The following is a 288,358-nucleotide window of genomic DNA, read 5'->3' as shown; positions in this document are numbered from 1 at the left end:
TGGATCTTCAGCAGCGTGGACTCGATGCTGTCGACCTCTGCCATCTCGAGTACCTCGACGTTAGGGGTGTGAGCGCTCCAATGGATGTTGAGGATGGAGCGGAGACAACGCTGGTGGAAGCGTTCTAGGAGCCGTAGGTGGTGCCGGTAGAGGACCCATGATTCGGAGCCGAACAGGAGTGTGGGTATGACAACGGCTCTGTATACGCTTATCTTTGTGAGGTTTTTCAGTTGGTTGTTTTTCCAGACTCTTTTGTGTAGTCTTCCAAAGGCGCTATTTGCCTTGGCGAGTCTGTTGTCTATCTCATTGTCGATCCTTGCATCTGATGAAATGGTGCAGCCGAGATAGGTAAACTGGTTGACCGTTTTGAGTTTTGTGTGCCCGATGGAGATGTGGGGGGGCTGGTAGTCATGGTGGGGAGCTGGCTGATGGAGGACCTCAGTTTTCTTTGGCAAATACTAGAGCGCATCGGATGTCCCCCAAAGTTCCTCAACATGATTATCCAACTGCACGAAAACCAACAAGGTCGGGTCAGATACAGCAATGAGCTCTCTGAACCCTTCTCCATTAACAATGGCGTGAAGCAAGGCTGTGTTCTCGCACCAACCCTCTTTTCAATCTTCTTCAGCATGATGCTGAACCAAGCCATGAAAGACCCCAACAATGAAGACGCTGTTTACATCCGGTACCGCACGGATGGCAGTCTCTTCAATCTGAGGCGCCTGCAAGCTCACACCAAGACACAAGAGAAACTTGTCCGTGAACTACTCTTTGCAGATGATGCCGCTTTAGTTGCCCATTCAGAGCCAGCTCTTCAGCGCTTGACGTCCTGCTTTGCGGAAACTGCCAAAATGTTTGGCCTGGAAGTCAGCCTGGTAATAAGAGTAGTGGTACATGAAATGGATGATGTGCAATCAGAGGCTTTGTTAACCAGGCAACTTGCATTCACTGATTAGGGCATAGAGTACAGGAACAGGGATATTATGCGACAACTGGTGTAGAAAAGAGTCACTTGAATATAACTTGGACTAGGAAGCTTGAATTATAGGGAGAGGCTGGAGAGACTGGGATTTTTCTCCATTTTGGGAAGGAGGCAACTATGGGGGTGGGGGTGGGGGAGGGACAAACTCACTGCTCATAAAATCATGAGGGTTACAGATAAGGTAAATAGTCAGTCTTTTTCACAGAATTGGGCATTAAATCTAGACTGCATAGATTGTAGGTGAGAAGGAAAGATTTAGAAAGGATGTAAGGTGTACCTTATTATTGAGGAGGAGTATATTTTAGAGCCAAATGCCTGATGTTATTTTTGATCTAGTTCATATTTCCTTACAATATAGATTTTTTTAAAAATCACCATTTAGCTCCACAAGTTAGTGCCAACTCAGATGAATTCCATTTTGCCATTACTTACCCAGTAATCCATTTTCCCAGATACCCATTGATTCTAGAATCCATCCACACCAGTAGCAATGTTACATAGCTAAATACCAAGATATACATCCTTATGATGTTGGAGAAAACTGGAGGAAATCAACACCATTGCAGGGTACAAGCTACAGAGAACAGGAATGAACCAATCAATACTGCTCCCCCTCCAATATCTGAGGAAAAAATATGCATTTTTTAAAGTTTCTGCAATGGGTGATTACAAGGCCAATGTAGAAAAATAAAATTGTAAATTTCCTACTCACTGCTGCATGTACTATGTGGAACTCCAGTCAGTAATAACTACTCCCTTCACTGATGAGTTGAAGTGAATTAATATCACCCTGTGACACAAGTTCTCTGGATCACTTGATCTCTATTGTCCAATCAGCTTCCTGCTGATCTGAGCTTTTCAACTCCAACTGCCTAAGACACCTGATTCCAATTACCGGTGCAGCCTTCAAATAAAATCCCTGTTGAAATCTGTTACACCAATTATCTATTTCACAGCTCTTCTCACTGCAAATATAAAATGGCTGCCAAATTACTCTTCACCTGTTTACACAATCCCAGTCTGTTAAAATTGACTGCTAACCCCAGGCAAACTTCCAGTAATGATTTTGGACACCCATTTCTGTTGCAGAGTTAAGTTCAAATCAGCAATGTGGGAACTGAGATAGTAAACCAGGAGGGAAAGAAGAGTTAAGGCCAAGGACTAACTATTGTTCTACCTCATGCCAGACCTGATTTGAGGGCCCATGGGGCATAATCTTTTATTCTTTCAACATTAAATTAAACACACTGGGCATTCAGTGCTAGAAGTATTTATCTGGTATATTCTGCTGTATCTGCCATGCATATACTTTTTTTTTAACCTTTGTAGTTCATAGGATGTCAGTGGATATGAAGTTCAATTTGTAATTGTCTTTTTTTTAAAACTTAATTTAAAAATTTTCAAACAAAATCTTTTACAAAATCCATAACATTAAACCTAAAACTAGAACTGTCCCATCCCTCCCTCCCCACCAACAAACAAAATCCATAACATAAACATTAAAAGTAAAATTATAACTATCCCATCTCTTCCCCACCTCCCTCAACAGACACCACAAGGGAAGCAAAAACATTTATCACAATTTAAGATATTACTAAGTTCATACATCTCAAATAAGGTGACCACATCTTCATTAAAAAAAAAATCAAAATTATCATGTAAATTATGTTATTTTTTCCATATAAATACAAGACTTCAACTCATTATGCCAACGATTTACATTTATTTCAACTTCATCTTTCCAAGAAATTGCAATACATTTATGTGCCACCGTCAATGCTAAATGCAAAAAGGCTATTTGAAACTTATCTCACCCAAAGTCCAAAAACGAAACAATTCCACACAGCAAGAAAATTTTGGGATCTAAATAAAAATTGAATTTTAAACAAATATTGAAGAAAATCCCTAATTTTATCCAAGAATGATTGAACTTTATCACAAAGCCAGACCGAGTGTAAAAAAGTTCCAACACATAATCCACATCTAAAACACAACTCTGAATTACTCAATCCATATTTCCTCAATTTCTCAGGAGTTAGATATAATTGATTCAAAAAATTATCATTAATCATACTGTATCTTACATTAAGCAATTGATTCACACCTTCAAAACACATCCTCTCCCAGTGAGTCTGGTCAATATCACAAGTTAAATCACTTCCCATTTAATCCTAGATTTATCTAAGTTTATTTTTTTCATAGTGTCTTGTAACAAGGCATACATCTCTGAAATAAAACCCTTATCCAAAAAATGAAAAATCATAGTCTCAAATTTCGTCAAGTTAGGAATTTTCAGTTCTCTTCAAAAATGTCCTTTTACTAATGCTCTAATTTGATAATAAACAAAGAATTCCCTGAAATTCCAAATATCTCTCTAAGTTGTTTAAATGATAAATATTCACCCTCTTCAAAGCAATCCTGCAATGATTTTATTCCTTTATTTTTCCAATTTCTAAAAAATCTCTTATGCTATGTAAAAGAAATTAACTTATTTTGATATATTGGAGCCTGAACCGATAATTTACCCCTGGAACCTATTAATAAATTCCTTTTATTCCAAATCCTTAACAACTTCTTCAGGACTGGTACATCATATCTTTATAACAAAACAGAATTCCGTTTAAATACGAATTGATGTGGACAAGATTCCGATCGACCAGCCAATTCCACCTTGGCCCAATGAGGGGGACACGTAACATCTAACATACGATTAATAAATCTTAACTGAGCTGCCTCGTAATAATTTTGGAAGTGAGGTCATTGCAAACCTCCCAAAGCATACTTCCAAGCATACTTTATGCATCGCTACTCTTGCTAATTTTCCCTTCCATAAAAATTCTTGAACTGTTTTATTTAAATCTTGAAAAAAAAAGATATTGACAGGGGACAAGGAATCAATTGAAAAGGTTATTAGATTCGTGGAAATATATTCATCTTAATACAGTTTTCTCAACCTATTAAAGACACAGGTAAATCCTTCCATTTAATAAAATCAGCTCTAATCTTTCTCAATAACGGTACACAATTTAAGTTATACAATGATTGGATCTTAACCTCAATCATTATCCCTAAATTCTTAATTTTATCAGTCCATCGAAGTTTAGTAATTTGTCTACACTGGTTGTAGTTTCCTTCAGAAATTGGTATTATTTCACTTTTATCCCAATTCACTTTATAACCTGATAATTTACCATATCATTCCAAACATTCTTGCAAGTAAGTTAAAGATCGTTCTGGATTAGTTAAATATATCAAAACATCATCCACAAATAAATTGATCTTATATTCCTCATCTGCTAACATTATACTCTAATATTGTCAATATGTCAAATAGCCTGAGCTAAAGGTTCAATTACCAACACAAATAGAACTGGTGACAAAGGGCAACCTTGATGAGTAGAACATGATAATTTAAAGAAAGAAGAGGTTTGACCATTTGTCGTCACCCTGGCTACAGGATTTTATATAATGCCTTCACCAAACCAATAAAAAAGGGTCCAAACTTATATTTCTCTAACACTTTAAATAAAAAATTCCATTTGACGCTATCAAAATCTTTCTCAGTATCTAGTCCAACAACCATTGATAGGCCAGGTCGCTGTCGTGAAGCATTAATCAATGAAATCGCTCTAAGTATATTGTCAGAGGCATAACTATTTTTTTTTAAAAAAAACAGCCTGATCAGCATGTACCAATTGTGGTAAATACTTTGAAAGTCTATTGGCCAATAATTTCACTATTATTTTATAATCGACATTCAATAAAAAAAATGGTCGATATGAAGCCACTTTCAAAGAATCACTGTCTTTTTTTGGTATAACTGTTATTACTGCACTTAAACGCAAGTCTGCTAGGGCTTGTTCTTGAGTTACCTGATGAAGAAGGCCCATAAACAAAGAGGACAGCTCATTATAAAAAGCTGTATAAATCAACAGTAAACCCATCATTTCCTGGAGATTTCCCATCAGGCATTTGTTGAATAACATCCTTTATTTCTAAATCTGAAAAAGGAGAATCTAATTTCCTCACATCATCTTCCCCTAATATTGGCAAATTTAATTCTGACAAAAAAGAATCAATCAATCTGTCATCTCGAACTCCCTCAGAAGTATATAATTTCTGATAAAATGATAAAAAAAATTGGTCATTGATTTCCTGAGGTTTAAAAGTAACTGAATTATCTTTCCTCACAGCATTAATAGTTCTTGATATCTGTTCTGTTTTCAATTGCCAGGCCAAAATTTTATGGGCTCTATCCCTAACTCATAATAGCGCTGTTTAGATCTTTGAATCAGATGTTCAAACTGATATGTTTGTAATGTATTATATCATAACTTCAGTTTTGTCAAAACTGCCTTATTATCCTCTTTACAATTCCTCTGGAATTCTTTTTCCAAATCAGCTGTTTCTCCAAAGACCAAGTCTCTGCCAAAAACTTCTTCTTTTCATTTGTTGCGTAACTAATAATTTGAACACGTAAAAATGCCTTCAAAGCATCCCATAGAGTAAAATTGCTTTGAACTTTATTCCTATTGAGATCTAAAAAATAAGCAATTTGATCCTTAATAAATTTTACAAATTCCGTTTTTTTTTCGGTTACATTACATTAAACCTCCAATGAAACGTTGATTGACTAACTTCCAGTCCAACACAAGAAATAAATAACAATAAATGATCAGAAATAATTCTACTCTTATATTCAGCTTGAATAAAACATGATTGCAAATGTGCAGATACTAAAAAAAGTCAATCCTTGAAAAAGAATTATGGCGTGGAGAGTAAAATAAAAAATCTTTCTCGGTAGGGGTTAATCTTCTCCAAACTTCTAACCGATTTAAATCTTTCATCAGTAACATCAATTTAACCGCTGCCTTTAATTTGTTCACAATTTTGGGGGATTTATCTAATAATGGATCTAATACACAATTAAAATCTCCCCCAATCAAAATATTTTCTTCAGCTTGACTTAAAGTTTGAAAAGCTTCAGACATAAATTGTTCCTCATCAACATAAGGAAAGAACATGCTTCCACGTAAAGTTTACAATTAATCATTAAAATTCCCCCAGCATATTCCACCAAAGATTCAAATTCAAATATTATCTTCTTATGGATCAGAATCGCCATTCCTCTCATTTTCAAATCAAAAGATGCAAATACATGACCGACCCAACCTCTCTTTAATTTCACATATTCTCTTTCAGTTAAATGAGTTTCCTGTAGAAAAGCAATATCTATTTTCATCTTTTTTATATAAACTGAAACTCATTTTCATTTAATTGGGTTATTTAAACCCTGCACATTAAATGTTGCAAAATTCTGGTTGGACATTATTATCAAAATAAAGTAAAAACAAATTCAGAATCCCCTTTTTCTATTACTTCCATTCACAACAAAAAAAAGACCCCTGCCCTTCTCCAATAATAAAATTTAAAGCTCACCTTGAAATATCATATAAATTAAAGAATCAATCAACCCCTCTTTAACAAAGTAAAACTAGCACTAGAAAAAAGTATTTGTTTTGTATAAATACTACAAAGGTAGTAACTCCCCACTTAACTGGGTGTGGAAAGAAATAAAATCCCTCCCACTAGTGGTGGAAAACTTCCAAAATCTTCAGCAAGCTCCATCCCCCCCAACCGGACTTACAAAATTATAAGTCTTATTCAGCTCACAAGCCTTATTATATCAGTCCCAAAACTTGCTCCGGATCATCAATATCAATCAAATATTTTGACATGTTAGTCAGAGATGCTTTCCCATTCCCATTTCCATTCTTCTCATCAGATATCTTCCTCTTAGGTGAAGAATGCCTTTCAGTAGCCCTGTCTAGAAAAGAATTGGCAAAAAGTAAAGCATCGTGATCACTCTCAAAGAACTGTGATTGGAAATTCCCATAAAAGATCTTCAAAACTGCAGGGTATCTAAAAGAAAATTTATAACCCTTCCGCCAAAGCACTTCCTTAGCAGAATTAAATTCTTTACGCCTTTTAATAATTTCTTGACTTAAATCTGGATAGAAGAAAACCTTTTTCCCTTGTACCATCAATGAGGATTGATATCTACGTGCATTTTGAACTGCAACTTTCAATATAGTTTCCCTATCTTGGTAGCGTAGACAATGAATCAAAACAGCTCTTGGAGGTTGACCCAAATATGGTTTCCTTTGTAGAACCCTATGTGCTCTATCTAATTCCAAGCCTTCTGGAAAAAAATCCCAATCCTAATGCTTCGGGGATCCATTTAAAAAAAATATTGGATCCAGACCTTCAATTCCTTCAGGATTTCTCACTATTTTAACATTATTCCAGCAACTTTGACTTTCCAAAGAGTCTATTTTCTTCAACAAGTCCTTCTTCTGAATTTCCCATCCGACCAAAGAATCTTCCACTTTTTCTATATTTTCTTTATTTCAGTCCACTTGTTCTTTACAAACTTGAAAGGCACCTTCTATCTTTTAAAAATTATCTTGAACTATATCCACTCTATTCAAGCACCTATTAACATCAGCTTTGACAACAGCTTTCCTTAACAGAAACTTCTTCACAAATACTCTTCATTTTTTCAGTCATATTCATAAATCCATGACCAATCGAAGTAGACATTTGTGTTGACATGTTACCCATTTGATGATGTATACATTTCAAAATTGTAAAAACAGCATCAAAAGTAGTATCACTAGTTTCACCATAAGGCCGACCTTCTTTCCCTTCAGCAGCAGACAGGATTTCTTCTCCTGTTTGTTCAGTTTGAGACAAGGCTTTAAACTGTTGTTCTTTTAATTCAATTGTTCTTGTAACTTCTGGTCTGCATTCCTGCAGAACCAGACCCAGTATACTCAGAGCATTGCTGACTGACTTCCCCAACGAAGTCTAATAATTCACGTACGCTTAACGCACCGCGCATGCCTGGCAGCGCTGAGGCCCACGCAGGTGTGTCTTCTGACATGCTGCCTTGGGCCTCTGCGTTGACCCACAGCAATATCACGCTTTGGGGCCGATTCGATCAATTCTGGCACTTCTCCAGCATGCCCGACATTGCGGGCGCACTGATCTTGAAAGGAACTAAAAAAATCGGAAGCCTGGTGCCATCTTTTGAGGGCGCCGGGGGTAATATTTAGCCGAGCTGGTACACGTTGTTGTTTAGGTAGCTGTCCAAGCGATTCCGTGGATTCTACTTGGTAAGTAAGCCTCATTTCTTCCGTACTTTTAAATGAAAGTTTCTTCTCAGTCTGTGTTTTTGACTTCTTTGTATTGGCAGCCATTGTAATCTTTTAACTTCTGAGCAGACTTTTCAGACTTTTTAAGTATTTTAATTCGGGTATTTATCAGTCCAACTGGGGGAAGACGGAATTACACCTCTTCATCCTTCGCCATCAGGCCACACCCCTGTAATTGTTAAGTCTTGACTAAGAACTAAATCTCAGCAACATTGGCAAGTCCAGCAATAATTGCCAGTCCCAAAATGACTTCACCAAATTGCTTTCGAGTTATTAATATATAAACCTGAACAAATAAGTATGGCAGATTTCCTCCCTGAATGACATTAGTAACCCAATAGGTGCTCATAATAATGAATGATTTTGGCCTCATCATGACTAATGTCTATTGTTTTTTTTTCACCCAATTTAGTCTTTACTTGTGCCTCTATATTATTAGTCCAGGAACTTAATTACTGCATTATTGTGAACGACTGGGCCCTGCAAAATGTTAGAGAGCAGAGAGACGAGACAGTGGATGTACATAGTTCCACAAAAGTGAAGAGACAAGTAGAAAGTATGATGAAGAAGGCATTTAGCAACTTGCATTCTCCATTTAGGCCACTGAGTACAGGGGCAGGGATGTCATGCTACAACTGGTGCAGAAAAGATTCACTTGAATTATAGGTTTACATTATAAGGAGAGGCTGGAGAAGGCAGGCAAGGTAAAAATAAATCCAAAGGGTTTCTACAGGTACATTAAAAGTAAAAGAATAGTGAGGGATAAAATTGGGCCCCTTGAGGATCAGAGGGGTAGGCGATGTGAGGAGTCAGAAGAGACAGGGGAAATTTTAAATGATTTATTTTCTTCATTATTCACTAAGGAAAGGAATATTGAGTCTATTTTAAAGAGAATAAAGGTGGCTAAATCACTGATAAGATATTCTCTAAGACCTTGATGAGGTTAATGAAAAAATAGTGGGGGCTCTTTCAGAAATATTTAAAATTTCAGTAGCCATGAGGGTGATGTCAGAGGATTGGAGGGTTGCTCATGTTGTTCCACTGTTTAAACAAAAGGACCTAACAGTAAACTGGATAATTATAGGCCCATGAGTCTGACATCAGTGGTAGGTACATAAATGGAGAGTGTTCTTAGAGGTGGAATATACAATTATTTGGATAGACAGGGACTGATTAGGAGTAATCAACATGATTCCATGCATGGTAGATCATGTTTAACAAATCTTATATAATATTTTGAGGCAGATACTAAGAAGGTTGACGAAGGGAAGGCTGTAGATGTTGTCTATGTGGACTTTAATAGGGTTCTGCATAAGAGGTTAATTAGGAAGGTTCAAGCATTAGGTATTAATGTTGAAGTAGTGAAATGGATTCAACAATGATTGGATGGGAGATGCCAGAGAATAGTGGTGGAAAATAGTTTGTCAAATTGGAGGCCGGTGTCTAGTGGAATGCCTCAGTGATCAGTACTGGGTCCATTGTTGTTTGTCAATTATATTAATGATCTGGATGGTAGGGTGGTAAATATAATTAGTAAGTAAGCAGATGATACTAAGATTGGTGGTGTTGGGGACACTAAGGAAGGTTTTCAAAGCTTGCAATGCAATATAGGCCATTTAGAAGAGTTGGCATAAAGATGGCAGGTGGAGGTTAATACAGATAAGTGTGAGGTGCTACATTTTGGTAGGAATAATCAGCCATGTTCATACATGTTAAATGGTAGACAATTGAGGACTGCAGTTGAAGAAAGGGATTTAGGAATTCTGGTACATAATTCCCTGGTAAGGCCCAATTTGGAATATTGTGTGCAGCTTTGGTTGCCGAAATATAGGAAGGATGTCAACAACATGACACAGAGAAACTTGGAGATTCCAACACCTCAGATGAGAAGGCCACTGTTCTGGAGAAAGTAAATCCAAGAACCAATACTGTTAAAATAGAGGATGGTCAAATACTGAGAAGGAGTTGAAAGAGCCTGCTGAAAATCCAAGTGACACTGCAAGAACAGACAAATGTAGAAGATCCAGCCTGCACAGCAACAGAGGAATCACCAGCAGTGCTAGATAGCAGTGGACCAACACAGCCGACACAGGCACCTGTGTTGAGAAGATCCACACACATTATCAAAGCACCCAACAGGCTGAATCTCGAAAATAAAAAGAACTGCATAGTTTAAAAGTTGATATTTTGATGTTTGTGTTTGTGTTTAAATTGAAATGAATACTGTATTACTGTGTAATGTTGCTAGATTGAACATCTTAAGAAAAGGGGATGTGGTGATTAGGAATTGGTGATCATCTGATCATAAGAGAGAGTCAGAGATTAATGTTCCACCTTGGGTTAGATGCAAAATGAATGTCCCAATTTTCTTATTTTTTTGTAGGGAAGCCAAATATATTGGTCAGACATAAGTAAAACTTCTCTGTTCTCGCTATATCATTAGAACTACAAAAGGCCTTGACTTGCAAGTACTTCTAAGGCAAGCTCTCAGGTTGACTGTTATATGTTGCACAACAAATGGGAGGACCCCAGGGTTTGACTTGGTCACCAATTTGACAACCAAAGCAGAGCTCATAGGCTTTCTTCATAAGAGCAGTCATGCTGCGTCTTTGAGCCTGAAGCATATACATGGCAGAAATGTAACAGAATGCATCACAGTTGTTGCAACATTGACGAGACATTCCTGCTGAATCAAATTTTCCTGAAGACAATAAAGGCTATTGTTAAGTGCCCTCACCATGCTATTGCCTGAAGAGCATGTGCATCCAATCTATTTCAGTATAATGCCCAGCATCTGGATATGTGAGCTGATCTTAAAGCATGTCTGTATCTATCAATTCCAAGCATGCCCAGGCCTAAGACAACATTTGCAGAGTTACCTGCACTGCGCATGTCCAGGTCTGCTTGGACTGACCAAAACAGCTTGCTTTGTGGACAATATATTAGTAGATGTAAAATATGACAAGAAATCCCCAAAATAGGTTACAAATAACAGGAAAATGTTGAGGTGATTTTCATGGTCAGCAGCCCAAAATCAATAAACTACAGACAAAAGTGTTCAGGAAGCAATATAATCATTGTCCAGTCATCTCATTTCCTGTATAGTTATAATGCATCAAATATTCAATCATAGAATTAAACTATTTTGTGCTTATTGCAACTGCATTAATACTGTGTGTCTCTGAACAAAAAATAAAACAGAACCCATATTCTTCAATGGATTAACATTTGATATCTGCAAGAATTTCTGGATATTTTATGACTTTCTATTGGGACACACTATTTTTGACACTATTTATAGTGTATAAAATTGTTCTTTTCTCATCAGGCACATTGCAGTAAGATTAGGCACTAAATATACCTTGCCAAATCGTTTTACCTTCCTTATTGAATTTCAAATTAACAAAATCTACAGTCCATTTTATCATTTACTACAATGTGCCAGTTTCTTAGATGGACCATTTAAATGACAAAGGAAATCTAAATGCATACCTTGAGCAGAACTGGGAACTCTAAAAATCATTCTTGATGGATAAATCAAGAATTCTCTCAATTATTTTTTCCTCTGATCCATTTCTATTTTTCTTTTATTTTCACTTATCTTAAAATCTATAGATTTCATGAACATGCTTCATTTCTACACACTTTTGTTCAATTAACCTCAAGCTATTTTCCTGTTAATTTTGTATTATATTGGTATTGTTTGGTGAATGTGTCTGCATATGTTATGCGTAGGAATGCGTTTTTCTCAAATCTGGAAAACATCAGAAGTCGTCTTGAGAAACCACTGCTAAGTTGGAAGAAAGCTGGAAACCATTTATTGATGACTTTCATGGGATATAACTGGTGTTATTCTATGAATTAACTCATCCTTTCCAGACAATATAATTCTTGCTGTGTTTGTTATCTGTCGGTGTAGACCGGAGCAATGTTTTAAACTATTCAACAGATCCTCAGGATAGGCTGCTCAGTTTATTTTAGTGTATTTTTTTAAGTAGATGAGTGAACTATTGCCTTCATGGCTGCTGGCAATGACCAGTGGTGTGCTTTGAGGATTGCTGCTGAGTCCTTGAAAGTGATATCACAAGTAGATAGGATGAGAAAGAGAGCTTTTGGCATATTGGTATTCATAAATCCAAAGACTGAGTACAAGAGTTGGGATGTTATGTTGAAGTTGTATGAGACATTGGTGAGGCAAAATTTGGAGTATTGTGCACAGATTGCACCACATAACGACAGGAAAGATATCAACAAGTTGAAAAGAGTGCAGAGCAGATTTACAAGGATGTTGCCCAGACTTCAGGAACTGGGTTGCAGGGAAAGGTTAAACAAGTTAGAACTTTATTCCTTGAAGCATGAGGGATGAGTTGATAGAGGTATACAAAATTATATTGGAGTAAATACAAGCCAGGCTTTTTCCATTGAGGTTAGGAAAGATTAAAAATCAGTGAACATGGGTTAAGTGTGAAAGGGGAAAGTTTAAATTGAACATTAGGGATAATTTCTTCTCGCAGAGAGTGGTGGGAATGTGGAATGAGCTGCCAGCTTAGTGGTAAATGCAGGCTCAATTTTGATATTTAAGAAAAATTTGGAGAGATACATGGACACAAAAGGTTTGGAGGGGAAAGATCTGGGTGCAGCTCAGTGGGACTTGACAGAAAAAAGTTAAGCACACACTAGAAATGATGAAAGGTCAATATCTGTGTTGTCATGTTCTTGGGTTCCAAATATTTTAAAAGAATTGGAACGATTCTATAGGATAGTCACTTCTGCAGCAAGAGAAGGAAAGCCAATCTTTCATGTCAGAGACCAGTTTTAAAACTGGAAAGTAGACCTGCTCCCGCTCCCACTCCCGCTCCTGCTCCCGCTCCCATTCCCGCTCCCGCTCCCGCTCCCGCTCCCGCTCCCGCTCCCGCAGGGCAGGGCAGGGCAGGGCAGGGCAGGGCAGTGCAGGGCAGGGCAGGGCATGATCATGAGAGTCCGAGATGTACAGCAAAAATGCACCCTTTGGCCCAACTTGTCTATACCACCCAAGTTCCCTATCTGAGTTGGCCTCATATGCCTGTGTTTGATCTATACCCTTTAAATCTTTTCTATCCATAAATCTCTTTTATCACGTTAAACACATTTTAAAAGATTATAATTGTATCCAAATCTACCACTTCTTCTGGGAGATAGTGGAAAAGTTGCTCCTCAGGTCCCTTTTAAATATTTCGCTCTTACCTTCAACCTATGCCTCCTGGTAACTTCAGCCTTCCAGTTCCAATAACATCCTTCAGAATCTTTTCTGCACTCTTTATCATATCCTTCCTTTAATTCGGCAACCAGAACTTTACACAAAATACTCCAAGTGCTGTCTTACCAATTACTTCTACATTTATAGCAAGATATCCCAACTCAATGACCTGACCAATGAAGGCAAGTTTATCAAAACATTTTGTCTACCTGATGACATCTTCTTTCATTCGAGCTGAGATCACTTCATCCTTGATCACACTTGCATTTGCAAGCATGAATTTCAAATTAATCAAATACTGGTGCAATTTTTGGGATCTGGGTATTGCTGGAAAAATCAAATTTTATTGCCTTTGAGCAGATGATGAGCTGCTTCCCTGAAATGAAACAGTCTTCATTGTGAAGGTTCTCCATCATCCTGGATGGGAATGTCTTGATTTGACAGTGACAATGAAAGAATTTGCAAACCTTACAGCTGAGATATTAGGTAGTTTTATAGCCCTTGCAGAATCTTGTGTACCTGATGTCATGATATGAATTGATTTGGCTCGACTGTGTGATGGTGGCAGTCCTCAGAAGCTGTGAGGATTTTCTCTGCCTTTTTGGCTGAATGTTGCTGCTCATGCTGAAGCTTAGTCTATGAACTAGTTAGCGGGCCCTTGTAATCACTGAAAATGTTAATGGAGTTGCCATCTATTATCTAGTTTCCATTATTATTTGCAGCCAGTTGTGAGGGCTGCAGATATTTTATCTGATCTGTTGGTTGTGGGATCACTAACTAAATATGGTTTACAATAAGCAAAATATTTGGTGGAGATGCAGTCATAATTGCAGAGAGAAAAAGCATGGAAATAGACCTTCAGACCATTGAATCTGTGCCATCTTTACTCTAATCCCATTTTATTCTGTCCATGTTCTCATCAAACCACCTCCCCCTCCCCTCCCCCCCCCCCCCCCCAATCCCCAGATCTTGATGTATACATTCGGGGCAGTTTATAGTGACTAACATAACCTTCAGCTTGCATGTCTGGAATGTGGAAGAAGAGCAGTGCACCTCGAGGAAACTTGTTGCAATAGAGAGTGTGTATACACCACACAGCACCAGATGTCACAATTGAACCCAGGTCATTGGACCTTTCAGACTGGAGCTTTACTAGTTGTGCTATAGTTTCACTATGTTGGCACCTAATTTTTAGGCCTTCCCCTGTTTAAGCATGCCTTTTCAGCCTCATCAAGGCAAGATTGATCCTGTGGCTTGAATGTAGTGAAAATACTGGACTGTGGTTGTAGGTCATGTAATGTAGAACATTGTTGCTGATAGTTTCATTATTTCTCATGGGGGCCATGGATTTGAGCTGTCAGATGTTCTGAGCCTTTGGATGATTCTAGTGCCACGTTATACACTGAAGAATATTTTTAAAAAGTATGTAGTATGTATAGTCTATATACATCCATCATTTTAATACAACTTGTTACCGACTACAAAACCAAAATATACCCCCTCCCCTTAAAACTAAAACCTTCTCTAACCCCAGTCCCAAAAAACAAATCATGACTTATACATGTTAATAACATAAAATAACACACTAAAGATGAAAATAGATAGAAAAGATTAAAGGGATAATAGAAGTAGTGGCAGGTCAGAGAGTACAGAAGACTTATCTATCATGTATTATCTGGCAAGGATGTAGGGAGCGGTGAGGAAAAGCGAACCCATAGTACCTAACTTGTGTATGTATGGGCTCCATATTTGTAAATATGTATTTATTCCTTAAATTATAAGTAACTTTTTCCAATGGGATGGATTTTTGTAATTCCGCATGCAGTCTATCTATACCCAGGTAAGAATCCGACCCAGTAACTGCGATACATTTTCTTGCCACTGCCAGTACTATTTTCACAAACTTCTGTTGAGTAGGTGAAAGGACCAATTTAGGTATAGTTAGGTGTATCCCTAACAAAAATAAATCAGGATTTTGTGGATATGCAATATTAGTAATTTGTTCCAGTATTTTCCCCTAATTGTACCCAAAACGGTTTTACTTTTGAACACATCCATGTAGAGTTCAAAAAGATACCATCCTCTATACCACATCTAAAACATTTTTTGATTAATCCAATTTTATTTTATGCAACTTATACAGTGTGATACATAGTTGATGTAAAAATTATACTGTACTAATCTGTATCGCACATTAATTGTGTTTGACATCAATCTCTCCACAAATCCAACCATATTTTCTCATCAGTTGCAATGATGAGATCCTGTTCCCATTTCTGTTTAGATTTGTATAATCCCAATTTCGATGTTGCTCTCTGTAATAGCAACTGAAGAATATTCTTGCTATGAAGTCTTGTCTTTACCTCCACAAGAACTGTAGTTGACACTTCTACCAGTGCTATATTGGACAGATATTTCTTCTGCAGATGGATGGCTTAAGACTAGGCCAAGCAAATTTATGTTTTATTTCCTGTTGATTTGTCAATCTGGTAGTTGTATCCATGACTGATTTTGATCAGTGGTGGTGCTATCAAGCCACTCTTGGCGATAAACATTGGAAGTTCTTTCCCCTTTCCTTCTAATATACATTCTGTGCTCTTACTGCAGTTTTTTTGTTTCAAATGTTATTCAGAGATGGATCTTTGCTTCAACAGCTGAGGCCAACTTGTATGAATAGCAGGATTCTTTGCACATATTTAACCTGATGCAATAAGGCTTCATGGGGTCCAGAGTCAGTGTGTGGAGTATTTCAAAGATAACCCTCTCCTGCTGGTATATCATGGTGCTGCCTGCTGCTCTCTGGTTGATTTGTCCTGGTGGTCTTACAGTTTCAAATGACTGACATGTTGTTATATGACAACATATCCAGTTTGGATGTAGTCCCCAATTCCTTTTGAGGTGGACTTTGCAAAGTCAACGGGACTGAGAGCAATTTGGGAAAACTTGCAAGAGTCTATGGTGGAGGGTTCTTTCTCAATGCAGTTGACATGCAATGAGAGTCTTGCTGGACTATTAAAGAGAGCATTTAAGAATCAGTCACATCAAACAATATGTGGCAGGAAGTTCGTTTATGGCAAGAATTACATCTAAAGAAGTCAGAGCTTTTTCTTTATTCTACTATTTGGTCTTAATGGTTTGATATTATTAAATGGCTAAAATAATTCATCAAGTTTTGTAACAAAATATTGGATGCTGGCAGAGAGTTGAAAACAGCAAAATCTTGTTGCAGTGCTGAAGCATTTTCAGGCCCTGTCCTTGAACCTGAGCAGCCAGAGGAGAAGCTGTCAGCTGTGTTGGTAAGTATATTAATAAATGACCCATTAAACAGTTTTGTGGTATAACTTTTATTTATAACACATTTAATATTATGTGTACACTATAATGTCATGTAAACTAATATGGGTTGTTTATTTATATATAGTCTCCTGAAAAAGATTATAGAAACTCACAAAATACAACAGAAATTTCCATCATCAATTTTGAGAATATAGCAGTTGCTGCAGGTAAGTCTGAAGCCTGCAGAACATCAAGAATAAGGGAAAGGTCTGTGTATATTATGTAACTTGCTCTCTTCATGTATGTCAGCAATGAAGGATATTTGATGTATAAATGTTGAAATGATATGGCTATTTAATTTTATATTCCATTGAGAAAACATACATGGAAAACTCCTGTTCGAGAGCAGCAGCATACATTACACACCACCTAGGACATGCTTTGTTCTCACAGCTGACCTCAGAAAAGAGGTATAGGTGCCACAAGACTCACACCACCAGGTTCTGAAACAGTTGCTACCTCTCCACCATCAGGCTCCTCAATAACAGATTTAATCAGAGACTCATTTAAAGACTCTTACTTTGCACATTATTTAATACTGAATAATTTTTTCTGCATTACGCAGAAAGTTTGTTTGCACTTCCTTCTTTGTTTACATTTCTTTCTTTTGTATGCATTTTTTTGAGTGCAGTTTTTATTTTGCACCGATTTCTACCGATAAATAGAAATTCTCCTCGGCCAGCAGGAAGAATTATTTCAGGGTTGTATGTGATCTATGTTTGTACTCTGACAATAGATTTGAAGTTTGATATTCATAAGGACTTAAAAGCCCTGCTCTTTGAAATGAGTACTTTATCATTGCTATAATTCATCATCCTATTAATTTGCTGCCATAAAGAATGGGATTACTGATAATTTAGAATGTACAAACATGCAGTAAAAAAAATCCACACAACTCCTTGAACTCATTACCAACTCCATTTTCTATCACCCTTAATTTCACTAATCTCCAAAAATCAATTGAACTCAGCCTTGAATATATTTAACAACTCTGCATTTACATCTGAATCCCAAAGACTTGCAACTTGCTGAAAGAGGTTCCTGATCATTTTTTGTCCTGAAATTTGTCCAAGGTGGGGAACTTCTTTACAGGCATGTCAGAATCCTCCGTTTTTATGTTCTTAGAATAGACTTGCTTGGCTAACCTGATTTTCTAATGGAGCTGGCACTAACCAAGTCAACTTATTGCATACCGCATTCAAATCTAAAAATGCTAATGCGAAATTATCAAAAAACTGTTTTAATCAATCCTCTAATGCTTATTTGATACCATAAACTGTTGCTTTATATTATACAATAACTTTTATCATGCCACTTTGTTGAATATCTTCCATCTGTGATATTGCCCAGATTTCCTCTCCCCATTAGCCCAACCTTGTCTGCTGGGCATTTAGATAGCCCGGCATTTTGGACCGTTTCACATTCCTTTCTTTATACTCACTCCATCTGCTCTAACTTTTGTTCTGTGTTTTGCTGTCTCTTTAATTTATCCTCTCTTTCCAAGGTTTCTCCCCTTTTGAGTGTTTCCAGTGTTTTAGGTTTTATTATTGAATACCTTTTGGATATCCAAATGCATTGCATCCACTTTATCCTTTTTATCTACCCTACCAGTTGCACGTTTGAGACCTGTAATAATTTACCTGGCCTTGCTGTCTGATCTTTAGTTTTAGGCCTTTGTAATTGATTTTTTTTGAATATTTTATTTTTGACTTTTTTTTTCCCCAAAAATGTACATAATAAAATCTTCAATATCACAAAATACTAAACCTTTTCTTGCAAACAACAAAAGCAAAACAGTCCCTCCATCCTTCCCTCTTTCTGTACATACAGATCCACACACTGTCAGAGATTGCATATCTTTTAAATATTTAGAATACATGGGGAAATCACATTTCAATGTATATAATAGTAACATTTATAGTTTTTTATTAATACATTTGGCTCCCTATATGATCTAGGTATGGCTGCCAGATCTTTACAAAAGTGTCATATTTATTCTTTAAATTGTGTGATTTTTATTTTTCCATAGGTATACAGCTGTTCATTTCCACGGTCGATTGCGCTACAAGTAGAGAGGAGTTGGACTTGCAATTCGATTTTTTTGTTATCACCAGTGCTATTTTTATAAATGAAATTTGATATTTATTCAATTTGTTGCTTATTTCCATAAAATTACCTAGTACAGTGGTTTTCAACCTTTTTCTTTCCACTCACATACCACTTTAAGTATTCCCTATGCCATAGGTGCTGTGATTTGTAAGGGATTGCTTAAGGTGGTATGTGGATGGAAATAAAAAGTTTGAAAACCACTGTTTTAATTGTACTTAATTGACTAGTTACGTGTATGGTTTCATAACTCCAAAGAAAATGGGCCAATGACAATTTTTCTCAAGCAAATTATTTAAGTAACAATTGGGTCTCAAGCAGTGATTCTCAACCTTCCCTTCCCACTCACATATCACCTTAAGCAATCCTTTACTAATCACAAAGCACTAATGGCATAGGGAATACTTAGTGGTATATGAGTGGAAAGAAAAAGGTTGAGAACTACTGACCTAGTAGATGTAACTCCAGGTTGTTAGTAAAGGCCACTTATGTTATTCTGATTAATTTTTCTGTAATCTTGCCAAAAAGACCTCACCTTCATGCACGACGATGGGCATGTAGCAGAATTCCTATTTCAGACCCACGTCTGAAATACATCTCTAATATTTTTGCTTTTGATCTATGTAACTTCTAAGTAATTAGTGTAATTATAATTGATGTCATGCTGTCCTTGCACTAATCTGACCAGCTTCTTTCTGAAATCACTACACCCAAGTCTGACTCTGATCTTTCCCTTGAGCTCTGTAACCCTGGTTTTGCACTTGCATTCTGGAGAGCATCATATATTTTTGTTATAAATTTGGCAGTGTTTCCCATCCAGATTGTTCCATTTCACTAATTTCAACATTGGTCCCCATCTTTCTCTTAAGAATAATCTAAGATGGAGAAAACAAAAGAAGGACTAAGATTGGCCACTCCGTATGTGCTTTAGTTGTTCAAAGGACATAAGAGTTCCTTCCATATAGCTGACTTTAATATATCTTGTGTCTTTGTCATACCATGAATTTAATATTCTATTGCCCTTGTTTTTAGACACAATGTGGCTTTTATTGATATTTTGTAATTGATTTTTGATGGTTGGATGTATTAGCTTTTGGCCCCGTTTTTGTTTATTTTCTTCTTGATTAGCAATGTTATATTTTACTATTTTTCAGCCTCTTGAACCCTTTTCTAAAATCCAGGTAATTCTACAGGTGGTTTATAGAATCCTACAATGTGGTTTTCAAACTTGTACCAATTCATTTGCCTTGTACTTTTTGTATTGAAATCGAAATATTTTAAGTTCCTCATTCTTTGTATCTTGGTTACTTGCTTTGAAATGCATAATATATACAATATATTTGACTGATTTGGTGTTTATCAATTGTTTTATTTCTGCAAATTAAGGGACTAACATTTATTTTTGCTAGGCTTTTGCTTGCACGTGAGATTGGATAAGAGCAATGCAGTTTAATAATACCTAATATTCAAATTTCAGTGTTGGCAGAAAGAGCAATATAAAAAAAGGGGATTTGTTCCTTTGGGTTGCATCAATTCCAGTTATTGAAGTAGAGTTTTCTTTGATTCTTGTGTTTAATTTTGACAGGTGGCAGTAATTCTGATAAATTGAACTCTGTTAACCAGACTGATGGGTGAGTTTCTGTGTGATCTATTGTGTGCTCGGTTTTAACTGGTTTCTGAACCTAAATTTCTGAAATTTAAATGTGATGCCAATCTGATCATTCTATTGACATGTAATTTGACATCATTAGGATCAGAAATTTCCACCTAATATCAGGAAGATCAAATCTATTATTTTTGGTCCCTTCCCAAGTCACGGACTTAATGGTATGTTTGAAAATTAACCAGATTATTTACATCATTGGTGTCATATTTAACAGTGAAATTAGCTCTGTTACATATGTCTGTACAATCTCTATTAGCACCTGATTTTGTATCTCTTGCTCATCCTTCCTTCCTACCCTCCACCTCACCTCCACTTATCTGTGTCAAAAACATTCATTGTTTGTTCTAAGACTCGACTGAGCAGTGCAGGCTGGTTTATTCTTCCTTCTAAACTTTCAATGCCATTTACCCTTCATTTCTCTGCTTGCTGTTTTGCATTGGGTCCCAGTTAAGCAGCACCTTGATTTAAAATACTTGTTTTCAAATCCCTTGATGCCCGATCCCTTGTCATTTTTCATAACCTTGTTCACACAACTTATTTTATATTTAAAAAAGGTTGTCCAAATCCTATGGAGAGATTATGTCACTGGCCTACATGCTTAAGCTGTTCTATATTTGTCAATTATCTGCCAATCTGCATATCTTTGGAATGTGGAAAGGCCTCCATGTGGTCACAGGGAAGATGTTCTAATTCCATCAGTCAGAACTGAACTATGAGGCTATGGCTGTACTAGTGGTGTCACTTTGCTGTCTTGTGTCTCTGATGTTTTTCTGCCTCTTATTTATCACCTTTTAATTGCTCAACATTATCCAACACTACCTTTCGATGCAAAGAACAATGTTCTAGAATTCTCTTACTCAACTCTGCTTCCTTTAAAACCTCACATATCCTCTATTTCTTCAATAACTTCCAATTCCCTGATCTTGACCCCTTTGTTTTCACAATGGACATTCAATCTCTCTGCACCTCCATCCCCCCCACCAAGGAAAAGGTCTCAAAGCCCTTCATTTCTTTCTTAACAACAGACCAAACCGGTGCCTCTCCAGCACCCTCCTCTATCTGCCAGAACTTATTCTTAACCTCAATAACTTTTCTTTTGACTCATTCCACTTACTCCGTCAAAGGAATAATCATGGATACCCAATGGGTATGCCTGTTTTTTTTTGTTGGGTTTGTGGAACAATCCATGCTGCAAGGCTCTTCAGCTCTTCGTCCACTATATTGATGACTACATTTGTGCTGTCTCACGAACCCATGATGAACTTTATTCACTTTGCTGCTAACTTTCACCACAACCTCAAATTCACTGGATCCATCTCTTGTCTCACACTTTCCTTTCTTGATCTCGCTGTTTCCATCTCGGGAGACAAACTTTCTACAGACATTTTCTACAAACCTACCAATTCTCACAACTTCCTCAACTAACACTTATTCATACCCAGTAAGGGTTCTATTCATTTCCTCCATTTCAGTTGCATCTGTTCCCAAGATGAGGTCTTCAATTCCAGATCATCAGAGATGTACTCCTTCAAAAAACATGGTTTCTCCTCTACCACGACCAACTAAACCCTTAATCACAAATTCTCCATTTCCCACACATCTGTCCTGGACCCCTTTGCCCCTAGATGCAACAAGAGCAGGAATCCCCTTGTCGTCACCTACCAATACATTATTCCCTGCTATTTCTGTCACTTACAAAATGATCCCACCACCAGACACATCTTCCCCTCTCCATCTTCCGTAGGGACTGTTACCTCTGTGACTCACTCATCCCTTCCCACCAATTCCACCTCCCCCGGCACCTTCCCCTGTGAATGCAGGATGTGCCAATCTTGTGCCCACACCTCTTTCCTCACCACCATTCGGGGCCCCAAACAGTCCTTACAAGTGAAGTAACACTTGTGATTTTTGAAGTCATCTACTGCATTCAGTGCCATTGTTGTGGCCTTGTCTACATTGGAGAGAATGAACGCAGTCTGGGAGATCGTTTTACTGATCACCTTTGCTCTGTTCACCTCTCTCTGTGGCCAACCATTTCACCTCTGCGCCCCACTCCCACACTGATATGTTTGTCAATTGACTCATGCACTGCCAAACCAAGGCCATCTGCAAATTAGAGGAGCGACACCTAATTTTCTAACTGGGAACTCTCCAACCGATGGCATTAACATCAACTTCTCCAGTTTCTGCTAGACCACTCCCTATTCTCCCTCTGTTCCCAGTCCTTGTTTCCCTTCCTCCAACTCTTCACCCCTTCCCTCTTCATTCACAGAGCTTTCCTCCCTCCCTTATCCACCTATTACCTCTGGCCTTTCGACCTGTGGTTCTGCCCCTCCGACCATTTTATTCATGTGGCTGCCTATATTTTGCTAATACCTTGATGAAGGGCTCAAGCCAGGAATCTTTGGTATATAAAGTACCTGCTGAGCTTCTCCAGCATTGTGTTTTCTGCTTTGAAAACCAATTTTGTTGACCTCATTTTTTTGCCAATCTATCAAATGCCTTCAAATGTCAAATTTCCTAAAATAACTTGACAAAATGTCTTGGATCACTCAACATCTTTAAGATAGCAGTGCGATTGTTAACTGTTCTAGTTCATGATTTGAAAGAAAAATTAACCGTATGTGTAATTTATCTTCGGTTATATAAAAAATATTTAATTGTCCAAGAATTAATTTCCTCTAAAATAAAAAGGTTTGTCACAATTCTTGCTAAGGTTGTTGATAATTATCCCTACAAGAGAAGTTTTAAAATATGGTTCAATGTAGACTGTAGAGCAATTGTACACAAAACGATTGTTACAGATCTTGTTGAAGTATCAGAAGTATGAGATTATGCTATTCTGATTGAGGTTTGAAGCATCATTTTCCTATGTGGCTTTGACTTTAGATGCAAGAATAGTTGCAAAAATGGAATGGAAAATATATCTAGTGATTCTGGGGAAATGAATAGTGAGGATTTTCCACCAAGAGGGACAGCTCCACCTCTTTGTTCTGCTAGAAAGGTAATTAAAGGCATGATTTTTCACAATTTCTGAATTAAAGATTTTTTGTAATAACATTCCAATAGACATTGCCATTATCCTGTTCATGGTCTCCTCTTGCTTCTATCTTCATGTAGAAGGTATAGAAGCTAAAAACAGCAATTCAGTTTTTCCAACAGCTACTAGTCTCTTGAATTTCCCCAAACTATCTTAACCATAAACTACTCCAAGATTTTCAAAAGATGTCTATTGAAACATCACCTTTTTTGCACTAACTGCAACTGAATATGTGCCCATCCCTTTATATTTATTATCTCTTTTCTGTCTCTTGCACTCCATTAGATGCAACATGTAAGAATTTTAGTGCATCTGTGCCAGAAAAACAAACTCATATCATTATCATAAAGCTGAACATGTTGAGATTGAATACTATCCTATTCCATAAAACCAAGCTTGCTAACCATATCCACACATTGACCCTTAAAGATGTATTGGTGCAGCTTCCTTCAGCAACTATTTGAAATGTGCTTGTTAGAATTGCATTTTCTCTTTTGTTTCCCTAGTTAAGGTGCATTCTTTTTGGGCTGAATGCCTTTTATACTTCAAAGTAAAACTTTTGGCATGCCTATTTCACAGTGAACCTACAGTGAACTATTCAGTTCATTAGATTTTTCATTTTTCTCTTTTGAATAGTACTCGATTTTAACTTTTTAAAATAACTCTAAAATCCATTGCTTTTTATTTCCCCCTATCTCTTATTGAAAATCACTTTTTTTTCTTCTGCCTTCTCCATTGCTCTATTTGCAATGGAAGTTAATCAATCTCTACTTCCAGTCCAAGTAAGTCTTATTTCATAGAAGCAAGGAATACCATGCCCAATAAGGCCAACTCAACAGATTTACAAATGTTTTACTCATTGTTCAGTTGATGAAATGTTAGAACCTATATTTAATAGCAAATTTCTTTATCTGCAGTTTGAGTAAATATACTTTTCTCAGTTATCATGCTGAAGAAATCATTCAATTCTTGTTCGAGACATTTTGTTTCCAAATTAATTTGACTTCTCTGATTTTTAACAGTTTTATAATTCTGGTGCTTCTAAAAAGCACCTGATTCTAGTTCCTCAACACTCATTTTATGAATTCACTGGATTTTCAATTTTGCTTTTGTAGGTGATTCCATCAAAGAACAAAAGCTTTCTTCACACAGTTCGGAACAATCAATTACTCATGTCTCCTGTTGCTGTTGGCCATGTAATGAAATCTTTCATTAAACGCAAGTCTCTAGTGAAAGTTGATCCCAAGGTATGTTTGTTCTGCCTCCACTTAATATTTTCATTGTGCATAAACAGACCTGAGATAGCACAACTTGATAGTTTCACTTCTTGCTTGTGAGAGATTTTAATATGCTGACTTTGTACATAGTGATATTGTATTTATTTAACTAACATTTTTAAAATGTCAGTCTAAACATATAATCTGTAATTAATTTTTTTTGAGGTTTGGTATACATAGATTTGCAGCAATCTAGTTGTCCTTGTAACATCTTTCTTGCAGTTGTATTTAAACTGAGAGCTAAATGAGTCTTGTGGGCTTCTGGAAAGTGATGGTAGAGCTATTGAATGTTTCTAGACAGATGGCTTTCTGATTTGCATTAATTAAAGTATTTGCATTAAAGTATAAACATTTTTAATGTACTTAATTTGGAAATGGCAGGAGATTTATCTAAATGTCTTAATGGAAATCCTTGGTAATTTTAATCCAATTAGATCAGTAAAGGTCAAACTGGATAGATTATTGCATTTGATTTTATTGTGAGCACAATTGACAGTGTGGTTGTGTACACAATGTTTTAATTGTAATTGTTAATTTATCACTGCACGAGGTAAAATTTAGACATGAGACTGCAAATGCTGGAATCTGGAGCAAAGAACAAGTCACTGGAAGAACAGCAGCTTGAGCAGCATTTGTGAGATGATCCCTCTCCACTCTCAGTCCTGATGCAGGGTCTCTACCTGAAATGTCAACAATTCCTTCCCTTCCATTTCCACCTCCCCCCCATCCCCCACCACCAAACATGCTGCTTGACCCACTGAATACCTCCAGCTCTTTGTGTTTAGCATGAGGTGATCCAGTTGTAATTGTCCAGTGTGTACTTCAGAAAAAGGAGATGATCCGGCTGGCTAAACTTAAGAAGAAACAAGAGCAAGAAGAAATAATACAGAAACTGGATGAAGAGAAAAAGTGTAAATTAGAAGAAATTAAAAAGTAAGCAGATGCAAATCTGAAAGCCATATTCCAATAAGCCTAACTGAACAATAGAACATATTCTGACTTTAAAATGTCTGGCTTATGAATCTAATTATCTGCAGTAACATTTGCAAGTATTTTTTAAACTCTCCTGGACTGCTACTTTGCCCCAGAAATCTCCTTTTTCCTTTGGTGTTTACTGAATTCTGTGACATAACTTCAAGAGAAAAATTGATATCCTTGCTAATATTTTTGACCAAAACAAACCAATCATTTACAATTCTTGATGGAAATACTTTTACTTTTGTATGTGGAGAACCTCAAGATTATTTAATGCATAACCTAAGTTGAAAATTATGAATTACATTATTGCTTTTTGGTGTGAAACATGAAAGTATACAGAAGCTGTGATTGTAGTAAAAACACAAGAATACTGTAGGAACTCAGCAGGTCTCGCTGTGTCCATAAGAAGTAAAGATCTTCTAAACTAATGTTTAGGGCCTGAGCTATTTAAGGTATGAGCAAAAAGCAAGCAGGCATCTGATTTTTAAAACAAGCTGTGGAGTAGGAAGAAAAAGCAGGGGGATGAAAGCAGCCCAATAGACAAAAGGTCTAGCTAATGGAAACCAGAGAACCAAATTGGATGGCATTAACATCGACTTCTCCAGTTTCTGTAACCCCCCCTCCCCCCGTCTCTCCTCTTCTCCTATCCCTCTTTCTCCTTTCCTCCAGCTCCGTACCTCTCACTCTCTTCCTGTTTCCTTCTGTCTCCTTTCTTCTGGCTCTGCATTCAGAGAATCACTCCCCTCCACAAATCAATTCTCAACTTTTCTCTCCTAACTTCCTTATCCTGTCCAATTATCACCTTTGGTCAGTTAGCCTGTGCTCCTTCCTCTCCAGCCTTTTTTTTTGGTCATACCTTGAAGCAGTGCTCAGGCCCAAAATGTTGGTTATATTATCTTTACCTTCATGCACACTGCGAGACCTGCTGAGTTCCTTCAGCATTCTTGTGTTTTTACTATCGTTTCTTGGCAACTCTAAGCAATTTAACTTTCTGCAAAGTTCTGAATACAACTAATTTGACATTTTCACTTAGAAAGCAGGAGTTACGGCTGAAACGTGTTTTTGAAGCTCGTTCCCAAGTTGAGCAGCAAGAAAAGAAGAAAAATAAAAGTGAACAAAAGGTTTCTCAAACTGATAAGAATGAAAAGGTGTTGTGTGATCTAAAAAGCATGCCTTTTGGTATAGTTTAATTTTCAACTGTAGTTTTACCCAGTGTAGGTGGTAGTAGAATTGGCATGCAGTTGGTGTGTGTAAGAGCTAATGAGTTACAAAGAAGATGCTGGAAAATGGGCAAGGATAATATTGATAATGTTGTTCTGAGAACTGACATTGGAGGGCATTCATCCTTCAAGTCTCTTAAGAAGTAAAAAAATAATGATTCTGCCCGAATCTATTGCAAGTAATCCAAACACAATGTGAGGTAGGGTGCAATTTTTTTGTTTTTATTCTTAGTCACTTTGACGAGCTAATGTAGCATTCTGTATTTCATGGCAGTTAAATGGGAAAAAATTTGCTGAAGGGAGAGTGAAAAAGAAATTAGCTGTTAAGAAGATGGAGAGAGAGTCTCAAAGGTGGCAAAAGGAAGACACAAAACGGAATTTGCTACAGGTGATATCGCATTGAAAATCCTTATTATTCACAATTAATTTCCCTCTTCCTTCACTTGATGTAAATAATACAATTGGTGGAATTGTGTATCATGAAGGGTGTTGAAGGATACAGCAGGATATAAATTGGAATTGAATTCAGATAAGTATTAAAGAGTTTTATTTTGGGAAGTCATACGCAAAAAGGAAAGTATACAGTATTGATAGTGATTTTTGTTTTAATTGGGGTGTAAGTCCATAAATACCTGAAAGTGATCATACAAGTGTCCAGGGTTGTTTTTTTTAAAAAAAATGACATGCATTATGGTGGTTTTCACCAGTCAGGATGTTGAGTACAGAAATTAGTGAATCATGTTGCAGCTGTATAAAAATTTGCTTAGGTCACATTTTGGAGTTCTCTGTACACTTCTGGTTGACACATTACAGAAAGGATGTGGAGGCTTTGGAGAGGGTCTGAAAGTTCACTAGGATGTGTTGGAGAGTTTTAGCTATAAGGAGAAGTTGGGCAAAACTTAAATTGTTTCTTCTGCAGTGTTGGAGGCTGAGGGATGATCTAATAAAAGTATATAAAATTTAGAAATATTTTTGATAGACAATGTTATTAACTTTACTAATTTTTTATATTAAGTTTGAGTTAAATATATGTTTCATCTTAACTCTGTTTGTTAAATATATGCATTTAAGTTTGATTTAAATATGTTTTTTAAGTCTGATATCTTAGTATTAATTACTTCTCTTTTTGTTAGTAGTTTAATCGGTTATGTTTTTGTTTTTGTTTTGTAAGTGGGTTTTTTTTCTCACATATATTATTAACATTATTAATTCTTCACTCTTTATTTTGGGGGGAAAGGGGGGGTTGGACTAATTTGAGTTGGGTTATTAATGTGTAATAATTATTGGGGAGGGTATAGTTTATTTAGATTACTGATACTGTATTGTAATTTTATTATTTTGTTCTTAATTTTTTTAAATGTAATTCCATATGTTATTCATGTTATAAAATCTTAAATAAAGTTTAAAAAAAAAATAAATAAAATTTAGAAATTATAGAGAGGATAGATAGATAATCAGTGTTTTGCCTCAGTTAAAAATGTCAAATATTAGAAGACATGGGTTTACTACAAGGCAATTCCTTTGCTCACAGTGGTCAGATATAATGGCACGTTTAAAGAAGTATTAAGATCCACATGGTCAATTCTAGTGCGATCTTGAGGCTATTAATGAGATCCTTTAAAACAACTGGTTTAGTAAATCTCCTAAACTGTATTTATTTGAAAAGGCTACTTGAATTTCTTAAAAAATGGAGAGTAAAACATGGAAAAAAAAATACTACTTGCTTACATTTTCAACAAAACTTTTCTTTCAGATGCCACAGTTTATTTGGGATTGTATATCTATGACTGACATAGAAATATTTACTTCCTGAGTTAAATTAACATTGGACTTATGTTATGGATTTTCTTTCTCTTGCATGTTATGCTATTGATGAACTGCAATAAAATTCATTAATACTTCAAGGCAAAAGATAAGATTTTGGTGTGAAGTTAAAAAAAAAAACCCACAAAAGGTTGAAGTCTGAAATAAAAGTGGAAAATACAGGAAATCTTCAACAGTTCTGGTTGCATCTGCTGAGTAAAAGAGTTGACATTTTCAGTCAAACCTTTCATGAAAAAGGCCTGTTCCATTGAAAGACTATTAATTTCAAATATTAATTCTGTTTCTCTTTCCACAGATAATTCTTAATATGCCCATTGTTTTTAATTACATTTATATTTTATACTTAAAGTAAAATTTGCTCATGTGTTGCTTTCTTCTCATCCCATTGCATTAAATAAGATGGTAAGATGCATAGTTGCAAGGGGGCTCAATATTTTCAATGATCTCATCCAAGTGTCTTTTTTTATATAGCAGTATATCAATTGAAGTTACTAAAGCAATCTAACATTAGCTTTATCTATCTCAGAAAGAGATGATAGAGATTGAAACTTAGCACCACATTACCAAACCCTAATTCTGTTAGAAAAGCAAGTCAGGTAATTTTCTAATAATTACTTGGATATTCCATTTCTTCCCATGAGCAATTACATAATATCCTACATGCAATAATGCTGGAAAAGGGATCCTAATTTTATTAAAATCCTTCCATGATCAAATTTCCACCTCCCTCAAGATTGGGTTTTCAGCTAATGAATGTATTATTTTCTTCTAACATCTAAGTACAGTTAGGGTAAAAGTAACTTTAATTTCTTTGTGCTACCCCCTTGTTCAAATTTCTTAGAGGTACACTTGAATCACAAGCATGTTTTTAACAATGTTCTTACCATTACCGTCATACTTGCCCATTTCAACTTTTATCTCTGGGCAATCTAAAGCATTTGTAAGTTGTTGATGTAAATTTCTTTTGCATGATTTCTTATTGTTTCAGCAATTTCTTTTTGAAATTTTTAAATAGACCATTAATGGTTATGATTTTTAATCCTTTGATCAACACTTTGATGACTATTTGACGTAGTATTAACTGTTTCAAAGTTTGAAAAGTTGAGAACAATTGTTAAGAATTCCTTTAATTGGTGCTAACTTGAACAGGAAGAACACCAAGAGACGCAGCAGAAGGAGGAAGAACTACAGCAGCAATGTTATGTAGCAAAAATAAAAAAGCTTTCTGAAGATAGGAAATCTGAACAGGAGAGAGAGCGACAGCATGATGTACATTGGGATGCAAAAAGGTTGGAAAGAAAGAAGCAAGAGAGCTTTCTGATGGAGAAGTATGTAGCAGTTATATTCAGTTGGCCTCTTGGAGGGATGTATTTTAATGTAAAAATGTTATCTCTTGTACTCTAGATTGAGCCAGCTCAACATTAGTGGACAAATTGATGAAAACATAAGGGACAATATAAATAAGTCGAGATGAATTAAATGAATTACATCCATCTTTTTGTTTCTGAGGAGGAAACCAGAAACTATTCTTATGTATAGTCTGTGGATATTAAATAGTTACATTCATAATATTCAAAAGCAAGTGAAAAGTTGAATCAAAAGTTGGGGCAGGTATTTTGATGATTGGAAGCATGTTGCAAGTATTTTTGCTAGGAAATTAGAAGCACAAATGATTTGGATGTTGAGAAGCAGAGAAACAAAACCCTGGATAATTATGTTCAGAGATACCTGATGTTTGAAGAGTATATGGATGAGATAAGGAGAATATTGGACATGACACAGAACACAAAATTGGGTCACAGCTGGAGTAAGTGTGCACTTCTGGTCACCACACCAAATAAAGAGAATAAGGGATGGTTTGACAGGTGGTTTTGAGGAAGTTGCCATGACACATAAACATGAGGGAATAGAGGGATATCTACCAAATGCAAGCAGCAGATTTTTAGTTTGAAATGGACATCTTGTTTGGCATAGACATGGGCTAAAGGGCCTGTTCCTGTGCTATATTGTTCAATGAAATATTAACAAAAGAATAAGTAAGTCTGGTCAATTAGGGTAGAAAAGTCACCAATTACATTCAATCCATAGAGGGATCACATATTTGATGTCCAACAATGCAAGCGAGTATATAATCATAAAAGGGATACCAAGTGGAAGAACAAAGAAATGTCTACTGACCCATAAAAGATGACAGGGTGGCTATAAACATGGAAAACTTTATTAATTAGACTTAATACAAGTGGAGAGGTTAAGCCTCATGCCTTTAATGTTGTAATCTGGTTACTAGATAATAGGAGAGATATGATTGCATTAGGATTCAGAGGAATTTTAAGAATTTAATTAAATTGGAATATTTCAGCAAGTGGAAAGATTAGATGTGTTTTATTTTGACTGGAAGAGGAGATGTTGCGTTGAGACTTAATTAAGGTGCATAAAATTTGAACAGCTGTGACCTGTAGGGCAATGCATCAAGTGTGGAAGAGGGGATTAAGTTGGATAGATCTTTTCAATTGGCAAAGTTATCAGCTGTAAAATTTCTGATTCCACGTTGAATCCATTGCAAGAGATGCCAATGGACCAAATCGTTCAGTTTTGAATGAAATCCATGTTTTGTTGCATCATGTTAGTGAAAACTATTCTGTCACACTCTTAACATCCTTTGGAATGGTTTTTGATCTGTTGCAATCTTAACCATGGCAAACTATTTATGATACTAAATCCTACATGGAGATTTAGTTGCGGAGATTGGTGGGGAGTAAAACTATTTTTTTTCTGGCTTTAATGCTACTTCTTCAAAATTTTGTTTGAATTTTCAATCTGAATTAATCTTGATTGTGCCCTTTGAAATATTAATCCTTTATGATTGTTTCTTATTAAAACAACAGTAAAACTCCATTAATTTGGCACATTTGGGACTTTGGTGCCAGAGTAGCAGGTTTTTTCAGATTAATGGATGTTATTCTATTCTATGCAGAATAATGCATTTTCATGGCAACTTCCTCAAAACCACCTGTCAAACCGAGTAAGATTCAAAGGAGTGTAGGTACAGAGGCCCAAGAATAATAAAGGGAGCACAGGAATAGCCACCTAGTGAGTCAGATGCTGAGCTATCAGGATTTCCAATTTGTCTGACAGAAAGCTGAGTTTTATGGTAGTTGAATGTCTTTGGGGAAGAGAAGGGTACTGTATTAGAAATGAGCCTGGACTGTAGTTTTAAATATTAAACTTTAATTTTCCCAGCCCTACCTTAATTCCAAAATCGGATCTGTTGAAAATTCTGTTACCATTTATAAAATGTGCAATTTTTGTTGGTTATTTGTGCTCATTGTAGAGTTTATTTAGTAAATTTAAATTTAGAAATACAGCACGGTAACAGCCCATGAGTTCGGCTGCCCAGTTTACACCAAATTAACCTACATCCCAGGTACTTTTTGAATGGTGGGAAGAAACCGAGCCCCCAGGGAAAAACCCACATAGACATGGGGAGAACGTACAAACTCCTTACAGACAGCGTGGGATTTGAATCCTGGTCCTGATCACTGGCTCTGTAAAGGTGTTGCACTAACCGCTATGCCAATCGTGGCACCCTATCATATAAACCATATAATATCTGCAAAAATTAGCAAATGAAAATTTCTATTAAAATGTTAAATATTTTCATTACCATTTTACTGTTAATGGGATCCAAATGTATTTAAAAAAACTTTTATTGTTGGAAATCAAAATTAATAAACTTCTCTGATAATTGTAATGTCAGACCAATATTCAGTATTTATCCATGAACTGGAATAAATTGGTAACCTTTTTTGAAACAGAGAACATGAATGCCAGGCAAAAAAGACGCTTTTTCAATTACCACCAGACCTGGAGCAGACAACATTAGCTCAGCCACAAAAGGAAAGCTATTCCAAAGGAGTACACGAGAAAGAAAGAGTATGGGTAATGGAACCTGTCTTGATAAGTCCAGTGTTTTTAATCACCCTTTCAACCCACGATCACTGATGGCAATGCACTTTCAGAAGTTTCTGTTTATATAAAATTGAATGGAATGCTTCCCTCATTCATGATGAAACAATGGTAATCACCTAGTCTACATCAAAAAGATCCCTGATTCAAACTTCAGCTGATATAGATTTTCCATCTGGTACCTACTGTGTTCAGTCCTGAACTTGTTTGGATAGGGTAAAGCTACTCAGGTCTTGTAGAATAGTGAAACTTGGGTCTGTTTTAAAGTATATTGAAATGAGGTAAAATTGCAAGTAATATACTGCGAAACACTAGATTTTTACAAGAAACTGCAATAAATTATGATAAATGCTACAAACTATAAAATAACTGGATTTGCTGCAACCTTTGTGCAAGATTACTGGAGCACAAAATTTTAGCTTCCATGTACTTCTAAGTGATTTCTAGAAGCAACTTGGGAGTGGCCCTCATCTGCACTGATGATCTGTCTGTAGTTTCTCCCCAAGTTGCTAAGTTTGCCCCAGAACATCTCTCATAAATATATCTATGATAATTAAGTGCTACTTGGCCATCCAGGCCTAGTTTATTGTTTAAACCCATACATCTTAACCAGATTAGTCCCATTTCATCAATTTCCAAGGTTTATTGGCACCTTAAAGTAACTCGGTGGAAATCTTGTAGATATCAAACTATGGAACAAAAAGAATGTGAATTATGTCCTTGAGTTCATCTTGTTGGTGAACAGGAAGGACTTTTCCTTAGATCTTCAAATCACAGACCTTAGTGTACCATTAATGTCAATCGGCATGTTTGGTAAAGTTTTAGTCAATGTTAGTCTACTTAAGCTTCACAAAAAATGTGTATTCACCATTGAAATTGGGGAGGTGTTTGCACTATGATTTCTCTCTCAGGAGTTTCAAAAATCCTGAGAGACTCCTAGTAACTATTCCAAAGTCAAAAATGTTTTTTAAAAAAATTGTGTTTGTGGAGCAGTTAACTGTAAAATGTCATGAGCACAAAATTGAGTCAAGAACAGAAAAGTAGATTGTGGCAGCTGACCAAAACTTGGCCAAAGAGACATTTTTGAAAGAGCATCTTGAATAGATGAGAGGTGTAAAACAAAACCAAAAAATTACAGCTGAATTTATAGCCATTAATAATGAAGTTGAAAAGCTGAAATGAAAGGATAGTGGTTACCAGAGAATTTAGATTTTTGAGGTAGGAAGATTCTGAAAAGATAAAAAATGGATAAGATCAAAAATTCTTAATCTGAGATAGATGGGGGGGGTGGTGGGAGGAGAAAATAGAGAGTAGATGCAAGTTCCTTTTTCTAAAAACTGGTAATTTGCTAAGGACAAAATTAGACTCCATTGTGCTTTACAAAAGTAATTTCTCCTGTCACCATCCCCTTCCCTCCACCCCCACCCCCCCCTCACTCTTTCACCTAAAGTGAACAAAAGCTGCCTCTAGAGAAACAAAACTACAGACACTGGAACCTTGAACAAATGTGAAGATGGAGGAACTAAGCAGGTCGGGTAGCATTCATGGTTGGAAATGATCAAAGGATTTTGGGTTTGGACTCTTCACCGAGAAAGGGTCCCGACATAAAACTTTGACCATTTTTTATCCATGGATACAGCTGAGTTGATTTAGTTTTTTTAGTTGAAAAAGATGCCTGTTCCCATTTTGGGTCTTAATGAATTAGGTTTATGAATGTAATTGACCCCAGTAAGGATAAATTAGTTTATGACCTTCAGAGAACAAATTTGATTGAGAGATCACTCCAATTCTTCTTGTATAACATAATAACTGATAGAAAATGAAGTCAACATGATTTGTGTTGAATTTTGTATTATTTTAAAGAGGTATGGATTGATTTTTTCCACCCTGATATTAGACTTTTGGGGCCAATATTTGCATGCTATTCATAGGAAGAACAGCAACTGGGAGAACTACAAAGTCAGTGTTTTGAAAGAGAGGAAACTCAAAGGGAGGATGTGGAGCAGGATCATCAAGAAGAGAGTAAGTATGAAGATCAAGAAATAAAATTGAAGAAGGAACAAGTCAGAAAAATTGGAGAAGTTGTGTCCAATGGAAATATCCTGGATAAAACTGTGGAGGTACATGTGAGTATTTTGGTAATTGGGATTTCAAAAGATTTGTTTGTTTAGATTTTTAAAAATTGGTATGTGGTTGCCATGAGTGAAGATTAATATAATTATTTATCATTCCATCTTTTTTTTGATGTCGGGATAATACCTTTTTTGAAACTTTGTAGCATCTACAGGGTATTTAAAAAAAAAACATCATTGTTGCGTAAACTACTTTTGCCTTTGCAGTGAACTGAGATTCACTGGTGATGGGTTGTGCTGATGGCTGGCTTCTCCCCCAGACTCCGCCCCCATCTACCCATCTTCCCGCCTAAACCCAGAGCCATACTGAAGACCGTTGTAAGACCCTACCCTTTGTTATAAGCTAATAAAAGCGTGTGTTCTCCCTCCAGTCGTGAGGGCTTTTATTCACGCTACAATTTTATTAGCTTATTAACAAGAAAATGGAGGTGCTGGTCAAGCCAAATATCCTCCTGATTGACCCTCTGTCCCCAGATGCTGCCAAGGAGTTTGCAATGGCTGGACTGCTTGCAGGCCTACCTGAACACGACCTGATGAACTCAGGAGGTTGGCCCTCATTTCCAGGGTAGGGACTAAGGAATATGCAGTCATTCAGGACTGTGCAACATATGATGCTGCCATTGAGGCTTGGTACCTGAAATCACAAAACGAAGTTCTAGCAAGGCATCAACTCGCTCCACTTTGGCAGTGGGCTGAAGAGACCATCAATGACTTTCTGCTTGACCTGTGGACTCTTGAAACAGCTTCCAGCCATCAAATCCAGGACACCCTAATCGCGGGGGTCCGCTCGAGATACTCGAGGCAGTGACTACATGAATCGGGTAAAAAAAGACTTGGCCAGCCATGTTAAACTGGCCAAGTCCCTTGAACAAGCCCAGCTCAAGACTGACGACCTAAAAGCCAATGACAACACCCTCCCCCGCGAACCCTTCCCAGGACCGGAAGCCCCTGCTGCCCCTGCCTTATTGGCAGCCGCCTTCTATGCTAGAGAGCACTCCCATGCTAGGGAGTGCTTTTGTGGTAGAAACCGGTATTCTCAAGCTTGATGACCATTTAAGGACTGAGCGAGAGTCTGCTGTGCAAAGGGAATGCTTGGGAAATCTGCAGCCTGCACAGCTCCCCACTCTAACTCCAGCCCCAAGCCATCACCCTCAGCCCCAACTCGCCAGAGCCTACCTGCTGCACTACTCACCAAAGGAGGGTGGCAGTGGGAAAAGCTTTGGCAGCCATCTTGCCGTGATTCAAACTCGAATTTAGCATAATTGTCAGAGGAGGAAGGAGGACAGCCATCTTGCTGCACCAAGAGGTTTACGCCATCTTGCCTGCCAGTGCATCAGGAAAGAGGGGGCTGCTTGAGCGAGGAGGACTATGGAGTCTGCAGGGTCCTAGCATCAATGGTTCTGGACCAAGAAAGACCACATCAACTCAACTCTATAGTGATTGTCAAGGTAAATGGACACCCAACTCGATGCTTAATTGACACTGGCTTTACAGAAAATTTCATAGACTCTCAGACTATTCAGGAAAACAAACTTAAACAGTATCCTTCCAATTACTGTATGTTTCTAGCATCTCATTTGCACTCTACTCATATCCAAGAACATTGTACTGTACATTTGAAAGGGGAATTTTGTAAACTTTGGTTGTATGTGCCTAAAGATTTCTGTGCTCTGGTACCATTGGGTCTTGTGTCACCTTAAAAGCGTAACCTTAGAGTATTCTGGTCCCCTTCCTCCCATAATGGCTCGGAATGGAGGGCCATTAAAATTAGAACTCGCATTCAGCCTCTCCACACTTAATATTGACCCCCTCCCCCACCCCTTTTCCCAAACCTGTCTCCAGATTGCAAGTCGATTGCTACCAAGAACAGGCGGTACAGTGATGCTGATTGGGAGCTCATAAAATCAATGAATCGAGCACTAGCCTGTGGAGAGCACAAGTGGTGGTAGTAAAAGGGGAAAATAAGTCCAGGCTACAAACAATTCATCGTTTCACACTCCTGGATGCATACCCCCTTCCTTGAATTTCAGACATGGTGAATGATATTGCGCTGTATCGGGTCTATTCACCAGCTGCCAAGCTGTTTCGAGAACCGTCCCTATACTACTTTTGAGGCAAACTGCTGTCTCTATCAATTCCGGAGGGTCCCTTTCGATATCACTAATAGGGTTTCTATCTTCCAGAGGCAGATGGACAGAATGATGGATGAGAATAGGTTGAAGGCTACCTTCCCTTACTTCAATAATTACACCGTCTGTGGCCATACCTTGGAGGATTATAATGCCAACCTTCAGAGCTTTCTCCATGTGTCAAAAGCCCTAAACCTCACTGATAACTTCAGCAACTGTGTGTTCAGGACTAAACGACTGGCTATTCTGGGTTATGTGGTGGAGAATGGTATTATTGACCCCGGCCGGCCCCAATAGGATGTTCCCCCTGTTAGAGCTCCCTATTCCAAGGACCATGAAAACTTTGAGGAGATACCTGGGGTTTTCTCATATTACGCCCAGTGAGTCCCTCAATGTGCTGATAAAGTTTGCCCCCTTTTAAAAATTACACTACTTTTCCCCTTTTGGCTGAAGTCCAAACAGCTTTTACCTATGTCTGAAGCCACATTATGAAGGCCACCATGCATGCGATGGACAAGAATGTACCTTTCCAAGTGGAAAGTGATGCTTCAGATGTGGCTTTGGCCGCTACCCTTAACCAGGTGGGCAGGCCGGTGGAATTATTCTCCTGGACCTTGCAAGGCCACAAGCTCTGGAATCCCTCAGTGGTGAAAGTGGCTCAAGCCATTGTGGAGGCCATTAGGCACTGCAGGCACTCTCTGGCTGGTAGGATTTATGCTCCTCACTGAGCAGTGCTCTGTCACATTTATGTTCAATAACGACAAGAGGGACAAAATTTAAAATGATAAGATTGCTAGGTGGAGGATTGGACTCTCCACCTACAATTATGACATTGCCTATCGGCCAGGAGCCCTTAATGAGCCTCCAAATGCCTTATCCAGAGGAATCTGTGCCTCAGTGCACATTGGCCAACTGCAGTCTCTTCATAATGAGGTCTGCCATCCAGGGGTTACCTACATGGCTGACTTTGTCAAGGCACCAATCTGCCTTACTCAATGGAAGATATCAGGGAAATAACCAGGTCTGTGTGAAGTGCAAGCTGTACTTCTACTCCCCTGCAAAGGTGCATCTGATAAAGTCATTCCAGCCCTTTGAATGGCTCAGTGTCGATTTTAAGGGACCTCTCCCCTCCATGAACGGGAGCACATTCTTTCTCTCCATCATTGATGAGTACTCCTGCTTCCCATTCGCTATCCCATGTCCAGACACTGCCTCTTCCTCAGTTATCAAGACCCTAGATTCTACTTTCACCCTGTTTGGGTATCCTGGCTCTATCCATAGTAACCGGGGCTCATCATTTATGAATGATGAGTTACGTCAGCCCCTGCTGGCAAGGGGCATTGGATCCAGCGGGACTACTAGTTACAACTCCTGGGGGAATGGGTAGGCCAAAAATGAAAATGCCACGGTCTGAAAGCTGTCAAATTGGCCCTCAAGTCAAAGGGGCCTTTCAAACTCACACTGGCAGGATGTCCTACTCATAGCACTTCACTCCATTTGGTTGCTTCTCTGTACAGCGACTAATGTGACTCCTCATGAGATTTTCCTCAGTTTTGAAAGGAGATCGGCATTGGGAATCATACTCCCAACCTGGCTCACCACATCTAGTCCGGTCCTCCTAAGAAAACATGTGGAGAAGCAAAATCAACGTCTTGGTGGAGAGGGTGAGACTGCTCCATGCCAATCCCATGTATGCCTAGGTGGAGTACCCGGATGGTAGGGAAGACACAGTCTTTATCAAGGACCTGGCACCTGCCAGAACAGAAAATCCATTGCGTCAGGTGACCCACTAGTTCCAGAACCCTTTCTCACCACCTCAAATCAGGGCCTCAGGAGATTTGGTTCAGGAGGAAGAGTCATCCCCCTCCATCATAGAACCAGAGACCCTACCACCCACTGTACCTCCCCTATGAGGGGACAAGGAGCCCAAGGCACTCCAAGATTTCCAGATGCCCAGATTGTTTAAATCTGTAAATAATTGTATATATTTTTTTTTTTTATTTTTGTTTTTTTTTTTTTGCTGAGTCTGTGGTCTGTCCTAATTCTGCAGGAATGGGTGAATGCAGTGAACTGAGATTCACTGGTGGTGGCTGTGCTGATGGCTGGCTCCTCCCCCAGACTCTGCCCCCATCTACCCATATATAAGCCAGGTTTCCCGCCTAAATCCAGAGCCCTGCTGAAGACCCTTGTAAGACCCTACCCTTTATTAAAAGCTAATAAAAGTGTGTGTTCTCTCTCCAGAGCTTTTATTTGTGCTACAGCCTTTACATTTAAAAAAAACCAGTGAACTGTCCGGCATCTGAAAACTTCTATATACAGTACTTCCTGGGTGTTGTGATTATTTTTTTGTGTGAATTGTCTTGACTTGTGATATAGAATTGAGGTAAAAAAAATGATGTGGCATTTTATGATCTGGAAATAAATTAAACATTAATTTAGAAGAGGAATGGATTCTTGCAGATTTTTTTCATAAATGAACTGTGGGGAGAGAGGAGAGACCAAGAATATAGGCAAATGGGTTGAATAAAATACTGTTTACCTCAAGAGCTCTTGCCAAGACATTGCATCAAACCATGAATCTGTCATTCAGAGCTCTCCTTTCAGATAATCAAGGTTTTATAAATGAGGTTTAATTCTTTGTACTATTTTCAGAAATATACACAATGATTATGGGAAGAATAACAATAAGATTTTTGCTTCATAATCCTTTCTTTATCAAATAAATTAGTGAACACGATCTCAGGAATTATGTAAGGGTCAACATCTCATTACATTATCTGAAATCTTTCTAGAGTGTTATCAGTATAATTTGTCAAGTTATTAGATGATGACTACAGTTTAAATCTGATGACGTGGTTTAAGAATCTGCTGTTACACAAATGCAAAATAAATTTTATGTACTTGCTACTTTATCTTTTAACTTTCCATCTTTTAACATTCTCTTCACCACTTCTATTAAAGAGATGAATGAGCACCAGTGCATGTGAAAGGTGCATTGAAGAGGTTGGATGCAATCCATTCCAGAAAATGAGTGGCGATCCTTCTATATTCTTTGTTTATAAATCTGCAGGCAGCTGACTAGTGATTGGGGGAAGAGTTGTTGAGGAATGTATATTCTGAAGAATACTTTTTTTTAAAGGAAATTCTGGATATAGTTGTAGCAGAATAGGTAAATTGCAGGGGTAGTATTCTGGAGGACAAAGCTAACAATGCCGAGATCAAGCCCTACCACATCACACGTGGGATTTAAATTCTGCTGTTAATCCTAGAATTTACATTTAAAAAAAGCTCAATAATGATCAGAGGGGACATAAAATTTCTGCTTCATATCTTTTCAGAGAGGAAATCTGTCATCCTTATTTTGATTTAGTCCATGTGACTCTGGGCCTTCTACATGGTTGTCCCTTAAATTTACTCAAAATGTCATCAAGCCATTCTGTTCAAGTGCAGTTAGGGATGGGCAATAAATTTTGGGCTTGACGATGAACCCCAACTTTTGATAAATATAGTTTGTTTGTTGCATAATGTTTTTCAGCACCTTCCAGATTCAGAATCTGACCCTATGACTCCCAGTAGCTACTTCAAAGTAAAGTTCCCCAAAATAAATCTGGACAATTATGGAATGGACTTGAACAGTGATGACTCAACAGATGATGAGGGGAAGCCACGCAAACCAATCCCTGCTTGGGCTCATGGTATGTGACTATTTTCAGACTAGTTTAGATAAAGAACATCTGAAGAGTTTGGTTTCATTTAATATCTGAAGGCATAATTTCAACTTTTATTTCAAGGGAAAAGATGTTCTGTGGATATTTTTTTTAAAAAAGCATTACATAATATATGGCAGCTGATTTTTTTTTAAAGCTAATATGGGAGTGCCTTTTCAAGCATTTCATAATTTTGGGAAACCTGTAGCAAATGCTGTTTTAAGTTTTGTATTGATAGCATGTCCAATAGTGTTGTTTCACTTTGTGAATAGTCAATCTATAGAATTTAGATCCTTGAAAATTTACAGTATATGTAATAGATTTTGAAAATGAAATATCCTCTGATTTCCTCCTGTTCATTTGTTACACAATAATACTTGTTGGAATGTATGGCATTTGACCACACAAGATTTGAAGCTTAATTCAACTTGCTACAATCATTATTGATTATAATGTACCAAAAAAGTGAATTTCTTGGTTTTATTGAATTTTTACCTATTACAGACTAATTCATTGTATTGAATTTGGTAAAGATCAGCTCATTTTAAAATTAGTACTATTTTACTTTCCTCTTTGTGACACTGTATGTCAATGCACTGTACATTTTAAAATGAGCATGTGGCATAGCGCACAGGGTTTGTGGGTTACTACAGGATATGTATGAAAGCTGGGAGAAGTTCTATTGATCTAACTTCATTCTATTCCAGAAGCTTGTCTACTCTTGACATGGCTTACTAAAAGCAGCTGGAAGATGGAATTGTGTCCATCATCTCTTCCACTTTTCCCATTTAATACTTGAGTAAGCCCCAGACTACTTTGTACCCATTAGTGTAATCTCAAGGGTATTCTTTGAATTTATTTTCATATTACTCATTGCCTTGTCTATTTGTTAACCATTCTTGCTGAATGCACACATGGTTTTTGCCTTTACTCAATGATTACTGTAGCTTTCACATTTCCTGACCATGCTTATTTTTCACAAACAATACTATGAAAGTGTTTTCTGTGATTCTCATTTGGATTGTAGATTATATTTTTAATCTGTGAAACAATTGTCCAATTCTTATGCATAATATGTTTGAATATCATATTGTAATGGGATGTTGCCTGTAATTAGGTAAAGAACTACAGCAGGCACTGTTGAAGCAGTATTACCAGCCACTTAACTTGGACAAATTCTTCAGTGTTATAAATAACCCCAATCTTGAAATGATCTTTGGCAAAAGGAAGCCACATTACCTGAAACGTACAAGTTCTGCTGTGTGGCACTCTTCACCTCGATCAAACCGCTTGCAGAATGCATATTGTGGTTTTGTGAAACACTGAGCTATCCTTGTTCTAATGCTTTGCAACAAATTTTTGGCCTATATTGACTTTTTCCTGTATCAACCCTAACCCTTGACCTGTTGAAAAGTGTGGGTTACAGAACCGTTAACTATTTCTGTCTGATTCGTTGTGTTTGTTTAGAGGGTTTTACATTTTGAAAGGCAAGTTTTATTTAAAGATCGTTTTCAATTGAGTCAATTTTTTTTGTTCCCAAGTTGAAATCCTGATGGATGAAAATTCTATTTGCGATCTGTAAGGGTCAAGAGAGTTGGATTGTGGCCATCAGCACAATTTCCTAATTTTGCCTTAATTGTACATTGTGGGGTAGATGGGCATAGAATCCCATTGGAACATTAGTTGGTGTTTCTCGATAGTTGAACTGGGAGAGAGTATAATGATCTGATTGTACACTTCTTGCCATTCACAGGTGTCTGATAATTCGAATCATTTAATTTCCAGCATCCAGTATTTCAATGGAACAAATTTGCTTCAATAAAATTCTAGGGCATATTATACCATTGATTTTAAAATAACACATTAAATGTTAGAAATGGCTAGTTATTTGGCTTGAGAATATGGAGTCTCATTCCTTCCCTGTTAAATCTTAAATCTTTTTGGATTGGTTCAAGTATTGAAATGGTTTAGAGGCCTCCGGGTTAGGAGCAAAACAAATCATTCAAGTTTGTTTCTGGAAGGTGTGCATGAGCATGAGAAAAGGCTTTTTTACCTCCCCACTATTAACATGCTGACACTTTGCTACTCAAGCTAAAATATGCATGATGTTGCTCTTGGAATTGCATGCATCATGAGAAAAATAGTTCCAAAAAACCCTTGTATTTCAAGTGCTGCATAGTGATAATGTGATCAATTTCAACGAGATTAAGTTTCAATAATTTTACATGCACTGTTAGTTGTTTAGAGCTTGTTTTATAATTCTGAATGTGTATTTCTAAATATTTATGCCATGTGCCAAATTATGAAGGAAATTCTTAATTAACAATAAAGTTTGAAATTTCTGAATCCCATGAATCAGTTTTTCAACTCAAATATCAATTTTTAATGTAACCAAATAAAATAGTTTTTGGAACCATGGCAAAAGATTGGAGAACAGCCATTCATCTACATTTCATTTAAACTGATTTTTAATGCTATCTTTGTGTGAAATTATTTCAAGATAATTGCAGGAATCTGGAGCAGAATCCAAATTGCTGGAACTCAGAGGGCCAGGCAGCATTTATGGAGAAAATGGAATGTTTGACAATATATATTAACAGGATGGAGAGCATCAAGAGAGGCATGGCTGGTCGATTGTTGGACTCAGATTGGGTGAGGGATGATGGGCAAATGGAGAATATTAGAACCAATTGGGTCTAGTGATCATAATTCTGTTAGTTTTAGGGTGGTTTTAGGGAAGAGCAAGGAGAGGCCTAAAGTTGAGGTTCTGGATTGGAAAAGAGCAAATTTTGAAGGAATAAGAAGGGATTTGGGGAGTATTGAGTGGGACAGTCTATTTTCAGGTAAGGATGTTAATGAAAAATGGAGGATATTCAAAAAAGAAATTTTGAGGGTACAGAGTAGTTATGCCCCAGTGTGGATCAAAGGAAAGGCTGGTAGTCATAGGGAGGCTTGGTTTTCGAGGAATATTGGAAATTTGGTTAGGAGAAAAAGGGAGGTGTACAGGAGGTATAAAGAGCAGGGAGCTGAGAAGTTGAAGGAGGACTACAAAGAGTGTAGAAGGAATCTTAAAGAAATTAGAAAGGCCAAAAAAAGGCATGAAGAGGCTTTGGCTGACAGAGTAAAAATAAATCCAAAGGGTTTCTATAAGTACATTAAAAGTAAAAGATAAGTGAGAGATAAAATTGGACCCCTTGTAGATAGCGAGGGTAGGCTGAGTGAGAATTCTGAGGAAATGGGGGAAATTTTGAATGATTTCTTTGCCTTGGTATTCACTAGGGAAAAAAAATGTTGAACCAGTTGAAGTAAAGAAAAATAGTGGGGAGGTCATGAAGCATATAAGGATAACCGAGGAGGTAGTGATGGCTGTGTTAAAAAAGATAAAGGTGGATAAATCTCCCGGACCGGACAAAATATTCCCTAGGACACTCAGGGAGGCTAGTGGACAGTTAGTGGGGCCATTAACAGAGATATTTAGGATGTCACTGGCCACGGGGGTGGTACCAAAGGATTGGAGGGTGGCGCATGTGGTTCCTCTGTTTAAGAAAGGGTCCAAATGCAAACCTGGGAATTATAGGCCTGTAAGTCTGACGTCTGTGGTGGGCAAGTTGATGGAAAGTGTTCTGAGGGATGCTCAGAAAAATTTTTGGAGGTACAGGGATTGATAGGGAGTAATCAGCATGGTTTTGTCAGGGGTAGATCATGCTTGACAAACCTGATTGAGTTCTTCGAGGGGGTTACAAAAAAGGTTGATGAAGGGAAAGCTGTGGATGTTGTCTATTTGGACTTTAGTAAAGCTTTTGACAAAGTTCCCCACACGAGGTTAGGAAAAAAGGTGGAGGCATTAGGTATAAATAAGGAGGTAGTGAAATGGATTCAGCAGTGGTTGGATGGGAGGTGTCAGAGAGTAGTGGTCAAAAATTGTTTGTCCAATTGGAGGCCGGTGACTAGTGGAGTTCCTCAGGGATCGGTCCTGGGTCCACTATTATTTGTTATATATATTAACGATCTGGATGTAGGGGTGGAGAATTGGATAAGCAAGTTTGCGGATGACACAAAGATTGGTGGTGTTGTGGACAGTGAGGTAGATTACCATAGATTAAAAGGTGATTTAGGAAGGCTGGAGGTGTGGGCTGAGAAATGGCTGTTGGAATTTAATACAGAGAAATGTGAGGTGCTGCATTTTGGAAAGGCAAATTTAAATAGGTCATATACATTGAATGGTAGACAATTGAGGAGTGCAGAGCAACAAAGGGATTTAGGAGTTATGGTAAATAGTACCCTCAAGGCTGATACTCAGGTAAATGGTTTGGTGAAGAAGGCATTTGGAATGTTGGCCTTCATAAATCGGAGTATTGAATTCAAGAGTAGGGAGGTTATGATGAAATTGTACAAGGCATTGATGAGGCCAAATTTGGAGTACTGTTTACAGTTTTGGTCACCAAATGATAGGAAAGATATAAACAAAATAGAGAGAGTGCAGAGAAGGTTCACGAGAATGTTGACAGGATTTCAGGGTCTGAGTTACAGGGAAAGGTTGTGCAGACTGGGGCTTTTTTCTCTGGAGCGTAGAAGATTGAGAGGGGACTTGATAGAGGTGTTTAAAATTTTAAAAGGGACAGACAGAGTAAATGTGGATAGGCTTTTTCAATTAAGAAAGGGGGAGATTCAAACTAGAGGACATGGTTTAAGATTGAAGGGGGAAAATTATAAGGGGAACATGAGGGGAAATTTCTTTATGCAGAGGGTGGTGGGGATGTGGAATGAGCTTCTGGCAGACGTGGTCGAGGCGCGATCATTGGTTACATTTAAGGAAAGATTGGATCATTACATGGATAGGAGGGGACTAGAGGGGTATGGACCGGGGGCTGGTCAGTGGAACTAGGAGGGTGGGGATTTGCTACAGCATGGACTAGTAGGGCCGAACTGGCCTGTTCTGTGCTGTAAGTGGTTATATGGTTATTTGGAGATGGAGTTAGAAATCAGGCGTGGGTGAAAATAGGGGAGCAGGAGCCTGAATGTGATAGCACAAGTTCAAATGAACTGTTTATATTTAAAAAATAATGTGATAAATGGAATCATATCAGCAAGAGCTTGTACTACCAATCAGACAGTCATGATTAATAGGCTTTAATCACCTTAAAGTGTCAGCACAGCTTACATGTTACTGGCCCAGTTCCAAGGCTGGGTTCTATGACTCCTTCCGCTAAGAGTCATTTGACCTCCACTTTAATAAAGGCTCTGTCCCCAGGGCTGTACTGTCTGCTCCTAGTGGCTACCAACTTGCAGTCAGGGGTAAGGTTCTTGAACAGGGGTGGTGGGGGGACCCAGAGAGTAGAGTGGCCACAGGTCATGTTTGGGGGTGGGAGGGGGGTTCAGCCAGTTGGTGTTGCAGACCGTGAGGGGTGGATGGGAGCCATTAAACTGCATGTGGATACTCTGTAGCTGGCACTGGAAATCCACTCCCAATATGAACAGCATGCAGAGGTGTGGCAAGATCAGGAGTTTAAAATTTTTGAACTCTGTGTCCCACACCATCAGCATCATGGTGCAGCAGCCACTGATCTCGGCTGATTGGGAGGCCAAGGATTCTTTACATTGTGTTGGGGTCACTATGAGGAAATATTGGTGTATAGTACCTGGGTGGATGAAGCTCTCGGTGTTTTCGGTGTCAAATAAATAGTTTGTATGGTGGCCGTTTACCTTGACGTTCATCATGGCTTTGGCCAGTGGTGTAGGCTGCCTTGATTGAGGATGAAGGAGGCAAGTGTGTGGTCACTGTCAGAGTTGCTGCTATGTTGGTTTTGGGGTGCTTGCCAAGATGGCCACCCCCATGCAACGCATACGGTGCTGTCCCATGTTGCCAAAAGTGGTGCCACCCCGGCTTGTCATCCCCAGGGCCCCATCAATTCATCCCCAGACACTGGAAGTGACGTCTGAGGTGAAGGCGGAAGTGGGGCAGTCCAAGATGGACAGTGCTGCTGTGGGAAGGTTGGGACCTACACACTTTTGCATAGTGCCCTTTCTTCCTGCAAGCAGAGCATGTGGCACTTCGGGCTGGGCAGCTCTAACAGGGGTGCTTACTGTGACCTTTTGGTGCTCAGTAGTGACATGGGACCCTGTGTCCCCTACACGGTGGACACATTACCTGAGGAGAATGTTTCACGTTTCACTGTGCAATCTCCGGTGATTGAGTCAGATCCACTACCTCCTGCAGGCTCCAATCGCCCCATCTGATGTAGCCAGAGTTGAACCTGTCCACACACTCATTTTGTATTAGGTCTTCAAGGTGGGCAGCTGTGGATATTTCTCTGCAGTCATAGGCTCACCCCAGCTGCCACAGTGCCTGCATATATTCGATTGACTCACCAGCGCTTGTTTTCCGCTACCCAGGAAGATTTGTGCATATATAATATTCGTTGGGGCCCAGTACTGTTTCTGCAGGAACTCCATTGCCTCAGTGAGTAACAAAGTCTCTCTTTTTGCTTGGAAAACCTGATGGCCAACTTGGGCAAAGAGTACTTCCCTTTTTTCTTCCTTGCTCTGCATGTTATGGCACCCACTGGTCGAATTTAGTCAAGGCCTCCTATCCGTACTACCTTTTCCATGGTCTAAAATAAAGGTGATTAAATTTTTCTGCCAATCAAACACAATCAGACAGAGAGTAGTGATTAATAGGCTTTAATCACCTTAAAATGTCAGCACAGTTTGCACGTTGCTGGCCCGGTTCCAAGGCAGGTACCGAGGGAAGGATTTGGGGGTGACAGACTTTATGGGGTTATCTAGGAGGGAGGAGTCACAGGTTCAGGAGGTGGGCCAACCCATACAGCATATCTATACACAATAGTGGTAACACCACAGGGCTGATGGGGAGTCTGTCTCTACCTTCACTCTCCTCTCCACCTGGCTCCTTCAGCCCCTTTTTCCTTTCCTCAACTCCAATTATCCTCTACCCCACCTGTCTCCTTTTGCCCATTATCCCTCACTTCACCAAGGCCCACCTATCACCTGCTGTCCCCCTGCCTTACCTTTTTCCCTTGGCACTATCTAACTTCCTTCTATGGTCTGCCCTGATGCAGGATATCAATCAGAAATATTGACCAATCCTTTCCCATTAAATGTTGCCTGACCTGCTGAGTTCCTCCAGCTATTTTTTTGTTGTTGAAGATGAATGTTGTGGAGTAAGTTCACACATGTATGTCTCATCCTAAATTTGAGCAATCCTTGCACATTGATGGCTTGCCATACCGTATGTTAACTGGAATTTAGAATTTAAAAACCTCAATCACTGTTCAAATTTCAGTCCTCTGGAATGGGTTGGAGATGCTCGGCAAATCATAGTGAAAAAACTTCCTGTGATTCAATCACCTGATTAACACAAATATGTTGTACATAAAATTGTACCCTTTACTGACTCGTATGAAAAGTGAATGTGGTTATCAATTGATTTGATGAGATGAGGATCCAGATCAATCATGACACCAGAAACCCAGGCAAATTTCTACAGATGTGTGCTGACTAGCTGCATCATGTTCTGTATGGGGACACCAATACCTTTGAGCTTAAAGCTCTCCAAAAGGTACAGTCCAGGACATCACAGGCAAAACCTTCCCCACTATCAAGAACAGCAGCAATCATCAAGGATCCACTCCACCCTCTACATGCTCTGTTCTCACTGGTGCCACCAGGAAAGAGGTCTCGGTGCCACAAGACTCCCATCACCAGGTTCAGGAACCTGAGCCCTGGCAGTCAATTTAAATTTTCACTGAAATAATAACTGAACAATTCTTCACTCTGGTAAATTGATGAAAAGTGCTCATAACAGTGCTGTCAAAGTGAGAGGTGAATATTGCTATTCAATTCCATTTATCACAAGTTGGCAAATAAAGCCGTTCATTCCTGCATGTAATAATTCTTAAACACCTGTTACAGAGTCCAGAGGACCCCAAAAAACAGCAATAGATATGCACTACAACACAGAGTTTCTTAAACAAAAGTAGTTTTTAAATTATATTTGAACAAGAAAACAGAATTAAACTTTAACTTATTACTTAACCTCCTTAATCCCCCCCCCCCCCTTCAATACCAAGTGCAGGTGTGTGTAATGTGTATTTAAGATTAGAAAAGTTCTTTGGATCGCAGTCCAATTTCACTGGTTGCAGGCAATTCTTGTACTGTGCACAGAAGTTAGCATTAACAAAGTTCATCAGTCTTTGGTGTTAAACAGGCAAATGGTTACCACTCAGGAGGGTTCTTGTTGGTTTTCAGAGAGAGATTCGTTTTCAAGGACATCAGTAACTGATTCCTTCTCAATCAGTCTTGCTGATGAAACTTGCCCCCTTCAGGGTTCTCCAGATGATCGTCTTTTAGGTCACCTCAGGCAGCTAGTCTTCTTTGACCAGACAGCCTTCCAAAAGTTTGCCAGCTTTGTCCTTCTGGAACTGATTTCTGTCTCTCCTCTCTCTTTCACTCCCTCCCTCTCCGAGAGAGCAAAACTGTTCTCCCCCTGCCTGCAAAAATCACATGCTCTCCCAGGCAAGCTGTATGTTGGTACTTCGTTGCTATTATGCAAAAAGCTCTCTGCAAAAGTCCTGCAAATAATCTGTTTTAAAATGTTTGTGTGCAACCTTCTCCAAACACCTCTAAATACTCTGTCACAGAAGAACTCAACAGGTTGGGCTACATCTCTAGGTAGAAATGGACAGACAAGGTTTTGGGATCAGCATCCTCTTACTTGCATTTTCTTGTTCTCAGCACATATCTGAATCTGCAATCTTCATTAATGTTCGGTTTTATTCTTTTTCGAAGTTTGCTACAATTGAATATCTTACCAGGATCATTTCAGATGAAATGACAGCTACATTGCGATGACTGGGGGGTCATTTTTAGCATAATGATGCCTAAATAGCAACATTGAGACTCGCTGGTGGTGTCGCTCTTACCATAACGTTTCCACTCGCAAATTCTCTTAATTAAAACCGATTGCTCTCCTTTCTCCCAGTCTTATCCTTTACTGATCCGTCCAGCTGCAGACTTGAATGGAAAGAGTGGGTACCTTGTGTTGCCATGTATCCTTTTTATTGAACAGTGATTTCCCTGCAGCTTGCTAGAGTCCTATCCCGACGCATTGTTCATTCTAGTCGTGCAAGAGTAAGGGAGACCCCTGTATCCGTGGAAATTTCGAGTGATTCGAAGCCAGCGTCTTCGTTATATGCATCGCCCCCCTTGTGATTGCTGATCTTCAGCTTGACCCTAACACGCCCAACCGCAAAGGAGTGGATGCAGAAATCTGGGGCTGGAAGCCAGGGTTTTACGGGCGCGTGTCCGGCAGTGAAAGGAGATCGGCAAGGGTTGGTCGACCCGCCGCGCCGATTCCTCATCCCTGAGCAGATGGGGCTCCTGAATGTTTCCAGCCTTGAGGTTTAGTGATCAGGCTGCTGCGGTTTCACGAGGAAACCTTCCACCCTCTCACCATAGGGGTCGGGTGCAGCCCCGCCCGAGGATCCTCCCTCTCTGCTCTTAAATACGCCTCGGTGGGGCGGGGGCTCTCCGGCCGGGGCAGCGCGACCGCCGCCCTGGAGCGTTGATGGCGCCCGCGACGCACGCTCGGGATCAGGCCGCGAGCGAAAGCGAGGCTCGCGCTGGGTGAGGTTTTGAACGGTCCGGGGTGTGCGTCCCAAACGTGCGCCGCTGCGCAAAGGGCGCGCGCGCTCCCCCGGGGTGGGGAGAGGGCGGCTCGTGTATAAAAGGACACCCCGTGGTCGTGAGGAAAGAGTGTTCCTGCTTCAACAGTGTTTGGACGGAACCGTCATTCCCAGCTGCTTCCTCCGGCCGCCCCGCTCGCCACTCGAAATGAGCTCCCAGGTACGACAGAACTACCACCCCGACTGTGAGGCGGCCGTCAGCCGTCAGATCAATCTGGAGCTCTACGCGTCCTACGTCTACCTCTCCATGGTGAGTGGCGGGGGGGCGAGAGGGGCTTTGGCTGGAGTGTGGGAGCCGCCTTTCATCAAGGGCGGGGCGGGGCCGACCTGGCGTGTCCGCGAACCCCGAACATCGCCGAAATGCGCAGTGTTTGTGCGCCGATGAAGCCAGTTTGAGGGAGTGACGTGATTAAATCGGGCCACCATTTTCCATTCTCTTGTGTTGGTCATGAGGAAGAGTACTGGGGTTCACCGACGTCCCTTATAGTTCCGAGGATGTTGCTCGCTTTGCGGCATCTCTCTCATCCTGATGAAGGGCTCCGGGCCACATTGTGGGGCGGGGGGGTTCTTCCACTGAGTGTCACAGAATCTCCCTCTCAAGGACGCCCAACTCGATAGCGCGTTGAGCTTCTGGATGGGAGAGAGCCACAAGAGAGCACTGATGAGGGGGGGGGGGTATCACTGATCTTGGTTTCATTTCATCGTTAAATTAGCACCTGTACCGTTACCAAACGAGTATTGTGTGTTACCCGAAATGAAATTTGTTACCTGGACACCCTGATTGAAATAGTTTATCTTTCATTCAGAATGAGTAATTGCTGATTTATTGTTTCGTTACAATGGTGTCCAGGTTATTGCTGCTTCTGGTGTCGAGTCAAGGCTACCAAACTTGCAACATCTGTTTGGTGCAGTTTGAATTCTGTCTCTTGCAAATTCTTCGGAATAGGTAGTTTTGAGTCGTTTTGGTAATGTTAGAGTTGCTTTGCTCTGCCATTTTATTGATGCAGCAAATAATTGGGCTTGGACCTGTAGAGGCTGTGGGCTGGAGTAATTGCTACATTTATGTGCCTATTTGCTTGGAAGGAATTGCATTTGTCCATCTTTTGTACATAGTCCTTCTCCGATCTTGCTCAGATGAGCTACTTTTTTGTCTTGAGGCTTGCCTTTTTACCACAAGTGACAGGAATGACCCTGAAACCACAGAAATTCCAGAAGCATCCCAAAAGTTATTGCATCAAAAGAAATATAAGGTGTTAACAAATTTGAATTCTGTCACCGCTCGAGTGTTCTGATTTTGTTTAATAACCTGCTGTGTCACACCTGCTGAAAATCCAAAATATTAGACAAAATTTCACTTTTTCCATATTGCTAGTTAAGAGCACAAACACTGCTACAGATTTTATTTTCATGTCCATGTTGACAACCCAGTCCTATTATTTTCTAAAGAATTCTTGTTTTTACAGTTAATAAAATAATTTTATTTCCTGCAACCATTTTCCATTCTCTATCAATCTCTAACTTCCCCACTCTGTTCTGAAATGGTGGGGTTACATTTGCTACCTTCCTATCACTTGGTTTAAATCTAGAATCTGGATTTTTGGACTAGGACAATCTCCCAAACTACAAATTTTTTTGGATGCGTCATTAGTTCCTTATTTATGGCCTTCATTCTTATTACTCCATTAAAAAAAAATCAATACTAATTTCCTGTCTGCTTGATTCTCCTTTGATCCATTGTTTTCCACTATTTCCGAAAGGATTGTCTTCTGTGACGGTGTTTGACAAAACTATTAATTTAACTTATCAGAGTATATTTTTAACTAGTAGAAATTGAACATACAGGTACTTTCTGAGAAAGTGCTATAAATGCTTTTGTTAATGTAAACTTGGTCCATTATTTACAAATGCTTGTCTTTCTCACTTCTGTGTTACTCTACCTTGCATCTTTTCTGGTTTTTGTACTCTCCTGCAGCTATCAGCCTGATTTTGCTCGAGCTCCTAAAGTTTAAGAAGGTTCCACCTTTTTAGCTATACTTTTAATTTTTCTTAACACCAATCTGTAGAGTTTATTTCACATTTTTATAAAGTGATTTAGGATGTTCATTGTATTTCCTGTATTCTCTTCTCTTAGCCCCTTAAATTGAGAATGACTTGCTTCCACTGTGGTTCTTTTGGCTTCTCTATGGCTGGCTCATGAAACTGTTGGATTCACAGATGAGGAATTAGATGGGTGGTTGCTTGGATCTTTCTGCTTTTTGAAATTGGCCTTTGTGTGCAATAATTGAAAATACTTGATGGCCTGGATGTTTGTCTTTCGTAGGCTTAGTATTGAATTCAAGATTTTGTTTTTATTTTCAAGAAGTCATTGAGGATGTCCTTGTGTTTTTTTTTTAAGTTCTTGCTGTTGCTTACCTTGAAGGATGTTGGTATTGATATTTATGATGAAAGTTAAATTAGTATCATCTTGCATGGTCTAAAGAAAACTCGCAGTCCATTTGTGATCAATGGCTCTCTGAAAGAAGGCAATAACTATTATAATTTTAGCCAGTGGATACAAGTTTGAAAGTACTTGCAACTGTAACTATTTTAAGTATTCAAGGTTGATCCAAAATATGGGGTCCAGATGAATTGTACAGAGCTTTTATGTCATATGGGGGAGCATGAACTGAATATTTATTTTCAGAAAATTTATTATAGTTTTTTTCCCCTAGTCCTACTATTTCGATCGTGCTGACATTGCATTGAAGAACTTTGCCCGCTTTTTTCTGGAGCAATCTCATGAGGAACGTGAGCATGCTGAGAGACTGATGAAGCTACAGAACCAGCGAGGAGGTCGCATCTTACTCCAGGATATCAAGGTTTAACAAGTTTTCTAATAAAACCTATGATTTCTTGTTTAAAGCTAATAATGTTCCACAAATAATCAGCTCTTACTAAATTAAGTTACAAGGGCTTTATCCCTTTGGATGAGCCACTTTTCTATACTCCGGTAAACTACAGTATGAACTCCAATATGAGCCACCTGGTGGTTGGGTATAAAACTACTCCCTGAAAACTGGGAGATGGAGTATATGTGCTTATTGGTAGTTGCTGAAAGCAGGGATAGAGTCCAAAGGGTTAACATGACAAAAATGATGTGAGGGCTCCAAAGAAATTTGTAAGGAAATAATAGTTTTGTTCAGGTAGACCTATTGGAAATATTTTTGGGTAGCAGACCTTTAGATCACTCTAAGAGAATAGAATGAAGGAAGCCAGTCAAAGAGCATGTGTCAAGAAGTAATTAAAGTATACCTATAAAACATTTCATGAGCTGAGGCAAAGCAGGAATCAGATTATGATAGACAGGTGGAAATAGCTGATCTTGCCAATTGCATGAAACTGAATCTGGAGTCAAGAATGGCTTGAAACAAGTCTAGATCCAAAACTGTATTGGTACAATAACTGGAGGCAAAAAGTGTTGGTGGAAACTGCTTTTCTGAATGCCAGTCTGTGACTAGATTACTATTCAATCAATGGCACACTTCACTCAACACATTGGCCTAACCAACAGCAACCTCAATGCAGTGGTCATCCTCAACTATGGTGCTGATCCAAAGGTGTTGCATGATTTTCATTTTGCTGTCGTGTTGTTGTGAGTCTTAGATTTTGTCGTAATCTCTGTTTTGCCATGTTGTCTGCTAGTCATCTTCACTTCAGCAACATCATTTTAATATTCATCTCGAGAAAGCCAAGCAAGTGTTTTGTAATATTGAACAAGATATAGTTGTACACTCTGGTAAGGAGCCGTTGGTTGCACAAATTCCATTGAAAAATTAGCAATGACATCTACAGTGAAAGAGAAATGAGTAACTTAAAGGATATCCTTTGGATATTATAAGATTTGCTTGTTGTGGGATCATCTTGTACTGTTTAGCTGTCCCAATATTCCTCCTCCCTCAGCCAATGACATGTCATTGTCAAATCCAGTGCAATGGGATGTGGATTAGGTAACTAGTACATCTGTTTCATTCATTTTTCATTTGGGCACCGTAGTCTTTTGCTACCTCTGGTTTAATTTTTTTTTGACAAACAAAAAGATCATAGCCTTTGGTACTATTGATAGTGCTGTCAGAATACTTTGACATGAAATTATTTGATCAAAATACAAACCTTCTCTACATCTAAATGAAGGAATGACTGATCTGCCTCTGTACCATTTGCCCTGTTCTTGTATCCCTTTATCCTTTTAATATCTTGAAATTGCATTCAAAATTGTAATTAATCATTCAATGACTCTACCTTTGCAGGTCTTCAGGTAGATAATGCCAAATTGCAATTCTTTTGCATGAAATTCTCCTTTTCAATACAAAAAGCAAGTCCCTTGCATTGAGATTGGGGTTCCAGGATTCTGTACATCTCCGCCACAGGAGGGAGCATTCTTCCCATATTTACATTGTCTTGCACTTTAAGAATGTTGAATACTTCGAGGATGTCATCTCTAGTGAAGAGTGGCCAACTCTGCTATCTCTTTTCCTGGAACTATTGTTTCTTAGCAATTTAGAATAAGGCCCACATCTGTAGTTGCTTCCACGTGAACTCTTGATTTTGGATTGAGAATCAACAGAACTCTTACAGCTGGGAATTAATGCAGCTTTCTCATATTTTGCATATGCAAGGTAAACAATTAGTACAGTAAAGTCCCTGTTGTCTGGAATTAAAGTAACCGGCCAAAAAAAGATGGAAAATAAATACCTGTAGGTTTTAAAAAAAAAACACAAAAGTTTAATATTGGCATCCCCTAGTCAGTTTGCTAGTCACACAATATGCAATCTCGAACAATTTGGTATCTACCAATCCCTATAGGCGCTGGATTCCAGTTTTTTTTTTGCTGTATTTGTACAGAATTCTTTTTCCATATAACTTGGAATTTATTTAGCCTGCAGAGGTTTACCAATCTATGATCCAATGTTCCATAATATTGTTAAACTGAATGCCAGTTGGATTTTGGGTGCTTGGTTATTGGTTTCCCACTGTGATGTTTTTGAGTAATTAATGCATTTGTTTTATTAGAAACCAGATCGTGATGAATGGGGAAGTGGTTTGGATGCAATGCTATGCTCTTTGGAGTTGGAGAAGAGTGTGAACCAGTCGCTTTTGGAGTTGCATAAACTGGCTACAGATAGGATTGACCCACATGTATGTAAATTTTTTTTTTAAACTTCTCAGGGTGGGATTCTTGATGGAGTTTATCAGTTTAGAACCAACGTGCATTATTGGGCAGTGTCTTAACTGAAAAATTGGGTGCGGCTATTGAATCTGCTAAATTATTAGATGGCTAAATAATGCCTAAGTTGGCTGTGTAATTTTAGATGGAAGTTTATTTTACAGATCTGCTTGAACTGAGGATTGGCCATGAGCTATGTTTGTGACACAAACTTAGTGATTTTTTTTTTCACAAGTGATCAATTGAGTTAATGTTCCATTTTCTCTGCAGCTGTGTGACTTTTTGGAGACCCACTACTTGGATGAACAAATCAAGTCCATCAAGTTACTAGGAAGCCATGTAACCAACTTGCGGAGATTAGGTGCTACTGAAAATGGCATGGCAGAATACTTATTTGACAAACATACCTTGGGTAAAGAAAGTAGCTGAAAACTTGAGTTGGTGTTAGTCTGCTGCTGCTCCTTTCAGCACTCTGTGAGAACCACAGTGCACATTTAGCTTATTTGTAGTCTGTCCACTTTTCACACTATTTAATGATGTAATTGATACCACCGTAAACTTGAATGGATTCTTTTAAGCTGCATTCTGGCAGATTTATTGGAGTGTACTTGTTTTAAAAAGTTATTTGATCTGAATAAAGCAACCCAAAAGTGATGGTCTTGTTTTCTTCCTCTCATTTTAAGCTACTTACTTGTGATAGTAGACAATGAGAGTAGATTATTATGTGCTGAGTTGAAATTTTGTCTTTGCCTGAAAAGTAAAGGTTGAGGAAGGAGAGGCAAGAGGTTAAGAATGCTAGAGGGGGAAGGATACAGAGGACTTGGCCAAAAATTGAGCAAAGCAATAGTGGACTCAATCAATAAAAACTTGGAGTGTGGGATAAAATTAGGATAAAGACAGGAAATTATTGTAGGTTCAATGTGTTACAATCAATGAGTAGGTGGAAGAATTTTGGGGAAGATGAATTTTGGTTTTGCCAGTTTTCTCTTGATCCAACTTTCACTTCCTACTAACAGGAGCAGTTTCTATCTGCTCTGCCTCGACATGAATTTTAGATTTTTTTGGGGGGTGGGGGGGGTGTGGTGGAGGTTGTCTCCGTTCTGAAGATAACAATTTGGCTCCAGTTAATCTATATTGATTAATCATTCAGTCCAGGTATATCTTCAGTCTGTACATGTAACTTTGCTTTTGTTCCATGACTCCTTCCTGATTACAAGTGTTCATTTGGTACTTTAACTGGGAGTCCAAATATACTAGACTAAATTTCCTCATCAATCCTCATGCAATCAAAATGTTCATTTGAGGTGTGCTTTTCCTTAACATAATTTTGGAGATATTTAAGACTGAGTAGTAAAATGAAGTTGCACTTTGATTCTAAGTGACACCTGGTTGTGGTTAAGTTTTCACTGAGCTTCCATTAAAATGACGATAATCTGAAACTGTTGGCCATGTTCAGTCATGTAGCTAATCACACTTAACTCTATGGGTGCTTGCTGACCAACAATGACTCCAGGGATTGAGCAATACTTGACTTGTAAAATTCCTCTTCATAAATCCCTGTTAATTTGTGATTGATGCATTCAAAAATGTGCTGGTGGAATGTAAGTAAATCACTCGGTTTTGGGTTTGATTTGAGGATCATACATAGGTCGAGGGTCCGGAGGTCTGGATGGGGAATTCAGTTATGAATTGTTGGGAAAGGAAGGGTTGCTTGGTGAAAACAAGAAGTTAAAGGGTCAATTTGAGGGACCAAAACTCTCAATCGAGAGTTGGTCATGATTCAGTAGTGGATCTTTTTACTTGAAGGGCAACAATCTGAAGCAGATTCCTTGTGCCAGAAGACCAAGTTCCCTTTGTACTATGCTGAAGCAGGCTTCTGCTCTGCCATGCAAGTGCCAAGCAAACTTGAATAAAATCAAGATATTGTTTGCATATTATTAGATGTCACTATGCAAGTGAAATTATGCATGAAATACACAAAATTCATCCCCACCCCCAAAAAAACCCCATCAGTGGCATATTAACTACCACCTGGGCCCTAGGCTGAGCTTTAAGGCCCACCCTGCAGTGGCATATCTAGGGAAAATAGCATCTATGGCAAGCACTGAAATTGCACCACCCCCACCCCGTTTAAAATTTACTTCAACCCATAATCATCCCTCACTGCTGCCACACCATCCACTTCGTCTTCCCTACCTATCCTCGCTGCTGTCATATCTAATGTTGTGTTGGATAATTAAGATTTTGGAAAATAATCTACACCATAAAAAACATGATAGTATTTGGAATTTTTAGAAAAAACCCTCTGCCTACTTCAAAGACAAGCATTCACTGAATGAAAGCAGCGCTTGGCATTCCCTGGGCCGGAGCGGAGTGGCCAAAGTTAAAGGTGTTGAGTGGCTGTCACTGTCCCCATAGGCGCCCTCTCTTACCTTTGGTGGAAAGGTGACTCACTGCACCAAGCACCTGGTGGGAGAGAAGCGGGAAGATATCGAAGCCCATGTCCAAACTCGTCCTTGGGTGCAGACCCTCATCAGCCCTGGCTTCATAAAGGGGACAGGGGAGGATTCAGTGTTGGGATCTCCAGTGTAGCAGTGTAGGCTGAGGGGAGGGTTTGGAGTTGACGTTGAGAATTCTGGCATAGGCCGAGGGGAGGGTTCAGAGTCTGGCATCGGGAGTTCTGGTGTAGGCTGAAGAGAGGATTCAGACTCTGCCACTAGGAGCTCCAGCATAGGCTGAGGGGAGTGTTGGAGCTCCTGATGCAAATGATACAAAGATTATGGACAGTGAGGAAGATTACCGTAGCTTAAAAAGAGATAAAGGAAAGCTAGAGGAGTGGGCTGAGAAATGGCTGATGGAATTTAATATGGATAAGTGTGAAGTGTTGCATTTTGGAAAGGCAAATCTAAATAGGTCATATACATTGAATGGTAGACAATTGAGGAGTGCAGAGCAAAGGGATTTAGAAGTTATGGTTAATCTGTACTCTCAAAGTTGATACTCAGGTAGATAGAGTGGTGAAGAAGGCATTTGGAATGTTGGCCTTCATAAATCAAGAGTTGGGATGTTATGATGAAATTGTACAAAGCATTGGTGAGGCCAAATTTGGAATACAGTGTGCAGTTTTGGTCACCAAATTATAGGAAGGATATAAACAAAATAGAGAGAGTGCAGAGAAAGTTCACGAGAATGTTGACAGGATGTCGGTTTGAGTTACAGAGAAATGTTGAGCAGCCTGGGGCTTTTTTCTCTGGAGTGTAGAAGATTGAGGTGGGTTTTGATGGAGGTGTTCAAGATTTTAAAAGGGACAGAGAGAGTCAATGTGGATAGGCTTTTTAAATTAAGAGTGGGGGATATTCAAACCAGAGGCCATGGTTTGAGATTGAAAGGGGAAATTTATAAGGGGAACTTGAGGGGAAATTTCTTCATGCAAAGGGTGGTTGGGATGTGGAATAAGCTTCTGGCAGAGGTGCTTGAAGCAGGAACCTTGTTTACATTTAAGGAAAGACTGGATAATTACATGGAGGGGAGAGGATTGGAGGGGTATGGACCAGGTGCTGGTCAGTGGGACTAGGAGGGTGGGGATTTGTTCCGGCATGGACTAGTAGGGCCAAACTGGCCTGTTCTGTGCTGTATATGGTTATATGGTTAAAATTCCAAACCCTCCCCTTTGCCTACTGAGTGGATGCAATAAACATAGAGTGGGGCAGCACATTGCTCCTGAGGGACGGCAGAGACTGCCGCCATCCCCACCCACAGCGGAGGTACCCACTCCAGGATGCGGCTGCGGCCGATTCCGAAGCTGCGGCAGTATTCACCTTGCTCCGGTCCCAAGCTGTTGATGCTACTGTCTGTGACTATGGCGTTTATTCTCAAGGCAACAGTTGCTACTGATATCTATTCACATAATCCCTGCACCCCCCAATGTCTACTTTCATTGGCCTTTTGTCATGCCATCACTTCAGTGGCCTGCCAGCCAATCAATCAAATCATGGACTGGCCCCCTTGCATTGCGGGCTCCTGGGCTTCAGCCTAATGAATAATTTGCCACTGCCCCCCCTAAAAAAAAAAGCCTCTGCTTATCTGATAAAGGTTTTGAAAATCAGGACTTAAAACCTAGTACAGTGATCGTAGTCTTATAGGACAGCATTGATCACTGCCCTTTTTGCTTCTGCAGCACAAGATTATTTATAAAATGGGAGCAACATCAAAAATATTGACTGCAAAATCTTTTGTCCACTATTCGGTATCTACTTTTAGTTGCTTCTGGGCTTCAATGGTGTTACAGAGTTCTGTGTTGTGTATTGGCCTATGTGTTGTGTGGTTTTATGTTAAAAAGTGACAGTTTGCCTTAGGGATCCAAGGTGAAGGTGGACCGCTGAGAGAGTGTGAGACAGACTGAGCATGTGCAGAAAATTATCTAAAAATTTCTGGATTTGGACGATAAGCCACCACTGGGTGGTGCTGTGGAGTGGAAGAAGACCCAGAGCATGAGTCATGGTCTGGAGGACAGTTTAGAATGTTGGGATTTCAAAAAGCATGAACATTTCGAAGGCAGCCAGAAGGATCCAGGCCAAGCCAGTGGTTTCTCTCTCTGCAAGCAACACAAGACCACTTCGAATTTTGTGCTCTCTCTCTCTTTCAAAGATCTTTTGGCTTCAGTTTACCAAACAAACTGAATTTTGTTTATGACCTTTGCTTTGGTTGAGATCGAAGTTTTGTGAGACTTGTTTGTTTTGTATCTTAAGTTTTTCCGTGGGCTGGTTGGAAATATAACTTCGACTTTAATTACATATGTTATATTTAGGCTGGGGAATTTATTAGTTTTACACTGTTATAGAAATTTGCATAGTAACCAGTGGGCATTGTTATAAAAGGGGGGGGGGGGGGGATTTTGAATTAAAATTTAAAATAATTGTTCATCTTAACCCCTGTGTGATATGCCTTCTTTTTGGTTACTGGTTTGATCTTGTAACAATACCTATTTTGTACACTCAGCCAAAGATAAAAATCATCTTTATATCTACTTCTCCATGTTCCAACATGACAAGAATAGCTCTGTAGACAATGGAAAGGATTCATAGATCTCAAAATTTGAAAAATGCAACATTTCCAGAGATCTCTGTGAATCCCTGGCTGTGTAACTGCTGAAAACTGAACAAAAAGTTCAAAAATACCAAAAGCAGTTATGATCAGGCAATACCTGAAGAGTCCTTGACTTGAAACATTAACTGTTTCTCTCCACTCATAGGTGACCTGCTAACTGATATCTTCTGGTTCTGATTTCTTGAATTTTTTTTTAACCTCATTGATTAAGAACCTTGACTTCATTTGTGGGATGGCCATACAAAGAATGAAGCAACACACAGAATGCTGGGGGAACTCAGCAGGTCAGGCAATGGCCGGCAATAATAGTCTGTTTTGGGCAGAAACCTTCAGGAACATTGAGTATCTTTTTTTTAACCAAAAATAGACCATTCACAATAAACTTTTACAAAAACAAAACTGTTCAAAGTCTCTTTGCACCCTTAGTGTCAAATCCATGCATTTTCATCACTGTACATTGTTACATTAATTTTCCATTTAGCAGCATTGCCACCACTGTGGCTCCTTATCGTTACTCCCCCTCTTTTGTTTGAGGGGCTTCCTCTCAGTCTCAGTGCTTCAATGCCTGGTGATGGAAGGCCTCAAGACTGTGGTTCTTCCCCACAATGGCCTTTTACTGGCTACGCCAAGCCTCAGTGCGTTCCTTAGCACGCACTGAAGCCTGGAACATGCCAGTGGGCAGCATTTCCTCACGGACATCTCTATGTGCCGAAAGACCAAACCAAAGAGTGTATTTCACCAAGTTGATGATCTTCAGCAGTTCTGGATGTTTGGCTCTGTGTGCGTCCCTGAGAACAGCCCATAAATCAGAGAGTCACCCTGCTGCTGGGGACGAACTGTGTCTGTCTACTATTGCCTTCAATGAATACACCCTGACCTGCTCAGTTGTTGCAGCGTTTTATATGTTGCACCAAGTTGTCTTGCACTGCACCTTGAACTTCAAACCTCTTGCTAACTGTGGCTCAGTCTGCAGGTCCAACATTGTCATCACCAGACACCTCCAAACCTATAGAATGGGATTGGGAAACAAGACATCCTGCACAATGTTCTGCTCCACAATTGCCCTGTCCTTGGGTGGATGCCAGAGGGTGCCTGTAAACGGAGTAAGCATGTCGCACGGTGGTCGGTTTCGCCAGAGAAGAATGTTCCAGAACAGAAATAAAAGCAGCTTAATGCCACACAGTAAACGGTATGTTTACTTCATCGCGAAACCCCCGCCCCTGCCCCCTCCCATCTGGCTCTGTAAATAAATAAAGGCTGTGCATTAAATTATGAGGTTCCCGAGGTGCTAAGCCAGAGACGGTCTGATCATAAGGGGCACACAACTTTGACCAACAAATATCCTAAATATAAGGCGAATTCCAAAGATGCCCTGGATTCATCCCCCTCCGGAACAATGGCAGAGAAAGATGAAGCCAATAGGCCGAAAGGACAGGTAATCGCAATTTCCCACCAGAGTCTGGGGTCACGGACACGCACTGAGTGCGGGGCATCGTCGTCCCGCCTCCCCTTGGGCCTAGAACCGCGCTTCCAGGCATACCTGTTCTCTCTTAACTTTTTCTCCCAAAATAATATAGCACAGGCCCTTTGTCCCTGGATGTTGTGCTGATCCAATGTACCTCATAACTCTCTATTTTTCTTTCATTCATGTGCCTGTCTAAGAGTCTCTTAAATGCCCCTATTCTTTTAGCTTCCACTACCACCCTTAGCAATGGATTCTAGTCAGTCCCTACTCTCGGTTTAAAAAAAAATTCTCTCCTCTAAACCTTCCCTTTGTACAAATGTCCTCTGGTTTTTGCTACTTTCACCCTGACAAAAAGGTGCTGACTGCCTGACTTATCTATGCCTCCTATAATCTTGAAGACCTCTATTGTCATCTCTCATCCTTCTTCGCTCCAAAGATAAAAGCCCAAGCTCTGCTAACCTTCCCTCATAAGAGATATTGACCACAGAGCATAATGGTTGAGAGCTCACAGGGATTGGCTGACCAGAGTGGGAGAAAGCTGCTCCCGTTGAGAAGAAGAAGCCTGAGAAAGACCCTACAGGGAATATGACCATCGAGGGGCTTGGAGGCCACAAAGTACAAGCTGCTGAAGACTGGCTTGGGGATTGGGATCTTGATTTGTGTGGGTGTCAATGGTCAGGTGGGCTCCCAAAGGGCCCTGGGAGTTAGCAGCTTCCTGAATTATATCAGAGATTCGGAACTGAGCTCAGGTTCACCACTGGAATGAATAGGAGGCTGTGCACCTGTTGAGGTTGCAGGAGCACAGGAGGTGAATTTACAGACACTTGTGTCTCTGAAGTGATTCCCTTTTGCTTCTCTTTCTCTTATTGGTGGATGTGTCAGGTTAGTAGTGCCTTTATGACAAACAAATCTTGACAAATTATGTGTATTGACGTACATAACTCAAACAAGTCTTGAAATCAGACTCATTGTTTCTTAGTACAAGTTCTCAACAGGAGATAGGATAGTCTGAAGCAATTTAGCATACAGGTGGAATTGGCTATGCTGATTTTAGACCATAAGATATAGGAGTAGAATGAGGTCATTTGGCCCATTGAGTGCTCTGCCATTCAATCATGGCTGATTTATTTTTCCCTCTCTATCCCATTCTCCTGCCTACTCCCTGTAACCGTTGACACCTTTAATAAACAAGAATGTTTCAACCACCATTTTATCTATACCATTGGTTTTCAAGCTGCCCCTAAACTCGCATTCCACCTTAAACAATCCCTAAGCCGTAAGTGCTCTGTAAGGGATTCCTTAAGGTGGAATGAAAGTTGGAAGGGAAGGTTGAGAATTGCTGCTCTAGACCCAATTGTTACTGAAATATTTTGCTTGAGAAAAATTGTCATTGGCCCATTTCCTTTGGAGTTATGGAACCGTGCACATAACAAATCAATTAGGTACGATTAAAGCACTGGTTTTCAAACTTTTTCTTTTCACCCCTATACCACCTTAAACAATCCCTTACTAATCACAGAGCACCTATGGCATAGGGAATATGAGTTTTGGGGGCAGTTTGAAAACCACTGATCTGTATGCAGTAACATAGCTTCCACTGCCATTTGTGGCAATGAATTCCACAGAGTCACCATCCTAATGAAAGGATATGTTAACTTGAAATTTTGACTATCTATTGCCTTCCATGAATGCTACCTAATCTGCTGAGTACCTCCAGTGTGTTGCAATAGGTCAGGCAACATCTCTGGAAAAGGAAACCATTTTAAGAACCTTCATAATTTTTGACCCAGCATCTTCAGTTTTTAGATTTTTACTTATTATAATTGTGTTGTTAGATGGTGCAGTTCTGTGGAGACCTTGTTCATCATGTTTTCACCTGTTTTATGCTAATCTTGTGAAGGTCTCCTGGTGAGTTTTGTGCATAAATTCCGCTAATTTGTTTTTCTGCCACTGAGTGACTAAGGGGCATTGTTTTCAATAACATATTGAGGCATGCATAATGTGCTGCAGTTTGACCTTGGCAGCAGCTTACATGATTGGTGTGCAACCACTGATTAGCAATACACTGTTGATTTATCTTTTGAAGCCAAAATAATGAATTTTTGATACAGTCTCCTGATCTAACCCTTCCTGACCCTTCCCAGTATCCATTTTCTTTCTGAGAATTGCTTCTCTGACAGTATCTTTTTCTGTTCAGCAGTTGCCTATCTCCTATCATGAAGTTAGGGCGGTCCTGAATGAATGTGATAGTTGGACCAGAAGAGAATTTGGACAGCAAAAATGTTGCTCATGTTATTAGCTGTTCTCTTTTCATCAAATTTCTTCCCTATTTTCCTGAAGGTACTGATTTTATAATGATCTTGGGTTTGACACATAATGGAGGCTCTTTGTATTTTTTCTATTTAGCCATGTGAATTTATATGTTGTCTGCAGATGTCAATCTGTTTTATTTCTGCCTCTAAATTTCTTTGTCACCTGACACTTCTATGGATTACTGGTCTAAACACTTTGCTAAATTAGCCTATAAATAGTTCATTTTTGCAGCTATTTCTCTAATTTTGCCACCTGCTAATATTGGTTATCTTTTAATCATTCACTATTGAGATATTTCACCATTTTTTATTTAATTTTCTTCAGTTTTATTTTCTTTTTCCCTTGATCCTTTCATTTTAAGTGTTAATTCATTGGACTTTCCAATCCCAAATCACTCAGAAATGATCTAGTAGGTAATTTTTTTAACCTCCTTAGATTATTTGTAGTATCGTCATTGAGGACAACAGACTTAGCACAAATGTAAAGTATTGCAACTTTAAAGTGTGTATGGCTTACTTAAAATTATGTATTTAGCATTTAGCATTTGGAGTACTGATGCAGTCATACAGCATAGAAAAAGGCCCATCTTGCCCATTCTGACTAAAATGCCCCATGATGTTAAATGTTTTAGATTCTTGATTCAAAATCTCAATTGTCCTTTGAATGCTCAATTTACGAACAACACACCACTAAAGAGATCAAGATTCCGTTATTGTCATGTAATAATACAGCAAATGTATTATTACATGAAATTTCCTTTTTTCCTGCTGTAAGGCAAAGAGTTGCCATTAGTGTTGCCCAATACCCTTACTGTAAGAGTAAGAGAAGCAAAAGAGAGCCCCTTCAGAGACATGAGTGTCCGTGGATTTGCCTCCAGCAATCCCAGAACCTCTGTAACTGCACAGACCCCTGTTTGATCCATTTGCAACCAGAGGAGTCCACTGCTCCCCCAGAGTCTGCAACCCCTTGTGGCTGCTGCCGAGCACTGGCACCGCCATCTTAGGCACACATCTCTGTGGTTGTAGGATTAGAAAAAAGCCCAGTCTGCTCTTTTAACAGGCCCTTCAAAGCCTGTACGGAGCTTCCGGCATCAGGACTAGACAGTTGGACCCTGTGTCTCCATTGACTGCTCTCTTGGGTCCACATCTGTGGCAGCACTGCCACTCTGGAGGGTTGCTAGTGTCATTGGAAGCAGACCTGACAAATTTCAGAAGAGAAGAAGCCAGTGGATAAATATAGTACTTAATTGATAGTTATGTTCAGGTCGTCTATATCAGTCTGGCTTAGTTGTAATGATGCAATAAATGTTCAAAGCAAATTTTACAGTTGACTGAGACTCACTCTTCCAATACCTAAATAATACACCTCCATTAAAAATACACCATTTAAAAGACTAAAAACAGTGCAAAATGTAATTTGAATAAAAATTAGTATTGTAGTCTTTAATTATGTAAAGTTCATTTTAATCAGGTAATTTCTGTAACTTACAAAATTTAAATTCAAATCCCAGTCTCTGGTGCTGTAACAGTGTTGCACTAACCACTACGTGAACTGTGCTGCCATCATAATTAACCCCCGGCAATGTTAAACTTGCATCTTTTTCACCTACCGTATATGCCAGCATATAGGAAGATCCCGAAACTTAAGAATGCTGCATCAATATCAGAGGTTGTCTTAAATTCAGGGTCTAAAATTTGAACTTTGACTGCAAAGTCTCAATACCGCTGCCATCTTTCCTTTCCCCCTCCATATCCTATCCCCATCCCACTGGCTCTGACTCAAGAGTCCCTGTCAGCCCCCAAGTGCACTGTACCACCTTTCCTGCGCTGATAACCAAACTCACCTCCACACTTTTGTCCTGGTCAGGTCCTCGGCACCCCTTTCACACACTGACAACCCGGCTCACATCCATGCAAATGTCCCGGTCAGGCCCTCAGTGCATCTTCCTCACACTGACAACCCCAGCTCACCTCCACACAAGTGGCGACAGAGAAAAGAATGTACACACATTAAGGGGCACTGCTAGTTCAATGGGGCATACATGCATGTGTTTAATAAAGTCTCAGCACTTCTCCGCAGGGTCCATCGACCAAATCTTTACTAATTCGATTTATTCATTTATTTATTTCCTTTATTTGTTTTTGTTTTGCCAGTTGCTTGAATTTCAGGCTGATTGAATTCCAGATAATAGGGATTCTACTGTATTTGCAAATTGACTTTTCAGTTGTAATTGTCTCGGAAAGGTTATTTTATATCCTTGCATTAAACTAAATGCTGGAGACTACTATAATTTGAAGTAGTAGCTTCATATTAGTTTTAAATTTAAATATATCACTCTTCACTGTTTTTGACTTTAAAAATGGACCTACTTTATTCATAATGTTAATAATTTCATTTGTCTTCTTGATTTTGCATAGCTTAACTCATAACAACATTACTGAGTTAATTATATAAAAAATATTGCTTGTAAAATTTTCGATCTAGAATCCATTTCTGTATCCTAAATTTTAACCATCAATTCAGTATATGTCAAAAAATTTTGAATTTATATTTTTAGAAAAGAAAAATGGCATGAATTTGATGAAATTTGTGCCCATCAAAAGTTTTTTGCTGATGGAGATTTTGAAAGGTACTCAGTTATATCAAAATTTAAATTCATAATAATTCACTTTCAAGGGAGAGGCAAATCACAGATGAGAACTAAGATAAGGAATTCTCTATATTATCATAGAATAATTTGTAATTTCCACCTGGACAAACAGCTTTATTTATTGGTATAACAGTTATATGCTTCTGTATCAATCATCGTGCTATGTAATTGCATGGATCTGCCAACTGAGGGCAAGTTTTGATCTGAATGTCCTATTTTATTGGGTCATAAATGTGAGTGTTTTTATTCTACATGCTGAAATTCTTCAAAAGTGAAAACCTGGTACAAGATTTTTTTGCACTACTCATTTCTATTGGGATGCAGAGTTCATGAAATTTCTGCAATTTCTCTGTTTCTAGAAATAAACTGTGTAGCAACAAGAGGCTACATTGTGCTAACTCACAGAATGATTGTACTTCTTTAGAAAGGATGTTTAAAATTTAGCTTCACTATAAGGATATGGAGGTGTTTGTTTTCAACCAAATAAAATGGCACAACCAGTCTGATACTTTGCCTTAATTATTTGATTCTGTGTTATCCTGCTTTCCATTCTGAGGGATACTTCCTGCAGTTTCAATGATCATATCCATGAAGTTGACTAAGCCCGCATCTTTGACGGAGAGGCTTGAATCATTTGGAGCCAGAGTAATATTTTTCAGAAATGGTTTTGTACTGATATCACTAGTACATTTAGGAATAGCCATAGATTGAGTTGATAGATTAGGGTACTTAGAAGAGGCCCCTGTTTCAGAAAACTCTCGGGAGGAAGCATTTCTTGCCTTATAATCAATGCCAGGCACACTTCCACTCTGACTTACTATTAACTTCGACCTTCCCGGCATTGGGGAAGACACTGGTGTGAAGGAAAAGGCGGAAATAGTTGTTTCTTGTCCTGGACTATTGTGTAGATGATTTGAAAGGTCTGGGTTGTTGGTATATCCAAGAGACTCAATAGTCTGTCTTGGAGGCTTATGTTCCTGGAAACTGTTAAGTGTTTGATTAATATTGTTGGGATCATTTGTATCTGAAGAGCTATCGGAGAAGAGAAAGTGTGAATTTTCAGGAATCAATAGTAGACTGTTGCTGCTACCAGCAATGAAGTTGCAGGAAGATTCCAAAACTGCTTCTTTACTGTTTAAACAGTGATTGCTTATAGCACCTTCAACTTCAGCTACACTTGGACTACTGTCCACTTTTATTATCTTCTCAGATGGTTCATTAATACAAATAAAATTGCTTTCCTTAATGCTGTTCTGCTTGTCCAACTCATCAGCTTTCAAGGCCAGCATACTGCTGTTACTCCCTTGGTTTCCAGTAGACAAGGCAGAAACATTGGCCAACTTGGAGGGCTTCTGTAAAGGAATCCATTTGAGTGGAAACGTCATGGGTATGGATTGTATAGGTGTTTGAGGAGCACTATAATAGCCAGGCCTGTCATCAAGTGAGGAGGATATGAAGCTGTCATAATCCCCTGCCTCACTATCCAATGCAATGCAGCCTTGAGTAGATCCTAAGGGTGAACGAGAGGAGGAAGAGGCACGGTGAATTCTTCCAAAAGGTCTGTTCGGAGGAAGAGATCCTGACTTGTTAAACCCATTAGGTGTTGATTCCGAACTCAAAAAACTAAACATTGAAGCAGGTAAGAACGTGCCATTCCTTTTCCTTGTTAGATTGATTCGAGGTGTAGATCTGGAAATATTTTGAAAGTTTGTTGCCTGAACTCCCAGCAATCGGCCTAAGTTACTCAGAAGTGGAGTGGCATGGTTTACTTCTTCATTCTCATTGATTTGCTGCAGGGGCTGGAATTCCATCTCCTCTTTCAGCATGCTGTAAGGGAATTAAACACATGTTTTCAGCAAGCAGGATTAATTCGCACATAAATAGGTTGTAACTTGCATTTTGTACCTGGGTAGCAGTTAGTGCTCCTGCCGCAAAACTCCAGCAACCAATGTTTGATCCTGAACCTTGGTACTGTGTGCAGTTTTTACTTTCTCTCTATAACCACACAAGTTTTCTAACCATCCCAGAGACCTGCTGGTTGGTCGTTTAAATGGCAAAAATAATTTGCCTCTGGTGTAGATGAGGGGTAGGAAGATCCAGAGAGAGTTGGTGGTGAGAATAGGTTGAAGGGATAAGGGTGGGAATGGAAGTGGTAGGTTTGCTTGATGAGTCAAATAGCTGCCTTCCATCTTATAAAGAATATGAATGTAATATGAAACTTTTCCAAATGCCACATTTAGTCCAAAGAATATGCTTGTTTTTAATTGAGGAATGTGGAAGAATTTATTTTAAGAAAATACATGCATAGTATCAAAGAAATACATTGGATTGTTTGAAAGGTCACCAAAACCAAAGCAATTACTTTTCCAGTTCATTACATTTTTTAAAATTAAAAAGCTAAATGTTTACTTAACCTGATGTCAAAAGTGGAGCCAAGAAAGGAAGGTTTCCGGTGTTCAGTTGTTGCGGCCGTGTATGGAGGTTTAGGGTCATTATCGTTCCAATATTTGTCTTTTTCAAGAGCTGGTAAGTTCTGATGCATCTCATCAACTGCCAATAGAGAAACCTGTAAAGAAATATGGAGATGTGAATACCCAATCTTTCTAGAAAAAAACCATTAATGCCACACTTCTAAATGTGTAAAATTCTTGCTTTCATACAATTCATTTCCCATATGTGGCTAAATAAACGGAAGCTTCATATTATTTAGTAATTATGAATTGCATAGAGTTGTTAGCAAGGCTATGGTTTATTTGTGATTTAATATAGAGTGGAGTAAAACACCAAAGTCTACAGACCCAGTGACTGAAGTAAAAACAACGTAGCAAGGCAAGGATAAATAACCAATGTTTCAGCCTTAAGTCTTTCATCAAGGTATGAGCAAAATCTTGACAGGTGCATGAATAAAGAGTTGGGGGGAGCAGTCAGGAGGAGGCACATGCCCACAGGCAAGTGGTAATAGGTGAATAAGGGAGGCAGGGCACAACAGCAAGCAGAGAAGGAGAATGGCTCTATGAATGGAGAGAGAGAAGGGGGTGGAGAGCTGGAGGAAAGAAGAAGAGATAGATCAGAGAGGGAGAACAGGGGCTGGGTTAGCAGAAACCGGAGAATTTGATATTAATGTGTAATGGAAATTATAGACTATCAGATTTACCCTGTTCCTGGATTCTTATTCACACAGCCTAAAGGAGGTGATAGAGTCCAATCGACCAGATAGACAATATTCTTCATTTTCATTTATTTGGATCATGAACTGGGCTCAACAGTTTATACCTTGTCTGATCTCATGATTTTAAATGATTTTATCCCATTAAACTTATGTGATGCTGTATTCATTACAAGAGAAGAAAAAAAAATCATTATTTTACTGTTCATGACTCACGGAATGAATCCTTTCAATGATAAATTTTCTAAAAATTAATTTTCCTCTGGCAGTTGTGTAAACTTTCAGTGGAGGTGGTAGAGAGTGAATGTGGAAATGTGATCTCTGGGAAAGATTGTCTGAAAATGTATTGCTCACCTGGAAATTTCTGTCAATGAGCCAGTTTGCCTCAAAGTCATCATCATCCTCGCCAAAAGGGTTAATTAATTGTTCAGCAACCTGTTTAAAATTTCACAATAATGTTAATGGTGTAAATGGGAGCTAATTATTTTTCCCTACTTCCTTTGGTTGAGTGCCCACAATTTCAATACCTTTCTCCTCATGAAGATAGTGGCACAGGTATTAGAGCCATAGCCTCAGCTCTGGTGACCCAGGCCCCATCCTGCTGTTCGTGTGGAATTTGCATGTTTTCTCCAGGCTGTAGGAGTTTCCTCCAATATCCCAAAGATGTAAATTGTCCCTGGTATGTAATTAAATTGCAGATTATGGGAGAAGCTAATGAGAATTTTGGGAGAATAAAATGGGATTATTGTGGATGGATGCTTGATGGTCATTTGAACTTGGTGGGCTAAAGACCTGTACCATGCTGTATGACTTTCGAAAGGATTGAACTTCACCTGTGGGCAGACTTATTGCATGAACCTAAGAAGCAGATCACAACAGGCTTTTTCTGAATGATAGTTCAACTAATTGTGACTTAGCCAACATCTCTAGAGATCATTGATCAAAAATTTGGAGACTGAACTTTGGATGATTTTAATACTAACTAGCATGGATACACCTGGGCCAATTGTCCTGTCATTCCCATGATCTATTCTTGTAGTCTTGCACACACTTCTTCCCCTCAACAGGAAGTTGAAGCAGACAGTTCTCTGACAGTTAATTGTCTCTGACAGTTCCGCCACAACCAGATCCTGGTATTTGTCCACATTGTTTAGATCTCACTTTCTGATGGTCTCATATATCTTCCCAAGGTTAAGCACGTGGCATGCTCAGAATATTATTTAAATGGCAAGCAATTACAGCGTGCTGTTGTGAAGAAGGACTTGGGCATTCTTGTGCATGAATTGCAAAAGGTTGGTTTGCAGGTGCAGCAGGCTTTCAAGAAAGCAAACGGAATGTTGAACTTCATTGCTAGAGGGATTGAATTTAAGAGCAGGGATTGAATTTAAGAGCAGGGAGGTTATGTTGCAACTTTACAAGGTGATGGTGAGACTGCATCTGGAGTACTGCTTGCAGTTCTGGTGTTACGTGAGGAAGGTGTATTAGCTTTGGAGGCAGTGCAAAGGAGGTTGATTCTGGAGATGAAGGGGCTAGCCTTTGAGGAAAGATTGAGCCATCTGGGACTGTACTCAATAGAATTTAGAAGAATGGGGGAGATCTTATAGAAACATATAAAATTATGAAAGGTTGTTTCCATTGGTAAGGGAGACCACATTAGGGGACATAACCTCAAGATTCAGGGCAGTAAATTTAGGATGGAGACGAGGAGGAATCGGAAATTCACTGCCTATTACAGAAGTGGAGGCAGCCTCAGTAAATATATTTAAGACAAGGTTGGATAGATTTTTACATAGTAAGGGAATTAAGGGATATGATGAAAAGGCAGGTAGGTGGAGATAAGTTTATCATCAGATCAGCCATGATCACATTAAATGATGGAGCAGCCTCAACAAGCCGGATGTCTAACACCTACTCCTATTTCTTATGTTCTTAAAATACATCAAATTGTAGCTATTACCTTAAGCCAGCCCGCATAAAAGAAAAACTGCAGTAGGGTGAATGCAGGGACGTAAAGGTCAAGCTCATGTCCTGGGTAACCTTGACTTGGATCAAGAAACTGCCGCCCAATCAGACATGCTAGAAAGAAACTGTAAACAGCAATGGTAACAACCTGAAATATAACAAAGGTAGAATGTAAAATTGATGGAATCGCACCTTAGTATTGGTCTCCAAAATATATTGAAGTACTCTGTCTATCCATTTTAAATCTTTTGAATGACACTGTCTTCCTGTTTTTTTTATTGAGTTAAATATTGCACATTTATTTGGGAAAAAGATATGAGAATAGCACACAGATCTTTTAAAAGCTGAAATATACCTGGTAAATATATTTCATTAACTAAGAACTATCATATAGATCGTCTTGTTACTGATGGAGCGATTGATATGACAGCATTAGAACCAAAGAACATTACAGCACAGAGGCTCTTGGACCTTCTAGTCTGTGCGGAACTATTTTTCTGCCTAGTCCCACTGATTAGGCAAAATTGGCATTTCTCCAGTTTAGAATCTCAACCCAAGGGCCAGACCTATCCTTCTCCATAATTATCTTGAAACTAATTGCATGTTTTTTTAAAGACTTTATTAAAAATTTTTATAACATGAATACAATAAAGAATTACATTTAAAGAAAAATAGAAAAAAAATTTAAAAAGGTATGATTACAATATTACATCAGAAAACTACACAAAATAACCCCCCCCCATTCATTGTAATACAATATTAATAGTCTAACTTAAAATTAGTCCAACCCTCCCCCCAAAATAAAGAGTGAAGAGTTAATAAAATTGACAATATTATATATGAAAAAAAATACCCACTTACAAAAAAGAGATAAAACTTAACCTAAAAAAATTCTAACAACAAAAAAAATGTCAATACTAAAATATCACACTTAAACATATATTTAAATCAAACTTAAATGCATATAATTAGCAAACGGAGTCCACTTTAACTTATAAAAAGACATCTTATCCTGAATTGAAAAAGATATCCTTTCCATAGTCAAACAAAATTTCATTTCCAAATACCACTTATCTAAAGTTAGTATATTTCTATCTTTCCAAGTAAGTGCTATACATTTCTTAGCCACAACTAAAGCTAAATAAATAAATGAAATCTGATAATCCTCTAAACCTAAATCGATTAATGATTGCATGTTCCCTAATAAAAATATATCGGGATCTAATACAAGATGGATATTATATAAACAGTTAAAAACAGATTGAATACCTTTCCAAAACTGTTGCAATCAATCACAAAGCCAAACAGTATGCAAAAAAGTATGGCTGTCTGATCACATCGAAAACAAGAATCCAACTTACTAAAACCAATTTTTTTTTATTTCTCCGGCGTTAAATATAGTAGATGAATAAAATTATAATTAATCATCACTAGTCTAGCATTAATTAATTTCCAAATACTATTCTGACAAATTTCCATCCAAGCTTCTTCAGCTATTTTATGTCCTAAATCTTTTTCCCATTTCAACTTATCTTTATCCCAGTCTTTTAAACTATCAATTTCTTGTAAAATACAATACAAATCAGATATATATCCCTTTTTTGGTATTGAAAGTACATATTCTTCAAAACTAGATTCAGGCAATAAAATCATATGTCGACCACATAACTGTTTTAATTGATAATATACAAATATAGAATTTGCACTAATACCATATTTCCTTTGTAATTCGTCAAAGGAACAAAGACAACCCTCAGAAAAACAATCAGATAAATTTTTTATTCCCTTCTTTTCCCATTGTTTCAAAGTGGCATTGGAGACCGTAAAAGGAACAAGTTGATTATTGTATAATGGCAATCTTCCAGTATATATATTTTTAAGTCCAAATTTTTTAAGTTTACTTGTCCATAAATTCAATAAATGTTTCAATATTGGCACATCATAAGTTCGTAATAAATTTTTATTTCATCGAAGCAAAAACTCATGAGGAAATTTTTCTAAACTAACCGCCATTTCTATCTTTACCCAACTAGGTGGGTCGTCCATATTCATTAATCCACTAAGAAATTTGAATTGAGCTGCTTCATAATAATGCTGAAAATTCGGTAATCTTAAACCTCCAAATTGAAAATCCCACATCAATTTTCTCATTGCTACTCTTGGAAATTTTCCCTTCTATAAGAATTCTCTAATCGCTTTATATAAATCCTTAAAAAATTTTTTTTTTAAAATAAGGAATTGATTGAAACAAATATTGTATTCTAGGAAAAATATTCATTTTTATGGTATTAATCCTCCTGAGTAAACCCAAAGGTAGATCTTTCCACCTAATCAAATCTAATTTAATCCTTTTTATTAAAGGAAAATAATTAATTGAATATAATTCTTGAAATTCCATATTAACATTAATTCCTAAATATTTAATTTGTGTAGTCCACTTCAAATTTGTAATATTTTTATATACTGAATAATCACCTTTAAAACTAATTGCATTGTGATCACTGGACCCAAAATGTTCCCATATACATACTTCTGACACCTGTCCTGTCTTGTTCCCTAATAGGAGATCCAGTATTCCACTCTCTCTAGTTTGGTACCTCTATGTATTGATCTAGAAAATTTTCCTGAACATATTTGACAAGCTTCAAGCCATCCAGTCCTTTTACAGTATGGGAGTTTTAGCTGTTTCTCTAAATATTATTCAGGATGCAGTTTGCATTCTGTGAAAAGTTAAACATTTCATGTTAGTGTCCATGGCAAACTTGTGAAAGACTCTAGTAATAATACCATCTTGTTCAAGAAACAAAACACAGGACTGCGTGTTGTAAAATCAACATTTAAGCTGAAAATGTTTGAATAAACCATTCCACTAGAGCAGGGGTGTCAAACTCAAATTCACAGAGGGCCAAAATTAAAAACTTGGACTAAGTCGTGGGCCAAACTAAATATTTATTGAAAATTTTCAACAACATCTGCATGTTTTCTCTTCTTTCAACATATGTAATGTTAAACTTTTTCTTATTAAAATAAATGTTTAATAATAGTTTTGGTTAAACTCTTTTCAGAAGAAGCAATAACAAATGAGAAATAAAATATTCAATAAATAATATTTCTCTATAGCCTTTAAGTTCCTTTTAAATGTTTTTTTTCACAAGCCAACAAGTCAAAAAAAAACAACTTGCTTCAATGACAAACAGGTTTGTCTTTTAAAATGATGAACATATAGTCTGCCTCCCACCTATCTTGAAAGGTCCCATTTTCTGTCTTTCGTTTGGCCATTTTTTGTAAGGGGTTTATTACATGTGAGTTGGGCGACAGGTCACAGATGCTAATGAAAGTAAAGAGTGGAGGTGGGGGCGATTAGCGGGCTGACGGGCCGGCGCCAACGCATTTGCAAAGCATTCTGGGATTTGTAGTATTAGCTGTGCATGCGCTATACTGGCGCGGCGACCAGCTCTAATACATATTTGATATGATCTTGCGGGCCAAATATAATTATATCACGGGCCAAATTTGGCCCGCGGGCCTGAGTTTGACATGTGTGCACTAGAGGAGAAATTCAGATAGTTTGCTGAGTAAGAGAGTTTAAAAAATAATGTACTGGAGTTGGGATCAATGGGAAAATTGGAAGAAGATTTGAGGGAATGAATAAAAAGGAAAGAGATGTTGAAAGAAGGATATTCTTGCAGATGTGGGAATGATGGTGCAGAGATACAGACAACCCTGGATCTAAGAGAAGGATGTGAAGGCAGCAGGATACTCATCTGAAACTGAGCAATATTGGCGGGGGGGGGGGGGGGGGGTGGGGGGGGGAGTAAATTGAAAGCAAATATCTGCCATAATATCGCAGATTCCCTGGCCACTGATCAGGAAGTAGGTCTCAACTCAGTTAATGTCTGCATTCTTGGCTTTGGATGTACAAAGAATTTTGTGCAAGTTATACCAAATGTTAAATGAACAAATATAGGTTCTCTAAAATCAGAAGCAAATTAACATTTTCAGTCGTTTTTTGACTCTCCATGAAGAATGAGTGCTTTTTGGTGCTGGTGGTATACTCATCTGCTACCAAATTCTAACTGCAACTGTTTTGAAAGTACAGTAATTTTTTCCTGTTGTGAAATGAGAAGATTTTTTTTTTCCTCTGATAAAGTGATGACAATGTTTATTTTATCTGCTTTGCACACAATTTTCCATATTATCTAATCGGTTCTGGGCCTTATACAGTAAAACCCCTGTTAACCAGAATTCAAGCAATTGGTAATCTCAAGCAACCAGCAAAAAAATTGAGGAAAATAAATAGATAAAAAAATTCAGGTTTAAAATTAACGCACCTTGCTGTTAGTTTACCAATCCACACAACATCAATCTTAAGCAACTGGAAAATGCTCTTATCTGGCATCTACCAATCCCCATAGCTGCTGGACAGCAGGGGTTTTACTGTACATGCAATTAGATTTCATACCTGTGTATAAACCAGAGGGACGCTGATCCAGTCATAACTGTACAACTTTTCACATTGGCTGCGCAAGTTATTTACTTCCTATGGGGAAAATAGATTTTATTTCAGTGGCGTCAGAAGAGGTAATGTACTTCTATAATCTTTTTGTTTCCCTGATCAGTAACAGAAACAGCTCTGGACCCCTTGACATTTTTCATTAGTCAATGACTGCTTCAAATTCTAAAGCAGGGGCATCTGCAACAAATATAAAATACCCAAGATTCTATTCATCTTCTTCTCTAGTCTGACTGGCTGACATTCCAATTTTTTCTTGGTGTAGCAGAGTTTTAATAATTTTTATTCTCAATTCTGTATTTGTGAATTTTATCTCAATGAGTCACTTGTATTTTAATAATGTTTCTGGTGGGAATGAGCTTGGCAGTGCACACCTCTTGTGCACCTCCTAAAACCCTCCCTTCTTGCTCCTCGTACTGCTTGTTACTTGGTAAAGGTAAGTTTGGGGAATTCTGCTGCTGGGCTACTTTTATGTTTTCTTTGATAAATTAATTGTTTGTTATCAATCTCAATGTATATTGTTCATTACTAGTATTATATTTTATAGTTGGGTTTGTATTGTTTTAATCATTAATAGAAAGTTTATGAACGTTTTTATCTGACTTGTATGAAGGCGCAATATCATGTGTTGATCATGTGACCTGAGATTTCATAGTGTAAATTCTGATATTTTACATGCTTAGGAGCAAAGGGGCAAAAAAGGAAGAAACCCCAGAAGAGAATGGTTGTATTATTTTGTCTTCTCAAGGGGAGCAAATAAATGTGGGAAACAATTCCACAAGTCTTCTCATCTTCTATGCCCTATGCAAACCCGTTACATCTGCATTGCAAACTTCTCATTATTCTGAGCTGATAATGAAATCAGACAGTACTTCAATTGAATAATGCTTAATATTTTTATGTAAGATTCTCCAGTTTATTTTCAGCATAATTTACCTAATCCACCTGCAGTCACAAAGACTGATCTACTGTGGTTGTCTGCACTTTGAGCCTCAGCCCTTCAGGCAACTCTCCAACCCTAGTTTCCTTAGTGAATACTGTTCCAATCTCACTGATCTATGCTCAGGATCTGTAGTCAAATTCCTGGCAATGATTAGTGAAGGACCTTTTAGGATTGCTTGCTGGAAATTTGCATCTTGCCGCTCAAAGTTTGAGGTTGGGTCTCATTTCTGATTTAGGATTGCAGCGCTGGGGTCCAAGTTTGGTGTGGACACTAGCTTTGAGGTAAGTGTCAATAGTGCCATCCATCTTGTAGGCTCTTTTGTGTATTCACTTAGTAGATTCATGGCTACTAAGTGGACAGCTGGCTCTATCCCATTATTTTTCCGCAGAGGATTCCAATTTTTACCAGATATAGATAAACTAAGTTTAGTCGTAATGGAAGTTCATGAAATCAGCCTGGAAGACAACATTTTCGATACAATAAAGGTGATAACTTTATTATAGATAACAAATTGGACAAGGAAAAAAAAGGCAAAAAAGTTAGAATGAATTCAGATAAAAGATGGTTCAAAATGGTCAATGATTCAAAATTAAATGACTTGGGAGGCCCAGACAGCCTGAAAAATGGGGGGTTGACTTACACACCAGATATAACATAAACCATTAAAATTGGGGTAAAAAGGGGGAGGGGGGAAATCTATCTGCCCGTCAAAATATGCTGAAATATTCAGTAGGTCATTTTTAAAGAGCATGCTTAATCCAGAACCACTGCTCAATGTAACAAGTTAATTGGTTCAGATTGTATGACTATTAGATGCCTGAGGGAAGTCAGACTAGAAATTGCAGTGTCAGAGAATTGCAAAAGTAACTTGGTCATCCAAGAAAAAGGATAGGGTTAAACCTGGTTGCAATCAATGTTGCAGATTTTGTTTTACATTTGTTTTCTACAAGATCAACAACTAACAAGTAATTTCCCCACCCCTGGTGTCAGAGATTAAACGCCAAAGTTTGATGCATTGTTTCACCCAGTCCCTTTTATTTACATATTAAATATTTAGAGTTATTTACATGTTTATTTATTTGTGTAATATTATTTGGAAATGTTGAAAAGTAAAATTGTGAAAACCGTTTGGATCGCAAGTCCTTTTCTGGAAAGGATTAGTGGAATGACTCCTACATTTCTGGTGGTTAGTTTGAAGGAAGGACCAAGGAGTCAACACTGCCAACCAGGTTCAAACACTCACTCTGAAGATGTGTGCTAACGATACATAGTCACTGATTCGGTCTTCCTTTCTTGCTTTCACTGCTAAATTAACGAACCATACACAGGGAACCCAGAACTTATTGTGAGATGAATTCAAACTTTCAAACTTTTTGTGCTCATCTGGAGTCATGAAACCTAGAAGCACAGAAACAATAGATGTGGGAAAGGATTGTGATATTGATTTACAGTATAAAGTTCTGAACAAGATTTTTTTCTACATTTTGCTGCTCAAGGATTTCTTACTTTCACAACCGGCGTGCAAGTGGAAACAACAGACCATGTTGTTGTAACCCAGCATTTAAATTTTTTCTGATGAATGCTTAAAGGTAAAAGTTCCATTATTTTGTACTTAATACAGTTGAAGGTGACTTTGTTGGTTGACTTCAATCTTCTAAAAAAATGACACAATTAATCTAAATAACTTCCTCAGACAGCACTAACCTATATCTTTTCAGCAGTGGTCTTTCAATAATAACAAACAGCAGAAAACTTTTCTGACTGTTTCCCCCTTCCTCCACAGTGATTGCTGAAACCTGCTCCATAATTGCTGCCCAGGTCAGACCAGAAACTGACAGCAGCATATGGGGTGTATTTCTTTCCTATTCTCTGTGTGGCAGTGTTTCTTCATGGTTGAGCAGTGTTACCTTCTTCGCTCTCTTCATTGTGCCTCAGGTGTAGAGTTATTTCTTCCAGCCTTTGCCAGAATATTGCATTTTTTTAAAAAAAATTACCAGTTCTTTTATTCACCTGAGCTGACCTCAATAGGAGGATGGACCAATTAAAACTCTGTAATTAAGCTCATTAGAGACACCTGGGACTGATACTCATCAGATTTATCCCCCTCTGTTCCTTTTGCTTATTTAATTTTGCTTCCCATCAATTAAATTTCTGCATCTGATTTTCTTTTTCAGCTTCCAATATCCTTTGTTTTCCCCTTTCTCCCTTTGATCACCTCTTTGGCCTCCTCACCTCACATCTCAAATTTTCTTTTCTTCATAATTTCCTCTCCTCTGTTTCCCTTAATATAAAACTCCTGCTGATCTCTTTCCTTGTCTTCATTTACATCAAATCCCCAGCCTCTGATTTTTCTCTCTGCATTTGATCACATATCCTGCCTCCCTGACTTTCACCTGACCCTGATCTCTGATAATACCCCCCCCTCATTTCTTGCCTTTTTTTCCAACTCCAGCCTGTGACCAGAACTGCATCCTTCTACCAGTTTCTTATCTCCCTATAGAGCCCAGCATCAACCACTCTCCAAAGACCACAATGCTCTTCTCCATTACCCTCCCCTAGCGTGCCGCCTCCCCCCCCCCCCCCCCACACACACACACACACACACACACACACACACACACACACACAGTGTGTGCTTGGATTTATTGTTTTTGCAATAACATTTCAATCTTACAAAATTTTTTTTATAATACACTGTACAGTATATGGTAACCTATGACTATGTCCTCCTTTTGGAATGGCCACCCTATCCCTCCTCTGAATTGAACATACCTTCAGTCCTCAAAACAAACATGTTCTCTGAAAACTCAACTTGCCCTTCTCTGATGTTCTAATGTCCACATCTATCACTCCCTCCCCACTTGTTTTGATTTCCCCATTTGGCCTTCTCACACTTTATAACTCTTTGCTAGAGGCCATTGCTGTTCTGTGTTCTGTAAGTTGGACTATTAATACTTCCCCATCTTGGTTCACTTCATCAAGACTTTCCCTGTATATTCCTTTGACCTCCTCTTCAACCCCTCTCTCCCCCCATACCAATTCCCTTTCCTCCCTCTGTTTTAACTCTCCTCAGCCTACTATGTAGTTGGTGCAGACCCAGGAGAGTGAAGAGTGGAGATGCAGTGCTGCCCTGCGGGGTCCTACTGCCCAGTTGTGATGCCGATAGCTCCATGCATGCTTTAAATGGCCTATTAAAGGAGTTGATTGGATTTTTTTCAATCCTGCAACCACAGAAGTCTGTGCCAAAGGTGGCAGTGCCTGTGCTGGGCAGTGTACCACATGGGATTTCAGATTCAATAGAGGAACAGAAGACCAACATAGGACAACCTCCTTGTTGAGAAGAAGCATGGGAGACTACCCTGCAGAGAAGGTGACCATGACAGCAGACCTGCGAGGGGCTCAGCGGCTGAAGGACTCACAAGTTGCGGGCAGTTGGTGACTTGTGGTTGAAGGATCCACATAGGTTGTGGTCTGCAGTAGACCGGCTCATGGGAACCAGGTACCAGAACCAAGATTTGAGAGGTTGCTGAGGGTAAGAAGAGCTACCGAAGGACCTTGGGTGCTGAAGGTTTCCTGATCGTATCAGAGGTTTGGAACTGGAGATCAGGCTGCCAATGTTTTCACAGGATTCTGTATGACTGCAGATGGCGCGGGACGAATGGAGGCAAATCCACAGATACTCAGTGTCTCTGAATGGATTCTCTTTTGCTTCTCTTTATTGTTGGGATGACGGGGAATGTTCAGACAAAAGTTGAAGTACAGTATATCATGTATATTACATTTTTATGTATTATTACGTGACAATAAAATGAACCTTAAACCTTGAACCAATTGACTGCTGTGATATGTTTTCGTACCTGCCTCCATCATGTGCTTCATGGTGGGAAAACGTTTATAAACAGCAGTGCTCACTGAACGGAAAGTGAGAACGGAGGCAAGGTTTGCATAGCGCATCAACGTCCTTCGCAACATCCTGCCATATTCATCTGTTCCTTGGACATGACAGGATACAGTACACATGAGGCGGTCAAGCCATGGCATGCTCTGGTACTGGTTCCACCAACGCGACACAACTAGACTGACATAGAATCCTAGGGAAAGAGACTGTTACTTATGAGCCATTTAAAAAAAAAATAGATGGTTAGAATACGGAACATATTAGTTGCCTTCTAATTTATGATCTGTGCTTTTCAGGACAATGTTTCGTGTTGTTGCCAAAAGGGAGAAAGATATTATGGCAAGCAAGTATGGCAAAATACTTCAAAGTATACTGATGTTATGTACAAAACATGTCTCTTTCCTAAATGTTTTAGGCTACAATATTTTCTGTACGAAGATATCTTGTATATATTATACTTCTGATGTGGGTTAAATTTCATAGAACTTTACAGAGAAAAGCTCAGCAGAAAGATGGGGAAGGACAAAGCATTGATTACACAGAGGCCATTTTTTTTGAGGAAGAAGTCAACAAACGTTGATTTTGAAGAGTATTTCGAAGTGTAAGGACATGATGATGCTATTGAAACTGACAAAAAGTGACATGATTTTCGTTTTGTGGATGACCTGAATGGCATGACCTCAAATAAAAAAACATATTTTAGAGATAAAAATAATGCTCTATTTGTCCTATTGTATCCAAATTGATACTGCATCCCATGCCCTCAAAAATACGTATCCTTTTCTTTTACCTGCATTGTTGTTTTTTCTTCAAAATTTGATGATTATCAAATAACTGCTGAATAATTTAAACTCACAGAGCGATGAAAAGTTACGGCAAACTCAGTCTATGTTGTATGTAATTATTTGCTTGAATGCAAGTTTGGATGAAGCTGGCCTCTTGAACTCTTCCAATTTCTATGCATGATTTATTTATTTGAAAGGATATAGAAATCAGATAATAGAGAAAATCAGTTTAAAATTGTTGGAGGCCAACCTCAATTTAGACAAACAGGTTATGTTGAGCATGGTGGAACCTGCAGACTAATTGTTGATGGGTCAACTTGATCATGTATGCTTGTTGAAAGTCAGGGGCTGGTAATTATGTGTTTTTTTTCACTCACTGGTTTACAATGCAACATACCTTGATGATATAAAATTACAAAACTGTATATCAATGTGCTTTTCAAGCACCATTTTAAAACATATTCTTTGCCTTTTATAGCTGAAGAACCACAGGCTCCAATGCCTTCCATAAATGTAGGTCTTAATGGGTCTGTCATCCATGCAGATCTGATTTCAGAACCTACATTACCAAATTGGTTTTGGATGATGAAATAAGTATGACCATGTTGAATCTGGACCCCTACACCATTTCCAACTGGGTTATACTCAAACTATTAAGTAGAAAATATCAGCATGGTCATCCATTTTAAGAGAATCAGTTGATTTGATTAAAGTAGGATAAATTGTATGAATGTTTAATTTGGATGTGCAGCAATGGGTGAAAAAAAAACAGAAGACATTGAGACCTTGGCTGACTTGCTGTTGTATTCTTGTGATGTATTTTAGCTCGAGGTTGGACAGTTGAAATTACCTTTTCTGGTGGTCTGAAACACCTGCCTGACTTGGGGTTTTGTAAAACATGCAAGCCAGTGTCCACATGATGTCATGATGTCCTAAATGACATTTGAAGAGCTGACTGAAATGAGAGCGGGCCAGTAGCAGCTTGCAAATGCTCCGTGGAGCTAGGAGAAGCATGCCTTCTCCTTCCGATTCTGCAAGAAAGTATGCTGTCATAAGCTTTAGGGCAATCCTTTTAGTACTCAAGACTGGAATTACAGGCTTGAACAACAGCATTCACAAAAAAAATATTGATTCCAGTTCAAGGATTGACCAGGACCTCCAAATAAAGGCCATGATCAGATTAACCAATGACTTGATTTGTGAATCTGCATTACCAAATTGGTTATAGTTGCATTTGTTTTCAGGTTATGAAACAAGAACCATTATATTGATTATAGACCCCCTCCAATCTCCAAATAGGTTGTACTGTAAAGCCTAATATTAGAAAAAAATTTGGTTCTGCAAGGGAAATGAAGATCAAAAGAAGCTGAAATCCAGAAGAATTCTTACCAAGCACAAATGACATTGGAATTAGATCAGCATAATTGTTGCAATTGATGGCCAGTTTCTCAAAGAAGCGCTTTTGACCCTCTTTCAGCATAAACCTACAGATATTTGAGGAATAAAATCAAAAGACTTTGAGATAAAAACATAAAATGCTGGAAATCTCATCAGGTCAAGCAGCAGCCATGGAGAGATAAATGGGTAACATTCAACATTTCAGGTTGATGATGTTTCATTAGAATTAATGGAAAGTGCATAGAAGGGTGAGGGATGGGGGCCAAGAGAAAGTGAATAACGGTGTTGATTCCTGCTTACAGTAATGAAGACATGTTAGTTGTAGCTGATCTATATGGGCGAGGTAAAAAGAGGGAGGGAAATAAGTTCAGAGAAGAGAGGTTAAAATAAGGATGCTGAAACTGTAAGATCATAATATAGCAGTTGTTTTAATTCAATTCTGAAGTAAAAGAGAATGCTGGTGGTACCCAGAAGTTCAACCAATATCTATGGTGGGGGAAAAGCAGAGTTAATATTAAACTAATTAACTGACTCATGGCAACAGATTTCAGGCAGATGCCATTGTCTCTTCAGAAAATATGGGAATATCTGGACAACAAAGATGCATGCATCAGGATGTTCTTTATTGACTACAGTATGGCATTCAACACTATCATCCCCTCAAAACTTATCAGTAAGACTTGACCTCAATACCCAAGTATGCAATTGGATCCTGGATTTCTTCACCTCCAGACCCCAGTCAGTGCAGATTGGCAACAGCATCTCCTCCACAATCTCGAGCACCACAGGGAGGTATATTTTGCCTCTTGCTCTACTCATTTTACCTATGACTGTGTGGCCAAGTACAACAACAATACCATATACAAATTTGCTGATTATACCATGTAGTTGGCTGTATAAAAAGGGGCAATGAGTCAGAATGGAAACATGGCTGAATGGCATACTAACAACAACCTCTCACACAATATCACTCAGACCAAGGAGGTGAATCTAGACTTTGGGAAAGGATTATCAGAGGAACATGATCCAGTAATCATTGGGGGAACAGAGGTGGAGTGGGTCAGGAACTTTAAATTCCTGATGGCTACTATTTTGGTGGACCTGTCCTAGAGCCATCGTAATTAATGCCATTGTGAAGAAGCACATTAATGCCACTACTTCTTCAGGAATTTGGTATGTCAGCGGAAACCTTGGCAAACTTTTACAGATGTGCTGACAGGCTGCATATGGCCTGGTATGTATGGACCAATATCTCTGAGTGGAAAATCCTACAAAGGGAAGTGGACTCAACCCAGTACATGGCAGGCAAAACTCTCTCCACCATTGAGAATATCTACATGGAACACTGCCATCAGAGAGCAGCAGCAATTATCAAGGATCCACACCACCCAGGACATGCTCTGTTCTCGCTGCTGACATCAGGAAGGAGGTACAGGTGCCATAAGACTCATACACCAGGTTCAGGAATAGCTGCTACCCTTCAACTATCAGACTCCCAAACAATGAACTCATTTCAGGACTTGTATTTTGAATATTTATTATTGTATATTTATATATCGATACTTGCACAGTCAGTTTGTTTACAGTTATTTCTTTCTTTGAGTACAATTTACAGTACCAATTATTAGAAATTCTGCCTGGCCTGCAGGAAAAAGAAACTCAAGGTTCTATATGATGTCATGTATGCACTCTAGCAGTAAAGGTTGCAAATATATGATGGTGTTTCTCAAGGTTACATTGAAAGAGGCCAAAGTGTAAGGAACTAAAGACAGAGAAGCCAGAATAGGAGTGAGGTGGGGAACTGAAATGAAGTTGATGGTTAGATTCTCCTTTGCAGACAGAACAGAAATGATTTCCAGAATGAACAGGTTTACACTTAGTTTCACCAATTCAGAGACCACATGGTGAGCAATGATTGCAGTGCACTAACTTATAAGAAATGCTAGTGAATGGCTGTGTTACCCAAAATGTTTAGTTTGCTGGGTGGTGGAATGGGAAAGAGTAAAAGAGTAGATATTGCATCTTTTCTGATTACTTCAGAAGATGCAATGCAAAAAGGAGTTCTTGTTGATGGAGATAGAAGAACGAAACAGAGTCACAGAGGAAATAATCACTTTGAAATTTGGAGGAGAGAACTTTTGATGTGTCTGATGATAACATATTGAAGTTGGTGAAAATTATATTTCTGATGATGTAATGTGGAAGTTAGGAGATGATAGGTGAGGACAAGGGGAACACTAGCCTTGCTGTGGGAGAGCAGAAAAGGGGTGCAAGTTGATGTGCAGGAAAGATGCAATTTTCACTCTCTCAGTCAAAGGAAAAAGGGAAGATAATTTGGAAGCACTAATTGTGGATGGTATTGACTTCAGAGCAGATGTGATGGAGCCATAAAGGCTGCAAGAATGAAATGAAGGTCTTTCTGAAAGCAAGGTGGGAAGAAGTGTGGTTAGGTTAGCTGTGGGATCCTTTGGACGTAGTGGATATTGAAGTTGAGAAAAGGACAGAGGGAATCAGATCAATCATGTGGATCATGGATAGACCCTTTCCATCAACAAAAGAAAGTGTCCACTTGTTAGCACCTCTACCAGCCCTACAAGGTACTGTTGTTCATAATTTCCACCACTTACTATGTGATACCATCACCACTCAAATCTTCCCACATCATTCCTTTTCATTGTTTTGAAGGAACCATCCATTTCCTCAGCAAATCCTTTGTTTTCTCTTCTATCTGTAATTTGGCAGGCAGCCTGACATTGCATTTACCATCTCAGTGTACATCTCAATCACCTCTTTGTCTTTTACTCAAAAATGGATGCCTGGCCGCCTCCTATCCTTGGGAGATGTAAACCTAGTGTTTCTTCCTTGCCTATCTTCTCAGCATCTGTTGGCCAGGCATCTCCTACCACACCCATGCACTGAGGTGCAAAGTACCTTGAACTTCTGATATTTGCTTCAGGAAATCAGGGCTGGGTGGTATGCTTCTGAATACAAAAAACAGCAAAAATTAATCTCATGAGATTTTGATGCAGTGGGACACTACCGATATGGTCATTATTCCACAACTTCACTGCCATTTCAGCAAAAGAGATCAGGATGTGTATGGGCATAAACCTTTAAAAGTGATGGGAGAATGAGAGCAATTAGGAAAGCAAAAGTTATTCTGTCCTCATTAACAGAAATATTAAGAGTAATACTAAAGAAGTTATCCTCACCTTTTATAAAATACTTTTGAGGCCTTGTGTATGATTGTGGCAGCCATACTTTGGGAAGGATACAAAGGCCTTAGAGAGTGCAAAATTGTTGTGCAAGTTGGTCAGTCACATCAAATTAAATTGCCCCCCCTTGAAGCAAAGAAGGGTGGAGTGAGAGGGATCTAACAGATGTATGAATTGGTCAAGAAAGCAAGTACTGAAAGGCATAACTTTAAGAGAAAGGACAAAGAAATCAACGAATGACATGAAGAAAAATACATGAAGCAAGCAGTTATGATGGGTGCGTGTGGTAGTTGGATAATCAATTGAAGGTTGAATTCAAAAAAGCTTTTGAGAAAGAAATATGGATGCCATTGGATCAAATTACAAAGCAGTAACATAGACTCAATGGATCAAATGGCTTCTGTCAATACTATAATGATCCTACAATTCAGGATAAAAAATGCAGAATTTCTAATCTTCCAAATATTGTGGATTGGAAAATTGCTACTTGTGGTGGTCCACCACCGGCCTACTGCAGGAGACAACCTCTGTACCTGCAAGAGTGTAAAGGGACAGGACAACACCTGACCGGCTGTCAATCAGTCAGCCTGAATGGATCAAGCCCCACCCGGTCGGGTGTCAATCACCCTCCGGGATATAAGCCTGCAGAATTGCTGCAGCCACAGCCAGCCTGGTTCTGTGGAAATCTTTGTGGATTAAAGACTGTTGTACAGTCTTTATCTTTGTGTGTGTCTGTTTCTGGTTAAAAGTGCACCATACTCTTTGGCTTGGCTTCGCAGATGAAGATTTATAGAGGGATAATGTCCATGTCAACTGCAGGCTCATTTGTGGCTGACAAGTCCGATGCGGGACAGGCAAACATGGTTGCAGCGGTTGCGAGGGAAAATTGGTTGGTTGGGGTTGGGTGTTGGGTTTTTCCTCCTTTGTCTTTTGTCAGTCAGGTGGGCTCTGCGGTCTTCTTCAAAGGAGGTTGCTGCCCACCGAACTGTGAGGCACCAAGGTGCACGGTTTGAGGCGATATCAGCCCACTGCCGATGGTCAATGTGGCAGGCACCAAGAGCTTTCTTTTTTTTTAATTTTTTTATTTTTCACACTATAAACCACAGTGACCAAGATACATACATTTTCCTTTTCAAATATATACAGTGTCATTTTCCCATCCAACCCTCCCTACCTCCCCCCCCCCATTCATTTAAAATACAAAATCTAAGATACATTAAACCAGTCAAACAATGTTGTCATTCAATAAAAATAAACAAGAAATTCCACTGAGTCAATTCTTTTCATTTCCTTCTCCTTTCGTTAATTTAGGTGGTAAATGTCCCCGGTAGGTTTTCTCTATTGTGTTTCAGATATGGCTCCCATATTTGTTCAAATATTTCAATATTATTTCTTAAACTATGTTATTTTTTCTAATGGAATACAGCAGAAAGATTTAGGAGTAACGGTACATCGTTCCCTGAAGGTAGAAACTCACGTGAATAGGGTGGTGAAGAAGGCTTTTAGTATGCTGGCCTTTATCAATCATTGCATGGAATATAGGAGTTGGGAGGTGATGTTGAGATTGTATAAGACGTTGGTGTGGCCTAATTTGGAGTTCTGTGTGCAGTTCTGGTCATCTAATTATAGGAAGGATATAAACAGAGTGGAGAGAGTGCAGAGAAGGTTTACCAGAATGTTACCTGGGTTTAAGCATCTAGAGTATAGGGAGAGATGGGACAGATTAGGTCTTTATTCTTTGGAGCGTAGAAGGTTGAGAGGGGATTTGATAGAAGTATTTAAGATTATGAAAGGGATAGACAGAGTGGATGTGGATAGACTATTTCCGTTAAGAGGAGGAAAGATTAAAGCAAGAGGACATGAGTTAAGAATTAAGGAGCAGAGGTTTAGAGGTAACATGAGGGGGAACTTCTTTACTCAGAGAGTGGTAGCCGTTTGGAATGAGCTTCTGGGAGAAATAGTGGAGGCGGAGTCAATTGTATTATTTAAGAAAAGGTTGGACAGGTATATGGATGAGAAGAAGATGGAGGGTTATGGGCATTGTGCAGGGAGGTGGGACTAGAGAGGGGTGTTTGGTTCGGTGCGGACTAGAAGGGCCTAATGGCCTGTTTCCGTGCTGTAATTGTTATGTTATGTTATGTTATTTATTCATTTCTATATACCATTGTTGTATTCTCAAATTATCATCCAATTTCCAGGTTGACATATACATTTTTTTGCTACGGCTAGAGCTATCTTAACAAATCTTTTTTGTGCACCATCCAAATCAAGTCCAAATTCTTGTCTTTTTACGTTACTTAGGAGGAAGATCTCTGGGTTTTTTGGTATATTGTTTTCTGTAATTTTATTTAATATCTGGTTTAGATCTTCCCAAAATTTTTCTACTTTCTCACATGTCCAGATTGCATGAATTGTTGTTCCCATTTCTTTTTTACAATGAAAACATCTGTCAGATACTGTTGGGTCCCATTTATTTAACTTTTGAGGTGTAATGTATAGCCTGTGTATCCAGTTATATTGTATCATACGTAACCTCGTATTTATTGTATTTCTCATCGTTCCAGAGCATAACTTCTCCCATGTTTCCTTCTTTATCTTTATATTTAAATCTTGTTCCCATTTTTGTTTAGTTTTACCATTTGTTTCCTCATTCTCCTTTTCTTGCAGTTTAATATACATATTTGTTATAAATCTTTTGATTATCATTGTATCTGTAATCACATATTCAAAGTTACTTCCCTCTGGTAACCTCAGACTGCTTCCTAATTTGTTCTTCAAGTAGGATCTCAATTGGTAATATGCCAACACTGTATCTTGAGTTATATTATATTTATCTTTCATTTGTTCAAAGGATAATAATCTATTTACTGAAAAACAATTTTCTATTCTTTTAATCCCTTTTTTCTCCCATTCTCTAAAGGAAAGGTTATCTATTGTAAAAAGGAGTAACTGATTTTGCGTCATTATTAGTTTTGGTAATTGGTAATTTGTTTTATTCCTTTCTACATGAATCTTCTTCCAAATATTGAGCAGTTGATATAATACTGGAGAACTCCGACGTCATACCAATTTTTCATCCCATTTATATAATATGTGTTCAGGTATCTTTTCCCCTATTTTATCTAGTTCTAATCTAGTGCAATCTGGCTTTTCTCTTGTTTGGTAAAAATCTGATAGGTATCTTAATTGTGCGGCTCTATAATAATTTTTAAAGTTTGGCAGTTGTAAGCCTCCTTGTTTATACCATTCTGTTAATTTATCTAGTGCTATCCTCGTTTTCCCCCCTTTCCATAAAAATTTCCTTATTATTTTCTTTAACTCCTTGAAGAATCTCTCTGTCAAGTGTATTGGCAATGCCTGAAATAGGTATAATATCCTTGGGAAAATGTTCATTTTAATACAGTTTATCCTTCCTATTAGTGTTAGTGCTAAATCTTTCCAATGCTCTAAATCGCCCTGTAATTTTTTCATTAGTGAATAATAATTGAGTTTATATAGATGGCCGAGATTTTTATTTATTTGTATACCTAGGTATCTTATTGCTTGCATTTGCCATCTGAATGGTGATTCCTTCTTAATTTTTGAGAAATCCGCATTATTCATTGGCATTGCTTCACTTTTATTTACATTAATCTTGTAACACGACATTTCTCCATATTCCTTCAATTTCTTATATAATTCTTTTATTGATAGTTCTGGTTCTGTTAAGTATACTATAACATCATCTGCAAATAAACTGATTTTATATTCCTTGTCTATTATTTTTATCCCTTTTATATTATTTTCTGTTCTTATCAATTCTACTAGTGGTTCTATAGCTAACGCGAACAATAAGGGTGATAGTGAGCATCCCTGCCTTGTTGATCTGCTTAAATTAAATTGCTTTGATATATATCCATTTACTGTCACTTTCGCCAATGGCCTCTTTAATCCAATTAATATACTTCTCTGGTAAACTGAATTTTTCCAATACTTTGAATAAATAATTCCATTCTACTCTGTCAAAGGCCTTTTCTGCGTCTAAAGTAACTGCTACTGTTGGCGCTTTACTCCTTTCTACTGCATGAATTAAGTTAATAAATTTACAAATATTGTCTGTTGTCCGTCTTTTTTTAATAAATTCCAGTTTGGTCTAGATTTACCATTTTAGGTACATAATCTGCTAATCTGTTTGCTAATAGTTTAGCTATTATCTTATAATCTGTGTTAAGTAATGATATTGGTCTATATGATGCTGGTGTGAGTGGATCTTTCCCTTGCTTTGGTATTACTGTAATTATTGCTATTTTACATGAATCTGGTAAGCTTTGTGTTTTGTCAATCTGGTTGATTACTTCCAGGAGGGGAGGAATTAATAAATCTTTAAATGTTTTATAGAATTCTATTGGGAATCCATCCTCTCCTGGTGTTTTATTATTTGGTAGTTTTTTTTATTATCTCTTGTATTTCTACTATTTCAAATGTCTCTGTTAATTTATTTTGTTCCTCTATTTGTAATTTTGGTAGTTCAATTTTAGTTAAAAATTCATCTATTTTGCCTTCTTTCCCTTCGTTTTCAGTTTGGTATAATTGTTCATAGAATTCTCTAAAGTTTTCATTGATCTCTGTTGGATTATATGTGATTTGTTTGTCTTTTTTCCTTGATGCCAATACCATTTTCTTAGCTTGTTCTGTCTTAAGCTGCCATGCTAGAATTTTGTGCGTTTTTTCTCCTAGTTCATAATATTTCTATTTTGTCTTCATTATGTTCTTCTCCACCTTATATGTTTGTAGTGTTTCATATTTTATTTTTTTTATCTGCCAATTCTCTTTTTTTAGTTGTATCTTCCTTCATTGCTAATTCTTTTTCTATATTTACTATTTCCCTTTCCAACTGCTCCGTTTCCTGATTATAGTCCTTCTTCATCTTGGTTACATAACTTATTATTTGCCCTCTAATGAACGCTTTCATTGCATCCCATAGTATAAACTTATCTTTCACTGATTCCGTATTTATTTCAAAGTACATTTTAATTTGTCTTTCAATGAATTCTCTAAAATCCTGCCTTTTAAGTAGCATGGAGTTTAATCTCCATCTATACATTCTTGGAGGGATGTCCTCTAACTCTATTGTCAATATCAAGGGTGAATGGTCCGATAATATACTAGCTTTATATTCTGTTTTTCTTACTCTATCTTGCATACGAGCTGATAACAGAAATAGGTCGATTCTTGAATATGTTTTATGTCTACTCGAATAATATGAATATTCCTTTTCCTTTAGGTATTGTTTCCTCCATATATCCAAAAGTTGCATTTCTTGCATCGATTTAATTATAAATTTGGTTACTTTGTTCTTTCTGTTAATTTTTTTCCCAGTTTTATCCATATTTGAATCCAAATTAAGGTTGAAATCCCCTCCTATTAATATGTTCCCTTGCGTATCTGCTATCTTCAAAAAAATATCTTGCATAAACTTTTGATCTTCTTCGTTAGGTGAATATACATTGAGTAGATTCCAAAACTCCGAATATATCTGACATTTTATCATTACATATCTCCCTGTTGGATCTATTATTTCCTCTTCTATTTTAATTGGTACATTTTTACTGATTAATAGCTACTCCTCTTGCTTTTGAATTATACAATGCTGCTGTTACATGTCCTACCCAATCTCTCTTTAATTTCTTGTGCTCCAATTCAGTTAAATGTGTTTCTTGCACAAATGCTATATCAATTTTTTCTTTTTTCAGTAAATTTAGCAGTTTCTTCCTTTTGATTTGGTTATGTATTCCATTAATATTTAAAGTCATATAGTTCAACGTAGCCATTTCATACTTTGTTTATCTTCCCTTTCCGTTTCTCCATCATCACCTTTCCTTCTTATCCATTTCTGCTTTCTTGTTTTGAACACTTTATAAGACAACATTTCTAAATCCTCAAACATTTTCCTTATTCTCCTATTTAAAACTTCTTTAACCCCATTCTCCCCTCCCCCTCCTGAGATGCCCTTTATCCCTTGTCGGGCAACCACATCTCCCCTCTCCATTTGGATTTGCGAATTCACTCGCAAGCGTCAACTGATTTTGCAGTGACCGTAACTCTTCCCCACCCAGCCCCCCCAGAAAAGATTTCAATTTTCATATGTAACAAAGGTCACTCTTTTAATTCCCTCCTTATTCCCTCTATTCCCTTTCATTCCCTTATTAATTCTTGTCTATACTCTATATATTTTCCTCTAAATACGGATACATTCATGTATACACACTATATATATATATATATACACACATATACCCCTTTACACACATACATATAGTTCGTGGTCATTTTTACTCTCATTACATGTCTTCATCTCTCTGCTTGTTTTGTAGTTGTTCTGCAAATTTCCTTGCTTCCTCTGGATCCAAGAATAGTCTGTTTTGTTGCCCTGGAATAACTATTTTAAGTACCGCTGGGTACTTTAACATAAATTTATATCCTTTTTTCCATAAGATCGTTTTTGCTGTATTGAACTCCTTCCTCTTCTTCAGGAGTTCAAAACTTATGTCTGGATAGAAAAAAAATTTTTGACCTTTGTATTCCAGTGGCTTTTTGTCTTCTCTTATTTTCTTCATTGCTTTCTCCAATATGTTTTCTCTTGTTGTATATCTTAAGAATTTTACTAAAATAGATCTTGGTTTTTGCTGCGGTTGTGGTTTCGGGGTTAATGTTCTATGTGCCCTCTCTATTTCCATTTCTTCCTGTAATTCTGGTCTTCCTAGGACCCTGGGGATCCAATCTTTTATAAATTCTCTCATATTCTTGCCTTCTTCATCTTCCTTAAGGCCCACTATCTTTATATTATTTCTTCTATTATAGTTTTACATTATATCTATCTTCTGAGCTAACAGCTCATGTGCCTCTTTAACTTTTTTTATTAGATTCTTCTAATTTCTCTTTTAAGTCCTCTACTTCTATTTCTACGATTATTTCTCGTTCTTCCACATTATCCACTCTTTTTCCTATCTCTGATATGACCATTTCTATTTTATTCATTTTTTCTTCTGCACTCTTAATTGTTCTTTTTTTCTCATTAAATTCTTGTAATTGCCATTCTTTCACTGATTCCATATATTCTTTAAAAAAAGATATATCCATTGTCTTGCCTTTCTCTTCTTCTTCCATTTCTCTCTGTTCTTCTTCTTCTTCTTCCTCTGGGTTGACTATCTGTTGTTTCCTTGTTTTCTTTTTGCTCTCTTCTTTTTTGTTGTCGTTATTTTCTATGTTCTGCACCTGTTGCTGTGTTGCAGCTGTCACTCTCAGCTGTGGAGATCGACTCCGCAGCTGTTCCCCCCTCCCATCAGTGTGTTTTTTTCATGCGCGGTTGCACACTTTTACTCGGCTCCGCGAGCCATTTTTGTAGTCCCGAGCTCGGGACTTCCACTGACCTGAGGGAGCGGGCTTCTCTCTCCGCGGCCGGCCTCCTCGGACAGGTAAGACCTTTACCTTCTTCTTCCGACGTTCTTTCATCTTCTCTTCTTCCAGTTGTTTTCGACTTTTCTCTCTTCGCTGCCATTTTCTTCTCACCTTTATTTTTACTTTGTTTTCATTTTTACTCTTGAACCTTTGTGTTTTGTGCGTTTTTTTTTTAACTTTTCCGGAGAGGGCTGGAATTCCCTGACCGGCCACTACTCCATCACGTGACTCCTACCAAGAGCTTTCTTTAGGCAGTCCTTGTACCTCTTCTTTGGTGCACCTCTGTCTCGGTGGCCAGTGGAGAGCTCGCCATATAACACGATCTTGGGAAGGCAATGGTCCTCCATTCTGGAGATGTGACCTACCTAGCACAGTTTGATCTTCAGCAGTGTGGATTCGATGCTGTCGGCCTTTGCCATCTCGAGTACTTCGATGTTGGAGATGAAGTCGCTCCAATGAATGTTGAGGATGGAGCGGAGACAACGCTGGTGGAAGCGTTCTAGGAGCCGTAGGTGATGCCAGTAAAGGACCCATGATTCGGAGCCGAACAGGAGTGTGGGTATGACAACGGCTCTGTATACGCTAATCTTTGTGAGGTTTTTCAGTTGGTTGTTTTTCCAGACTCTTTTGTGTAGTCTTCCAAAGGCGCTTTTTGCCTTGGCGAGTCTGTTGTCTATCTCGTTGTCGATCCTTGCATCCGATGAAATGGTGCAGCCGAGATAGGTAAACTGGTTGACCGTTTTGAGTTTTGTGTGCCCGATGGAGATGTGGGGGGGCTGGTAGTCATGGTGGGGAGCTGGCTGATGGAGGACCTCAGTTTTCTTCAGGCTGACTTCCAGGCCAAACATTTTGGCAGTTTCCGCAAAACAGGACATCAAGCGCTGAAGAGCTGGCTCTGAATGGGCAACTAAAGTGGCATCGTCTGCAAAGAGTAGTTCACGGACAAGTTGCTCTTGTGTCTTGGTGTGAGCTTGCAGGCGCCTTAGATTGAAGAGACTGCCATCCGTGCAGTACCGGATGTAAACAGCGTCTTCATTGTTGAGGTCTTTCATGGCTTGTTTCAGCATCATGCTACTTCAATACTTAAGGAACTGAGAGAGCAAACTTAAAAAAAAATGCCCCTATTGGTGTGATATTAGGGGAAATGGACATTATTAAAGTTGATAATTAAGGATAGAGTGATAGAACAACTTGAAAGTTTACAACTAATCAGACAGAATCAGTGTGGATTTGTCAACTGGATATCACGCTCAATGGACTTGACTGAATTTTTTGAAGACGTGACTTAAATTGTAAGCAGGAAAACATCAATTGATTATTTCTATGGACTTCCAACGGGCATTTTACAAAGTTCCTCATGAGAGACCATCAAATTTCACAGTTTTGCAAAAAAATCTTTGACCTGATTCAAAAAGTAAGTCGCAGAAGAACAGAGTATAGATAATGGAAAGATATAACATACATAACATGCATAACAATTACGGCACGGAAACAGGCCATTAGGCCCTTCTAGTCTGCACCGAACCAAACACTCCTCTCTAGTTCCACCTACCTGCACAATGACCATAACCCTCCACCTTCTTCTCATCCATAATACCTGTCCAGCTTTTTCTTAAATAATAAAATTGACTCTGCCACCACTATTTCTCCCGGAAGCTCGTTCCACACCGCTACCACTCTCTGAGTAGAGAAGTTCCCCCTCATGTTACCTCTAAACCTCTGCCCCTTAACTCTTAACTTATGTCCTCTTGTTTCAATCTCTCCTACTCTTAACGGATATAGTCTATATTGGTAGCAAATTATGATTTGTGTCCTCCAGGATGTGTGTTGGTTCCATAATGCTGCACAAAACTTACAAACAACTTTGAAGTAGAAAATAACATCTCTAAGATTGCCTGGTACATGACTAAGCTATGTTGTGTACACCACTAAGTGGTGTAGATGGAAGCGCAGCTTAACAAAGACATATTGGGCAAAATTACAGCAACTAATTTTCAATGTAAGTATCTATCATGGTACTTAAAAGCATATTTGGAGCATATTCTTAGAGGCAGTTTCACGGTAGGAAATCTATACAGAAGATAGCTGTCGGAAACCTTGGGTTCCAGAGGATTTTCTCAGTAACAGAGTTACAAAACACTTTTATATGGAAAGAAAGTTATTTTTAAATTTGATCATGAAAAAGCTATTATCATAAAAAGATGAATCTATGGTCTTGGTTTAAAATTTAACCATTAATATATTTGGATAGTTTGATGAGATAAATAGTTTATTTTGTTCTTATAATGGTTTATATAGAATCCAAATAAATTATTCGCTTGGCTAAAGTAGTTACTGTTCAGGAAAATAACAAGATGAATGTGAAATGCTGAGATGTAGTGAAGTGCCACATAAATTAAAGAAAGAAATTTTTTGTGTTGCAATTTACTTGAAGCACAAAGAAACAATAGAATAAAGTATGTGGTGGTGATGGAAAAAACAATTGTAAGTCTGTGTAAAAAGTAAATAGATGGGTCTGTGTAAAAAGTAAATAGATGGGTCTGTGTAAAAAGTAAATAGATGGGAGGAAGAAAACGTGACATGAATTTCAATGAGATAGTTAAAGTGATCTTTTGTTTGTTTAGCTCACTTTACCACTTTCACATCTGGAATTCACTTACCTGTAGATGCAACTGAGAATGAGGTAAAGTAATATAAATATGAGGAACTCCTTGTACAGCAGTTTGTATATACTGCCTTTCCACTGCAGCAACAGCTTGGAAAATCCGCACAAGCGGGCATTGGCCACACGACTTGTGTAAGTTACTGTCATGATGAGACCTGAAAGGACAACACAACCTGAACTGTTGCCAATGGATAAGTATTTGAGAACAAAATAGGGTTTATTTTCTTTTCCTCTTTTTTTCATTCCCGTTACTTTTGGGAAGTGGTTCTATGCAAGCTTCCGATCACGAAGTACATCAATAAGCATTTGTGAATTTAGTCTTGACATCTTATAATGGAGTCAATTAAAGTGAAAATCCAAGCAGGGTATTAATACAAAGTTATCTCAAGAGATCATAAACATTGTAAATTCTAGAAATAGTTAACAGATCAGGCTAGAATTGTAAAGAGAGAAACATAATGTTTTAGTTCAATGATCTATCATCAAAGCTATGTGAAGGTAAAAATCAAAGATGTTTTATGTTGCAGGGAAAGGAATGTGAGGGTGAGATAAAAGGAAGGTGTTCAATAAGGCGGAGACCAAATGAGAGCAAATTCCAGTTGGTGGCTCAGAGTGGCTGGTGAGGGTTTGTTAAACACTGTTGATCTGAAGGACTTAAATAGGAGATAAATGAGCACAGTTAGTGAGCAAAAAAATTGCTGGGATTGCAGGATAAATAAAAAGTAGATTGAGGCCAGTTGCAATGCTGATAGTGCTGGATGGTTAAAATCAATCATCCCAACATTTCCAGAGATTGAGGTGACCATGGCCCAAAATAGCATTCTTAGGTACTGCAATAGCAAGACAATTGGGCAGATTGAATATTTTATTTATAATTTTTCAAATTCAAACAGTGTCAACAATCCATAATTATCCATAATAATAAAAACACACTACATTTTCCAATTATATACAAGCTTAACCGTCGAGTTGAATTTTCCCCTCCCTTATCCCAATTAATATATCTAGAGACAAAATTAAATAGACAATTACCCTGAAAAGAGAGACAGCAGCAATAAATTAATCCTTGCGTCCTATTTCTGTAGCATTTTACAGTGTTCCTTTACCTTCCAGATATATTGGGGAGATAAGGACCAAAAAATAAAACAAAACAATTACACACAAAAAATTCTTATGAAAAAGTAAGAACAAATCAACAAAAAGATAGAAATTGTAGAATTCGTTGGAACCCCACTGCTGGCTTTCAGGCCTTTAAATTTTCATGACTCAACCTAATTAAGATGGATGGATGGATCCTCCCCCCACCAAGAAAGGGGTAGATGGGAACAGACAGAGCAACAAAGCACGAGGCACTGGACTATATCTTTGCACCTATATAACACAGGTATGGTTGCCAAATTTTAAGGAAGGTGTCATGTTTCCTCCATAAGTTATAGGTAATTTTCACTAGGGGAATATAGCTCTGCATTTCCACATTCCAGCGTGCAATGTGGAAATTCTTTACATGTTTTTTTTAGAACTTGGCCTCGCTCTACCCAAAAAGGTCTCACCTTAGAGCATGACCAAGTTGAGTGCACAAAGGATCCTGTCCTTTGCACCTAAAACATTGATCTGAAATTTCTGGCTGAACTGGTGTAGAAAAATTATACTGCACCAACTTGTATCGAGTGTAGATAATTGTCGTCATGCTGTCATGACACAGGTCTGACCAGCACCATTCATCAATCGTTACATTTAAGTCTGACTCTCACCTTTGCCTGGATTTATGAAGATCCAGCTTCGGGCTTTCCACTTGGAATAAAAAATACATTGTCATAAATTTGCACGTGTTCCCCTTTTGAATCAGGGCATCCAACCATTGCACTCTGTTAAGATCATAGCTGGACCTAATTTGTCGCTTAAAAAAGACCTTAACTGAAGATAGCAAAAGAATGTCCTGTTTGACAAATCATATTTTTAAGATGTTCAAATGACATAAGCTGCCCCGCTTGTAATAGTCCTCTATACATCTGATCCCTATCTGGCACCAGGTGTCCAGGATCTTGTTATATATTGTCCATGGTATTAAGCCATTGTGAGTCAGGGGTGTTTTTGAAGACAGCCCCACTTTAAGACTAATGCATTGATTAATCTTGTTCCACACATAAAGAATATGTATGAATAAGGGGGTGTCTTTGTCACCAGATAACAATTTAGTGTCCCATTTATAAATAAAGTCTTCTGCTATCTTCTCACCTATTGTGTGTAGACCAATTTGTGCCCAGGGTGGTATACCTCCTCCCTCCAAGAATGAGGTGATATACCTTAACTGTGCTGCCCAATAGTATTACAGTCTGGTAATCTCAGTCCGCCCAGTCTGTAATCCCAGGTTAATTTCTGAATGGAGACCCTTGCCACCCTCCTGTTCCAAATGAACCTATTTATCTGTGAATTAATATTCTGGAAGAATCTCCGGGGCAATGCCATGGGCAAAGTCTGGAAGAGGTACTGAAGCTTTGGCAACACATTCATCTTGATACAATTGACCCTGCCCATCAATGTATCATTTTTTTTGAGCAAGTGGGTATAATGTAGTTTATATAGATTTTATAGATCATCCACTTTGACTCCCAGGTACTTGATCCCCTTTTGTGGACACTTTAAATGACTGTTTTCTTTAAATTGACTATTGTCCCCTCTTGTTCAAATTAATTTTGTACCCGGAGACTTTCCCATAATCCTCCAGAGTCGAGTGAAGCTTGGTCAATGAATTTTCTGGGTTTTTCAGATATATCAGCACATCATCTGCAAATAAATTGATTTTATGTTCTTTTTGGCCCACTCTGAACCACTTAATGCCCGGATCCCATCATATGGCTTCAGCCAACGGTTCTATCAATAGAGCTGGAGACAATGGGCACCCCTGTCAAATATCCCTGAGATATTTGTCCATTGGTCACAACTTTAGCATTGGGCATGTGATACAGCGCCCTTATCCAACTTATAAAAGTTGACCCTAGTCCCAATTTCTCCAGTACCTTAAACAGGAATTCCCAATCTAGCCTATCAAATAACTTCTCTCCATCCAGGGCCACGGCTACACTTGGGTCATCCCTTAACTGTGCCAGATGCATGATACTCAGCAGTCTGTTTATGTTATCTGCAGCCTGTCTCCTGTGTATAAAGCCTGTTTGGTCTACATTTATTAGCTTCAGCCAGTGCTTCACAAATCTATTTGCCAGGGCCTTCACAAGTATCTTATAGTTTGTATTCAGCATTGAAATAGGTCAATGAGAGGATGGTTTCAGAGGGCCCCAATCTTTTTAAAGAATCACCGTAATAATTGGCATTGGAAAGGATTCTGGGAGTGTATGCGTTTCATCCTCCATAAAGATGGGTATCAGGAGATTTTTAGGTTCCCTGTAAAACTCAGGGGAAGACATCCTCCCCCAGAGACTTACCAGCTTGTAACAGATTCATTGCTTCTTCTGTGAATGGAGCATTCAATCCCTGCTGATCTTCCTGACCTAAATTTGATAACTCCAACTTTGACAGGAATTCATCTATTTTCTCAGGCTTCCCTAATGATTTTGATTTATACAATTTTTCTTAAATTTGTCTGAAAGTTTCATTTATCTCCTTCAGCTTATATGAGATCCTATCATTCCCGTCTGAACCGTATTACTTATTTCTGAGGCCTGCTATGCCTTCAGCTGCCAGAAGTGGACTCAATGGGCTCGTTCCCCCACTCGTAATATTTCTGCCTCGATTTTAATATGGTGTGACAGAGTATATAGATATGTCTTTGGTAGATAAAATGGGAAAGGTTTGTTAGAGTAGGTCACATACAAACGCTTTAAAACAGATCTTATTTGAAATACTGGAGCTCTGCTAATGCTTGACATATCGGCTCCACAGCCTTTGCAAGAGCTTTGGAGAGTGTCCAAGAATCTTCACTAATGGATTGTTGTTTACAAAAAGGCAACAGATGAAAGAGCTTGCCAGAGCCACCTTTTGACTGGAAGAGAACTTGATGTTTTAAGAGGGTCATATGGTTTAGCAAGCAGAGAGAATCAAACAGGTTTGATCACTTCTGCAGTGCTACAGTTAGCAACAGCAGCTGGGACTGGAACAGGACAAGCTGGCAAGCTTGTGGAAAACCCCATTTGGAAGATGGGTTGTGAGTTCTTAGTTCAGCCTGGTCAAAGCCCTTGTGGTTCATGCAAGAGGAGAGGACTGACTGTCTAATGTTTCATGTGGAATAAGAGAAACAAAAAGGAACTATGTGGTGACCTGAAAGAAAGAGATTATCATCTGGAGAAACCTGAGGGGGCAAGTTTTGTCAGCAAGATACTGAAGTGGCTGATTAAAAAGGAACAACAAGTCTCTCTCTGAAAACCGACAAAAACCTTCCTGAGTGGTAACCATTTACCTTTTAAGCACCAAAGCCTGGTGAACTTTATCAATGTTAAATTCTGTGCACAGTATAAGAATTGCCTGCAACCAGTGAACTTTGAGGAATGAGAAGTGAGATTGGACTGCGAACCAAGAACTTTTTTGAACTTACGCACACATTACAAACATATGCGCTTAGAATTAGAAGGGGGTTAAGTTAGGTTAGTTAAGTCAATAGTAATGAGTTAAAGTATAATTCTGTTCTCATGTTTAACGATAATTAAAAGCAACTTTTGTTAAGTAACCATTTATCTTGGTTAATATCTATTGCTGCTGGGTTTATTGGTCCTCTAGGCTCGTAACAATGGCCTTCTTCATGTTTGGAGTGTATTATATTTAGGTCTATTTATTTATTTTTCTTATGAGCTCAAATTTTGAAAGTCCTTTTGCAAGTCCACAATCTCCTGTTCCAATTTCTTTACCTCCCTTAAATATTCTCTTTTAACTGCTTTTGTATAACCAATTATTTGACCTCTAAAGTATGCCTTAAGAGTGTCCCAAAGAAGGAATTTGTCAACAGTTAAGTTACAGTTGGGCCTCACAGAACATGTCTATTTGTGTTCTAATAAAGCTATAAAATTCCAGCTTCTTCAGCAGCAATAGGATTAAGGCACCATCTGTACACCGTCTCCTGTTTATCTGGATTGCAATTGTCAATGTCAATGGAGAATGGTCTGACAAAAGTCTCATTGTGAACTAAGGTTTCCATGATCCTACCCTCTATTTGGGCTGAGGCCAAGAACAAATTTATCTTGGTGTATGAAACATAATCCATTTCCCTTGAATGCTGTCATTTCCATGCATCTATTAAATTCTGCTCTCTAATTGTCTGGGTAGTTTTAGCAACCCTGACCTTAGTTACCCTTGATGACTTATCCAAGACCAGATCCAGACAAAAATTGAAATCTACCCTTTCCCCACCAAACCAGGGTGTTTTCTCTTCGCTCTGCCAATTTCAAAAAAGTAGCTTGTATAAATTTCTTATCATCCCAATTATGGGCATACATGATCAATAAGGTGTAGGATTCTGAATATATCTGGCAGTACACCATCACAAATCTTCCTGCTATGTCTGTGACCACACTTTCCACCCTGACCGTAATGTTTCTTCCAACTAAAATCGCTCCCCCCCCCCTCCCACCGCTTTAGAATTAAAAGAGGATGCTATTACCTGGCCCACCCATCCACTCTTCAGTTTTGGTATTCATGTCCTATTAAATATGTTTCCTAAAGGAAAGCTATATCCACTCCCAATTTTCTTATGTGTGCCAAGACTCTTTTCTTCTTCACTACCCATTTAAATCATTTACATTAAAACAAATGTATTTTATACAGTCGGTCATTGCCATAGTGATTTCACCATGGCTGTACCAACCCGGTACCCTCATCTCTTCCCCCCCTCCTCCAATCCGATATCCATCCAATCTTTTATTCTTGACTGTTCAGACCAACCTGGTGGTTCCACAACAAATCCCTGAAAAAAAACTAAAAAGAGAAAAAGGGCAAAGACAGAGATAATATAAGATACAACAATAAACTCTGACTCCCTTCTCCATATTCCCTTCTCCTATTTCCACCCCCACCCCAGGGTGATTGCATCTCACATGCCATCACCATTGTTCGGTCTGTGTAGTCTACATCTCTCCCTTTCATCTTCCTCCTCCACCCTCACCCCAAAGTCCTCCCAGATCCCTTCCCATTTTTCACTTCCAATACATTTTCATAAACCCAATATTTACAAATATTTACATCAGAATACTTTACATTTTTCAGCAGTTGTTTATGGTGAGATACATTAATACCCATTTTAATTTTTTTTCCCCCGAATACTGTCGGTTCCTTAGCAAATTGCCATGCCTTTCGCTGTGTGTCTAAGGATACACTCGTAGCCTTTCTGCCTCACTAGTCTTCTGACTGGTTCAAATTCTTTTCTGTGCTGATATCAGGGTAGAAAAATACTTTATACCCCTCTAGTTCCTTTGCCCCCCCCCCCCCCCCACTTCTTGTACTGGCTGCTTCCACTGCCATAATTTTTTCCCTGTCTTGTCCTAGCTTCATCAGGACAAAACGAGGTTTCTGCCCGTGGCCCAGTTTGCCCTCTCCACCTCCACCCTCTCTCTCAATATGCCTCTGCCCAGCACTTCGGTGATCCAACTCTGGAAAAAACACAGCATTCTCCTCCTTGATGCCCTCTATCAACCCCACTATTTTTATTTTATTTCTACAGGAATAATTTTCCAGGGCATCCAATTTATCCCAGACATGTTCTCTCTCCCTCACCAATGCGTCCAATTCATCTTCCACCCTACTTATTCTGTCCTCATTTGTGCCCACTCTGTCCTCTAACTCTTCCATTCTAATTAGACCTGAGAGGGCACTTGGCACCTTGTCCAGTTTTTTGACCATGTTTTGGGTTCTCTTGTCCACTGCCTGGAACAGTCTCTCTTCCATGAGACCCAAGGCCTCCAACATCGCACAAGAAGGGCTCTGAGCCCTCCTTTTCCCTTTCTCTTCCTAACGTCCTTTCCAGGCTTTGTGGCTATCTTTTTCATTATTGCTGTTGCCATCTCCGTTGCCATCATGGTCTCTGTCATCGCTGCTCCCATCGCTAGTGCCTGCCACATCTCCCGACCCGATGCTTCCCAACTCAATTCAGTCCCTGCACTTCCCGGTTACTCCATCCCACCACCGCTGCTCCTGCTGGCTGCAACTTGTGCGAAGCACTTGACACGGAAGCGCCCAACCTGGTGCTCTTGCTGCGGGATGGAGGCTCTGAGACGCCCCCCCCCCCCCCCCTCCAAGCTGCTCCACAGGGTTCCTGCCATCCATTTGTTGGTCCAGGGTAGCATTACTTCCCTTTCCCAGATCAGTCTTATCTTGACCTCAGGACTCCTGCAGGGTGGGATCGCTGGGTGCACGTCTTCCTCGACAGTGAGTCTCGAGGCAGTACCATCATTTTCCACACCATGAGGCACCTCAGGTTAATCTCCTGGCATCAGATCCGATTCCTTGCTGCTCTTGCTGGCAGTTTTATTTCTTTTTGTCATCATGCTTTGGTTTATCTTCCTTGTGGATCTGGGAGCTCCGTGTCTTTGCCTCCTCTCACTCTCCTTGCATCACGTGACCACCCACAATTGGGCAGATTGGACATCCAGAACTACTGGCTTTTTTGTCTACCCGACTTGTTGGTCTTTCAGCACAATGAGATATTGGTGAGAGAAAGCTGTCAACACACAGGCTTCAGGAGTACGCACTGAGGGTTGCATCTTGAGGCCGTTTTGGGGAAGGATCACAGTCTAGAGTCCTCCGTCTCTAGGCATTGAGGGGCTGAGACTGAGGGGAAGCCACATTTGTGGCAATGGTGTAATTGGAGAACATATGTAACAATGTACATAGATGGAAATGTGTGGATATAATGTTAAGGATGTGAAAAGACTTTGAACTTTTCTCTTTGTTGTAAATAATTTATTGTGAATAGAGCCAATTTTTGGAAAACATAGTTAGGTATATTCCATAATTTCTTTTTTCATCAATATTTTGTGATACGGTAATCATTAAAAAGCCAAAAATCATGTTTTATGGTCATTGTCATATTTGCTATATTTGGTAGCTTATTATGTGCCACAGCTGTTGCATTTTTAACATTACAACACTTGCTGCATTTTATGCAGTGGTTTTCCAGTTTTAAATTACATTGGAATATTCTGAAATCATGAAAAGCAAAATGTAACTACATTTTTTCCAAATATATGTATGATCTATGGATGCTGCTTTTAGACTAGAAGTTGAGATAGTAGATTGGCTTTGAGTGTGTGTGACATCTGCAGAGAGGCTGAAGAGAGTGACTGTATAAGAGAACAAAGGAGTGAGACATAGAATTATTATGAGAGAACGTAAAATAATTGCTGGGAAATATTGTTTCATCGCCCCAAATACTTAACAAAAAAACCACAGGATGGCATGGTACCTCCTATTTGTGAATTAGACTGCAACACACAGATAAATTTGAAACCTTTGGAAGCAATGTGAGAAGTATCAAACTCTGATGCATTAAAAATGTAGCAAAGGATCAGTCTGTAATACCAATGAGGGTATTTTGCTAATATAGAATTGAGCAAGAATACCAAGTGTTTAGGCAAGTCAGAAATTTTTTCTAATTCAGTTGTATCTTCAGATATTTTGCAATTCAAAATGAATATCTCAACTTCTTTTTAAAAAACGGGCACATGTAAGGTTTTTTGAATAACTTCTGCCTTGACTTGTTGAATGTAGACTCTTAAACCAACCAAAAGCCACTGTTGAAACGCTAAAAGTAGATAATAAATACTCACAATTTCATGGATGATCAAGCCTACATAACATACCTTCCTTCAGATGTGTCTCAGAACCATTTCTGTCACTCAATTTTGCTAAATTCCAAAGCTTATAGGTGAATCATTGGTAATATCAGTTAGTTACTTGGTCAAATCTTAGTTTAGAAATAGTACTCACTGTTCAAATTTTAAGGCTTGAAACACTCCTTTTGTTTTCAATCTGAGTTCTGATTTCCAGAAAGTACCTCAAGGCTTAATTTTTTTTTCTCTGTATGTGGTAATATGGCAAAAGAAATACGCATGGAATTTTGAAACCCTTTCAAGTATTGCTGGTCACTTGACCAGCTAATCTGCAAATTTACAACACTGCTTTGTTCTTGTGTTAATCTCTTTCACTAACATTCTGATACATTTTCAGTGCTATTTCATAACACAAGTTGTTAAACAACTTGTAAAACGAAGCAATTTTTGACCACTGAGGTCCGGAACCTTGAACCAGGATTCTTTGTCACAATAAAAGTAACAAATTGAACAAACACGGCCAATAATGGAACTTTCTTGTTTTTCTGAAGTTGTACTTGCACAGTCTTGTAGGTATTCTCCAGTTCATTGGGTTGACTGAGCCAGTCAGTATGGCCAAATCATATCTTGTTTGACCAGCAAAGGGGAGGGGTGGGGGGGGTTCAACATTGAAATAGTGGTGCAGAGTTCAGCAGGCCCCAAAAATGGGCAAATGGAGAAGTCATGCTGCCTGCTTTCTCCCAGATGAAATATAAATGTTGTTGGCCATGAAAAGGCCCAACAAAAATACATTATTTTTGTCCATTATGGAGTATTTATTAGTTTCTTCCTTAATGATCACAACACATTTATATTTATTTATTTCAGCTATTTTGCAAGTGTTAGATGAATATATATTTTGGTTGATGTCAATATTTTTTATCAAGACACAAAACATGTTAATAGATTTTTTTGTATATAGATTTCTTGTATATAGATTTTTCATTCAAAATGATTGGAACAAATAAAAGCATCTTTTGGAGTTCCGTATACCAGATTGGAGAACGAATGTGATGACTGACTTGTCATGAGTATGAATCATAAAGTAATGAGAAATATTTCTTGCACGTTGCTGTCCATTGAAATCAATGAATTAAAATAATCTTTTATTGGTGTTAATAGTGAGTAAGAAACCTTGTCTGAGGTGGAAACAATCAATTCATATTTTTCATGTGTGGGTCAATTTAATTCTTTCCAAGAAAGTGAAAGTTAGGTACTTAAGATAGATTGGTATAACTAAATTGCTTTCAGGCAAGGACTTCTTGCTTGCTCCAGGAGTAACTGCAGGCTCTTATTGCCTTGCATAAAGACCCCACATGAACCTTTGGTAAACATTCCATGTTTATTGTCACATATTGGTAGCTTCATGGCATTGCCATCAAAGTTGTACTCCATCAGTAAGACCCTTGCCCTCTCACTTAACCAATCTATATTTCTCTGCAGACTCTGTTTTCTCCACACAATTTGCTTTTCCACTCAATTTAGTATCATCAGAAAACTTAGATATGCTGCACTTTGTCCCCTCTTCTAAATCATTAAACTGGAGGACTGTGTTGACTAACGTACATGTTACTGTCATTAATTTAAATGTGGAGGGCAGTAGTGATTAATTATTATTTGTCTATGATAATTGTGTTCTAACATTAGTTAAGGTTATGGTATGAAAGTTTCTGTGTGATATATGTTCACCTGCACCACAGTTTTGGTCTTCGGGAATCAATTGGGCACTCTATTTGGGAAAAGCTCAAATTCACCTGAAATTACAAAATATTTGAAGCTCAAACAGAGTCATTTGGGCAACAGATTTATGCTTGAGCTAAAATTCATCATGCCTCTTTCTCTCCTCTTCATTTCATTCCATCATGAAGGGTTATGACATCAAAAGTGATAAAAGAGAGACATAAAATGGTTTTCATTACTACATGCTTTTTGAGCATAATGAAGTGTCTTTAAATGGTACTTGTTATGTACAAAATAATGCAGCCAATTTTTCCACACCAACCACCCATTAATAATATGTTTCAGTGATGTTGACTCAGAGAAATTTTGACCAGAACTTAGAGGTGATCAGGACTAATAGAGTAAACAAAGGGAGCTGTTCATAATATGAACTGATTCAAAGACTAGTGATCACAGATTTAAAATTTTGGGCAAAAGACAATAAAGGACATGTGAGGAGAAATTCCTTCCAGAGATTTAAAAGATTCACTGGAATTCACAGTTGAAATAGAATCAATGTCCCTTTAAAAAGGATAGTAATTTGAGGGAAAATAATTTGCAGTGCAATAGGGAAAGTGCAGAGGAATGTGACTGATGGGATTGCTGTATCAGGTGGTGACATTGTGGTAATGGGCTAAATAGTACTACAACTTACTGCTGCAAATCTATTGAATTAGCTGCTCTTTTTCAAAACTCTACCATGGTTCTTTTGAGTCTGCCTGAGAGAATATTTCAGGCCCTCATTTTAATGTTTTATATTGTGGTGGTACACCACTGGCCTACTGCAGGGGGCAACCTCTGTACCTGCAGAACAGCATGGAGACAAGACAACACCTGGCCGGCTGTCAATCAGCTGACCTGACTGGACCAAACCCCACCCGTTCGGGTGTCAATCACCCTCCGGGATATAAGCCTGCGCCAGCCCTTTGAGGTCACACTCTCAGAGCTCACAGCAAACAGCAGCACCCTCTCACAGTTGGCTCTGTGGAGTTTTCAACACTTCATCACTTCCTTATTACTGGAATTGACAGCCCAGATTCTTGTGCTCAGGTCTCTGGTGACAAAGTTAAACCCACTGCCTTCTAGCCGGTGACTTGTGGCATCATTTTACCTGCCATGGTCTGTTTAAACATGGGCCAAACCCAAGCTCACAGGGTGAATGCTCCTATTTTCTTCCCTTATGAGTAGAAATTTGTCTTGTATCTCAACATATCATAATTATTGGTTGTGATATCGATTTCAGTAGAGCTGCATTCCAAAATGCAATGCCATATTTTAATAATTATAATTATTGTCATTCATATTGTACAATGTACATGTGTTTTGAAATTCTTACATGCTGCAGCTGAAAATATACTTTGTAAATAAATTAATTGAATTAAGAGAGAATAAATATTCATAGAAAAATATGCATAGGGCCTAAGTGAGAGGAGAGAAATTTCCATCACAAAGTTTTTAAAAGCAATTTTTTTTTTAGCTCCAGCTTTTAGAATTTCTTCTTTCTTTGGCTTGGCTTCGCGGACGAAGATTTATGGAGGGGGTAAAAAGTCCACGTCAGCTGCAGGCTCGTTTGTGGCTGACCAGTCCGATGCGGGACAGGCAGACACGATTGCAACGGTTGCAAGGGAAAATTGGTTGGTTGGGGTTGGGTGTTGGGTTTTTCCTCCTTTGCCTTTTGTCAGTGAGGTGGGCTCTGCGGTCTTCTTCCAAGGAGGCTGCTGCCCGCCAAACTGTGAGGCGCCAAGATGCACGGTTTGAGGCGTTATCAGCCCACTGGCGGTGGTCAATGTGGCAGGCACCAAGAGATTTCTTTAGGCAGTCCTTGTACCTTTTCTTTGGTGCACCTCTGTCACGGTGGCCAGTGGAGAGCTCGCCATATAATACGATCTTGGGAAGGCGATGGTCCTCCATTCTGGAGACGTGACCCATCCAGCGCAGCTGGATCTTCAGCAGCGTGGACTCGATGCTGTCGACCTCTGCCATCTCGAGTACTTCGACGTTAGGGATGTAAGCGCTCCAATGGATGTTGAGGATGGAGCGGAGACAACGCTGGTGGAAGCGTTCTAGGAGCCGTAGGTGGTGCCGGTAGAGGACCCATGATTCGGAGCCGAACAGGAGTGTGGGTATGACAACGGCTCTGTATACGCTTATCTTTGTGAGGTTTTTCAGTTGGTTGTTTTTCCAGACTCTTTTGTGTAGTCTTCCAAAGGCGCTATTTGCCTTGGCGAGTCTGTTGTCTATCTCATTGTCGATCCTTGCATCTGATGAAATGGTGCAGCCGAGATAGGTAAACTGGTTGACCGTTTTGAGTTTTGTGTGCCCGATGGAGATGTGGGGGGGCTGGTAGTCATGGTGGGGAGCTGGCTGATCGATAGAAATTTCACACACATGCATGTTGTGAGGAAAAATGTAAGGAAGAAGAGTAGGTGCAGACCCAGGAGGAGAGGCAAGTGGAGATGCACCTTCCAGTGCTCCTCTGCGGGGTCCTACTGCCAGTTGTTACAGTGACCTCCCTGCACAGGTTTAAACTGCTTGTAAAATGTGGTCAGTGATGGTTTTCTTAAACATGGAGGTCCGTGCCAAAGATGGCAGCACTCATGCTTGACAGCCCAGAATGCTAGGGTTGTGTGCTCCGCGGGGGGTGGGGGGTGGCAGTGGACGTGCAGGGCACCAGAATGGGAGAGCACCAACCCACCAAGAAAGAGAAGCCTGGGAGAAGACCTGATGGAGTAGGAGATCGGAGCAGTGGAAATGTGGGCCTCAGCAGATTGAAGGACTCACACCATATTGCAGGCTTTTGGAAACTGGCTCATGGGAAGCAGGTAGAGGGCCAGTAATTTATGAGCGTACTGGTAGTCAACAGGGTTCCTGAAGGGCCTCGGGCATTTACAGCTTCCTAATCATCGGTGTTCAGAATTAGGAGCTAGGAGGGTGACCTGGATGCCAGGAGCTTGGATTCACTGTTGGAAAAGAAGGGAAGCCTTGCAGCTATGGAGTTTATGGGAGCACAGAAGGCGGTGGCATCAGAGGAGATGGCGGGATCCTTAGACACTCGATGTCTTTGAAGGTTCTCTTCTTTGCTTCCCTTTCTCTTCTTGGTCAGGGTGCTGGACAACAGTACCTCTTTGTGTGCCTTCATCGGCAAACAAAAGTAAACACATTTTGTATATTTATTTATATGACAATAAAGGAACTTGAAACCATGAGGTAGAGAAAAGAATTGAATATGGTTATCCTGCCTGCTGTTGATAAGATACAGCAATGAGCTCTCTGAACCCTTCTCCATTAACAATGGCGTGAAGCAAGGCTGTGTTCTGGCACCAACCCTCTTTTCAATCTTCTTCAGCATGATGCTGAACCAAGCCATGAAAGACCCCAACAATGAAGACGCTGTTTACATCTGGTACCGCACGGATGGCAGTCTCTTCAATCTGAGGCGCCTGCAAGCTCACACCAAGACACAAGAGAAACTTGTCCGTGAACTACTCTTTGCAGACGATGCCGCTTTAGTTGCCCATTCAGAGCCAGCTCTTCAGCGCTTGACATCCTGCTTTGCGGAAACTGCCAAAATGTTTGGCCTGGAAGTCAGCCTGAAGAAAACTGAGGTCCTCCATCAGCCAGCTCCCCACCATGATTACCAGCCCCCCCACATCTCCATCGGGCACACAAAACTCAAAACGGTCAACCAGTTTACCTATCTCGGCTGCACCATTTCATCAGATGCAAGGATCGACAATGAGATAGACAACAGACTCGCCAAGGCAAATAGCGCCTTTGGAAGACCACACAAAAGAGTCTGGAAAAACAACCAACTGAAAAACCTCACAAAGATAAGCGTATACAGAGCCGTTGTCATACCCACACTCCTGTTCGGCTCCGAATCATGGGTCCTCTACCGGCACCACCTACGGCTCCTAGAACGCTTCCACCAGCGTTGTCTCCGCTCCATCCTCAACATCCATTGGAGCGCTTACATCCCTAACGTCGAAGTACTCGAGATGGCAGAGGTCGACAGCATCGAGTCCACGCTGCTGAAGATCCAGCTGCGCTGGATGGGTCACGTCTCCAGAATGGAGGACCATCGCCTTCCCAAGATCGTGTTATATGGCGAGCTCTCCACTGGCCACCGTGACAGAGGTGCACCAAAGAAAAGGTACAAGGACTGCCTAAAGAAATCTCTTGGTGCCTGCCACATTGACCACCGCCAGTAGGCTGATATCGCCTCAAACCGTGCATCTTGGCGCCTCACAGTTTGGCGGGCAGCAACCTCCTTTGAAGAAGACCGCAGAGCCTACCTCACTGACAAAAGGCAAAGGAGGAAAAACCCAACACCCATCCCCAACCAACCAATTTTCCCCTGCAACCGCTGCAATCATGTCTGCCTGTCCCGCATCGGACTTGTCAGCCACAAACGAGTCTGCAGCTGACGTGGACTTTTTACCCCCTCCATAAATCTTCGTCCGCGAAGCCAAGCCAAAGAAGATTTCATGTATTCTGACAATTAAAACAATGGTTCACAGCTAGCTTGATTGATACATCTCTGTGAATTGGTTTAGTGTCAACAATTGGTTTAAACTGGACAAGGTTGAAGGTAAAAACTTTACTTCTGAATTATATACCATATCTGAATAGTTCTAGGAATCAAAGAACAAGCCTTTATAATATCAACTGAAAAGTAAAGATTTTTTTTGTTTCCTTCTCATTTCCTTCAAAATGATAGTCCCCGTTTGTTCTTTACCTGAATTTTGTTATGTAAGCTATTTACAGATGTAGGGAGCCTGGTGATCATAACCTTCTGTAAATTCCGGAGATAGTTTTTTTTCAATAAAAATAATTGATTGTTAATCAGGATTGAGCATCTTAATTGATTCCCTGTAGGATCTTTGAGAATTCATGTTTAGGAGTAAGGTGGTTGTTGGCAAGGTGGTAGGCAGTTCTGAATTTTGTACCTGCAGTGATCAAGACTTTGATCTGAAGTACCCAGAGCTCCAGTTAATTTTCATAAATTGCTGGAATGTCCCAGATATGATTGTAATAGGCTGACATTGTTATGTCAATGGAGATTTTGAATGCCTAATTTTAACCCTGCTTCTATTGCTGGAACAATTGTGTTTTGGGGTGGGGATGAAATGAAATTTCTCTACACATGCAGCACTTATAATTCCCACTCTGCTTCTATCTCTGCCAGTTTAATTGGTAGTTTCTACAAGCATCAGGCAAGTCCATTGAAGTTGAGTGGAGCCTCAGAATAATTTATATTTCAATCACATAATTCATATCCAAATGCCATTTTGAACTTCTTATGCACAAATCAAACATTGGCATCAGAGGCTTGTTGAATTGTGACCCAGACAATTGCGATCAAGAATGAAAACATCTTTTTTATTGTGCTAACCTGAGAACTTCGGCATTGTAAGTTGCGTGCTCGGATCAACAGGGATTTTGTCTACAAGAACCCTGATTTCCTTATAAATCTTTGAAGCCCTGGTAATTGCTAAGTCTCTGGGTCAAATGCAGCGAGTGTTCAGGGATAGTGAAATCCCCACCTTCACAGTCTCCTCACTCACCGTGCTGAGTCAGTTGTCTTGGATCTGTGCAAAAGCTTGTTGCTGAGTGATTTCCTTATCTTTTTGGTTGGTCAAAAAGTCTGCTTTACATTGTGATTGTAACCAAATATACCTGTATCCTGCCTCCAGTTAAATTTGGTAGATTTGAGAGCTACTTCCCTCTGCTCTACTTCTGTTTGCCATCGCCACCCCCCTCCCCCTTTTTAGAAAGGGGATATTCCTCAGGCATTTATCTTCTCTCCTTTCCTTGCATGTTGTGCTTCTTCGGTAAGCTGTTGAAGCCTTGAGTTAATTATTGTAGGGTAATAACTGAACAAAACTAGTTTCTTATTACAGTGTATGATCAGTCATTTGTGAGAATGATTGTGACCTTGCATCAGCAAAAGCCAGCAGCTGAGTTTGCAAAAGTTTGAGTAGCTTGTGTTTGTCTTTACTTAAAGCTAATCAACATCCCAGGAAACGTCCATCTCTTTCTTAATTCATAAGCACTGTTCCCTCTAAGATGTGTGCATGCACACACATGTTTTGCAACTAGTACACAAAGAAAATTAATGTGCACTCAAAAGGTTAGTTACCTAAAATAATCTACTAATTAATAATTATACTTCGTAGAATGCAATCATACTTGTATTATATTAAAACATGCAAATACAATGAGAGATAGGTTGTGCCAAAATTTTCTTCAATTTCACGTTTAGTTTCAATCAATTCCTTATTTTTTTTTAAAAAGTTTCTTTAAGGACTTATATAAAGCGATTAGAGAATTCTTATGGAAGGGAAAATTTCCAAGAGTAGCAATGAGAAAATTGATGTGGGATTTTCAATTTGGAGGTTTAAGATTACCGAATTTTCAGCATTATTACGAAGCAGCTCAATTTAAATTTCTTAGTGCATTAATGAATATGGACGACCCACCTAGTTGGGTAAAAATAGAAATGGCGGTTATTTTAGAAAAATTTCCTCATGAGTTTTTGCTTCGATGGAATAAAAATTTACTACGAACTTACGATGTGCCAATATTGAAACATTTATTGAATTTATGGACAAGTAAACTTAAAAAATTGGGACTTAAAAATATATATACTGGAAGATTGCCATTATATAATAATCAACTTGTTCCTTTTACGGTCTCCAATGCCACTTTGAAACAATGGGAAAAGAAGGGAATAAAAAATTTATCTGATTGTTTTTCTGAGGGTTGTTTTTGTTCCTTTGACGAATTACAAAGGAAATATGGTATTAGTGGAAATTCTATATTTGTATATTATCAATTAAGATCTTTTGTAAAACAGTTATGTGGTCGACATATGATTTTATTACCTGAATCTAGTTTTGAAGAATATGTACTTTCAATACCAAAAAAGGGATATATATCTGATTTGTATTGTATTTTACAAGAAATTGATAGTAAAAAAGACTGGGATAAAGATAAGTTGAAATAGGAAAAAGATTTAGGACATAAAATAGCTGAAGAAGCTTGGATGGAAATTTGTCAGAATAGTATTTGGACATTAATTAATGCTAGACTAGCGATGATTAATTATAATTTTATTCATCAGCTATATTTAACGCCAGAGAAATTTAAAAATTTGGTCTTAGTAAGTTGGATTCTTGTTTTCGATGTGATCAGACGGCCAATACTTTTTTGCATACTGTTTGGCTTTGTGATCGATTGCAACAGTTTTGGAAAGGTATTCAATCTATTTTTAATAGTTTACATAATATCCATCTTGTATTAGATCCCGATATATTTTTATTAGGGAACATGCAATCATTAATTGATTTAGGTTTAGAGGATTATCAGATTTCCTTTATCTATTTAGCTTTAGTCATGGCTAAGAAATGTATAGCACTTACTTGGAAAGATAAAAATATACTAACTTTAGATAAATGGTATTTGGAGATGAAATTTTGTTTGACTATGAAAAGGATATCTTTTTCAATTCAGGATAGGATGTCTTTTTATAAGTTAAAGTGGACTCCGTTTGCTAATTACATGTATTTAAGTTTGATTTAAATATATGTTTAAGCGTGATATTTTAGTATTGATAAAAAAAAATTTTGTTGTTAGAATTTTTTTTAGGTTAAGTTTTATCTCTTTTTTTTGTAAGTGGGTATTTTTTTTTCCATATATAATATTGTTAATTGTATTAACTCTTCACTCTTTATTTTGGGGGGGATGGTTGGACTAATTTTAAGTTAGATTACTAATATTGTGTTATAATTAACAGGGGGGGGTTATTTTGTGTGGTTTTCTGATGTAATATTGTAATCATGCCATTTTAATTTTTTTTTAATTTTTCTTTAAATTTAATTCTCTGTTGTATTCATGTTATAAATTTTAAATAAAGTCTTCAAAAAAAATTTCACATTTAGATTTGCACAAGCATTGAGTGCGCACATACCTTTGTTACAGGTAAAAATTTGCATGACAAAAGATGTTTGCATCCACTGACTAATAAAATTAGAGGGAACATTGTTCATAAGACTTTGCAATGTAAAGTGGGGGAAGAAGATGAGGAGAAACAAGATAGAGCCTGGATCAAGGGACAAATAATCTGTTTGGATTTGCTCATCACAGGGAATGCTGGATAATGATTTGTACCTCCTCTCTCAGCGGGTATAATAATTCCTTCCAGCTGTGTCTGACAACTTAGACAATACTACTCAGGGGAGATCAAATCTGCATTGACAATTAGTAGTGATTGAGGAAGAAGTGGAGACATGGGGGTGGGAGAAAGTAAAATGAGTTGTCACCAAGTATAGGTTGTAGGGGCCACCTGTTGCAAGAAAATTTGCAATCCAAAGGAAGTCTCAAATCAGCAAGCAGGGTAATAAGAGTTTGCATTTTTCAGAATGAAATGTAAACTTATATTAACACATTATTAATGAACAAGTTGTGCTCATGAGGTTGAGATTTTAAAAAAGCAAGACTTTTGGTTTCAGCAGAAAAGTCAAATGCAAATGCAGAAATTTAAATTTGATCGTTTTTGTAAAGGCATGTTCATTACATGTGGACTCATCCTTAATGTGTTTTATGATTATTGGGGGGGGGAGTGGGGCACCTCATGAGCATGCCCTGAACAAAGCTTGCATCTATACTCAAGCTGTTCATTCAATCCTCCAAGTTTCTCCTCATTCTGTTCTTCTGCATTTATCCTCTTCCATCTCCATTTAATTTTCTTTCACTTCTGCTGTGCTTTTAATAAAAGATATCAAACTGTGATTCAAACTGCATAAGATTTCAGTTTTGTTATGAGTGCAATCCAATTGGCACAACAATGATGGATTTTTACATTTAGGAAGTAGTTGTTGACATTTTGATATTTCAGAAAGGGCTAGGAAACAGCAGAGTTGAATGGACTACTTTGCTCTGGTATATTGCCTGCTTTGTTCGGATGTGTAATTTGTAAATAATTGTTAACTTTGTATTTTTCAATATATTGTACACCAGAAAGTTAGGAATGTGATACAGCTTAAACTTTATGCTTTTGGAATACAATATATGGTTTACTAAAGATGTGGTTTGGCCATGTTATAATGGAATGGCCCACTCAGAGCCAGCTCTTCAGCGCTTGACATCCTGTTTTGCGGAAACTGCCAAAATGTTTGGCCTAGAAGTCAGCCTGAAGAAAACTGAGGTCCTCCATCAGCCAGCTCCCCACCATGACTACCAGCCCCCCCTCATCTCCATCGGGCATACAAAACTCAAAACGGTCAACCAGTTTACCTATCTTGGCTGCACCATTTCATCGGATGCAAGGATCGACAATGAGATAGACAACAGACTCACCAGGGCAAATAGCGCGTTTGGAAGACTTCACAAAAGAGTCTGGAAAAACAACCAACTGAAAAACTTCACAAAGATTAGCATATACAGAGCCATTGTCATACCCACACTCCTGTTCGGCTCCGAATCATGGGTCCTCTACCGGCATCACCTACGGCTCCTAGAATGCTTCCACCAGCGTTGTCTCCGCTCCATCCTCAACATTCATTGGAGTGACTTCATCCTTAACATCGAAGTACTCGAGATGGCAGAGGCCGACAGCATCGAATCCACGCTGCTGAAGATCCAACTGCGCTGGGTAGGTCACGTCTCCAGAATGGAGGACCATCGCCTTCCCAAGATCGTGTTCTATGGCGAGCTCTCCACTGGCCACCGTGACAGAGGTGCACCAAAGAAGAGGTACAAGGACTGCCTAAAGAAATCTCTTGGTGCCTGCCACATTGACCACCGCCAGTGGGCTGATATCGCCTCAAACCATGCATTTTGGCGCCTCACAGTTCGGCGGGCAGCAACCTCCTTTGAAGAAGACCGCAGAGCCCACCTGACTGACAAAAGACAAAGGAGGAAAAACCCAACACCCAACCCCAACCAACCAATTTTCCCCTGCAACCGTGTCCGCCTGTCCCGCATCAGACTTGTCAGCCACAAACGAGCCTGCAGCTGACATGGATATTTACCCCTCCATAAATCTTCATCTGCGAAGCCAAGCCAAAGAAAGAAAGAAAATGGACCACATTGTTGCTTAGGGGTAACAAAACAGATAGTGCAGTTTGAGGCTTGTGTGTTTGTGAAGATATTCGTCACACTTCGCAAGATCACTGTCAAGTAAATTTTGATACTGCCACATAAGAAAATACAGGAACTGCCCATTTACAATATATGTACATTAGCAGAAAGAGCTTTGATATAATTGACAGCAATTATGTAACAATTTAAATCCTGCAATTGTCTAATGGTGTTTCAGAAAAATATTCCCAACATATTTTGTCCAAGGAGAGATAATCAAAAGCTTGATTAGAATAAATTTTAATGACTATCGCAAAGGAGCAGAGATTATCAGAGAAATTATTACAGAACATGGGGTGTACGTTGAAGTGTTGTATTAATAATAAACACTGGATATATTGAATCCAGTGGCCCTGTTATGGATTTAACTGATCACATTTTAAACCAAATTGACTTGCATATGTCATCTCAAGTATTAGGCAAGATGGCTTCCAGCTCTAAAGCAGAGCAATAACAGCTGATCAAGAATACTAAAGAGTTATTGGCCAGGGCTGTCCTTCGATGTCAGGAGGACAAAATTGATGGAAGCAAAGTGTAGATTAGGAGCTCTGCACTGGGATCAAGAATTGAGACTCCCATTGCATTTGGAACAATTTGAAAAGAAGAGACATACAAAAATAATTTAGTCATCTTACAATAAGGGCAGTTTGCAAGATTTGATATATTTTTTGGGGGAGGTGAGATTAATTAGAATTTACTTTGACTTTTGTTCTGTAGATTCTTATTATCTAAACTTTTGATTTGCATTGGCAATGGTGATTTTAAATTCTAGTTTATCCTATGTGGTAACAAAGTTAAGTGTTATAGTGGGATGCCAGACATCAGTGACTGACAATTTTCAGTAATGTTTACAACCGCTTCTTTTTGTGATGTAAAACCTGGTGAGAAGATTGAGATGGCCAGAAACCCAGGCTAGATTGGGAGAGGGTGTAGCAGTGGAGGAGTGGGACTCAGAACTTGATGTTTTGATTTGGGAAAGGTAGGGGAGAAGGAGTAGACCTTTTGATTAGAGTTTAGGGAATGGAGAAGAAGAATTGGGCCCAGAGCTTGAGGATCCAGACACATATTGAGAGGTTTGCATATTTTTCGTTTTGTGTGTTTATATGATGCAGTAAATATTATAGACAGAGGCATTGAGTTTGTGTGTTTATATTTTAGATTTTCAGACTCCATGGTCTCTTGATTTTGACCAATACTCATTTATCGTCATTCAAATGACTGGGTCACATTAACTGCTTTAGCCTGCAGCCTATATAAAGATCACACACAGTGGACTGCAAGTTCTTTTCAGATACTCTTATCTGCTCCAAGCAAATAAGCTTGTTTGGAATCCTTTGTTTTCTGAGCATGACTGTGAAGTGGAAAATTGCTTTAAACAAATAAGGTTGTGAAAGATCAACTTATAAAACAGAAATGTAGTTTGATAAGTATTGCATTCTAAGTACTATGAAGCAAGATAATTTAAATTATCAGTATTTGAGTTCTTTGTTTCTTTGCTTTCACTGCTGGTTATGTTTCTCTAATAAAAGAAGAACATGATATTGAACTGTGAAAACCAGATTGTTCCACTTTTATTTTTCCCTGATGAATGGCTCAGGCTCGACTGCTTATTGTTTTCTTTCCATTGATGCTGCTTTGAGTTAGCTAAACTCACCAGGGTGAGGATTCTAGGATGACAATTTAATTTTCTTGGCATGGAGGTAAAAAGAAATTGCCAAGATTTTCTGCTACTGATAATGAAGCTTAGTGGAAAACTGTATACTATTCAGCTGAGGACAATTTTGAGATTTTCTAATAAGATTTTCTTGGAGAAAATCTTCATGAATGCTGGCATTAGAGAGCATTGAGGATCCACACCAACCAGTGCAAGCTCTGTTCTCACTTCTGCCATAAGGAAAGAGGTATAGTTGCCACAAGACTCGCACCACCAGGTTCAGGAACAGTGGCTACCCCTCCACCATCAGACTCCTCAACACAAACAATAGAGACTCATTTAAAGATACTTACTTTGCACATTATTTATGATTGAATATATTGCTTGTATATTGAAAAGTCAGTTTGTTTACACTTTTTTGTTTACAATTATTTCTCTTGTATACATATCTTTTTTTTCATTTAATTTAGACAGGCCATTTCAGCCCACAAATTAGTGCCAACCAATTTACACCCCATTAACCTAAACCCCCGGTACATTTTGAATGGTGGGAGGAAACTGGAGCCCCTGGAGAAAACCCAGGCAGACATGGGGAGAATGTACAAACACCTTACAGACAGTGTGGGATTCGAACCCTGGTGTCCCGATCGCTGGCGCTGTAAAGGTGTTGCACTAACCACTATACCAACTGGTGCCTTTTTTTTTAAGGAGGCTATTAATATTACAGTTAATAGAAAAATAGAAATTTTGCTTGGCCTGCAGTAAAAAGAATCTCTGGGTTGTATGTGATGTCATGTATGAATTCTGACTATACATTTGAGCTAATATTTAAAACTGAAAATGCTGTAAATACTTGATAGGTCAAGTAGCAGTGGATAAAGGAACTCAAGTTTTGGAGCTGAGCTTTCTTTGCTGCAGAGTTGCTAGTCAACAATTGCGATACATCCTGTTTTTCTTCCAGCATGGGTCCAGTAGTGATGTCTTTGGTTGGAGCTCACCCCATAGCTTGACCAAACACTGTAGAAGGGCTGTCTCAGCATCAGCATCTGGTAGAATCACAGAACTGCTTTGGTAAATGATGATAACATACATGCAGAAATGCATGGGATATATTTATAAAAAAATTGACATGAAAAACTTAAGAGATTCACCCACACACTAATATTGAAACTAACTCATATATTAGCAATTAGCGCAATGCTGTTACAGCAATTGGGACCAGGGTTTAAATCCCGCACTGTCCGTAAGGAGTTTGTACATTTTGCCCATGTCTGCGTGAGTTTTCCCCGGGGCTTTGGTTTCTTTCCACCATTCAAAACAAATTGGGGGTTGTAGGTCAATTGAGTGTAATAGTGTGGCATGGGCTCATGGGCTGAAAGAGCCTGTTATCTTGCTGTATGTCTAAATGTAAAATTTAATTTAAAAAAAATAAATTAAAAAAATTCAAAACATACCTACTTATCTTTCAGAAAATCATTCATATTTCAGATTTATTGTCAGACTGCATACATGGCATCACGTACAACACTGAGATTCTTTCTTTTTCCTGTGGGCCAAGCAGATTTACCACTTATTGGTAGCGCAAAAAAAACTGTACACAATGTACATGTGTAAACAAATATAAACAACTGTGTGATACAGAGAGGAGAAGAAACAAACAATAAAATGCAAAAGTAAGAGTCCTTAAATGAGTCCCTGATTGAGTTTGTTGTTGAGAGAGAGGTCTGATAGTGGAAGGGTAGCAGCTGTTCCTGAACCTGGTGGTGTGTGAGTCTTGTGGCACCTGTACCTCTTTCCTGATGGCAGCAGTGAGAACAGAGCGTGTGCTGGGTGGTGTGTAGCCTTGATGATTGCTGCTGTTCTCTGATGGCACTGTTCCCCGTAGATGCTCTTGGTGGGAAGGGGTTTGCCTGTGATGTCCTGGGCTGTGCTCATTACCTTTTCAGGGCTACCATACCATACCAGACCGTGATGCAGCTTGTCAGCACACCTTCCATCGCTCATCTGTAGAAATTTGCCAGAATTTCTGATGTCACACCAAACCTCTGTAAATTCCTGAGGAAGAAGAGATGCTGACATGCTTTCTTCACGATGCTATTAGTGTGTTGGATCATGGAAATATCCTCTGAGATGGTGACTCCCAAGGACAAATTTGCTAACCCTCACCACCTCTGATCTCCCAATGATCACTAGATCATACACATCTAGTTTTCCCTTCCTGAAATCAAAAATCAGCTCCTTGGTTTTGGTGATATTCAGTGCACCATTCAACCAAGTTTTTAATCTCCCTCCTGTATGCTGACTCATCACACCTTTTTATACAACCCACTACCGTGGTATTGTCAGTGAATTTGTAGATTGTATAGTTGTACAGACTCACACAGTCATAGGTGTAAAGAAAGTGGTGCAGGGGCTAAGAAAGCAGTCCTGCGGTGCTCTGGCACTGATGGAGATTGTGGAGGAGGATTCTTACCAATCCTCACTGACTGTGGTCTATAGGTGAGGAAATCAAGGATCCAGTTACACAGTGGGATGTTGAATCCCAGGTCTGGGAGTTTGCTGATCAGTTTTGAGGGGATGATGGTGTTAAATGCTGAACTTCAGTCAATAGAGAGCATCCTGATGTGTGCATGTTTGCTGACCAGGTGTTCCAGAAGTTTGTGTAGAGCCACTGAGATGGCATCGGCTGTAGACCTGCTGCTATAATAGGAGAACTGGAATGGATCCATGTCGCTGCTCAGACAGGAGCTGATATGCTTTAACACCAATCTTTCAAAACACTTCATCACTGTTGATGTGAGTGCCACTGGTCAATAGTCATTTAGGCAGGTTACCATACTTTTCTTGGGCACCAGTACCATTGATGTCTGTTTGAAGCAGGTGGATAACATGCCCTGCCAGAGAGAGACATTGAAAATATCCATGAATATGTTGTTATGCTGGTCAGCAAAGAGACTTAATACTTGGCTGGGTACTCTGTTTGGACTGGATGCTTTCCTCAGATTCACTCTCCTGAAGGTAACCTCAGCTACGGACAGGAAAAGATCAACAGAGGATATAGGGTTGCGCGGTGGTGGTTCTTTCTTGTTCTTATGATTGAAACGGGAGTAGAAGGCATTGAGTTCATTAGGGAGTGAAGCTTTTCCATCTCCTATTGCACTGGAATTTGTTTTGTTGCAGGTTATGTCACTTAGGCCCATGCCACAGCTGTTGGATATCCCTCGAAGTTTCCATTTTTGTCTGGAAACTCCAATTTGCTTAGGAGATGGCTTTCTGCATGTCATACTTGCTCCTTCTTTAGTGATCTGGTCCTCCGGACTTAAATGCCTGTGATCTGGCTCTCAGAAGGTTCTGAATTTCATTGTTCATCCAGGGCTTCTGGTTGGAGAAAACCCTGAACAATTTGGTGGAGATACACTCATCTACAGCTGTTTTGATAAACTCTGTGATATGCAGATCTTCAGCTGAGTCTTTGAACATTTCCCAATCTGCTGAATCGAGGAAGTCCTGCAACTGTTATTCAGCCTCCTGCGACCACCTTCTAGCTGTCCTAATCTCCAGAGACTCTCTTTTTAGGCACTGTCAGTATGAAAGCAGAAGGAGCATAGCCAGATGAACTGATTTGCCAAAATACAGTCTCAGGGAAAGAATGGTGGGCCTTCCTTATCTTGGTATAGCAGTGATCGAGTGTGCTGGGACTTCTGGTACAGCAGATTACATGCTGGTGGTAGTTGGGCAGGGTTTTTTTGGGAGAGGCCTGGTTAAAGTCTCGACTAAGATTTATAGTGCATTGGGTGGGCTGTCTCTTGTTTATTGACCACATTATCCAGTTCTAAAAGTGCCTGTATATAATTAGCTTAAGGAAGGATATAAACTCCAGTGGGAATCACCAATGAGAACTCTTGAGGTAGATAGAAGGGACTGCATTTAATTGAGATTTGCTCATTCATTAGAGCAGGAGGTTCTTTTCAATAGGCTTAAGTAAATTTTTGTTCAAGTGTTGGAATTTGGCAAGGCTCGTCATTCCCCTTCTTCAATATTAATGCTCAGTCCCTTCAAAGGTAAATATACAGGTGACCTTGGAATTTTGTACACCAAGTGAGTCTAATGAGTGAGACTTAACACTTGCCAATTGTTAACGAACTGACCTGGGCTTTGATTGGATATTTAACGGTAACAAGTGGTTTATTGCTGCTCTCATTTCAGGTTGTCCAGATGTATTTATTATTCCTGACTTCCTACATTCTCAGCAATTTTTGTACATCATTTCAGAAGCTTTTGTTGTAGTTTGGTTCCAAGATTACACTGTATGAATCTGATGTGTGACTGTGATCAGTCACTTTTCAGGACACATCCAAGGCAGCAGTGCCTGGAGATTCACTTGGCAACTTATAAAGGAACAGGAAGCTTCGTAGGCTTTTTTTGTGTCTTTAGTTGAGGAAAGGAAGTTAATTCTGATGGCTTGATGGATGACATTAACAAACTTAGGGAATAAAGCTGGGAGTTTTCTTATTGTCTGTGGCTAAACACCCCTCTCTGTTACTGGATTCTGGACTTCCTAATGGAAAGACTATGGATAGTCCGGGTCGGGAGCAGAATGTCAAGCACTGTTGACTTCAGGAAAGGAAAGTCAGTGATCATTGGGATATCAAAGGTGGGGAAGGTGAGCAAAGTAAGTTCTTGGGAGTCACTATCTCTGAGGATATTTCCTGAACCCAACACACCAATGGTATTGTGAAGAAAGCACGTCAGCACCTCAACTTCCTCAGGAGTTTGCGGAGGTTTGGTATGGCACCAGATGTACTGACAATAACCACAAAAGCAGTGCGAGTATAAGACAGCTTTAATAAACTAATATGTACTCTAAGAGGTCTTGTCTCTCTTCAAGACAAACCTGGAAGGCTAGACTGTAGCTCTGGTTTTTTTGGGATGACCCCTGGTGACCTAGTGGTGTAATTACATATCACCACACCAGAAATCCTGGCAATTTTCTCCAGAGGTGAGGTGGAATGTGTTCTGACCAGCTGCGGGAACCAATGCCCCTGAGCGTAAAGCCGTCTAAAAGGTAGTGGACACAGCCCAGGGACATCACAGACAAAACCCTCCCCACTACTGAGAGTCCATCTACAGGGAACGCTGTCATCAGAGGGCAGCAGAAATCATCAAAGAATCACACAACCCAGCACCCGCTCTGTTCCTGCTGCTGCCATCAGGAAAGAGGCACAAGACTCACGCCACCAGGTTCAGGAACAGCTCCATCAGACTCCTCAACAGCAAACTCAATCAGAGACTCATTTAAGGACTCTGGTATACTTCATTGATTTTTCTTTTGTTCTCTCTGTTTTGCACAGTTTGTTTCTATTCATTATATGTTTACAGCTCTTATTTATTTACATGTTTATGCAGTGTACAGTCTAATTTTGCACTACCAATTAGTGGTAATTCTGCTGTGCCCACAGGAAAAAGGAACCTCAGGGTTGTATGTGATGCCATGTATGTCAAGGCACGTTGGTAGAGGTTACTTGTTTTGCATATGTTGAACATTATCCTCTTGTCTGCTTCCAATGAATCAGCCGATGATGTCTCAGACCTCAGTCTCTGAGCATGTGCAGTAAAGTTTGAGTATTTGCCACAGGAGGACTTGGACATTGACTGAGACAAACCTGAAGGTAGTGGACCTTAACATGCATTAATCCTGGTTTTTTTTTTGTTAAAGTGGAAAAAAGTTTCAATTTGTTTTTTCCTCTCTCCTTCTGAATTGAACTGGTGCCGACAATCTGCAAAGTATTTCATGAGTCGGCAAACCTTTCAGTGGAGTAAAGTGTGAAGCCCTGGAGATATTGGCTGGGACCCTCCCAGTGTTTTTCAGACAGGCGGAAAATGGTATCAGTTTTCCTTGGAAAGGAAAGCCTCTTTCTAAGGCATCTTGACTGAGAGTAAGCAAGTCTTCGGTCAGAAGTTTTCTTGCCTTGTCAGCTGGAGCTGCTTGTCTGCCTGTTTGTCATATGATGCGAGAGGGTGGGTCACATGTTTTACTTATTCAAGAGCGAGGGACTTAGCTGCACGCTGTCACGTGATCCTGGGTCTCGGCTGCGGAGCTGTTCCTGTCCGTGCCTTGTGCTTCAGAATGCATTGAAGTGGAGAGAGAATCCGAACAGCACAGCTGGGTAAGATCCCTCAATATTTCAATGCCAGCAGTTGGCATCGCCTGTCATGGAGCTACAGCTGCAGCCTCGAGCCCTGGATACGCATGAATGAGGGGGATCCCTGCTGCTCTGTGGAAGCGGTAAGTCTGAGCCCTTTTCAAGTTGCAGCTTCTTTCGTGCGCTGGCAGCGGGGAAGCAGAAGCTTCTGCCTTCGCCCGTTCCAATGCAGGCTTGTGCGGACTCGGACAGGAAATCTGCTGGAGGGGAGGGGGCGTGGGGGGGACTTCGGCTTTCACGGAGCTTGAAAGAGGAGTGGGATGTGCCGTGCCCGTATTTGTGTCATTGCATGCTGTAACTCGTTTTAATGCGAGTGGTGGTTCTATCCGACTCTGTAGTGATGTCCTTCAGACAATGGAGTGAAAGTATAAATTGGATATTGATTTGTGACCACCAATAAAAAGTTGTTCTTCTTTCACTGATAACATTCAAAAAACCTCGCACAGAAATAGCAAGAGTAAAACAAACACCTCAGGGAAAGAAGGACAAAGGCATATTGATGGAGAGCTTGCCTCATGCCAGATCATTTTATTTAAAATATGCTTCTTCTCAATCTCTGCATTGAGCATGGTTTTAGTTATGTTGGGCTATGCTTTCTTTCCTCCATTTTCTCCTCTTCCTCTCCGACATCATTGATTGCTGCTAAGATTCAGCTTTGGGAGTAACAAACACGATGTTGTATCTTGAGCAGAAAGGCTATTCTTCATGTGTGAGACTGGATGATGACGATCAGCAGACTAACTCCGTGTAACACGTGACCGCGGATCATCTGATCACTTGTTTTATTCTTCCAGACTAGAAAGTGATCAGGGGCAGGAAGACTAAATGTTTTTCTTCTTTTTATAACAGGTTGATCCCTTATTCCAGATGGTGCCCTGATTAACACTAGTTCACCACAGACTAAGGCTTAAACCTAAAACGTTGTCGTCTCTCTTGTACTGCATCTGATCGTGTATTCCCTGACAAAACCTTGGGACACCTCCTGTTACTGCATGTCTTTCTTTTGTCAGAGTGCCATTATTTAGATTATTTTCCATCCTTTGAGGTTAACATACCTATGGTTTGATATAATGCTGAGAAAAATCTACAAATATTTTGTAAATTACTGATGCAAGAATCATTCTTGAAGAGGAATTCTCGAAAAGGTGGCAAAAATCTTTTATTTAGAAGTACTTTAACCATTCACTGTATTGAAATGTGTTTTGGGGTCATGTGTGTCATTTCACAGTTCTGTTTATTTTCTTGCCCCGAATGAAGTTTTGTTTCTGGTGAGGATGTTGATGATTTAAAATTTAAAAGTCAGCATTATGTGATTTGAACACTATTCTCGATTTCAATCAAGGTTCAACTAATTTAGCACCTCTGCGTTAAGATGGGAAAAGTTAACCATGATTCCATTTCCTAACCAATAATTTTTGCTGAGAGATAATGTGTATTTGTCATGGAATTGAAAAGATCAAGTTTTTTATGTGATGCCAAAGTCCTTAAAAGATCTGACAGTGCCTGCAAATCGAGGCTTTTTGGCTTCTTGGAGAACTCTGGCAATGTGGAGATATATCTTATTGAGTCAGGAGAAGAGAAATTTAAGGATAATGAAGTTTGCTTTTGTCAATGTACGAATGGAGCTGAGGATGGAGGAGCTTTTGGGGAGGAGTGGGAGAGGAGATTTTCCAAAGAAATATTGTTTCCATGGTTATTCATTCCAAAACTTGTCCAAATACCAATCTGTGGGCAATTTAAATACTGCAAAGTTAAGTGGAGAAATATCAGATAGGAACCTGGGATGATCTTGTCCACCAAGTTTAGGGTTGTTTTAATACTTCTGCTGCTTTCAAGTTGATTCAGTTAATTTGACACAAATGAGTAACAAGCCAGTTGCATAATCAGCAGAGCATTTAACAAATGCATCGTTGAGCAAAATAAATATTTTGGTTGATGCCTTTCTGATCCTGATGGAATAATTTAATTTGAGAGATATTTTTCATTGTTGGCAATCTCTCAGGAGGCTAAAATACAATAAATAATTATTTTTGGACCTATCTACAATAATATTTATTTTGAGGGTGCTTTTTCCTATTTTAAATAACATATTCTGCTTATATTTGCAGTTAAACTTTAATATTTGTTAAAATATATATAGGGCTCTACAGGTGTGCCAGTAAAATGCCCTGCTATCCACATAAGCTACATATGTTAGGAAATTTCAGGATTTGATCATTGAATTCTGAGATTGGGCAATATGCAGTTAACCAACAAGAGTAGATCCTCGGGGATGGGATTCGTCGAATGGGATCCTCGGGGATGGGATTCGTCGAATGGGATCCTCGGGGATGGGATTCGTCGAATGGGATCCTCGGGGATGGGATTCGTCGAATGGGATCCTCGGGGATGGGATTCGTCGAATGGGATCCTCGGGGATGGGATTCGTCGAATGGGATCCTCGGGGATGGGATTCGTCGAATGGGATCCTCGGGGATGGGATTCGTCGAATGGGATCCTCGGGGATGGGATTCGTCGAATGGGATCCTCGGGGATGGGATTCGTCGAATGGGATTGAGCTATGAGATTTCTGCAAAATTTTACTTAACAATGATAGCCACTTCAGACCAGTAGCTGTGGAATCATATTTCTGTAACTGATCTGTTGCAGATCTGAGGAGAATAGGGAAAGAGACAAAATTATTGTGGGTATAAAATATATAGCAGAGTCTAGATTATGAATCTTTCATATCTGTGATCCAGGTATTTAAGTAGCCTTGACTACTGGATGAAAATTTGTTTTCTCCGATCTTTTTAAAAAAAAGCTTTGTACAGACTCAATACAGTTGCTAATTATTCCTCTCTATAAGGTTAGCTGTAAATGACTTGGGAATCTGAATCAGAGAACATATCATGAAAGCTGTGAGAAACAGATCAAATTAATTTCCAAGAATTAAGGTTTAGACAGTAATTGATCCATTTTCTACTTGATGTGGGAGTGCTTTAATTTTTTTTTATTTATAGCACTGAAGTTGCTGATTCTGGACATTTAAACCCATGCCACCTAATTAGACCCAATTAACCTACAGCCCTGTACATTTTGGAAGATGGGAGGAAGCTGATAATCCCACGCAGACATGGGGAGGACATACAAACTCCTTACACAGCGCCAGATTCGAACCTGGGATGCTGGAGCTATAATAGGCCAGTGTCAATGCATCTGATTTTGGAAACAAAGGCCATGCATCAGTAGAGCACATTTCCAATCATTAGGACATCTTGCAAGCTTCACAGCTACTAAAGTGTTTTTATATAATGATGATGGTTGTGGAGAGCCGCAACAGCTAATTTGTATGGACTGATCTCGTGGTCAAAAATGAAAAGCTATGGTCAGTTAGCTGGAAATGAAAATAATAACTTGTGTTTTTGCATTCATTGTGTGTAAAATATGAGCATGTGGATGCAAGTTGTGCACAGGCTGGAGGTTGATTTTGGTTTTGATGTCAATCTTGGTTCAGGATCTTTACCACAGAGGCATCAACATTTTTAGAATGTGAAATGAGCAGAAAAATGTAGATAAAATAGGAATAAAACAAAAAGGAATTAAGAGCAACGTAAAGGGAAAAAATGTTTATGCACAGAATGTGGTTGAAATCTGGAATGCTCAGCCTGCAGATGTGAAGGCAGTCCTTCAAGAGGGAATTGTATAATTATACTGTGAGGAAAATGTGCAAATTTACAGGGAAATGGCTGATGGTGGAGGGAGAGAATTGCTCCGGTAGAGAGCCAACATGGACATTATGGCTGAATGGCCATCTTATGCTTATTTTTATGCTTTACATTTATTTTATGTTTCCATAAAATGCAGAAGACTTTTTTCCGCTGCCTTCTACTGTGAAGGATGAACATGTCCCTTGAATCTCAAAGTTTAAAAGTGTAAATATTCCAAATTTCACTTATTTTGCTGCACTAATACTCCTGCTATCCTTGCCACACTGAGTAAAGCTTCCACAATGCATAATCTAGTGTGGTAGATGAAGGTCATTCATTCAATTTTTCTGTGACTCAAGTCACAAGGACAAACGCTCAGCTGATATGACTCTGAATGCACATTTCTTCCAGTTTATATATTGATTGTAATAGATCTCAAATGACATCACAGCAAATATTCAAGGTACAACAAAAACAAAATACAATTGTGATGTGGTATGTTATTACTTTTTGGCTTGGCTTCGCGGACGAAGATTTGTGGAGGGGGTAAAAGTCCACGTCAGCTGCAGGCTCGTTTGTGGCTGACAAGTCCGATGCGGGACAGGCAGATACGGTTGCAGGGGAAAATTGGTTGGTTGGGATCCCCGAGGATCCCATTCGACGAATCCCATCCCCGAGGATCCCATTCGACGAATCCCATCCCCGAGGATCCCATTCGACGAATCCCATCCCCGAGGATCCCATTCGACGAATCCCATCCCCGAGGATCCCATTCGACGAATCCCATCCCCGAGGATCCCATTCGACGAATCCCATCCCCGAGGATCCCATTCGACGAATCCCATCCCCGAGGATCCCATTCGACGAATCCCATCCCCGAGGATCCCATTCGACGAATCCCATCCCCGAGGATCCCATTCGACGAATCCCATCCCCGAGGATCCCATTCGACGAATCCCATCCCCGAGGATCCCATTCGACGAATCCCATCCCCGAGGATCCCATTCGACGAATCCCATCCCCGAGGATCCCATTCGACGAATCCCATCCCCGAGGATCCCATTCGACGAATCCCATCCCCGAGGATCCCATTCGACGAATCCCATCCCCGAGGATCCCATTCGACGAATCCCATCCCCGAGGATCCCATTCGACGAATCCCATCCCCGAGGATCCCATTCGACGAATCCCATCCCCGAGGATCCCATTCGACGAATCCCATCCCCGAGGATCCCATTCGACGAATCCCATCCCCGAGGATCCCATTCGACGAATCCCATCCCCGAGGATCCCATTCGACGAATCCCATCCCCGAGGATCCCATTCGACGAATCCCATCCCCGAGGATCCCATTCGACGAATCCCATCCCCGAGGATCCCATTCGACGAATCCCATCCCCGAGGATCTACTCTTGTTGGTTAACTGCATATTGCCCAATCTCAGAATTCAATGATCAAATCCTGAAATTTCCTCCTTTGTCTTTTGTCAGTGAGGTGGGCTCTGCGGTCTTCAAAGGAGGTTGCTGCCCGCCGAACTGTGAGGCGCCAAGATGCACGGTTTGAGGCGATATCAGCCCACTGGCGGTGGTCAATGTGGCAGGCACCAAGAGATTTCTTTAGGCAGTCCTTGTACCTCTTCTTTGGTGCACCTCTGTCACGGTGGCCAGTGGAGAGCTCGCCATATAACACGATCTTGGGAAGGCGATGGTCCTCCATTCTGGAGACGTGACCTGCCCAGCGCAGTTGGATCTTCAGCAGCGTGGATTCGATGCTGTCAGCCTCTGCCATCTCGAGTACTTCGATGTTAGGGATGAAGTCGCTCCAATGAATGTTGAGGATGGAGCGGAGACAACGCAGGTGGAAGCGTTCTAGGAGCCGTAGGTGATGCCGGTAGAGGACCCATGATTTGGAGCCGAACAGGAGTGTGGGTATCTTTGTGAGGTTTTTCAGTTGGTTGTTTTTCCAGACTCTTTTGTGTAGTCTTTTGTGTAGTCTTCCAAAGGCGCTATTTGCCTTGGCGAGTCTGTTGTCTATCTCGTTGTCGATCCTTGCATCTGATGAAATGGTGCAGCCGAGATAGGTAAATTGGTTGACTGTTTTGAGTTTTGTGTGCCCGATGGAGATGTGGGAGGGCTGGTAGTCATGGTGGGGAGCTGGCTGATGGAGGACCTCAGTTTTCTTCAGGCTGACTTCTAGGCCAAACATTTTGGCAGTTTCCGCAAAACAGGATGTCAAGCGCTGAAGAGCTGGCTCTGAATGGGCAACTAAAGCGGCATCGTCTGCAAAGAGTAGTTCACGGACAAGTTGCTCTTGTGTCTTGGTGTGAGCTTGCAGGCGCCTCAGATTGAAGACACTGCCATCCGTGCGGTACCGGATGTAAACAGCGTCTTCGTTGTTGAGGTATTTCATGGCTTGGTTCAGCATCATGCTGAAGAAGATTGAAAAGAGGGTTGGTGCGAGAACGCAGCCTTGCTTCACGCCATTGTTAATGGAGAAGGGTTCAGAGAACTCATAAAGCTGTGCTAACTGCAGGTATGGATTGACACTTCAATGAATCAAATAATATAGTGATTTTAGCAAATACTAACAAGATGGCCAGGTATTCATTGTACTGTACATCTTCAAACCTTACAAGGTGTTCACTATTTTCCAATTTAGAAATCTGAATGACTAGTTTTGTGGAGTGCTAAATTTAGAGATTTGTTTAAAACATAAAAAAATATCTTGGATATCCTTATTTGGGAAATAATGTTGGGTATTTTTAATATAAACAATAATTTTAATAAAATCACCAAGGCCTTCTCATATTGGAGGTCAAATCAGGAAATGATTCCCTGTTCAGATGAAGATCACAATGTCTTAATGAGGTCAAGATGAAGGAGATGATCGTGGATGTCAGAGAACCCTCCACTACACATCAACAGTTCTATATTAGAGAGAGTGGAGAGCACCAACCTCCTTAGTTCACAACTAATGACGTATCATGGACACTTAACATCTCATTTGTCAAGAAGGTGCAACAGTGACTACATCCTGAGAAGACTGAGAATATGAAGGCTACTGGTCACCATTATGTCAACCTTCTATCAAGAGTGTCCTGGCCAGGAGCATCACAGTGTGATATGGTTGCTGCAGAGAAATAGATCTGAGGTCAATAAAAAGGGCAGAGAGGATCACTGGAATCTCCCTCCACAACTGCCCCCCCCCCCCAACCATCCCCATTCAATGCGATCTACTGGGTTAGTTAGTTGTCAGAAGAGGGCCCCACAGTGTCTTTCAGCTACTCCTATCGGGAAAGAGATACAGGAGTGTCAGATCCAGTGCCACCAAGCTGAGGAACAGTCTTCCCATGGTCAGTAAAAATTCTGAATGACCAAAGGAAGTTCTCATATTAACCATCCGAGACTCACATTCATGAAACAAAATTTATTTATTTGTGTAGATGAAAAGCTTGTCCTGAACATGTATTATTTGTCTGTATGTGAGTTATGTCTGTTTGTATGTCTGCAAGTTTTGGACTGAGAACCAGAGAACACTGCTTCATCAGATTGTGCTTGTGCAATCAGATGACAAATTAGTTTTTTTTTAATCAGTACTTGCTGTTTGAATTCTTTTCAGTGTGGTAACAATATAAAGCCTTGCCTGTATGAGTGGTAGAAGTAGTTCCAATCAGAGTTTTTGGAAAAAACTAGTTGTGTATTGGAGGAAAACAATTTGTAATGCTAGGAAGTTGGAACAAAAAAAATTGGACAACAGGAATGCTATACAGTCATGGTCAGTTTCCTCATTCATTCAACTAACTGCCCCCACAGTAACCCTTCCTATGGTCATCAACACAGCTAAAGCCTACTTTATGATCAACCTGCCAACCAGTGGAGGATCAGTTTTCCATTGCCCATATTCCAAGCAAGGTACCAAGCAGCCATCCTTTCAAAGACCAATCTAGTGGGCATCAGCAATTCTAACTTAACCTCAATCCTTTTTCTCCAGAAGCAGCTTGAATTGTTGTCCAGTGCTAGGCTGTACTTGTTGAAAAACCAAGTGAAAGTCTGTATCCAAACCTGTGCATAAAATGTCTACTTCAACCAGGAAAAGGCTTTTCATGTCAACCACAAGGGCCTTTGGGTGCTGGTGCAGAAATAGATGGATCCTCAGTTTCTTTTGATGGTCAACTGCAATGCTGGCAACCATTTGCAATTGGATCTTTGACTTCCTCATCAGCAGACTTCAATCAGTGCAGATCGACAATGTCACCTCTTCCTTGCTAACCATCAGCACAGGACCACCTCAAGGCTGCATGTTTAGTTCCAACTTTATTCCCTGCATACTCATTACTGTGGAGTCAAGTTTTGCCACAATGCAATCCATAAATCTGCTGACATCACCACAGTTGTTGGTTGAATAATGGGAAATGTGTCCGAATATATGATGGAGAATGTTGTTATGGCACCACCCACCAGATTCTCAATCTTGCTCCAGCATCCACAAGACTAAGGAATTTATTATGGACTTTACAAAGGGGAGGCCAAAGGACCATTCACCTGTCAGCATTGTAGGGACAAAGATGGAGAATGTTAGTCCTGGGAGACCACATATTGGAGGGCTTCCCTTGGACACAACAAATTGAGGTAACTGTGAAGAAGGCACACCAACACCTTTCTAAGAATTCTGAAGAGATTTTGTATGTCGTTGTATACTCTCAACATTTACAGTGTTTTGTGGAAAGTATATTGACTGATTGCATCAAGGCCTGGTTTGGTAATTCAAGTGCTTAGGAACACAGAAGGCTGCAGAAAGTAGCCATCCATCTTCTAACCTTACATCCATTATAGTTAGGTGGTGCATCATCCTGATGACTTCCTCTTTGGGAAGTAGGCACAGAAGCCTGAAATGTAGCACCTCTAGGTTCAAGGACAGCTTTTTCCAATGTCTGATGACTCTTGAATCTGCCCTTACTACTCCAGCATCACATAAGACCTGCCTGCACTTTTAAAATGCTGGGTTTTTTCTTGTGCTAGTGTAACTGTGGATATCTATCTATCTTTATATTTAATATCTCTACAGTAATTTAACGTATACTATTGGAGTTTTCTTTTACAAAATACATGTTTGGCTGCAGCAAGTAAGAATTTGGATGCATGTTTACATTGAACTTATGCATTTGACAATAAACTTATTATTATTATCAATGATATATCAAGGTGTTTTGGTTCCAATGGGATAATTGAAAGGCTTCTATCGTCCAGAAGTGAAGGATCTAGCAGGCCTTGTCTACATCAGATAGGTCCCTATCATCAGTGGATGTATCAAATCAGTCATTGGGGTGAAAAAGGGCATTGAAGGAAGCTAGTCAGAGATTTAAAGTTGGGTGGAAGTAGCAAATACAGTTGAAGTCCAAAAAATCCGGCTCTCCTGAGAATCCAGACTTTTCAAAAAGTCTCAGACTTTTTAAAAAAAATAATAATTTTGTGTGTATACACCACAGATGCACAGCTTGTTGTCTTTATTTTCTTTAAAATTGCTCATTTTAATAAATGAACCATACTGTATATAACAATGAATAAACTCTCAATGTACTTGTTCATCTCTTCTTTATTCCTTTTTAAATTTGAATTTTAAAAGTACTGTTGGGAAATCTGAAAATCCAGACCAACCCAATTCCCAAGGATTTTAGGTCTTCTACTGTAACACTTATAGATCTTATTGCAATTAAAAGAGGAAAGGCAGCGGCAGCTCATCCTTGTATCATCCATCACTGATACATTGTGGAAAAAATATGCATGTGCATCGAAACTGAATTTGACTCATTGGGCAAAGAAAGGCATGGTGTTTAATTGGTTATCTGTGGTTTTTTAGTATAAAATCACTGTTAAATATTTTGGTACTTTATCAAAAAATCAATTACATTTTGTGAAATGAGTATTGCAGGAATATAAATAATCATCAAATACAGTTCAAATATTTATTTTCAGAAGGTATGGAATGGCTATTCTGCTAATTTTGACTGCATGTCACTGGGACTAAGGTTAAATCACATTCTGCTGTGATCATCTCTGATTGAAGAGGTTGACAGCACACTTGCCAGTTGAACTGTCATAAGAGGTGACATTCTCACATGTGGATAAAACTGGGACTAGACATGATGAAATCTGGTAGATGTGAGATCTGACTGTATTTGACTGCATAACAATGACTGCACGTGAATCTAATTTATTATGTGTGAAAGACCAATCTTTCTATTAAAAGTGGTGATAAGATACAGAAATTCAAGTTCTCAGTTTTTCTTTGCTCTTTGAGAAAAGGATATGATTAACATTTCAAATGCAACCACATTTTCTCTTCCTGAGCCCAGTGTTATTTCTGATTGTGGTTAGGGATTTAGAAGAGGAAGTGCAGTTCCTGACTCTTATACGGAGCACATTCATCTGCACAGGGTTTAGAATGTCAGATTCCCTGAAATCTCTAAATGAGAAGCAGGCTTTGCCTGGGTTAACCTTTTAAAATAAGAGCCAAGTTCAACACGTCATACCAACGGCTGCAGTGGATCAGATGTCTCCCTTAATACTGATCTGATGACTTTTCTGTTAGCTGGTGAGATGATGTGCTGCAGATTAAGATTGTTGCAGCAACATTGTAAAGTCAGTAAGTATTGTATGGATCAGATTTTCAGATTATGGGGGGATTTTCCTAGTGACCAGTGGTGTTCCACGGCAACAATCTTGGACTTGACGTTAGTAAAATAATGGACTTCAGGAAGGAAAAGCCAGAAGAACACAAACCAGGCCTCATCAAGGGGTCAGTAGTGGATGTGGTAAGGAACCTCCGATTCCTGGATATCAACATCTCTGAAGGCTTTTCCTGGGACAATCTTGTCACTGCCATTATGACCAAGGCGCAACAGTGGCTATATTTTGAGGAGATTTGGTTTATCACCCAAGACTCTTTCAAATGTCTACAGTGTACCATGAGGAGCATTCCGACTAGTTGTATCACAAGATATAGGAGCAGAAGAAGGCCTACTAGCCCATCGAGTGTTATCTGCCATTCTAATCATGAACTGATTCATCCACTCACTCACTCAGTATCACTGTCTGGTAGAGGGGTATCAATGCACAGGACAGACAGAAATAGGCTACAGAAGGTTATAAACTCACCCGGTTATCATGGGGATTAATCTTCCCGCCATTAATGACATCTTTAAGAGGTGGTGCCTCAAGAAAGCAGCTTCTATTATCAAGGACCCTCATCACCTTTTTCTCGTTTTCACTATTGGGAAAGAGGTACAGGAGCCTGAGGACACACACTCAACATTACAAAAACAGCTTCTTCCCTTCTACCATCAGATTTCTGAACTGACAATGAACCTATGGACACTACCTCACATTTTCTTTTTTTAGTACATGATTTATTAACTTTTAAATCTTATTGTAATTTTTGCACCTTGTTCTGCTCTATACTGCTGTCACAAAACATCAAATTTCATGACACATGTTCATAACAATAAACCTGATTCTGATAGGTGGAGAGGCAGATAGGTGTTGATGAAACAAGGATTTGAATAGGTTGGGAAAATGGGCAAAGAAATGGCAGATGGAATAGGGAAGTGCGCAATTTGGTAGAAGGAATGCATGGATATGATGGGTTGAGAGTGATATTGGCCAAACACAGGCAGATGGGACTGGTGTAGGTCAAACCTTTTGGTCAGCATAGGCAAATTGGGCCAAAGGGCCTGTTCACACGCTGTATGACTCTTAAGATAATTTTCTAAATGGTGAGAAAATTCAGAAGTCCAAAGGGATTGAGGAGTCCTAATGCAGAACTCCCTAAAGATTAACTTGCAGGTTGAGTCAATAGGAAGGTAATGCAATGTTAGTATTCATTTCGAGAGGACTAGAATGTAAAGGTAAAGATGTAATACTGAGGCTTTACATGGTCTTTGTTTAGACAACATTTGGCATATTGTGCTCTGTTTTGGCCATAATATCTAATGAAAGATGCTTTTGTGATGAAGAGGGTCCAAGGGATGGGTTTTATGGCTCTGGACCTTTTTTTTTGTCAGATTGCCACTAATCCTGCATGTACAATATAGTCTCCTTTTTCCGAACTGCACCACCTACATTTTTTTTTGTAGCAGACTATTTACGTCGATTGTTGGCTAGAGCTGATTAAAAAATTGTTATGCACTTCCTTAAGGACTTGTCAATGTCTTACTGCCTTTCTTTATTGCCCATTATTCAGTATGTGTTATGCTGATATAAAAAGCAAATATGTCCTGCCTGAAATTCACCATGAAGATTCCAGATTGTTTGGGCTTAGATATAGGACTTTTACAAGTGCATTTTACCTCTTATTTTTATTGCTTGCCTTAAGATTGGTAAGAGTTAAAGGTTAAATAAATAAAGAATGGAATGAGAGAAAGGGCATATCATGGTGTACACAAAATAATGGACAGACACTGAATTCAAACTGTTTTTGCTTTATCAGCAAATTTCTAAATGCTCTTCAGACAAACATCCTTTTGTGATTTTTAATTCTCTGACTCAGCATGAGCATCACCTTGGGAAATCGGCTTGTTGAACACATGAAATGTGGAGGGAAATGCTGAATTTAATTTGGTTGCAACCAGAGTCCTGGGAAGCTTACCAGCACTGCAGGGGTTTCCCATTTTTCATCTGAAAAACAGTGGTGCAAACTTATTCACAAACTGTGTGTGTTATACTCTAGATCAAAGGAGAAACATAAATGGAAAAAGTATCATGTATAACAACATAGATTTACAGGAAAGAACAAATATCTGGAAGAGCAGATAAGGATAAACATAAGTAACTAGCTGGCCTAACTTTGTAAGTGCACCTAAATAAATAGTTTTAATGGGATCTTCTCAGTGTACCACAAAGAACAGTTTACAGGGTGTAGGACAAAATTGTTTTTCAAAGCAAACTTATAGAACACACATGTCAAACTCTGGCCCGCGATATAATTATATTTGGCCCGCAAGATCATTTCAAAAATGTATTAGAGGTGGCCCGCTGGCCGCCGCGCCAGTATAGCGCATGCACAACTAATACTATAAATCCCAGAATGCATTGGCGTCAGCCCGCTAATCGCCCCCACCTCCTCTGTTTACATTGCAGGGTCTCACCGTGGACTCTGGTTTTGGGGCCTGGCCGGTGTCAGGGGAAGCCAAGGCCACTTCCCAGCGCCCGGAACCGGAGGCCTCGGGCCTGACCTCGCCAGGACCGTTGCCCACTCCCCCTCTCTGCTGCAGGCCGACCCGTGACTCATGGTGACGGGGCCGCTGATCCGCCGAGATGCCGTCCTGCAGCGAGAGCTGATGCCCCCGCACTGTCGTTGTCCAACCCGATCGCCCGCAAACCCCGCCCTCCTGCACACAGGCCTGAGGAAGGATTATGAACTTTAATCTCAGGATAAAACGATCTTCCAATAGTTTCATGTCACAGTGATAAATATATTCCTGGTTAAAAATGGTCCTGCACCTGGATACAAGCTCATTAGGCATAAAACTTGAAAAGTGTGTAAATCAAAGGATATCTGTACCAATGGAAAAAGGGCATGGCAAATAACCCTGCTAGAGTTCATGCCCACAATCAGTCACCCATTTGATTGTTTCAGGAATCATGTTATTCTCCCGCATTCTCAATAGCCCTCAGATTTTACTATTCGACAGCACACTAGCAACATTTGACAAATCCTCTATAGAGAAATATTATTTATTGAATTTTATTTCTCATTTGTTAATGCTTCTGGAAAGAGTTTATGCAAAACTATTATTAAGCATTTATTTTAATAAGAAAAAGTTTAACATTACATACGTTGAAAGAAGAGAAAACATGCAGATGTTGTTGAAAATTTTCAATAAATATTTAGTTCGGTCCTCGACTTAGTCCAAGTTTTTAATTTTGGCCCTCCGTGAATTTGAGTTTGACACCCCTGTTATAGAACCTGATCTTGACTTTTTTCGTTCAATCTCTCCATTTCCTTAGTTCTGCTTAAAAGATAAGCATTCTTCTCTGGGTATATTTTTCTTATGGTTTGCCTGATTCATATTCAACAGAATTTATCCCTTTAGCTAATTTTGATGAAAAGGAATATATAAAGCACTTGTGCAAGTGTACATGTTGGTGGAGGCTAAGTACTTTGCAGTAATGGAAAGGTTTGGGAAGAACTTTTCATTGTGAGTAAGATATATCTTGGGGTATTTAGGAGAAGGCTAGAATGAAGAGTAATTTAGAGTTTAATTTGTTCAAGGGATGTGGGCTTCACCAGCATTTAATTGCCTATCCCTAATTGTCCTTGAGTTGCCTTCTTGTAGTCCTTGAGGTTTGGTGTGTGGGAAGAAGTTCTAGGATTTTGATTCTTTGACAGTGAAGGAGCGGTGATTTCAAAGTCACAAAACAGCAAATAATTATATTACTTGTGCTTCAAGGGCAAATTCTAGATGCTGATGTTCCCATGCTTTAGCTGCCCTTGTTTTTCCAGCTGTAACAGTCACAGATTTGTAAGTTAGTTCTTAAGGAATCTTTTACGGTACTGCAGTGCATCCTGTTCATGGCACACACAAGTGGTGGAATGAGTGGATGGGATGCCGATCAATAGGTTGCTATGTCCTTTATGGTGTAAGCTTCTTAAAGTGTCGTTGAAGCTGAACTCATCAGGTAAGTGGAGAGAACTCCATCACATGCCTGTTTTGAACCTTCTAGATGGTGAACAGGCTTTGTAGAGTGGGGAGGTGAGTTACTTGCCACTGCATTCCTAATCTCTGACCTGATCTTAGAGCCACATTGGTGATTCCAGTTCAGGTTCTGATCAATGGTAACCTCCAGGATAGTGGATATGGGGGATTCCATGATGGTAATGCCATTGACTATCAGGATTTTCTCTTGATGGATATCATCATGGCCAGGCACTTGTGTGGTGAAAATGTTACTTGCCGCCTTTCAGTCTAGGCCTGGGACATTGTCCAAGGCTTGCTGTATTTTGTTGTGGACTGCATTATCTGAAGGTTCATGAATGGTGCCAATCATTGTGTAATCAATAGTGAAAATCCTTATTTCTGACCTCGTAATGGAAGGAAGGCCATTGATGACCCATCTGAAGATAGTTTGACCTTGGATGCATATGGCAGGTTTGTTGGGGTCTTATTTAAACAATGGCACAATTTGCTTAACTCCCTACACTGGAGCTTCTGGGGCCCCTGAATCTCTGAAAGTGGTCATCCGGGGAATTCAGTTTATTAGGAATGGGTGGAGAGAAGGTTGAAGGGGAAGAAGTAAACTGGGTAGGTCTATCCATTGTGCATCTTGGGAAGAAGTACTACTTTTGCAATGCTCAAGTTGTATTGTCTATAAAAGTTCACAGGGATGCGCCACTGACGCAAGCAGAATGACACCCATATATATGTCTGGACAGCTTAGCCTTTGGAGGTGAAGGTTACTGTGCTAAATCCTGAACTCTGAAGGCTTATGAGTCAATCAAAATGAAGATGGTTAATGGACGTGGGCCCTTGCAGTTTGTAGCCTTGCACTTTATTTGTTATAAGTTATCTTTTCACGCAGCAAACCATGAGGACTAAGATAATTGGTCTCCAATCACCACCAGCCCATCTGGCTAGCTTATGCCTCCAGCCAGTAGAATTTTCAAATATTTTGCATTGACATTAGTGTTATTGGTGCATTCAATCTTGCTTTGATGTCACCTTCTCGCACAAATTTCTCTTAATTAATATTTGGAGCAACATTTAAAAATATTTGTAAAATATTTTGTTTTTGTTTTTTCTGTAAATATACATAGCAAAACTCGACTATATATCTATATAGATATAGATGTATATCTATATATCTATATATAGATATATATATCTCTCTATATATATATAGAGAGAGATATATATATCTCTCTATATATATATCTCTCTCTATATATATATCTCTCTATATATATATATCTCTCTATATATATATATCTCTCTATATATATATCTCTCTATATATATATCTCTATATCTATATATATATATATTTCTATAGATATCTATATATATATCTATATCTATATATATAGATATATATATTTCTATAGATATCTATATATATATCTATATCTATATATATAGATATATAGCCCTCTAAATAAAACTTTTTCTTTAACATGAAACAAAACAACCCCTCCCTCCTCCCTTCCACAATATAAAACCACACACCTTCAGGGCTCACGTTTATGTTGATCATCAAAAATTCTATATAAAGAAGTCACTTACATTTTATACTTTAGCAGCATTTATTATTATCATTTTTATTATTGTATTTATAATTATAATTGTGCCTCTATATATCTAAATACAGTTGACGTATCTTAATAAATATGTCATATTTGTTCTAAGTTGTATGTAATTTTTTCCATAAGTATGCAAATATTCATCTCAGCAGTCCATTGTACTATATGTAGAGGGGAGTCGGATTTCCAAGTAATTGCAATACATTTCTTAGCCGCTGCTAAGGGTATTTTGACAAATGAAATTTGGAATTTAGTTAGTTTATTATTATTTCAATGAAGTTACCCAAAAGGTAAAGTTCCGGGTCACCCGTGAAGGCCACCTCTGTTATCCTTGATAATATTTCAGTAATATCCTGCCAGAAACATCTCACTTTCACACATGACATGTAGCATGTACAAAATTTCCCATTTCTATCCCACACCTAAAACACATTTCTGATATTTCCGATTTTGATTTAGGTAATTTCTATGGTGTGAGGTATAATTGGTGTAGGAAATTATATTGTACTAATCTATATCTTGCATTCATAATTGATTTCATGCTATCCAAACACCAATCAGACCAACATCTTTCCATTATTTCAACACCTAGATCTGACTCCCATCTCTCTAGCTCTGTAAACCTGGTTTGGCACATTCATTCTGGACAGTATAGTACATCTTAGTTATAAATTTAGATGTATTCCCCAGCCAAATGGTTTTTTCATTTCACTAATTTCAGGTGGGGCCAAGCTTGGCTCCCATCTTTCTCTCAGGAATGATCTTAGGTGGAGAAAACAAAAGAAAGTCCCATTTAGCTACACTATTTATTTCTTAATTGTTCAAAAGACATGAGATCCCTCCATATAACAATGATCAATATATTTTATTTTTCCTTTGTCATTCCCATGGATTCAATATTTTACCCAGATTGATAAGCAGCAACATATTTTTAATGATAAACCTGCTTTTTTCCAATATACTCATTTATTTCTTGCTATATCCTGATCATAAGCATTAATATAGGGTTATCTGTCTTTTTTTGTTATTAACGGGAATCCACATATATTTAAAAAATCCTTCGTTGTTTCTTCTATTAAATTCAATCATATTCAGGTCCAAGGAGGAGGACTGTCCACTTTTTTTATATATATATATATATACACACAACCACTCACACCACAAACCACACACACCTACACACACACACACACATATATAAAATGTTGCTTGTGCTAATCCTTTATCTGGACATATAAAATTCGGAAAGTTCCAAACACCGGCATTTTTTTTTCCTGGTACAGGGGAGGGAGGAAGAGAGAGAGACAACAGCACAAATAGGTTGGGTGGGTGGGGGGTTGGGAGAGATGGCAGCGTGACTCAGGTGGGTGGGGGAGAGATGGCAGTGTGACTCGGATGGGCGACTGGAAGGGGGTAGTTACGGCAGCACAATTCAGGTGGGCTTAAATCTGGGGCAGCTGGCTTTTGTTCTGAAATCCAGAAAAATCCGAAATTCAGAACACACTGTCCCCCAAGGCTTCCGGATAAAGGATTGTATACCTATATTTCTTAAAGTCCAGAACTCTTAAGTCCTCCCAATTTATAATCCCATGTAAGCTTTTCCAATAAAATTCTAGGCACTTTATTATTGCATAGGAATTGCCTTATGTAAGTATTCAGTAAAGGTAGTGCAATAGGCAACAATTGAAAAAGATTCTGTAATCTTGGCATCACCTTAATTTAATACCGTTTACTCTTCCCACTAGAGTAATCGGCAGGTCTTTTCATTTCTGTAAATCTTTCTCTTTTTCCTAAAAGAGAAGTATAATCAAATTTATACAAGTTCTGTAAATTATTAGCTGTCATCATTCCTAAATATATGATTCCATCATCTTCCATTTAAATTTACAATCTTTTTGATATCTTTTGTAATCAAAATTTTTCATTGCATTATCTCGCTCTTGTCCATATTTATTTTATAACCAGGTATTCTTCCATATTTTTTGAATGTTGTTTGTAATGTTATCAGTGATTCAGCTGGGTCATACATATATAATAGCACATCATCAGCAAATAAACTAATTTTATATTCTTCCTGTCCAACTTTGAAGCCCTCAATATCCGGATCACTCGTTATAATCTCTGCCAGTGTTTAATAGCTTGTATAACAAGAGCTGGAGACTGAAGACACGCCTGTCTTCTTGATCTACTTAAGGGAAAAATCGGTGACTCTGATTGTTGGTTATAATTTTGACTTGTGGTTTATGATAGAGAGTTTTTATCCAGTTTATAAATATTCAGCCTATACCAAATTTTTTAAATGTTTTAAATAAAAAGACAATTCTAATTGATCAAATGCTTTTTCTGCATCTCGGAAGATGATTATACTAGGATTTAACTTTGATTTTGCCATATGTATTATGTTAAATAGTCTACTTAGACTATTTGAAGAATGTCTTCCTTTGACAAATCCCACCTGAATTGTATCTATTAATCTTCACTGCCTGACCCAATACATCCATTATAAAAGGTGTTACGAGCTCAGAGGACCCCCAAACCCAGCAGCAATAGATGTTCACCAAGACAAATGGTTATTTAGCAAAAGTTGCTTTTAATTATCTTTAAACATGAAAACAGGATCAAACTTTATCTTATCACTATTAACTTAACTAACCTAACTTAACCCCCTTCTAATTCTAAGCACACGTGTATGTAATGTGTGTGTAAGTTTAGAAAAGTTCTTTGATTCATAGTCCAATCTCACATCTTATTCCTCCAAGTTTACTGGTTGCAGGCAATTCTTATACTGTGTACAGAATTTAACATTTATGAAGTTCACCAGATAAGGTAAATGGTTACCACTCAGGAAGGTTCTTGTCAGTTTTCAGAGAGATTTGTTGTTCCTGGACTCAAACTGATCCCCTTTAATCAGCCATGTCAGTGTCTTGTCGAAGATAACCTCTTTCTTTCAGGTCACCACAGAGTTCCTTTTTGTTCCTCTTAATTCAAGTGAAACATTAGACAGCCAGTCCTCTCCTCTTGCATGAACCATAAGGGCTTTGACCAGGCTGAACTAAGCATTCACAATCCATCTTCCAAATGGGGTTTTCCACAACCTTGCCAGCTTGACCTGTTCCAGTCCCAGCTGCTGTTGCTGACTGTAAAACTGCAGAACTGAATTCTCTTTTTTTCTCTCTCTCTGAGAGAAAGCCTGTTTTACTCTCTCTGCTTGCAAAATCACACAACCCTCTTAGAACAGCAAGTTCTATCCAGACAGCCCGTGGCTCCGACAGGTTCTTTCATCTGTTGCCTTTTTGTAAACAACAATCCATTAGTGAAGTCTCTTGGGCACTCTCCAAAGCTTTTGCAAAGGCTCTTGGAGCCGGCCTGTCTAGCATGAGCAGAGTTCCAGTATTTTAAATAAGATCTGTTTTGAAGTGTTTGTATGTGACCTACACTAAAAAACCTGCCCCAATTTATCTCCCAAAATCATAGAATTTACAATACAAACAACATGGGTATCAATAAATCTTTAAATTATTTGTAGAACTCGGGGGGAAACTCATCCTCACTCCGAGATTTGTTAGCTTGAAAAGTATCCAGGGCTTTCTCGATTTCTTCTCTTGTGAAAGAGACATCTAAATTTAGCATGTTCTGATTTGGTAAAATCTTACTTGTAGAAAGACTATATCTACTTTTAATTTTATTTTAGGTGTGCAAAGGCCCTCCTCCTTTTCACCATTCCATTCATCCCATTAACATTAAGACTAATAAATTTTAATGTTCTGTCCATAATTATTTTTTAAACAAATATTGTTTAACAATAAAACATTTTTCATTATTTAAATAATAGTGATCTTTCCCCTTTTTTAAAAAAAATACGAACAATGTCCCTGCTCTGACACAGCATTTTTCATTATGGTAGTGTGCCAAGACATTTTGCATTATCAAGCAAAATTTGATACTGCTATAGAAGATGTTATTAAAACAGTTGACTAAAAGCTTGGTTCAAAGAGCTGGTTCTTGAGGAGCATTGTATGAGAAACGGAGAGATTTAGCGAGGCCCTTTCAGATCTTAGAGCTTTTATAGCTGAAGGCAGAATAAAGAATAATCAACCAAATCACTTTCATGGGTTGTTCAGCTAGCTCCAAGTAACGAGTTCCTTCCCTCAATTTTTGCATTTCATTCTTGAAGTTTTTGCAGATTATGTTAATGCCCCAACTGTACTGGTAGTTCAAGTCGAGACATCCATATCCAGACAAACTTTCTATCATTCTAGTGTTGGCTTCCTTAAAAGCTGCCAACTAAATGTATTAGAAGTGTAGCTTTTCTAAGTTATTTAATACAAATGCTACTGACTTACCTTGGTTAAATCTGTAAAGTTGAATTGTGCTATATGGGAGAAAATAAACAGAACAATGTCTAGATGTATGTATATTCTGAGTATGGGTTAAATGTGACAGAATCATAAAATGATTTAACACAGCAGAAAGCATTTGGCTCTTTTGAAAGAGATAGCCAACTAGTTTCAACATTTAATTTACCCACAACTCTGCAAATGTTTCATCTTCAATTTTCAATGCATTTATATATGACTCAGTCTTTTCAAACTTTTTTTGATTCAGCAGACCATGAAATAAATGAATTTGAGATAAATATTCAATCCAGTTAAGAACTGGTCATAGGTTAAAATTAATACCTCTGACTGGACACATTTCGAGAGGTTTAATCATGTGAAATTTTTTCAGAATCAGAATGTATTGTCCTGAACAAGTCATGAAATTCAGTGTTTTGTGGCAACATCGTAGTGCAAACATTCATATTCTAACCATCTTACAACATTATTGTAAATAAAAATAATCATGCACAAGAAGTGAGGCGGTGTCTTCGGTTCATCGATCATTCAGGAATCTGACGGCGGTGGGGGGGAAGAAGCTGTCCTTGTGCCGTTGAGTGCTTGTCTTTAGGCTCCTGTACCTTTTTCCCCATGGTAGCAGATTGGTGGTTTGGATCTTTGAGGGTTGAAGCTGCTTTTTTTTTAAGATACAGCCTCATGTAGATGTCCTCGATGGACTGAAGTCTGGTGCCTGTGATGTTGAAGGCCGAGTTAACAACCCTTTGGAGTTTATTCTTGTCCTGGGAGTTGACGGCTCCATACCAGATATTGATACAACCAACCAGAATGCTCTCCACAGTACACCTGTAGATGTTTTTGAGAGTTTTATTGACAAACTGAACCTCCTCAGACACCTCACAAATTATAGCCACTGGCAAGCCTTCTTTGTGATTACATTAACATGGAGGTTCCAGGACAGATTCTTGAAGATGTTGATGCCCAGGAACTTGAAGTTCTTGACCCTCTCTGGTACCGAGCCCTTGATGAGGACTGGGTCATGTTCCCCTGACTTCCTTCTGAAATCCACAATCATCATCTTGGTTTTCCTAATGTTGAGCACAAGGTTGTAATTGTTACACCATTCAACGAGTTGATATATTTCCCTCCTGTACGCTACCTCATTGCCATTTGTAATTTTGCCGACAAATGTGGTGTCATCGGCAAACTTTTAGATGGCATTGGAATTATGCTTGGCCACACAGTCATGGGTGTATAATGAATAGAGCAGTGGTTTAAGCAGGCATCCTTGGGGTGTGCCTATGTTGATAATCAGTGAAGAGGTGGTTTTGTTTTCATTTCATAATGACTGTGGTCTTCCAATGAGAAAGTTAAGGATGCAGAGGGGAGTACAGAGGCCTAGAGTTTGTAGCTTCTTTGCCAGCACTGAGGTAATAATGGTATTGAAGGCAGAGCTGTAGTCAATGGAAAACAGCTGTAGTTATGAATTGCTGTTTTCGAGGTGACCCAGAGCTACGTGGAGAGCCAGTGATATTGCATCCACTGTGGAACGATTGTGACGATAGGCAAATTGCAATGGGGCCAGATCTTTGCTTGGGTATATTTTAATTCTGGCCATGACCAGCCTCTCAAAGCATTTCATCACCGTAGAAATTAGTGCTCCTGGGTGGCAGTCATTGAGGCAGCTCACACTATTCTTGGGTACCAGGATGATGTCCTTTTGAAGCAGGTGGGAACTTTTGACTGCAGCAATGAGACATTTGACAGTAATGAGACAAAAATGACATTTGTTCAAGGTAAATATTGCTTTTTTTCTTTCTGTTGTTATTCTGGGATGTTTTGCAAATGCAAAGATTAACAGATGGATAAACAATTTATTTAAAAAAAAAAGTTCAGTAATACAGGGTACTTTTTACATTAACACCTGGGCCTTTTTTTCTATTGATGGATAACCTTTCACTGTTTAAAATTTGTTAAGGTTGCTATTCCATGTGTTTTCTCCACCATATTTCTTTATCACTTCTTATTACTCGACACTTTGCTTCTTTCCTACTTGTTATACAATTGCTCCCATCTGACAAAAAAATGGTGTACTGCAGTTTTCCAACCAGGTATGGATGCTCAATTTGGCCATATGAAAGATTCACTCCCATAGTGGTGAAGGGTCAAAAGACTTGTATTTTTAAGGAATTTGTTTCTCTTGACATTATAAACTCAATCTTTGCAAAAGGCTTTTCTGTCAAAAAAAATGCATTTTCCCCAAAAAATCAGACAATCAAAATGATCATTTCCTTTTATTTACTGACCATATGCACAACTACCTAACAAAATATATAGAAGAAAAACAATGCTTTGGAGAAATAAGAGTCCTGATGTATCCAGTGAAAAAGAGAATGAAGCATTGTTAGTGGGAGTGATGAGTGGTTGGTGTGGTATCATATAATTTCTGGATCCCATAAACCCTGTCAAATGAAACAGCAAGTTTTAATTTGCCTTTTGTTTTGCAATTTTTTTTATTTGTCTGGCCAGAATGACAGGCTATAAGATGGAAAAGACGTGGTAGAAAGTCGCAGCAGGAGACCATTGGGGATGGTACCAACATAGCAGCTGGTAGGAATAGATTGTCCTCAATTCTCAGACGGATGGGGATACACTCTTGATTTTGAGTTTGGAACAGCAGAGAGGTCAGTTTCTGGTTGAAGTGTGTGTTGGCCAATTTGTTTGAGTGTTTTAGTTGATGGGGGATGCACTTTCTGGTCCAATAGCAATGTTAACAAAAAGCATTAGCTTGCTTGATGAGGTATCTCTTCCCTTCCACTTTGGTGATGGATTTCCCAAGCTCTGGGAAGCCCATAAACCAGGGTGAAGTTTTAAATATTAGATGGTGTCTGCAAGAATCCTATTTTTCAAGAGAGAGAACAAAGAGTTTTTAAAATTTGTTTAATTTTCTCCTGATCTATTTCTGCCTATTTGGTGATTGGTTAGAGCTGCCATTTATATCATTGGGCACACATCAGTTAGTGAGTAGGTTAGGGTAAATTGTGGGTTTTTTCAGTCTCAGAAAACTAGTCCTTGATTGATATAAGGGAGGCACATGTAAAATTAATGGGTACTGGAAATAGGAAATGAGCATATCAGCAAACCTTTCTACCATTGCCCTGTAGAAATAGACTCTGACCTGGGGAATCAAATAATTAAAATTGTTATCACTGATTGCAAGGATATATAGAGCTAATGAAGGCCCCATATAGAAGCACAAACTTTGTCATTCAAGGTCATGACCTCCCTCAACTTGCCTCTGCTTCATTTGAGACGGGTAAAGGAGTAATCTGCAGTTTCAGCCTTTGACCTCATCTCTTTTAAACCATTTACCCATTGGGCAGGCTAGTATGTCTGATATTTTATCTTTCCAGTTTAATGATAACCAAACAGCTCAGCAAGTTAATTTGTGTTTCAGTGAATCATCAAATATTATGCGGTAGGTTGTGTAAGCAGTGTTTTTTTAACTCCCTGAATTTCAAGGAAGATCTGAGTGTGCGTGCGGACCTATCTGTTATAACTTGAAGCTTGATCATGTGCCCAGCTTGAGTATCGATGCATAAGGAATAACACAAAATTTTGGATTAATCCTGTGTAGTCCCAATTTGTAGTTAATTTGTTCTAATAGTTGATGTCAATGTACAAGGTAATGATCTTGTGTCTTGGTGTGAGCTTGCAGGCGCCTCAGATTGAAGAGACTGCCATCCGTGCGGTACCGGATGTAAACAGCGTCTTCATTGTTGGGGTCTTTCATGGCTTGGTTCAGCATCATGCTGAAGAAGATTGAAAAGAGGGTTGGTGCGAGAACACAGCCTTGCTTCACGCCATTGTTAATGGAGAAGGGTTCAGAGAGCTCATTGCTGTATCTGACCCGACCTTGTTGGTTTTCGTGCAGTTGGATAATCATGTTGAGGAACTTTGGGGGACATCCGATGCGCTCTAGTATTTGCCAAAGCCCTTTCCTGCTCACGGTGTCGAAGGCTTTGGTGAGGTCAACAAAGGTGATGTAGAGTCCTTTGTTTTGTTCTCTACACTTTTCTTGGAGCTGTCTGAGGGCAAAGACCATGTCAGTGGTTCCTCTGTTAGCGCGAAAGCCGCACTGTGATTCTGGGAGAATATTCTCAGCGACACTAGGTATTATTCTATTTAGTAGAATCCTAGCGTCCGTGAACTACTCTTTGCAGATGATGCCGCTTTAGTTGCCCATTCAGAGCCAGCTCTTCAGCGCTTGACGTCCTGCTTTGCGGAAACTGCCAAAATGTTTGGCCTGGAAGTCAGCCTGAAGAAAACTGAGGTCCTCCATCAGCCAGCTCCCCACCATGACTACCAGCCCCCCCACATCTCCATCGGGCACACAAAACTCAAAACGGTCAACCAGTTTACCTATCTCGGCTGCACCATTTCATCAGATGCAAGGATCGACAATGAGATAGACAACAGACTCGCCAAGGCAAATAGCGCCTTTGGAAGACTACACAAAAGAGTCTGGAAAAACAACCAACTGAAAAACCTCACAAAGATAAGCGTATACAGAGCCGTTGTCATACCCACACTCCTGTTCGGCTCCGAATCATGGGTCCTCTACCGGCACCACCTACGGCTCCTAGAACGCTTCCACCAGCGTTGTCTCCGCTCCATCCTCAACATCCATTGGAGCGCTCACACCCCTAACGTCGAGGTACTCGAGATGGCAGAGGTCGACAGCATCGAGTCCACGCTGCTGAAGATCCAGCTGCGCTGGATGGGTCACGTCTCCAGAATGGAGGACCATCGCCTTCCCAAGATCGTATTATATGGCGAGCTCTCCACTGGCCACCGTGACAGAGGTGCACCAAAGAAAAGGTACAAGGACTGCCTAAAGAAATCTCTTGGTGCCTGCCACATTGACCACCGCCAGTGGGCTGATAACGCCTCAAACCGTGCATCTTGGCGCCTCACAGTTTGGCGGGCAGCAGCCTCCTTTGAAGAAGACCGCAGAGCCCACCTCACTGACAAAAGGCAAAGGAGGAAAAACCCAACACCCAACCCCAACCAACCAATTTTCCCTTGCAACCGCTGCAATCGTGTCTGCCTGTCCCGCATCGGACTGGTCAGCCACAAACGAGCCTGCAGCTGACGTGGACTTTTTACCCCCTCCATAAATCTTCGTCCGCGAAGCCAAGCCAAAGAAGAAGACAAGGTAATGAAAGTAAATCTTTTTTTCTATTAATTTAGATATTGAACTATTTCCTGGGGAAATAGGGGATCTAATGGATATCTGGATCCAGAAACAGGAGGTTGTGAGTAAATTGTTTGGACTGAGGGCTGATAAATCCCCAGGGCCTGATGGGCTGTATCCCAGGGTGTTTAAATAAGTTGCTATGAAATTGTGGAAGCACTGGTCGACATTTTCCAAAGTTCCATAGATTCGGGGGAGGTCCCTGAGGATTGGAGAGTGGCTGATGTGGTGCCGATTTTTAAGAAGGGAGGGAGGGAGAAAACAGGAAATTATAGACCGGTCAGCCTGACGTCGGGGAAGATATTGGAGTCTATCATAAAAGGAGTAATAGCAGAACACTTAGGCAGAAATAATAGTATAAGGGCTAGTCAGCATGGATTCCTTAAGGGTAAGTCATGCTTGATTAACCTTCTGGAATTTTTTGAGGATGTGACAAAGAGGGTGGACTTGGGAGAGCCAGTGGATGTGGTGTATTTGGACTTCCAGAAGGCCTTTGATAAGGTACCGCACGGGAGACTAGTGGGCAAGATCAGGGAGCATGGTATTGGAAGTAAGGTGCTGACATGGATAGGAAATTGGTTAAGAAATAGGAAACACAGGGTTGGGGTAAGTGGGTCTTTTTCAGGATGGCAGGATGTGACGAGTGGAGTGCCGCAGGGATCGGTATTGGGTCCTCAGTTGTTTGTAATTTATGTAAATGATTTGGATGAGGGGATTATTAATAACTTGAGCAAATTTGCAGATGACATGAAACTGGGTGGCGGTGTGGGGTGTGAGGAGGATGTCAGGAAAATGCAGAGGGACTTGGACAGGTTGGGGGAGTGGGCTGCTGAATGGAAGATGACGTTCAATGTAAGCAAATGTGAGGTTATCCATTTTGGGGGCAATAATAGGAAAGCTGAGTATTATTTAAATGGAGACAAGCTAGGGAGTGGGGAGGAGCAAATGGATCTGGGAGTACTTGTTCACCGGTCACTGAAGACTAGCATGCAGGTTCAGAAAGCTGTGAAGAAGGCTAATGGCATGTTGGCTTTCATAAAGAGGGGATTGGAGTATAGGAACAGAGACGCCCTTCTACAGTTGTACAGGGCCCTGGTGAGACCCCACCTGGAGTATTGCGTCCAGTTCTGGTCTCCAATTTTGAGGAAGGACATATTAGCTATAGAGCGTGTGCAGCGCAGATTTGCAAGGTTAGTTCCAGGGATGGCGGGGTTGACATATGCTGAAAGGCTAGAAAAACTGGACTTGTATCCGATGGAGTTTAGAAGCATGAGGGGGGACATGATTGAGGTATACAAAATTATCAGGGGGATAGACATGGTGAAGTCGGATTACTTGTTCCCAACGATGGGGGAGACGAGGACTAGAGGGCATAGTTTAAGAATACAGGGTAGGCCCTTTAGGACGGAGATGAGAAAACATTTTTTTACCCAGAGAAGTGTGAATCTGTGGAATGCTCTGCCACAGAGGGTGGTAGAGGCAGATTCGCTGATTATGTTCAAAAGAGAGTTAGATAAGACTCTAGTGGGCAAAGGAGTTAAGGGTTATGTGGATAAGGCTGGAAAGGGGTACTGATGGTAATGATCAGCCATGATCTGTAAAATGGTGGTGCTGGCTCGACGGGCCGAAGGGCCTACTCCAGCTCCTATTGTCTATTGTCTATTCCCCCTCCGCCCACAGAACATTTATCTCAATCATAAAATATAGTTAAAGTTCACAATAGTTATGAGAACTCTACATTTTAAATAAGTGATGGGACGGTCTTACTCACCAGCTGTTTGGTAGTCATGAATATATCACAAAAAATGGCAAAAATATAGCTTGGGACTTTGCGTTACAAGTCATCGAGTAATGAGCAAGAACAGGAATTGACAATGACTTGGGTGCACAAAGCAGAATAGTGTCTTGGATGATCCCATTATTTTGGGTACAATTATACAATAAGTATTGCAAACAGGAATATGTTGTGCAGTATCCATAGTAAGTGAATAACAGAATGATGCTCAAAAGAATTGTGGTGGAGTGGACAATTGCACAAGGCTGATGTCTCAATGGTCGCATAGGTGGCATAATCTCACTATTTATGTGTATCTGTGATGAAAGACTGCATGAGTAAATTTGTTTAACCTTTACTAGGATTGATTTTTTTTAAAAATGATAGAGTTTATTGTCATATACATTGTACAACAGATTTTCATGTTTTACTTCCATTCACAGTTGCAGTAATGTAAGATTAGAAGTGGCATTACAATAGTGCGGTCAATCCTTTTTGTCGTGTTGGAATAGTCCCTGGTTAGGATAACAAGGCAAGCTTCAAGAAACTGTTGGAAATAAACTATTCTTGTCCTTAGACATGCTTCAGGCTTCTGTCCCTTTTTCTTGAAGGTAGAGTGAGAAGAGGTTCTTTATGATGTTGGCTGCCTTCTTGAGGCGGTGCCTTGCATAGATGTCTTCACTGAATGGGAGGTTGGAGCCTGTGATTGGAGCTGGCTATTTTAACTATGTTCTGCATACTTGGGCATATTCCCAAACCAGTCAGTGATGTAACCATTCAGTACACTCTCCACAGTGCTTCTATAGTGATTTGATCGAGTACTCGTGCTAAATCTCCTCAGAGATTTTAGGGTTTGATGTGCCTCCTTCATGGTTGCCTTGATGTGCTGGCTCCAGGAGAGGTCCTCTGAAATAAGAAATCCCAGGAAATGAAGGTCCTAACCCTCTCCACCTCTGCCCCATCAATGCAGATCGTTGTATGGTCCCTCAACGTTTGCTTCTTAAAATCAACAATACCATTTATGCCAACAAATAAGACAACTCTGTATGAGAATTTCCACCTAAAAGGTAGGTTTTGAGCTATACTCACTATAAAAGACCAGCTCAAATTTTACTGTCCCAATAGTCCTTTATCAACACCATCCCACTGACCAGTGGAGTGATGCTATCACAATATTTTTAAAAGCAAATTACCCAGTAAAGGTTTAAATTGTATTAGTATATTTTAAAATAAACCACCATCACCTCCTTTAACAAGCTAATTAAAGCCTGTACAGTGCCGACAGCAGTCAGAGTGGGCATTTGCACACCACGGGGGAGCACTGAGACTTCGCTGTTAAAAGTTTGGGTTTTATACTTGGCATATAAGATGACCCCTGGTTTTGGGGTGACATTTTTAAAGTTCAAAACCTGTCTTATTTGCTGACACATATGGTAAATTCTTTGATCTTGGGTGACTAAGATTATTTTCTTGTACCACCCAACCAGATTCTTGATCTCCATCCTGACTCATTATTTCCAGTTATTTGGTCAACATTTGGTGCCATCAGCGAATTTTTAAAATTGTGTTGGAGACTAACTTGACTACACAGTCATGAGTGTATAGGGAATAGAGCATGGGAGTAAGCATGCAGCCTAATTTAATTTAATAGAAAAGTGAAACAGCCCCAAAGATCTGGTTGGAAAACTTGCCTTTTTAAATTTTATCTGATAAAACTCTGTGCAGATAATAGATGCCAAACATACGGAATCTACATTTAATTCATTTTGCTTTAAGAATGCTTTTTGTGGCTTTCGAAATACCCATATAGTCTACTGATCTGATTTGTTGTGGGATATGCAGAGATATGCTGGCAATGGTTTGGTAGACTGTGGTACATTTTCATGTTAGGTGATTTAAATCTGCATATATTATTGTTATCAACTTCAAAGTAGTTGTGCTTATTAGAAATCCAAAGTTGCTGGATCTTTCGACAGAAGGTTTTATTAATTATGTAACCTGATTTTGCCAAACAATAGTAATAACAGGAGAAAAAAAAATTGCACACCCAAATTGAATGAAATACAAGTCCAAAAATATAAATTCTAGATATAACTGATTGGTGAAATGACAAGCCATTCAATAGTATCAGATATTGCTTGACAGTTTGTGTCTAGATATATTGGTTGGTTTGTACTTCACAACATTCTCAGTAGGGTGTTCTTTTATTTCTCTCTTGTGAAAGAATTTTCACATCTGTTATAGGTGTGAGGTTACCTGGATTCTATAATCCCAGGAAGACTCAGTCTTCCAGTGTTTTGGTCCCCTAGAAATGCATTATATACGAATGATGTTTGATTTCCATCCACTGAAAGGGCTGTGAAAATTTCCTCTTTCTGGAGGAGGGATTTTTTTTCAGTTTCAGTAACATACATGTATTAATTTTACTTTCATTGTTTTACAGTTACATGTTCTGAGAATTACAAAATGATACGATGTCTTAAAACTTCATTTCCACCATCTTTCGATATATTTAGGTATATTTTTCCATTCTTTCATTCCTGAATTTCCATTTTTTTCCCCCTGCTCTCTCTATCATTAGACATCTCTTTCTCTTCCTCTCAGTCTCCTCTCTCCCTCTGTCTTGGTTCCTCTCATTCATCCCTCAGCTATCTTCCACTAGAGTGCTACTTGGATTGGAATGGCCTGGTTTTTTTAATTTTTTATTTTTCACACTATAAACCACATTGATCAAGATACATACATTTTCCTTTTCAAATATATACAGTGTCTTTTTCTCCCCCCCCCTCTTCCCATCCCACCTTCCCAACCTCCCCTCCCATTCATTTAAAGTTCAGAATCTAAGATACATTAAACCCGTCAAACAATGTTGTCATTCAATAAAAACAAACAAGAATTTCCACTGAGTCAATTCTTTTCATTCCCTTCTCGTTCTGTCATTTTAGGTGGTAGATGTCCCCGGTAGGTTTTCTCTATTGTGTTTCATGTATGGCTCCCATATTTGTTCAAATATTGTAATATTATTTCTTAAATTATATGTTATTTTTTCTAATGGAATACATTTATTCATTTCTATTTACCATTGTTGTATTCTCAAGTTATCTTCTAAATTCCAGGTTGACATAATACATTTTTTTGCTACATCTAGGGCTATCCTAACAAATCTCTTTTGTGCACCATCCAAATCAAGTCCAAATTCTTGGTTTTTTATGTTACTTAGGAGGAAGATCTCTGGGTTTTTTGGTATATTACTTTTTGTGATTTTATTTAATATCTTGTTTAGATCTTCCCAAAATTTTTTCACTTTCTCACATGTCCAGATTGCATGAATTGTTGTTCCCATTTCCTTTTTACAGCGAAAACATCTGTCAGATACTGTTGGGTCCCATTAATTTAACTTTTGAGGTGTATCCAGTTATATTGTATCATGCGTAACCTTGTATTTATTGTATTTATTGTATTTCTCATAGTTCCTGAGCATAACTTCTCCCATGTTTCATTCTTTATCTTTGTTTAGATCTTGTTCCCATTTTTGTTTAGTTTTACTATTTGTTTCCTCGTTCTCCTTTTCTTGTAGTTTAATATACATGTTTGTTATAAATTTTTGATTATCATTGTGTCTGTAATCACATATTCAAAATTACTTCCCTCTGGTAACCTCAGACTGCTTCCCAATTTGTCCTTCAAATAGGATTTCAGTTGGTAGTATGCCAACACTGTATCGTGAGTTATATTATATTTATCCTTCATTTGTTCAAAGGATAATAATTTATTTCCTGAAAAGAAATTTTCTATTCTTTTGATCCCTTTTTTCTCCCATTCTCGAAAGGAAAGGTTATCTATTGTAAAAGGGATTAGCTGATTTTGCGTCAGTATTAGTTTTGGTAGTTGGTAATTTATTTTATTCCTTTCGACATGAATCTTCTTCCAAATATTGAGCAGATGATGTAATACTGGAGAATTCCTACGTTGTATCAATTTTTCATCCCATTTATTTAATATATGTTCAGGTATCTTCTCCCCTATTTTATCCAGTTCTAATCTAGTCCAATCTGGCTTTTCCCTTGTTTGATAAAAATCTGATAGGTATCTAAATTGTGCGGCTCTATAATAATTTTTAAAGTTTGGCAGTTGTAAGCCTCCTTGTTTATACCATTCTGTTAATTTATCTAGTGCTATCCTCGGTTTCCCCCCTTTCCATAAAAATTTCCTTATTATTTTCTTTAACTCCTTGAAGAATTTCCCCGTCAAGTGTATTGGGAATGCCTGAAATAGGTATTGTATCCTTGGGAAAATGTACATTTTAATACAGTTTATCCTTCCTATTAGTGTTCGTGGTAAGTCTTTCCAATGCTCTAAGTTGTCCTGTAGTTTTTTCATTAGTGGATAATAATTGAGTTTATATAGATGGCCGAGGTTTTTATTTATTTGTATACCTAGGTGTCGTATTGGTTGCATTTGCCATCTGAATGGTGATTCTTAAATTTTGAGAAATCCACATTATTCATTGGCATTGCTTCACTTTTATTTGCTTTAATCTTGTATCCCGACACTTCACTTCTCCATATTCCTTCAATTTCTTATGTAATTCTTTTATTGATATTTCTGGTTCTGTTAAGTATACTATAACGTCATCTGCAAATAAACTGATTTTATATTCCTTGTCTTTTATTTTTTTCCCTTTTATTTTATTTTCTGTTCTTATCAGTTCTACTAGTGGTTCTATGGCTAACGTGAACAATAAGGGGGATAGTGGGCATCCCTGCCTTGTTGATCTGCTTAAATTAAATTGTTTTGATATATATCCATTTACTGTCACTTTCGCCAATGGCCCCTTATATAATGCTTTAATCCAATTAATATATTTCTCTGGAAAACTGAATTTTTGTAGTACTTTGAATAAATAATTCCATTCTACTCTGTCAAAGGCCTTCTCTGCGTCTAAAGCCACCACTACTGTTGGAGCTTTATTTCCTTCTACTGAATGAAATAAGTTGATAGCTAATAGTTTAGCTATTATCTTATAATCTGTATTAAGTAAAGATATTGGTCTATATGATGCTGGTGCGAGTGGATCTTTCTCTGTCTTTGGTATTACTGTAATTATTGCTGTTTTGCATGAATCTGGTAAGTTTTGTGTTTTATCAATCTGGTAAGTTTTGTGTTTTATCAATCTGGTTGATTACTTCCAGGAGGGAGGAATTAATAAATCTTTAAATGTTTTATAGAATTCTATTGGGAATCCATCCTCTCCTGGTGTTTTATTATTTGGTAGTTTTTTTTATTATCTCTTGTATTTCTACTATTTCAAATGGTTCTGTTAATTTATTTTGTTCCTCTATTTGTAATTTCGGTAGTTCAATTTTAGTTAAAAATTCATCTATTTTGTCTTCTTTCCCTTCGTTTTCAGTTTGGTATAATTGTTAGTAGAATTCTCTGAAGTTTTCATTAATCTCCGTTGGATTATATGTGATTTGCTTGTCTTTTTTACTTAATGCCAATACCATTCTCTTAGTTTGTTCTGTCTTAAGCTGCCATGCTAGAATTTTGTGCGTTTTTTCTCCTAGTTCATAATATTTCTGTTTTGTCTTCATTATGTTCTTCTCCACCTTATATGTTTGTAGTGTTTCATATTTTATTTTTTCATCTGCCAATTCTCTTCTTTTAGTTGTGTCTTCCTTCATTGCTAACTTTTTTTCTATATTTGCTATTTCCCTTTCCAACTGTTCTGTTTCCTGGTTGTGTCCTTCTTCATTTTAGTTACATAACTTATTATTTGCCCTCTGATGGACGCTTCATTGCATCCCATAGTATAAACTTATCTTTCACTGATTCCGTATTTATTTCAAAGTATATTTTAATTTGTCGTTCAATGAATTCTCTAAAATCCAGCCTTTTAAGTAGCATGGAGTTTAATCTCCATCTATACATTCTTGGAGGGATGTCCTCTAACTCTATTGTCAATATCAAGGGTGAGTGGTCCGATAATATTCTCGCTTTATATTCTGTTTTTCTAACTCTGTCATACATGCGAGCTGATAACAGGAATAGGTTTATTCTTGAGTATGTTTTATGTCTATCCGAATAATATGAATATTCCTTTTCCTTTGGATGTTGTTTCCTCCATATATCCAAAAGTTGCATTTCTTGCATCGATTTAATTATAAATTTGGTAACTTTGTTCTTTCTGTTAATTTTTTTCCCAGTTTCATCCATGTTTGAATCCAAATTAAGGTTGAAATCCCCTCCTATTAGTATGTTCCCTTGTGTGTCTGCTATCTTCAAAAAAATATCTTGCATACATTTTTGATCTTCTTCGTTAGGTAAATATACATTGAATAAATTCCAAAACTCCGAATATATCTGACATTTTATCATTACATATCTCCCTGCTGGATCTATTATTTCCTCTTCTATTTTAATTGGTACATTTTTACTGATTAATAAAGCTACTCCTCTAGCTTTTGAATTATATGACGCTGCTGTTACATGTCCTATCCAATCTCTCTTTAATTTCTTGTGCTCCATTTCAGTTAAGTGTGTTTCTTGCACGAATGCTATATCAATTTTTTCTTTTTTTCAGTAAATTTAGCAGTTTCTTCCTTTTGATTTGGTTATGTATTCTGTTAATATTTAAAGTCATATAGTTCAACATAGCCATTTCATACTTTGTTTATCTTCCCTTTCCGTTTCCTCATCATCACCTTTCCTTCTTATCCATTTCTGCTTTCTTGTTTTGAACACTTTATAAGACAACATTTCTAAAACATCAAACATTTCCCTTATTCTCCTATCTAAAATTTCTTTAACCCCACTATCCTCTCCCCTTCCTGAGTTGCCCGTTATCCCTTGTCGGGCAACCACATCTCCCCTCTCCATTTGGATTTGCGAATTCACTCGCAAGTGTCAACTGATTTCGCAGTGACTGTAACTCCTCCCCACCCAGCCCCCCCCCAGAAAAGATTCTAATTTTCATATATAACAAAGGTCACTCTCTTAATTCCCTCCTTACTTCCTCTCTTCCCTTTCTTTCCCTTATTAATTCTTATCTATACTCTATATATTTTCCTTTAAATACGCATACACTCATGTACACACATATATACATACACACACACATATATATATATACACACACACATATATATATACACACACACACACACACACACACACACACACACACACACATAGTTCGTGGTCATTTTTGCTCTCGTTACATGTCTTCATCTCTCTGTCTGTCTTGTAGTTGTTCTTCAAATTTTCGTGCTTCCTCCGGATCCGAGAATAGACTGTTTTGCTACCCTGGAATAACTATTTTAAGTACCGCTGGGTACTTTAGCATGAATTTATTTCCTTTTTTCCATCGGATCGCTTTTGCTGTATTAAACTCCTTTCTCTTCTTCAGGAGTTCAAAACATGTCTGGATAGAAAAAAAATTTTTGACCTTTGTATTCCAGTGGCTTTTTGTCTTCTCTTATTTTCTTCATTGCTTTCTCCAATATATTTTCTCTCGTTGTATATCTTAGGAATTTTACTAAAATGGATCTTGGTTTTTGTTGTGGCTGTGGTTTAGGGGCCAATGTTCTATGTGTCCTTTCTATTTCCATTTCTTCCTGTAATTCTGGTCTTCCTAGGACCCTGGGGATCCAATCTTTTATAAATTCTCTCATATTCTTGCCTTCTTCATCTTCCTTAAGGCCCACTATCTTTATATTATTTCTTCTTTCATAATTTTCCATTATATCTATCTTCTGAGCTAACAGCTCTTGTCTCTAACTTTTTTTATTAGATTCTTCTAATTTCTTTTTTAAGTCCTCTACTTCCATTTCTACGGCTGTTTCTCGTTCTTCCACCTTGTCCACTCTTTTTCCTATATCTGACATGACCATCTCTAATCTATTCATTTTTTCTTCTGTACTTTTAATTCTTCTTTTTATTTCACTAAATTCTTGTGATTGCCATTCTTTTACTGATTCCATATATTCTTTAAAAAAAATATATCCATTGTCTTGCCTTTCTCTTCTTCTTCCATTTCTCTGTCTTCTTCTTCTTCCTCTAAGTTGGTCATCTGTCGTTTCCTTGATTTCTTTTTACTCTCTTCTTTCTTGTTCTCGTTGTTTTCTATGTTCTCTTCTTGCTGCTGTGCTGTGGCTGTCATTCTCAGCTGTGGAGATCGATTCCTCAGCTGGTCCCCCCTCCCGTCAGTTTTTTTTTGTCTTGACATCGTGCACTTTTGCTTGGCTCCGCGAGCCATTTTTGTAGTCCCGAGCTCGGGACTTCGACTGACCTGAGGGAGCGGGCTTCTCTCTCCACAGCGGGCCTCCTCGGACAGGTAAGGCCTTCACCTTCTTCTTCCGATGTCTTTTCTTCTTCTCTTCTTCCCGTTGCTTTTGACTTTTCTTTCTTCGCTGCCATTTTCTTCCCACCTTTACTTTCACTTTATTTTAATTTTTGTGTTTGTGCCTTTGTGTTTTCTGTGTTTTTTTAAAAACTTTTCCGGAGAGGGCTGGAGTTCCCCGACCGACCACTACTCCATCACGTGACTCCTCCGGAATGGCCTAGTTATGTCAAAAATATTCCTCTCTATCTTTCTACCAGGGAGCAAAAGCAAACTGTTGGAAGCCAGTGTTTGGACAGTAACCGAACATTCTACGCCTGGAAAGAAGCTATGCTCCTGAATGATGAAGCTCCGGCTGAGCAGCACACAGCAAACGCTCAACAGGAGAACTCTGAGCCCATGAGTGAGGAGATGCTTCGCAATGCCTATCACCTTTCTCGGCTGCGGAGTTCCTCAGTAGAAATAAGGGAGAAGGGGTCAGAACGGCTTAAGGAAGAGCTGGCAAAGGCACAGAGGGTAAGTGGGCACAGCCTCCTGAGTGGTAAAATATTTTCTTCAACTATTTGGTTCACCGCTCACTAGTCAAGAGTGGGATATGCTATGGGTAGGTTGGAGCTTTAATGTCAATTAGGTTATTGATTGTGAAGAAGAAACTGTCTTAACACTCACCTCCCCCTTTTTCCCCAGATGCAACAAGGACAGGGTTTCCCTTGTCCTCACCTACTATCCCACCAACCGCCGCATTCACCATATCATCCTATGGAATTTACGCCATCTACAATGTGATTTCACCACCAACACATCTTCCCCTCTACTCCCCTTTCCACCTTCTGCAGAGACCACTGCCTCTGTAAATCCCTTTTTCATTCATCTGTTCCCACCAATTGCCCCCTGTAACTGCAGAAAATGCTGCACTTTCACCCATATTTCCTCCCTCACTATTATTTGAGGTCCCAAACAGTCCTCCCAAGTGGTATATTGCTCCTGTGTGGTCTCCTTTATACTGGAGAGCCTGGATGCAGACTGGGAGATCGCTTCATTGGGCATCTTAACTCTGTCTGCTGTAATAGGGGTATTCAAGTGACAACCCATTTTAATTCCCACCCCATTCTCATGCTGACATGTCTATTCATGGTCCCACGCAATGCCTAACTGAGACGACCCACAAATTGGAGGAACAACACCTCCTATTGTGTCTGGATATCCTTTTTCCGGTTTCCATTAATGCCACCTTATCTCTCGTTCCCTATGTCTTTTTCCTCTTGCTCTTCATTAAGAACTACCTCATCCACCCCTCCATCAATACTCAGCTTTTCTCTCCTGCCCTGCTATCCATGTCCACATAAGGTTTGTTGGCTGTTGGCCTATACTCCTCCTTCTTCTCTCCTCTCCCTACCTCTTTATTCAGGTGCCTGCCTGTTTTTTGCTCATACCTTAAAGAAAAGCTCAGGACCAAAACATTTGTTATAAATCTTTCCCTCCGAAGGACACTATGGGACTTACTGAGTTTCTCCAGCAATTTTTCATATTTAGCACTAACAATATTAGCGAAAACTATTGAAAAGGTACCCAGTGTCTGCAAAGTAGCTCAGCTTAAAGCTAACTGCTTGGAAATTAATTTGTGTAGTTTTCACCAATCTGTTTTTTTATGCAAATCGCAAATCTAAATAGGTCATATGCATTAAATGGTAGGCTATTGAGATGTACAGAGCAACAAAGGGATTTAGGAGTTGTGGTAAATAGTACCCTCAAAGCTGATACTCAGGTAGATGGTGTGGTGAAGAAGGCATTTGGAATGTTGGCCTTCATATATTGAATTCAAGAGTAGGGAGGTTATGATGAAATTGTACAAGGCATTGGTGAGGCCAAATTTGGAGTACTGTGTACAGTTTTGGTCACCAAGTTATAGGAAAGATATAATCAAAATAGAGAGAGTGCAGAGAAGGTTCACGAGAATGTTGACAGGATTTCAAGGTTTGAGTTACAGGGAAAGGTTGTGCAGACTGGGGCTTTTTTCTCTGGAGCGTAGAAGATTGAGAGGGGACTTGATGGAGGTGTTTAAGATTTTAAAAGGGACAGACAGAGTAAACGTGGATAGGCTTTTTCAATTAAGAGTGGGGGAGATTTAAACTAGAGGGCATGGTTTAAGATTGAAGGGGGAAAATTATAAGGGGAGTATGAGGGGAAATTTCTTTACGCAAAGGGTGGTAGGGATGTGGAATGAGCTTCCGACCGACGTGGTCGAGTTGGGATCATTGGTTACATTTAAGGAAAGACTGGATAGTTACATGGATAGGAGAGGACTGGAGGGGTATGGACCGGGTACTGGTCAGTGGGATTAGGAGGGTGGGGATTTGTTATGGCATGGACGAGTAGGGCCGAACTAGCCTGTTCTGTGCTGTAAGTGGTTATATGGTTGTATGAAGCAGAAAGCAAAGCTTCTGCATTTTTAGTGATAATTTTTTTCAGGTGCAAAATTTAGCAAAGCGGTTCTGTCACTGCTTGGGACCAGACATTTTTTAGTTTTTGGTTTTTTTTTTCAGATTTTCGAACAAGGGAACGAAGCAGCACAATAGCATTGGCAGAAAACCTGTATCATCGGTTAAACAGCAACAATAAATAACGACATGCTTTTTGAGCACTGACGTGACATCACAAGTGGAAAATTCACATGAAATAATGTTTAGTACTTGCCCAAAAAAAGTGATCTTTGCTTGACCACCTCCCCACTGCCACCAGTCCCTGACACCTCCCCACTGTCTTGACACTTCTCCACCGCCACTGCTAGTTCCTGACACCTCCCTGTCACTGTCGCCAGTCGCTGACACCTCCCCACCATCACTGCTGGTCCCCACTGCTGCCCGAGAGCCTGAGGTCCCCGCTGCTGCCCCAGAACCTGAGGCAACTTCTTCAATGTGGATGGCACCATTCCTGATGTTGAGAATAGAGTTGTTGTTGCTGACTCCAGCTGCAGCTGATGCTGAAGACTGGGACCCAGCTCTGTTTGGCATCTTCCCGGCCAGAATCAAAGATTTCATTTTTTTCACTATTATTGTAATCAAACTGGCACCAACAGAGTATCCGAGCCCCACATGGGCAAGTCAGATGTTGAATATTTTTACAATTGTGACATCATATCGGTGCTTTATATAAAAAAAAAAATTGGTTTCTGGATCTTTTTGGTTTTCAGATCTTTGGATAAGGGGTACTTGACCTATTTGAGGCCTAGAGCAGTGGTTTTCAACCTTTTTCTTTCCACTCACATACCGGTTTAAGTATTCTCGATGTCATAGGTGCTCTGTGATTAGTTAGGGATTGCTTAAGGTGGTATGTGGATGGATAGAAAAAGTTTGAAAATCATTGTTTTAATCATACCTAATTGACTCATTATGTGCATGGTTTCATAACTCCAAAGAAAATGAGCCAATGACAAATTTTCTCAAGCAAAACATTTCAATAACAATTAGGTCTAGAGCAGTGATGCTCAACCTTCCCTTCCCAATCACAAATCACCTCAAGTAATCCCTTACTAATCACAGAGCACCTATGGCATACAGATTACTTAAAGTGGTATGTGAGTTGAAAGAAAAAAGTTGAGACCATTGCCCTAGAGTGTCCTATAGGTGACACCAATGCTCAGGAGAATGTTACAGAAAATTGTGGACTCTTTTTTTTCCACCAACAAGTCCTTGGTCACTCACAACAAAAGCACATTTCAGAGTTCTGATAACTGCCTTTGGGATCGCATCGGTCAACATTTCTTACTTTCCCTTGCTATATTTTAATGTTTGGGAGTCGATTGACCATTTACACAGGGGATGTTGCATATTTCAGGATGTTGATGGTAAAAGATCATTCATGATTTGAGCTGGGCAGGGGCTTTGTTTTAGAAAGGAAAAGAGGAAGTCATTGTGGACTGCTTGAAATGGTCAGTAAACCTAAAGCTGAAGGGAGCAACAATGAAGGTTAATACAGATATTTTAAATCCAGGATTAGGAATGCTTCTGAACTTTTTTTGAATTCATCTAGTACAAGAGCTTTCAAATTCTTAAGTATTATTTACAACAGTCAATTTATTTTGAATTTTGAATTACAGTGAAATTTCTTTTAAAATACAATATTACAAAAACATTGGTCAAATTTCTGTTTTTCTTACTTGTATTAAACATTCGGCCATATTCCATTCATTAATGTATTTCACATTCTTTGATAATAAAGTTGAAAAAAATAATATTCCTGTATTCCTCTAAAAATTGTATCATATGCACCACTAATTTCCTGTTTTTACCCTTAATCAAATGGTTTGATTAAATGACCTCTAAGTTAATACAATGAAATTGGCAATCTTTTGGATGGAATATCCAAAATCAGCAATAATAAGTATTTTTTTTAAAGTGAGAAGCCATAGTGGCAAATTTGTCCAATTTGAGTGAGAAATGGATGGAGTGAATGAAGAAAGACTAAAAGTGAGAGAAAAAGTGGTGGAGAGAAGGGCATCAAGACATGAAGAAATCTTCATCAATCCTCATGCTGAGCCATGCACCCTCTCCTTTTCTCTCCACAATATCTCATCCTGCTCCTTTCTGTTTCCCTACTCTCCCTTTCTATCCCTTTGTCTGACGATAGCTTTATTAGTACTGTTCTAGTCCTCGCTTCAGTTCTCATGCTGCCTTTCCCCCAGTTTCTCTCCCATTCTATCAATTTCCACCCCATACTCACTATCCCTTCTCATACAGTCCCTCCACTCCTCATTCTTTCTGCTTTTGCATTCTTTTCCATTCCTCCTCCATGCTCTCCATTTTATCTTTCCCCTTTGTTCATTAGCTCTATTCTAACACGTTGCATGCACACTGTTCTTTTGACATCCCTAACCCCAATTCTCTCTCGTATAGATGTTCCAGTTAGCCTTCAGGTTGAAGAGCTGGTGGTTTGAACTACACTCTTGAAGGGGCACTTTAGGACTTATTGGAGCAGACCTTACTCCAGTCTTTAAGGCAGTGGAATGGAAGGTGTGTTGAGGTGCCAGATTGGATATGGCAGAAATTCTTGTCTAAGGATATGTCATGGGAAGGTGTCTGAGAGTTGAAAGTGGCTCTCAGAAACAATTGTGCAAGCCTTGTTTTCTAATATACTGTGCATTTCATTAAATGCCTTACTATTTAAGATCTGGTTTACCAGTAAGATTTCCACTAAATATTTCATCTTATTCCTATCTCATACTAAAAAAAAAGCAGCCCATAAGATTTGACAGAAATGCAGCTGCTGTAATAGAAGTGTTAGCATCTGTGAAATTATTATCCACAGCGTAATTAACAATTACTCATCTTATGAAACGTGTTTACTGCAATCCTTTTAATTACTGCTAATTCTCAGAAAACTGTCTAGTTGTACCACACCTGGAGTGACATAAATTAAACCGTTTCTGGATGAATTTGTGAATTGAAAGTCTTCATATTGACCATAAACCTTTGAAAATCTGTGTTGGCATTTGTTTAATTATAGAAATTCATAGTGAATTATTGAGCTGGTGCCAGGATTCTCAGGTAACAGTAATGTTCGTAATTTGAGCATTAAAATGCTTTGAAGTGCAAATTCTCTTAGCTGTAGCTCAGTGATTAGAAATTTGAAGCAGTTCACATTTTGAAGTGACAAATTTTGAACAGATAACTGGAAAGCATGTCTATTCAGTTTACCACTTTACTTATTCACCCATTATTAACATTTATTGGGCAGGGACTCTCAACAATAAAACATAATGTCACAGGAGACAGGACTGTTAAAAAAAACCATCTCTTAATTTTAACTAACCACTATGGATACACATCATTATTAACAATTTTGTCTCCAGATGTTCCTGTAATTAATTCTTATGTGGATATGTCTCTCTGATTTGAAAGTAGTGGTCCATGGTGATGTGATGAAGACTGATGTAATAAGGAAGTAATATGTAAAACCACATGGTAAAATTGATGACAAAAAAATGAAAATTCTCAAAAATAAATTCCACAAAAACAAGAAAACTTGGTAGTCTGGGAAGGGGCTCAAGTTCGTTTGCCCACCCCCCACCCCTCTAGTGGTCCATTGTTTTGTATAAGTGGTCCGTGGTAACCTAAGTAATTCTTAAGGTGGTCAGTGGATGAAAAGGGTTTGAGAACTACTGATTTAGCAAAAGAAATGGTGGTTTAAAGGCTGTTTCCAATCTATGGACCAGTATCATTAAAGTTACAGGAGTTAGCCTTAAATTGAGCTCAAAAATTCCCTTTTACAGGAACTAGTCTTTGTAGTTATATAGTAGCAGTCCAGTTTAATTGCTGATCTATAATAAAAGCAGAGCAATACAGTGCATGCTATAGTTGAAACATTATATCATATAATCCCTCTTAGATGTGGGAGATTTTTCTGCTACAAAATAAGAATACATTTTAAAATATCTATAAAAATAATTTTATCTCCTGTTTTTTTTTTGTCCCTGTTCAGATACCAAAAGAACATTTGAAGTGGGAGTACTAGGAGTGAGCTATCTGGCCTATTAAACCTGCTCCACCATTTGATAAGATATTGTGATTGATATGGCCATGGATTCAGCTCCTCCGACCTGCCTTTTCCCATAACCTTTAATTCCCCTTCAATGCAAAAATCTATCTGTGTCCTACATGTATGTAATAAGGGAGCCTCTTTTGTTCCATCTGAGGCATTGATTAAATCAGCGAATGAAGGAGGTAAAACAGTGTGACATGTCTTTATCTTGTTCTTTGGTCAGGAGTTAAAGCTGAAGGATGAAGAATGTGAGAAGCTGTCAAAGGTGCGGGAACAGTTGGAGCAGGAGCTAGAAGAACTGACAGCTAGTCTCTTTGAGGTACTGCTAGCAATATAGTAACTTGGGAGTCAATGGTGCTGAGGCTCTTTTTTCCTTATCAGTTGATCTATGAAGCCCATTCTCCATCCTTGTCTCTCTCCTGTCATTTGGTGGCCAAGGAATCCTTTCCTCGGTCAATGATTCAGAGTGTGAGTGGATCCACGAATGAAGGCGAGGTCAATTCTAGTCTATATTTCTCCATAACAAAATTGTCAAATATTTAAATATAATGGCCATTTGTCTCTATGACCATTTCTTTAATTTCTGTTTTTCTTTTAACAGGAAGCACACAAGATGGTGAGGGAAGCAAACACTAAACAAGCTACAGCTGAGAAGCAGCTTAAAGAAGCACAGGGGAAAGTAGGTCACCTTCTTCCTTGCCCTTAATTCTGTATGATCAATTTAACATGCCTTCAGACTCTAGTGAGTCTTGGAAAGGCCAGTACTGTGGAATTCATGATGTGCTATCCTACATTTTTTTCTCCAAGAGTTGGCCCTGAAGATATTATCTATATGTAATTTTTATGTTAGATGCATGAAAGCTTGTCCAATAGAGAGACTTTCCTCTGATGTGTCAGATAGCTGTGGAAGGCACAATTAATGAAACGTGTTAGGTAGTATTGATTATGACTAAGATTCTATGGAATCATTTTAATTTCATTTGTTGCATTTTAAATTAGTATTTTCAAACTCTCCCTCACTCTCCAAGGGATATTCACCTCTAACTTTTTTGCCTTGTGTAATTTTAAAGTCAACAGTAGCTTAGGGTATCACTGTCAAATTGACATGAAAAGGTACTTCCAAAAAAATAAATTCATAATAACAGCAGATGGAGAAGATCTGAAACGAAGATAGAAAACTATGAAAATACTCCGACAGCATCTGTGGAAGGAAAAAAGTTTACATTTTAAGTCCGTGAGCCTTCTTTAGAACTGAGGAGAGAAAAATATGTTATTGTCTGTTGTAGGTAGAGAAGAGATGGGTAGAACAGAGGAAATGTCTTTCATTAGGTGATGCCAAATGAGTTAAGTGGTTAGAAACAGTGGATTTAGGATAGATAGCCAAATGGCCCATTTCTGTGCTGTACAACCCTGTGACTCCAAACATATATTTTTCTTTGTTGTTGATAGTAAGACTATAAGTCAAGTTCAGCAAGCTGAACTAGAACAATTAAAGAAAATCCAAGTCAAAATGATGTTAGGCAGGAATGGACAGTTCTAATACAGAGAGAGAGAGAGAGAGAGAATTAGTTATCTAAAGTTGGAAAATTCAATATTGAGTCTAGATATCTGCAATGAAGTGCTATTCCTCAAAATTGCATTGGACCACATGCTAACAGTGACAAAAGCTACAGACAGAAATATCTGAATAGGATTAAGGTGGTGAAATATGAATGCCAGTAAGCTCAGGATCATTACTGCCTACTAAATTCAGGTGCTCTGCATAGTAATTGGCCAATTTATGTTTTGCTTCTCCAATGTCCAGGAGACCATATTGTGAACGTTGAATCCAGTACATATGATGAAGTGAAACTAAATTGATGCTTTACCTTAAGGAGCTCCCTGGATGGAGGGAAGGGAAGAGGTGTTGTTCTGCAACAGTGATAACCCTCATAAAAATATTTCAGACTGTGAAGATCTTTTGATATTCTGAGAGACTAAATTAAACCTATTTTTCTTTCTGGTGAGGAGATATAAAATCAACTTTAAGGTAGCTGAAATAGAATTGTTCATTTCCAGCATCAATTTCATTCATCTCATTTGTGCAAAAGAAATCAAACTTTTTTTTTGCAGTTTTCTCTAACATGGATGGTGACTGTTGCAATGTAATTCTTTCTCTCAACATAGATTGACGTACTACTGGCTGAGGTAACTGCGTTGAAGACACTTGTAATTACATCCACACCATCATCTCCCAATAGGGAGCTGCACCCACAACTCCAGAGTCCCTCAAAAGCAGTTTTTAAGAAGGGCCATGGTCGCAACAAAAGCATGAGCAATGCCATCGTCACAGCAACTACACAGAATACACAGTTGCAGCCAGTTAATAGGGATGGTAGGGAGGTAGGTGTAAAAATGTTTGATTTATTGTCAATTAATCTGACTCTCTCGCCAGCTTTCTGTTTTGCCTGTTTCATATGCTTGCCTTTCTATTAATAAATTTAACATTGTTTGTCTTCCTGCCCCTCTGGCCATAGTCACAGAATTCTACAGCATGGAAATGGCTGTACTACCCAACTTGTGCATGCCAGCTAATCCCATTTGCCTGCATTTGGCCCATGTCCTTTAAAACAGCGGTTGTCAACCTTTTTCTTTCCTCTCATATACCACTTTATGTAATCCCTATGCCATTGGCGTTCTGTGATTAGTAAGGGAATGCATAAGGTGGTATGTAAGTGGGAAGGGAAGGATGAGAATCACTGCTCTAGCCCCAATTGTTACTGAAATATTTTGGTTGATAAAAATTGCCATTGGCTCATTTCCTTTGGAGTTAAGAAACCGTGCACGTAATGAGTCAATTAGATACGATTAAAACACTGGTTTTCAAACTTTATCTTTCCACCCACATACTACCTTAAGCAATCCCTTACTAATCACAGAGCATCTATGGCATAGGGAATACTTAAAGCGGTATGTGAGTAGAAAGAAAAAGGTTGAGAACCACTGCTTTAAAACTTTCCTGTGGCGAAACCACTATTTTACATATTTATCATATGTAAATAACATGACCTTTCCTGGTTGACCCTGCTGTCACTGGCTGGGTCGTGACTCCTACCCTTTCTTCCCCATAAAGGCTGCCATGCCACAAGCCTTCCCTCAGTTCGAGTCCAGGTCAGTGTGAGCAACCAACACAGGGATGTTCTCCATTTCTTGCAAATAAAAGCCTTCAGTTCTTTATGTAATTGATCATGCATCACTTCCTATCCATGTACCGACCGGTTTAAATGTCTTTGAATGTTACAATTGTCCCCTTTCCCTGGCAGCTCATTCTATATACTCACCAACCTCTGAGTGAATTAGATGCCTCCAAGGTTCTTTCTAAATCTTTCCCTTCTCACCGTTAATCTGTGCCCTCCAGTTTTAGAATTCCCTGCCCTGAGGAAAAGGCTCTAACTAATTACCTTATCTGTGCCCCTCATGATTTTATAAACCCCTTGACCTTCTATGCTCCAGAGAGATAAGTCTTAGCATATCCAGCCTCTCGCAATGACTCAAATCTACCTTTCCTGGTAAAATTCTTGTGAACCTTTTCAGCCTTCTTTCCAGATTAATGATAGCTTCTACCCTATAGTTGGGTGCCAAAAACTGCGTACAATACTTGGTACAGTCTCACCATCATCTTGTACAGTTGTAACATGCTGTCCATGCTCTTGTACTTTTCCCTTTCTCTGTTTGCCAACTAAATTTCTGACTTTATATACTTGTCAAGTAAAACTGCCTATCCCTCAGAATGGTATGGTGATTTATTGTCCTTTAGTTACAATATGAAGTTTGTAGTAATGGGAATTTTTTAACAAAAATGTTTGATTTATTTGTACACGATCATAAGCCTGTCATTGTGAACTTCTGAATCTGTTAGCTTACAGTTACACAGTTATTGGGGCTTTGAAAATCCAGCTAATATTTGACCACTGTGATTTATGGCATTTTGTTTCCTTCACAAACTGCAATGTTCCACAGCAACATATGCTCAGTAGATATGTGGAAGGATTAATGTCAATCCTTGAGTCTTACCAAAGATTCATCAATGTGAGGACAAATCTGAGTTTATAATCAACCTAGTAACTAAATTTAACAACACCAACTTCCGAGAATTTAAAAGAACTGATGTGTTATCAGCATAATTGGTCTGAAATGAACAAAATATATACACATAAGGCACCCATCATTAATAAAGTTAGATGGGTGGCAGTAGTTATCCACATTGGTTAACTCCTGATTACACTCAGGAGAAATTGATGAGAGAAAAGTCTTGACAATACACCCATTCAAGAGATGTACAAACTGAAATCTTATCTCCACTTGTTAGCAAATAGTAACAGTCGTACTGTTTTGGCAGAACTGGAAAAAAAGTATGTAGAAAAAAAAAGCATTTGGAATTTTTCCTATGAGAGAAAAATGTTAGATTGACCTTGAATGGATTAATAATATTTAAAAACTGAATAGCCCTTCAATCTGAGCTCACTGATAAGTGATATCTGATATCTATTCCAGATATTTGGTCCAACTTCTCCCTGTTCTTTTAAATCCCCTGTTTATCTTTCTCTCCTTTCATTCCTACCTCCCCCTCTCACTTTCCCATATGTGCTTCTACTCCACGTTCTCTCTTGCTTCCTTTCTCCTTCTGCTTTGTTTCCCTGTGGAGAGGGAAGGACAGAGCAACAAGTGAGAGTGTATTGACATGATCTGGGATTTTTTTGTATTTTGTGTCTATCCCTCTCACCCAGTGCTCTCTCTGTCTTATAATGCTCTCTTGGAGCATTTTATATCACTGATAACTGAACTAATATTAAAATGATTCTGCTGCTGTTCTTTAATCAGTCTACATTGGTTGAACTTTTCTCCGTATTGGTAATTTTCCCTGTCTTTCTTGTGTTATCGTCAAATTCTACTAACATCAATTTTTCATGGTACTTCTGAAGGCAGGGGTGCCTACTCTCCTGTCTCTACTTCTCTGTATCGTACCCGGGAGGGCGATTTATGTCACACCTGAACCATTTGAACGTCTTTCCAAGTCATCATCAATACAGGAGCATCAGGTACTGTTGCCACCTTTTGCTCTGCCCTATTGTATAATATATTCTGAGATATTCTACTAAAGTCTGTTTGTTTCTTGTAATCAAATCTGAATTGAATGCATTTATTGGAAGGATCTGGCGAAGTGGTAAAAAGGATCATCTGCATTCCAGGCACGAAATGTAGTCAAGAAATTAATCTATTTCCAACAAAATGCATTATAGGGTTGTTGCACAGTGCACCTTTGTTTTGTGAACTAATTTCCCTGGCAACTCTTGGATAGAAGAAGGCTTGGATAGAACCAACAGCCATTGTGCATTTCCTTTGCATGCTGCTTAATGCTCAAAGGGAAATATGATGTCTAAGATCAGAGCTTGCTTGATCCAACAAAGCCTGAAATAATGAGGATGCTGGGTAAGAGAGAAATCTGGTCAGATGCACAAGATGAGCCAGATGGCACAAGCTGAACCATGCTATAAGTGATGATGGTGGTAGCTGACCAGACATTAGTGCCTGCTGTTAGGGGAGGACTAATTGCTTGAGGGAAAAAATGGCATTTGATATAGAATTTGCTGGAAAGCCCTGGAAGTATTTGGTCAAATTTCTAGTGATACATTGTGTCCCAGAAATGGATACAACCTCGTTCTATCAATGGGGGAAAATGTGGATCTTCAGATGCCAAAAAGCAATTGCAACATTCACATTTCTAGGCCTACATCTCTTTTCTGACTGCTGGGTGTAAGGGTAGGTGAAATTGTATGAAACTTTCTCAATCCATTTCTTAGTTGTTATAATATAGGGCTCTTTGACAGTTGATTTTGTCATATTGGTTTGCTCACTTGATAACCAGTGCAAGTCTTTGAGCAGATTAATTATTTTATCACACTGAAAATTAATTGGATGGATGCCTTCTTGTCTAACCTCGCCATTAGTAAGCGATTAGGGATTATTTATTCCTCATCAGTCATTATGGCCCTGCCTCCCTGACAAGTCCTTTAATAATAAATGTACTGCTCCCTCACTTTCAACAATTGATTGGGGTTACACTACTGCTCTGAAACTGATGAATGGTTGAAATGAATCCATTATGATCGGGCAGCACTCTAACCCTCATTATAATTGGGGTAAACTATTTTCTCACTATGGGATAAATCAATTTCATAAACCTATTAATGATCTTTGGATCTAATGATTCATTAGGACCTATCCTTTTTAAATCTATGCATGACTGGGGTTCACCCCTTCCTGTGGAACTAATAAATAATTAGGGCATACTCCTTCTTCATCCATTAATTTCAGAATGAATTAGGAGAATTTCTTTGTGTTAACCAACTGAGGATTAACTTCTACTTGCTCATCAATCTGTTGATTACCAAGTTTCACTAAATATTTTTGCTAAGCTTTTAGAACTAAAATATTAGCAGAATGAAATGTGAATCGGTTGAAAACTGGAATTATGTTAAGTTAATTGATTAATTTCTTCCAACTCATTGAATTTTGGAGTAATTTTGAGATTCTAGGAAGGGTATGGGATTGCACACTGAGAAAAGTTATTTTTGTGGCATGATGCACAACTGTGTGGTCGAGTTGACTATATAACTCGTCCCTATGGTACACTAACTGAGATGATAATTAAAACCCTACAATTCATCTCTGTACCTTTTGTGAAGAGAGGAAAAAGTAAGGAGGTCAGGGTTATTGGGTAGTAAATCCTTTATCCCACCTCTCCACTGCACATGAAATCTACACATGTGGGAATTAATCAAGGAGAATTTGGATTTTGTTTTGTTGTTTACCAATGTCTGTTGGCTCATTTTGTTTTAAAATAGCTACTTTGGTAGGGTACTAATAGATATTTGATAGACAATAAATTTTTACCTTGGGGCAAGTCTCAGTCTTTAAAAGTGGAGGGAGAATATATGTTCCTACGACAGCAAATTTGACAATGATGGAAATCTTGAAAAAGAACACACATTGACTTAGACCAGTCTTTCTATTCTAGATAGACCTGATTTTATTTGATGAGTTCCAGGCGTGGAAAGAGGAACCAACTCTAGACAAAGCATGCCCATTCTTGGAGAGGATTTACCAAGAGGATATTGGTCCATGTCTCTCATTTGCCAAGCACGAGGTGAGTTCATGCAAGTACTCTGGAATTACCTGAAACAGACAAAATCCAGTCTATCCCTGATGACAGGATTAATGCTTTGGAGGATTAATTTTCTTTTTTCAATATGTCTTGCCTTGAGCCTGGTAGTACATGTTGACCAAATTAGTAGGTGCATGAACATACAAACCTCATCTTTCTGTTTCATACCGTGCAGTTCTAGCAATGAAAGTGCACGGTTACTGTTTCCAGCCACATTTCTAGACTCTGAAACAGTTTTAAATGCATTTTTTGTTGACTGTAGCCTTGTTGCAACAGTGAAGGAATTGAAAAAGAGCCAAATTAAGTGTGTTATTACAATTTTAAAAATCAAGAAGAAAGTGGAGGGAAAATAGACCTGGAGCTGCTGTAATATGTGGTCTTGTTCATTGTTCTAGAAGCTGTCAGCATTAAATGTGAAAGTTTATAATTGAGTTTTGATGGTTAAGATTGTTAAGGATCGATCATTCCAGCCCTAAGACATCACTGGAGGGTTCTTTAGGGCAGGCCCAAACATCAATAATTGGGTAAAATTAACTACTTGTTAAATATGAGGAGGTTCCATGGATGCTGATGAACATACTTTGTCTGTTTCTTGCTCTCTCTTCCTCTTTCTGTATTTTGAAAATGATGCAATTGTCCAACTCTGTGGTTTATCTCTGTGTCTCTCTTGCTGTTTTATTTTGTTGCCTTTATTTTGTGCTTCAACCAGATTTTTCTGTTGCAATATTTATTTTCTCCCATCTCCCTCATTTTCCTTTCTCAGTTGACCGAGGCAGTTCAGGCTGCTGTGGAGAGCAACACCTTGAGTATCGAGCCTGCAGCTGTCCAAGCTTTGCCAGTGGTTAAGGCTTCAGCCATAGAGTGTGGAGGACCAAAGTAAGAGCATACTCTTTAGAACTTTGATCAAATTATTATTAATTGGTCTAATTCTCCTCTTGATTAAATGTTCTTTTTCTTTTCTAGTGGGTGGCGGGCTGAAGTAGTGACGTAAGTGTTTACATAGAGATTCACTGTCCTAATGCAAACTAACCTCTGTTTACAACCAGCCAATACTCACGACATTAATATAACTTTATGCCTCACATTAATATAAATTATGGATTCCATGATGTTACAGTATGTTAGCCTGCCTGATGGTTGTAAAAAAAAAAAAAAAAAAAAGTGGAAGGAAAATGATGCTCTGAATTCAGATCCTAATCAGATTGTTAAGACATGAGAGAATTGTGGAATGGTTGATATGGGGGAAAATAAAATCTCACATCTGCACAGCAGAGGGAACTCTGTTTTGGCATGAGGCATCTCATTGAATTAGAATGGTGTGCACATTCTTGAATTTGCTTCCTGGCCCTTAAGAATTTTCTTGTGTACAAAAGATTCTCAGGATTAGTGAAGACATTTAATTCTTTTTTATCTACTAGGATTGTGAAGAAAGTTTTGGTGTTATTCTACTTTGAGTAATTGATGCTTTCACTCTGAAATTTGGGCTAGAGTCCACACAAACAGTCAGTACTTACAGAAGATGATGATTAAATACCCATCGTTGAAGAAACACACAAACTCAGCAGGTCAAAAAGTGCCTTTATATAGCAAAGGTAAAGATGCATCACCAACATTTCGGGCTTGAGCTCTTCATCAAGGTGTTGACCTGCTGAGTTTCTCCAGCATTTGTGTGTTTTTTCACTTAACCATGATGTCAATAGAATCTTGTGTTTTACCTCCAAATACCCATTGTTCATGTCACTGGGGTAAATCACATTATTCTTTTATGAGAAGACCGATACATTTTCGTCGGTTCATATCATCCCAACTGCTGGCATTTGACCTATGCAGCTGAAGTGAGGTCATGCAAGGTACCTTCCTGATGAACTCCTGCCTGAGTATTGAAGGGTTTGGGTGCTCCTCTTACATAAGGAATATCTTTCCTGTGGGTAAAGTGTTTCACAAGCCTGATAAGATCCCATTTGGACACTCTGAGAACATTTTGGTTCTCTTCTCCAATCATTACAAGAGTTCAAGAAACAAAGCTTTCTTTAATGCAGAATATATTGTGCAGGGTCCCTTTTAAGGGCTGACTCAAAGGTCCTACAACAGCTGTGCAGTCTTGTCATAAATCAAGATAATAGGATGCACTGAAATTGACAAGATATTGTTCCACTAAAGTTAGGAAGCTAAGAGTGACTGTGATCTTCAACTACAACAACACTTGAGTCATGTATGTGCCCATATTTGAGGTGGTAAGAGTAAGAGCTTGATGCCAGATATTGCTGTCCATTGAGGTCCAAATTTCGATTTCTGTTGATGGAAAGGGCTTGGGTGATGAGTTTTTCAATGTTTTGTCCTTTGTGAACACTACATCTGCAGTGAAGCCTCATATGCATGTGATCTAGCTCCATGCCATCCAGTAAGAACAGTATCCATTTTCAGGTAATTTCTGAATCCAGCAAAGTTGAAACTGCAAGAAAGATGGTCTTGTGTGAGTAGTGTATAGAATAAGCTGTGCACCGGCAGAATGCAGCCTGACTAAGAATATGATTTAATTGATAGCCCAATAAATAGCGTGGTGTCAGGGGGAAAAAAGCGATTGTTCCATCAATTTTTCAGAATGGTGAGGTTGAATTTGAAAGTTGGCCGTTCATTATGCTAATATTATCTGGGGGAATTTAATGCTGGAACTGTGTTCCTTGATCTAATGAAAATTCCCGACTGTAAGTTGTGGGTCAATTTTTCAGAATAAGCTGTTTTTACAATTTTGTCCTTTGGGATGAAGCACCTTTTGGCCTTGATTGATTAATGGAACTTGGTTGATACACAGTTAATTGAAAAAGTTGGTTGAATTTGCTGGTGCCAGAACAATTTGGCTCTCAACATCACCAAAGCCAAGGAGCATATTGCTGATGTTAAGAAGGGGAGGCCTAGGGTTCATTAACCTGTCTGTAGTGATGGGATGGAAGCAGAGATGGTCAGAACCTCTGTTCCATATTTCATAAGACTTTTTCTGGAGGCAACACATTGAGGCAACTGTGAAGAACTCACCAATACCTCTACTTTCTAAGGAGTCTGAGGCAATTTACATATTTTAAAGTACTCTATCAAACTCCCACAGGCTCACTGTGTTGTATCATAGGCTGGTTTGGGAATTCAGTTTCCCAAGAATGCAGAAGGCTCATGAAGGTAACAAACATAGCTAGGTCCATCACAGGCTCCAACGTCCCATCCATTGAATGCATCTATGTGGGGCTCTATCTCCAAGGCAGCCAATTTCATAAAGAACTCTCATCACGACAGCAAAAAGTACAGAAACCTGAAGACCAACACCTCTTGGTTCAAGAACAGTTTATTTCCAATGTATATCAGGCTCTTGACTCTCCCACATAAACACTAATCAGAGACTGCTCTGACTCCACAAAAGGCACATCAGCACAATTGCTTAGTATGCATGAGTATTTATCAATTTTTTGTATTTATTTTTTAAATTCCTTTAAGTATGCTATGATAATTATATATAGTTGTTTTTGTAGGATTTATTTTACACAATTTCTGTTCAGCCGCAGCAAGTAAGAATTTCCGTGCATGTGCAACATTGTACAATAATATGACAAAAAACATTATCATTATCTCAGTGCATCCAATCCTCAAACGTAGGTACAGTTTAAAAAAAAAAGTCACTTCCCAGCATTTATTGCCCATCCCTACTGGCTTTAAGAAGCATTTGGTGCACCACTTTCTTAAATCACTACCATCTGTGCAGTGAAATATCTCCAATATGCTTCTGGGTAAGGAGTTCCAGGATTTCAACTCAGTGATGAGGGAGTGATGACACGTTGGAATCAACAGTGCTTGAAGATATGGTTAATAACACACCAGAGTAGAAATTTATTCCTCCTTACATTAGGAAATTACTCAATATCATAATATTTACCATTCTACCCCGTTTTCTAAATTGAAGACGGGGAAATATAAATTTTGGAAGTGCAGTGTATGCAACTTCATTGAACATTCAGCACATGCGACCCAGATTGCATTTCTCCTACAGTTATTTAGTGCAGTAGTAAATTGGTTGATGTACAGTGAATGTTTGCATAGTATACCTTCCTCATCTTTGCATAATCTATACGCAATGACTGTACAGTTCATGTAATGAATGGGTTAAATTTCTGGATAGACAGATGAGCTCTTAAAGTTAAAGTAAATAAGGGAAAAAGGGTTTTGTCCTGCAGAAATGCCATGAATTCTGGATGGATTTAAAATCCAGAGGTAACTAATGGAATGAACGCATGTTTCACTTGCTCCTAATCCCAAAGTGCAGAATTCCTGAACCAAATCTGGAGTGAGTCAGGAGAAATAACACTATTATTGAAGAGCATATAAGGAGAGAGCAAAAGGTGAATGAATTAATCACCAACTTGCTAACCAAATATTATATTTACACTAATGTTGAAAAGCCTGCTTTAATTTATTGAGACTCCTGATCATAAATCAACACCATTTATGCAGCTTGTATTTTTCTATAACAGTCAAAGTTGATTCTGGCCATTGAAGCAAACCTCTGCCACCCAATTTTGGAAGATGGGAGGGAACCAGAGCACCTGAGGAAAACCCATGCAGGTCATGGGGAGAATGTGCAAGCACCTTTCAGACTGTGCCAGATTTGTACCTGGGTTGCTGGCGCTGTACGAACCACTACACTAACCATGCCACCCTAACTCAACTCCTTCTCTTTCTGCATCATATTTGATTGCGTTGAGCACATTTATGTTATTCATTTCAATGCCCTTCCCTTCTAATATATTCTGAGAGAAAAGAGAAAAACATTTTGTGACAAAACTTCCATCCCTTGCTATTAATTTCTTAATTTGAAATTATTTTCCATGAAATGGAATTTCTGATTATGAATTTTAGGAACATTAAAAATTAATTCATTTGCACCTGCCTAATGATGTTATGACAAAGAAAAATGAAAAAAATACTTCTCTTCATTTGATAATTTCTCAATTGTTAGTAATCTTTTATGGACAAGTTGAGACTGGTTTGGATCAGTACAAGCATTCTCACCACCAAATCCTAATTGTTGATACAAGGTAGATCCAGAGGCTCACTTGCGGAATTGCTATAACATTGCACTTTTGAATGTTATGTCCTTTGAATGAGAACTTCAAGCTGAACTTTTGGATGAGGTTCTAATCTGTACTTAAATACATCTAACACATCTCAAGGTGCTGTGAGATAATATAGAGTAACGTGTTATTTTGGTAATTTTTTTTGAGAAATTAGATAAACTGAACATTCATCTGTGTGATGTTTATGGGATCTTGGCTAATGTAAATTACATGCAGCATTTCACTATATTCCAATGGTTACCTTTTTTCAAATTGCTTCACAATTTGAAATATAATTTTGCAGAAGACACTAAAATGTAATTTCTTTCATAACTAGAAATCTTTAATTAAATCACATGATGTATTTACTTTTGAATTTGTTATATTTTTAAAAACATTATTTATATAGATGCTATGGTTATGTTGAAAGCTCTCATAATTGGAACAAGGATTATAGTATTCCTCCACTAGTCTACAGGTAGATGATGTCGACAAAATTGGTAATTGGGACATAGTATATTGATACTCTAAAGATTGCTATTACTGGGTATATAATTGAAAAGGCTCACTTACGAGGAGGTGGTAAATTGATACTTACCTCTAGGTCAGCAATCTTTGACATGTGCTTTTTCTTGCTTCTTCAAATGTGAAACAGTTTCATTGAATTGTTGCCATTCACCTATCCAGAACCTAACTTGTGGAATGCTGTGATTTTATTCTTTATCCACTCTTTAAACTTGTACAACCTAAGGATAGCATTGTTAAGGGTTGAGGTATTAAATTACTTACCAGTTTCTAATATCCCTTCCTGTTCCCTTCACATTTTTCCCATTTCCTGCAACTTTGTTGGCTCTCTGTAGCAGGGATTTTTCATCTCCATTTAATAATTGGTGTGTAGAAAGTAAAAAAATTTTTTTTTAAAAATTGCAGATACTATAAATCTGAAAGTAAAAGAGAGAATATTTTAAGAACTGGGCAGGTCAAGCAGTTTCTGTAGAGATAGAAGCAATGTTGAATCATTTATCTTCTATCAGTTTTGACTTGCCTAATTCTCTTCTCATTAAAAATTGTTCTGTTATGATAACAGGCTGCAAGTTAAATTTTTGTAATTTAACAAATGACATACAACAGATCTTATGATGGTTGTGCTATCGGTTTTAAAATGCAGAACAAAATGAAAACCTTTCTCAAGGCAGCACTCAACCATCCCATTTAAATCTGCTTGTTCAACTCAGCACACACATGCCGCCAACTTGGGCACAGACCACTGGGGTTGCTGGATGTTTTAAAACAAAACCCCCTGCTCCTCTAACAGGCTATTTAGAGCCTCGAGCCGTCAGCATCATGGCCGGGCATTAGGAGCCTGCAGAACAGTGCTATGTCTTCACTCCCTGTTCTCTTGGCTCCACACCAGTGGCAGCTCTGCTGTTACAGCTTCTCCAGCAGTATTGCAATTTATTGTTTGTTTGTTGATTCTGATGAAACAACACTCCCGGTTCAGTTGAAATTCTTAATTTGTTGTCATATTGTAGCACAAGTAATATGGCATCATTAACTCCAATAGATGTGAGAGCAATCACTTTAGAGGATGTTATCTCAAATTTCAAGTGGTAACCAAACCATGTAGTTTGCTCTCAGGCTGTTAAAACTATCCACAAAACCTCGAGATCATTCTGGTCATTACAAGGATGTGGTGGAGGAGAGGATTGGGTTTTTCCCCATCTTTCTGAGACCTGAGGATTATTTACAAAAGTTTGGAATCTAAGCAAACTGCAACTCTTGGGAGATTACCTGTAGCCTGTCTGAAGCTTTATTCAAAATGTCATCCTTCTTCCCTGAGCAGTTAAAGACAAGATTCCTTCTCCTGAAGTCAAATCAGTCAGGTAGAGAATTAGATTGCATATATGCTTTGGCTTGGTATCCAAATCATTTGTACATGATGTGTATTCTGGGAAAGGGAAAGTTTCAGCATAACTGATTTGGGAATACATAAAATGCACAACTATTGAACTGGGAAAAGCTCTCATAATTCAGATGTCCATAGAATCTTCCAGCTAAATAGTACCATCTTTTTTTCATGTTTTTGTGTTTTTTCAAAGATAACGTATGGGTTGGGCCATGAGATTAAGTGCTCATTCTGACTGTTGCCAATTGCAGAAAATTGGGCTGCTGTTATACATTATTGCTGGCTGTTAACATCCTTTCTTATTTGCATAGTCCTTGGGAAATCACTCAAGCTAGTCGTATATCAAAAATTAGACAGTCTGCGATGTTAGGGCTGTTGATTTAGAATGTGTGACAAAATGTGGCATGTGTCAGAAGAGCAAGGGGCCCTGCTTCAATGTCGACCAGCTACTAGAGTTTACATTTCGTGATTAAGTGTTCTGAGAGGTTGTTTATGCCCCACATCAACACCTGCTTCAAGAAGGACATGGACACACTACAGTTTGCCTACTGTCACAACAGTTCAACAGTGGATGTCATTTCACCAGTCCTCCACCCTGATGGACCACCTGGACCATAACAACACCTGCATTGACTACATTCCTCTACTATACTCCCTCTATTGTTCAGCCAAATATTATTCCATTTTCATCTTCAAATTCACCATAGGGCTAGGCCGGGAATCAAATAATGATAAGGTGGAATACAGGAAGGAGATTGTAAGTCGAGTGGCATGGTGTGAAGGTTACACCCTCACTCCCAACGTCAGTAAGATAAAGGAGATCATTACTGATTTTTGGGAGAGAGTGCAGAGATCACACTGTCCACATCAATGGCACTGTCAGGTGATTAAAACAGCTGAGAAGATCACTGGACTCCCCATTCTCTCTATTGATGATATCTACAGGGAGTGGTGTTTAAAGAGGGCTCAGAGAATCAAAGGATCCTTTTTTGATAATGTGACAAATAAACTAGAAATTAAAAGGAACAATAATCTCAAAACTCCTTTATTATTCATGTATATAAATAAAGCTGTTAACTTTTGCTTGATGTAAAGGCTCCACCAGCCCAGCTCCCCCACGAAGAGGAAAAATAAGCAAAAGAAAGTCCCCTCGGATTCACTGTATGCATGGATTCACTTCCTGTATTGGGTATCGATGGATTTACCTCTCCACTCCCACAACCTCCGCAGCCATACGGCTTCCTGTTTGTTCCAGTGGTGAACCCGAGCTCCCAGTCCAAGCTCTGATACAGTTCAGGGTGCTGCCAACTCTCAATCAGGAACCCTTCTTGCCACCAGCACCCTCACAAATCCCAATCGTGCTCACCAGAAATAGAGCTCAATAGTGAGGTGCAGGCCTTTCCACCTACCCAGGGAATTCACAGCCACCCTGATCACAGCGGTTTATGCTCCTCCTTCTGTGAAGAGGAAACGATGAAAGAGCTTTATGGGGCCATCTATGAAGCCCAAGCAGCACACCCAGATGATTGATTGTCACTGGTGACTTTAACCATGCTAACCTGAAAACAGTTCCAAATGTTCTCTGAAGTAACACATTTAGCGGAGATGAAAGCAAATATTCAGCCAGTAAAGTGTCTTGGTCGTGCTTTGCTCGCAGCAGCTGTTTCAATAAAGTTATGTTTGAATAAAATGGCGTCACTCAAGATCAAGAGCTGGTTAATGCCACTCACCATTGGGGTGACTCTGTTAAAGTGTCTCCTTATCCCTGCTTAGTAAGAGTTGCCTCAGTCAGAGTTTTGATCTGTAAACTTGGGCGGGGGGGGTTACTTAGTTATAGTATTATTGTTCATCTTATGGGCGGCTCTGTGAATGGGGAGGAATCTGCAGATGCCGAGATGGTTAAATGTTTTCCAAGGATTAGAGGAAAATAAAGTAAAATGCGTTAAGGTTTATAGTATATATCCATGCAAGTGAAGTTTGTTCACTGTAAGTATTTCTGTCTTTTGTCTTTTAAACTGTTTATTCTTAATGCAGGTGTATTATTTAGGCATTGTAAGAGTAAGTCTCAAGCAAACAGAAAATACACTTATCTGGCATCTACCAATCCCTGGAGGTACCTGATATCAGTAGTTTTACTGCAATATGGAAAACTCTTGGAAAGAAAAGGTTACTAGACAGGAAAATGAACCTAATGCACTAAAATAAATTGCCATATAATTGAAAATTTATAACTGACAAAATGTAATGTTTCCTTTGCATTTTGTATTTATTGATTTAAGTAGAATGCCAAGCTTTGTCATCCAAGAAAAGAAGTTTTTCTTAAGGTGCACAGAGACAGGGTTTGAAAATTGAAAGAGAAATGCATAAAGGAAAGAAGTTGGAAAAAATAGTTTGAAAGGAACAAAAATAAGTTAAGCATTGATTAAGGATGAGAGTGGCTCTTTCTTCTCTAAGTGGCTTAGTGGAGATCTTTAAAATTTTGAAAGGTTTTGATAGAGTAGATCACAAAAAAATGGTTTCAGTGTAGTGAATTGCAAAATAGGAAGCCTTCAATATAACATATTCAACAAGAAAATCAAGTCAAAATTCATAAACTGTTTCTGGACCAATAAAAGACAGTTGAGCAGAAGAGCATTGATGCATGATATAAGCATTGGAAGGAGAAAAGATAAATTGGGTTAGATGGGATATTTGAGGAAGAATGGAGGAGGCTTGAGTAAAATTTTGGCATAGACTAGGTGGAATTTCTGGATACATACTCTCCAATTCTATGTAATAGCAAGGAAAAGAGGAGAGGGTGGAATGTATTATATAATTTAGCTGCTCTCTGGCCCACACAAGATAAAGTCAGTAATTTTTAACTTTGAGATCTCTTGCATATGGTTCACAAATCGAAATCTTGCTGCTGGAAACTTTGGTTATATATAATTTACAGGATAACTTTGTCAGATTTTATTCTGTTTATAGATAAATACCATCTCTCCAAATTGTTTCCAAGTCATGGAATAAAATGTGCATGAAAAGCTGTTATATGGGCTCAAGTGACACGCAAGGCTGCCAGGTTCCTTTCTCCAAATGACATTAGAGAGTAAATCGTGCTTTTTTTTTTCAGTTAAAGCTGCAAAAATTTATTCTGATTGTCTTGAAGGTGCTAAAATCGTCAGTTTTTTCCCCCTGAAATCAGTCAGACATAACATTGACTGTAAAAAGGATAATTAATAATAAAACTAAGTATTCTAGTCCAATCTCAGCCGATGCAGACCAAGGTTAGACTCTTGGTAGATTCTCGCTTGTTTAAATGAGGCACATATTACCACTGAAAATATATTATTTCCAACAGTAAGTTCACAAGGAGTGATCCCTTCCTCTCTGATTCTGTTGTTCCTTCTTCACAGGAAGTGTGCACTGAGTGGTCTGTCCAGAACCTGTAAACATCGCATCAAGCTGGGAGACTCAGGAAGTTATTTCTACATTTCACCATCCTGCCGGACCAGGGTACGTATGTACAAGCTGAAAGGACAAGGGAACTTGATTTATGATGTGTCACTGTGGTGCGCTGTCAGTCCGAAGCAAACACACAAAACCAAAAGACTGTACAACAGGCTTTATTCGAGCCAGCTGTAAGATTGTGCTGCTGTGAGCTCTGAGAGGGGCTTCGAAGGGCTGGCTCAGGCTTATAATCCCAGAGGGTGATTGACATCCGACCAGGTGGGGTTTGGTCCATTCAGGTCAGCTGATTGACAGCCGGCCAGGTGTTGTCTTATCCCCGTGCTCTTCTGCAGGTACAGAGGTTGCCCCCCTGTAGTAAGCCAGTGGTGGACCTCCACAGTTACAACTGTATCAAATGAGATGTTAGATTCAAAGACGTTTGTCCTGTGGATAAGTGAAAGTTAACTTTGTTGTCTGATTGACGAGGTAAATAGGAAAGCATACAAAAATAGCAGCTGTAGACTGTTTGGCCCCTGAAGTCTGCTCTGCCCATTCAATGCAATCAGGGCATTTTCCTGTGCTCTCTTGCATGCCCCTTGATCTCTTTCATCTCAAGAGATCTACCTTGCTTAAATATATTAATTAACGTCCTCTGCAACCTTCTGTGGGAGTTAATTCTGGGTCCTTGATAGAGATCTTTGTATCCTATTTATTCATTGGCAAGGATCCAGAAGACTGAAGAATAGTCAATGTGGTTCATTAGTTTAAAAAAGGCAGCAGGGTAAATCCAGGCCTGTAAGCCTTGCATCAATGATGAGGAAATTATTAAGAGAAGATTTGGGTACAGGATTAACCTGTATTTGGAAAAACATTAATTTACTGGAAATATTCAGCATGGGTTTGTGGGGGTTGGGGGGGGGGGGGTGGTTCTTGACTCTCAAATTTGATGATTTTTTTGAGGAGGTCCTGAAGATGATGAATAATGGTTGGACAATGATCATTGTCGAATGCTTCATTAGAGTGCATGTAAACAAGATCCCTCCAGATTGGATGGTTCAGAACATAGTTGCATGGGATCCATGTTGTGGATATGTTAGCTTGATTATAAACAATTGAGGGTAATGATGGGAGTTGTTTATTGGTCTGTGTTCCACATGAATCAGTGCTGTGGTCTCTGTTGCTTGGGACATTTGCATGTAAATATAGGTGGTCTGATTAGTAAGTTTGAAAATTGGTAATGTGATGGATAAAGATAAAACTTTTCAAGTGCAGGTGAAGTTTAATTGAGACAAGTGCAAGGCAATGCATTTTGGGAAGTCAAATGCAAGAGCAAAGAATTCAGTAAATGACCTGACCCATCTGAGCATTGTTGTACAGAGGGATTTGGGAGTACAACTCCTTGAAAGTGGCAACACAAGTACATAAGGGGGCACAGAAGGAGTATGACCTATTCACTTTAATTAGTTGAGGAATTGAGTTGGCAAGTAATATTGCAGCTTTATAAAAGTTTGATGAAACCACATTTATAGTATTGCGCGGATTTTGAGTTGCAGCGCAACAGATAGCACATGGAGACTGGAGAATTTGCAGAAGAGGTTCACCAGGATGTAGCCTGGATTAGAGTGTATTAGCTATAAGAAGTGGTTGGACCAACTCGGATTGTTTTCTTTGGAGCTTCAGAGGCTGAAGAGAGACCTGCCAGAAGTATAAATTATAAGAGGCACAAAAAGGGTGGATTAACAATCTTTTTTTCAGTGTGGAGAGGCCAAATAGTGAAGGGTTAAGTGTCAGGTGAGAGAGGGATTGTTTAAAGGTGAAAAAGCTGCTGGAGGATCTCAGTGGGTCGAGTAGCTTTTGTGGGTGTGGAAAATTGTTTCTGCCAATTCCCTCCCCTTTCCCTGCAGATGGTGCTCAACCCACTGAGTTCCTCCCTCCAGCAGATTTTTTTGCTTCCTATTACAGCATCTGCAACCTCTTGTGTCTAATGTTTAAAGGAGATGATCAAGGCACAATTTATTTTACACAGGGGCTTGGAACATGCTGCCAGAGGAGGTGGCAGAAGTGGATATGATAGCAATGTTTAAACTGAATTTAGACAGACACATGAACAGTCAGGAAATGAAGGGATACAGTCCATGTACAGGCAGAAGAGATTTGTTAGACTGGCCCCATGGACAGTGCAGATGGTGAGCTGAAGGGTCTGCTCCTGTTCCTTTACTGTTTTATTCTCTTATCCTACCAATTTTCAACTCATTCCATGTGCTTTAACTATGCACACTAAACTATTATATGGGATTTCTTTCAAAGACCTATTGAAAACCTGTTTAAAAACCCCAATTTGGTTCTTCCTTATCTTTTCTAGCAGTTATGTCTTTAAAACCTTCTAACTGGTTTGTTAAGCATGACTTCCCTTTCTTAAATCCATCTTAACTATGTAATCCCATTGATATTTTCTAATTTATTATCAAATAATAGACTTTGGTATTCTCCCTTTTACTTAAATTATTGAGTCCTATTTTCACTCACCATCCTTTTTAAGTAGTGGTGCTATATTTGCCACTTTCCAATCTGCTGTAACAATTTCATGTGTGTTAAATGTTGGAAAATGCCACCCATTGATAGCCATATCTTGATGAAGGGCTCAGGCTCAAAATGTTGGTTTGTTTAGCATGGTTTGTAATAAGAAAGACATGGCAGGCTATTGATTTATTGATACTTTACGAAGTTCTAAAATGGTGTTCTAACAAGCATACATATTTATCAAAGTGGCCCCATGTCATCACGTACAGGTGGTGGTGTCATACCCAACACTGGTTATGTATCTTTTTCTTTGCTATATTAAGTATGCTGTTTGACTTACTGAGTTTCTCCAGCATCATGTTTTTGCTTCAATCACGGCACCTGCAGACTTTAATGTTTTATCCCAAATAATAGCTATTTTCATGGTAACCATTTTTAGTTCCCTGGGGTTTAATCTACTTTCAGTCTTGAAAATTTCTCCATCACAATTATTTACGAAACAAATTCATTTAATTTAACTTATCCCAGCATTTATTCTTCTAGGAAGACAGAAACAAAGTACTTCTTTAATTACTCCTCCATATCTATTTTCTACCATTATTTATTTCCCTGTTTTTTTGACTGGAAGGACCTTTTTTTTCCATTGTTCCATACTTGTACAAACTTTTAGAGGGTGATTTTTGTATTTCCAATCCTGTTCTTCCAAACTGTCATTGCCATGCTTACTGGCTCTCTGAGCAGAATTGTAGGAAGTCTTTTGGATGAAACCTTAAACGGTGGGCCTACCCACTCTCTCTATTGGACGCAAAAAGATTGCAGCCTAGTATTTAGTTCTGATAAAAGATTATTTCCCACAGATGCTGCCTGACCTGCGAAGTAGTTATGTCTCCCAATCTTTCCTGTTCTTCACCCTTTCAAACTAACCCGTTTGTTCTCCCTGCTCTCTCCACTTTCTCAACTTAAAACTACTTTAATCATAAATGGTGAAAAAATTAAAATGAGAGTTATCGACAAGAGAATAAGCCAATGAACTGTCACCAGTCGCATGATATCATTCTTGATATTCCACAACCTTTTGTCTCTTGGAATATTGTAGTGCGTTTGCTGTCTTGCTGCTATTCCACGTTGAAGCCTTCCATGCTCAAAGATTAGTTCCCTTTATTCATCTTGTGCTTATCTGTCAAATTCTAACTGGTCTAGAACTCTGCTGCCATGTTGAGGCTGCATCTATGGGAAAAGAAACAGTGGGCATTTCAGATTGAAGATCTCACTTCAGAACTCTTTCTCATCCCACAAATGCATTATTTAGTATCACTTCAGAAATTTGGCAGGGCATTTCAGATATGAATTTCAAGGTGTGCATGGGTTGATGCCATTTCCCATGCAGAGATCTTATTGGAGCATTGTAGATGAAGTTGAACCATGTTGTCCAAATGAACATCTGCCATTGGGTTTGTTGGGACAACATGCGCTTGGTGCTGTGCTGAACAGAGAACTATTGACTTAACTAAATTCTTCAGGAACTTCTCCAGTTGCACACCACCAACTCCCACCCACATATTCCCTTCCGATCTATTGAAATGCTCAACCCCAATGACCCTTGTCCTGCCCTCCCTTCCCAATTTCCTTTCTTTATTTTGGATTCCTTACCCATTCCTAATCTAACATTTCCCTAATGTCAATCTCTGATTCATTCTCCAATTTAGAATTTCTAGGCACGTATTTTTATGCCTTACATTTTCCTTCTATGCATGCATTATGCATAAACGTATGCACACCAAGTGAACTTGGCTACAAATAATGTTGAGATCCCTATAATATACATCATTGTTTGTAATTTCACAGTATATACTTTAAGATTCATTTTATGTTTGTATTCCATTAATACCTTTCTTCTCATCAGTGGCAGCTAGTGGTAATGAAAATATCCACAATAGATACATACAATTCTTTTACTAAATTATATTTATCATTCTCAGGAGAAACTTTACATTTGTAAGAGTCCTGGAATTGCACGCAACTTCTGTCTTGTCTTAACATAAAATTCACATTTTAGTGGTATTTGTTCAATATTTAATAGATTAGAAATCTTTTAGCAATTTGTGGGACTTTGCTGCAGGTTTACTTCTGCCTACTGAGTAACTGCGTTACCATATATTCCATATCTTTCTCAGATAACTGCTGTTTGCAACTTCTTCACATATATCCGGTATATACAACAAGGCCTGGTCCGACAAGATGGTAAGATCATAATAATTTCCTCATTGAAAAACAGAAATGAAGGGTCAGGGTCCATAATGGCCTGTTCAGCATATCAGCATTTGATAAGGATTAAATAAGAAGAATAAATTTGGAAGTGAAAACAATGGTAGGGAGTTTAAGGAAGATGTGAAACTCTTCCACAAGCCATCCAGTGGTTTCGAAGTGAGGTAAGCATCATGAAAGTGTGTGGCAGGTGCATGCAGGAACACAATTAGTATTGAAATATACCATAATTTTGCATTATAGACTAATTTATTTTTTTTTTTTTTGCAGTGGAACAGATGTACTGGGAAGTTATGAAGCTGAGGAAGGAAATGTCAGTTGCTAAACTGGGGTATTACACTGAAGAGTCATAGTCTTTGTTAGTGCCCAGATTTAGGACTACGTTGCACAACTGTACTTTGAGGGGCTATTAATTTCACACAATGGATTTTAAAAATGAAGAAAAAAATGCCTTCCACAAACACAAATGTTTTTCTTGTAGAAAATGAATCAAGGTTCAAAGTTCCTTCTATTGTCACGTAATAATACATTTAAAATGTAATATACATGATGCACTTCAACTTTTGTCTGCCATAAGGCAAACAAAGAGTCACCATGAGTATTGCCTGGTGCCCTTATCATAGGAGAAAGAGAAGAAAAAGAGAGTCCCTTCAGAGACACTGAGTGTCCGTGGATTTGCCTCCAGCATTCCCACAGCCTCTACAGCAGTACAGTTCAAACATTCGACAACCTGAGTTCTAGATCCAAATCTCTGATACAATCAGGAAGCCTTCAGTGCCCGAGACTCTTCAGAAACCCTTCTTGCCCTCAGCACCCTCTTCCAATACCTGGTTCCCATGATCCATTTCCAGCAGCCCGCAGTCTGTGTGGGCCCTTCAGCCACAAGTCACCAGCAGGTCACAGCCTAAGTGAATCCGTCGACTGCATTGCCAGCAGCCTGCAGACTGTGTGGTTTCTTCAGCTGCTGAGCCCCTTGTTGGTTTCCTACCATGGTCACTATCTTGTAGGGTGGACTCCTATACTCAACTGGGGGTATTCTCCCTGCATTGGTCTGCACCCCCAGAGTCTGCAACTATTTGTAGTAAGCTACCAGCATTCAATGTCGATGCATTTTTTTTTTAAAAAACCATCGGCTTCTTTAGCAGGCTGTTTAAAGCCTGCATAGAGCTGTTGTCATTAGGAACACTGGTGGGACCCTGCAGAAAGAGCGCTTGCCTCCACGCCCCGCTCTCCAGCGCTGCACCAGCAGCAATGCTGCTAACAGCAGCTCCAGCAGCGCTGCCATTTTGTTTACAAGGAGCAATTGTAATGCATTCAGAATTTAGTACTTCCTCTGATTTGGCCCTGGGCTATGTTTATTTTTAATTAATACTGAAAGACTGTGAATGATGTACGGGGTAATTCTTTTATTATGTAACTTGGTTCTCTTCACAATAATCAAGAATTTTAAAACTCCACAACTCAATATTGGACTCTTTAGATCACAGTGGCTTCATTATGTAACATAACATGGAGACAAATACTTAAAAGGAGAAACATCCAAAGGATGCTGGATGCAGCCATGATTAGTGACCAGTTTATTTATGTGATAAACACCAGCTGAGGAGAAACCTGGAGGATGGGCAATTAAAAACCACTGGATTAACAATTTCTACCATTTCTTATGAGCAGAGAACAGCATAAATGATATGGCAGAGAATTATGCAGCAAATGGCACAATAATTGATGTCATGTAAAAAACAGTATTGACATGCATTAATTTTCTAAAAAGTGGCTATAACATGAAGCCTAGTGCAGCAAAGAACACTCTCTCAGTGTATCACTAACCCAATGGGTCTATCTCTCCATGACACTAACAAATGCACTGTCCACCTCATTATGCTTGTTTTGTGCTTCCCTCCAACACATCAACACAATTGGATGCTTTCGCACTTCCCTTGTGTTAATCCGGGCCTGTATGTCTCTGCTTTTCCTTCATCTTGAATTCAAGTGACATTGAATGTTCCTTGTTCTTTGACCTGACAGGCTAATCTATTCGAGGAAAGGTAAAGCTGGGATGCATCTCAAATTATTATAATTCTGAAAGTCTCCTACTATTTGATCATGTATTCAGATCAGCCCTGGTTTGGACCTGATGGTTGAACCCCCACTTAAAAGAGCTAATTTCATGTTTTAATTCAAAGATTTTTCTATGGGTCATTCCACGTCCTATTGTTGATGGAGATGCTGTTTGAAATGGATCACTCCCTCAGCTTCAAAGTAGGCAAAGTTTTCTAGTCAAATGTTATGTATGCTTTCTGAAATGGCAGAAGAGGTCACTTTTAGACATTTAAAAAAAAAAATGCTGTGTGCAAGCAAAAGTCTGAAATTCCCCTTGTTTTGGCCAACATAATCCTGGAAGGATTTGTACAAAACTTTCAATATCCATCAGTTTCCGAATCACAAACAACGGCAACTTGGATCAATGTAGTGCCAAACTCTGGAATCAGTACCTTATCTGAGAAAGCTGAATTTCTGGATTTTTTTTTTGACATATAACCCAAGAATATGTTGTTAACCCATATGTTTGGAATTTTGTACACCGTGGATTCCAAACTAATTCTGAGTTTAGTATTGTGCGCAAGATACTGTTGCTGAATATTGTCTGTATTAGAAATTGTATGTGCATTATAAAAGAATGGGAGTGCTTCAGTAAACAGTGGTTTCATAAAAGTTACAAGTTACTTATTAAGGATGTACAATAGTACTCTTCCTAAGTCATGGAGAAGTCAACCTCAATCTATCAGGATATCTGCCTCTTGTTGAAAATGGACTTTCGATGAAGCAAATGAGTATGGTCAAAATTATGAGGACAAGATCATTGTGCCAGCCACATCTTACACAATTAAATAGCCTGCAAGTTGGACATCCTTCTGTCTCGGAAGACGATGGTAGTGCCATGGATAGTCTGTTGGTTTTAGAGTGGCATCTGGAATGGCTCATAAGGCCCACTCTCTGGTGTGACAGTCTCTGCCACACTTGCTGCAGATGAAATCAGAACTGGGTCTGTTGTCTCTGCTTCCTCCATGTCTGCTTTTCCTCGCCCTTTCTGACAGTACTTCTCCAGTGGCCACGGTCATTAGCAAGGGGCCCCCAGTTGAGCACCTTGATGTGCGCAAGTTTCAGATCACGCGTGCAGACATCTTTGAACTGCAGCTGTGGCCGACTGATGGGTTGAGATCTTTCCGCCAGACAACCATACAGTAGGTCTTTTGGGATGCAACCATCCTCCATACTGTGTACATGGTCAAGCCACCAAAATCATCTCTCACACAGCAGGAGGTTTATGCTGAGAAAATTGGCTTTATCCAGATCCTTGGTATTGTTTAATCTGTCCAGCCAGGATATGTCCAGGATGCTTCAAAGGCATTGGTGATGGAAACTCTCAAGCCTGTTCTCCTGCCTGGCATACATTGTTCATGATTCACTGCCATAAAGAAAGATGCTGAGGACACACACCTGATAGACCTTGAGTTTAGTGTTCACTGTGAGGTGTTTGTAGCTCCACACTCTTGCTCAGTTTGGACATCACAGTGGGAGCCTTAGCGATGCGCTTGTTGATTTCAGCATCAAGTGAGAAGTTGCTGGTGATGGTGGAGCCCAGGTATGTGAAGCTGTCAGTGACGTCAAGTTCTTCATCTCCAAAGCAGATTGTTGGTTGGGTCGCAAAACCTTGCTCTTTCGTGTTGGTCTTTCGATGGTGATCGTTAGCCTGAACTCCTGGCAGGCCTTAGCAAAGTTGTTGATCAGTAGCTGCCCTTCTGTGTGGGAGGTCAGTGCTGTGTCATCAGTGAACAGTTGCTTTTCGATGAGAACCTGCTAGGTCTTGCTCTTTGTGTTCAGATGGGCCAGGTTAAAGAGCTTTTCATGTGCAGATGTACTCCGTCCTTGGAATCCTGAAATGCATATGACAGCAGCAGGGAGAAGAAGATGCCAAATAGTGTTGACACTAGGACACAGCCCTGCTTTACTCCACTTAGAATCTTAAATGGTTCAGAGATGGATCCATTGAACCTGCTGTGCCTTTCATGTTGTTGTGGAAAGAAGTGATAATGCTGAGCAGGTTTGGAGCAGCCAATCTTCCCAAGCAGCTGGAACAGTCCATGCCTGCTCACAAGATCGAAAGCCTTGGTGAGACCTAAGAAGGCGATGTACAGGGGCACCTGTTCTACCCAGCATTTCTCCTGGAGTTGGCAGACTGCGAAGATCATATCAACTGTTGATCTCTTTTCCCTGAAGCTGCACTGAGATTCAGGGTAGGTGTGATCAGCGACGGTTTAAAGTCAGGTTAGGACCACTTGGGCAAAGACCTTTCCCATGGTGCTTAACAGTGAGATGTAACAGTGGCAGTCACAATGATCACCCTTGTTTTTGATCAGGGTAATGATCTTGGGATCAAGCCTAGCCTTGGCCTCTCTCCAGCACAGACAGAGAAGCTCATGGAGTGACTCCAGCAGCGATGGCTTCATGTGCTTGACGATTTCTGGGGTTATGGAATCTTCACCTGGCACTTTCGTATTGTTCAAATCGTCTATTGCTTTGCTCAATTCTTTTACTGTGGTTTCTGCATCTAGTTCCACCAATACTGGCAAGTCTTCAATGGTGTCCAGGGCTTCTTGAGAAATGGCGTTTTCTCTGGAGTAGAGTTCCAGGTAGTGTTTAACCCATCTCTCCATCTACTCTTCCTGATCAATGATGACTTCCCCTGTCTTTGTCTTCAATGGAGCTGACTTCCTCTTTGGTACTCCAGTGGCTTGCTTGATGTCCTCATACATGCCTCTGGTGTTGGAGGCAATCTGACTCATTGTGTACAGCTGTAGCCAGTATTCGTTGGCACAGCCATGTGCTCTTTGCAGGGCCTTACTGCGAGCAGCTCTTAATGCCTGCAAATTCTTCTGGCTGGGGTCACGCTTGTAGTTGGTCAGCACAGTCCATTTCACTTCAGTCATTGGCTCCAACTCTATGGTGTTTGCCTCAAACCAATCATTGTTCTTCGACTCTTTTTTACAGTGTTTCTGCGGTGTTTTAGATGGCTTTGCGAAGGGATGTCCAGGTTGCCTCTCCTGATCTTGGTTCCTGGGAAGAGTTTGCTGAATAGCCCAAGTAGCCCAACTTTACATTTTTCTCAGGATAGGATGTCTTGCTGGTGTTGATTTTTGGGTGGCCCTTTTGTTTGGCACAGCAGACCTTCTTCGGCTTGAACTTCTCTCTGGAGGTGATCAAAGAGTGATCCGTGTCTCAATCAGTACTGTGGTATACTCTGGTATTGGTGATATTGTTCAATGAATCATGTTTTGACAATGGCCAGGCCCAGCTGGTGCCAGTGTTTTGACCTGGGGTGTCTCCATAATGCTTTGTGGCGTGTCTTTTTCTGCAAGAAGGTATTGGTGACATATTATAGTAGCAGCAAAACTCCAGGAGTCTCTGTCCATTTTAGTTCATCTTCCCTATGCCATGATGTCCAAGAACAGATTGCTGAGACTCAGGGTTTGCACTGACTCTTGCATTCAGGTCACCCGGGAGGAAAATGTGCTCTGACTTGGGAATGCTCCTGACATTGACACCAAGTGACTTGTAGAACTGGTCCTTGGTTTTGGCTGCTGAGCACAGTGTGGGGGCATAGACACAGATGATGTTTACAGGTCCCTGTGTGGTGGAGAGACACAGACTGATGATTCGCTCTGTACTTTTTGGTGGAGGCTCAAGCCTTACGGAGCAGTTCATCCCTTACGACAAAGCCTGCACCATACTTTCTGGACTCCTCAATACTCTTTCCTTGCCAAAAGAAGGTATAGTGTTCCTCCTTTAGGGTACCACTGTCTGGGGTTCTGGACTCCTGAAAGGCTGCTACATCCACTTTTAGTCTGTGTAGCTCAAGGTCAATAACTACTTTTTATGGACATCATCAACTGCTTTGAGGTCATCCATCAATCCTGGACACATAGTTCTCATGTTCCAGTTTGCGATTCGAAGAGCTGGAGTCTGTTTTCTTGATGTTTGTCTGATGTAAGTTTGGCAATCTGCTTGTCAAGTGCTGAAGCTAAAGCTACGGACATCCACTGAAGCAGGAAGATCGTGGCAGGTCAGCACCTTATTGGCTGAGGGCTGGTTGGCTTAAGGCGGGTGGTAGCTGACGAGGGGGACATGATGGCCCTTCCCACCAATGAAGACAACCTGTGGTGTCCAATTCTATGCCACTTGAGTCAAGACCTATAACCTGTAACTGCTGTCTTCCGTGTTGCATTCTCAGTGCATGGTGAGACTAGAGTGACCTCTCCAGGGCGCATGCCAGGGCAAAGTGTAAAGAGGTCTTGCGCTGCCTAGGCAGCATGACGCCCCACCCCACCCCCCCCCCCCCCCCCCCCCGACCTCATCATCAGAGTCCAAAGGAGTTACAGGCATCACGTTTGGGGACAACTTGATTGCAGAAGCTGCTGGAAGGATGACAGCTATGTGATGTCCAACTACATTTGGGATTTTGCTCTAGGCTTTCTGTAGGAGTTTGCTCCCTTCACCTACATGTCTCCTGATGTTGACCCTGGCAATGGGACTTTTGTTCCATAGTTGGAGCATAGTGGTTGAGAGCTTGCAGTATTTGGTGTATATATAATGTCCACCCACATTTCTCTCCATTCAAAAACACCCAAAACCATTCGCAAACACTTTAGAACTGCAACTCTCTCCCTCCAATGTCACCACCACATCCCCCTCCCCACCAGCCTCACAGCTAGCAACCCTCTTCCCCTCCCCCCACCAGCACCACTGCTGCAACCCTCTCCACAACCACTGCAACCCTTACTCCTCCAGCTCCGCTGCTGCAATGCCCTCCCCTCCAGCACTGCTGCAACCCTCTCCCCTCCATTCCAGCCTCTCCTCTAAGTACTTGTAGACAATGAGCACCTGGACCCGGTACCAGAAAACTACCTGTGTCCATGCAAATGAGCATCAGTAAAATTAACTTCTTCTGGATGCAGAAATCGTGAGCTTGATGGGGTTTTCAGACTGGGGTTGGGAGGGGAAATATTATCAATAGCAAGTAAAATAACTAAGAATAAATATAACCATATAACCATTTACGTAGAAAGATAAAATTCACCAATAAAAAGCTACAGTTACACAGCTGCATTGCATCTCAGCCGAAAGACCCAATTGCCCATGACTACCACAAATTACTGTTTTTGTTTTTGAATTTCTGTAATTTTCTATTTTGCCACTATACTTTTACAGGTTCCCACTTTCTTATCCTTTCTATATAATGGTGGAGTCTCTCTCTGATACCCATCGTGGGATGCCAATGACACCAAATTATGGAAATGTTCGCTACAAAAAGCACACCATTAATGTACAAATGTCACTGCTGCAGCTCCACATTAGTCTTTCTCACTTTTCTGTTGTTCAAGTACCTCTATTTCTGTGCCTTTGTCAGGTTTTTGGCTGTGTATTTTATGTGGAGACTGGACGCACTTCATTCTGTCTGTTTCTCACTGAATGGTTTTTAAAATCTGTTCATCAGGTGAGCATTTATGTTAATTTGTCTTGCATTTTTTTGGGGTGCTTCTTTTTTTGATTACCACCTTCTTCAGTAAGAAGTGTTTACATGTTAATTTTTCATATCTCACTACTTTCCATTGACATTATCTATGATGCACAGCATCGTGAGAATAGGAACCAATAATTTCCCAGTAGTTTCAATGTATAATTTCCTTTTATGTGTTTAATATGTATTATAATCACTAGGGAATACCTTATAATCAATTCATCACTTTTAAAGGAGCATTGTTAAATGTTTGGAAAACCTTAATGAAAAGTAATTTAAGACACCTTTCTCCCCTTCTGTCTTTGAAGGGTGCTGTTCTGTGCTGCGACGAACAGGCACTGACTGTCTCCAGTAATTAGTCAAGGTCATCAGTCTTCGACCTCATTATTAAATGCAGGCACATTATTTAAACAGGATATATTTGTGCAGATCCTGGTCCTCTATTCAGTTGATGCTCACTGTTAGATTTCCCAACAGGGGTACTCATCAGAAGTAGAATTTGTGCCTTATTTTATCTCTCCCAGCTGCAGTGCTATAGGATCCAAAAGAGTAACCATAATATATATCGAAATTAATTTGAATGCAGACCAGGAGTCAAGTCACCTTGTTCTGTAGCTCGATGTCATAACACGTGGAATACTAGGCAGGGAAATCTTTGTCAAGAAATGAGGAATAAATCACATTGTTGTATGATAACAGGAGGTGTTGACATGGCAAAATAATGCAGCTTTTTTGTGGTTCTTTCCCCTCCATTTCCATAAAAAATGTTTGCCAAATACTTTTCCAGAAAGATGGTGCTCCTTTAAGATGCATGGTGCATGTTTAATTTTATTAATTGACAGTATTATTCAATTGTTATTAATTTCAGTGTTTTAATGGGGAGCAATAAGTGTCCTTTTGCCAAATGTAATGCCTGTTGGATGGAGGGAATTCTCCATTCCCTGGTTTGGATTGACTACATTTATACAAATGTTTAATACATTCTATGTGTGTGTGTATATAAACTAAAAACTTGTTCCTTTGAATAAAGTTGATGGGGACAATAATGTATTTTTAGCATGCTAATAAATTATAGATTGGAATCTAATAAAGGACTTTGGATATTTTATGCATAAAATAATGGACACCTGGAAGTAAAATGAAAACAATTTCAAGGACATTAAAATGCTATCTTCCTATTGAGGTTCATACTTTTAATATCCTAATTTGCCTGTTATTAACAAATCAAGTCTGAAGAATAAAGTGTTTCCAAGCCACAATACATAAGCAGATTCCTTCTGGTGGCTGGAATAAATACATGTTCAAATTCTCTTTATAGAAAAAAATAAATAACTCATTTTCCAGAAACAAGAGGCTTCATTGTAGGCCAAGCATACTTTACTTCAAATGTACTTTACAGCAAATAAACAATTTCTAGAGAATGTTACAGCAAAGTTTACTTGAATAGAGACTCTGAAATTCCGTACAATTTTTATACGAAGGAAAATGGAATCTCTGAGATTCTGCACATTTTATAGGGGTGGAAACAAAGACATTCTCCACTTCCAAACAACTCAAGTTATTGGACAATAATTGTTTAAATATAGCTGATTAATTTTTCATCATTTAGATGTGGGGATTACTGGAAATGCCAGCATTTATTGCTGATCCTTATTTACTCTTGAGACTGATGTTGAGCCAGACCTTTGAACCTCGTATGGTAAAGCCCACCAGTATCTGGCACCTATGGGGATTGGTAGATGTTGAATAAATGAATTTTCCAGTTGCTTGAGATTGTGTGTTGCATGATTGGTGAACTGACCTCTAGGGGTGCCAGTTTTAAACTTTTGTATTTTTTATCTATTATTTTCTGCAATTTTTATTTGCTGGTTACCTGAGAATGCTGGTTGCTTGAATTTTTGATGGCAGGAATTTCACTGTTTTTGTATTTCTGTAGTTTTGCCATGCATGGAATTACAATATTTAGACATATGACTATGAAGAAATAAAGATGTATTTCCAAGTCTGGAAAGTTACGACTTGATGGGGAACTTATTTGGTGTCATTCTCTTTCACTCGTATTCGGAGTCTTTTTTTTGTGTAGATTTGAGAAGGTCAAAGAAACCCTGGCAAGACTCTTAAATTTATTTCATAGCTGTGGTATTTTGCTGCACAATGGTAGTGAGAGAGTGAATGGTTCTGGTGAAGAATTGTTTGGCAATTATTTAAACTACTTAAATGTTGGTTGAGCTGAAATCTAACAAGCAATGCATCACAATTCTGACTCTTACTTTGGAGATGGTGTAAATCTTTGAGGAACTGACAGGATTTCCAATCTCTGACCAGCTCTTGCGGCCAGTTTAAATTTGTGATCAATAGCAACCTCAAAGGTATTGATAGGGAGATCCTGCAATATTGTTGTAAAGAAGACACATCATTAAGCTGGATATGCTTGTTTACACTGAACCAAACAATGGCAGCATAATAGGATTTGGCACTGTGACTATCTCTGTTGATGGCTTAAAGGCGGGACTACAATAACCCCCCCCCCCCCCAATTCTGTGTTGGTACCTTTTTGCAGAATGACGTGGCGCAATATTCCTGCCTTGAAGAGGCTGTGTAAAAGGGGCTTTAGATTCTGATCTTTAACTCTTATTTGGAAGTTTGCATATGAAACTAACAATTAATAAAATGGCTTCATGGAATTTACTCTGCATATCTGAACAACAAAATAGTGGAGATTGAATAAATAGATATTTTTGACAAGAATCAAAATACAGAATGATGAAAATGAGAAAACAGCCATTGAGCCATGTTGATGGTGAATCAGTACATGGTTATGCGATATTTCATTTTTCCTTGCAAATTATTTAATATCCCGTCCACATTTGTTTACAGTTTCATTCACGTCTTTGCGCCTCCTTTGATATCTAGATAAAAAGAAACAGATTATTTTACATTTGTTGCAACATACAAATAACCCATGTGTTAGATGGATAGCAGCTTTGCACCCAGACATGTGGAAGAGAATCTGAATATTTACTGATCAGGTTTTTGTCAGATAATCACACCCTACAAACTAGCCTATGAAGTAATTTCCTTCATCATGTCTCAGGTATAGATTATGGATTGTTTACTGTCTTTAGATTTCAGAAGATGCTTTCTCTTTGACAGAGTGGAAAATGGTAATTTGGTCCTCTTATGCTTATATTTGTCTTGTCTGAAATCTAATTACTGATCTATTTTAAATGCTTGTAATATTTTGTCTATATCTCCAGAGGAGCAACAGAGATGACGACTGTTGGGTAGGCAGAACTCAGAATTTTTTTCTTCTGAAGAATAATAACGACTGTTACTGGGTCAAAGATGGAAGGATACAGAATCCTTCATCTCTGCATAGAACAAAGTTGTAATGTTTACAGGTAATTAATCAAATATTTGTATATTAGGGCTTTGCAGAGATATCACAAATACATTTTTTTTCCAGCAGCAATAGCTGTTAGTTATTTCATTTGAAATAATGGAGCAACTTTGAATGAGATTAGTACACAAGAAACTCAGCAGGTCATGCACTATCCTTAAGCGCCCTTCTCAGATGTGAAACCTTGATTGCCTTTTACTTCTTGTGGATGCCTCATGACTTGCTGTGTTTCTACAGCACTGTTGTGTACTGTACGAGAATATATTTTCCTGTTTAACTCCATTTGAACTACCATGAATGGTTTAAAGAAACAAACCAGTCAAATAAATTTCGTTTTTTTTTTCCCCAAACATATTTGTCCACAAAATTGGTTATTACTCTTCATAATGGCTTAATTGCCATTTGATCTCTGTGCATCCAACTGTAGTTCTCCTGAATGTTTTTTGGAAAAACAGTCTGACCCTTTGGAATATGACCTACCAGAACAGTTGATGTTTTGTAATCAATTAACAATTACTTTCATTAAATATTGTGCTATAATGATGTTTGACTGGATTTTATGCCCAATGGTGAAATTATCTTGATGTTTTCTTTGTGATATATTCCAGCCCTTTCTAAAATGTAAGCCATTTTCCAGGTTGAAGTCAGTTTTGTGGATAATCCTTTTTTTAAAATTAGTTTGGTCCAAATAGATGAAATAAAAGCCACTATAAAAGTATTGCATTTATATGCATTGAGTTCAGCTGGAATAATTCAAGAAGTGACTTCTTCATCTCCAAATTTTAATGACTGAACAAGTTTTATTACCAAATGTAACTTCTGAATAATCAGCTTTGAGATGCATATGTGCATGATTGCCAAGCAAGGAATAAATGTTAATGATGTCCACATTAAAACATAGTGTGTAGGTCCATTAAGGAAGAATAAATAGCAGGTTGACAATAGACCAATGAGTTCATTCCTAATGAGAATCAATTTTTGGAGAGGGGTAATTTTTTTTTTTAAACTTTATTTAAGACTTTATAACATGAATAACATATAGGATTACATTTAAAAAAAATTAAGAATAAAATAATAAAATTACAATACAGTATCAGTAATCTAAATAAACTATACCCTCCCCAATAATTATTACACATTAATAACCCAACTCAAATTAGTCCAACCTCCCCTTCCCCCCCAAAATAAAAAGTGAAGAATTAATAAAGTTAATAATATATGTGAGAAAAAAAACCACTTACAAAAAAAACAAAAACATAACCGATTAAAATACTAACAAAAAGAGAAGTAATTAATACTAAGATATCAGACTTAAAAAACATATTTAAATCAAACTTAAATGCATATATTTAACAAAGAGAGTTAAGATGAAACATATATTTAACTCAAACTTAATATAAAAAATTAGTAAAATTAGTAACATTGTCTATCAAAAATTCTTAAACAATAATCAATTCTTTTAAAAAAAATTGTAGCATGAGAAAAAAAAGATGAAAAAAAAACTTTCTCTATAGAGATAAACCTTCACCAAATATCAACTAACTTCACATCTATCATCATATTAGTCACATAAACCACCATCTTAAAACAAAATTCAAACCTCATTAAGCATTGTACAATTCAATTTTAGTACTCTTCCACCATTTTTCCCTTTTACTCTTGAATAATTATCCAATAAAAGCTCCAATACCACATTTAAATATCCCCAATCATTATGAGGAGAGGGGTAATTGAAGAACACAAGTGCCCACAAAATTAACATTTCTTGAATATTTTCATTTTGTTCCTATTGTTTGTACCAGCTGCCTACATGAAAATATTGAATGCTAATTGAATGGAACATTACCTCTGAAACCCATTAGCTGACAGCAGGGCGATGAAAACACAGCCACAGATAGTTACAAGTATTGTGATGAGAAGGCTTGAACTCTTTGAGATGTTTTCTATGTGGAAGTTTCAAAAACAAATTTGTTATTTAAAAAAAAAGTATATGGCTATAATTCAGTGCTGTTCCTGCAATAATTCATTTATTAATATCTTGTTGACATTTGATCAGATGGTGTTTCTCAATATTTCCCCACCTCTGAAATTTACTTGTATCTTTTGACCAATGTATGGACAAATGCTTGGTGGTTCTGGTAAAACCCAAACTGAACAACAATATTTCCACTTCATAGCATTGTCCATGATACCTTGACCGAGAACACCTTGATGGGGTGGTATTCAGGTTGATTGAATTTGACCTGTGTTTTGTGATTTCTTACTCAAGACAGTGGTGTGGATTCAATCTTCCTGTTCCTAAAATGGTTTGCATTTGATGTTACTTAATCTTACTCTGCTCATACAGTTTTCATTTTGTGTGGTATTCTGCGCATTGACCCCAATTCTTCTGGATGTTTGAATCATTTTAATTTAAAGTTTTCTGGTATAACATAGCCATTATTCAATCTCTTGAGCTCAACAATATATGATTGTTAAATGGGCTGTGAATCCAAAAACTTAATGGTAAATTCTGAATGGCAGGAGAGCAATTTTAGATATAATGAGGCAGGCTTTCAGTCTATCTGGCAATCTCAAATCAAAGTGTTTGTCATTGGGCAATTTGAGTGTTCAGATCTAAAGTGCAGGAGGTAGAAAACCCATCATACCTTGACATGTGGGTGCTGCAGAACTCCATACTCCAGTGAGAAGATTGCAAGATATAGATGAAGGTCCAACCAGATTAAATCCCTTAATACATTCAAAATGAATGGTAGTTTTACAAAAGAAGAAATGTGCCTTTTCCACCTTGGGAACTTCTCCACAAGGTGTTTCTGTGAAAAATAGCAAGATACAGCTTTAATGAGCTACTGAAATGCAAATAAATCACCAAAACCTGTCGCCTAGCATCGTGGACAGAAATAACAGTACAGCATCATTGTTAAGTTATTGTAATTTCTTTTGAAGGTGGTTGGCAAAGTAAATTGATTTCTTTTGGTTCACATCAATAATATAACATTGCATGTTGTGGGATATACAAATCTAGCGATCAAGAAAATATTATTATATTTACTCTTCTGCAGTTATCACCAAGAATGAAACTATATGTTGATTAAAGAAGCTTTCCAGAATATTTTAAACTATATAAAAATTAATTCTTTAAAAAAAACCAAGCTTTTTTGCTCATTTCTGTGTCTCTTGAAAGTATTCATCATTGGGAAAGCAAATTCAGAGCTGGTGCCATTATTCCACCCACTGTCTTAGTCCTCATCTCAGTCGCTTATCCACCTTTATCCCAGCCTCTGCCTCATCCTCCCTCAGCTTCTTTACTCTGCCCAAATCTGATTGTACTCTGTGTTCATTTAACCCTTTTTATTTGGTGATCCCACCCTCCTCCTCCCCCTTTTGATTGTTGCACCTAATCTAAATATTCCCTGGCTGGATTTAGAATTGGGAAGTAATGACAACCCACCTGTGATCTTCTCTTTCCAGGGGCCCAAATTAAGTGAAGGGATTGCAGAGCTGTTACAAAGTACAAAGTCTTTGGGATATTGGTTCCGTGAAAACACATCCACAGGGATTCTCTGAATCCTGGTGCTGTCACATAAGATTCTCGACAGAGTGACTTTACTCAGCTCTTTTCTTTGCTGGTTGGTAAATACACCTTCATTTTCCCACCAAAATCTTTTGCAAAACAGAAAAAACAAGTGTCACATATAGGTATTAACCAAGAAATTTTGCAAGATGTTGTTTTGATATTTATGTTCCCTTCATGTGGTTTAGCAATCTGTATGACATAGACCATGGTTTTCATTCCCACTCTTTGCTGAATTAATTGATCTTTTTTGGTTGTTAATAGGAAGCTCAAATCAACTTGTTTGCCCCTACTTCAGTAAAATATCCTCTGTCCTGCTGCCTCTAAATAAAGGTTAGGTCAAGAGAATGTGAGGCTCAGTTACAATGGTATCTATCAGTTTGTCTTAGCTTGCTACGTTCATGACTGTACATCTGTAAATGAATTAAGAATGACTACCTGCAAGGTGGCAGAGAATAGTAAAACTGTCTAGAACAGTGGTCTCAACCTTTTTCTTTCCACTCACATACCACTTTAAATAATCCCTATGCCATAGGTGCTCTGTGATTAGTAAGGGATTGCTTAAGGTGGTATGTGAGTAGAAAGGGGAAGTTGAGAACTACTCATCTAGAATACACTACAAGAATCAGGAATCTTAGGAAAATGACAGGAAACTGACAAAAAAGTGTTTTAACAATGAGTGCTGCAGTCTTCACTTGTCTTGGTTTGACATGGTTTTTTTGTGATTGAAGCAGGTTGTTCATGACTGCTTCATAGTTCCACACCATGTCTCTAAATGCACCCACAAGGATTATATTCTATTCTCTACTAAATCCCGAAAATACTAAATTGTCATTACACTCAGTGGCCATTGATTGACATGGAAATGGACAGATATTAGCACAGAGCACACAGTTTTATCCAATTGAACTCTGAATAGAACACAAACTGTACCTGTAGATTCTAAAGTTTTGGGTCCTAACCATGTTTGTTTCACAAATATGAATCTAGGAATTGCCCATTTTCGTCAGAACTTCATATTCTAATACAGCAAGTCAGCATTAGTTATCTGGTTTGGAGAAAGGTAGTTTGTCCCAATGAGAAAAGTTTATATATTCTGGGACAACCTGAGGAATTCTTCATTTGTAGTTTGGTTTGGATTCTTCTCACAAAGATTCATGCACCATGGAAACAGGTCCTTCAGCACAGAAAGTCCTCTCCAACTATTATGCATACCCAAGATTTTTCCACTCATCTGGTCACAAGGGGAATTTTACAGTGGCCAATTGACAAACAATCCCATAAATCTTTGGACTGTGAAGGAAACCAAAGCACCCAATAGAAACCCATGTGTTACAGGGAAAATGTAAATTCAGCACTAGAGGTCAGTATTTAATCAGGTGATTGGAACAGTGAGCCAGCAGCTCTTCCAGATGTGACACTGCCACCCACAGTTTGTGAGAAATCCCAAACATGAATAAAACAAGCAGTTTTATCAGTGCAGGAAACTTAATCCAAGATCCCTTATATAAAAATAGCAGGAAGTGGACATGATGTTTATCATCCATAGGCTTCTGATTTCCATACACACCTATCTCCATCCCTTAGGACCTGGAACTGTTTTCCAAGAAGACAGGCTAAGAGTTCCCCAACACGAGCTCTGGGCAGTAGTGGCTCTGCTATTGCACCAATCCACACATCTATGTTATTGGGTGTCTTGTACACTGACAGGATCTTTTTCGCCAAATAAGTGCTGTTAAGGATCCATATTAATTCAGAGATATTCTTGGCTTCCTGCAATCCACAGAACCTCCTCCAGGCATTATAATCTACACAGGAAGAAAGGATGATCAAACTATTCTTTTAAAATAAATGACACATGCATGTCTTTCAATATTACTATAGTTATAATGTTTGAAGTCAGTTTATAATTTGCATTGTATTAATAGAATTGTATGTGTTGGAGTGAAGAACCATGACAGGAAAAGGTTAAAAGCAAAAAAAAAAGGTGCAAATGCTGGAAGTTTGAAATCTAATCAACAAATACTGTACTGGAGACACTTAGCAGGCCAAGCAGCTTGTGTGGAGAGAAGAAAGCATGCTGTTTTAACATTTCAAATATTCTCTTTCAACAGATGCTGTCCGATTTGTTGAGAATCTCCAGTTTTCTGTTTGGATTTTCAGGACCAAGCCAAGTGGCTCTGTTGCCTGTTCTGCAATGGTGGATCTTTGATCTCTTTGCCACCTTGCTGTATTGACCAAAAATATTCCATTCTCTCACTCACCAGGAATTGTTACAAGTTCTGATCTCTTTGAAATTAGCCCATTTGTAACATTTGGAATCTTTTCAGCATCCCCTACAGTGTAGATGGTGTAAAATATTGGTTTAAATTATCTGCCTCTGCTCTGTTTCCTCATTAATTTCTCAATGTCATTCTGCAGTGATTCCATTCTTACTTTAGCTACCCTTTTTCATTTTTTATACACACACACACACACACACAGAATCTCTTGTTGTTTTGATACTTCTTGCCAGTTTTACCACAACCAATTTCCTACCTCCATATTATTTATTTAGTCTCCCACTTCTGTCTCCTTTCCCTTGCTGTTCCTTATTTCCTCCTAAACCTTTTCCACATCATAATCCACTCCAACTTTTTCACAATTCACTATACTCACTACATCATCTTTGGCTAATTGTGATCTTAAGGGTTAAACTGGTTTTGAACATGTTACCTTTGGTTGCTGTGTGAGGTTGGGGTTGAACTGCGTTGAAATATCTCACCTGTAATTACTATGTTGCAAAGCTAAAGATGATATTCAAGACCAGCTACGCACTGGTTTGTCAAACACTTGCCCCTGGCACTGTGTACAAATATCTCTATCTTGCTACCTTCGGGGCATGATTGGGTTTGGAGTCCCAACCCATTTTTCAGTCTCCTACTCTCAACCGTGACATTTGCATACACCAGAAGACCAAAGAAGGTGAAAATTTGGACTTTGCTGAGTGCTATGAGTATTACAGTAGCAGAAGAAGTGAACAGTTATGATTTAACAAATATGCTATCCCATCTTTTCCTTTCTGTGATTCTTTTGGAACATTGAATAACCTGGATTGTTGATTTCCCTGTCAGTCACTCTGCCATCATAATCGTCACAGCAGCTATTAATTGTGACTTGTTTTCTTCTGTTTGTACTGTCAACTCACATATCTTGTTACAATTGTTGGATGCATTTTTATAAAGATTCTTAAGCCTTAACTTTCTATGACTGTTCCTTCCTGTTACGCTTTGATTTTCACTAACTTTGACACTCCCCTTGCACTTCCTTTCAATTTATTAAACCTTCCATAATTTGAACCCTCATGTTCTGTAATTAGCACGAGCCCAGTCTTTAATCCCAGTTATGTAAATTGGCAGGATTGTGATCTCAGCACAGTTCAAAGGAAGCCCATCCATTGGACCACCTCTCCCCTTATCCAGAATCTATTTCACCCACACCAATCTTGCTGAACTGTTTTGAAGGTAACTCTGTCTTTTCTGAGATAAGATGATCAAACACACATGGTACTAGGGGTTTGGGGTACTTTACCAGTGCCATGAATGACTGTAGCAAAGCTTTTTACACCTGTACTCTGCTCTCCTTGCAATTATAGATGGAAAGATATTTGCCTTTGGTATTTCTTCCTAATGATTTTTCTGGTCCATAAATTAGAATAGTGATAGGACTATTGATTATATTTTACAATATCTTCAGGGAGGAAGTTGTTTGTGTCCTCTGTATATTTTCATTTTTTGTCGACACTCACTTGGTAGCCCATGATCCCTTCCTCGTTGTAGGTTCAGTGCTGCCAGATCCAATGCTAGGGATTCCTTAGGCTTAAACAACTTTTCTGTCAGCTCTTCAGGCATCATCTGTGTTGGTGTTTGAAGCTTGGCAGAATTTAATATAACACCTCGAATGATGGGATCAATGCCTCCTGTAATACATACAACACAATAACCTGGGTTTGAGCACAGGAGAATATTGGTGGGGTATTTATTTGGCCTTGTGTTGAACATATTGTTAAATGCAAAATACATTCCAATCTATCTCTGTTTTATTCTTAATTAGCAGATTTTAACCAAAACAGGTTTAATAATTTATCTCAATGACTCAGGCCAAGGAAAGCATCAAGTCGCCCAATCTTTCAGCTGGTGATTGTTGCTGAAGGAGCCTTGCTGTAAAAGTAATACTTTGTGAATGGTGACAGGGGAGTGGAGTGAGATCTGATTTCATGATGCATTGGCATTGTGTTCCAGTTGAAACCTTGCAGTTTAAATCGACCCACAAAGCTGCCAGTGTTACATATGTTGGACCAAGTAGAATAAAACTTTGATAATCCAGCATACTCATGACTTGGTGGCAGACCAACAGATGTTCCGAAGCTTACTTTTTAAAAATTACCCAACACACTCACAATTTAAATAATGTATTACGCAGGAGTGTAGTAAATTTTTCCAGTGGGGGAAAAAAAATCATAAAAATACAGATGCTGGAACTCTGAAACAAAATCAGAAGATGCTGGACAAACTCAGCAAGGCAAGCAGCATCTATGGAAAGAGAAACAGTAAGTTGAAGAGGAGCAGTGGAAACAGGAACTGGTGAGTTTAAAAGGGGTGCCAGAAACTGGGCGCTGGTAAATTTTTGAATGAAGAAATGAATATGTGCTGTAAAGGGCAGCAATTTTCTTTACATTTTGTTACAGAGAAAATGGTGAACCATGTCCGAACCAACATGGTTACTGATGCTTATGAGTGAGCCATATGCCAAACCACAAGGATTTCTGATAAACCATTACTTTTTGGTGTAGAGGAATTTATGTGATTTATCAATGCTTATTAGCTTAATGATGGATGAACTTAGACTTTGGTTAGAGTGCATGCTTTAACATGTGCAGTGCTCTCCTTACCTTCTTCTATAATTCTCCAGGGAGAGAAAAATGACTTGTGCAGAGAGATGCTAGGGTAGGTAGGATTTTCTCTGTAGTTCTCATCCAATCGAAAGAGTAGTGGATGGATGGTGACATGAGCAAAACGAAATGCTGCTGTGGCAAACACATTGGAAATCTGGGGATCAACTGCTTCATCGTAGCCTTTGTAGGGGGGTAGATGCTGCTTTGTGGCATCAGGACCAAGAATCTTGGGTACATAATCCTTCCAGTTTATAATCTGCATGGAGAGGAAGGAAATTCTGATCATATTTTTCCTTTTAATCTATTTATCAGCACAAGCTAAATGTAAAGCTGAAGCAAAATAGCTTTACAAAAAAATTTAAAACAGGCCTGAATTTTAGTTCATGTCTATCCATAGTGTCACTTATTATATTCCTCTATCAAATTAATAGTAAATATAGTCTTCCATTTTCTTTCTACATCTTCACTTGTATTTCTCTGTTACCAACCATTATCAGTTACCTTTGATTTGGGTATACAGGTTTTTCATTGGGCTGAATGCAGCGTTTATATAAAAAAAATCAAAATAAGAAATTCAAAGCCCTCTTCCACTTGGGTCCTGTCTTTATTGAAATAAAGAATCATTGCTTCTTGGATTTGTTTATTCAAGCCCCAAGACTTGAACAAATCATTTCTCATTGTTCTGATTAAATGCTAAAATCCATGTGCTTTGAAAACTTGGATTGGACTCACCACACCTTTTATACTTCAGAGGCCTGCTGTCCCATAGACTTTGGCCTAGAATTCTTTCCAGGTTTGTGATTTTAAAACCTGTATGTTCTCATGGTGTAGCTATTTTATTTTCAATCTACCATGCATATAATGTGCAGAGGGATTTTGGATGTAAGAGGATGTCAAATGGCATCCAATTCATGTTTTGACAACATTTTTTCCAAATTTATTGCACAGAAAGGCAGACTACCCATGTAGAAGTTGGCCCTCAGTGCCTCATAAGACTTAGTGAATGGATCCCCCCCACATGTATGTTCACCTTGTCTTCAACTCCCCCTTCACCCCAACCTCCTTTGTTGTGGGTCTCTTTCAAGCCCCATGTGGATTGCCCCCGACTCCTCTCAGGTTTTCATGTGTTTTTTTTTCTTCAGTCCTTCCTAATTTGGCAAAGCTTGATAATATGACTGCTGATTCGAATAATTGATGTTAATTAGGATCCGTGGTAATCTTTGCCTTAGGAGATACTACAAAAATCAGGAATCCGGAACCTCAAGCCACTTTGAGCCAATACTTTTAGTTTTTCACTCCTGAATGAATTTCTGAACCATTCCCATCTTTTCAAGTATCAGTGTTAGGAGGTGCATGTTTTTCAACATCAGAAGCATTTTCTAATTAAACCTGAACTGCAATTTCTTTTCCCTTACGAGCATATCTCTTTGGTGCCCTGTTGAAATCTAGATTAATGATCATTTTCAATCACAGAACAAGTCAGATTATCCAAAATCGTATTCTACAAAATCCTCATTTATCTGATTTTTTTTTTTCAAGAGCTGAACTGATTAGGGACCTTGGGCTGCCGGCAAACAGAAGCGGGATCCTCTGGCTTCCAGCATGATCGGGGCCTTGGTGGGGAGGTGTCGGTGGCCAGCTTTTTTTTTTGGTGAGAATTAATGCTTAAAAAGCCTTCTCTTGTTGTTTGTTATTGTTTAAACACTGTTACAAGTGATTTGCTGTTGCCACTGGGCTGTTTTTTAAAAAAAATGACCAGTTTTCTGGAAAAAACTTTATCCAAAATAGGCCCGGTCCCATATATTTCATATAATCGGAGGTGTACTACATTGCATTCTTTTGACTGTAGAATAATAGTAATAAAATAAGGAAACTTTTGGTTCAATTAACTTTTAATAATCAATTAATCTCTCTTAATCTAGCACAAGGGAAAAGAGACAATTTAAAATAAAATTATTGGAAGGTAATTAATGGATTCTGAACCAATCAACACCACAACCCAGAATCACCTGCAGCAGCAAATAAATCTGGAAGGTTTAAAAAAATCAGAAACTGGTTGAACAAGGATTGGGAATGTAATGTATCTGGGGCACCTTACACACATAGAGTGAATGGGACTTGAAGTGAGATTGTCTAATTAAATAAGTGAGAGGTATAAGCAGACTGCCCATCATGAGTGGGCCAGAGTTAGGGTGGGGAGATGAGGCTTTGGCTCAAGAGGATTTGGTGAGCAGAGGCTGAAGTGGTGGCACATGAGTTGAGACAAAGACAATCCAATTGAGAAACAAAAGGATTCAGCAAGAAGGCACAGGTAACAAGCTTTTTTTTCTTTAAATTATTTTGTAGACTGTAGGCATGGCAGCCAGAGACAGAATGATGCTCTTGTTGCAGAATCTGGAGAGTCTGAGAAGTGAACATTATTCCTGATGACTTCATCTGTGAGAATTGCATCCAGCTGCAGATCGTTACAGTGTGAGGAAATTGAAGCTGGAATTACATGAACTCCTGATCATTGTGGGGAGGGGGTTGCTGAGAGGGTGATGGCAGGAATTATAGGGGGAGGAGGAAGGTTGCTGGGTTGTAGGAGAAGGAAAGGGAACAGGCAGTCAGTGCAGGGCACCCCTGTGGCTATTCCCCTCAATAATACGTATCCTGTTTTGGAAACTTGGGGCAACCTACTAGGAACAAGCCATGGTTGTCAGGTCTCTAGTACAGAGTCTGGCCCTGGGCCTAAGAAAGGAAGGGAGGAGAAGAGGCAAGCTGTAGTGATGGATAGGGGAACAGATCAGAGGTTCTGTGGAAGAGATTGAGAATCCTTGCTGGTGCTAGGATCTGGGATGTCTCTGACCAAATTCATGGCATTCTCAAAAGTAAGGGTGAGCAGCCATATGTTGTGGTGCATCTAGAGACAAATTATATAGGACAGGACCTCCAGGCTTGTGATCTCAAGATTCCTACCTGTGCCAAGTTCTAGTAAGGTTAGAAATGGGAGGATAATTCAGGTCAACATGTAGCTAAAGATATGGTGCAGGAAGGAAGGCTTTAGATCTCTGGATCATAGGGAAGTTTGGACCTGTGCCAACAGTAAGGTTTGCATCTGAACTGGAGGGGGACTATTATCATGGTAAGATTTACTAGTGTTGTTCTGGGAAGTTGAAGCGAGATTTGTAGGGAATGGGAACCAGAGTGCCAGAGCAAATAGCAGTGTGGAGAAAGACAATTTTGATTTTTAAGGCTGCATTTTAATTCGGATATTCAAGGGTTGTGTGTAGTTGAAATAAAATTCTCGGGTGCATCTATTTCATCCACTGAGCCAATATGGGTAGAGCTAGGGAAGAGGAAAGGTATGGCCACATCTATGGGTTTGTATTATAGACTAGTCTTTCCCAGCAGGGGCCATGCTTCTCCCATCAACCCTGCCACCAGGGAGCTACAGCACATTTAAGGAAGGGGGGGGTGGGTGTTGCAGACTGAAATAATAAATATTTTTTGTTTATTGTGCAGTTGGTAGAAGAGAAATACATAAGACGCCAACTAAACTCGAATGCTTCAGAGGGAAGGGACCCAAAAACTTTGAAGTCCTAAGGGAGCCATAGCCAACGAAAATTGAAGAAGCAAATCTGCAGAGAGAGGGAGAGAACAGTCAGCTGTAGGAAATGTGCATGAGAGGGATGAAAGGGGGAGGAGTAGCATTGCTTGTTTGGGAAAATATCAGAGCTGCACTCAGGCAGGATAGACGAGAGCTTTTCTGAGACTTCATGGAAGGAGCTGAGAAATGGGGGAAGGTATGATCACATTAATGGGGTTGTATTATAGACCACCCAATAGTTAGAGGAGCAAATATGCAGGGAGATAGCAGACAGTTGCAGAAAATCTTAAGTTGTGATAGTAGGTAATTTTAACCTTCCACGTATGACTGAGACTTTCATACTGTAAAAGGGCTGGATAGCTTAGAGTTTGAATATACAAATATTTGGACACTCATTGACTGATTAGGGATAGTTAACATGGCTTTGGGCAATGGCTGATCGTGTATAACCAATCTTTTGGAGCTTTTCAAAGAGGTTGCCAGGAAAGTTGATGAGGGAAAGGCTGTGGATGTTGTCCACATGGACTTTAGTACGGCTATGTACTTTTATTTTTAAATGGTGGCACTGGCGTGTACCTACAGGGAGCGGAGGTATGCACTCTCTGCAGGGTCCAATGGCCCAGTCAGACTAGTCAGCTCTGTACAGGCTTTAAATGGCCTGTTAAAGGAGCCAATGGTGGTTTATTTTAAAATTTTGTGAATGAAGGGTCTGGGCTCAGGATGGTGGCAGCAGCCTTGAGGGTTTACCAACCGAGGAAGCAGAGGACTGACACATGGCACCAACCTTTTCCCCCTCCCTCCTCTCTCCCCATTTGAGAAGGAGAAGCAGAAGAGATGACCCTATGGGATGGTGACAAGTGAGGGGCTCTGAGGCTGAGGAAGACACAGGTGGCGGGCTGTTGGTGTCTTGAGCTGAGGAATGCATGAGGGCTTCTGGTGACTGCGGTCAAGGGACTCACACTAGGCTGCAGTTTGCTAGAGACTGGCTTGAGACTGACTGAAGGGGTACGAGGTATCAGAGATGGTGCTGAAGGTTTCCAGATTGTGTCAGAGGTTTGCATCTGGAGTTTGAATTGCTGATGGTTTGGACTGGAGGTTGTGGGAGTGCTATAGGAAAATTCATGGACACTCAATAACTCTTGGCAGACTCTCTTTTGCTTCTTTCTCTCACTTTATGGGGCCCTGGGCAGTTCCCGTTGATGGTGAATCTTTGTCTGCCTTACAGTAGACTAAGAAAATTTTATGTAATATCACGCTTTATGTTTTATTACATGACAATAAAATAATCTTTAATCTTTGACAAGGTCCTATATGGGAGGTTAGTCAGGAAGGTTTAGTCGCTCGGTATTCATGGTAAACTGGATTCGACATCGTCTTTACAAGAGAAGCTAAATAGTAGTAGTGGATGACTGCCTCTCTGACTAAAGGCCTGTATTCAGGGATCAGTGCTGGATTCATTGTTGTTTGTCATCTATATCAATAATCTGGATGATGATGTAAATTAGATCAGTAATGATGCAGATGACTACAAAGATTGGAGGTGAAGTGGGCAGCGAGAAAGGCTTTCAAAACTTGTAGAGGGATCTGGGCCAGATGGAAAAATGGGCTGCAAAATGGCAGATAGAACTTAATGCACACAAATGTGAGGTTTTGGAAGGACAAACCAAGATTGGACATGCACAATAAATGGTAAGGCACTGAGGAGTGCAGTAGAACAGAGGAATCTGGAAATACAGGTGCATTATTCCCTGAAAGTGGCATCACAGGAAGGTAGGGTCAGAAAGAGTGCATTTGGCACATTGGCCTTATTAAATCAAAGTATTGAGTTTCAGAGTTTGGATGTCATGGTGAAGTTTTATAAGACATTGGTGCGGCCAAATTTGGAGAATTCTGTGCAATTTTGATCACTTAGGGAAGATATCTATAAGATTGAAAGAGTGCAGAGAAGATTTACAAAGATGTAGCCAGGACTTGAGGAACTGAGTTGCACGGAAAGGTTAAACAGGTTAGGACTTTATTTCTGGGGATGTAGAAGAATGAGGGGAGATTTAATAGAGGTAGACAAAATAACAAGGGATATGTATAGAGAGGGAGAGAAGAAATGCAGGCAGATTTTTTTTCCATTTGGGTTAGGTGAGATGTGCACGATTTAAAGGCGAAAGGGGAACATTATGGGGAGCATCCTCACAGAGAGTAGTGGGATTATGGAATGAGCTATCAGCTGAAGTGATGAATGTGGGCTCAAATGATAACGTCAGAAACATTTGGGCAGCTACATGGATGGGAGGGGCATTGAGGGAAACGGACTGGGTGCAGGTCAGTGGGTCAAGGCAGAATAATAGTTCAGCACAGACTAGAAAGGCCTGTTTCTATGTTGTATTGCTCTATCAGTGCAATGAGATATGCAGTAAAGTCTCAGCCATATACTGTTAGATTAAAAAATTGATGCTTATGGCAAAATAGAAAAATTAATAATATCACCAGTTCGATGTGGATTTGTAAACAGACCACACATGATTGCAGTGTTTAACAGGATAAGAGATTTTGGAAATCCCATCTACTCTCTCTCCAGTGGTATTAGACCAGATGTCTTTGAAGAATGAAAATGATATTAACTGTTGGAAAAAGTTCTTTTTGATATGCTGCGATAATTATGTGTGCATGCTCCTATTACAATTTTTTTTTGTTAGAAGCTCAATAACAGTGTGTGAAATGACTACAGCAACACAGGAAGTTGAAGCATGAGTGGACTCTTTCACTTTTCTGTGAGATCATGGGTTATCTTGCATCTCATTGACTTTTCTTAGTATTAAAAGATCTCTCGATCTCATCCTGGACTATACTGAATGACAGGACACCCACAGCCTTCTGAGGGTGAAGGTTCCAAAGATTGAAGAACGATCTTCACATCTCAGTGGTGAGTGACTGACTGCTTCACACTGTGTTTCCATGTTAATACAACTCAGAAAAAAACTGAACTACTTGTGTGATAACAAGGAAGCTGCAACACAATCATACTATTTTCTTCAGTATCCTAATTGCAGCTTCTAAACTAGTTCCGCTTTAATTATGTCAAGCATGATTGAAAATGAATGATGGTTACCATGGTCACAGTCATTATATTTACATACAAGTTGACACACACTCATATTGTTTATAAAGATTAAATTTAGTGATTGTAAATATATTTTTGGAAATTTCAGGTTACACTTTAGTATAGGAGAATAAATTTGTTTATATACGAAAGGAAGGGTTCATTGTCCTTTATAAAACTATTCAAATGAAAGTGCTTCTCAAATCTCTTGATTTTTATGGTGTCCTGTAATTACTGCCTATATGACTTTGAAAGTTTTTGGTGAAATATGATTCTCTAATAATCTTGGCTTGAGAATCAATAGCTGAGGCTTTCCTTGCACTGTTCCATCTGTCGTAAATTGGAATATGCTGAAATTCTCTGTATTTTCTTTGAAGGGAACATGACAAATATCATCCAAGTGCAGTACCACAGCTTGTTGTCAATTACTTCTGGTACAGAATGTTATAACAGATGTTGCATAACTATAAGGGGAGTTACTTTGTTTTATTAGCTTTACACAAGTTTTCCAAAATGATGCATGATGAGGTCTTATTTATAGGCACAGAAATTGTGCAAATTACTTCAACATAATTGCGAGATGTATTTTCAAGATCATTACTCTTCAGATATGTATTTTCTTCAATATCCTAATTGAAGCGTGCCATTTAATGGAAGTGAATTCAATAAAACAACGTGGACAATGGCTGAAGTGCAGTCTATATGCAAGTATGGAAGAACAATGCATAGTAATAGATTGGGAGAATGATCAAGAGGGAAATTATCAAATGAGAATTTGGAACGCATTCCTCTTCCTCACCTGTTGGTAGGCTCCCATGATTTTTCGTGTCTCCTGGTACAAGGTCTCACCACTCCAGTGTGGGTTCAGCTGATGTAGTTCTGATGCTATTCTGTTATGTTCTCGTAAGAAGACGGTGTGTAGCGCTTGCATCCCTAAATGTTCATTTGCTCGGGAATCCCCTAAATGGTAAAAGAAAGTTTTGTCAATATTCCAGTATTGCAAACTCTGACATGCTTCAGAGCTTCTATCTGTTTGGGGGTGAAATGTGGAAGGGCTCGCTCAAAAACTGTGCTTAAAGGTCATTGAAATGTTCTGGGCATCCTGGCTTTCCTGACTTGGATGTGCTTGGACCAGAATCCATACAGACTAAGCCTCAGATGAGACATATACAATTTTCACAACAATTATCCCACATTTTCTAAAGTTTAAATCATTAACTGTTGCAAAGGGGCAAAGGATACTTGGTAATTCCACAGAGTAATCAATGAACAAGAACATGAATTTCTGACAGTGAGATATTGAGAAATCTTGTTTGACTGATAAAAGTGCTTCTCCTTCCTTGTGAAATAATCCCATTGGTAGCTGCCTCTTTCCTATCACATGCTACTTTCTAATGTTCATCTCTTCCTATTGAAGGCACAGTGCATTGCAGGTGCATGGTTCAATGAAAGCGCTCTGATACCTCATTTAATCAATCTTTCTTAACTAGTGAGCCAAGACAAGCATAGGGGAAAAAAATTATTTAAGGGGGAATACAATTAATTACTATACATTTAAGTCAACTCTTGAACACATTGTGCATCTTAACATATGTATGCATAAACCTGAAAAATCATCTTCAGCTTTGTGGACCTAAATACATGTTGTAGCAATGTCTCTTGTAATGGATTATTAATCCTTAGTTTAATGTTAAAACTATATTTTATCTAGATATGGTTTAATAAGTTAGTTTAGGTGGTTACAGGGGCACAAATACAACACATTAGCATTTTAAACACACATGGTTCTTTGACATGGAAGACATAAGCCAGTTTGAAAGATGCAATGGATGCTTCTGCAGTTGAAGCCAAAGAGATAAAAGGATTTATGATGGTTTTTGAGATACTAAAAACATTAGGTGTTATTTCAGAAGCACCTGTATAAACGCACAGCCATTTTAGCTCTGAGGAGAGCAGACCTCACAGAGGCCCAAGTGGACGAGATCTTTTGACATGGATGTGCAAAAAGCATTTATAAACTTCAAAGACAGAAAATGTGTCATATACCATGTGACATGAGAGATTTGCAAGAAACCTTTCCTGAAAAAAGATGCCTATTTGTTACTCCTAATAAGAGGGACACAGAATAAGTAGATTTCAAAAGAAAAGCCTACTTCTGACTGTCTCTTTAAGATAGAGGACCGTTTCATTGTTTGAAAAAAGATTCCAAAGTCTTCATTCAAAAGAAGATTTGACTTTTTGGAAAGACAGGAAATGTATCATCCTATCCATAGGAGATACATATGTAGCCCAGAAAATGGTCAGTTCTGCTTAAAGAATATCTCTCAAGGACAACTCATCGAAAGAATTGTGAGTTTAGAGGCCTGAAGATGTGATGTTTAAAAGCACTTTATAATTATTTCTGAACTGAAAACTTAAGACCTTCAAACAAGACTAAAATGATTGCTGAAGTTTTAGATTTTTTAGAGTTTGGGACTTTAACACACACATTTACATTTGTGCATGGTGGGGTTAAATTTAGAGTTTGTTAGAGATGAGTAAGAAATGTCATGTTATAGTTTAATAAAAACTATTATTTTGAATTTACCATTGATGTTCCATTGTTAGTCCTAACAAAGCTCTCGAGTCCCTAACAAAATTAAGAGGGTTGTTAGTTCGTGACAGTGTGGATTTCAGAACTGAATTTCAGAAGTAAAATGCTATGAACAGGAGTTGATTTACTGTGTTCACCATTCTAAGTCTGAGGACCAAATTCTCCCACCCAGAAATCTCCAAAGGATAATGATCAGAATGTTTTTTTTTCTTTCCTTGCCTTCATCTACTGCAGCTAATTGTGGAATCCTAACTAACACCCCAATTAGGATCCAATAACTTCCAAAATATTTTGTTACAATGCTGAATTTGTCCTCATTTTCTGTCATTAATTTACCAGCCAGAAAACATGGAATGTCTGATATATTTCCAATGGGGGATTGGTCTCTGGTCAGTGCACAGGGATTTTGAGGCTTCTTGGTCATGAAAGGTAAATAGGCCAGGCCATTGTCTGAGTATTGCTGGTTAATGGCCAGGTACCCAAGGTCATTAGTATGATTTCTCAGTTTCCATGCCAGGGACTCTGTACTTCCATAAACCATGCTGGCATCCACAAAAGAAGTGATGCTATTCAGTTGTTCCCTGGGGCGGAGCTGTCCTGTGAGGATTCCAGATTCCCCACTTCCACATGCTGGGGCTGAGCGGAAAAATGGCATGCACTTCTCACTGTCGCGGGCACGTGGGTCACCATCTGGGATCTGCAAGACATTTGGCTCTGATCAGATATGCTCATCATATCTAGGGATTGCAAAACCAACATTTGCAATGTAAAGCATAGATCCTTGCCTGTATTGGGAAGCATGGGCTCCTGTTATAACAGGATGATGAGCAATCAATGCTGTCGATAAAGGAAGAGGTACTGGCACTCTGTGGTGTCAGATCCATATCATGGTCGATCCACTGTCCCCATTCCACCAAAATATGGGCATAAGTGTTGTCCAGAGAAATATTCCTGTTGCCAGTGTGCAGGATTGCTGTTGAGACCATCCTGGCCTGCAAATTATCAATGTAGCTGATAAGTTTGAGAAACATCCCTGCTTCTGTTTCAGCACAGCCACCTCCACATTTGCATCACCCCAGCAAGTGTTGCTACATACCAACGGTAAGGGGAATCCATTATATTGCTTGGTCTCAAGCCATCCTTTGGGAGTTCCAAACCCATCCTCATACACTGGAGGAAGCCATCGAACATATGGGTTGTTAGCTGCTCCCCAGTGGATGTGTTGTCTAAAGTCACAAAAAATCAGTTGATTCATTTGTGTTCAAAGATCAGATTAATTGTCAGAATACATACATGCCATCACATACAACCCTGAGATTCTTTTTCCTGTAGGCTAGACAGAATTTCTAATTACTAGTAACTGAAAACTGTATTCCAGAAGAAAAAAATGTACACAAAAGAGAGAAATATATACAGACTGCAAACACTGAAAGAATATATTCAGTAATTAAATGATATGCAAAGAAGGAGTCCTTAATTGAGTCTCTGAATGACTGTTGTTGAGGCGTCTAATGGTGGAGGGGTAGCAACTGTTCTTGAACCAGGTGGTGTGAGTCTTGCAGCACCCAGTACCTCTTTCTTGAAGGCAGTGAGAACAGAAGAAAGTATGTGCTGGGTGGTGTGGATCTTTGCTCATTTCTGCTGTTCTATGCAGATGCTCTTGAGGGCAGGGAGAGTTTTGCTTACCTTTTGCAGGGCTTTCTGATCAGACTGAACAGATGTTTGGAGGATTATGGATGGAGAAAATGGCAATGATGACCTCTGCTAATCCTTCAACAGCTATCTCTGATGGCCCCATTTCTGTTAATCTGGATCTGCTTGTATATTGATAACTATCACACTACACTGAAATGTCAGCTTTCATTAAACTAATCCAGTGGCACGTATACAGCTAGCTAACTCTAAGTCTAAGTTTGAAAATCACAAATTAGACCTGAACATCACAGCTCAGTTTCTATAAGCCTCAATGATAGTGAACACATGTCAGAGAGTTGACTGACAAACCTGGACACTGCTTCTGTGATGAAGACATGGGTCAGCCTTCAGCAAACTGTGCTGTTAGTTTCTCCCAGGGATCAGACACCATGAACACTGAGCCTACTGATCATTGAGGAGCATTTTAAAAAGCATTGACAAAGGGAAGTGCTTGTTTGTGTCTCATCGAAAACTACAAGAGCGAGTCTTAGAATGTGAAAAGGAGCATTTAAAAAGTACTGGGAAAGGTAGGTGCTGGCTTAAACTTCTCCATTGGCTAATTAGATGTAACCAATAAAGAGAAGGGGTACTTAAGTGGAACAACCACTTTATGAATGGCTGGTGTATAAGAGTGGGATTTTGAGGCTTTAGCTTGAGACACCTCATAGAAGTGTCTGAGGTTGTGGTGCAGGAGATGAGGCAAGGCAAGGATAACCCTGTCGAGGAACAAAATGATTCAGTAAAAAGGCACAGGTAAGGACAGTTTTTATCTTTAAAAACTTTTTCTATTTCATAGAACGACTGCCAGGCCAGCGATATGCTCCTCTCAGAGAAGCCCGATGTCTTGATTGTAAGATGTGGGTCCAAATGCAGTTCGTTAAAAACTGTGTTAGAGAACTGGAGCTGGAGATGGATGAACTCCACATCATTCCAGAGGCTGAGGGGGTGATAGGCAGGAGTTATGTAATCATATTTATGAGGCAGGAGGAAGGTGGCTGGGTGACAGGAGAGGGAAAGGTAGCAGGCAGGCAGTGCAGACTATTCCTCTGGCCATTCCTCCTCAATAACATGTATACTGTTGAGGGAATGACCAACTAGGGACAAGCCATGGTGGTCAGGTCTCTGGCACAGAGACTGGTCCGGTGGCTAAGAAAGGGTGGGAGGAGAAGAGACAAGCTGTAGTGAGAGGAGATTCAATTGAGAGTGGAAGAGATCGAGAATCCCAGATGGTATGTTGCCTCCCAGGCAGGGTGGCCAGATGTCTGGATATAGGTCGGACAGTCCAACTTTTGAGGACTCTGTCCTCCATCTGGCACCACCTCGAGCTGGTCATTTATTTGTCCTCCTTTTGGAGGTGTAGTCTATACACCCCCAAATGAAGGACAAATTAAGGGGCAGAATCCACAAAAAGGGAAGGTACACAGTACTTACCTGTCAATTTGTGGTGTCCTAGGGACACGAGGTTGTGTGCGGCCATGTTTCTTCTTGCGGGCAAGCGCCAGTCAGCACTCGTACATGCGCAATGCATTTGAGTACAGGGGCCAACTGGCACATGAGCGGTGGGCCTGCATGCAGCCGGGTGGGGGGGGGGAATTCGGTTCAGGAACATTTAGTGCAGGGCGCAAGTGCATACTTATGCCGCAAATAATCTTTGACTTCGAATGGAGTGTGTGGAGTGTGATCTTTGAAGGAGGGTGATTAAATCAGTTTTGATTAAATTTTTCTTTAAAGAGAAACACTTTTTAGAAAAACAAGACTTTTATCGGTATTTGCAGATCATGTGAATGTAACCAAGGCAAGTACATGTTGATACTACTGTTTCTTAGAAGCATATAATTCAGATAATGGTAGTAAAATCATTTCAAGTGTATGTGTTTATATAAAGGCCTGTCAAATCTTAAAACATGCTCGACTTCATACATTAAAACAAAATTGGAAAAGGAAAGAGGGATAACTTCTGAGAAAGAATGGAAAATAATGTGGAGCAATGGAGGTATCAATGGAAGTGTACCAGTTCACAGAAATGGAGGGAGTCTGGGTGGAAAAATCTGATCAGATACTTTATCACCCCCAACAGAAGTGCCCAACTTTAAACACATGGAAGGAAATTATAATGGCCATTTATAAAATCGAGAAGTTAACAGCATCTGTTAATTATTAATTGGAACAATTTGATTCATACTGGGGAAAATGGTTTAACTATTCCATAGGCCTGACCTTATTCTTACAAATCAATGATTATGTTGTTAAGAAAAAAATCACTCCTTAATTGTATATAGTTTTCTTCTTTTTCTTGTTCTGTCTTTCTTTTTCCCTCTATAAGTGTACACCTCAGATAAATATTATGTGAAAAATCATAGCAAATATGAGTACATGATGTGTATGTATAGTATCTGAGATACATCTGGAAATGTTTGTTTAAACCAATAAAAAATAAATTTCAAAAACTTACATTAATGTATTGAACAGAAGAGGTGTGGGGAGTTGGAGACAGTGGTTGACTTCTTTTGTTCTCCTGAGTTTTCTACGCTGTGTTCCCTCTTGGGTGTGCGTGTGCACAGTCGTACAAATGCACAATGTGCACTCAGCATTTTCACTTGTGCACGTGCACAGGCACACAGCTTAGACAGATGTCCTCCATTTTGGATATTTGGAAATGGCCACTCTACTCCCAGGTGCCAGGGCCTGGGATATCTCCATTTGGGTTTATGGCATTCTCGAGGAAGGTTAAGCAACCAAATGTCATGGTCAGTGTCCCAAGGTTCCATGATTTCAGACGTGATTGAGCAGGGGGAGGAGTGGCATTGCTCGTCAGGACAGATTAGACAGCTTGTCTAATGAGGCTATATGAGTGGAACTAAGGAATGGAGTTGCATTATAGACCATGCAATAGTTGGTAAGAATTGAAGGAGAAAATCTGCAGGGAGATGGCAGACAGCTGCAGGAAGTTGTGATAGCAGGTAATTTTAACTTTCCACATATTGACTGGGATTCCCATTACCATAAAAGGGCTGGATTGGTTAAAGTTTGTCAAATGTGTTCAGGAAGGTTTCCTAAATCAACATATCAATGTACAATACTGCAACTCCTATTAGAGAATGAGAAAAGACGGGTGACAGAAGTGTACATGGGGGAACACTTTGGGTCCAGTGATCATAATGCCATTAGTTTCATGATAATTATGGATAAGGATAGGTCTAGTCTTCTGATTGAAATTCTAAATTGGAGAAAGGCCAATTTTGAGGAAATGAGAAACTATCTGGAGAGAGTGGGTTGGGCTAGGTTGTTTTCTGGCAAGGATATACTAGGTAATAGGAAGGCTTTAAAAGGTGACATTTTGGGGGTACAGCGTTTTGTGTGTTCTGGTCAGGATTAAAGGCAAAGTTAACAGGCACTAAGAACCTTGGTTTGTGAGGAATATTGGGGATCTGATAAAGAAGAGATGTGCCCAGCAGGTAAAAGCAATAAAGAACAAATTAGGTACTTGGAGTATTGCCATTTTCTACCCTTTGCAGCTCATATTATGAAATCCCTCTTCGACTTCATGTCCAGCAATGCCAAAGAACTCAAGTGGACAAAGGAGATGACGGTGGCATTCCAGCAGACCAAAGATGCAAGTCCATCCATAAATGGATGCACCAACTGTCTTATGATAGATGTGTCTGATGCAGCAGTAGGTGGGGTCTTGGAAAGGTACACCAATGGACAATGGAAGCCTCTAGCTTTTTTTTAAGTAGACACCTCTGCCATTTGGAAACAAAATACAGCACATTTGATAGGGAACTGCTAGCAATGTACTTAGTGGTCAGACATTTCCACTTTTTTTTTGGAAGGCAGGGACTTCATCGTTTTTATTACCATAAACTGCTAACATTCACCTTCACGAAGACCTGAGATCCCTGGTCAGCCCGCCAGCAATGCCACCTATCTTTCATTTCTGAGTTTTCAACCAGGATTAAACATATCTCTGGTAAGGGTAATGTGGTGGCTGATGCCCTGTACCACTCCTCTGTTCAAGCAGTATGTGCCCTCTGTTCAGGTATAGAGTACATGGTGCTCACCAAAGCTCAGCACCAGGACAATGAACTCTCAGCTTATAGAACTGCTGTCACAAACCTGCAACTCAAGGATGTAGCCTTTGGGCCAGAAGGTACTACACTCCTGAGCAATATGTTTGCAGGTCAGCCTCTCCCTATCATTCCTGCTGCATGGAGATGTTGCATTTTCGATGCCATTCACAGACTGTCCCACCCCTCGATTCAAGTGACAGTCCATCCGATAGCCGACCAGTTTGCATGGCATGGACTGAAACAGCAGGTCATGTACTGGGCAAAGATGTGCATGGACTATCAATCTGCAAAAGTGCAAAAGCAAGTGAAGGAGCAGCATCAGCCTTTCCAGCCACCGCAGCACCGATTCGACCACATGCATATCGATATTGTTGGCCCGCTTCTGGTGTCATGAGAGTTTAGGTACTTGTTAACTGTCATTGGCAGATTCACTAGATGGCTGGAGGCGGTTCCTATGATGGACTCGTCGACCGATTCATGCGCCAGAGCTTCTATTTCTGTCTGGGTATCTCGGTTCGGCCTACCCAAACACATCACCTCTAACAGAGGGCCCACGGTTTACCTTTGCACTCTGGGACTTTTTGTCACAACTGCTGGAAATGCAGCTCCACCACATGATAGCCAACCACCCGCAGTCGAATGGCCTGGTAGAGCAGTTCCATAACCACACAAAGGCAGCAATGATGGCCTGCCTTCAGGGACCTGATTGGGCGGACAAGGTGCCCTGGATCCTCCTGGGAATAAGAACGGCACCCAAGGAGGATCTCAACTCTCATCAGCCGAGTTGGGTTATAGAGCCCCGCTCATTCTACTTGGGGAGTTTATACCTGCAGCACACAGACAGGAGATACCACTGACTGAAGTCTTAAGCAGTGGCTTGGAAAATTGGCCCCAGGTCCCACATCAAGGCATGGAACAATGACACCCTTCATCTCAAAGGAACTCTGGGACTGTGAGTTTGTGTGTGTGAAGAAGTGTACATGGGCCACTCTTACAGAGGCCTTTCAGAGTGCTGTAAAACAATCATACAACTTGTGTACTGGACGTTGGGTGACTGCCAGAGACATTTACGATTGACTGACTAAATCCCGCTCATCTTGACCTTTCCATGACCCCTGATGCAAAGGTGCAGATGACGGCCCAAGAGTGGTGGACAGTAATGGCACCAGAGATTTAGCCTCCTATTGCCAGATCTGGGGGAGGCTGGGGCACGTAGCGGCTTCATTGAACAGGCTTGGGAGGTTCCAAGTGACAACACAATGCGATGACGTCATTTGGAACGCGGGGGTTTTCAAAAGCTGCAGGTGACTGTTGGAGCAAATGACCTTTACTGAACTTTGACTCAACTATGTCTGATCATTTTGCACTGCAACGCTGTTGCTACACCAGGAAATTATAGGGTGATAAGTTTGACATCAGTGGTAGGTAAATTATTAGAGGGTGTTCTAACAAATTGCCTCCAAAATTATTTGGACAGCCAGGGACAAATTAGGAATCATCAACATGGCTTTGTTGTTGGTAAGTCATGTTTAACAAATCTTGCATTTTTTGAGGTTACCAGGAAAGTTAATGAAGAAAAGGCTGTGGATGTTATCTACATGGATTGTAGTATTGCCTTTGGCAAAAGTCCCACATGGGAGATTAGTCAGGGAGATTCAGTTGCTCGGTATTCATGGAGAGGCAATATACTGGATTTGACATTGGCCTTGTGGGAGAAACCAGAGAGAGGATAGTGGATGATTGACTCTCAGACTGGAGGCCAGTAATATGTGGTGTGCCTCAGGGATCAGTGCTGGACCCATTGTTGTTTGTCATCTATATTAATGATCTGGATGATAATGTGGTAAATTAGATTAGCAAGTTTGCAGATGATACAAAATTTGGAGGTTGAGTGGACAGCAAGGAAAGCTTTCAAAGCTTGCAGAGGGATCTGGACCAGCTGGAAAAATGAGCTGCAAAAATGGCAGATGGAATTTAATGCAGGCAACTATGAGGGGTTGCATTTTGGAAGGACAAAACAAGGTATTACGTGCATTGTAAACCATAGAGCACTACAGCACAGAAAGCAAGCCATTTGGCCCTTCTAGTCTATGGTGAAATATCATTGCGCTTGTCCCACTGACCTGCCCCCATTCTATAATCCTCCAGACCTCTTCCATCCAACCACTTTATTCTTAAAACATAAGAGTGAGCTGCATTTGCTTTGTCAGGTGGCAGCTCATTCTACACTCCCACTGCTCTCTGAGTGGTTCCCCTAAACCTTTCCCCTTTCACCCTAAAGGCATGACTTCTCATATTTATCTCTCCTAATCCAAGTGGAAACAGCCTACACACATTTATTCTGTCTATTCACCTCAGTTTACAGTAATAAAATTGACGCGCTATCAATAACTCCAAAGACTAGAAGTTACCTGACTGATGGGCTTTTATTACCATAAACTGGCACATCTCGTGTTGCTGATCCGAGACCTGAGGTTGTTCTGGGGGAGGGGTTATGGCGTTGCCTCCTCTATTAGGCAAATCAAGGGGGAGGAGCCACAGAGACGATCAGCAAGGGGAGGGCTAGCCATACATGTACAAACAGTAATACAGTGGTTCCATCGCACTAATATTCCTTGAAAACCAGGTTCCCTCTGTCTGTTAACTTTGCCTTTAATTCTGACTGGAACATGCAAACACTGCCTTTGAAGGCCTTCCATTTACTGAACACATCCTTGCCAGAAAACAACTTATCCCAATCCACTCTTCCTAAATCCTTTCTCATTTCCACAAATTTGGCCTTTCTACAATTTGGAATCTCAGGTCGAGGACCAGACCTATCCTTATCCATAATTAACTTGAAACTAATGACAATGTGGTGACTGGACCCAAAATGTTCACCTACACATGCTTCTGTTACCTGACCTATCTGGTTCCCTAGTGAGAGATCAAGTATTGCATCCTCTGTCTTTGGTACTTTTGTATAAATCTTAGGGCACTGGGGTTTGTGATTGAACAGAGGGATCTGGGAATACATAATTCTATGGAAGTGTTGTCACAGATAGATAGGGTCAGAAAGAGAGCTTTTGACATATTGTCCTTCATAAATCAAAGCGTTAAGTATAGGAGTTGGCATGGCATGATAAAGTTGTACAAGACGTTGGTGAGGCTGAGTTTGGAGTATTATGTAGTTTTGGTCACCTAACTACAGAACAAAATTAATAAAATTGAAAAAGTGCAAAAAAGATTTTGCTAGGACTTGAGGAAATGAATTACAGGGAAAGGTTAGGCAGGTTTGGACTTTTATTCCTTAGAGTGTAGAGGAATGAGGGGAGATCTGATGGGCATTGATAGAGTAAATAGGCTTTTCCCTCTGATGTTAGGTGAGATACAAACCAGATGACATGGGTTAAGGGTGAAAGAGGAGAAACTTCAGGGGAACAGCTGAAGTGGTGAATGCAGGCTTGATTTTAATATTTAAGAAAAAATTGGGCAGGTACATGGATCAGAAGGGTATGGAGGGATATATAATGAGTGAAGGTCAGTGGGACTAAGCAGAATAATGGTTTGGTACAGACTTGAAGGGCTGAATGGCCATGTTCTATGGTTCTATCTGTTGAAAACTCTCTGCCCACCCCCCCCCTCCCCACTTTCTCCTTCTCTGACTTTGTATTTTTTGGAACTAACTATGATCTCTTTTAAAAATCCAGTGAAGGAGAATTCACTGAACACATTTTCTATCCAGTTTTGCATCTGGTCATGTTTGCAACCTACTGATGTTTCTGTCCTATCTGTTAAATACATACTGATGTGAAGAAACTGTGAAGGAGAATCAACTTGCATTTCTGTCCTGTCTTCCAGATATATCAAATTGCTTAACAGCTCACAGACTACTTGTGAAGTTCTCTTTTGGGCAGATTATTTGTGCATAATGAACTTCCACAATTTGCAGAAGGAAGAATATAGACATCTGCTTTGTTTTACTTTCCCCTGAAAGGTGCTTTTAAAATTGTAAATTTCCTGTATTCTTACAGACTTTTATAAAAACAGTTACATTTGTTATTCTCTGTAGCTTTGCCTTTTGACAAGTTCATTAATTTAAAAAGAAGGTACTGTCTGGATTGCAAACAGATATGACCACACACTACATTATTGTTTCTTCTGTTGATGAAATACCTGTTATTGCAGATGCCAGAAATGGTTCGATATTTATCCGACAGGCAGGAGCTGGAGCAAGTGATCACCTGCAGCTGAGTGGTACAGCCTGACACCTTGGCCAATACCTGAAGATCTAGTGTGCTGAGCAGATCTGTAAGATACAGAAACCATCTTAAGTAGAGCCTGTGCTGTCTGATTTCAGTTGGAGAAACAAGGATTTTTTTTTGTGGCATTCTCTGTTTAAATATCCTCTTGTTTTCCTGAAGATGTTTATTCATATTGAAAATCAGTTGCCACTGATTATTCTTTTTGTATGGCATGAGATGGTGAGTTTTTGGGAAACATTTTTCACAACAGAGACTTCACAACTGGGCATCAGTCCTGCCACTGACCTGACATCTGGTGGTGGATTTTCCAGCAGATGGCACTATTTCAGGAATAGCGGGCCTCTGCTTCTTTCATCCCATTTAGGACTTGGACTCGGATTGGTTTTTTTTCTCTCTCTGTTTTTCCTCCAACCCATTCCCTCTTTATTCTCCTCTCTCTTTCTCTATGAGTCATCCATTGAACATTTTTTGGGCATTCTTTGAGCATGTGATTTATTTAAATGTAGGATAAACTACGCTATTATGAGAGTACATTAAAGTAATTTTGCTTTGTGTTGCATTTTCTCAGCAATACTCTTTTTGCCTTTTCTATAGTCTAGAGATTGGTTATGAATCTTTGAGGTTAATCTTCCAGGTCTTTTTGTTAGTCAGATTATTTAGTTTCAGAGGCCTGCATGGTATGCACACTCTTGACCATAACCTCACCAATATAGACAATCACATTTTCATTTATTTACCTTAACTGTATTTTTCCTGAAGTTTCTAATATCTGTATAATTCATTGACATTGCCATGATTTGCTACAAACTCCACATCCCAGAATTTACTGCTGTTTTATTCATGTGTCAGTGCAAATTGTTTCTGTTTACCTGTTGCATTCCTGACTATTTTCTCCTGGGTATAAACCATCTGACGAATAAGTTCAATGGTCGTTTCCATCAGCTCAGCTGCTCTTACTGCCTTCCGAGTCTCAGCCACAGGAAGTTTGAAAAAACTAAGCAGGTCATTTGCACGAATTGAACCATTGTGCATTGCTGTTTTAGTCCTGGGAAACAAAGAGCCATAGATGGTTTAACTTTGGTAAGTAAAATCTTTCACAGTGGAAGCTGCAAAATACAGACAAATAAAATGCATTGTTGCATGAAAATAAAACTAGATTTACTCTCATAAATGGATACCTTTTTATACTGTGATACCCTGAAGTTAGTCTGCATCCTATTCAGCAGTCCCTTGGGATCAAGGATGATTTGTATATTCCATTTATAGGCTATACGTTGCCCAATGAGGCCAATGTGGGAAATGCAGACTCTTCTAAAAGTAGAACAGATGGTGGCTGGGATGCCGTAGATGAGTGTTTGTGAAGTGCGCTGCTCCTTTTGCCTCTGTGGGCTCTTGACACATAACTCTGAGATTCTCGATGTCATCCACACCCAAATTGACCACTAGTACAAGGAAGAAGCTACTGCTTACCCTCGCATTCCCTGATGATCTACTGTCAGTATTCAAGGATGAGGTGCGGGTTGCTTTCAGGAGAATGAATCCAAGGAAAGCATCTGATAACCTGTGGTGACCAACTGGCCAATGTATTCATGGATTTCTTCAACATCTCACTCCAGCAGGGCATTGTACCCAACTGTTTCAAACAGGCCTCAATTGTGTTGGTGCCCAAGAAGAGCCTTGATCAATGGTTCTCAACATTTTTATTTCCACTCACATTCATAACTTCAAAGGAAATGGGCCAATGACAATTTTTCTCAAGCAAAATATTTCCGTAACAATTGCAGAGATTCTCAACCTTCCCTTCCCACTCACATATCACCTTAAGCAATCCCTTACGAATGAGAGAGCACCAATGGCATAGAGATTACTTAAAGTGGTATGTGAGTGGAAAGAAAACCACTGGCCTAGATGACTACTGATCAGTGACACTCACATCCAGAGTGATGAAGTGTTTTGAGAGGCAGGTATTGAAACATTGTGTCTTGGTGTGAGCTTGCAGGCGCCTCAGATTGAAGAGACTGCCATCCGTGCGGTACCGGATGTAAACAGCGTCTTCATTGTTGGGGTCTTTCATGGCTTGGTTCAGCATCATGCTGAAGAAGATTGAAAAGAGGGTTGGTGCGAGAACACAGCCTTGCTTCACGCCATTGTTAATGGAGAAGGGTTCAGAGAGCTCATTGCTGTATCTGACCCGACCTTGTTGGTTTTCGTGCAGTTGGATAATCATGTTGAGGAACTTTGGGGGACATCCGGTGCGCTCTAGTATTTGCCAAAGCCCTTTCCTGCTCACGGTGTCGAAGGCTTTGGTGAGGTCAACAAAGGTGATGTAGAGTCCTTTGTTTTGTTCTCTGCACTTTTCTTGGAGCTGTCTGAGGGCAAAGACCATGTCAATGGTTCCTCTGTTTGCGCGAAAGCCGCACTGTGATTCTGGGAGAATATTCTCGGCGATACTAGGTATTATTCTATTTAGTAGAATCCTAGCGAAGATTTTGCCTGCAATGGAGAGCAACGTGATTCCCCTGTAGTTTGAGCAGTCTGATTTCTCGCCTTTGTTTTTGTACAGGGTGATGATGGTGGCATCACGAAGATCCTGAGGCAGTTTACCTTGGTCCCAACAAAGCTTGAAAAACTCATGCAGTTTGGCATGCAGAGTTTTGCCGCCAGCCTTCCAGACTTCTGGGGGGATTCCATCCATACCTGCTGCTTTGCCACTTTTCAGTTGTTCGATTGCCTTATATGTCTCATCCAGGGTGGGAACCTCATCCAGCTCTAGCCTTAGGGGCTGTTGAGGGAGCTGGAGCAGGGCGGAATCTTGGACTGAGCGGTTGGCACTGAAAAGAGATTGGAAGTGTTCTGACCATCGGTTGAGGATGGAGATCTTGTCGCTGAGGAGGACTTTGCCGTCTGAGCTGCGCAGCGGGCTTTGGACTTGGGGTGAGGGGCCGTACACAGCCTTTAGAGCCTCGTAGAAACCCCTGAAGTCGCCAATGTCCGCGCTGAGCTGTGTTCGTTTGGCGAGGCTAGTCCACCACTCATTTTGGATCTCCCGGAGTTTGCGCTGAAGATGGCTGCATGCGCGACGGAAGGCTTGTTTCTTCTCTGGACAGGACGGCTTTGTAAGGTGAGCCTGGTGGGCAGCTCGCTTCTTTGCCAGCAGCTCCTGGATTTCCTGGCTGTTTTCGTCAAACCAGTCCTTGTTTTTCCTGGAGGAGAAGCCCAGTACCTCTTCAGTGGATTGCAGTATGGTAGTCTTCAACTGATCCCAGAGGGTTTCAGGGGACGGGTCCGTGAGGCGGGAGAAACTTGTTCGTGAACTACTCTTTGCAGATGATGCCGCTTTAGTTGCCCATTCAGAGCCAGCTCTTCAGCGCTTGACGTCCTGCTTTGCGGAAACTGCCAAAATGTTTGGCCTGGAAGTCAGCCTGAAGAAAACTGAGGTCCTCCATCAGCCAGCTCCCCACAATGACTACCAGCCCCCCCACATCTCCATCGGGCACACAAAACTCAAAACGGTCAACCAGTTTACCTATCTCGGCTGCACCATTTCATCAGATGCAAGGATCGACAATGAGATAGACAACAGACTCGCCAAGGCAAATAGCGCCTTTGGAAGACTACACAAAAGAGTCTGGAAAAACAACCAACTGAAAAACCTCACAAAGATAAGCGTATACAGAGCCGTTGTCATACCCACACTCCTGTTCGGCTCCGAATCATGGGTCCTCTACTGGCACCACCTACGGCTCCTAGAACGCTTCCACCAGCGTTGTCTCCGCTCCATCCTCAACATCCATTGGAGCGCTTACACCCCTAACGTCGAAGTACTCGAGAAGGCAGAGGTCGACAGCATCGAGTCCACGCTGCTGAAGATCCAGCTGCGCTGGATGGGTCACGTCTCCAGAATGGAGGACCATCGCCTTCCCAAGATCGTGTTATATGGCGAGCTCTCCACTGGCCACCGTGACAGAGGTGCACCAAAGAAAAGGTACAAGGACTGCCTAAAGAAATCTCTTGGTGCCTGCCACATTGACCACCGCCAGTGGGCTGATATCGCCTCAAACCGTGCATCTTGGCGCCTCACAGTTTGGCGGGCAGCAACCTCCTTTGAAGAAGACCGCAGAGCCCACCTCACTGACAAAAGGCAAAGGAGGAAAAACCCAACACCCAACCCCAACCAACCAATTTTCCCTTGCAACCGCTGCAATCGTGTCTGCCTGTCCCGCATCGGACTTGTCAGCCACAAACGAGCCTGCAGCTGACGTGGACTTTTTACCCCCTCCATAAATCTTCGTCCGCGAAGCCAAGCCAAAGAAGATTGAAACATATAGGCTCCTGTCTGGCAAGATAGGTCCATGTCAATTTGTCTATCTATGGCAGATACCATCTTGCTGGCTCTACACAAAAACATGGAACACCTTGACAGCAAAGGTGCAGACATCAGGATGCTCTTTATCGGCTACAGTTCAGCTTTCAACACCATCATCCCCTCGGCAAACTCCAAGACCTGAGCCTCAATGCCATAATGAGCAATTGGATCCTGGATTTCTTCACTTCCTGGCACCAATGAGTGCAGATTGACAACAATATCCAATCAGAACTGGAGCACCACAGGGTTGCGTACTTAGCCCCCTGCTCTACCTATTTTACATTATAGCTGTGTGGTACAAACACCATTTTCAAATTTGCCTGATGATATCACTGTAGTGGGTTATATAAAAGGAAGTGATGAGTCAGCTTACAGGAGGGAAATTGAAAACTAGGCTGAATGAAGTACTAACAACAACCTCTCACTCAATGTCACCAAAATCAAAGGAGCTCATTGAAGACTTTAGGAAGGGGAAAACAGAGTGTACGATCCAATGACGATTGGGGGTGGAGAGGGTGACAAATTTAAATCCTGGGAGTCACTATCTTGGAGGATATTTCCTGAACTCAGCACACTAATGTCATTGTGAAGAAAGCACGTCTGCCTCTACTTTCTCAGGAGTTTGCAGAGGTTCAGTATGCCATTGGAAACCTTAGCAAACTTCTACAGATGTGTAGTGGAAACAGCTGGTTTGGGGACACTAATATCTCTGAGGGCCAAGTCTTGCAAAAGGTAGAAGGGATAGCCCAGTACATCAAAGGCAAACTCTCCCCTCCTTTGAAGAAAATGCTTCTATTGGCGAGCAACAGCAATCATTAAGGATCTACACTACCCAGAGCACATTCTATTCTTGCTGCTGACATCAGGAAGAAGGTATAGATGCCAAAAGACTTGTACCACCAGGTTCAGGAATAGTTGCCACCCCATAATCATCAGATTCCTAAACAACACGGTCATTTAAGGATTCTTACTTTGCACATTATTTACTACTGTATAATTAGTTTCTTCTGCATTTTACTAACATTTTTATTTTTTACCTTTCCTTATTTTTTTATACATTTTTTCTTGAGTTCAGTCTAAGCAGGGATGGGCAACCTACGGCCCTGATTCAATTTTATCTGGCCTACAACCCAACATGTACCATGTGCACCTGGCCTGCCGATGCAAGTGCAGGTCCGTGCTGCTTAACCTCCATTTGGGCAATGTCTGACACCCCCCTCCCCCCATGTCACATCCCCCATTAGCACCGCCACACCCCCCCCCCCCCACCCCCGGACAAGGAATGCACCTGTTTTTTCTGCGCTCTATTCAGCCTTTCTCGCCTACTCTCAACTTCTTCAATGCCAAATGCAACAGGTCCAGCTCTCACTTGACCTCCTTGTCACCGTTTATTTTGATGCATTTGCCACCCTACATAGGTGATATTTTGTGTAGATACACCCCTGCGTTATTGAGTGTAGATTTTTCAATATCTATCTACTTCAATTAATTTGTGCATTTATAAATATTTGTGTTGTAATGTGAATGCATGTATCTTTGAGCGATTAAGTGCATTAAAAAAATTTTAAATTTCATTTATGGTAGCATCAGTGTGGCTCACTGTTCAACCACTGACATACCTTCTGGCCCATGCATGGTAAAAGTTTACCCACCCCTGGTCTATAGTTACTGTAAGTAGAAATTCTGTCTGGGCAGCAGGAAAAAGAATCTCGGGATTGTATGTGATTTACTCAAACAATAAATTTAAACTTTGAACTATCTCTAAATTTCCAGGGATCAATGAGGAGGTAGTTATTCTTCAATGAAGTCTTGAGTAAATCCTTGAATGTTTTCTGAGGGCTTGATGTTCTCTTCTGATATGTATTAGGATTGAGTGTATGTGCTGGACATGTGAAGGGCACAGTCTGCTCAGTGTAGCTGATTTAAATTTTAGACACAGCCTGGTGGGAGGAAACCGGAGCCCCAGGAAAACCCATGCAGTCATGGGGAGAATGTACAGAAAGCGCGGGATTCAAACCCCGGTCCTGATCGCTGGCACTGTAAAGTCATTGGTCTAACTACTACACCAACCATGCTGCCTCCCAAAAGAATTATGGAACACTTCACAAATTTGCGTGTCATCCTTGTGCAGACCTAGTAGTACTAGGGGCTCACTACTAGGGATATCGGCATGGAAGAGGATGCTGGCATTAGTTTGTTATGGAGTTGAGAGAAAAGAAGAAAATAGCAATATTTTCCAATTCTCCCTCTGTGATGCTTGAATGGCTTAACTCTGTTGTAATGCAGTTTATTCACGTAACCACTAGAGGATGAAAATTCCCTTTGAGTGATTTTCCTCATATGGTCAATTCCCTGCCTCCCAGAAACCAACTTGAGGAAGTAAACAAATCTGCAGAAAACTACTGGTGGAACTCAGCAGGTCATGCAGCACCCATGGAAAGCAATAAGAAGATGACATTTCAAGTGTGAGCCCTTCTTCAGGTAGGATCCAACTTGAGTCACTTTAAATCAAAGCTGGTAAATCTTAATGAAAATCCTGAGGTTAACCTTGAAAATTCCTCAAGAAATGTTTGGCTTTATTGCCTTTGTGTGGCTTAAGTAGGAAAACTGTTTGCTACACTAATTTTATGGTTTTAATGTCAGAAGATACTCATGAAACATGTGATCTGTTGCAAGAGACCTACTCCTGCCTTTTACCTTGTGTTCTTATTAACTATTGTTGGAGACCTCCAAATCAAGGTGTATTTACCAATTGCTACCACATTGTTCATGTCATATCCCCTAAAGCATGCCAGATTTGGCTACAGGATAAGGTACATACAAACTGCTTCCTACAAAGGACACTAAGAGAAAATGTAGCACATCAGGCAAGAAAATAATTACACTTAATTAACACTGCAGCAAATTTCAAGCATCCCAGCCAACCTCCAAAGATGAATAGCTTGGTAGTGCAGTTTTTTGGTATTATGATGGCAACAAGCATGATCTCATAACGGGCTGATCATACGATGGGAGGTCCATCACAAGCACTGAACCATTGAGGCATCTATGAGGTACTGCCAAAAGAAGGCAGCCAACACCGTAAAGGTCCCCCATTACCCTGCTCACAACATCTTCTCAAAGCTACCTTTGGGTAGAAGATGCAGAAACCTTAAAAATGGCATCCCATGTTTCTAGGAGTTTTTTTCCCCCAAACATCAGACTTTTGAACCTTCCCTGGATACACTAATCAAAGACTACTCAGCACAAAAAGGCTTTTGTTTCACTATTGCAAGTCACTTTTTTTTGGCACAAGGATTACCTTGAATATTTAGAGCGCCTTCCATAATGTTTGGGACAAAGACACCTTTTTCCTTTATTTGCTCCTGTGCTCCACAGTTTTCAATTTGTAATCATACAATTCACATGTAATTAAAGTGTGCATTCCTGATTTTATTCAAGGTTATTTGTTACCATTTTGGTTTGACGATATAGAAATTACAGCACATTTTATACATAGTTCCCCCATTTTGGGGCATCATAATGTTAGAGACATTTGACTATACTGGTGTTTGCGAGTGCTCATGTATGTTCAATTGTCTCATTGGTGCAGGTAAAAGAGAATGAGGCTTGCTTATAAGCTTTTGATCATCTTTGCTGTCTGTTGTTACCATTTTTCAACATAAGGACCAGAGTTGTGCCGATAAATCAAATAAGCCATTATAAGGCTGAAAAACAAGAATAAAGCAGTCAGAGACATTGCCCAAACCTTAGGATTGCCAAAATTAACAGTTTGGAGCATTGTTAAGAAGAAAGAGCATACTGGTGAGCTCAATAATTGCAAAGGGACTTGTAGGCCAAGTAGACCTCCACTGCTGATAACAGAAGAATTTCTCATCATAATGAAGAAAAATCCCTAAACGATGTCTGAAAGATCAAAAATCCTCTTCAGGAGGCAGGAGTGGACGTGTCAATGACTCCTGTCTGCAGAAGTCTTTGTGAACTGAAATGCAGAGTCCCAACATTATGGTGCCCTGAAATGAAGGGACTATGTATAAAAAGTGCTGTAATTTCTACATGGTCAAACCAAAATGTATACAAATAACCATGAATAAAATCTGGAATTTGTACTTTAATTACATGTTAATTGTTTGATTACAAATTTATAACTGTGAAATATGGGCAAATAAAGGGGGGGGGGGAAGTGTCATTGTCCCAAACATTATGGAAGGCACTGTAAATGGCTTACATATTTATTCTCTCTTAAAAATTCAATTAGCTATTATAGTTTTTCTTTACAAGAACCTGTCCATCTGCAGCAACTCAGAATGTTGATGCATATGTGCAATTTGCATGAGTCCCTATTATCATAAATGGACATGGGATTATATTTAGTTTTGTAATTGGCAACCAGTGGAATTTGTGGAGGTGGAAACCAGCAAATGCCTTCAGCTGAGCATCTGAGAAATTCAATCACATGATTCAGGTTTTTTTAATTTGCTGTGGTATTGAATTGCAATTAAGACTTTATAAAAGGCATAGCTCATAAGAAATAAAAGCAGGAGCGACATTGATGATATCGAACATAGCATCATGCATGTTGAACACTGCTGTGACAATACTTAAACATTCACAACTGTAAGGAAGCAACGTGGGCTACACCCAGGAATGCAAGTTCTTGGGGTGGGGGGGGGGGAGAAGCCCTGCTTGTGCAGTACTTAACAAGATACAGTATCATACATCTTTGCCTTGGAAATCTGTTATCAGTTATTGATGGATCAGTGCAGGTGCAACATTTGAAGTGAATTTCTGTTCATTATTTAGGTGAAGACTTCCATATTTCTTGGTTTGCTAATGCTCTTATCCACTTCACACTTACCGCATGATTTACAAGTTATTGAAGTGGAGCGCCTCCTGTGAAAACTCTTCCAATTTGTTGACTCCATTACCACCTCTAATTCTGGGTGTGGTTGTAATGGACCATCACAGCTTAGGAAGTCGAACCATGGATTTCACATTCCATGTTCATTGCCAATGGTATGTGTTTCTCCCTAAAATTACATCTGATTGTTGTTGACAACTGCCCAGCATATTGGTGAGTTTCACCATTTGTGCGCAAAAAGCCTTGCACTTGCATGTGACTAAGGTCTCCACCATTATGACACAGGAACCAACTGGAACAGATCCCTGGTGCAGTCACATTTGATTAGAAGTTCTGAGGCAAGACTAACTGACCAATGGCACCACAATATGGTACTTCCTAATGAAACAGCACACTCAATGACCCAAGGGTCATTGCTAATCATTTTTTAAAAATATCTTCATTGGACTCATTTTAAGATTGCTTTGTCATCAAAAGTCGATCAGAATTTGTGATTCTTGGAGCCCACAATTTCTCTCTGAAATCCAAAGGTACCACCTTCTGAGTAGAAAGTCTTTTCTGAATGGATTTGATGTTTCATGATTTTTTTAGTACCATAAGAAATTCATTTTGAATCTCACAATATCTCTGATGCACCACTATGTGACTTTCATTTCCACCATCAGGTGTCCTTGTAATATCTTTAAATTAAATTGCTAGTTAAACTGACCTATTTAAGGTTTTATGCCGCTATTGTTCATCAAGAGAAGAATCCATCCTTCCTCAATCTCAACTGGATCATGTACCCTTTGAAACTGGTATTTGGGATGGGTCTTCCTCTAAAATATATGAACAGTCCAAAGCAGATGCCACCTGGAAGAGGAAGGCGAGGCCTGGTATTACACCAATAAAAATTCAGAGAAACACAAATCAAGCATAAGGTTCAAAATAGGAGAAGGCCACCTGATGCACAGGGCTGCTCTACCTTTCCTGAAGATCACATGTTCAGACCTCAGATTACTTTGCACCTTAATATCCAGAAACTCCATCTCTAAATTAATTCAATGATTGGGTTGCCATAGTCAGAGAATTCCAAAGAAACAACAACACCCTCTGAATTAATAAATTTCTCTTCATCTTAGTCCTAAATTACTTTATATTCTGATACCCCGTAATTCATGATTTCTCAGCAAGGGAAACATCCTTCCTGTATGCCCCCATGTCACCCACTGAAAGAATTTTGTAACCTCTCATTCATCTAAATGCTGGAGAAATCCAGCCAAGTCCTTGAAAGCTTTCCATGTGCCAAACCCACAACCTGAGGAACTAGTCTGCTGAATCTTCACTGCACTCCCTCTGTGACAATGATAATAACCCCAAAAAAGCACACTCTTAGTTTTGCTAGTCCCATTATAATTGCAGTAAAGCTATTTTTATTCTTGCATTGAGATCCTCCTATAATGAAGTCAATAAGCTATTTGCTGTGCTATTCTGCATGTAAATAAGAACTACATTTCCCAGCATGCAGTGTGTGTGGTTGGCAGAAACCAGTGGTATAGGACGGGAGTCATGGGCATTGTCGCTGGAAGTCGGTTGAAGCAGGTCAAGGAAAATAAAGTTGGTTTTGTGTTTAAACCCGCAAGGTCTTTCTTCTTGAAATAACAAGCATAACATGGTGTCAGAAGTGTCTGAGTGAGTAAGACAATTATTTGTAAGCATGGATAAGTTAAGTCCTCCTATACCAATGTAGTTTACCGGCAATCTAGCCGATGATTGGAAATGCTTCAAACAGCAATTCAGCATTGATTTAGAATGGGAGAGACCGATGGAAAATTAAAAGCTTCTATGTTTCTGAACATGATGGGAGAAGATGCCTTGGACATCATCAAATTGATGAGACAACTTTCACGTTGGACACTCTGATGACAAAATTTGAGGAGTATTTTGTTTCAAGTAAAAATGTCATGTTTGAGAGATTAGTTTTTCTCCTGTGACCAGAAACAAGGTATGAGCTTTGACCAATACTTAGCTGAACTTCACACACTGAGTAAGTCCTGTGAATATGGAGATTTGAAAAATTCACTCATTAAAGACAGAATAGTTTGCAGAATCCAAGATAACAGATTAAGAAAAAGACTGTTGCGTGAAAAAGACTCTGGAAAAGCCTGTTAATATGTATAGGGCAGCAAAGACCACACAAACACAAGCTAAGGAGCTGCACAAGATAGACACAGCAGTCAAGGAGCTGCACAGCACAGGTACAGCAGTGTATATGATGAAAACAGATAAGCAGAGCACCAGGAGTTTCCAAAAGTTACAACAAAGCAAAGCGTTAAGCTCAAATAGCAAATTCAGCAGGTGCAGAGGTAGATATAGTCCAAAGATGTGTCCCACCTATGGAAAGTTCTGCTATAAATGTGGGAAGAAGAATCATGTTGCAAAGTGCTGCAAAGCAGGGTATACAGAGAGAAAGATATACACAGTGGATGAAGAAGTGGATGAATTCTGTGTGGATTCACTACAGACTGATGCTGGTAAAACGGAATAGATCGTTCCAGTGACTGTGAATGAGACAGTGATTCCATTTAAGCTTGACACTGGAGCCCAGGTGAATCTGTTATCTATGGATGATTACAAGACCCTTGTTATGAATCCAGAGGAACCCAAAACCCAGTAGCATTAGATATTCACCATGACAAATGATTAAACAAAAGTTGCTTTTAATTATCTTTAAACATGAAAACAGGATCAAACTTTAACTTATTACATTTAACTTGACCTAACTTAACCCCCTTCTAATTCTAAGTGCATCTGTATGTAATGTGTGTGTGAATTTAGAAAAGTTCTTTGATTTATAGTCCAATCTCACTTCTCACTCCTCCAAGTTCACTGGTTGCAGGCAATTCTTATTCTGTACACAGAATTTAACATTTATGAATTTCACCAGGCTTTGGTGCCTGCAAGGTAAATAGTTACCACTCAGGAAGGTTCTTGTCAGTTTTCAGAGAGAGATTTGTTGTTCATTGGACACAAACTGACTCCTTCTAATCAGCCACTTCAGTGTCTTACTGGAGAAACTTGCCCCATCAGGGTTTTCCAGATGATGGCCTCTTTCTTTTAGGTCACCACAGAGTTCCTTTTTGTTTTCCTTATTTCAAGTGAAACATTAGGCAGCCAGTCCTTTCCTCTTGTATGGACCCTAAGGACTTTGACCAGGCTTCAAAATGGAGTTTTTCCACACGATTTCCAGCTTGCCTGTTCCAGTCCCAGCTGCTGCAAAACTTAATTTTCTCTCTCTCTCAGAGAAAAAGCCAGTTTTTTTGCTCTCTCTCTACTTGAAAAACCACCTGACCATCTTAGAACAGCAAGTTCCACTGCAGACAGCCCGTGGCTGTTGCCTTTTTGAAAACAACAGTCCATTAGTGAAGTCTCTTGGGCACTCTCCAAAGTTTTTGCAAAGACCCCCCCAGGAGCTGCCCTGTCTGGCTTGAGCAGAGCTTCAGTATTTTAAATGAGATCTGTTTTGAAGTGTTTGTATGTGACCTACACTAAAAAATCTGCCCCAATTTGTCTCTCAAAAACATATTTATATAGAATATAAACACAACATAATCTGCAACATCCTCACCGTAAAGAGGAAGACTTATCCTGTGAAATTAAAAGTGACAGGCTGCACTAGAGAGAACGTTCCAGTTAAAGGGGACTGTATGGTTACCCTCAAACACAAATGGTGGTATCTAAAGTTACAGCTACTGATTATAGAAAGGTAAGTACAGAAAATATTAGGTCTGAGTGCATGTGACGACCTCAACCTGGTGAAAAGAGTTTTCATAGTGGCTTCACAGACTGAAGATAGCACACAACACTAATGAAAGAGTTCACAGATGTCTTTGAGGGGCTTGAATGTTTACCAGGTGTACACAAGATCCACGTAGATGAAACAGTAGCTCCTGTTGAGCGCACATGGAATGGATGAAAGTCATCCAGAAAATTGAAGAACCTACAGATTGGGTCAGCTCATTGGTCTTTGTGCAAAAAAAAAATCTGGACCCAAGTGATCTCTATAAAGTCATCAAGAGAGAGGATTTTAAATTGCTAACATGGGAAGAAATCATGTCCCGGTATGCAGTTGCCAAGTAGTTTAGCAAGCTCGACCCGTCATTGGGGTTTCGGCAGGTGAAGCTCGATGAGGCAAATTTGAGACTATGCACTTTCAGTACTCCACAAGGAAGATATCACTTTCTTTGGCTACTATATGGGATCTTGTCTGCACCATAAATCTACCATAAAACCATCCACATGATCTTTGAAAGTAAAAATGGAGTTGAGACCATGATGGATGATGACATTGTATGTGGGTCCACCAAGAATGAACATGACATGTGACTAAGGTAAGTGCTTGACATGATACAGAATGTCAATTTGAAATTAAATAAAGAGAAATGTGAGTTTGGCGCAAAGATACTGACCTTCATAGGAGATGTCATATCTGAACAGAGAGTGAAGCCTGATCCATGAAAGACATTAAGCCATTGAGAATTTTGTGAGGCCCCAAAACAAAGAGGAGGAGAGACATTCCTTGGCAATGGTAACTTACCTAGCTAAGTTCATCCCTCATCTGTTGACTGTGTCAGCACCACTTAGATCACTCATTGAGCAGAAAAATGAGTGGATCTGGTCGCATGAGCAAGAGGAGTTCTTCCAAGCTCTCAAAAAATTTAACAGAAGAGCCTGTATTAAAATTTTATGATCCGGATAAATGAACCAGGATCTCGGCTGATGCATCCTGACATGGCCTTGAAGCAGTGCTGCTGCAGCAGCATGAGGACACATGGCAATGTGTGGCTTGTACACCAAGGACTTTAACGGGGGCACAGATAGAGAAAGAGCTTCTCACCAGCACTTATGGGAAATGTTCCATCAATATATTTATAGACAAGTTCTTGAAGTGGAGACAGACCATAAACCACTGGTCTCAATTATGTCCAAGACACTGAATGACTGTCCCGTGAGAGAAAAGCTCATGTTGATAAGGCTGATCTACATGCCAGAAAAATACATTTCTGCAGCTGATGCACTGTCTGGAGCAGTTGGCAAGAAAGAAAAAAGCAACCAAGAGGTTAATGAAGAGATATAGGCCTATGTTGACATGATTATCCCCTCACTTCCAGTGTCCTGGGACAGACCAGAGCAAATCAGGAAAGCAATAGAGACCGATGCAACAATGAAAGAGCTCCGATTCAATATAGGAAGGATGGCTAGCAGTTAAGAATGACTGTCCGATGGGTATTTGGGATTACTGGATATGCAGAGATGAATTGTCAGTTGTGAAAGATATAGTCTTCAAAGGGAACAGGTTTGTGAGTCCAGTGTTGCTACACAGGGAAATGCTCGAGAAGATAAACGAAGGACATATTGGTAAGGAAAAATGCAGAGCTCGAGAGGTGATGTATTGGCTAAGGCGAAGAATGAACCAAGATATAAGCCAGACCACTGTTTGATGCAAAATATCTATTACCTATAGACCAAAGCAGCAAGCAGTACACCACTGGAAACACATAGCAGACTGAAAAGGACTATTAAACCACTTCAGAGACTGATTGAAAGCTGCTGAGTGGAAAGCGACTGGCCATGGTATGTAGGTACTTTTGTTATGTTGACATAGTATTGAGTTTGTGTTTTTGTTATTTTTTTTAAAGGAGAAAGATGTGTTACTATGTGTGTAAATAAGAACTATATTTCCCAGCCCGCAGTGCACGTGGTTGGGTGAAAACTAGAATTAGTATAGGACAGGCCTCGTGGACGTTGACACTGGAAGTCGTTGAAGCAGCTCAAAGAAAAAGTCGGTTAAGTGTTAAACCTACATAAAGTTGTTCTTGAAAGAATAAGCATAACATTTGCCTTCCCAATTGCTAACCCAAACGTAATGTCAAAGATTTCTCTACAATGCACAAAAGTGCTGGAAAAATTCAGCAGGCCATTACAATCACAGTGCCTGCCTTTCCTGTTTTGCGGAACTGATGGGTGACATGTATGTGTCCACTGATGATATAACCCAGATCCTAGCTCCACCTCTTGGACATGAGTATACGCATTGTGTGATCAGAAGAAATCTTTGGCGTGGGTTTTTCTATCAAGAAATAATCTTGTTCCATGGCGCAGAATATATTACAGAATATTTCACTTACCCACATGAAATTTCAACCATGACCTGGACTAATCAGTACATAACCTGGTGATTAGATAGATTATATCGATAAGGGTAGGAGCACATCCCAAATATCATGGGTAAGGAATTAATCAAGAGAAAGGTGGAGGAGATGGCGGGGAAATAGTAATTAAATTTCATGTTTTAATCAAAAGTGTTTCAATTACTGTGTGCCTATTGTGCTCATTTTTGTACAATATTCTATTTTATTATCACTATTTCTGGGCAGTACATAGAGTAGATGATTTGGTTGATTTTGATAACTCAAACCAGGAAGTCATGCAAGGACAGGAATATAAAAATTATTACAGACTTGCTAAGCACTGGTGTTTGGGACATTTGAATAATAATGATTCATTTTCATGCGGTCTTAAAAGCTTTAACCTGTGAATTATTTTGCTGCAACTCTTTAATCTCTGTCTTTCTTAATTTTATCAGCAGTAGTGCTATTGGTGATCTGCTGTCTAGTACATTGTTCATTGTTCCTTTATTCAAGTCCTTGAATCAAATTTCCTCGACCCCCCCTCATTCTTCTTTCTCCGACAATTGAAGTCAGGTTCCAGGTGTGCAGCTACATTTCTCAATGTTGCTTAATCTTTTCTTGCATGCTACTGTTTTATGTATCTTGGCCTAAGGTCTGTCACTTGAATGTGGTTCTAATTTGTTCTTTTCTTTGTGTCTTTTAATCGTACCTGCCTCTGGAAGCTTTATAGGCAGCATTGACAAGATCAACTGCTTGATTGAATGTCTCAATGACAAATGCATTCCCTTGTTGAGTTGCAGATTCTGCAATATAATAAGAAAAGATTAAACAAAACATTTAGTGATACAATTATAACTAAAATGTTAATATTTAGGTTTAAGATCTTGCTTTTGATCCAGAAATGCTGAGACTGGGAAGATTTCCATACAGTTTTATTCATCTCCTTTGCTAAATGCCTCAACAAAAAATATTTCCTTTTGTCTCTGCATGAGGAACAGAAACTTAAACTTGCAAGCGTTTGCGTGGCTCTGTTTGAAAAGCTACTAGCGGACAGTCTATAAAATAGGTGTCAGTTCCCAGGGTGGTGGTTGATGGTCAAGGAAGAAGAGTTGATTTTAATAGTTGAGGATCCTACTTTTATGGTGGAGGAGAGGTTATTGAAGAGTCCGTTTTGATGCCCAGGCATGCTGAACATGCCTCGTCTGACTACATCAAGATAGCCCCATTAAGTTGGAAGTCCTGAAATAATCCCAGACAAGAGCCATGGGAGCATGGTGTTATATCATGGGAGCTGATATGGAGCTAGGAAAGGCTGTATTATTTACTGCTCTGGCTCTGCTGCCACATACAATTATAACAGCAGATATTGGCAGAACTTGTAATGACATAGACCTCATTGAGTCAACATCATCTTCCCAAGAGAGTAATCCTATTCATTCTATTTAACCTCTTCTTATTTTCCTAAATCCCCACAACTTAGTCTCTCTCACACATGCCCATAAACTTTTTTTCATGCCATGGAGTAATTTTCTGTAAACAATTAACCCACAAGTGCAGTGATTCTCAACCTTTTTCGGACTACCTGGCTTCCGGCCTAACATACCATGGTCCACAAGTGGAAATGGCTAAGCAATATGTTCAAGTCAAAGGCAGTTCTGTAAGAAACACATCTTTATTTAATTTCAAGTATTTTATTTAACATTTATAAAGAGCCACATGGAAACCTGCTGTGGCCCACCAGTGGGCCATGGCCCTAGGGTTGAGAACCATCGGACTACCCTGTCCTTTGGATATGAAAGGCATCTGGGGCACCTGGAGGAAATGCATGTGGTCATTAAAAGAGCATGTGATCTCTGAACAGGCAGCACCTAAGGTGCTGGGCTGCGATGCACTAATATTAGCAGCAATGCCATTGTTGCCACTCAGCAAAGATCTGATTGTGGCTTGTGTGTCCTGTGCTAAAAATGTGACCATGTAAGTGGTGTTTGATGTACCTTGGGCAACACTAGCTCCAATAACCAAGACACAATGGCTGTTCTGCCTTTGGGCTGCAGGGTTCCTTCACCATATTTTTTTTCTTCTAAGGTTCTCCCTTTTCAGATGCTTCTGACATGCAATAGACATTCCTTTCAATTTGACTTTCAGTAACAGGCAGGTTTCTGATCTGCTGAATGTATCCATTCAAACCTGCACTTGATGCTCAGTGGATCAATTAACATCAGAACATTAGTGCACAAGCCACGCTTCAACTTGTTTCACTAAGTTGTACCTAAGCTGGACCATTTTTCAAAAATTTCAGAAGCTGTCAGACATCGTTCAAAGGAATTCTTGACATCCAGCAATGTGAGATCATGAAAATGGTCAGGCAGCGAATCATATCAGAAAATAATCACATTTTGCAAAAATGCACAACAGTGAACTAAAGATGGAATGGATCATGCTTATGTGAATGAGATAGAAATAAATATTTTAAAATCAAACAATTTATTGAAATTTCAAAATAATTGCATAAGAGAATGACAATGTACATGTAATTAGTTTCTTTTAGATTCTTTGATTGTTATATAATAAAACAGAAAATGTGATATTACACAAAATTTCCTTTAGTCTACTGTAAGGCAGACAAAGATTCACCATCAGCACAAATTACCTGGCGCTCATTACAGTCAGAGAACTTTAAGGCATAAGCAGAAGAAAGTCCCCACCCCCCCCCCCACAGAGTCACTGAGTGTCCATGGATTTGCCACCAGTGCTCCCCCCAGCCTCTGAAGCCACACAGCCTTCAGTCCAAACCATCAAGCTCCAGATTCAAACCTCTGATACGATCAGGAAGCCCTCAGCCCATCTCGGTTCCGTTACCTGGTACCCCTTCAGCCAATCTCGAGACAGTCTCCAGGAGTCTGCAGCCTGGTGCGAATCCTTGACTGCAGTCACCTGCAGCCCACAGCCTGCATAGGTTCCTCACCTTGAGTCTCCAACAGCCCGCTGCCTGTGTGTTCTTCAGCCACAGAGACTCTTGTTGGTCCACCACTGTGGTCACTGTCCCATGAGTCCTCTCCTCTGCTTCTTCTTCTCAAACATGGTAGGGGGGAGGGTGGTCTCCCTGTTTTCCAGTGCCCTGCACTAGTCCTTGGCTTCCCCAGAGTCTGCAAACCTTCTAGGTTGCTGCCTATCATAGGCGCCGTCACCTTAGGTCCAGACTCCGCAGGATTTTAAAATAAACCACCGCTGGCTCCTTTAACAGGGTTTATAAAGCCTGTATGGAGCCAACGGCATTTGGACTGGGTGATTGAACCCCGCTTTCACACTAGCAGCAGTGCTGCCATTACCCCGATCCTGATCACTGGTGCTGTAAAGGGTGAATCTGTCGCTGTTCGTACAAACTCAATACAGATAGCACAGGACTCAAACCCTAGTCCCAATCACTGGCACTGTAAAGGGTGAATTTGCTGCTATTAGAACAAACTCCTTACAGACAATGTGGGGCTTGAACCCCAGTCCTGATCGCAGGCACTGTGAATGTTGAATCTGCTGCCATTAGAACAAACTCCTAACAGACAATGCGGGGCTTGAACCCTGGTCCTGATCGCGAGCACCGTAAAGGTTGAATCTGCTGCCATTAGAACAAACTCCTTACAGACAATGTGGGGCTTGATCCCTGGTCCTGATCGCGAGCACCGTAAAGGTTGAATCTGCTGCCATTAGAACAAACTCCTTACAGACAATGCGGGGCTTGAACCCTGGTCCTGATCGCAGGCACTGTGAATGTTGAATCTTCTGCCGTTAGTACAAACTCCTTACAGACAGTGTGGGACTCGAACCCCGATTCCAATCGCGGCATATTCAACAATCGAGAACAGGATTCGAGTCCCTCACTATCTGGAAGGAGTTTGTACCATCGGCGGCAGATTTAAATGTGTTGGACCATGGGAGTTGCCGAACCACAGGGTGCCAGATAAGAGAGGTACAGCCTGTACTCCAATCAGAAGAACTTAATTAAAAGGCAGTGGATCTCCTTTAGATTGGTTAACCTTCATGAGAGTTTCAACTTGCATCTGATGGAAAGAAAGTGAAAATTCCAGAGAATGCTCCGAACATTTGTAACATAATAAATTTGACAATTGTGCCCAGACTTGACATTCCCATCAGTTTTCAATCATTTCGGGATCCAGGTTCTTGAATAGCATTGCAGATTTCTCAATGAAATCAGTGAGACCGAGTTGGTTCTTCCTTACTTTGGTGACCCATTGGAAGAAGGTTTCATTTTTAAAAATCTCCATGGAATTGAATTCAGAAACCTTTACCTCGGATTGTGGGTTGTACTTCTGTGAATGTAAAAGTGGAGCTCAGGTTCTTAAGCAGGAGCAACAGTTGGTAAATTCCTATGTTTGGTATCTGCAAGTAATAAAAGAAACAATGAGTAAGATCAGGGCACTGATATACCTAGAATTCACAATGAGAAAGTTAGCAGAATTAGTTTTAGAATGCTTTCTGGGATAAAGTAGCAAAATAGAGATGAGCAAACCTTTTGTGCATTGATATTCCAAACATTAACATCTAAAATATATTGGCAAAAATATAGATGATCTATAACTGGTAAGTAATTTCAAAATTATACCCAAACTGCTTATGTAAGTAGCACTGTAATCAATTGATTTTTATTGTTGTCAGAATATTTTATGACTGATTCCAGACTTGCAAACTTTATGCAAATGAAGACTAGAAAATTACTGCTCAGCGTATCTTACCCACTAAACAAAGTTTAGCTCAATAAGGATGTTTCAGCTTTTTCTCTGCTTTTGGCAATGTCAAATCTTCAAATTCACATGCTGTCCACACCCTACCTAATTCAGATCCCCATTCACCTAATTTAAACAGTTAAATGAAATGTCCTTCAGTGGTTTTCAAAGTTTGGAAATGTATCTTCTTCACTCTATTGATTGTGCTACACCAATACAACCATCTGTTCTTCATCTTAAAGTCACCTGAAAGATTTAACAGGAAATGCTGCAATCTCCCTGACACTGTAAGGTTAATGTATGAGCAAGCCAAGAGGTTAGAAGTCTTGGGAGCTTCACAGGATTGAGATCAACCATTGTAGCATTAACAGTTATATTCAACTATGTGATCACTGTTATGGTCATCTCAAAGGTAGCAACAGTAATTTCCAAAACACTTCTTCTAAATATTATTCAGAGGGCCTTGCTGAAATATATCAACTTGAATTGTTGAACTCCTGATCATTTGTAGGAAGAGTTGACGTAGAGGAAGAGAAACATTCAAAGCAGAATTGTGGTTGGCCAGTTGTGCCATGCTGAAAGAGAAAGTTTTGAGGTGGTTGTGAGGATGGAAAGTGACAAGCTAGGGAAATCGAGGTAGAAAGTACAAAATCCCCAAGAGATGTGGTTAAAGTGGTGCGGCCATTAATTTTGAAAAGGAACAAAGAAACAGGTGCAGGCTAATATTAGACATGCACACAGTCCATGTGAGATGATTGAGAAAGGAGTTCTTGACAATATGTGAAAGATGCCAAATCAAGGAGTTTGAGGATTTGATTACTGATTGAAGTGATGTTGACACGCCAGAAACCAAAATGGGGTAGCTTAAACAAGTGAGTATTGGAAAATTTAGGGGATGGAACAGTGCAAACAATAGCCAAAAGATTGGAATTGGCACGAATAGGTCTGACAAGGCAAAGCTGAATGATCCGAAACCATGAAGATTATGGGAGAAGTAGTTTGTGGGGTTTTTAAGATGAGATTATCTGCCCTGGTTTGAAGATGAGGGGGGAATCAGTGAAGAATGGGGAACATAAAAGGCATGGAGGGGATAATTGATGGAACAAGCTGTGTATGTCGTGGGTAAGATTTGGTGCCATGAATAGGTGGAGTTGGATAAAATCTCTACAGAATGGAATTCAAGAAGGTTCAGTCAGGTGATGGAGGTATGTAACTTGAGGACAATCAAAGGATTAGCTAACTATTTGCACAGGTATCTGTGTAGAGTTTTAGTTAGAAATCTAACTTTGGTAGAATGCCAGATTGCTCAACTAAATGGGACTTTCTGATTAAATTCCAGAAATTTCAAACATAGAAAAGGAATGCAGATTATATAGTCTTTATTAGTCTATCAATAGGTTTATGTTTAAGATGTTTGGAAGCTGTCAGGCATGGTTGAGAATGATGGAACAAAGAGAAAGTCCAATATACTGTCCACATCAATGGAATTTAATAATGAGCCTGGCATGGTGAGGAGGACCATACGCAATACAACTAATAATATTAAACTATTAGGGGTCAAAGAGGTTAAACAGGAAAGTCTGCAGACACTGTAGGGGTGAAATACACAAATATGCTGGAGAGACTCAGCAGGCCAATTAACATCTATAAGAAGTAAAGAGTAACAAATATTTTGGGCCTGAGCTCTTTGTCAAGGTGTGAGCAAAAAACAGGCAGGTGCTTGAATAAAAAGGTGTGGAAAGGAGAGGGGGGGAGACTAACAGTTAAGAGGTCATAGGTGGATATAGGTGGGAGGGCAGAAAAGTAATGGGGAAGGGATAGCCCTCTGAATGGAGAGGGAAGGAGTGGGGATCTGGAGGAAAGGAGACAGTGGGATAGGGAAAGAGAGAGTGAAACATGGGGAAGGGCATTAATGGCGTCTGGTTGGACAGTGCCCCAGAAGGAATATTGGGTGTTGCTCTTCCAATTTGCCCATAGCCTCAGTATGGCAATGAATGAAGCCATGGACAGACAAGTCATTTTGGGAATGGTGTGTGTATTAAAATGATTGGCCACTAGTCAGTCCCAGTTATTACTGCAGATAGAGTAAAAGTGCTCAATAAAACTATCTCCAGACTGCGTCCAGTCTCTCCGATGTAGAGGAAGGAGGTTTCTCTGTGTATGTAGTAACACCACTTGATTTGTGGGTGCACACAATGTTTTTTAAAACTACACTTGGCTGAACATAAATGAGTATACATTGGTATAGTTTTCAAGCCTGCTTTGTATTTTCCTCCAGTCTTGACACAATGAAATCTTTGTCCTCCAAAATCCTTGATTTTAATCAGTCCTCTGTCAGTGCAAATTCTTCAACTGCCGAGGTCCTGAGTTTTGTTACTCCGTCACTAAACATTATCCCATCTCTACATCTTGCTCTTTGAATCTGCTTAAAACTACTTTTCTACACCTTCAATGAAACTTGGTCATCTATTGAAAGATCTCCTTCCTTGATTTTGTGATTTGTTTTATACTATTCTTCCAAAGCTCTATTTGGAGACCCTCTTAATCATTTGCCATCAATTTTTACAGTTTGTTGTAATGACTGTTGCAGTTACTGGCCACTCGGGGGGCTCTCATAAACTGAGAATGACTTTGGATGAGGTCTTCTGTTTTTACTTCCGTAGTGTTTCTCAACTGGATCTGCTGGCTACATTGCATAAGATGGAACTACAGGACTGTCAATGGATGCAGTGCAAATATTCCCAGGGACCATTGGTGATCCATGGGTTTGTTATTACTGGTCTGTGGCAACATGGCAAAAACAAATATTATTGACATAAAGAAGTAAAATAAAGTTGTATATTTGATGACAAAAGAAACAAAATTCTCAGAAAAAATTCCTAGCAAGAATAAACAAAAACCCTGCTGGTGATGTGGGAAAGGCTTGAGGTTGCCAGCCCACCCCTGCCTGCACAGATAGTCTGTGGGTCTTTTCTAGGTGGTCCACAGTTAGTAAAAAAAAACTAACTGTGGACTGAGGCCCACTGATTCCTGCTGCATCCCATTAGTTATAGTTTCATCGCATTAGTAATAGTTTGTCATCCTTAAAATTACCAGTTTAACTTCTTAGTTGATCACCTTTCCATGCTAATTATACACATGTGATAGTATGACCACTTGGGCAGTAAATGTTGCATTCTAGGAATTATAAGGGATGTCTATTTAGGCAAGTGCACTGGCAACAATGATTCCATGAATTACATTGAAAGGAAAAGGTTCTTTGTTAAGTGAAGGCATGAAAATAATACATGATTTTTAAGTCAGGAATAAGGAGCACGTCTATTTGGAAATGGAAAGCACATAGTTATGGCACTGACAATGACTGATAGTTCCCCAGTCTGCAGTACAGTTCATGGTACACCTTAAATGAGTCTAGATGATTATCTACTTGAAGAAAATGTTGCCTAATAGTTGAGAGCATTTTTGAAGAGCTGAGATAAAAAGTGAATATTTCTTTCAATAGCACTGGCACTTTGTGATAATAACCTAAGAAATCCTACAAATTTTTGGTAATAAACCATTGCTTCATCTTTTTAATCATTGATTTTCATGGGACAAATTGAGAAACAATGATGTATTTGTAAATTTCACAAAATGTCAGGTGGTGGTAGGATTTTTGGTTGTTTTCCATAACTTGGATTCAGACAACAATTATATCATCCTTTGCCATATCAGCGGACTTGACAACTTTAAGTAGGCATAATGTATTATCGTACATATTATATATTTCAGCTCATTATATCATGTATTATGCAGAAATGAGCTGCAATGAAGGATGGGTTAATAGTTAACCCATGGTCTGCTTGCCTGCTGCTTGTGTTTAAACTGGATCATTTGAGTTCATTTGTTTTTCTTGTGAAACAGAAAATAAGTCAAATTAGAAATTTTGCATTAAAGACTATGTGGATTATTATTCTTACAATATTGCTGCTTTTTAATAATCTTAATTTTCATCAGCTTTGTTCTTCATTTTAACATTTCACCAACCAGTTCTATTTGTTCAAAATAGTTTTATTTGAAGAAGTCTTCCAGATATAAAGCGGAGATAAAATGTCACAATCCAGATGATAGATAACACATATAAGCACTATTCTCACAGCCATTTTACAGAAGATATTACAGCTCTTCAAACGAGGAACACATGGAATGAAAATGACCCATTACAGCATTGAGAAGGTGATGGGACTTTTCAGAGCCGTCCATGAATCATCTCAATAATTCTGTGCCCAGAAAAGTAGATGAAGCTGGGGCTGATGTGGAGAGGGGCCAACGTAGCTAGTGGCCTCTCCAATGGAAGACTACTCCTCCAAACTAATAAATACCAAGCAAATTTGAAAATCAGCCTTTGGCGAAACTTGGGGAAAATGGAAAACCGGGACGGGGAGAGATAGGAGCTATAAACAGATGAGGACACTCGGAAAGGACTCAGCTGTCAGAGATGAGGCATGAAATACTAAAAATCCACATTTTGATCTATTTAAACAATAAATCCAAACTGACTCTGGTTTGAAAATAGTTTATTTAAAGCATTTTTTAACAAAGAGAGTTCCTTCCTTCACAGATTAAAATCAGTTAATGGGTTGTTTTGTTCCTCTTTTATCATAGTTACCACTTTTCGAATGCACTTTATTGGGTATAAAGTGCTTTGGAATAGCTGTGAAAATTATTAAACAAATTTTAAAAATTTCGAAGCATATTGAAACTTCCTTACCATTCTTTCCCATGCAGGATGCAGCAGTTCCTAGTTGTTTATCCCAGTTTGTGATGAAACTTGAACTTTCCGTGTCTGAACTCTCACTAATTGAAGTTGATGCTTCCAAGCCCAATGATGGAATTTTTTCACTTTGATGCTGAAACTTTGAATTGTATTCAGTTTCCCAGTTCTGGAAAATTCTGAGCACTGTCTCTGGATTTCCTGGGATAATCTTGAATTCTTCAGCTGCATGCGAATGCCTTGAGTGATCCCTACATGTTTGTTCAGTGAGGATCAGTCCGCTTTTTATCTGTTGGATTTGGTTGTTGTATTGGCAGACTCCTTACTTGAGAACAAAGCTTCAACTGCTCTGAAATAATACCCTCATTCATACTAACTTCAAAAACATTTCTAGTCCTCTATATTCAAATGTGTGGTTTGGGCATTGATAGATTGAAGGTCGGGGAGATGCCTTTCTTCTTTGATAAGTGGTGTTGCTGAGGATTCCATGTATTTGAACGTGGCATAGGGTACAGAGTTCATTTTTACAATCCTATATAGGATTATTTTTATTTCATTTCATGTTGCTTTCTCATGTTCTTTTATTTCCTTTCAATACCCAGGTTAGGAGCCACCTAAGTCCACTCTCTCGAATATGCCCTATGCTTTAATGTGCTCAGCCTTTCCACCAAACCTTCAACATGGAGCAGCGTTAACATTTTGAGTGAGAGGACAATAAATGTTGATCATGGAGGGTTTTTTTTTTACTTTGCAGCCATGGATCTGCATTGTCAAAGAACTCCAGAATCATGTCTGTCCAACCATTCTTTGAATGGTCAGGAATAGGCATAGAAATGGTTTAGAATGTTGGCTGAAAGATGTGCCTGTGTGAGGATGATTGGTCAATGGGACAGCTCACACTGATCTCCAGATAGTGGTGAGGAGGACTGTGCAAGGTGACTGAGCTGGAATTGCTTAAGTTTTGATCTGATCTGATGCCCACTGCTTCCTTTTTGTCCTATTTTTCCCTTACGGTGTTGCTATTTATTTATTGGTATTGGCAGCACTACATTTCATAGTGAAATCATGTACTTACCATACAGAGCGGGGGGATGTAAGTTACCTTCTTGAAGAACTTTAATTAACTAGTGTTTGCAGTAATCAGGAAGACTTGATAATTTTTCTGAGTGTTAAAAATTGTTAAGGATCATAGAGAAGCCTCTATGTTGGGATGTTTGAACATAAAATGTCTAAATTACTTCAATTATACAATTATTGTTGAGTTCTTAAATTAGGTGTAACCCTAATGAAATAGCTACTTATTGAGGTATTTGTGGAGGTAATTTAATGGTTCTATATTCTCCTCCACTTTACCTGTTCCTTGACCTGTGAATTATGGCCCATATCCAGAAGCTTGTCAACAGGGACTAGAAGATGAATGCCATTGACATGAATCCTAATAAGAGGTGAGGATAGGTTGAGTAAGTCATCAGGCTCAACACAGCTCCAACGTCTTGTGCACAAGTACTAAATGAAGGCAGCATGCTTCTCAGAGGCTTGGCCCCGCACCCAACATCAAAGAAAAACTATTCCAACAAACTACAAGAGCTGCCACACACTCCCCTGCAACCAGAATGAAAGGCATTGTACAAAATATTCTGCCATTCAACATCAAAGGTGCCTTCTTGAAACGTAAAGAAAAAGTAATAATTGTGTGGAATTATCTGTGTTTCACACATCACTATTACTCCAATTCAGAAGAATATTTTAAACGCCACAGAAATTGATTTTATTAAAACTGTTGGTGAAAGCTATAGAGTTTTATTGTGGTTACAGAAACATACCTGGCTAAAAAGTGTGGGGAGGGGGGGTGGGGAACAAACTAATTATCAAAAGAAAAGTATCAAAAGTACCAAGATGTGGCAAGAAAAGAAGTAAGAAATTGATCTTTGGTTTGATAGCACCAAATGTGTGGAGAGAAATCTCCTGCTGTTATTCTTTTATCTGGGCACTCAGTCGTATTGAAGTCAGAGGAGGTGCTCCCAGAGATCTGTCCCCTTGTATACTGCATTGTTATTGACTACCACCCTCATCCCTGCGAGTCACAACTGATTATTGAAGCGTTCTGAATGTTAACCAGTCTATTCTATTCATCACTGCCATTACTCACCTTAAAAATTCTAACTATCCCAGAATATACAGGGTGATGATGATGGCATCACGAAGGTCCTGAGGCAGTTTTCCTTGATCCCAACAAAGCTTGAAAAACTCATGCAGTTTGACATGCAGAGTTTTGCCGCCAGCCTTCCAGACCTCTGGGGGGATTCCATCCATACCTGCTGCTTTGCCACTTTTCAGTTGTTCAATTGCCTTATATGTCTCATCCTGGGTGAGGACCTCATCCAGCTCTAGCCTTAGGGGCTGTTGAGGGAGCTGGAGCAGGGTGGAATCTTGGAATAGTAAAAACAGAAATATCAATATATTGCAATACATAATACAACGTAAAACATTATAACATATTGAACAATATTATCCCATTCTGCTCAATTTGGAATACTCAAAAAAGAAAAAAAAGTTATTAAAACCCCATCTAAACCTACCAAAATATAAATAAAAACAGCAACAACAACGAGAGGCTGGGAAACCTAAACCAGGGTCGACGCCAGAGCAAGTGTTGGGGAGGCTCATTCAGCAGGAGTGGGAGGTTGGGGTGCTAGCCAGGATCTACCTGTGAATAACACCATCCACCCCTCTGATGTAGGACATGAGGGCACTCCTTTTATTGCATCAGGCATCACTTGACGTTACTGATGCTTGACACACGCTAGTGACACGTCTGGGGACAGAAACATGTGCAAACCTAGATGCTAGTGATGCGGGAAGGGGTGGGGTCAGGCCTGATGGCTGGTCGCGATTGTGTTGGGGGGGGCAATGCCCGTGATGTTCCCCCTTGGCGCCGTCCCTGGCCTAAACTTAGGGTTCACTACAACAGATCAATACAAACTATTATCTGGTCTTTGCCAATAAAAAACAGCAGAAATTCAAAACAGTCTGGAAGATAAAGTCAAAATACAAATGAACATATAAAAAGTCTCTTCAAACTTAACAGAGATATCAAAAGTACAACTTCTAATTTTTTATAAACTTAAACATGACTTAACTTGAGAGAGCCATTGCATCAAAGTAGGTGAATTAGGATCTTTCCATTTAAATGAAATGACTCTTCTGGCCAACAGTGTAGTAAAGGCTACAACCTGATGTGCCTTTTTGGCCAGACTAAATGTATAATTTCCTGTGTGTTTATAATTCCATCAGTCACGTAAACATTCTTTAACTTTTCAAATAATATGCAAACCATTTGTGGTTATATTTCTCTTAGTTGTCTTAACGTCCTTAGACAAGTGCTTCAATGAGGTTCTAACATTCTTCCTTAATCCAGGCATAAATGATAATGTATAATCTCGATGTGCGACTCTCCCAAGCTGCACACCCTCAGAGACTGAGCCTTTTTCTCAGGCAAGCTTTTGAGATCCAATCTTTTGATCCAAAACAATAACAACTTTCTTTTTGTGTTCCTTTGATGGTACATCTTCACTGGCTTCTACTTCCCCAGCTCCAGTGTAGTCTGACACTCTCACTCAACAATTTCTCACCCGATGGAATATAGGAATGAAAGAGAAAACGTTCCATGGAAGTTGTGGCAGAGATACATGTGGTAGAATCTCTGTGGAAATCTGACAGTGGTGGGGTGGGGCCAGACTTCACCTTTACCTCCTTTCCCTCTACATTTTCAAATCTGTTAGAACAAATTCCATCTCACCAGCCCTTCCTTTGCAGCATCCTGCTCCTTCTTTATATTTGGCCTTATGGTTGTGGTTGGCCCAAGTTGTGAATGGGTGATTGTTTAAGAATGGAGAATGCGACAACTGTTACGATGACTGAATGGTTGCAACTTCTAAGTTGTATTTCCAAACTGTCCATCTCTTATGCTTTGAACTGACTATTTGCATTGGTGATGAGTTCCTTGTTATTGGGAATGCCTCTCCCAGTGGTGTAGCTTGGTGGGGAGGGGGATGGGCTGAGGGGTGTGCAGGGGGAGCAACTGCTCCCCGAGTACATTTTTCAAAAGTGGTGCCTTTCCACGTCCCCGATCCACTGCCGTCCGCTCCCTCCCTGGTTTGACAATGCTGCCACCACCACCCCCCAGTTTTATGCCACCACTCCCTCATCTGACAACTCTGCCACCCTCCACCCCCTCACCCCCAGTCCGACGCCGCTGAAAAATCAGTGCAGCCCACCAGTCAACCACTTGCTTACCATCTGGTATGTGTCGTGGCGCCTTTTTTACATGCTTGCTTCCCCTAACTTTAGAACCTGGCTCTGCCCTGGTCTCTCCCAGTTTTCCAGCAGCAAGATTGAGTTGTTAAGCCAGAAGACTCCCTATAGAGACACCAGGCATTTGTAGTGACAGGTCTGCTGGTGGTACCTTGCTAAAGTGGAAGGAATTTTAAGGCAAGTGGAATGAAAAGACAGATTATCAGAAATTATCCTAAAATCCTGCATCATAAAAGAGATAGTTAATGCATTTTCAACCCTCAACAATGGATTATATTAACGTAAGCCAAATGTCCTTTTTTCCTAACGTGGGGAAAAGGATCATGGTCGTAATTCTAGTTGTTCTTGAAAATAATAAAAAAAGTTTTGAAAAATCATTGAAACCTTAATGGCCCCCAACTAAAAAGTAAATGGAAAAATACTGATATTTTCATTGATTTTATTTTTTAAACTGCAGGTGCTTGAGAAATCTGAAATAAAACCCAAAAATACTGGAAATATTCAACAGGTCAGGCAGTATTTGTGGATTGGGAAACAGGTGCAATGCTTTAGGTCTGATTCCCTTCATCAGAACTGGGAAAAATTTAAAAAAAAACAAGTTAATATTAAATAGCAGATGATGGAAGAGCAATGGGTAGAACAAAGACAATTTCTCTGATAGGGTGAGACCAAGTGAGTAAATGTGACAGCACATTATACTCCTCTGCCTGAGTTGAGTTTTGCTAATAGTAGAGCTTTGAGTTATGCCCAGAGGCTATGCTACACTAAAAATGAGTCAAATTCACAGATGGATGTCTGACAGAAATGGCCATTTCTTTTTTAAAATATTTTTTATTGAGTTTAACATATAAATCATATAATAAAACAGATAACAGGTCATATCATATACATATCACAAACTAAATATAAATGTAAATTGAAAACCTATCCTTAATTATTAACAACAATATTTGTTTAAAAATAATTTTGGATAGAAAATACGTAAAAGTACATCAGGCAATCTTTTGATCTAAACAAAGGATAAATTCTGTCTAATGATATTATCTATGACAACCATATTTAAACCCATATTTAATCTAAAAAAAAAGAATAAACTTTTTTTAGAAACTAAAAAAAAACTAAATTGAATGTATCCCCTCTCTCTAATCAAGGTTACCTTGTAAAAAAAAAGTTGTAAAGATATGGATCAAATAGTGACCTTCAGACACGAGACAGAGAAATAGTTTTGGTGAACAATGTAGTCTAGAGCCAAGGATTGATATTAACCTGTATTTTAAATGAGCATATAATGACATTACTGGAGCACATTTAGACACAGCTTATGAATACAATAACACTTCAAATTTCTAGCTGATCAGATCTCGCAGGTGCAGTGTACTGATGAGTAGTGAAAGTACTATATACTTTCAACAGCCCAGCTGGCTCTGTTAGAACCATAAGGTGTAATAACACAGAAAAACAAGCACTTTTGCCCTACAAGTCTGTGCTGAAGTATTACTATTATTGACCTGCACCCATTCCATATCCCTCCAAACCCCTCCCATCCATGCCCCTGTCCAATTTTTTCTTAAATGTTAAAATTGAGCCACATTCACCACTTCAGCTGTCAGCTTGTTCCCTCACTCCCACCACTCTCTGTGTGAAAAAAATTCCCCTCATATTCCCCCTAAACTTTCCCTTTTCATCCTTAACGCATTCCTCTAGCTTGTATTTCACCTAACCTAATTGCATTTACTTTATCTATACCCATCATAATTTTGATTGCCTCTATCACATCTCCCCTCATTCTTCAATGCTCCAGAGAATAAAGTCCTAACCTATTTAACTTTTTCCTGTCACTTAGTTCCTCAAGTCCCGGCAGCATCCTAGTAAATCTTCTCTGCCCCCTTTCAATTTTATTGAAATCTTTCCTGTAGTTAGGTGATGAAAATTGTACACACAATACTCCAAATATGGCCTCACCACTGTCTTATACAACTTTACCATAGCATCCCAGCTTCTTTACTCAATACTTTATTTATGAAGGCTCATGTGCCATAAGCTATCATTACAACCCTATCTACCTGTGATGCCACTTTGAAGTTCAAGTTTATTTATCATCCGATTTTAACAGTACATTCCAACAATTCAGCGTTCTCCAGTTCACAGTATGAAACAGTACAAGCACATAACACACAAACAATACATTTACATAGAACCTATATACATACATTTAAAAAATATTATTAATAAACAGGAGAGTCATGGGGAGTTCTTTTAGCAGTTCATCAGTCATTCAGCAGACTCATTGCCTGTGAGAAGAAGCTGTTCTTCATCCTGCAGCATCTGGCTCTGATACTTCTGTACCTCTTTCTTGACTAGAGTAGCTAGAAGATGATGTGTGTGGGGTAGTAGGGGTCATCATAGATATTGCGAGCGCTCTTTAAACAACAATCCCGGTAAAACACATTGATGGGGGGAGGGAGACCCCAGTGATCCTCTCTGAAGCTATTATGGTCCTGTGGATTGTCCTCTGGTCCGATTCTCTACCGTACAGCAACTGTATTATACTGTGATACAGTGGCCAGGACACTCTTGATAGAGCTCCTGTAGAAAGTTAACAGAATAGTGGCTGGCAGCATTACCCACCTCACTCTTCTCAGAAAGTGCCATCGTTATTGTGCCTTCCTGACAAATGAGGAGATGTTATGAGTCCAAGATAGTTCACTTGTAAAGTGAACTTCAAAGAAGTTGGTTCTCTCGACTCTCTCCACTGCTAAACTATAATGTGTAGTAGAGGGTGGTGATCCCTAATCCTCTTGAAGTCCTCAATCATCTTCTTTGTCTTGTCTATGTTGAGACTCAGGTTGTTACTCTCACATAATATCACAACATTTTCTACCTTGTGTCTGTCATGTGACTCATCATTGTTGCTAATGAGGCCAACTACTGTTGTGTCATCTGCAAACTTGATGACACTGTTGGAGCTAGATCTGGCGATGCAGTTGTGGGTCAGTAGAGTGTACAGGAGTGGGCTGACCACACAGCCCTGCCAGCCCTACATCAGTGTTCAGCGTAACTGTGCTTGACGTTCTGCTACCAACCCACACAGGCTGTGCTCTTTCTGTTAGAAAGTCCAGAATCCAGTTACAGAGAGGGGTGTTGAGACCTAGAGAGGACAGCTTCTCCACCAGTCTCTGAGGCATAATTGTATTAAACGCCAAGCTGGTCAATGAGGTAGTGGCACAGTTGGTGTAGGGGCAGCACGGTTGGCATAGTGTTAGTGCCAGCTACTGTGCTAGTAATCAGGGCCAAGTTTTGAATCCTGCATTGTCTGCAAGGAGTTTGTACGTTCTCCCTGTGTCAGCATGGGCTTTCCCTGGGGGCTTTGGTTTCCTCTCACCATTTGAAACGTTCCGGGGGTGAAGGTTAATTGGGTGTAAATTGACGACACGGACTTGTGGGCAGAAATGGTCTGTTATCATGCTGTATGTCTAAATTAAATCAAAAATTAAATTAGAAAAGCAGACTGATGTGTGAGGTGTTGTTTTCCAGGTGAGTCTGGATGGAGTGGAGGGACAAAGCTATAGCATCATCAATGGAATGATTCTCTTTGAAATTGAAATGGGTCCAGTGTCTCTGGGAGGTGTGCATTGATACATTCCATCTCCAGACACTTGAAGCATTTCATAATGGTAGAGGTCAGCATCACTGGGTGGTAGTCATTGAAGCCTATTACTGACACCCTCTAAAGTATTGGGAATCATTTTCAGGGAATTTTCTATCTGTATTCTGTAAGGTAAAACATCATGAGATGGGAATGTGTAAGGAGTTACCCTGTACAGGGCTGTAACAAGATGTGAATGCATCCTTGTACTTACAAGATAAGAGAGACATTGATGGATTGAGAGGCAGGAAGCTAGCAGGGAAAGGATAGCAACAGTTTTAGTCATTGGACAAGTAATGATATGATGATGTTCTAAGCATGTATCCAAGGGTATAAAAAATCACCATTTTGCTGATAACGGCAGAATGCATTCTCCGACTAACATTGTTAGTCGCAAGTGTTACAATCCGGTAATAAAGAACAAAGAACCCTGATTTCGACTCAGTCTGGTGTTTGTCTCACTCATTCATGAACAAAGCAGACCTAACAATTCCCATATCCTTCTGTTCTACCACACTCCTTAATGCTCTACCATCTACTGTTTATGTTCTACCTTGGTGTGTATTTCCAAAGTGTAACCACATATTTGTCTGTATTAAATACCATCTGCCATTTTGCACCCCATTTTTCCAGCTGGTCCAGATCCCGCTGAAAGCTTTCCTCTCTGTCCACTGCACCCCAATCTTTGTATCATCTGCAAACTTGCTGATCCAATTTACCACATTATCATCTAGATCATTGGTATGGGTAACAAACAACAATAGACCCATCATCGATCTTTGAGGCACACCATGAATCACAGGCCTCCAGTCAGTGAGGCAATCATCCACCACCACTCTCTGGCTTCACCTGTATAGCTAATATTGAATCCATTCTACTATCTCACCATGAATACTGAGCAAGTGAATCTTCCTAACTAACCTCCCATGTGGGACCTTATCAAAAACCTTACTAAAGCCCATGTAGACAGCATTCACTCCCTTTCCTTTATCAACTTTCCTGGTAACCTCCTAAAAAAAAACTCTATAAATTTGTTAAACATGATCTACCATGCACAAAGCTGTCCTAATCAGTCCCTGACTATCCAAATACCTGTACTTGTATATCTAATTACTTTGAATACCTTCCAATAACTTACCTATTACTGATGTCAGGCTTATCAGTCTATAATTTCCAGAGTTATTTTTGGATAAATCTCTGCCCTTGTCTCTCTCCTATTTTAATAATGTATTCTCCCCTTTCCATTCTCTCCTTTATATGATATATTGATCTCCTGTTTTGTCCTCTACCCTTTACTCATCACTCTCCCTTACTTCTGTGACACATGTAAATGAATCTGTGCATGTGTGACATGCGCTGTGCAGTTAGAAAGGAATAAGCCAAATCTGTCTCTTTGTGTTTCCCCTTATAGTATGTATTATAGAACACTACAGCACAGTACAGGCCTTTCGGCCCTCAATATTTGTGTCGACCCATATATTTGTTTAAAAAAAAGTATTAAACCCTATTGTTTGGGTCAAATGAAGAAATGCATGCAGAGATCCACATAAATTTAAATTGCGAGCACTTGTCTTAACTCTGACCTTGTGCAAGTATCACTTCCATTCCCAAAGCAACAACAATCTGATAAAAAGGCAAGAAAATTAGCCGCATTGTGGATTAGTACAAGAATGGGAACATGACCATGAGGCTTCTCAGTCTTATATTGGAAGCCTTATCATTGGGTGTGTGAGTCTGTTGGTTCACAATGAATGCATCAAAATGTTTTGTTCAGAAAATAATATAGAAGTGGTTGATAATGGGGAAAATGTGCTTGCACCAAACAATGCTAAATAGGAACTTAGGAAACCTATTCTTCTACTTGAAACTTCTTGTGAAAAATACTCTATATTGTGAATCCTTTGATTCCATGGCAAGCAAGAGATATTTGGCTCAGTGGAAGATCACAGAATTGCTTCAACATGAAACTATTAAAAACTGTGGAGAGTTACAAGTTTAGATCTAGGAATCAGAAGTTCAGCAAGGACATTGATTCAATAGCACTGACTCTTGCCACATTTTTAGACTGTGACAAGGTTGTGAATAACTTAAGTGAAAATAATTTAATTCACACAGAATCTTGCATTTGTTTGTGCATGCAAAATTCATAACAGATTAATGACGAAGACTGAAGCTCAAAAGTAAACTCAAAAACACATACATAACAAGTTGCAATTATGGATACAAACAAAGGTGTCCAACACAAAATCTATCCATTTAAGATCTGGGAATACTGAAAAAATGGTACGTTCTCAGCTTGCCAAGGCAATCAGTTAAAACAATTGTAGCCTGATTTCTTAACAGAGAGGTAGTTTTTACAGCAAGAAGCTATGGAGGGGATGCTGATGTGAACAATAATGAACTCAGCTCACAATGCAGTGAATCCACCAGTTTTAATGATGAAAAGAAGCATGATCTCAAGATGAGTACACTTCAAAATGCTTAGGCATTCTATTGGGAAGATAGACAGAAATATTGAAGAACATATTTCAACTATTACAGCTTATACTAAATTTAAAATTTTCAATTAAATTTAGACATACACCATGGTAATGGGCTATTTCGGCCCATGAAAGCGTGCCATCCAATTCACACCCAATTACCTACACCCTCAGTACGTTTCGAACAGTGGGACGAAACCGGAGCTCCCAGGGAAAACCCATGCAGACACAAGGAGAACATACCAGCTCCTTACAATCAGTGCGGATTTCGAACCCAGTGCTGTAAAAGCATTCCATTAGCCACTATGCCAACCACGCCACCCAAACTCACACGTGCTGACACTTTCTCACATTTGTGGAAGGCAGGAAGAACATCAGTCTTCTGTAATTCTCAGCTTGTCTCTCTTGTGAGAAGGAGGAAGTGCAAGAACTGGAATTGAAAACACTTGTTTCCCATATCATCCTACTCCAAATTGTGCCACTAAGTAAGAATGGTTAGAGAAGCCCAAAGGAAACAAATGCAACAAGGGTGCTCGAGTTTAACAGCGAGACATTAATTAGCAGTGCCCCTTTGTTCAACAATATCCTGTCATATTTTGCTGTTGAGACGATCATGAGATTATGTCTCATCATGGAGAGAAACAATGAAAAATAACAGAATAGAATTTGCTGTTAATACCAATTGGCAAATCTGATATTTGGAACTGAGATCTTGGTGTGATAATTCAAAATTGTGAGATACAAAGATAAATTCAGAAGTCTACACATAAACCATTAATTGCAGAAAAAATATTTGAAACAATAATGAAAGTCTTGAGCAATGGGACACAAATACTTAATTTATTGCTTGATATCCTTGTTTGTAACCAATAGGTGGCACCACAAGCCAAGGTGGGTGAAAAATGAAAGTGCTGGTGTTTGGGTGTTACCTAAACAGATAGTGTGCAGTGGGCAAATGAATGTTTTGTCAGAGATCTGCCATTTCAAAATTCAGTAACGTATATTGCCCAGAGCTACTGAGCTTTATGGATATTATAATTATGAACTTTGGGACACATAATAAGCTTAATTCCATTTTCCTATTGATTTTCACATATCTTATAAGGCTGAGCTTTGAAAGCTTGAGTACCATAGCTTGGCATGTAACCTGTAATTTAAAAAAAACAGAGAAATGCTGGAGGAGCTCAGCCAGTCTTTTCAGTGTCTAAAAAAAGCAAAGATATATTGCCAAAATTTCTGGCCTGAGCCTTTCTACAAGGTCTGGATTTGAACAGAAGTGTCAATCTTCACTTCTGCTTTGTTTGTTTATTGATGTGACTGATGCACGATCAATTGCACAAAGACTGGAAGTTATTGGAACTGAAGACTTTTATTAGCAAAAGATGGACGGCATCCCTTGTGTTGTGGGCGCACCCTGACCCGGACTCGAACTGGGCGCAGGATTGTGGCATGACCATCTTTATGGGTGATAAAGGGGAAGAGTCACGAGCCGACCAGTGAGAGCAGGGTCAAACATAAAAGGTCATATTATTTACATATACAAAAGTGGTTTCACCACATTCATCGCCTCTTTTAAAAGAATTCCCAGGTAAAGGGTGTGGTTGTGGTCAGGTGACCTCATAAATTCAATCTGTCTGGTGGCCTCTTTTGATGTTCTGACTGGAGTGTCCCCATCTGGTGGGCTGTGGTGGTCTCCATCAGCTCTGTCTGCTCCACCTTGGTTGGCCCGGCTGGGGTATGGTTGAGCCAGGAGGGTGGGGATAGGGAACTGAGGCCCTGGAGAGCTGGGGGGGTGGGGGCATACCTGTTGGCTGGTTGAAATGGGGGCAGTCCAGATGCTTCCTCATGTGCCCAGTCCAGGATGGATAATGTGTCCTTGCATCTGTCTGGGAATGCCATTTAGGTGTACTGTGGGTTAGCGTGGAGCAGCTGGACCCTCTCGACCAGAGGGTTGGACTTGAGGGTCCTTACATCCTTGTGAAGTAGGACGGGCCTGGGGAACATCAGCCAGGTGGGTAAGGTGGTTCCCAATGCCGATCTCCTGGGGAACATAAAGAGTTTCTCGAGAACTGTATCGGTGGCCATACACAGGAGGGACCGGCTAAGGTGGAGGGCCTCTAGGATTTCTTGCCAGTGGGAGACAGGGAGGCCTTTGGACTTTAGGGCCAGAAGCACTGCCTTCCAGACTGTGCTGTTCTCCCGCTCCACCTGGTCATTCCCTTTGGGGTTATAGCTGGTGGTCCAGCTAGAGGCAGGTTGTTCAGAGCCTTCATGACAGTAGCTGCCAGTCATGTCTGGGCAGGGGATGGCAAAGAGGAACTGCGCGTATTCATTGATGATGTTGATGAAGTACACATTGTGGTTTGTAGAAGATAGGGGTCCTTTGAAGTCCATACTCAGACTTTCAAAGGGGTGAGTGGCCTTGATCAGGTGTGACCTGTTGGGCTGGTAGAAGCGCGGTTTGCACTCCGCGCAGACTCAGCAATTTTTGGTCAGCATCTTGATGTCCTCAATGGAGTAGGGGAGATTACAGGCCTTGATGAAGTAAAAGAAATGGGTGATCCCGGGGTGGCAGAGGCCATCTTGCAGTATCCACAACTGGTCATCTGCGCACTGGCACACGTCCCTCGAGACAGAGGCTTTCCGGGCCAATGCAGTACGTCATAATTGTAGGTGGAGAGCTCAGTTCTCCACCTCAGGATTTTGTCATTTTTTATTTTACTTTGCTGCTGGTTGTTGAACATGAAGGCACCTGCCCATTGGTCAGTCAGCAGGGTAAAATGCTTACCATCGAGGTAATGCCTCCAGTGCCGTACTGCTTCGATGATAGCCTGGGCCTCTTTCTCGATGGAGGAGTGCCGGATCTCAGGGCCTTAGAGGGTGCATGAAAAAAAACGCCACGTGCCTGCCAACCTGTTTAAGTGTGGCAGCCAGGGAAAAGTCCGATGCATCGCCCTCCACCTGGAATGGGATGGACTCGTCCACTGTGTGCATCGTGGCGATGCTGGATTTGGGGGTTTGCTTTGACTTACAAACTTTTGCAAAGTATTGCTGATCCGGACTCGAACTGGATGCAGGCTTGTGACATGACAGCCTTTAGGGGATAAAGGGGAGGCAGCCAGTGAAAGCAGGGTCAAACATAAAAGGTCATGTCATTCACATATACAATAGCCGTTTCACCACAGTGACTGATGGTCATTAGTTACTTCTGATTTCATTGACTCCATTACACAGTGTTACTGCTGAATTCTGGAATCAATGAGAGTTTTCAGAATGAGATCACAAAGCTGTCCAGTAAAAATCACATGGTATGTACAATAAAAAAGTATAATTGATTTACTCAGGCACAGTAAATGTGCTCCCCAACCTGATAACCCTGTCTTCTCCAAAGGAATCAAGGGAAATCACTTGGGAATGACATTGGTCTAGTTTCACTATTAAACACACTATAAAACAAATGTTTGGTTGCTCAAGAGTGAGTTTTAAGCAGATTACAATTTTAAGATATAATTACTGCAAAACAAAGTTTATGCAGATAAAAGGTGAACTTTGTGTCACATAATTCCCTTATATAACTACAGTATCTTGAAATATAATGAATTTTCAAATATTTTCATAAAATGTATTTATGATATTTTATCACTGTTTAATCATATATGTGTATTCCATTCCTGGAGAAGAGTGCTGAGAGGAATCTGGGTAAGCATCAATTTTTAATATCATTTAGGCATACAGCATGACAACAGGCTCTTTTGGCCCACAAGCCAATTGATCTTCAACCCCTATTATGTTTTTGAATGGTGGGAGGAAACTGGAGCCCCCAGAGGAAACCCACAAAGACATGGGGAAAACATCCAAATTCCTTACAGACGGCGCCAGATTTGAATCTTGGTCGCTGGCACTGCAACAGTGTCACACTAACAATTTCACTAACCATGCAACCCTTTTAATTTTTAGTTACTTCTCTTGATATCTTGGAAATTATTGAGTATTTTAAATATCAGTGATATTCACAAATGTTCAAGGTGTTTGACAATTGAGTAATGCTGGGGTGTGAAGGTAGTTGTCAAAGTATGTTTTCTGCTGTAGATGGGCCAGATCTTGTACTAGGTCACTCGGGTAATAATATTACATCTTACAACGCCTTTCCACTGTATAGTAACTCTCCATTTTAGACTGAAGTGAATTTAAATAGTAAGAAAAGACCAGTGTATGCAGAAATGTTAATTCTTTGCTTAGCACATAGGTGGTTGATATGCACAGGAAACATACAGGCAGCAAATTCTGGCCCATAAAATAGTTTTGATTTCTACCATTGACTTCAATAAGGAAAAGATCTGACTATCTTTCTCTTCTGGTGTTAATTAAAGAATAGATATCACAGGTTTAATTGTCTTTGATGAATTATCTGATTGCATTGTAATTCTCCTCAGTGCCCTGATTAGGGAAGGATAAAAGTAGAAATTTCATTTTTTAAACTATAACATTTACTTTGAACTAATTGTTGCTTTACACTCCACCCAAAACTCACTTAATCTTAGTGCAACTAGCAAGCTTCACTGGATGAAAATTTTTAAAAACTGCAGCTGCTGAAAATCTGAAATAAAAACAAATGCTGGAAACATTTGTGGAGAGAGAAACAGAGTCAATATTCAGGTCAGAAAGCCTTCATCAGAATGTGAGAGTCTTTAACCTGAGGCATATTAACAATGTTTCTCTTTCCACACACTGTTTAAGCATTTCATAATGCTTTGCAGTACTTTAAATCAAAAATGGAAACCATATGCAGATAACACCATCAACTCAACACTCACCCACATATCCTCCATTACCTGCACACATGCCCTGGCCCCCTCCTCCCCATGTGCAATAAGGAAAAGATTCCCCTTGTCCTCACCTACTACCCCATCAGCCTCTGTGTCCAACATATCCTCCTGTGCCATTTCTGCCACCTACTACTTGATCCCACCACTATACATATACTCCCCTCCCCACCTTCTGCAGGGACCTCTCCCTCCATGACTCCCTTGTTCACTCCTCCTTCCACCCCCAATCAAAATTGGCAAAATTAAAAGGCCTCCTACTTCCAGGGAAAAGCTTGATTAATCTTCTTTCCAACAATGTATAAAGTGCCAGGCAGACCTTGACTTTAGCTCATTCCCATTGTTAGGATTTAGGCAAGAAGATGCTGGTGTACATAGAAGATGTGACTACAGGACATGCTCCAAATGTACCCACACCTCCTTCCTCACCACAGTTTGGGGCCCCAAACAGTCCTTTCATTTGTGAATCTGCATCTGATGCTCCTGTTGTGGTCTCCTCTACATCGGGGAGACTGGACAGAAACTGGGGAAATCACTCTGTTGAGCATTTTGGCTCTGTCTGCAACAATAGTGTGCATCTCCCAGTGGCCACCCATTTCAATTCCCCATCCCATTCCCTTGCTGACATGTCTGTCTATGCTTTCGTGCACTGCCAGATTGAGACCACCTGCAAATTGGTGGAACGACACCTCATCTTCCATCTAAGCCTCCTCCAAATGGATGGCATATTACCTCCCACTCTTTATCTTCCCCCTGTTGCCTTTCCCTCAACTTTGTTTTTCTCTTTTTCACTCTCTCTCCCCTTTTCCCTTTGTCTCCTTCACAGAGACAAAATTATCTCCTCATCATATCCAATTAACACCTTTTGTTGGACTCCTCCCCCTGCCAGTCTTCAGTCATTTTTCTTAACGCCTTCCTGTTCTTTGCTTATACTTTGAAGAAGGACTCAGGCCTGAAATGTTGGTACCTCTTTGGAATTCTGTGAGACCTGCTGAGTTCCTGCAGCAGTTCCATAAATTTTTACATAATCTATGAAATGTAACTGCAGTAGAAGTCCAACGTATTAGCCACGTGGCACCTGTTTCTATTTTCTGAGGAGATTAAAGACAATTGGCCAAAAGATTGTGGGTTGTGTATATGAATGTTCAGTACAATGTCACTATACAAATTTTAGTTAAATCCCACTGCAATAAATAAGCATTATTTAATAAGCATTTTCAACAGGCAGATGGAGGTGAGATTCACTCTGGTGGAATAGCTGAGGTAGAGTATTTGGGGAAAGGAAGAGCTCTGACTCCACATCTGCTTCATCTCACTCCTAAAACTGAGTGAAGGAGATTGAATAAATGTAATACATCCTTTTGTGATGTAGTTCACAGAGATGTGTGCACCCACCATCCCTGGTCAAATTGACACCATAATACAAATTGTGTCAAACACTTCAGTGAGTCACTTATCAGCGATATCATTCTGCCTGTATGTGCTGCCTCTAGAATAAAAGTGATTTATCAAATTGTTTATTTAAGGAAGGTATTTGTCTCCAAGCTACCCTAATTTAATTGCTCCCATCAGTCTGTTTACAGGCACTTCAGTAACAGAGTGGTTAACTAGCTCCATTACAGAAGGGTAGCTCAGTCCATCATAAATTGTTTGTCTTTTCTTCTTTGTGGGTTCAACTTGACTGATTTACAGCCAAGTCATCCCTGAGATTCTGAATTTTATTTCCTGTTGACCTCCACCACGGTTAAGTCAGCATTCTTGTCCTCTCTTCCTGGTGCCTTATCTGAAAGACTTTGCTATTTATGTGTATCATTAAAGAGAGGGGAGGCAGTTTCTAGTGAAGAAAGAATGGGCCAAATCTGAATAATTTAATTGGCGAGGAATTCCTTTGCCTCGCCCTGATCAAACGTCAGCCAAAGACATTATTCACGGACAGAAACTGTTGGATTTGCCAGCTTCCTCTGTGCACATCAGCATCACCTTGCCTACATCCTAACAATGGTAATGACCTAAAGTCAAGGTCTGCCAGGCACTTTATACATTGTTGCAAAGAAGATTAATCAATCTTTGGCTGGGAAGCAGGAGGCCTTTTAATTTTAACTAAAAAGAAGCAAACTGCATTCATTCACTTCATGATACAAACCCGTTCTAATTCATGCTCAAATGGTTATTTCTTATCCTGAAAACAGCAACAATTCCGATTTATTGTCAGAATACATGCATGACATCACATACAACCCTCAGATTATTTTTCTTGTGAGCCAGGCAGAGTTACCACATCAGTAAGGCAAAAAAAATTGTACACAATGTGCACCTGTAAACAAATAAAGAAATATAAATAACTCTGCAATTCAGAGAGGAGAAAAAAATGAACAATAAAATGTAAGAGTCCTTAAATGAGTCCCTGATTGAGTTTGTCGTTGAGCAGTCTGATGATGGAGGGGGAGCAGCTGTTCCTGAACCTGATGGTGCAAGTCTTGTGGCACCTACGCCTCTTTCGTGATTGTAGCAGCGAGAGCAAAGGGTGTGCTGGGTGCATCCTTGATGATCGCTACTCTCTCCGATGTCAGCTTTCCCTGTAAAAGTTCTCAATGGTGATGCAGCCAGTCAGCACATTTTCCACCTGTAGCACTATTGATCAACCACATTAGACAGAAGGTTGTGATTAATAGGTTTTAATCACCTTAAAACATCAACACATCATACATGTTGCTGGCCTGGTTCCAGGGCAGGTACTGAGGGAAGAGTTTGGGTGAAACAGCCTTTATTAGCAAGTTCTGCATATAAGAAGTTAGTAAGCCCTGAGGGTCGGGAAGGTGTGAATAAGGACAATGACATGATGGGACACCGACAGGATACCTCTGATCCTCCAAGTTCACAGAAACAGCAGGTAGGCAGACAGATTGCCTAATGCCAAACTCATCCAGGAGGCAGAAGAATGTAAGGGGGAGGGTACCTCTACACTGAAATGAACTGTATAAAAGTTGGGTGAGCCCCAGTATGAGTGCGTATTCCCAGGGTAAGGGGAAGCACCCAACTTTGCATTGTTGTATAATAAATGTTCTTTGTTCTCAATTTTTGTCTCGAGCAAATTCTGTGAAGGTACTTCTGTTTCTCACAAATGAGGGCTCGTCCGGGATCCCACTCCCTCCACAGTGCCCGACGACAAGGGTAGGTGCACCCTGGCTGATTCAGCTGGACTCACGGACGGCGGGTGACTGGTCAGAGGATGAAGCGAGTGATATCCGAGAAGAGGCATTGAGAACAAACGATGGGAGGACATTAAGGAAGCGCACTAGGAATAGCTACTGGATCCCGGTAAGAGGAATTTTACTTACCTGTTAGTATGGGAGGTGTGAGTAGCATTGGAGATAGTCCTAAGGAAGGACGGGTCGATCAGATAACTAAGCAAAGTCCATTAGGATTAATGCTATCTGATTGGGGTGCGGGGAGAACCCGCGGGAAAGACAAACAGACCATGGTCAGGTATTGCTGTCTGGAATGGGTTAAAAGCCCGATAAAAAGGAATTCAGTATATTGGCCAAAGTTCGGATCCGATGATGACTGGATGTGTCAGGCATTGAACATCTGGCTCTATCAAAACCAAAGAGATAATATTGAGAGCAGAAAATATGCAGCCTGTTGGCTCAGTGGATTGGTTGATCAACTGGTTTTGAATGAAAAGGAATGTAAGGACAAGAAGGATGAGGAACCTTTTGTCCGTGAAACACAAGGATGGGATGTGTTACATTCCCTTCCTCCACCTTATGCTCCTCCTATGCCGGCTCCTATCTTTCCCCTCTCTCCTATGCTCTACCCTTCTTCACCTTCCCCTCCTCCCCCACAGCTAAAGAAAGGAGAAGAAAGTAGGGGTGGTATGATGACCCGTTCACAAAGTACTAGATTACCACCTCAATTGACAAGAGAGGGAGGAGACTTGGACTCAAAACAGTGTGAGACCCTCCGGGAGGAAAGGGCAGAACCCTTTGATTCATTTCCCGGAGAGCAGGAACCTAGACATTATAAGCCAGAAATTAACTGGATGAGACCTTTACGGGAAGTTCCCGTGGGAGGGGGTCTTGGTTTCGTAAATGTGCCCCTGACTAACTTTAAGAGAGAAATGACCTCCCTGATAGACAATCCTCAGGGATGTGCCGAACAATTAGATCAATTTTTGGGACCAAATATATATACATGGGATGAGTTAACATCGATCTTTAGGGCTCTGTTCACTTTGGATGAACGTGGAATGATTTGCCAGGCAGGGATTAGAGTCTGGGATAGGGAACAGCAAGGGGGACCAGAGGCGATGCCTGGGGAACTTAAATTCCCCCTGGCAAAACCAAATTGGGATAAGAATACTAATGATGGTCACACATTAATGGAGGAATATAGGGTTAATCTGATAAAAGGAATCAAGGAATCTGTTCCAAAGGGACAGAATTTTAAGAAAGCATTTGAGGTTCCCCAAGGTCCCGAGGAGACCCCCTCTGCATTTCTGAATAAATTGCATACGGCCATACAGCAATATGGGGGTCTGGATATAGAATCCCCAGCGGGTGAACAATTGGTATTAACGGGCTTCATTACAAACTCAGCCCCAGACATTAGAAGGAAATTGCAGAAGACTGAGAATTGGCATGAACAGGGAATAACACAGCTTTTACAGATCGCACAAAGGGCATACATCCAGAGGTCTGAGGATAAACAGAAAGGGAAGGCTAAGATTTTGATGCAGGCAGTCAAGGAAGTCGTGGAGGGACAGCAAGGAAAGGGTAGAGTCTGTGTACCAGCTCCTGGACGTTGGGAGGAGCACCAGAAGTGGGGAAGTAGAGACCAGAGCAGAGGCAGGGGTAGAGGAGAATTCCGGTGACGACGACCATTCCTGGAACCCTGTGGAGACCCTGGTAGGAATTGGGAAACAGGAGCATTAGTTTGCTACCATTGTAAAAAGGAGGGACACTTTAAGAGAGAATACCCAATGCGAGCCAGGGAGACGTGATCTTATGCCCTGATGGAAGCAGATTATGAATAGGGGGGTCACGGTTCTCAGTAAATACACACCATGGGGCTGCACGGAGAACCATTGGTAAATTTAAGCATAGGACCCCACAGTGACAAGATGACCTTTTTAGTAGATTCTGGGGCAGCCCGGTCTAGTATTTTACAACCACCCGAGGGTGTTAAGATAGAGGGGACAGTGATGATTTCGGGAGTAGGAGGAAGAGATTTTACGGTCCCAGTATTAAGGGATGTAAGAATAAAAATGGGAGAAAAGATAATAACAGAGGATATTTTACTAGTTCCCCAAGCCGGAGTTTGTTTGTTAGGACGAGATTTACAGGACCATTTGGCTATCGGCACCAGGCCACTGGTATCAGGTATCGGGGTTCAATTGTATGTATTGACGGAGGAGGATCGGGAACTAATAAATCCTGGAGTATGGGCAAAAAGAGGCAATAGAGGAGTGTTAGATATTCCTCCCCTGCAAGTTACTTTAAAAGATCCTGAGCAAGTAATTAGACGAAAACAGTACCCAATTCCTATGGCTGGCCGAAAGGGGCTGCAGCCAGTAATTGACCAGTTGGTGAAAGATGGTATACTCGAACCTTGTATGTCACCTTTTAATACCCCAATTTTACCTGTCCAAAAACCAGACGGTACCTATCGATTAGTGCAGGACTTGAGGGAGCTGAACAAAATTATTCTCACCCGTCACCCTGTTGTACCTAATCCCTATACGATAATGGGTAAAATCAATCTCCATAGTAAATGGTTTAGTGTGATTGACCTCAAAGATGCTTTTTGGACCTGTCCATTAGCAACAGAGAGCAGAGACATGTTTGCCATTGTGAGAGATGGGAAAATTGATGTAAAATTATGAACATGGAAGAAACTAAAAGACAAAAAATTGGCATGAGCAGGGAATAACCCAGCTTCTACAGATCACACAAAAAGCATTTGTCCAGACATCTGAGGATAAGCAGAAAGCAAAGGCTAACATTTTGATGCAAGCAGTTAAAGGAATAGTAGATGAGTAACATGAAAAAGGCAGGGACTGTGTGCCAGCTCCTGAATGTTGGGAGAAGCGTCGGGAGTGGGAGAGTAGAGACCAGAGATAATTTCATAAATCATGACTTCCCACTTCAGTCACTGACCAATATTGATTAAAATTCATGCTAAAAATTAAATGTCATAAATGATCGTTTTTCAATACTGTAGAATTAGCGAATTTAACTACCAGTTAATTCCAATTTATGAAATAAATTGTATTCAAATGTGATTTTGCACAGGGAGTACCTGAGAGTTGCGTGATGTTATAACATTTGCAGGGAGAAATGTTTGCGCAAATAGGGTGAGTTCTACACATCTTATTTTAAGTGTATGTAAGATAAAGAAAGGATCTGATGTGTAAAGTGGCTGGATCAGCCAGTTGAAGGGGGAGTGTGCATGTCCCTTTAAGTGCACTGTGGCACTTGAAATTGAGGCTTCAGGCTCTTGTCTTGCAGTTAGAGGTATGGAGCCCTATCAATAGATTTAGTACATTTCTTCTACACATTCAGCAGTCAAGGTCCGTGAGTTTAAAGATCACCCACCTCTGGAGAATAAAGATACCTCTGGGGATTCCTATGGGGATTCCTATAAGTTTAATCATTCATTTCTCTGGTGCATTTTCCTCCGGAGTGAAATTAATGCCTCAGCACAATTTCTCTGTATTGCTGCTGTTATTTAATTCATGATAACTTTCCCCATTCATCAGGTTTATATTTAAATCCGGTAGTGCGGAAGTTACATTGTAAATAATCACGGAGGTAAACCTTGCGCGACTGGATTCAGCTTAATGGAGAAATAAACCTGCGAACTGGTCTATGGTGGTGTGTGAGTACTGCAATAGGTGGAATATGATTTAAATTGGTGGCATCGTTCAGAACAATTGGGCGCATAGGAATAATAATAGCATTAATTACTCACAGATCTTGTACCTGATACTATTCACTACGTCCCGGCTTCAGGACTGGGAAATTGGCATAGTACAGAGAAATTGGCATGGCACCAATATTTCTTGATTCACTAATGACTCCACAAGCTCCAGGATTCATGCAGCAAAACTTTAAGTACAATATTATAGAATCTAGCTGGTACTTAAATGATTGTGTGTGCAATCAACATTGGAAAAATATGAAAGGTAATACAGGTGCTCCCCTACTTATGATTTTACGATGACACAATAGCATGACTGTCATTTACTTTCATATAATGTGTTAAAGGTCATCACAAGCATCGTTGATTTTTCCAATAAACTTTGATAATTCCTCTAAGGTAAATTTTTTGTAGCCTCGTTGGTTAATCACATTTTCGGAAAGCTTACAGGGACTGTTGGGAGAGAGCAGGGTAGTGGGATCCGTATGGGGACTGATACAGCGCTGTCATTAGAGAGTGGGGCAGCGGGATCCGTATGGGGACTGATACAGCGCTGTCGTTAGAGAGTGGGGCAGCGGGATCCGTATGGGGACTGATACAGCGCTGTCGTTAGAGAGTGGGGCAGCGGGATCAGTATGAGGACTGATACAGTGCTGTCAATGTTAGACAAGGTACGTCTCCAATTAAGATTTTTTTTCAACTTATGCTGGGTCTGCTGGAACGCAACCCTATCGTAAATTGAGGAGCACCTGTGATGTTCTTCTATCTACAGCCAGCTTTAGATAAACTCTTATCATTCTGACAAATCTAGGTCTAAGTCTAATTTTCCTCCAGCCTTTGAGCAAGCGCTTCCACTGCTGCATCTTACTGATCACCTCCTCACCAATGAATCAGAAGACCATGGTGTATGGCACTCACTGCACAAGCAGTCTGAAAATGTGTACAAGCCTGTTCAACTTCATTTTACAAAATCAACAATCGGTTCCAAGCTCCCCAATGCTCTCTGTGGAGAGAAAATTGCCAGATTTTTACCCTCTTAATGCCCTTGGTTATGTTTGCCTCTTCTCAAAGATTACATGGCTGCACAGAGGAGCAAGGCTGAAAGTGCCTTGAAGTAGTCTGTTGGCTGCACTTGTGACCTTTAGTCAGAAAATGCATGGGCTCTTGTCTCACTTTGGATAGTGTAGCAGTTAGTTCAACTATATTACAGTGGCAGTGATGAGTACATCGATGTGAGGGGGTTGGAGGGTAATGGGCAGGGAGTAGGTAGGTTGAACTAGTTGGAATATCATGTAAATCGGTGCGGACTAGAAGGGCCAATATGGCCTGTTTCCGTACTATTATATGGTTATTATATGGAATATGGTTGTGAGCTGTGGCACAAGGCATTTAATTTTACAATTACAATAGCGATGTTAAATAATCGTCAAATTCATTGCCGTCGGCAGCAAAAAAGACATGTCTTATTCCCACTCGGCTATTTTAAAATAAATTCAGTTACAATACAGTTAATATCACTCGCTGAATCATTATGGCTAATTGTGTTCTTAAGGCAGAACTAAAGGTTGAATATGTTTCAAGTTCTCTTGCAGGGGCTCTTGTGCTGCAATGTCTGTTATGTACTCACTCTAACAAATTGGAGGGTTGTGCCCCATACAGACAAGCAGCTCCAACTGCATTTTAATAAGGTCTAACATATTCAAAACCCATGGAAATATGGTTTGTGTTTCATTTTACAATTTTTACACTAACACAAAGGAAAGTCAGATTGTTATTCATTTTATTAAAATCTAGTGATTGGTTATATGTAAAAGCATGGCAAGAGGATCAACTAAAACCTGCCTGGGATGGTCCCTACTGTGTACTTTTAATTACAGACACCGCAGTAAGAACAAGAGAGAAAGGCTGGACCCACATTCAAAGAAGCAAACCAGCTTCCGAACCACAACATCACGACACACAGACTCAACCCTCAACCTGGCGTGCAGTTCCTCATCCTTCAGACCTGAAACTTACACTGCGCCATGACAAAGTGCCGTAATGTTACATTTATTGTTGTATTTTTAACTGTTTATTTTTTTAACTGTTTATTAATTTATTGGGGTATTGTTTGTTAACTGTATATGTCACTTCAGTACTCACTATGTTTTAAGTCCTCCTGGAATAGGGGCAGCAGAGGTTACAATTGTGCTACTTTACAGTGTAGACAGGGCATAGATTTAGGGCATTTTCAATACGGACCAGGGGGAACACAGTAGCGATAGTCAGTTAACAGCCTACATAGTGATTAATCAATGTACATTTCACACATAGGGAGAGACTCACAGGCAAGCTGCAAAACACAATTAAATCACGAGAAACAATCGCCCCCCCCCCCCAGCTTGGTCTCTTTTCATCACCCCGTGAAGGGGAGCACCAGTTACCAACAACGTGAGCTGCTTGGCACCTCAATATCAGACTCCAGACAGCCTTCGGAGATCGGTGGCCCTAGGGTTCGGGGCTGAAGAGGACATCAGATACTAGCCACAATTCAACGGAACCGCCTGACTACTGCTACTCGTTCGCTGCTGAAGGCAGCGTTTCTCACATACTTCGTCAGGACAAAGCTTACAAAAGTCGGGCGGTTAAAGACACTGCTTCAAGATTTCAACGTGAATCTGCCCATGCCCATGTTCAGACGTGGCAACTTCGGACTGATGTGGGATGGACTAGACTCTTTACTGAGAACTGGAGCCTGATACTCGCAACCCTAATAAGCAGCTGGACTCGCTACTCTGACCTTCATGGTGCTCCCCTACCTAAAGACTTTACACAGGTATTACAATTCGGTTATTGACCAGCTGGGTAAAACAACACCTTACACTTGAAAGATCAGTATTACTGATCTAAAAGAAAAGTAAGGAGTGGGGGTGGGGGGGGGGGGGATCAGTCACACTGACACCAGTAACCAAAGATCAGTAACACTGATCATGGTGAAAGATCAGTGTTACTGATCTAAAAGAAAAGTGAGAGATGGGAAAATTGATCTAAAATTATGAACATGGAAGAAACTAAAATTCATCAGTTAATGGCTGTAACCAGTACAAACAGGATGAGCTTGGGGATTAGGATGCAGGAAAGCAGAGTCAGCACGATTAACATAAGAATCTTCTAGTCTTTGTGACAAGACCATAAGACTAAGATAAGGAATGGTAAGGTACAATAGAATGTAGGAAGTTGAGGTAGTCTGGATCAGATAAAGGTCTCCTAGCCCTAGATAGAAGTACCAAGTCCTACATATCTAATTAGCTAACCTTACACAGATTTATACACATTAAATTAGCCAACCCTAGATAGGATGAGTCAACTCTGCATACCAAGAGACTGTAGCCCCGAGAATCAGGAAGGTGTGAATAAGGACAATGACATGATGGGACACCCACAGGATACCCCCTGGTCCTCCAAGTGTACTGAAACTGCACGTAGGCAGGAAGGATTGCCTATGCCAAACCCATCCAGGGGGCAGAAGAATGTAAGGGGGAGGGCACTCTGATACTGAAATTGACTGTATAAAAGTTGGGTGAGCCCCAGTATGTGTGTGTATTCCCAGGGTAAGGGGAAGCACCCAACTTTGCATTGTTGTAAAATAAATGTTCTTTATTCTCAATTTTTGTCTCGAGCAATTTCTTTAAAGGTACTTCAATTTCTAACACCTTTGAATGGGAAAATCCTTTTACTGGACGCAAGAATCAATACCAGTGGACGGTCCTTCCCAGGGCTTTACAGAATCACCAAATTTATTACTAGACGAGGCTCCTCGGAGAGAGAATTGCCAGTTGATACAATATGTTGATGATTTGTTAATCACGGGAAAAACGTACAAATTAGTTAAACAGTATACTGTTGAACTTTTGAATTTTCTGGAGAATAAGGGTCTCAGGGTGAGCGAATCCAAATTACAATTTGTTCAATCAGAAGTTAAATACTTAGGTCATCTGGTGAGTCAGGGGACTAGGAAAATAAGTCCAGAGAGGATACGTGGTATTCTAGAGATCCCACCTCCCAAGAATGCCCAAGAACTTAGGAAATTCCTTGGTTTAGTGGGATACTGTAGAATCTGGATTGAAAATTATTCTAGCCTGGTCAGATTTCTCTATGATAAACTCACGATTCTAGGGGACGAAGCTGTTGTCTGGACAGTGGAAGAGATTAAAGATTTTAACTTGGTGAAACAGCGCCTTATTAGCGCCCCAGTGTTGGCTTTACCCGACCTAAATAAGCCATTTGACCTATATACCAATGCGAAAGGAGGTGTGGCCACCAGAGTACTAACACAAGAGAGGGCAGGCTGTAGACAGCCAGTTGCTTTTCTGTCAAAAGTTTTAGACCCTGTTTGTCGTGGTTGGCCAGAATGTGTGCAAGCCATCGAAGCCACTGCTATTTTAATTGAGGAAGGACAAAAGATTATGTTTGGTACCCCGATGATAGTTCACACCCCTCACACAGTCCGCAATATTCTCTTACAATGTGCTGGAAGGTGGCTTACAGATTCTAGAATTTTAAAATATGAAGTGATCCTAATGGATAGGGATGATTTGACCCTGATTACAAATAAAGAACACAATCCAGCAGCTTTCTTGGTTTCTCCAAATTCTGACAATACCATAAATGATTTAGAGCATGTATGTTTAGAGGTAATAGATTTACAGACCAAAATTATAGAGGATTTAAGCGATGAGCCTTTACAGGAGGGTGAAAGGTGGTTTATTGATGGATCTTCCCGTTGCATTGATGGCACTCGCTATAGCGGGTATAGTGTAGTGGATGGGAAGGAAGGAGTAGTGATTGAAGCCGGTTGCCTTCCCGGTCATTGGTCAGCACAATCTTGTGAATTGTATGCCCTCTGTAGAGCTCTCCAGGGTCTAGAGAACAAGGTGGGCACTATCTACACAGACTCAAAGTACTCTTTTGGTGTAGTGCACACCTTTGGGAAGATCTGGAAAGAGCGGGGAATGATAACTGGGAAAGGACAAAAGTTGATCCATGAAAACTTAATTGTCCAATCTCTAGATGCTCTTACATTACCTGAGGAAGTAGCTGTAGTTCATGTACGGAGCCATCAAAGTGGTGACAGTCCTGAAGCACAGGGGAACAGACAGGCAGATGCAGCTGCCAAACAGGCTGCGCTCACGGAGAAAATAGACATGCAGCTGTTACTGCCCACTCCATATGAGGTTCAAAAGACTCCCATCTTTTCACGGGAAGAGGAGGTTTACATGAAGGACCAGGGAATGCGTCAAACTGTTGATGGGTTGTGGTGGACGGCAGAAGGACGCCAAGTGCTGAACTAAGCCTTGGCTCGGCAAATTATTGATCAGCTCCACCAGCAGACACACTGGGGAACACAGGCACTTGTGGATACTTTTGTATGGTCTTTTCATTGCTCGGGAATATACACTATAGCCAAGCAGAGTACTCGGGGTTGTCCAAACTGTCAGAGAGTAAATAAGAAAGTTATGTGCCAGGTAATGCCTGGCGGTCATGATATAGCTGTACGCCCATTTCAACGGATCAAATTGATTTTACGGAATTACCTAAGATAGGGGTTTACAAATACTTCCTGGTGATGGTAGATCATTTCACATGATGGGTTGAGGCTTTCCCGACCCCTAATGATCGTGCCAGCACCGTTATCAGGATACTACTGGAGTCTGTGATTCCACGATATGGTATGATTCAAACCATTGACTCAGATCGAGGTACACATTTTACCTCTCAGGTACTCCAGGGTGTGTGTAAAATACTGGGAATAGATTGGCAGCTACATACCCCATGGCACCTCCAGAGCTCAGGCCATGTTGAACGAATGAATCAGACCTTGAAAAATCAGCTCACTCGACTTCATGAGGAAAGTGGCCTCTCCTGGATTAAATGCTTACCCTTAGCTTTAATTAGGACTCGCACAGCTCCTCGTAAGGACCTTGCTGTCTCACCATATGAAATGATGTTTGGTCTTCCTTACATGGGATTCCACACTGATACCCCTATCCCTGAGGCTAATGACCAGTACATATCTAAATATTTACAGGGACTTTCTACTTCTCTGTATGACTTACGACAGAAGGGTTTATTAGCTCAAACCCCACCCCTAGAGTATCCTATTCATTCTATTAAACCTGGTGATTGGGTATACATAAAAGCATGGCAAGATCACCAACTAAAACCTGTCTGGGATGGCCCCTATTGTGTACTTTTGATTACAGACACTGCCGTGCGAACGAAAGAAAAGGGATGGAGCCACATCCAATGAATTAAACGAGCTGCTGAACCACAGACTAACGACATTGATCATCTACCCTCCACCTGGCGTGCAGTCCTTCATCCTTCTGATCTGAAAGTTACACAACGTGGGGAAAAAGTGCTGTAATGTTGTTTTTACCATTTGCTGTTTTGTTTACTTGTTGGTTCCCAATTTTGGGAAATCACCAAATTGCTCACAATGTATTAAGTCCTCCTGGAATAGGGGCCACAGAGGTGACAATTATTTACCTTTAGAATGCAGACAGGGTGCAGCTATAGAGTATAGTCATAGTGGGGTACCTTATTTAGTATGGGTTAATATAGGATCCCAACATGGACCAGGGGAACAGAACGACCCTAGGGGAGTAGATTTGATTTGTATTTCGGCCTCTACAGGTATTAAAAAGAGGAGTTTTAAAGAGATAGCACAAAGAAGATGGTGGGACAATGACAGACAGAATGGTAGTCAGGATTGTACATGTAGCAGAGATAGAGTGAATATATATGCTAATGTTCACAGACAGGCTGCAACTCACAGGTTCAGTGATACTTATGCTAATGTTCGCAGACAAGCTGCAACTCACAGGTTCAGTGACAAGAAACACCCCTCCCCAACTTGGTCTCCTGTAAATCATCCTTTGGGTCACACAGATATTCGGAATGTTAAGCACCACCACCGTAAGGGGAGTTCCAGCTGTAATCGACGTAAGCTGCTCCAGAACACCACAGCTGCTTGGCATTTAAATCGTTTAATCAGACTCCAGGCAGCCTTGGAGATCATCACCGAACAGACAGCGATTGCCCTGAATTTATGGGCTGAAGAAAGACGACAGATACGAGCCACATTTCAACAAAACTGCCTGGCTCTCGATTACTCGTTGCCTGCTGAAGGCAGCGTTTGTGAAAGACTGGTTAATGACAATGCTCACAACGGTCAGGCGGTTATAGCAGCTGGACTTCGCTATTCTGGCCATTATGGTGCTCCCCTGCCTAAAGACTTGTGTGCAGTATTTAATTCAACAAACCCCTCATCAGATCACTATAACCCAAAGGATGTATGTTTCCCAAATTCTGTCTGATGATGCTGAGACTGCAGTTCGTTTACTGACTCGCTGGGAAAAAGACCAAGTTTACAAGTAATACATTCCAGTTGAGAATTCACGAAGCGTAGCTAAAAGAAAAGTGAGGATTGTGAGAGATGAGTAAAACTAATATGAAAATACGAAAGATGAAGAAAACTAGTATGGATATATGTGTAATGAATAAAGCCAGTATGAATAGGATAAGGATAGATAATAGAATGTAGGAAGTAAAGTTAGTCTGAATAAGATAAGGGTTTTCTAGCCTTTTGGACAGAATTAGCAAGTTCTGCATATAAGAAGTTAGTAAGCCCTGAGGGTCGGGAAGGTGTGAATAAGGACAAAGGCAGGTTTGTGAATATATAAGGACAATAAGGACAATGACATGATGGGACACCGACAGGATACCCTCTCATCCTCCAAGTTCACAGAAACAGCAGGTAGGCAGATAGGTTGCCTAATGCCAAACTCATCCAGGAGGTAGAAGAATGTAAGGGGGAGGGTACCTCTACACTGAAATGAACTGTATAAAAGTTGGGTGAGCCCCAGTGTATGTGCGTATTCCCAGGGTAAGGGGAAGCACCCAACTTTGCATTGTTGTACAATAAATGTTCTTTGTTCTCAATTTTTGTCTCGAGCAAATTCTGTGAAGGTACTTCTGTTTCTCACATAGGTGAGGATCCAATTACACAGTGGGGAATTGAATCCCAGGTCTTGGAGTTTGCTGATCAGTTTTAAGGGGATAATGGTGTTGAATATCAAACTGTAGTCAATAAGGAGCATCCTGATGTGTGCACATTTGCTGTCCAGGTGTTCCAGGTCTTTATGTAGAGCCAGTGAGAGGGCGTCTTCTGTAGACCTGTTGCTACGATAGGCGAAATGGAATGTATCCATGTCGCTGCTCAGATAGGATCTGATATGCTTCAACACCAGCCTTTCAAAACACCATCATTGTTGATGTGAGTGCTACCGGTCAGTAGTCATTAAGGGAAGTTACCACACTCTTCTTGGGCACCGGTACGATTGATGCCTCTTTGAAACAGATGGGTACCATGCCCTGCTGGAGCGAGATGTTGAAGATACCCATGAATACATTGGTCAGCACAGAGTTTTAATACACAGCCGGGTACTCCATCCAGACTGGATGCTTTCCTTGAATTCACTCTCCTGAAGGAAGCCCCCACATCATCCTTGGATATGGACCTTTCCTGAGAAAATAGAAGCTTTTTAGCTTGCTACTGTTAACATATGGAAATAACATAATGGAATCCAAACATCATGAACAACTTTAAAATTATTATATTATCTTTGAGTTTCCAAAAGAAACAGTTTTAATAGATTTGTTTTTCATTTATTCCATTTTTCTATATAGGCTTATTTTATTCTCCTTAGATATGGCAAGGACTGCAATGACTGTCCATGTTTACTTGACCTTAATTGATCACATGTTGTTCATTAAGGCAACTTCCCAATAACTTACGGAAGGAACATATTTATCTCCAAGCCACTCTAATTATTACAACACCCCGATGACAGGCACTTCAATAACTAAGATGTTTACTAACTCCATTTAGAGAGGACATTAGTGAGTTACCTTCTTAAATAAAATAATCTACCTGTAGCTCAGATTACATCAGGGTCAGTAGTGCCTCCAGGATAAGCAGTGTCTTCAGGATATGCAGGGTCATCAGGGGCAGAGGATCATTAATCATGATCTATTCTCAGAGCAGTTCCCAAAGAGCATGGCCTCGCTCTTCTTCTGGTTTACCCTGCTGACTCAATCAGTCTGCGGTCCGATCATGCGTCTGAACAGAAGATGGCGATATCGTCCATGTACGGGGAGGCTGTGCTTCTGAACAGTGTATGAGAGGTCATTGCTCAGTTGAACTTGCTTCAACATCACCTGAGAATAGAGGATGGTTGTACACCATTTGTGTGAAAAGGACTCTCTGAGCAATTGTATACAAATACTATGATATCGGTGCGAGGTGAGAAACCTATTACTTAGAAGATCTTTAGACATTTATCTCATGACCTAAACATTACTTCATGAAGTGTTTCACTTCTTTGTGTACACAAGGTAAAGAATTCTGGGACAGTTAAAAGTTCATGATACAACTGAGCAAAATAAACTTAGGGTAATGACTAACTTGCTAAACATTTGCTTAAGCCCTTCCCTATGAAAGAGAGATTGCAGAACAAAGGCCTTTGATGAGTTGTACATGTATGAATCACAATATAAATTTAAAGGGACAGTCCTCCTGTGGTGTAACTCTGAAGAATGTGACTGATATTTATAATTTATTAAAGCACAGAAATGGGATTCTGAATAGGTGGGAATGAATCGAGCATCTTGGAACGTAGAACAGTACGGCACAGAACTAGGCCCCTTGGCCCACCGTGTCTGTGCCAACCACAATGTTAATCTAACCCTATCTGCTTGCATAAGACCTATATCCCATTATTTCTTGCTTTTTCATTAATTTTTGTAAATGCCTCTTAAACCTTGATTCTTTCACCTCCCCTAGCAGGGTGTGCTGCTCTGTGGTGAGGGGGTGGGGGAATTTGCCTCAGACTTTTCTTTTAAACTTTTCCCTCTCATCTTAAAGATACACCATCTCGTACCTTGTGAGAAATAATCTATCCTATCTATGCCTCTTTTAATTTTATATATTTCTAACTGGTCTCCCCTCACCATCCAATACCCCAGTGAAAACAACCCAAGTTTGTCCATCCTCTTCTTGTAGCCAATACTCTTCAATCCAAACAACATCTTGTTAACTTCTTCTGCACACTCTTGAAAACCTTCTTGTAGCGTGACAACCAGAATTATACACAGTATTCCAGAAACTAAAGGTGCAGGTAAACTGGGCTTATGACACCATCTCAAATCACAATCAATTGCATTTAATACCAAATCACTGTTGTTTAATAGGCCTGCTCATTTTGTTTTCAAATTAGAATGAGCTACTTTTCATTTCTGGTCTTTCATCATTCTTCCTGCACCCAGTTCATCCCACAAGCAGCATCTGTGGAGGAAAAGGGATCGTTAACATTTCAGGTCGAGATACTGCAGCAGCCCTATCTTTTTGCCTTTGCAGATGCTGCCTAACCTGTTCAATTCTTCCAGCAATTTGCTTCTTTGCTCTAGATTACAGCATCTGCAATCTCTTGTAAATTAGAATCCTCCTTTCACTTCAAACTGGGAAGTGACACTATAACTCAGTGGGAGAAACTCAGCAGGCCAAGCAATGTCCTTTATATAGCAACGGTAAAAATACATAACTGACGTTTCGGGCTTGATCCCTTCATCAAGGAATGGTAAAATGTCGGCAGGTGTCTGAACAAAAGAGTAGGGAGGAGGGGTGGTTGCAAGGTAGGAGGTGACAGTGGAGAAAGGAGAGAGGGGACAGCAGAGATCAAGGGGAGGTGGGATGGCTAAGTGAAGGGAGGGAGAACTGGACAGGGGAAGGGAAGTGGGGAGGGGGAGAGGAGAGCAGATTAGCAATAACTGGAAAAGTCAATGCTAATGTCATCTGGCTGGAGAGTGCAACAGTAACAACACCTGATTTTCCATCTTCATGTTTTACTTCTACCCATAACTCAATGGGACTAACATCTTGCAGAGTGCCCTTGAAACCTGAACACAAGCTTTTGGAAATTTGACTTGCATTGAATATAATCTGCATTTAAAAGTCTGAGATCCTTTGGATGAGTTCTAGTGATTTTAGTCAAGCTGTGTTGAAAATATGCAGATTTCTGCCATAAGGGCAACTGAATGGAAAGTGTTCCTATCTATTTGAATGGTCTTACCATAATGTCAAGTTCAAAGCTGATAATTGTCCTGTCAGATTTTTCTAATCTAAATGATACGTATTTTATCCTCCATAATTAAATCTGGCATATATGTTGAATCTGTTTGAAGTGGTCTTCCACTTGCTGGGGAAAAATAGTCATGGCATTCCTAGTGTGTGGTCAAGCAGCTTGATGCTTTGTGAAGTTAGGCTAAATAATCTATAACTTACACAGATGAGAAGTTAAGATGCAGCCCCTGCTTTATTAGTTTCTTAAAGAACCGGTTTAGTTGAGAACACAGCAACTGTGAACTGGAACTCCAGTATTCCATACCTGCATATTTGCGACTCACTGGATAGTCCTTTTGTGATCCCAGGAATTCAGGACTATCCTGTTCCAAACAGGTCAAAATCCATTCATATCAATTGTTCCCAGCTCAGAGGGCAATGGGGGTAAAACAATGTAAAGTTGGTTCATTGGCACTGTTGGCTTTGTAGTTGAAGATCAGTTGTTGAAAATAAAATAGCAATAATGGGTGGGAGGTGACTTTTGTGTTTTTTATCTGTTATTAAGTAATTCATTGCTCAAATATTGCCCTGACACCAGGGGGCTCTGCCCAGGATCCTTTCTGTGTTTCTTGCGCTTTTGAATGGCATATTGCAGCTGTTGTTTTCCCACTTATATTTCTTTGCCAGTGTGATGGGAAGATGTGCAATGTTGTTTCCAAATTTTGATCTTATCAAATCTTTCCTTTTCAATTGAATGTACACGCCCACTGAAGATTTGCTCAGTTCAGTAGAACTGGTAATTATGGGCCACTGAATAATTTTTAAATTTGGAACTAATTTGTAATTTTACTTCAATACTGCATGTCTGTTAAGTGCCAAGAGGGAACTATTTTTCAACTCTTAAGACCATGTCAGATACTGCAAAGGGATCAAAACTGTGACTCA

The 288,358-nt window shown here is 39.6% G+C and overlaps 6 protein-coding genes and 2 long non-coding RNA genes across 15 annotated transcripts; 4 read left to right on the top strand and 4 right to left on the bottom strand.

Moving 5' to 3' along the window:
- Positions 1–15,254: 15,254 nt before the first annotated feature.
- On the top strand, positions 15,255–42,142 carry LOC138755817 (inner centromere protein-like). Its single transcript, XM_069922533.1, has 15 exons — positions 15,255–15,275; positions 16,606–16,731; positions 16,857–16,978; positions 19,406–19,500; positions 20,463–20,508; positions 23,433–23,547; positions 24,699–24,830; positions 25,693–25,793; positions 26,872–26,986; positions 27,333–27,446; positions 30,032–30,210; positions 32,698–32,821; positions 34,780–34,974; positions 40,645–40,804; positions 41,934–42,142. The coding sequence occupies exons 1-15, from the start codon at positions 15,255–15,257 to the stop codon at positions 42,140–42,142; spliced, it is 1,854 nt and encodes a 617-aa protein (XP_069778634.1).
- An 8,310-nt stretch (positions 42,143–50,452) lies between these two features.
- LOC138743809 (ferritin heavy chain-like) lies at positions 50,453–56,377 on the top strand. Its single transcript, XM_069899415.1, has 4 exons — positions 50,453–50,770; positions 53,232–53,378; positions 55,570–55,695; positions 55,994–56,377. Exons 1-4 carry the CDS (start codon positions 50,669–50,671, stop codon positions 56,150–56,152), a joined length of 534 nt encoding a protein of 177 aa, XP_069755516.1. The 5' UTR covers positions 50,453–50,668; the 3' UTR covers positions 56,153–56,377.
- Positions 56,378–64,549: 8,172 nt separating this feature from the next.
- On the top strand, positions 64,550–199,078 carry rab3il1 (RAB3A interacting protein (rabin3)-like 1). 5 transcript variants are annotated; one of them, XM_069899385.1, is made up of 12 exons: positions 64,550–64,634; positions 161,715–161,970; positions 168,215–168,310; positions 168,593–168,670; positions 170,158–170,373; positions 172,953–173,069; positions 175,049–175,177; positions 175,959–176,071; positions 176,159–176,182; positions 185,593–185,692; positions 190,321–190,387; positions 190,682–199,078. In XM_069899385.1, the coding sequence occupies exons 2-12, from the start codon at positions 161,785–161,787 to the stop codon at positions 190,762–190,764; spliced, it is 1,209 nt and encodes a 402-aa protein (XP_069755486.1). In that variant the 5' UTR covers positions 64,550–64,634; positions 161,715–161,784; the 3' UTR covers positions 190,765–199,078. The 5 variants fall into 5 exon arrangements, with proteins under 5 accessions (XP_069755486.1, XP_069755494.1, XP_069755483.1 ...); XM_069899393.1 differs by lacking the exon at positions 64,550–64,634 and adding an exon at positions 124,693–124,869; XM_069899382.1 differs by lacking the exon at positions 64,550–64,634 and adding an exon at positions 125,211–125,848.
- Positions 66,031–106,315, bottom strand: LOC138751528 (bestrophin-4-like). Of its 3 annotated transcripts, none has more exons than XM_069913894.1 (10): positions 106,165–106,314; positions 97,235–97,394; positions 83,914–84,008; positions 81,699–81,932; positions 79,085–79,239; positions 76,848–76,925; positions 72,381–72,533; positions 70,778–70,858; positions 69,672–69,823; positions 66,031–69,084 (listed from the first exon to the last, which is right to left on the bottom strand). In XM_069913894.1, exons 2-10 carry the CDS (start codon positions 97,384–97,386, stop codon positions 67,773–67,775), a joined length of 2,412 nt encoding a protein of 803 aa, XP_069769995.1. In that variant the 5' UTR covers positions 97,387–97,394; positions 106,165–106,314; the 3' UTR covers positions 66,031–67,772. The 3 variants fall into 3 exon arrangements, with proteins under 3 accessions (XP_069769995.1, XP_069770006.1, XP_069770017.1); XM_069913905.1 differs by lacking the exon at positions 106,165–106,314 and adding an exon at positions 98,272–98,341; XM_069913916.1 differs by lacking the exon at positions 81,699–81,932 and having other exon boundaries at positions 106,165–106,315.
- A 417-nt stretch (positions 199,079–199,495) lies between the features above and the next one.
- On the bottom strand, positions 199,496–219,857 carry LOC138743731 (thyroid peroxidase-like). Its single transcript, XM_069899380.1, has 8 exons — positions 217,377–219,857; positions 209,892–210,150; positions 208,749–208,919; positions 206,532–206,769; positions 204,839–205,050; positions 204,036–204,200; positions 203,234–203,330; positions 199,496–200,896 (listed from the first exon to the last, which is right to left on the bottom strand). The coding sequence occupies exons 1-8, from the start codon at positions 217,506–217,508 to the stop codon at positions 200,833–200,835; spliced, it is 1,338 nt and encodes a 445-aa protein (XP_069755481.1). The 5' UTR covers positions 217,509–219,857; the 3' UTR covers positions 199,496–200,832.
- Positions 219,304–261,282, bottom strand: LOC138755780 (myeloperoxidase-like). Its single transcript, XM_069922421.1, has 10 exons — positions 261,011–261,282; positions 258,365–258,537; positions 256,218–256,497; positions 248,881–248,971; positions 245,286–245,379; positions 230,049–230,224; positions 229,091–229,223; positions 220,267–220,396; positions 219,956–220,162; positions 219,304–219,867 (listed from the first exon to the last, which is right to left on the bottom strand). The coding sequence occupies exons 6-10, from the start codon at positions 230,209–230,211 to the stop codon at positions 219,304–219,306; spliced, it is 1,197 nt and encodes a 398-aa protein (XP_069778522.1). The 5' UTR covers positions 230,212–230,224; positions 245,286–245,379; positions 248,881–248,971; positions 256,218–256,497; positions 258,365–258,537; positions 261,011–261,282.
- Positions 261,283–269,700: 8,418 nt separating this feature from the next.
- Positions 269,701–279,121, top strand: LOC138743803 (uncharacterized). Its single transcript, XR_011345074.1, has 3 exons — positions 269,701–272,649; positions 275,625–275,686; positions 278,130–279,121. It is a non-coding gene; the product is annotated as an uncharacterized lncRNA (long non-coding RNA).
- A 5,579-nt stretch (positions 279,122–284,700) lies between these two features.
- On the bottom strand, positions 284,701–287,814 carry LOC138743796 (uncharacterized). Of its 2 annotated transcripts, XR_011345073.1 has the most exons (4): positions 287,739–287,814; positions 286,525–286,639; positions 285,227–285,513; positions 284,701–284,818 (listed from the first exon to the last, which is right to left on the bottom strand). It is a non-coding gene; the product is annotated as an uncharacterized lncRNA (long non-coding RNA). The 2 variants fall into 2 exon arrangements; XR_011345072.1 differs by lacking the exons at positions 286,525–286,639; positions 287,739–287,814 and having other exon boundaries at positions 285,227–285,759.
- Between the last annotated feature and the right edge of the window lie 544 nt (positions 287,815–288,358).

Source organism: Narcine bancroftii, chromosome 1 (genome assembly GCF_036971445.1).
Source record: "Narcine bancroftii isolate sNarBan1 chromosome 1, sNarBan1.hap1, whole genome shotgun sequence".
NCBI lineage: Eukaryota > Metazoa > Chordata > Chondrichthyes > Torpediniformes > Narcinidae > Narcine > Narcine bancroftii.
This window is presented reverse-complemented; position numbering and strand designations above follow the sequence as displayed.

Excerpts from the sequence above, each read along its gene's own strand:
- LOC138755817 (XM_069922533.1), top strand. The coding sequence starts at position 15,255 with ATGCAGTCTATCTATACCCAG. Across the intron at positions 15,276-16,605 it reads TGCAGTCTATCTATACCCAG|TTTTGTAACAAAATATTGGA; the intron begins GTAAGAATCCGA and ends TAATTCATCAAG. Across the intron at positions 19,501-20,462 it reads TATTTTTGCTTTTGATCTAT|GTGGCAGTAATTCTGATAAA; the intron begins GTAACTTCTAAG and ends TAATTTTGACAG.
- LOC138743809 (XM_069899415.1), top strand. The coding sequence starts at position 50,669 with ATGAGCTCCCAGGTACGACAGAACTACCACCCCGACTGTGAGGCGGCC. Across the intron at positions 50,771-53,231 it reads CCTACGTCTACCTCTCCATG|TCCTACTATTTCGATCGTGC; the intron begins GTGAGTGGCGGG and ends TTTTTCCCCTAG. Across the intron at positions 55,696-55,993 it reads CAGATAGGATTGACCCACAT|CTGTGTGACTTTTTGGAGAC; the intron begins GTATGTAAATTT and ends TTTTCTCTGCAG.
- LOC138751528 (XM_069913894.1), bottom strand. The coding sequence starts at position 97,386 with ATGACAGTAACTTACACAAGTCGTGTGGCCAATGCCCGCTTGTGCGGA. Across the intron at positions 84,009-97,234 it reads ATTCTCAGTTGCATCTACAG|GTTTATGCTGAAAGAGGGTC; the intron begins GTAAGTGAATTC and ends AAATATCTGTAG. Across the intron at positions 69,824-70,777 it reads TCATTGACAGAAATTTCCAG|GTTTCTCTATTGGCAGTTGA; the intron begins GTGAGCAATACA and ends ATTTCTTTACAG.
- rab3il1 (XM_069899381.1), top strand. The coding sequence starts at position 155,580 with ATGATACGATGTCTTAAAACTTCATTTCCACCATCTTTCGATATATTT. Across the intron at positions 155,630-161,714 it reads CCATCTTTCGATATATTTAG|GGAGCAAAAGCAAACTGTTG; the intron begins GTATATTTTTCC and ends TCTTTCTACCAG. Across the intron at positions 168,671-170,157 it reads TTAAAGAAGCACAGGGGAAA|ATTGACGTACTACTGGCTGA; the intron begins GTAGGTCACCTT and ends CTCTCAACATAG.
- LOC138743731 (XM_069899380.1), bottom strand. The coding sequence starts at position 217,508 with ATGCAAGCGCTACACACCGTCTTCTTACGAGAACATAACAGAATAGCA. Across the intron at positions 208,920-209,891 it reads CTGGAGAATTATAGAAGAAG|GAGGCATTGATCCCATCATT; the intron begins GTAAGGAGAGCA and ends TATGTATTACAG. Across the intron at positions 204,201-204,838 it reads CTGGAAAGAGAAGATCACAG|AAACACCTTGTGGAGAAGTT; the intron begins GTGGGTTGTCAT and ends TATTTTTCACAG.
- LOC138755780 (XM_069922421.1), bottom strand. The coding sequence starts at position 230,211 with ATGCACAATGGTTCAATTCGTGCAAATGACCTGCTTAGTTTTTTCAAA. Across the intron at positions 220,397-229,090 it reads TCTGGCATCTGCAATAACAG|ACAACACATCCACTGGGGAG; the intron begins GTATTTCATCAA and ends TTGTGACTTTAG. Across the intron at positions 220,163-220,266 it reads ATGGATTCCCCTTACCGTTG|GCCAGGATGGTCTCAACAGC; the intron begins GTATGTAGCAAC and ends GATAATTTGCAG.